At 40.2% G+C, this 288,358-nt stretch overlaps 3 protein-coding genes across 8 annotated transcripts; 1 reads left to right on the forward strand and 2 right to left on the reverse strand.

The window, feature by feature from the left end:
* The first annotated feature begins 14,407 nt into the window (after positions 1 to 14,407).
* UXS1 (UDP-glucuronate decarboxylase 1) lies at positions 14,408 to 70,882 on the forward strand. Of its 4 annotated transcripts, XM_058860645.1 has the most exons (15): positions 14,408 to 14,589; positions 26,040 to 26,067; positions 28,725 to 28,773; positions 30,811 to 30,854; positions 34,382 to 34,442; positions 39,132 to 39,312; positions 49,960 to 50,064; positions 51,385 to 51,444; positions 53,472 to 53,593; positions 60,215 to 60,334; positions 63,794 to 63,837; positions 64,894 to 64,954; positions 66,367 to 66,424; positions 68,696 to 68,799; positions 70,036 to 70,882. In XM_058860645.1, exons 1-15 carry the CDS (start codon positions 14,493 to 14,495, stop codon positions 70,165 to 70,167), a joined length of 1,266 nt encoding a protein of 421 aa, XP_058716628.1. In that variant the 5' UTR covers positions 14,408 to 14,492; the 3' UTR covers positions 70,168 to 70,882. The 4 variants fall into 4 exon arrangements, with proteins under 4 accessions (XP_058716628.1, XP_058716643.1, XP_058716637.1 ...); XM_058860660.1 differs by lacking the exon at positions 34,382 to 34,442 and having other exon boundaries at positions 39,230 to 39,312; XM_058860654.1 differs by lacking the exon at positions 28,725 to 28,773 and having other exon boundaries at positions 14,455 to 14,589.
* Positions 70,883 to 77,418: 6,536 nt separating this feature from the next.
* On the reverse strand, positions 77,419 to 145,921 carry ECRG4 (ECRG4 augurin precursor). Of its 3 annotated transcripts, none has more exons than XM_058829728.1 (5): positions 145,903 to 145,921; positions 83,435 to 83,557; positions 82,709 to 82,756; positions 80,085 to 80,242; positions 77,419 to 78,019 (listed from the first exon to the last, which is right to left on the reverse strand). In XM_058829728.1, the coding sequence occupies exons 2-5, from the start codon at positions 83,523 to 83,525 to the stop codon at positions 77,858 to 77,860; spliced, it is 459 nt and encodes a 152-aa protein (XP_058685711.1). In that variant the 5' UTR covers positions 83,526 to 83,557; positions 145,903 to 145,921; the 3' UTR covers positions 77,419 to 77,857. The 3 variants fall into 3 exon arrangements, with proteins under 3 accessions (XP_058685711.1, XP_058685708.1, XP_058685709.1); XM_058829725.1 differs by lacking the exon at positions 145,903 to 145,921 and adding an exon at positions 103,692 to 103,780; XM_058829726.1 differs by lacking the exon at positions 145,903 to 145,921 and adding an exon at positions 98,108 to 98,247.
* A 2,425-nt stretch (positions 145,922 to 148,346) lies between these two features.
* NCK2 (NCK adaptor protein 2) lies at positions 148,347 to 233,840 on the reverse strand. Its single transcript, XM_058858741.1, has 5 exons — positions 233,519 to 233,840; positions 201,910 to 201,981; positions 180,601 to 180,842; positions 160,242 to 160,963; positions 148,347 to 150,956 (listed from the first exon to the last, which is right to left on the reverse strand). The coding sequence occupies exons 3-5, from the start codon at positions 180,824 to 180,826 to the stop codon at positions 150,762 to 150,764; spliced, it is 1,143 nt and encodes a 380-aa protein (XP_058714724.1). The 5' UTR covers positions 180,827 to 180,842; positions 201,910 to 201,981; positions 233,519 to 233,840; the 3' UTR covers positions 148,347 to 150,761.
* Between the last annotated feature and the right edge of the window lie 54,518 nt (positions 233,841 to 288,358).

Below are 288,358 nucleotides of genomic sequence, written 5' to 3' on the forward strand. Positions count from 1 at the left end.
GTCAAGCCAACATGCCAAGATCAGAGTCTGGACACAAAGACAGTGTCCACAGCTGGGGATGGGCATGACTGGGCATGACATGATTGCAAGGTAGCTCAAGTGGGGGCAGGAGCAAGAAACTCAGCTTAAAAGCAGCTCTGAAGGAAAGGAATGGGGACTCTCAGACAGGCCATCTTCCATCTCTTTTTCACAAGAGGTCTTCTCAATGAGCCATCCTGAACAAAGCTAAACTCTTGACACCAAGCCCAGGCAGGCAAATTCCCAGGAGGGGAGAGGAATGCTGGTACCTTCTGGACTTCCTTCATAAGCACTCATTGTGGGTTCTCCTTCTAAATGGTGATGATCTCTTGAAAGAAATGAGAACAGAGCTCAAGTGGAATTATGTCTTTTTAGAATGACTGTAATACACTTTTAGAGTAAATCTTACTGTTTGCTCTATAGTCAAAAAAAACATGTGTCTGTAAGAAAACTTGTCAACCACACTATCTGAGGATACTGAATCTCAGAAAAATGGAAAAATAAACTGCCATTTGGTTGTATTTAAAAATGGATAGAGATTGTTGTATTTTAGGTGACATGCATCCTATTTCTAAGTGACAGATGGAAAAAGAATATATACTCACACAATTTCACTCAGACAAGTCTTTATTCTTAGTATTGAATTCAGACTCCTTGTCAATGAAAAACATTGAATCAGAATGTGAGATTATAATTAGATAACTATTTAGCTAAGTACAGCTGAACTGGCAAATTAATTTAGATGGAAAAATCAGTGAGAGACTCAGATAAGAGCCTTGTTATGAAGTTCTTTATAAATCCCCCTGAACTGATAACACAGGCTTTCCTCCAAGCTTACAGAGACCACCTTTGTTATTTAAATCATGTAATACTGATTTTGCTAGCTCTTGTGCAACTACTTCAACCTGCAACCCCAGGGTATTAAAGGTGGCTCCTGTTTTCCTCTTTTTCACTATGAATAAGGGGGAAGGTATTTTTGATCTAGTCCCATGATGATAACTGGTGCAAGAAAGGGCCAATCAGAATGAAGGATGTTCAAGAGAGAACTAATTCTTGTGGGAACCAGGTAGACATTTTGAGCTAGAGCTGATAAAGGACTTAATCACGTGAAACTTGAATCCCACAATTGACTAGGGCTTAGACATCTGACCTCAGAATTTAAGCTATACCCCTATGCCTTGAATTATCTGCATAATGTATGAGGAGAATTGGCTAGCTCAGAGTAAAGTCCATCTAAATAATGAACTATAAAGTGACTCGTGTGGTCCTGGTGTCAAGTAAGCTGTGCTCCCAAAAGATTCAGAGCCTGCAAGGAATTCACCTATATTATATGAACCACTTTGCTATAATGCTGTTTGGTTTGCATTTTTCAACTTAGTAGAGGGTCACTGGCTCCTGCAACACAGTTACAGCTGAAGTGGAGTTGCAAAGAATTTGACACAATTGACAACACGCGCTAACATGTGAATTGCAAATACAGCCTTTAGGAAATAGAACAGAGCTATCATTCTGCAAATGCATTTTTTCAGTGGAAAGTACAGAAGAGTAGGGGCTCCTGGAATTCATGTTTGGTGGTGGGTTTAGTGTCTCAATATTCATCTTGGGAAAGGTCTGCACAACAGACAGACAAGATTCTGCTTCACCCTTCATGGACCCTTTGTTATCAATCTTCCAATCCAGAGGTTAGTTTGGGACTTACACTGCATCCAGAGAAGAGCAACAAAGCTGTCAAAGAATCTAGGACACAAGTCCTGCAATAAACAGCTAAGGGAACTGCAGTCTCTGCCTTCTAATGAAAAGCAATAGGACAAGAGGAAACGGCCTCTAGTAGAGCCAAGGGAAGTTTAGATTGGATATTAGGAAAAATTCCTTGACAAAAGTGTCATCAAGCATTGGAATAGTCTGGCCAGAGAAGTGGTAGGACCACTGTCCCTGTGAGTGTTCAAAAAATACGTGAATGTGGCACTTAGGGACATGGTTTAGTGGTAGCCTGGCAGTTTTAGCTTTATGACTGGACTTGATATGTTAAGGGTTTTTCCAACCTAAATTGTTCTATGATATGGTCATTAAACACGTGGTTTAACTCTGTGTCTACAACAAATCACTTAGTTATTCACCTTTATGAAATATGTCTTCCTTACATCTTTACTTTTAACTCATACCTCAAAGAATTCATCTAGTTTCATGAATGAGGGTCTTTACAGACTTTTCAATGACCCAAATTCATAAAAGACATGTTTTGTATGTACAGACCCCATTAAATTCAGAGGGAGTAGAAGGACTGTTAAAAAGTGTATACTGGAAGAAGGGCAACATATTAACATGTATTGAATATTGAAGCCTCTGAGTAGCAGCCCCTTAGCTGTTGTCTTCCCTCTCCTTGAATTAGCTTGCTCCTAGAGGATTGGAGTGAGATAGTGATATATAAATAAAAAAATTATTCTCTTTTGCAAACCAATCAGTGAGTAGGTAGACCATAAATAGACATTTCTTAATTTTATCAGATTGAAGTACAATTATATAAACAACAGGATTGCTTCTGCTGATGGAAGAGATTTTAAATAACATATCTCCAGGCTTTATTTGGAAACTGGATGGTCAGATGATAATTACCCTATTTGCATCTTTAAATTACTGCCAGCAGAGCCTTCACTATTGCAATCTAGCAGAGACCAATGCCTCATTGGGCTCAAGAGGCAATTAACCTACTGAAGTCTAAAAAAAATGGAAGCATGAACAGTTTCTCAGTGTCTTGCATTAATTGTTTGAAAGGCTTTACTTACCTTCTTGAGATTGTCTGATCTGTAAACTGGGATGATCATTTGCATTATGGTAATGAAAATATTATATACATCAAAAGAATGAAAAAATCCCCTAACTGCCTTACTTTTAGTGATTGATTTCCAATAATAAACTTGAGCAGGTTCAAGGCAAAGGATGTCACTGGGAAAATTGAAGATATAAGCTGTAGATTGAGTGCTTGCTCTGGCTTTACTGCAGGCATGCAAAAATGCTACATAGCTTCCTTCATTATTTTCAGAGTTCTGCCTTTCCACACTGTTCAGGTATATAAAAAAAGATACATTTGAGGAAGATATTGCCGGTGTGTTTGGGGGGAAATTAACAAATGAAAAGCTGAAGAGTGAAAAACTAAAAGTCATCTCAAGCACAAGCAATACCCAGGAACAAGATCAGTGCTGAAGGAAGTGCTTTGGAGACAAAGTCAATGAAAGTAAAAATTTGAAGTACAGAAAGGTATTGTAATAAAGCTCCTCCCAGTATCCTCTCCCTCTCCTCTCAGCCTGCATTTTTTCTATTTGATTAATAAATATGAATGACCTCCTGAGTTTCCAGGCCAAGTGAACCAACAGCCAGATGCTGTTGCCATGTCCACGTACAAACCCTAGCTGGAACTCACTCAAGACCACAGAGTATGCTTTTGCAGCCCCATTTTTTCAGTGGTCTACTCACATCTACAGACAGCATGGAATGTACTAGGCCCTATGCTACAAACCCAGTCAACATCCCACACCTTTCCTGTGCCCCTCTTCACGCACTCGTTTGCACATGTGTACTGGTTTGGGCTGGCACAGGATTAGTTTTCTTCATAGCACTTCATATGGTGTTGTGTTTTTGATTGGTGACCAAAAGAGTGCTGGTAATTCAGGGGTATTTTTGCTATTGCTGACATGACTTGACAAGGCTTTTTCTGTTTCCCACCCCATCAGTGAGGGGGATGGGAGTGCACAAGGAATTGGGACAGGACACAGCTGGAACAGCTGACCCCAGCTGACCAAAGGGATATCCCAGACCGTAGGATGTTTTTCTTAGATATAAAAGCTGAGGGGAAAAGAGGCAAGAAGGAATATTTGGAGTTATGGCATTCATCTTTGCAAGTAACTCTTAGCATGATGGAGCCTGGCTTTCCTGGAGATGGCTGAACACCTGCCTGACCATGAGAAGTGTTGAATTAATTCTTTATTTTGCTTTGCTTGTGTACACCTTTTGCTTTGCCTATTAGAGTGTTTTTATGTCAACCTACAAGATCTCCCATTTTTATCTTTTTTGATTCTCCCCCCTTCCCACAGCAGGGGGGTGGATGATGGGTGGGCAGTGAGGGAACAGCTGCACGGGCTTGAACTATCTCCAGTGGTTAATCCACAACACCACACCAGCTCTGCACCCCTCTTAATAAAGAGTCTCCATTTCTGCTTACTTTGTCCAGTATCTTCACTTAGCTTTACATAAGGAAGATTAAAATTTTTGTCAGGTGTTCATGTCTCTGGATTATTGCCATTCCCTACTGTTTGACTGTGGTGTCCCCAGAACCATCACTTTAGCCACTCTTCAGGTGCTCACATATCTGTGAGCATTTGAACCCAAAGGAATCACCAAGACTGGTAGTGGGACATGCTAGATGACACATGAAAGCTGGGGAGCACAAAGATTTTTGTGCTGTTGTAACAGCTGTTGCATTCTTATGATGCTTTGATGCCTGGTCTGAGGTGAAACAGTGAGCAACAACAGGAATTTGGTACTAGGTATTTCAGCTCCCAGTGAGGACAATAGTCCTACAGACAGCATCTTACCTAATTGCAGGGCGCAATATAGGCAGCAGCTACAGCTGAAAAGAGATGCTTCTTTGCCCTTGGTGATAAACTATTTCCCAAAGTGCATGACTACATTTAAGGGCATCAGAGGTTCTTAACAGCTGGGGTTCAATAAATTTTTGGTTCAGGCAAATTTCATTTCAAATTTCATTACAAATTTCAAACTATTTCATTCAGCAACCACACAGAGTGCCTTAGCCCATACACAAATGAGCAAAGCGTTTACTAAAGCTAGACAAATGTGAAGGGTGACACCTCTAACAGTATTCCAGACTTTATAGTCTCACAAGATTAATTTAGGTGCTGCAAACCATAAGTCTTATATACATTGAAATGAATTATAAAGCTAGTCAGGAATATCATGCTGGAATTTCTGGAGAAGAGCACACTAATTTCTAGACAAGGCTTCTTGATGTGGTATGTCAGTATGGTCATTTTCTTTAAAAAAATGAAAATTAAAAACAAGGCCTTCAAATGCATTTTCTTTCATACTGTCTGTTGACAAGTGAATGGCCTGACAGATAGAATACAAAGCTGGTTTCACTTGCACTTGCTCTCCAGTTGGCTGGATTTAGCAAAGGGAGGCTGCAGGAGACGAATGGGTAATTGGAGTCTCTACAGCCAAGTTCACTTTGGGTGAGAGTGGTGGGCTGAGCCAAGGCACACAAGTGCCATTCATGTGAATGTCACCCTTTATTCTACTCTCCTCACACAAACAAACTCTTCTCTTTGTAAAGCGTGGAGTACTAGGTGTGGGGAGAAAAAAAAAAGGATCAGAAATCTACTTTAGATTGTTATCATCTGGAATTGTTCTCAAAACTGTTGAGAGAAACATGGGTAATTAAAGCTTGTACTTCAAGATATTTGGGCACAGTTTCAACAGACTACTTTCTTTTCCTTTCACTCTTTCCGTAGTACTTTCCATCTTCTGTAGTTTTCTCTTCTTCTGAGGGCTTATTCCTTTCTCCCAGGAAGCTGTCACATGGACTTTGCTACAAGGATTAGTAACTCCAGGAAGATGAAAGCTAATTAACCCTGGTCTCCCAAGTATTTCTGTTTTGGTTGTGGTTGGATTGTTTCATATCTAACAAATTGTGAGATCTGATCTTGTGGTTAAGGTGTTCATATGTGTCTTTTTCCTGCATAGAATTTTTACTGCTTAACAAGACACAAGAATAACATATATACTTCCCATCTGCCTACCACAAATAAATGTATGAAGAAATCAACATTGTTAAGAGCTATGCTATTTCAGATGAAACAAGCTGGTGATTAAAAAATTATGGAGGGACCAGAGTAGGGAGGGAGACATAGAAAGACGTAGGAATACAGGAATGTATACATACATTTATACAGGCATGTACCTAGGCTACAAAAGTCACAGCCATCACCAGCACAGACACTAGGGTAAAATCTACATTTAACAGCTCATCTCACCAATATTGCCTGATCCTTTTCAGGGTACTAGTTTAAATTATCTTGGCAAGGGAGTAATTTTCCAGTATAAATCCTGCAGTCACATTTGTTCTATCTGCAAGTGCACCTATCCAGTACTATCCAGTACAACTAGGTGCATATACAGAATGTGTTTGTATATACAGTAAACAAGTTCCTGAGCCATGTATTTGCTGGAATTACCAATGACTTGATTCAACATAATGCTTTTCCTTTCAACATGCACTAGAGTTTGAGATCCTATTCCTACCTAGTTAGCCTATCATGTGTGTATAGAAGCAAGGTTTCCAAACCTTTTTGATCTACAGCCTCCCACAGACCTCAGATGTAAATCTGACCATATAATTTTTTTTAATTTTTTTTTTTTGTTTACAGAACCATTTGTAGAATGCTTCAACAAAGTCCACATATTGAAAGTTTGGGACCTAGGAATATTTCCCAAAAGTAGTTCAGATGTCTGTTCCAGCTTTGCCGTCATTGCATTCCTTCCTCAATTCATGATTTACCTCCCAGTATGGTTTCCATAGCTAAAAGTAGAAGGCTGAATAAACCAGTAAGGTCATATGCTTAGTCCAGGCCTGGCCTAATCAACTTAGTTTAAGTGCCCAGTGTGGAGCTTATGATAAATGTGAACTTGTTTATTTATAAAACCTTCCCATGGAAGCCTTGGCATAACACAGAAAGATAAATTGCTGATAATTATTTTTGATCTAATAATGCAAATGCTGTATACATCAGATCTTTGTGGTCTTTTGCTGGTTATTCTTAGTAAGCACCGCAGTAATAAATCTTCTAGCTGTTTGTTTGATGTGTACATACGAAGTCATTTCTTCTATGAATAAGTTTCATATTCAAAAGTGCACATTGCATGTAGATGATTTGAAAATCCATGGGATATTGCTTTCACCAGCAGTGAATTTATTCTCTGTATAACAAGAAAATTCAAAGGTTCTTTAGCTAGGTTTGGTTGGTTGTTGGGCTGCAAAACAGTTTCCAAATTCATTTAACTGGTATTCACCAGGGGAATTTACTGTTTATATAAGACCATGATTTAACTTTGGAAGGCAGCAATGAAAATTTATTTGGTTAAATCTCATTAGCTACTGGAAAACCTATCTGGAAATTCCTAATCCTTCTCACTTCAAAACAGAAATTTGATACCGTACATTACCTTGACTATAGGCTGTAATTCTAAAGCCTGTAATTGCAAACAAGAGTAAGTTTACACAGGAGGCTGTTCATTACTGTCCTTCCTCACAGGAATATTTCTACTGAGATAGTTTATACAAAGGTTGGTACTTGCCTGGTTTTGTATCTACTCAGCTGTATCCTGGAAAAAGAACAAAAGCCCACACCTAAGTAAAATATGCCAAGCTGTGCTTTTGTTTGCTTTGTAAGCACCAAATCAGAAGATGTTCGAGATTGGCAGACACTTATGGAGGTCATTTAGTCCAATCTTCCTGCCCAAGCAAGGCTACCCGTAGTCAGTTGCCTAGGTTCCTGTTCAGATGACTTTTGAGTATCTCCAGGAATGGATATTTCACAGCTTCCTTGGGTAACCTGTGCCAGTGCACACTCTTGCAGAACAGAAGTGTTTATTGATTTCATAGGGAGCCAAAGTGTTTCACTTTGTGCCCACTGTCTCTGATCTTGTCACTGGGCACCACTGAAAAGAGCCTGGCTCCATCTTCCTTGTACTCTCCCTTCAGTTATTTGTACATATGGATGAGATCCCTCCTGAGCCTTCTCTTCTCCAGGCGGAAAAGCCCCAGCTCTTTCAGCTTTTCCTGATATGAGAGATGGTCCAGTCCGTTAATCACCTTAGGAGCCATTTACTGCCTCTCTCCATTACATCCATGTATCACTTGTACTGGGAAGCCCAGAACTGGACACAACACTCCAGGTGTGGCCTCATCAGTGCTGAGTGGAGGGGAAAGCTCACTTCCCTTCATCTGCTGGCAGGACACCTTCTAATGCAGCCCAAGGTACCATTAGCCTTCTTCCCATTTGGGCACATGGCTAGTTCATGTTCAACTTGGTGTCTACTAAGACCTCCAGCTGTTTGTCCCCCAGCCTGTACTGCTGCCTGGGCCTGTTCCTCCCAAGGTGCAGCATTTCTCCAGCCTGGCTAGGTTTGTCTGGATGCCAACACAGCCCTCTGGCATATCAGCCTCTTCTCCCAGTTTGGCATCATCTACAAATATGCTGAAGGTACATTTTGCCCCATCACTCAGACGATACATGATACATGATGCTCTTCTCACTGCAGCTGTCCTAGATCCTTCCATAAGGCCATGGACTACATAAACTGAATAATGCTTCTGTGCTAGATTTCCAAAAATGTATGTGTGTACATGTCCTCTCTGTCATCCATCTAACTCCTCTGACACTACAGCTAGAGAAATTTGTGAAAGAGTAATAACATCAAACAGCAGTAGGAATGTTTGCACTCCAAATGCAATTCAACTGCACTGTGATACAGACACTTCTCAGTAATGTATTTCTATAAATTCAACTGTATAGGTTCTTTAACACCTTTAATGACCTTGTTTACTTTCTGCTTTATTGACAGCCTGAGAGAAGTTGAACAGCACTAAGACTTTCCTTGCCTCAGAGGAGAAAACACCAGAAGATATATCTCGACAGCAGAATAGATGTACTCTCCAGCATGTTGCAGTCCTGTTCCTTCAGTTACTTAGCATCAGCTCCTTATTCCCAATTAAGATGATAATCCTCACATTGCTATAACATAGAAGCACTACCACTAAAGTGGCTTGTAAGTCATCTGCCTGAGATTTGCATGAGGAAAGGAGAGGCAGACCTTTCACAAAGCACACCACTAACATGGGTAAAGTCCTATCCAGTCCCATTACTGCAAGTAAAGATGCAGAAGGAAAAGGTTTTCCCTCTTCCTGGTGCAACAGTGGCCAGCACTGACTTCCACTATAAACCCCAAGTAGCTTTCCTGAACAAGGAGCAGTCCTCAGCCACTATGTCAGATGCATATTACATGCATATACATCCCTAGCCCACTCCAGGGTAGGTTTCTTTTTGTTCACTTTCTAGGCCAGTGATATATAGGTAAACAGGGGCATACAGATTTGACTGCTGTATACCATCAAAGGAAGGCATGGGCTTCTTCAGTACAAATTCCATCTTGATCTGGATTGAATACAGCCCAAAATGGACGCATTCAAAGTCATTACTTCCAAAGTGCTCTAGGGTAGAGCAATTCCAATTAAAAAGTTCCAAAGGGCTTGGGAAATTATGAAATGTAAAACAGCAGTGAATGAGTAACTTGCTGACCCAGCCTAATAAACTAGTTTCTTTGATGGATGATAAAAGAACCTTGAGGAACAGTGGTTTTAACTGCTCACAAGTTTTCATGATAACTAATTTAGCTGCAATCTCTGCTATTTCATTCTGACCCAATTACCAAAGGATCTTGCACGTGGCCTTCTGCACTTCCAGAATAGATAAAGCACCTTAAAGTCTTTTTCAAACTTTGAAAATGTACATGGCTGCTTTCAATTAACTCAGGGGGAAAATGCATCATGAAGAACAAGTACTTTATGTAAGTAATGCTACCAGTCAGTTTAGGAATGTTGTTTAATTTTTTATTTTTTTAATTGAGTCAGTATATCAGTTTGAAGCCTGGAGCCTGAAGCAACTCTTTTGAGTAGTGTCGTGTCTTGGGTTTCTATACAGTTGATGTAAAAAAAAGAGCCTCAACTTTTACAGCATTAAATACTAGGACTACACCCACATGAACAAAACTTATTAACAAGATAGATAGACTTCACTGTAGTCAGAAATACAATTATTTCCTCAGATGTTATAATTCATTCTTTGCAAGTAACTGCCTAAATATTAAATGATTCACCTAATTTCTGCAAATCCATATTTAAGTAGTCATTTTCATATTATGCTTTGTCACTTACTTGTTTGCTTGCATTCACTGGATGATCTGCCTCTTAATTTGTATATTTTCAATGGCTGGGATTGTCTCAATTCTGCTTAGAACTGTTGTGATCCAGTTGTATTTGAAACTGTTTATTACCATCCAAATAATAAATAATAACTGTCTGAAGCACTTAGCAGTTTTCTTTTCCTTCAGAGATGTTAATATTAAAATAGACTCTCTTCCCAGAACTGCATGTTCTCTTTCCATTAGCCTTTATAAAAACCACAAACCCTCAAAATTCTGACTTTTCCTGAAAAGAAATACTGCTAGTTTTAATTAATTTCTGTCTGAGTTTCCTTCCCCACTATGACTTGTAGTTAAAAGTAGAACTAACCAAAACAAATAATCACATTCCAATATGGTTTTTCTTTTCTTTTAAATCACATTTTACAATATGTGCATGCATGAATGCCATTAGTTTCTCAAGACTATCTTGGGCTTTGTATGTTTGAGTCGGTGTGCCTGTGCAGTACAACAGTGTAACTCCACAGAATCATCTATTTTCAGAAAAGGATAATGATACCACAACAATTCCTCCCAGGTAAGCATCACTGCTTGATGCAGCTGAATGGTGGGAAGCATACAAATAACTGAGCTACTCTGTGTTACTTTCTTGGCTGCTTTAAGCTTTCTAACTTAGAGACCAAAGTTACAAGAGAGGAAAGTAATGTGCTGGTAATGGCTTGATTTTATTCTTGCATTTTCTTCGGAGCTTTGTAACACATTTTTTTATCTTGTACATAGCAATTCTCTCTGCTCAGGTCTCAGTGCCCAGAGTTCACTAATGTCTCCCACATCATATGGTGGAATGTCATCTCTTGCAGAAACATGAGTGGGACAGAAAGCCAAGATTTTACTGGTATTTCCACATGGCAGAAGAGTCTCCTGCATGCCGCATCATGTGAAAATTCTGCAAATTGTAGCAGTTGGTTTGGTGGGATTTTTTTCCCGATTCTGGAACAACAATTGGGTAATTGCACAATTTTAATCTCGTATCAAGGAAAAGTACACTGCAGGGGTGTTGTGAATTCTAAACTCATATTGGTTGTTCAGGTAGATATACCTGCATATTCACATTTTTAATCATTATCAAAAGTTATTTAAAAATTCCATCATTTAAAACTAAAACATAAACCACAAAACATTGCATTATAGACTGCGATTTAGTGAACAAAAAAAAATCAAAATGCTCTCATAAAGCACTTTGAGAACTAAAGTTGAAAACTGCAGTGTGGCAGGCAGGGTGTACTGCCTGCAAACCATCTCAGTGAAGATTGCCATTAGCTGATGTCATGTGATCAGCCTGACCAAAATAATAACCTGAAGGCAGATGGATGCTTGCTCCCTGATTTATAGCACACTAAGGCTCAGCACTCAAAACTGTATCATCCTTGTCTTGGCATATTTAGCAGCCATTATGTACCAGAACCTCTGCTATTGGTGCCAGTCCTTGGCACAAGGTTGTGAATGTGACAAGCTCTATCCTGAAATGTGTCCCTGCTGCTGGCCATCACGGGTCTGGAGAAATTTATAGTACTTACAAGATACATGTATATAGTTATAGGTGAGATGGGACAGATTTACTGTCAGCCCCCTGCAGTTAAGTTAGACATATTCTGTCTCATTTGCAGAGTGACATAGATACAGCTGGCCCTGGTGTCACACATGACAAACAGGTGGTCCTGCAGAGAGCATGGCCAGCGTGCCTCCTGTGGAGCTCAAGTCTCCTCCACCATGAAGTTCCATAATGCATTCTGCTCTTTTGCTCTCCTTTTCCCATCCTCACAGATTGCAGCCTGTCTGGACGTGTTTCTGCAGCAAAACTGGCATGAAGACTGAGCAAGGTGCCAAGCAAGGTCCTTTAAACAGGCAGTGTGACTGAGTCATAGGCTGAGCAGCCCAGATTAGGGCAGGGCAACATTTTAAAGTACCTTGGGCACCCCTAAAGGCTTGTGGATTTGTATTCTGTATATGAATATATCCTGTAACATTCTCAAGCTTTCATGCAGCACAGCTCAGTTGTATCTTTTTGATGGCCAAATCTACTCTGCTGGTATAAAACTCTGCTACTTTTTGAGAGATTACTACATGAGATGAATTTGGAGCTAGATCATGTTTTAAATGATGATCTGTTCTTTCCTTTACTCCATGAAGCTAGAAGAAGTGGAACGAACTTGCAAGTTAGGTATAGCAAACACAAATCAAAGGAAATAAAAATCAAGAGGAAAGGAGTGGCCTTATTATCAGTGCCCAGGGTTAGGAAATCTCAAATCTCAAGGCTTCCTGAAAAAATCCCTTTTCTTGCATGAGTCTCACAGAGGAGGTTATTCTTAACCACACTGCACAGCACCTGACTGCATTTACCTTTCTGACACTCCCAACTTGTTTCACTGAAGTTACTCCTTGTAATAAGGAGTTGTTAACTGTGTGAGCCTCTGTTTGAATAAGGACAGAGTTTCTTGGTATAAACAAGCTGCATTTCTATACTGAATGAAGAATTTAATTCAAGAACACTTGGTCTTGCAGTCTCCTCCCATGGGAGGCAAGTGTGAGAAAGACTATCCCTTACAAACTGTGTGGAGGACACACTACTCAGGGGAAAGGTCAGGTTGTGGAGACAGATTTCTCTTCAGATTAAGTGTATCTACTGGCAGAATAACATGTTTTGACACATGAGGAAGGTACCTACCCTTCCAGGCAAGTATTAATTTGCAGTTTGCAACAGGCCAGGAGAACTTCAGATAGCAGCTGCAGTAAAAATGTAAAATGTTTTAAACAAACTGCAATCTTGTTATCCTGAACAGAGGCTAAGTCATAAACTACTGCTTGGCAGGGGTGTGTGGGGAAAGGGGGAAATCCTCACATTTTTCATTTACAGACTGACAGAAAGGGCAAGATTGGAAGGCACCAGAGCAGGTCATCTGGTCCAACCTCCATGCTCAAACAGGGCCATCTTGCTGCACCTTGAGGGTATGAAAAACGAGGTTCACTCTCCTGGTAAAATTTAAAAGTTTAGTAAAGGACAATAGGAGACAAAGATAATAAAGCAATGTTTAGTGGCCAGGTGCTTGGCGCTCCTCCAAGAGCACACCTGCTATATCAGAGACACCCTTTACATACCTCTTCTATTACATCAGCCTATTGCATATTCAGATAATTATGCATATTTAAACTTTTCCTCAAACTAGTTTACATGCTCCAAGAACTGTTTAGCATGGCTTCTCCTCAAGCCTGCCTTTTTAGAGCATGCGCATTTCTTGGCTATGGTTTTAATCCGTTCTTATTATCACCTCCAGCTTGAGTTTTGGTCCATATTTTCTACAAACAGCAAGTGCTGATCATTGGCATATCAGTAGCAGGGGTCTTCATCATACATTCATTGGATGTTACCCCAACCAAGCAGGCAGTTCAATTACCACAAGCATAACAATATCACCTATTTCACTACTATGTCTAAGCATAAATAAAAACAATATCTTTATAGCAAAGTTACTTTAACATTATACATATACCATCCATTTTAATATTTGTGAAAAGCCAATATTGTAATATGTATTTATAACAAGGGGAGACCTCATCACAGTTTATAACTTCTCACATGGTGGAGGAGCGCTGACCTCTTCTTTAGCAGCCAATGACACGACCTGAGTGAATGGCCTTTAGTTATGTCAGGGCGGGTTTAGACTGTGTTATCACAAAAGGGTTTTTCACCCAGAGGGTGGTCAGGCACTGAGACAGGCTCCCCAGGGAAGTGGTCACAGCACCTAGCCAGACAGAAGCATTTGGACAATGCTCCCAGGCACATGATGTAATTGTTGGGGCTGTCCTTTGCAGGGTCAAGACTTGAACTTGATATCGTTGTGGGTCTTTTCCAATTTAAAGAGTATTCTGTGCTCCTGAAAAATTGCATCCAGGTGGCTCTCTTTGCTGTGCAGACACCTGTGCAGATACGAAAAGCACAGCAGGGACGAGGCAATGGTGCTTTTAAAGGCACTGAAGGTGCCAGCGCGACGTGCGTGCGGTCTGCGTGTGTCCACGTCTGCCTGTTCATTCCGGCATGTCACCATGCAAGGACCGCCACAGTAGGAGGTGACTGGTGACCAAGGCCACCCGACCCTGAAGCACCCTGAAAGGCCAGACGAGGGCCACGGGGAGGCTGCTGGCGGGCTCCACGTCCCGGCCCGCTCGGTGGGAATCGAACACCCTTCAGGCTGCACGCGGCCGGGCGCGAACCGCTCGCTCTGAGGGAAGCACGGGCCCCGCGCATGCGCGGCCACTGCTCCGCGGCCGCGGCCAGGGAGGGGAGGGGAAGGGACGGGCGGGGGAGCGGGCGCGCGCCGCCGCTGCGCCTGCGCGGGCGGTTCCGGGGCGGGCGGAGCGGGGCCGAGCGGAGCCGTGGGTGGCCGCGGCCGTGCCCGGCGCTCTGCGTGCCGCTGCCGCGGGGCATGGTGAGCAAGGGGCCGCTGCTGCGCCTGCTGACCGCCATCAACCGCAGGAGGATGAAGCTGCTCATGGGGCTCGCCTTCGTCGCCTACGTCGCCTGTGAGTTAGCGGGGGTGGGGGCGGATCTAGCCATTCATTGCCCGCTGGCACGGCGCCCCCCGTGCCCTCTCCCCGCCGTGGGGGAGAGGAGGAGAAGGAGGAGGAAGATGTGGCGGCGGCGCCTCCCGTACCCCGTTGCGCTGCCCGGTTGCGGGCGCGCCGCAGCGCGGCTGCTCTGGCCCTGGCGGGGCAGGGGCTCCCCCGGCTCCGGGCGGCGGGGCTCGGGGTTCCCCCTTTCCCTGCCCGGCCGAAACTTTCCCGAGTGCGGTGGGCGGCCGTGCCGGGCGTCCCCCGGCCGTCGTCGCTCCCCTGCCCCATCCCGAGAGCTTGCGGGGAGCGGTGCGGGCGGGACGTGGCTCAGAGTGTTTCCGCAGCTGCTCTTTTTCTCAGACCGCGCTTTGTCCGCCCCGATCGTCACCTGGTAGCGGTGAGCAGCCCTTAGGGAAGTTTTTCCAGGGTAGGCCTCGAGTCTGGTTTTTGTAAAATCCTCCCAAATCCTTGGGGGGCTAAATAAATGTTTGTTTATTAACTCAGCGCGTAGCTAGAGCCTTAAGAGCCTGGAGAGAGGCACAGAGGTACTTGAGAAAATCTTAGAATAGCCAGTGACGGGGATGTTTACGACTTCACTTACTAGGAGTGAGTCAGATAGATTTAAAATGGATTTTAAAACGTTGTCCTGTCAGCTCAAGCTGTTCTCTTGTTTTTTCTGTTGCAATTTTAATTTATTTTAGCCTGTTTCGTTTTCAGACTCAGGTAGTTTCTGTGTGGACAGCATGATGCCTTGTCAGTTTAGGTAGGGAAAAAATTATCCTCTTGATGCTTGAAGGCACGTACGTATAGGTGAGTGTGTGTATCACAGTTCAGATCCTCCCTTTGGATTTGGGAAGGTGGAGAGGTACAACACAAGTAATTTTGTCAGAGGGGTGGTGTGTCCTATCACACAAACACATCAGTTCCCTTCATTACCATATGTTAATGTCTTTACTAGACCTCACTATTTAGGTACTTCTGTTACCGTTTGTGTTTCAGCTCTGACTTTCAGGACAGTTTGTTTATCCAAGTGACTTAAGGCCCCTTGCATCCTGACAGCTTAATGTCAGTTCTTATTTTGAAAGGCTTACATATTTTGCTAAAAGTGATAGATTTCAAAATGAAAGTTAAGATAGGCTGCTGTAGAAACTGGATTTGCGTGACAATTGATGTGGTCACTGGGACCTACCTATTGGTTATATTCTGTGGACAGTAATTGATGTTTGCTTTCTAACTTCGTGAGTAAAAGTTAGCCTTAAGGAGAAGCCTTCTGACTGCTTGTTTTTTGGAATTCAGAAAAAAAGTGGAGGAGGACAGGGACTGCAGGTCAGTGTGGAAAAAAAGTGACTTGAAAAGGGAATAAGTTGGTGTCTGATGGAAACGTGATTTTGTGAATCTAACATGCCGTGCTTTCCCATCTTTTGACTAGAGACCAAAAGTAGTGGAATCCTTTGGTGTCAGCTACATAGTATGGTACGGTAGCAGATGCCACTGGTCTGTCACATTCTAGAGAGAATATTTTTTGTTTGCTTTTCTCAGAAGTAATTATTTATGATCCCATTCACCTACCCTAAAAGGGTACTCCTCACAGTGTTAACTGAATCATCACTACGCTCTACTTGCAGGCAGATAATGCCCGACTGAAATAGCAGAGAATCTGGGAAAACTGAGCTGCTGGTGTAGGTGTATGTGCTGGCACTTCTTACATTCCTTCTTTCTGAAGGACTCTTCAAATGACTAAGTGTTTTTAGGCTGTGCGTCTCCTTTCCATGAATTTCCATTCAGTATTAGGGCATGGGCATTCAGACTTGGAGCACATTTTACAGGGAATTAAATAGTTGGCAAGTATATATATTTTTTTTATTTTTTTTTTTTTTTGTGAACTAGAGGATAGGACTTTTTTTAATAGTGCTGTTTTGTCAGCCTGTGTGTGAAACCCTGAGTAAATGTTTTCGGAGTATAATTTAGAAAAATGTCTTATTTCACAGAAATCTTTTGCCTTTGAATGCAAATTTATTACAAAGGTGCCTGAAGAACTTCTCTGTGCAAGTTTGCAAGCTAGAGAAAGAACTTGGTATACAGAGGAAAGGCTGTGAGCTATTTCACTCTCAAGTCATTGAGTGGCTCTCTCAGTAGTTTCTGGGGTATCAGTCGTGGCTGGGCTGTCTTGGGTATCTCTGCTCCACATCCATACAGTGACTGAAATTTCTTTGTTGTGCACCAGATGAGGGAACTGGTCTGGACTGAGATCACCATGTTTTGAGTTATCTGTTTGACAGTGCGGGTATTCAACAGCTGTTTTGGACCAGCTTGAGGAGGTGGTGCACAGTGGTAAAATGGGATAAAAGCTGGCAGTGCTGCTGGCAGTGTTGCCATCACATGCTTTGCAGGTTTGCAATTAGGAGGATATCTCCTAAGGAGTCCTGTTTACTTTGGTTGAAGTGCGGCCATGATATGACACCATTAGGATTGTGTTAAAGATCCCTGGAACTCCTTTATGGACTTCACTCGGCTCCCTAGCAGCACTTAGAGCCTGAAAGATCCTTACTTGGATTTGAATTAAGGTAGTATTTGATGCCTCGTTTCTGTAAATCTAATTTATATTAATTTAAAAAGTCATTCACTTGAAACATTGTTCTGTGCATGGTTTGTATGTATAAAAATAGAAGTCAAAAGGAGCATTTTTGTGCAGCAAGCAATTAAAAGCTGTTGTTTCCTGGGGAAAGGAAGTGAATAAAATTTAACATTTACCTTTTCTCTAGGCCCTGGGTGAAAGGGGTGATGTTTTTCCCCACTACGCAGGTGGTGAATTTGGAGATACTGCAGCCAGCAAGCTGTCTGAATCAGTCTGTAATATGTCAGACTGCTACTCTTTTTTTTTTTTTCTAATACTCCTCATAATTAGCTTAGTTGACTCGCCTTCAGTGCTGTCTTCTGTGAACATTGCATGGCTATACTGTGCTATAAAAAATGGGAAATGTTGCCCAGAGGTTGAATTTGCATTGCCCTTTTAAAGGGCCAAAGTCTGCTGCTCCAACTTTGCTCTGATTTAACCTCCAGCAAAATAGTGCAGGAGTGCTATTGCTAACCAAAATGAGGTGGAGGGGTGTGTGGAGGGGGACTAAAACAAATTCTTTCAGGCATGAGCTCCATGTACATGATCTTGGAGCTGTTGTGAATCCACAGCTTCAGAACATGAGGTGATTAAGCAGAGGTGAAGTGGGTTTAAATGTTGTCTGTAATGAGAAATGTAGACAGATCATAAAAGAGCAGTCAATTAAATCTATAATGTTAAAAAACTTCAGTGTCACCACAATATGAATAACTTATATGCAGGCTGAGAGTTTTCTTCCGTTTTTAAAAACCCCATCTGTGTGATGGAATGTTAAGATACAGGCGTCTTAAACTCGCTCCCTTGGAAGTTTTAAATGTTTATTCGGCTTTATATGAATATGCAGTCATGCTTCAGCAGTCTCTTTGCAGAATGAGGACCTTATTTAAGTTGTTGGAAATACACTTAGAATCTTGTAGTCAGGATTTTAAGGCCAGAGCTCATCAATCTGCATGGTTTGCTTTAATCTTGATGCTACTGTAAATAATCTGCTGATGTCTTGGTATGACAGGGCAGTTGCATGTTCTTAATGAAATAGTTAAGAGCTTTATTTCTGGTAAAGTAGAGCAGTTCTCTTTGCTCATTTGTCAATCAAATGGTTCTCTGGAAGTATATAGTAGCCTTGTTCCTTTTCCACGGGGAAAATGGAATAGTAAGGTGCTGTCATGAGATCCAAACTTAAGACCTCATTTCCTTTGCAAGATAAATTATAACACAGCTATTAGAACAACTTAAAAATGAAATTTCAAAATAATCTGAGGGAAGTACATCCTGTAGTACAGTGGCTTGAATTTTCACAGCATTGTTCGTTTCCATGGTTGTTATCCTTTGTTTTATAAGATTAGCCATTTGTTTTTGTCAGATTTTCATCAGCTAGGAAGAATGCAATGTTCTCTTCTCAAAATATCGAGGTGTGATTGAGCTTTTCAGTTTTGAATCATAACAGCCCCTTGGATGTTGCTTGTCTTGCATACCTTCAAAACTAAGGTTAAATGCTACTTAATGTTCTGTTTTGATTAGCTTTTACTTCCACTTTTCATAATAGAAAAGCAGTTATCAAGTTGGTCCTGCCCCATTGCTTCAGGGTATCTGTCTCAATGTTATTCAGCGTCAGAAACATTCCTTCCCCAGCCATTTTATAACTAGATGTCAGGATTCATTGGCCATGGAAGAGTTAGAAATGGTTGTGTAGGACTTCAGGCTGGCTTGCTTTTTGTGTCAGCTTGCCATGGATTCTCCACCAAAAAAAATTAAACCCAAAACATTTGCTGGCTGGGTTTACATTCACCGAGTTGCCTATCATTTGTGGGTTTATGCAAATAAGTTCACTGTTGTAACAGCTTCCAGTTCCCTGCTCATCAGGCTTGCAACTAGCTGCACTCGTGTAGCTAATGAAAATTTGTTCATGCTTGAGTTGTTTCTTAGGAATAGATGGACTCTGACTATGCCATTGCTAGCCATGGTGTTTTAAAACAATTTTTGGCATCCTGGAGAAATTATCTTACAGTTTCTCTCTTCTCTCCAGTTAATATTTGTCTTTAATCTATTACCTCCACTTAGTATTTGTATCTTCTGCAGCATATGCAGGAGACAGCACTGTCATCATTCTACTCAAGGACAAACACTCTTAGAGCTTCCACCTTCTTTACCCTCTGTTTTTGCAAAGGCAAATGTTTCTCTGACATTTGTATTACCTGTTTCTTTTTCCTGAGGTTGGTTGACCAAAACAGAATTTGGTTGAAACTGGTAGTTTTCAGCATCTAATTTATGGACTGTAGAGAGGGAGAGGTGGGGGTTATTGCATCAATTTACTTGAAGGGGTTTGTGAAAGGTAGCTGGGGAAAGTGAGTTTGTTTCAGTTACAGTGCTGACCATTGGAACATTCTGTGAGTCCACTAAAAACAATTGGAGCTGTCAACAGATGGGTCAGTGGAAGAGCAGTAGTAAAGAATGATATGGTGAAGGTAAGAGGCAGGAAGGAATAGTAACAGTGAACAGAACTGGAGAAAAGACTTAATAGAAAATTTCAAGAGAAGTTTCCATCTGGGAAACTGAGAAAAAATCAGTTACAAAGTGATGATGCTAATTGAGATGTAAGAAAAAGTGTCCTTGGCTACCTTCCCATGCAGTATGAAGCTCCATTAACTCTTGTAAAGAAAGAAAATCTGCTTAATGTTATATCTTAGAGCTGTGGAAGGGCATTGGTTTGCCAAGGTTTAAGTGTTTGTTCTTAAGAGAGGGTGGAGAAATTTCCTGGTGATTGTGTTGTTTTTGTTTTGCCAGTTAATGACTAGCTGAAAGGTTGACATAGAGGCAGTGGTGCTGTCCAAGATACAGAGACAGCATCTTTTCCTTAGCAAACCCTGTGTTCTTGTGTCTAGAATACTTCTCATGTAGGAAAAACTACAGTTCCTATCTGCTGTCTTTGATTTGGGGCAGGAACTTAACTGTTGGGCAAGGCATTAGTTCAGTAAATGCAATAAGAAGAAGTATTAGCCGTACAGAGATCTGTGTAGACTTACCAGAGGTGTATTTTCTTTTTTTTTCTTTAATCTCTTAGTATTGAGGTTGTTGTATGTTCCCCAAAGGCATAATCTTAAACTTCACTCAGGAAGGTGACATTTCTTAATACAAAGTTATGATTACTAATTTTATGTTGTTATCTCCAGTAATACTGCAACATACTTTCATCAGTAAAATGATTTTCTAAAGCAAATTAACATATTGCTAGAATTACAGATGGAATACAGTTGAGAGGGTTTTTTTAGTCTTATGGGATCTAGACAATAAAAGGCAGTTTGAAATATGTTGGCCAAATCATAGAATGGTTTGCGTTGGATGGGACCCTTAAAGGTCATCTAGTCCAGCCCCCCACTGCCATGGCCAGGGACATCTTTCAGTAGAACAGGTTGCTTAGAGGCCTGTCCAGCCTCCCGTTGTTTCCAGGTGTGGGCCATCCACAACTTTTGTGGGCAACCTGTTCTAGTGGCTTTCCTCTCTCATGGGAAAGAATTGTTTCCTCGTGTCTTACTTAAACCTCCTCTCTTTCAGGCTAGCACCATTGTCTCTTAAGGGTGCTGCCATCTCTTGAGTAGCCCATCAAAGTCATACTTCTCCAATTTACCCACAAGGTGTTGTGTGGGAAACAATTTTTTATTTTTATTAATAATTTATTTAGTTTCCTAAAGAAAATAATAGTTTTCTTTACATTATTAAATATATAAAGAAATTAAATAAAAACTTTAATGCAATTGTGTTAAAAAGCATTTTATGATTTCCCTTTACATGCTCTCCCTTTTTGTCAGATTTGCATCCTGAAACAAAAACCTTATTTCTTTCAAGAGACTGAAGCTGCTGAGTGATTGTGGAGAGTCAGATTTAAGCAAAAAAACCCCAAATCCTCTTTTGAATGCCACTGCATCTCTCTGAAATTGAAAGTTTGACTGAAGCAATTCACTTTCAATGTTCAGAGCATACAAGTGTGCTGTAGAAATTCTGGTTATGACTGTAAATCAATTCATATTATTCTTGCATGCTGTTTCTCTTGATAGTGAAATCTATTTGTAACAAACATCATCTTGTAATATTTTTATTCTGAGGAGCAGAAGTTTAAAGGAGGGCGATACAGGGAAAAATTCCTGTGCTTTCAGCTAAATCTATTTAGACAAAAATATGCAAAAGTTTTTTTAACATAGTGTCCTGAAAATGCAAACAACAAAGCAGTTGGGAAAGAATATGATTTTAAAAGAGATTGCATCTGATTTTGGTACAGTTGGATCTCTATGGACATCACAGTTTTGCTTTTTAAAACATCCGTTTTAAAATGTATGTGATGCTGAAACTAGTGTTGTCGCTAATAATTTCATATTGAGTATGTATTACTGTTGAGGGGCTGTGGTACTCTGTGACTTGATTTTAATGTCATTTAAAGAGACCCAGAGAAGAGAGATAAAGGTGCAGGTTTCTTTTAGGATTGTGTTTTTTCGTACCTTCAGGTTGTGTGCAGTGCTGTTTTTCTGGTTCCCCAGCCTATTGTGGATGACTTAATTATGGCATGCAAGGTTCTCTTAGTCTAGTGATCTATACTTTATAGAACCTGTACAAAAAATATTATTGCAGATGACAAATTCAAAGGATATTCAGATGAAAACATACATCCTATTCCTATGTTCTGAGGATCTGGAAAGATAACATTTGCCTGTTATTGAAGTGCAGCTGGTCAGAGTTAAAAGTCTGACTATGATACTGACTTGTCCATTTAACAGTAGATGCTCAGCAGAACCCCAGCCAAGTGCTTGGGGTTTCTGTTGTATTTTTCAAGTGTGATTCACCAGATTTTGTAGTTTGTGTTGTTGGTTTTGTTTGTTTGTTGGTTGTTTTTTTTTACTTAATGTAGGCAGGGTTGGTTTGTACCCAGAGGATAGCTCCTGGACTATTCCTTTACTGACAGTATCCCAGTTGTTGCAGTCCTCTGCATCCAGCATCATTTCAGAATGGGGCGTCTCTAGAAAAACTAAACAAACTTAAATTTTCAGGAATGTAAATATATTCAGTAGGAAGAAAAAATTCCCCAACACATTCTTTATTCATATACGGCTAATTGCCTTTTAAGGTAAGTTTGAGAAGTCTTGAAAACCTGCAACAGTTTTGCTTGCCAAATAGTTACAGCTTAATCTCCGAGGCTGGGGAAAGAAACAAAAAAGCATTAGGGTTTCCTAAAAACCTAATTAATGTTTAGTCAGATAAATGTAAATACCTCTTTAATAACAATACTGTGATTAGGGCATTAATATTTTAATACTTTAATAAACAAATATTTTTTTTTTAAAAAAAGGATCTTTTAGAGAGTTCTTCACCATTTCACTCAAGGCATGTTGTTCTTCTCTGGAAGCCTTCACTTTGAAGTGTAATGTCCGTGGGAATGATTAATGACTAATGTATTTTATTCTTCATGGTACTTGCAATTAATCCTTGCAAAAATGCTACAATAAAAAATTATTTCCCTCATTATGTTATGAAAAGGATGCAAAGGGGGGAAAAAAACACCTCAGAACAAGTAGGTATAGTCCTAATTTTACTCCTCCTACAGGCCATTAAACCAGGCTATAACAATTCAGGTATTCTGATCACTTCCCTAATGGCAACTTACTATGACCTTAATCAGTCATTAGGTGAGGTTTACATCAGTCTTTGAAAGAAGAAGTAGAACCTCTGTCTCTTTCTCTTGTAGGTGAGTGTCTTAATTGTTAGGTTACAAGTCATGCTTCTGTCTAGTCCGATGAATCATGAATTCTTCCCTTGCTCAGAGTTCCAGTATGTGGCAGGAAGACTATGTTTATGAATGCTCTCTAGTTGGATGAGTTGGAAGTTCTTCATAGAGTATGTTCTGTGTGCCTGTGGGGGGTGAGGGTGTTCAATTTCTACAGTCTGAGAATTGGCACAAGACTATTATCCTGCATTAATACGTTTTGGCTTAAAAGATTTGGCTTTAGGCTTGAATTTTTAAAACTGGCTTTTAGAGTGAGGTTCTGGGTTGTGTTAGTGTTCGCTCAAATTTGATCCATTAGGAGTCTCATGCTTTTGAAAGCTGGGTTTGTGTGTAGTGCCCAATTCATGACCTTGCTAATGTGGAAGATTTTTTTAACCATCCATGTTTGCAGCTTTTGTGGCCTGAACTTGATGGGCCTGTCAAGTGCTTTTGCCATGCCTCTAAGGAATTTCATCTTGAAAATAGGCTTGTAATTTTCATTGTTCTGCTTGTGGATTTGGACTTACCTCTGTGTGTCCATCGTTCTTGCCTGAATGTGAAACTAGCCTTGACTGAACCTTTAGGGCAAGGAAATCCTCTGTGAGCCAGTGCTTCTGGTTCTGCTGCTAGGTAAGCCCGTTATATAAACAGCTGTGTATTTGGAAGAGAAACAGCCAAACCTTATTTCCACTCTTGTACAAAAATCTTAGCTGTGATCCCTTCAACCTCGGTGTAAGCTCCATGTGAGCACCAGTAGCCAAAGAGATCATTTTTAGAATTGGGCATTCAGAATCCTTTGTGAGGGCAGTCAGTATATTGAAATGAGTTATTGCAACATTTCTCTACATGAGACTTCAGGGTTCTTCAGATCTCTTTGTGTGATAATTTCTGTGTGGTTAATTTTTTTTTTTTATTATTTTTATTTTATTTTGTTGCAGCACTACTCAATATGCTTTGTAAAAGTTTAATGCTAGGTCATGTATTCCTGCAGAACTGGGATATCAAAAATAGTGTTTCTGGAAGGATGTGGATGTCTTTTTGAGCTTCTTTTCCCTGCTGTGGACCCTGAGCACACGCAAGTCACATGTTTTCTTTAGGAAGTCAGTTCTTTGTATGCAATGTGGCTTCACTGTCTTTGCAACAGAACTGGGAGGGTGGTATTTGTGTTGCAGCTGGCAACTTTTTTTTTTTTTTTTTTTCTTCAATCAATTCCTACTTCACCAGCTTAAACCCAGATGCTTCCTGCCACTGCATAACTGCTTATATTATTTGTATGGGTTTCTGTAGCCCAGAAAAATAATTCTTTGTCAGTATAGCTCAGTCGTGTTTAACTGGAGAATTCTGTACCTGTAACTGCCAGATGATCATCATCGTTCATTGAAAGAAAACAAAGTGGTTTTCCATTAGTGTTACCATACATAATTCTAAAATCCTAGCCAGAGGGTAAATAACTTGAATTTAACTGTGCTCAACACTATATCCTGTTTTCACCGCATTAAATTTACTTTATCTCGTTAGCACAAAATCCAGGTTAAAATCAGTTGGATTTTATGGATCAGTGTTCCAATACAATAAACCTTCCCTATCTTTTCCCCAGAAGATGACAGGAGGTTTTATAGTATCACCACAGATAACACGGGGCCCTCCTACAACTTATTTCATAGTCTCTCATGGATTCTTAGGAGTTACTTGTGAATTACTTAGCAGCACTCAGTACTTAAAAACAGTTCAATAGCTTTGCCATTCCCTGAAGGCTAGAACAACTGCATTACTGAATCTTCTTTTCGCCCTCCCCACTCCTCCTTCCTGGGAATGTTTAAGTACTCCTACCTGGAAGGTGCCTGTTTTTTAGCAGCTTTGTTTCTGTAACACCTCATTGTGTAACAGTGATGGAAATGTATGTTCAGAGCCTGAAGGTAGACAAAATACTTTGCTAGACCTTCAATACAGCTTGCAAAATCTGTGGACAGTTTGGAAATTTTCTCTTTGTATGGTAATACTGCATATAGGCTACTCCCTAAGACCCAAAGTAATTTGGGTGCTTAGCTTGAGCCTTGTCTCTTAAAGAGCAACTCTAGAATGATTTTCTGGAGATGATTGGGGTATATTTTCTGTGTTGCTTGTTTTGCAGAGTCCCTAACATACCTGTGCCATGTTAACTTTGTTTATCTTGATGTTGCCAAGTTGTCAAGTCTTCTTGGCAGTGTAGCCTGGTTTATGGCTTCTCATTTTTTCACTTTAAACTGTGTTCTGTTTCCTAGTTGAAAGTTAAAAGCAAAGTCAGTGTTCTGATAGTCTTCCTATAATCACCTAAACCCTGACCAGTTTCAGAAGATTTTATTTTTTCTAGTAGAAAGTAATTTGGGCAGCTGGATCTTTTTGTGAACATCTGTTGCATCTTTGGTCTTTGATTTTATATTGTGATTTATCTTTTTGTAAAACTTTTTCCATACAAACAGTAATAAATGAGTTTTGCTTGCTTACTGAGGCATTTCAGATTGTAAGCTCCTCCCTTAAGATATAAGCTACCTAAGCTTAGGTACCTTTTGTGTCTACATCACAATATGTATGTTTAGACACAATTATATGTGCACACAGTATATTGCTACCTTTAATGCAGGGCTCTTGAAGCACCTCTTTGGAAAGGTTCATCTCTAACCTGTAGTGGCCAGTCTTTTGTCATTCTGCAGTTTCTAATTTCTGTGGTTCAGGTCTACAGGGCTCCTTTCTTGCTCTTATCAGTTTTTTCCCTAATAAACAAGTCAAGTGTTCTGGTTTATTTAATCTGTGTGCAGTGACAAATTACAGTTTAGATAATACTTGTGTATATTTTACAGTCTTATGTAATCTCATCAGAATTCCACCCATACTCTGAAACTGTGGTCTAGACACTTATATATGAGGGGCTGTCTATGTAACTTACTTAGATAATTTGTGATTAATATAGTAAATATTATCTTAAATTCATTCTGATGATAATAGGAAAAAATTACCTCAGGTACTATAGTACATACATGTACTATATAACATTGTAATGTTTTCTCTCTTCTTCTTTTCCAGCTGTATGGGGAAACTTTGTCAATATGAGGTAATGTATATAATTTTTGTATTGAATATCCTTATGTTTAATAAAATTAACTTACCTTTCCCATCAATATATATAAAATAGGGAGAAAAACAGCAGTTCACACTGTTGTTTGGGTGGTTGCTAAGCAGCTGATAAATTTTTTTTTTTTAAATGTAAAGTGTTCAGTCTCAAAAATGATTGTATGTTTGCTACAGATCTCACCTGAGATTTTACTCACATTTCATCTGCTTTTCTGTGCAGTAACTCCTCTTCTAATTTTGGCCATTTGGTTGGCATACCTAGTTGTATAGGCTTGGATTCTACTTTTCCTTAGCACAGATATGACTGTATCTCAGTGATAATGTGGGCTTAAATATTGAAGAGCAGCACATTCTCCACTGCTTGCCATTATTATATTTCTGTACCTAGAATCAGAAATGTGCTTTGGAGAGTTTTTCCTCCTCCACAGTTAATTGGTAGAGATTCTGATGGTTTAACTGCTGAAAAGCAGAAAATCCTGCATTGTCCCCTAGAATTTTTCCTTTAGAAATAGAAAGACAAACAATATGTATGCAAAACGTGCAGATTTTCACATTTCTGCTTGTATGTGAGTTTGTCCTGCAGGAAAATTCACTGGGAAGACACAGCTGTAAAAGAAATTGAAGAGAATATGGGGACAGCTTGTTCCCTACAGCAAAGTCATTGTGTATACAGGACAAAATATTTTAACATATTGTTTTGCTAGTAAAGGGTTTTGGTATTCTGTTGCCACTCTTAGCAGTACATAGTAACAGAAGTTTGAGACAAAATTAGAATAATAATTTTCTCTAGGCTCTAATTCACCCAGGACCCCTTACCCTGGGGCCTGTTCCTATCCCAAGTGGTCCACTCTACTCCTCTTGGAGTTTCCCACCCTCAATGCAAAGAGTGCTCAGCTGTCAGGCAAACAGCTGCTGGGCTTCTGTGGCTTGCAGATGGATATATCAGTTAGATTGCCATGTTATCATGACCAGCAACTTAGCAGCTGTTACACGAGCAGCTGAGCATTTCTTAAAGGACAAGAACCTCAGAGAGGGGTTTGAGGAGGAAGGTGAGTGTGGGATCTAGGGTGTTTACTTCCTGATAAGCTGACCTTACAAATTCTGCCACTGCCTGCCTCTGAATGCTTATTTGAGATGTCCTTTATAGAGCTGTTACAGGGGAAAAATTATTTCTGAGGAGCTGATGTTGGTCCTCAGCCAGTAAGATTTTGTTAGGAGGAAATGCTCATTGAAAAATAGACTGCAGAGTTGCCAGTCATTGAGTTGCAGAATTTGTGAGTAAAAAACAGTAGGAACTATTTTGAGGGGACTTTTTTAAATTCTGAGGGGTTTTCCAAATTTTCCTTGCTGACTTATAAGAGAGGAAAGGCTGTCTGTTCCTCAGTTGTTTGCATGGTTTTTTGTAAATTTCTGTTACTTAGGAAAACATTTTCAAAATCTACCAGGATAGCTTAATATTGCTTCCTTATAGTAAATTCATTCTACATTAGCTTTAGGGGTTTTATTTGCCACTAGTGTAATAAATGACAACCTGGTTTGAACAGATGGTTCAGGGAATATGTGTCTTACTGTAAGAATTTACTGTATTCTTTAGAGATACAAATTATTCTAGTCAGTAAGGTCTTTGCCTCAGTAATAGACTGAGTTGACTTTTTAAAAAAGTTTCACAGTGGGTTATGAAGGGAATCATTGCTTTAACTTCTAACAGTGTGGTGTGTATATATATATATATATCTGCCTAACAAAGGATCTTCTGTTTCTCTAGGTGTAATGAGTTCAGGTCCCAAGTAAAGGAGCTCTTGTTTGTCACTTGAAAGAACTGTATTTTATGTTGGATACCCATGAATCCTCTAGTATGCAAAAACTTAACTGCTGTGAGATAAATAATTCCCCTTTCAGAAGGTTTAATTGAAAAAAAATAATACAATAATACAAATGTTAGGAAAATTGCATAACCTTGATGCAAGAGGTAGAATTAAAAAATACATATTCTACACTTGTAAAAGTTTACTCAAAAGTGAACATAACTGAGACACTTTACATAATCAGCTAAATAAGCACACAGATTTGTGCAAGACACCAGTCTTTTAGACAGTATTCTGTTTTCATAAGTTACTTTGATATACTTCATTCTTGGCCTCATTTCAAATGAGTAACATTTATGTGAGAAGTCACTATTGTCCATCAGGTGGTTCCTGAAGACATGTTTTAGTGCAGTTGGGCTTTTTTGCCATGTGTTTGGAAAAGTGAAAAGTCAAAGTGAGATACATTTGCCTAAGGGAAAATCTTTTGTCAGTATATGGTAAGCAGAGACCTCAAAGAAACATTTTGGGCCTTTGCACAGCAAATTTACACTCAAAACCAGTAATCAAACACTTTTCTAAAATGAAATTAATTTTCTATGTAAAATGAATGTCATTTTTATTGATACTGTTCTTTCCTGTGGTGTGGGATCAGTTTCTGCCAAACTGATAGATTTCAATGGAAATGAGACCATCCTCTTTAATTCATTCTAATAATGTTTTTGAAATAATACTAACTCGAGATGCTTTGAGGATGCTGTTTTAATATGATGCAGGTGCAGTGGAGCAGTTATTGCTTAGGTGTGCATTATGTTTTTTCTTTTCTTGCCAACAGGTCTCTTCAAGAAAATGGGGATCAGAAGGTGGAAAGTAGAATAGAGGAGGTTAGTTTGCTAACAGTTGTAATCTGATTGATTTTGAGGACTCCATTTCACTCATTTCATACTGAAGTGTTACATTTAGTTTAATCTCATTACTCTTGGGTCTGCTAAAACCACAACATTGGATTTGTGTCTGTACATAAGTTTTTTAACTGTTCTTTGCTCTAGTGGAGTTTCTAACATTGATCTGTGACTCCACTTTTTTTCATTAAAACCTTTCTTGAGAGTGATAGATCTGCTGATACATGTGCTGCAGAGACTATGGTAGAATCCTCCCAAGAACTGTTCTATTTCTTACTGAAAGGATGTACACAAATTCTTTCCTCCGACTGCCTTACAAAATGTGAACTATATACAAAGTGCATTACAAATTTGAAGGTACCCAAAACTGCTTTGCTTTGTTCATAACTAATGAACAAACATAGCAATATTTGTGGATGGGGAGGATATGCAGTATCAGGGCTTTAAGCACAAGTCCTGGCAATTTCTGGAATAGACTGAACATACTAGTGGTTGTGAACTATTGTATCAATACTTCTGAATTTCCATTTCAGCCTCAATTTGTTGTGAACTACTGAGAATGTGTGCAACAGATCTTTCTCCAAATGTTTCAGCCTTGAAGTCTAGTAACAGTACAACAAAGTGTTAAATAGAGAAGTCCTTGAGGTTGATACCCTGTACCCTTGTGTGGGTGCGTGTTCCTGTACTAGTGTGGTCTGGTCTGCCTAGTGTCTTGTACTCCAGAAGGTTTATATAGCAGTTGTTCCTCTGGACACAGTGAATAGCCCCACTGAAATGGTTTAAAATCAATGGAGAGCTTGTATTCTTAGTTTGTCTTTTGTATGCCTCTCTCTGTTTTTTCGGTTGGTTTGTCTGTTTTTTTAAAAAAAAATCTGGTAAGTGTTGCAACAAGCATTGTGAAAATTCCAGTCATTTAAGAAAGGTGAAATACTTGAAATTCAATGTGTAGATCAGAGTTTCTGTAAGGTGTGAGAAGTTGGGCATTTCTGCATCTTATTTTTAAAGTTGCATAATGTCTTACACCATCAGAATAAATATAACTGTTTCAAGAACTACTTGCTGTTCCACAGAGCTAAATATTTAATGAATATAAATGACAACACCGTATTATTTCCTCTTAACATGAATATGCAGCTTTATTCAGTTTATGAAGCTCCTGAATTGTCTAGCTCTAACCAGAAGTATTTGTATAAAACGAATTAATGGTGTTTGCTGGTGTGCCGCCACTTAGTACCAGTTAGAACCTCTGACAGCTTTCAACTTATGTATTGCCCAAGATGGTATATTTTGTGACAAGGCTTTAGTAAACTTAAAAGCAAGAGTTCAGGGACTCCTGTTGAAATTCAGCAGGACTGTTAGAGATTTGGGTCCTGTGATAAAGAAACTGAAACTGATGCCAGCTTAAGTGATTCTCTCTTCTAAAGTGATTCTTTTTTCTAAAGCTCTGAAAATGAAAACTGTGTTTTCTAACAAATTTCCTTTGAATATTTTCTTAAGTCTAAATATAACCTCAAATCATGATGTAGAATATATTTAGATATTTAAACATGATGTATCTTTAAATTTGCATAGCATGTTCTGAGAATTTACAGTCATTTTCTGGAGCTCCTCTCTCTGCATCCTCTGTATGCTTATCTGTTGTCCATTTAAATAGTTGATGTTTAAATTACTGTCCCATTGTTCTGTTGCTGGATGTAGATTAGCTTTTACAATCTCAGACAAGTCACTTAGGACTTCATTTTGCCAAATAGGAATCATAACATTGGATGTCTCTATGGTACTCATAGCCTTGAGTGGTAAACTAAGGGATTTAATTTCACACTTTCCTAGGTGATTTGATTTTTGGTGGAAAAGGTTCAAGGAATTTTCTACATAAAGGGGGCTTTAAAATGTAAGTTTCTTGGAGTCTCTTCAGTAAAGATCTGCAAAAGAGACTTTTTGCCATGATTTTTGCTCCAAGGCAACTTCCTATGTGCATGTTTTATTCTTCAAAGATTAAATGTTTTTCCTTTATTTCAGGCTGTTGCACCTCTAAGGGAGAAAATCAAAGATCTCGAAAAAAGGTATGTAATCTGCTGAATTTGAGAAGCAGCTCAAAGGTACAGTTTATTTTCTGTAGCAGTCAGTTCTGTAGTTGTAGGCTTGAAATAAATTTTTGTATATACCTTCAGCACCTTTGATTTGTTAGCATTCAATGCCCTGTCCTCACTTATATATGATAAGACAGTAATGGTTAAGGTATTCAGGCTGATTGATCCTACTAAATCGAGCTAGGAGTGCTGGACTCTCGTAAAGTTCAAATCCTGTGAAGGAATTTGCGATTTGGAGTCCAGCTGATGAATTGATTACCATGGTTTATGTCTGCTAAGACATACTGGTTTAGTCTTTGAGAGACTTAAAATAAGTTTTACCACATTTTTCCATACTTGTGATCGGTTACTCTGGTTCAGTGATTTGCTTGTGCATCTTAGACTGTGTATGTACTTTGAATGAGCTTGACTGACCTGCTTCTCTCAGGATTTGTAAGGGAATGTGTTATCCCTCACTCTGCCTGTTAGTCTTTGTGTCACATCAGTTCTCTGATCTGGGTGTCCTCATGGGCAATATTACATCACAAAATTAGGTCTGGTATGGCAGTGGGAGCTATCAGCTCTGACAGGGGCATGGTGCTTTTTCCAGTGGTACTGTTTTGCAGGTGACACTGTTGGTGTCCCAGGCAAAGCAGAGAGTGCTGCATTGCAAAGGGCCGAGTCTGGATTGTCCAGGTGGTACCAGTAAGCCCTCATGGGGTATTGCATACCAGTGGTTGTGTCTTCCTCTGGAGAGTGGACAGAATACCATTGCTGCTGGCCAGAGGAATGCTTGACACCTGCAGTGCTTTGGTGTTCAGAGTTTTGTCTTGTCAGTGAGCAGCTGCACCTCCTCCTCTTACCCCTCCTGGGCTGTAAGAAAAAAAAAAGTAAAAATTTCAGTTCTGTTTTTTACAATTGATTTGAAAGGTTCAGTGACCTGCCACATTCAATTTATTTCAGTGAGAATACTGAGCTGGTTGTTCATCTCTTAATATGCACATGAACTTCATAGGTTGAACTAGGTGTGTATTGGCAATATGAAACAATTTGCAGATTGTGTCACCACCTTGCCAATTACAATATTAAATTAATTTACTTAATCTTTGTTGATAGTCCAGTAAACCTTCAGCTTCAGTTGTGGGTAGTTCAGGTATCTTCTTCTGCCATCCACAGAAGACTTTTGTGGGAAGGTATCCTGATTGGCTCTTTTTTATTTAATAATTGTTATATTTTTTCAAATGAGCAATGAATTGTTGAGTAGAACCATTGAGTTAAAGCTTCTCCCATAAGCCATATAAATACTCTTGCCTTTTCATGTGTATTGATAAGTCTTGTTTCAGACATCTAGGAAAAAGGAGAAAGAATCAAAATATTTTTTTACCTCTGTATGACCCAATCTAGAAATCATACTTTGACAAAAGGGGTGCTCTTATTAGTGTTTTTCAAATAATGTAGCCATTTGCCTCTGGTGATTCAGCTGAATGTGGGTTGTTGCAATTAACATATTTAAAATTTTATATCTGTGTGAAGTAGCATTAAATACTCACTGTCAGATGTCTGAAAGCTGATCCTGCTTGCAAAGCTTATTCCAGTGTCAATGTTTTCTTACTTCATAAGCTGATATAACCTGAAAACAAGCCATCTTCATGCTTTTGAGAAGCAGGAAAGACAAGAATTCCTTGATGCTAGTCTCATGACAAGAGATTGTTTAACTGAAGCTAGAGCTGTGAAGTTTTTATTAAGAATTTGCACAGCAAAAGCAGTGCTGTGTAGTCATCAAAGCAAGCATTAAGTCAAGATAAGCTCTATTTTGTTGCGAAAAGGTCATTATTTGGCTGCCAGACTCTATCCCACTGCCTCTAAACTGTTACTGGTGTAATGGAAGGAGCAAAAATGTTTGTGAGGTCCCTTTGGCAAGCAGTATATCTCCAGGCTGGATTACTGCAACCTTAAAATAGTGGTCTTTGGAATGGAGGAGAGAGACTTGCCTTGCATCTAGTTATTTGGCACTTAAACTTATTTTGAACTCCATAAATCTCTTGTTATGAATGAATTTTCCTCTGTGTCTCAGAAGGGATGTGTTTCACGCTTCTGCATTGTGCTAGTGCACTGTTGTCTTTCATTGCTTCAGCATAAATTAGAGAAATTGTTAGTGACCTGTTAGCGATGGAAGGCAAGTGTGGGTAGATTCTTTCTCAGTCTCCACGTGTGGCTAATGTTGGAAGGTTCCATTGCCATATTTCCTCTATCCAGGAAACTGAAAGCAGCTTTCATGCTGTGATGAAAATTGGATAAAGTACAGGAGCATCTGTGCTCTGGTGCTGAAGAATTCCTGTTGAGCCAGTACTGCAGGTTAGAAGCAGAGGAGGAGGTGCTTCAAGATCACAGTTGTAGGGTCAGTTCAATCAGCAGTTGTTAGTGAGTAGAAGAAAACGTAACTTGGCATTTTTGGCTCCTGCATGCTACATCAGGCTATCTCTAGCCTGTGGAGGCTAGAGTAGAAGATGAGTAAGAGTAGAGGAGAAGAGTAACCATAGTTTAATTTTTGTGCAGTGTCACGGTGATATTTAGTTAAGGAAAACCTGAACTATTAAATTGCCAAGAATATGAGGCTAATTACTGGAATGAATAAATAAATAAAATTCACACCTTCTTACAGAGGACTTTGTTGGTCTATGCAGAATGCATGACAGGGTAGGAGAGAAGTTCCTGTAAGCTTTGAAGCATCAAGAGCTTGAGAGAGCACTTAAGATTCATATGTCACATAATTTTACTTTATGGTGTTTTTGGTGTGATTAAGTTCTTGTAAAGAAGGCACAAAAATTAAATTACTAGCTTGAAGACCATCAAATAAGTGGCAATCTAGTATGTCTAAGAAAATTAAGATTAGTTATCATACTAAATAAGTTCTGTGGTAGTATTTGTTGAAATATCTTAAAATGTGTGTTTTCAACATTCTGACTGTAAATATTTTATATTTGTTTATATGTTTATAGTTGTATATATAGTTTATATTGGTTTTTGTAAAACTAAGGAGAAATAAGACTTTTTGTTGTAAGTTTCACATTGAAACTTCAATGAGAAGTGTTTGAAGTCAATGCGGTAAGTCAACAAAATTTGCTTTGTTTTCAGGAGCTTTTAAGAGGGTAGTTTGCCTTTTAAATCTTTAAAAAGAAGGTGTCCAGTCACTGCTTATGTTTTACTGTTTTATTCTCTTGTGATGTCACTCCTGGCAGTAGTTCTGCTCTTGAAAGATAAAAGTCAAATGATTTATTATTTAAAATCAGGCAGAAATTTTGAAAGCACTCTTTGCAGATGAATTTTGATACTTCATCATGCGCAGGCATTGTATTGTATTGACCCAGATTGTTTTTTAGACTAAAGGACTAAATATAGTCTTAGCAGAACTTTCAGAATGGAAGGTTTTACAGTAGTTTCTCACATATCAAAGATATATGTAAAAGAAACCAGGCTGAAACTTACTTAGATTTTCTTCTTTGTTTTGAAATGTTCTGTAGTTTCACCCAGAAATACCCACCAGTGAAATTTTTATCAGAAAAGGATCGTAAAAGAATCCTGGTAAGTTCGTTTACTCAGAGGTTGTTTTGGGGAAATACCAAAAAATTCTGTGTAATGTAGTCTATTTTGTAGGATTAAAGACATGAGAAGGGATGAAGGGTATTACCTAGGGTATCATATGTGTTGCACAGGTTTTAGGGCGCTGCTTCACTTATTTGTGTTGATGTTCTCAAACTCAGCATATGAACAATACGCTCGGACTCTGGTTTTGAAGTTTGACTCGACAACTAAACTGCTCTTCCCTGTAACTTCTCAGGATCACATTACCAAGGAGTCTTTGTGTGTGCTCCCAGATGACTTAAACTTGCAGAGACTAGGAAACTTTCTAAGCACATCTTGACGGGAACCTTGTGACGCCAAATTGGGCAAAATCTAGTCATAAAGCTAGGAAAGAAGTTGCTCTGCAGGCCGTGTTCATCTCTCTGTATCTTCTCTGTTGTTTCTGTTACTTTGGAGCATCATAAGCTGTTGAGTGTGGAAGAGGATGGCAGGTTAAGTCAGGGCAAGTTCTTGTCCAGGGCATTCTTAAACTTAGTGAATTGTGCTGGAAATGAGCCTGCAAACACTTTTTGATGTTATCTGTGACCTAGATTTTTCCTTGTTTATTTTTCTTGTGAGGGGGAAATTGTCCCTGTGTTTTGAAGGCAGACAAAGTATAGCTACTTGAGATGTGTAAAATAAGAGTATGAACTACTTCTTCTGTAGTAGAAAGTAAAGTCTACAACAAAACCCTGCTAACGTACCTAACTTGGCTGGTGCTTTTGTTTGACTTCAAAATCTTGAAGAAAAAAACTGAAAAGATGCAGATAAAATTATTTTACTGTATTGTTAGGCAATAATCTTCATTGCTATTGCAAAATTCCAGGAAGTGTTACCAAATTAGTTTAATTCCGCAATGGTGTTCTGTCATTTTTACAACAGTCTGAAGGAGGGAGACCTGTAGGCTCCCAGTGCCCCTGTTGAATATAGAAAATAAACTGAGAGAAAATAAAGGTTTAATTTTGAAAATTCCTAAATCATGTTCTTCATGTGTGTTTCCAAGGGTATAAAGTAACCTTAATGTCATGTTTTCTGTGTGAGAATGTACTTCCAACAAAGTGTCAGTGAAAGCTGTTAACAGGCTGTGGAGCTCTTAATGTTCACTTCCAGACTTTGCCACTGAAAAATACTGGATATTTTGTTGAAATCTGTTGCTTCAACAGAAATGGAAAGTAGTTGGAATAGGAGTGTTTTCAGCTGAGATGGAGGTGAATAGCTTTTTGGTTCCCTGTATATTTTGTAGAGGTTAAATGACTACAGAGAAAGCTGGCCAAAAGGAGTGTCAGGTTGTTCTGACTAGTTTTGTGCCAACTTAGATGGGCATTCATAGGCCTCCTCCCCATGTTATGGTGTTGCTGTCATAATCCTAGGGGAAATAATTCATGTTCTTTTGAGTAGCTGTAGTTCCAAAAAAAATATTGCATGACACTTCAAAATTCTCAAGAATTGGCCAGCCAAGTGAATTCTGCTAGATCATGTATTTTTGCTTTACATTTTGTTAATACTGTATCTTTTTCTAGAATGCATTCTTAATTTGATTTAACTTTTTTTTTATTCTGACTGCAGTCTCCAGCTCCAGCCTGGAGATCCCCACAGCACTCTCCTGATGACACAACAGTTCTAGCAGATACTTTTTGCTAAACAGATACTCTTTTGAGTTGATTTTTAGTAGTGGTGGTATCTCAGCTGAGACCAGATATTCTGTCACTTTCATTGAAAAGAGATCTTCACCTTGTTGTGCATGATTTATCTATTTCCTGAGTTCTCTGAAGTGACTAGGCCACAGGCTTTCGTATGCAAGAGAGGGAATTGTTGTTGTGGAAGATTGTGTTGTCATTGGTTCAGTCTGTTGTGTGGGTTTTTTCTGAATTGAAAGTAAATTGATAAAAGCAGAAAACAAAATTAATATAATTTCCTTATGGGGCATAAGATGTTTTGAATCTGATTGTAGACAGCAGAAATATGTAATAGACAAACTTGTAAGTGCCTCTAGTGAAGATAATTATCTGTAATATTTGTGCCTTTTAGTAGGTGCTGAAGTTACCAAGCATACATGCACTACTAAGTAATTAAATATTTTCATTAATGTTGTCTTAATAAAGAATTCCTTTTTAAGACCCAAGTGCTGGTGCTTCAGTTCTGATATGGATATGATTCATGTACAACTTATGATTATGTAGATTAATATGTCACTGTGATTTACAGGAAGTCATATTTAGAAGTGATGCTTTTATGAGTAATTACAGGAAGGTTGTACAAAGAACTTCAATGATAAATCATCTTTTCTTTTTTTTTAATGTTGCCTCAAGTAATGATAAAAAGCATAATTTACATATTTTATTTTTTTTTTACTTTTCCAGGGGAAATTCAACTCCTTTTTCAATAATTTCTTAAGTTCTTTGTCTAATACCCATGGAAGTGATATATTAATACAGCCAATTAGATTCATCTTAAAAACTTCTTGTAGGTTTAAGATAATTGGAAACTCCTTTCCTGACAGAATTGGTTTGTGCTTTTTTTTTTCTTTTTTTGGATGCTTTTTTTCTTCTTTGTGTGTATGTGCTTTTTTCCTTTGTTTTTTAACTCTTTTGTCTATTTTGTCTGTTGGCTTTGTGATGGTTTTTTTTCATAAGAGATATGGGAAGAAGGCACTTCCTTTTACTGCACCAAAGGCATATATTGCAAGCATTGAACTTATCTTCTCTAGAATCCTGGAAATAAAAATAGCAACAGGAGATTTCTTTGGACCTCTGTTGAAGGAGTAGGTTCAGGTCTGCTATAGAAAGGTCTTGTCCTGGTCACCACAGAAAAACCAAAACCCTTGGAACATTCAACAAGGCTGCAGCTTGCTTGTGAGCCAGGATAAACTCATGGCATTAGGTTTGCCATGCATGAGTTTGCTTTTGTCCCTCTGATAAATGGTGACACATGGGAAAGGGCTGCTCTCCCTCAGTTACTGCTATTCTTTCCTCGTTTTCAGCATTCTGCCAGAAAACTGCTCTTCTCTCTGTTGCAGTATAACATGAGCCTTGAGATTCTTTCTTTTATTCCAGAGGGGATTTCACCTAAATCCTGTTTCTCCTTCAGGTTCAGAAGCCCTGACAAACTCAGAAGAATACTGAATAGACCAACTAAATGATTCTTTAATTAACTGCTACTTACAGTTGTTTTGACACACTGGTTCCCCTGAATTTTTAATAAGAAAAAGGATGAGAATACAAGAAGTGGACATTCAAGTTTTTACAAAATAAAACAGATGTAGTTTTTGTATGGTTCTTTCCCTTTTCAATCTTTGGAGGTTTTCCTTTGCTTTTTTTCTAGTTAAAAAAACATAGTTTTTCTAGTTAAAAAAAAAAATCTGCTAATCCTGTTTTTTAAAACATTGGAGGGCAGGGGTAATGGACAGAGTAAATGTTTAGCCTATGACTAACCCAAAGTAAAAGAGCTTCGGGCATCTCATCCTTTGCCACACAGCACTTTGTCATTGCAGTACACCATCTGTTCATTAGATTCCTGCTTGATTCCACCTTGTCCTTTCATTGTTTATTTAGTTGTCACTACAGCTGAGGAATGGACATCAACAGCTGAATCACTTTCAAAATATGAATTTGACTGTACAGATATATAGCTGATACACAGGTCTTTTACAAGTCTGCTTTTTGAGTGTTGTGATCTATTGTGTATTGGTTCTTGAAACCAGTTCATGAAATGCAGAGAAAATAATTGCTTCTGTAGATGGGTCTGGATGTGTCACAGAACTTGCAGTTCTGCTTATTGTGCTGACTGCTTCAGTACTGAATTAGTCATTTTTGTTTTCTTGTTTACTGTTAAAGTCTGTGGTGCAAAAAGGGGAAAATTTCTTGTTTCTTCAATGAAACAGGATTACAGGGTTTTAAATATTTTTTTTCTGCTTGCTTCTTTGCAGCAGAACATCAGAGTTTCAAGACAGGCAAATGCTGCATGTCAGAGCTAATGGTATCGAGTTTTTTCAGTTGTAAGGGACCTGCAAAGTTCATCTAATCCAACTGACTGACCTCCTCAGGCCAGGACAGTGTAAGCTATGGATGCATTAAAATACAGAAAGAATGATTTTGGTTTTAGCAGATATTTCAAATGAAAGGTCTTCAGAGAATTCCCTTTCTCCTTTGTGGGTGCAAACTTACAGTATTTACTTAGAACACCCAGCATGTCTTCCATGTAAACCAGACAGAAGCTGCATTTGACATGTCTGATAAATTTGCCATGAAAATAACCTGGCATTCTGTTATACCTTTTTTTTTCTTCCTGAGAAATGGGATTTGCAGAACTTTCTCCTATTACCTTTCTGCATCTTTTTAGACACTGCTGTCACAAAAAAAAGCACAATCCAATTTGAAGGAAAAAAAGGAAAAGAATGTAATCTGAAAAAGAGATTTTGTTGATATGAATAGGTAGCTGACCTTCTAGTCTGACCATGATGAAACATGTCAAATATGTTTCTCGAAATTTTAAGCTGTAAATCTTGGGAAAAAAAAACATACGTTGAAATGGAGTTGTTTCCCCTGGTGTAAGCAAAGATCTGAAACCTACTGTTCTGTCTTTATGTTTGTAGACTTTGTCTAGTGTCTCTGTAAAAAGAAAAAAAAATTTATACCAACTGTCCTAACGCAGATAACTGGAGGAGCAGGGTTTGTGGGTTCTCATCTTACTGACAAACTAATGATGGATGGCCATGAGGTTACAGTTGTGGACAACTTCTTTACGGGCAGGAAAAGAAATGTGGAGCACTGGATTGGTCATGAGAACTTCGAACTGATAAATCATGATGTCGTTGAGCCCCTGTACATTGAAGGTAGGTAGTCTCTGCTTTGGTATTTGCACTTCTTTGTGCCTTTCTGTTCTGGGTGTGTGTGTCTGTAAAGAAATTAAATATAAATGCTGAGTTCTGTATTGATCTATCTAATATCTGTATGCTTTGTTTATTATTAGACTATTTTCTGTGACCAGTTTGGAGTAAAAGGTTCAGAGCACTTTTGTCTTTGAAATCTTCTTCTTTTCAGAGTGGACAGGAGGAAAGAGACCTTAAAAGCATCCTGATATGTCAGATATTGTGAGAAGGCAAGATGGCAGTGGGTCAGTCTGTCTGTCCCATCCACTGTCCCACTTTCCTATGTGCCTGCGCAGGCACGCAGAGTCTGTGGTACAGATATTTCATGAACTGAAGTTTAATTGAGAGCTGCAGTTAGACTAGACATACATCCTGCAAATGTGTATGGTCAGTTGAGAGGAAATTAACTTTCCTTAGTTGCTTTCAGTGTCTTCTGTAGAAAACATTGCTCCTGCTTTAGGTACAGGCATTCTACAGCATGAAGAGTAGGAAAACAGCAGCACTGGATTTCCCTAGTTTTCAAGAAAAAACCAAAAAAATACACCAATCTTAAAGAAAGAAGCAAACAAACAAAAGTATGTTCGGCTTTAAAGTAGTAGCTCAACATCTGAACTATCATAAACCTCAAACTACTAAATAGTCAGATTTTAAGGCACCATTAACATGGTTGTATTTGAGAGAGACATGCATTTATCAACTTTTATGGGACTATCTAGCCATATAATGAGTCAGTGAAAGCATTGCTCAATTTGCACTGCAGTTCTGGTGGGTGTGCTCCATCCTTTTAAAACTGTAGGAATGTACTTGGTCATTTTAAGGAAAAAAACTACTGAGCAGCTCATTTTGTTTTTTTAAATTCCTGCTGAATTCTAGTGGATGGAATTTCACAGGAAATACATCTAGTAATTGCATCTCTTGTGTTATTGCTTGTGATGAATTCCTGGCAACACTACTGAAACAGTCCTGCAAAAACACGTGCTCCTGCTCTGTTCTGACAATGCACTGGATCAGTTACTGCCTGTTATTTTACTTCCAACTTCTGCTTCCACTGATGGGATAATGAAACAAGGATCTTATTAACTGACTCCAGGTGCTGATAGCTCGTACCTCAGCCAAATCAACTTGTCAGCTTTTCTAATCTTTTCCATGCATTACCTTCTTTCTGACTGATTACACTTGAGACTTTCTCAAAGAGTTATCATCGTTGCTAATATTGTTGCCCAGCTAACTAGGCATTAATGAATGGGAATTCTGAGATCCTTTGCTACCTTTCCTATGGGCTATGTAATTAAGACACCAATTCCCTGTTTAATACTGACAGCTAATTATTACATGTTATTCAGTGGGTTCGTTTATTGAACGTCTTTTCATCTTCCAACAGTATAAATTGAGGCTGGCATGGTGAAGTTTTAAAATAAAATTAACTTTCATACACTTAAGAACATGTTAAAATTTTGTTTCATTGCAGAGTTTATAGTCCATTGAGACAGTGGGGGAGTTAGTTTTTGTAACAGATCAGATACTTATTTTCTTAGTCCTGGTTTTCTCCTTTTTATTTGTAAATAGAAGTTGGAATGACTAAATAATGTCATGATAAAAAGTAGGTTTGTGTCTAAAGAATTTGTCTGTATTTGCTGTCCTGTTTAAATGAGGTTATATAAGGTTGTTTGACAGTTCAGTTCCAGAGAGGATAATCAGTGCTTTATTTCTGAAAGAGACCTCATTTTTGGTCTAGAGAGAACAGTGCTTTTGCTCTGGATATAGAAAAGTGAATTTAGTCTCAAGATGTGTAGCTTTCAGCTTCACAGTGATGCCTACGCACAGTCTGCCTTGTCTGCGTCATTACCTTTGATCCATGACACGAAGTGGGACTCAGCATTCTTGGATCTTGATCTAGGTTGGCCAGAAACAATAATAAATCACTGAAAATAATTTTTTTTTATTATTTTTTTTTTTTTAGCCCTGTGACAGCTGTAGTTATCTTTAGTGCTGAATGTCTTTCTCCTCTGCTAGGATTTTATTTGCTTTAGCATTTGGAAATGCACACGTTTTCACTTTGTTTTAAAAGGGTTTTGAATTCTTTAGTGGAATGAAAGTAGCTCAGGAATCTTGAAAGGTGGAAAATAGTAAAAAAAAAAAAGGCTTAAATAGCTCTATATTAACCCTTTTTTTCCTGTTATAGTTAAATTCTGTGTTTTTAAAGATATTTTCATTTCAGCCTGACCCTCACATATAGCTTTTGCACACTATTAAATGGGCATTTTTCTGGTACTGGAAGACAGGTTGTTTTTTTCTGAAGGCTGGTCTGGAAAGAAAATAATCACTTAACACTCTTTTTTTGTATTATCAGAGAGAAAAAAGATAGAAATTCACCTTTACTTATTTTCTGTCTCATTCTTTACATTCATTAAGTTTACAAATGCCCCAAGATGCTAACTTGAGAGCAATGTGGCTCATGTTCTTGCAAACCATATTGTAAAGACATACAGATGTGAACTGGAAAACAAATAAGAATTAATGCTTCATCTGGTGTTAATGTGATGGTACCGCACTTCAGGGTAATAGGTGAAATTGCATTAGAAAATGCCAATGGAAATTCTGTATTAAATAAATGTACATTATTTATAGTAGTATAAGTAAAATACTTGGTTTACATAGTGACATAAGCATTATTGCTGTCTTGTTTATACTCACCTTTGCTTTAGACTTGACCCTGTGTTTGTAGTAAAATATTTATATCACTTCAAGCCACCAAAGTCTGTATTTCTACTCTGAAATATTGTTATACTTCCATATATGTGTAAAAAAAACCCAACAAAACAAACCCACAAGAAACCAACCAAACCAAAAAGAGCCCTAACCTAAAAACATAGATACATGGAAACAATAAAAAAACAAAAAACAAAACTGCAAAAACACACAGCCCATATACCCTGCAAAACCCCCAAAAACACACAAAAAAACCCAAGTCTCTTTCAAGGTGATGTCATAAGATGGCATATGATCATTCCACAAACTGGAGCCATAAACAGGAAAAAATGCCTCTCAGTTTTCGGTCTTGAGGTCCAATTTTCAACTACCCTTAGGTATACGCAGCATTTGAATAAATCTGGAAGAAAGCATGAGGCAGTTATACATAGCCCATATCCTTCTCCCACTGGCGTTTCTTCTTCCTGCTTCCTCAGCAAGTTTTGGAAGCCTTAAAATAATCTTCTGTGAAGTGATATGTGCACATTTCCTTTAAACCCTGCTATCTCCTGTATCTGAAAGATGTCCTCAGCTGAACTGTTTCACTGTTCCTTCAGCCTTGCATTTCTTTTTGGTTGCTTGGTGCTGTTGTTTTGGTTTTTTACCACACCTTTCACAAATTTGAAATGAAAACAGGCCTGAAAATGCCACCAGTTTACAGTCAAGGGTGGAAACAGTTGAGTCAGTTGAACTGGTTTCACTTCCCTAATCAAAGATGCACAGTATGTATTGAAAAATACAGTATGATACTTCTAAAATTGCAGTCTGTGGCAGCTGAAACTGCTGCCCAAACACTTTTTGGGCAGAGCAGTGAAGAGTAGTTCCCCTCTTATGCTCAAAAACTTCTATTTAAAACAAGTGCATGTGCACTACCTAAGTAATATAATATGAAATGAGAGAGAAGTGTAAGTGGTAAGTAATGATAAATGGTTTCATGGCTTATGTTCTGAGATTGATCTTCAGCTATCTGAAGCTGTTTGGTTTTGGTCTTTGTTTGTTGTTCTGTTTTAATTCTTAATTCCAGCAGTCCAGTTTCTGGAGAAACATTTATTGAATGTTGTCTCTAATTTCAGTGCCTGTTGTGAACACAAAGGTAGTTTTGTCTCCTTTGACTCTCACTGGAAAAGCTTTTAAAATGATATAATAAAAAAACATTTTGCAAGTTGAGAGACGGTGTAAGCATGTGATACACATAGTGACAAGGATATTGGCTTTCAGAGTTTGCAGGAGGTGTTTTAGTTGCTTGTTACATGCACATAGGTATGTAAAGTAACAGTATTTATAGATTTTAATAAATCATTTGCTTGGCTGGGATTAAAAATCCTTTTATTTTTAAGGACTTTGCTAGCTTGTAGGTCTAAGTTGATTTTTAAGGCTAAGACCGACAGTCTCACAAAATTGGTCAAAAGCATAGTCTATAGCCTTCTTGTGAATAACAGCCTTTCAGATGTCAGCATGGTAGCATTTTAATAAGCAATGTTCTACAGTATCCCTGAATTGTTCAGTCTTCAAGTCCTCTCACAGGTAATTCAAAGCACATACAAACACAGAGAGTGTCTTTAATAAGTGGCTTTGCTTTTTTTTTTTTGCATACATACTTCTGTCCCAGGTTTTTCCCTTCCTGGTCTTCATTCATATGTGCTTAATATGTTCAGCTGGTTTAAAATTGTATGGTCATAATTGTATGGCAAGGCAGAGAGTAGCAGATGCTACTTTACTTTGTTTGTCCAGAGCCAAGTGCAGTGGTGCCTTGATTTTGGTCTCTGGTATGAGACTCTCCAAAACGGCTCCAGTATGAGCAATGTGGCAAATCTTTGAGTTATTCCAGTTTGCCTGATATTACAGACAACGTGCTTAGCATCAGGTAAATGAACTTCTGTTCGTAGTCCTTTTTAGTTCAGGGCAATAGAAATGTCTCACTTCATTGTTTCAGCTTCTCTGGCCTGACCTCCAGTAAGGAATTAGGCACAGCTGCTTTTTTTACAAGAAAAGTCCATGCATTCAAGCTGTAGAAACTTATTTGTATGCTTCTGATCAAAGCTTTTCTGCTCAGTGCTTCCTGACTAGCAAATACGGTGATGGATGCAGGTGCTTAGTGGACTTGGTGACCCGTTCAGTCCTTTCTGGGACCGTGACATATGTTGAAGGCAGAAATTGAAGGATGAAGGTCATTTCCTGTCATAGGAAAGGTGGTAGATTTCTTCCTTACCATTCACTTAAGAAGCATGGAGAACATATGCAGTATTAGGGCTAGAAAATAAAGATGGTATGAAGGAAGGTAGTTTTATGGTAGTATTTTGGAGTTTTATGGAGTATTTTGCCCTAGTCATCCTAGGATAAGTGGCTTTATTGATCATTCTTGTTTAGCATTAATAAAAACACAAGGATTGAATGCTTGTGTCCAAATTTAGTTATTGCAGATTCCATGTATGCTAAATTTTAGGGATATTTTTTTCTTCAGCTTTACACATAGAGAAGGGCATAATTGGCAAACATTAATTGCTGTTTCTCTTGCAATATGTTACTTAAACTTTTTCTGGAGCACAGACTTCTATATTTGCCACAGTATACCTTGCATACCTGGCTTGAATGTTTATGCCAACTTCTGTGTCTGTGCTATTTTGAAATGAATTTTATTGTTTTGGCCTTTTTTTCAATAAAATTGTAACATAACAGATTTGTTTAATGTTTCTTTATCAGTAGTTTACGATCCTGGTAAATCTATGTGCTTAGTAAACTACTTGCTGTAGTTTAACAAAGTTAATAAAGTAGATTAACAAAGTTGTAGTCTCTCATGTGAGTTACACACAAAACTTGCATAATTTTATTGTTATCATTTGTTCTTCTGTTGTGGTTCTTAAAGTAGCACTTTGCACAACTGTTAACAGTTATTTTCAAATAATTGCACTATGACTTTATTGCAAAGCTAGCTCAAGGCTTCATATTAAATTTTATAAAACTTCTTTTCTTTACCTTGTGTAGCAAGAAAGAGTTGTGGAGGTCAATTACTGGATGTATTTCTTTCTGTCCTTCAGTACATACTGTCCCGGGCACCCTAACAGTTAATCCTTTGCAAAGGTGTAGCTTGGATAGCTTTCCACAGGTCTGTCTGGAACAGAGTTAAGTTGTCTGCTATCTTAAATAACAGGTAACTTTGTGCTACAACATACAGAGTTGTCAGCCAAGCTGGGTCAATGGCTTTGGCTAGCTGGCCTGCTGAAATTCTGAGGGGAAAACCCAAAGAAAAGTAGGTATTTTTCAGACCTGACAGTTATTAGAGGGAAGGTGGAATGAGAAACAATTATTCTGATTTCAGCATTGTAAGCTTGATGAATCAAATATGAAAAGTTTGTGGTAGAAACTTTTCACCCTACTGAAATGTCCAGCATCCTCTAAATGTTTTGGGAAAATGGTGACGTTTTTCATTGGTCTTAGCCTTGATATGTGAAAGATTCCTTCCCAGGCAAAAGGCGGAGGTCCTGTAGCTGCCTGGTTGCCTGTCCTGATCCAGATGATGGCCATCTGACACTTGGCCCATCTTCCCCATTTTCCATCTCTTTTGCCATTCCCAAATTCCCCATTTTCCATCTTTGACAGTTCTGCTCTTGCTGAACCTCTTCCATACAGGGGTCGATTTTTGCCTTTCTGCATGGGGGAAAAGTATAGAGGCAAACGAGACAGGCAAGACTGTACGTCTGGCAAGGAAAACCTTGTTTTCCCACCAGCTCCTTCTCTTTGTTCCATTTAAAACAATTGCTAGCTGGGAAACAAAAGGAAGAATGAAGGACTTAGAGAATGGGAGTGCTTTCTTCCTTGCTTTCTTGCTTTCTTTTGCAGTGTTTTTTACTGTTAGTTTCACGTTTAAAAATAAGTAAATAAACTTGAATATTATAAGGAGGTTTTGGAGTTTTGTATTTTAAATGCATTTGTTTCTAGCTAACAGTTATATGGCCACTTGGATAATCACAGGCTAGCAGTATCCTTGTGGAGCAAAAGGAATGGTAGTTTTTGACCTTCTGTATCTGAATTGCCACATGCCATTAAAGGAACCATTCCTATACGAGCTGCTGTGTGTGAAAAATTAGCAGTATTTAAATAAAAAACAAAGAAACCACCAAACAAAATTAAGTGGATGGAGAGGGAGGCAGGAAAGAGTTCATTTCTGCTTTGACAGATTAGGATTGGGCAGTAAATTACTAACAGACCAAAATGCTTTTGAAGTGACATTTTCTCTTTCCAAAAATTCCACACAGCTTGTCAAAAAACTGATTTAGACAGGATTGTGAAGGAGTAGGTAGAAAGAAACAGCATAAAACTCAGGTCATAGTTCAGCTTTGAGTTGGCTGTAGGTGACTTCAGCAATTGCTTTCTTAATTTTTCTATACCACCGTGCTTGAATTACCTGCTGCTTGCAAGCATCAGTCAGCATCTTTACAGAGCATTCCTTTTGCCATCTTCCAGTCTTTGTTTTATGACAGCATGCTGTGGGAATGGGATACTTAAAGCAAACCTTGAGGTAGTCATGTATTTTATTCGTGTTCAGAAGTCATCTGTAGAAGGTGTATTGACATTCAACAAACCAGTTAAAATTTACCCCATGATACAATTTTGCATTATTTCCCCAGCTCAAAAATTGATTCCAGCTTTATTCATTGCTTAAGCTTACAGTGTCACAGTGACCAAAGTAAGGAGTAGTTATTCCATGTCAGATTTCATCATGCAGAAGAACTAGCTTCATGTTGCAGACAGACTCCTAGAAGTTTCAGCTGCATTAGCAGGTAGGACATGGAATTGAGCCTAAGCTGGGAACTTTCTTCTGCCAGCTCTTGCTGCGTCAGGTTGTCTTTGAGATGCTATTTTTGTTGCTATTGCAGGTGCCTTGTGTGACAAACACTTTCTTGATGCTGCACTACAGTTGATAGTGGTTGGATGTACAATTCCTGATCATTCAAGAACAAATAGCTGAGAACCTGCTACATAAAATTTTACTTCTCTGCACTTTTTTATGTGAGAATAAAAATTCAACAACATTACACATCTGCCAAAACTGTCTCTCTTTAGCTTTCTGGGCTGTTTTGACATCTTCTAGGCAGCAATTCATCCCTGCACTAGAGATAAACAGCTGTAGACCAAAGAGAGTGCGGCAACATGTAATTAGTTATATTTTGTGGCATCTGTATGAGCATACTGTCAAATACCATTACTCTGTCAAGACAGGACTTGCAGTAACAGTCATTAAGTTTGCCTTAGGAGCTCATCTTATGTTTATGTTGATAGTTAATTGTTCTCTGGGGTGAGGTATGGCTTGAAATAATTTATTCTTATTTTGGTCACTTGACATTATGAGTTTAATCAGTGAATTAAGTTATTTTGCAGTATTTCTTGTGTTGCAGTGATAATGCAGGGCTGCAGTATGGGTTAGACTGAAATGCTTCCTCCAGATGATCCAGTGTGTGCTTATCCAAGTTCTGTTACATGGAAGTCAGGATCTGAGCCTGCTCAGTAGACAATAGACACAACAGTTAATCTAGAAAAACTTTACTTCTATACAAGCACACTTCATTAGGGATTCAGAAAGAAAGTAGGTTGAATATTTTACCATGCCAATATTGCTGGTATTTTTAATGTGTTGTTACCAGAGCACGTGCTTATCTTAAAACGAATGTAATGTTTTAATGTGAAGGAGATGCTTGTGCTTTGAAGACTTACCTACTTTTCATTTTTTCATTGCTCAATACACTGTTGAAAAGTAAGGGATGACTTTCACAAGGATAATTCAAGCCACTTATGTATGCTTTTGCCCTACTAGTCTGCTTTTTTTTTTCTATATATATATGTATATTGGAGGTCAGAAAGCAAAGGTTTTCTTTGACAAATGAAATTTGAGTATGGGAAGGAAGTCTTCAAAAGGAGGCACATTCCTCAAACCTTTCAGTGTTCTCAGCTAGTTAAAAGCAGGTGATAACTTCATAGTTGGTACTTTATTTTTTCATATAGTGATAGGACAAGGGGAAATGGCTTTAAACTGTAAGAAGGTAGGTTTAGATTAGAGCTAGGAAACAGAATCTCTACTGTGAGGGTGGTGAGGCACCAGAACAGATTGCCCAGAGAAGCTGTGGAAGTCCTGTTGCTGAAAGTGTTCCAGTCTGGATGGGGCTTTGTTCAGCCTGGTCTGGTGGGATATAGGTGATCTTTAAGGTCTCTTCCAACTCAAACCATTTATAAATTTATTTTTTTTTCCTACTACATGTAATTCATATACAGCTTGTGCTGTTTAAGCAAGTACAGTTGCATTTAAATGGAGAAAAAGAAAATTTGTTTGTTTTGTTCTTGGATTTATTTTTTTTTTAACTTGAAAGTCAAGGGTGCTTCTAAGCTGTTTTAAGTAAGAAAAGTAATTTAACTGGAGGAGAAAGTTCATTATGTCACAGACACTCTGAAAGTTAAAGCCCCCAACAAAAGGCTTAAGAGAAATCATTATGTGGTCAAAGTACAGATGATTTTTTAATGCTGTGATTTGCTATTGCTTTTAATAATAAAACACCTAAGGAAATAGAAAGAAAACATTTGTTTTACCTCTAGTGTTCTATTCTAGGGCAAGACAGCCTCATGCCATGCAGTGTTTTTCCTGCAGAATAGCAGCTAGCCTTGACTTTTCCAGCTTCTTTCTGGTTTCAATGGCAAGCCTTTTTAAAAAAAACCCAACAAAACCAAACAAAAAAACCCCCTAACTTTTAAAATACAGAGAAGTTATTTTCTCTTTCTTTTATCAGGCCATGCTAATTATTACCTCACCTCTTGATTGCTTTTCTTGAATGACCTTGGTACAGGGGATTTCTTCTTCCTTAAACATCTCATTTGGACTTATGTTTAATTTTTGCTTTTGCAGGTATTTTTCCATGGGTGGTTTTTTTCATAGTTCTGGCTTGCTGTGAGTCAAGTTACATAGAAGACAGAAAGACATTTGCATATTTACAACAGTCATGTTGTGAATGTCTTGCAGGTTGAGCTTTTCAATATCAGATACCGCCTATGGAAATGAATCCAGTTTTCATTGCTTTGTTTTTGTTATAATTTAACAAGTTTGTTTCCAACAGTCTTTGTTTCTAATACGTCCAACCTTCAATCATCTCAGACAACGCATTTTGAGTAGGTCTTTGGTTAATTGTGTTTTATAACAGGGAGTGGATGAGTGTGCTGAAATCTCTGTATTGAGTTTTGATTTTTGTGTTTGTTTTTTTTAATTAAAGCAAAAATAACGTTATCCAAAGCATTGCATATGTATAACAAAAGTAACCGGGAAAAAAAAGACAGAAGTTGCATTATATTTTGCCGTAAATATTTAATATATAAATGATACAAAGCAAAATAATATTTCATTGACAGATGGTCTAGAAATAAAAATACAGTATTTAATTTTCCCAAGAAGTTTCTCCTCATACTGAAAAAATGTGTACCATTTTTGCTTCACAGTCTATTTTAGAAAAATACTCTGAAGATTGTAGCCACTTAAAAACTTCAGTATAACAGAACGCTGTGAATACTTTTGCAGCTTCTAAACATTTCTGAAGTACTCAGATAAATTTTTTATAAGTGGAAAAGTGTGAACACCAACACAGACATCTATATCCATGTCAATAGTGTTGATATATTACATTATGCTCTAGGTTTTGTTTTACTAAAAATTTCTTCTAAGAGTTACAGCAGGTTTGTGTACATATCATCTGTAGGTAGCAGCACAGTAAGTGCTGGCTTCCAGTGCTAGGAGTGCACAAAGGAGTACTTGTTTCTTGATTTCAATGCTTTCTCATTTAATATCTTATGTGGGAAAATAATAATGTTATCTCCTCCATTTTTCTCTAGTGGACCAGATCTATCATCTAGCATCTCCTGCTTCTCCTCCAAATTACATGTATAATCCTATAAAAACATTGAAGACCAACACTATTGGAACATTAAACATGCTGGGTAAGTGGAATCTTTTTTTCTTACTTAACTTGGTTAGACATCATATAATCCTGACGTAGTTGCTGGGGAGTGGGAGGGATGAAGCAAATGAGTTGTACATTTTAAAAAGTTGTTTATTTAAGCAAAAGAAAGTTGGGTGTATTTTTACCCTCTTTGAAGATTTTTATCCTTTAAATATACCTGCAAATGAACACTGACAACATGGCTTTCATAGCACAAGAACTTTGTGCCTGTAAATTGGCTATGGAGTGTGCAGTAATTAAGTAAGAAGTAACAGGAAAAATTAAGAGCATGGGGTTTTTATAGCACTGTTGTGTTCATAACTGCAGTTTACACTTTGGTGACTGTGGAACATTCCCACAATAACTATAAGTGAGTGTTCCTTTCCAGCTCAGCAGACTTTGGAGTAGGTGGAACTGCACTGGTTTAAACTCCAGACATCAGGAATACTGCAGCTTCTTGCCTCTTTTGCATGCCTTGGCTAGCAAATTCTGAAAGAGTGTTTAATGTCTAGCTTCATGCCGGATAATTACGAGGCAACGTTTTCAGCTATGTCTCCTAGTTCTGATGCTGAGAATGGGTCTGTGAAAAGAAGACCTCAAGCCTTCACTACTTTTTCCTCCCATCTCTGTGCCATTTGGTATGATGGAGACTGATCTGAATGTCAGTGATCCTAAGAACTGTTATGAGTCAGAAGAACTCCTGGGCATTAGCGTAGCTGAGTTTCTTATTTGAGTGATACTCTTGAGAGTACTGTTCAGAGAATCAAGTGATTCAGAAGCTATTGAGCTACCAGAATGGCACAGGTGAGAGATTTGCTTCATTTGCCATGGAATGCAGGATAATCTCAAGTGATGGGTAGGGTCATCCAAGCAATTTAAAAGAGCGTAATAAAGGAGAAATTATTGATTTTTGTCGTATAACATGTTATTCTGTATAAGTTTCTTTACATAACTTTTCTTTAATCTGTGTAAAGAAGGATTTGGTAATCATAATATGCTATGTTGTTTCAAGATCCTGATTTCCTTATTGGAATGCTTCCTTGGCTTTTAGATTGCAATAGATTAAGTTCTTGGATCTGGATTCAGTGCAAATGTTAGTCCCAGAAGCAAACACATCACATCCAGGTGCTGCTCTGCTGTTTCTTAAGTTTTCTAGTTTGGAAGTGGGAGCTATGGATGTCATTTTCAGCTAAATTTGCCTAGTGAGAGAAATCAAATTCTCTTTAAAAACGTGTAGAACAGGATCACACTAAAACAAGTAGCATGAGTGAAAGATTCTTGCACTAATTATGTTCTTTCCCCATTGCCCAAAATCTAGGTTTAGCTAAACGTGTTGGAGCACGGCTGCTGCTGGCCTCTACATCAGAGGTTTATGGAGGTAAGAATAATAAAACAGTATTTAGAGCTCTTCAGATATGAATCTTCTGTCAGATACCAGAATGATAGATTTTCATCACCCGTCTTAGCTTACTTTTTTAGGAGATGCTCTTCTTACAGTTAAAAATATGAGAATGGCATTTACAGTGCTTGCTTTATGTATCTAGTCAAGAGTGGTGGCAGGGGACTGGTGGTGTGTTGTCTGTATCCTTTCTGTGTCCTAGTTTACATCTCTTTTTCCAAAGGGCTTGCGGGGAAATTGAGAGTTGTACTCTAAAGCCCAGATGCCATAATGAAAATCTGAGAAGAAAGATAATTTCAATAGTAAATATGCATATCTTTTTCCCATCACATAGGAATTGTATTGTTAAGATTTAGCAATTGCCCTGATGTGTAATACACAAAGGATGTAACCTTCAAGCTTAGAAAATACTGGTTGTACATGCAGGTTCTTCTGGTGTCTCTTAAAATGTAATATTTGGCAGCATCTTACTGTTAGAAGTGAGGGAGTGAAAGAATGATGGATAGAACGGTGACAGGATGCAGCAAGGATCTGTAGTACTTCCTTAGGTATGTAACAGACCCTGTGCCTGCTAGAGAAACTTCCTTCTATTCTGAAATATTACATGATTGATCATAGCAGTCTTGCAAGATTAGTGGAGATCCACAGGTGCAGTACCCTGCTCAATGAAAGTAGATTTGACTCTTGGCTGTAAAGAACAAACAGGTAAACAAAAAATGGCCACCTGTGTTGCAAGATACAAAGCTTTGTGACCAAAAAGTGAGGAAGGATGAAGAACCTCCAGGTGTACACTTTTGGTGGAGCAACTTCAGTCCAGGAGATTCAAAGTAAATAATCTAGCAGGAGATCACTAAGATGATTGGCCAAAGTGGCCAGAAGATGATTGGGCAAAGTGGCTTGAGGATGTGCAGCATTCCTACTGCGTCCCAAGCCTTAGATTATCCATGGTCAGGCTCTGCAGAGAAGAATTATAGCCCCAAGGACTCTTCTGTAACTGAAGAAACTCCCTTCTGGAGTATCTCCTTTCCCACAGCATCTTTTCAGGCCCTTTCGAGATTGCTATGGGCTTTTATAATAATATAAAACTTATATGCGTTTACTATTGCTCTGTGGCTTTCATGGGGCTCAAATTCATTCATAATCATGTCTGGGCAGCATAAAATCAGGAAGGTTTGATCAGAACTGACTGTCAAGGCTGTTTCAAAAATTAGCTTTCAACACTAGGAAGTTCTGTAGTAATGTATGCGAACTTTAAACCCAGTAGAAATTATACTGTCCTATAGACAACAAAGGGGGAAATTTAAGCAAATGTTTATATTTTTTCTAGCATACAAAGCACACACCATCAAGGTTCCTAGGTGATTATCGTTCGGTTGTTCAGTTTTTTATGATCAATAACTTCTACACTGGATTAAATCAAAGGATTGTCTAATCTGATTGTGCCTAGTGATAGTAAAAATGCTTAGGGCAAAATAGAAATGTTAAATACTTTGTGGTATATCACTCTTATCTCTTTAAGAAATGCCGTATATCCTTATTTTCTCCATTTTTCTTTCCTTGTTTTGTATTTTATGAAATTTGAATATGCTTTACTTTCCTGCATAACCTGTGCCTCCTACCTAACTGCTGCCTACATAACCTGTAATGCTTCCTTGAAAGCACATTAGGTAAAAGTTGTATTTATGCCCCTGAGGTAGTCTGCCTTTGCAGAGAACAGTTGAATTTAACCCTCTGTTCACACACTCTTTTGGGGAAAGCAATTGCTGGCTATTCTTTGCTTGTATTCAGTTATTTTACTAGTCTTTCATCTTCTGCCACTGCCGTTCTCATGGTTTCAGTGATAGTACTTTAAAGACATTGTGTTAAAATGTAAGATTTTCTAAAATGCAGAATTCAGAGAGAAGCTGTGCTGACTTGTATAACGCAAATGTTCTACTGAAAGTTTCATCATATATAATCATCTTTTGATATTTCATAATGTAAAGTGGGTTTTATTTTCCCCATAGATCCTGAAGTTCACCCTCAAAATGAGGATTACTGGGGGCATGTGAATCCAATAGGTCCAAGAGCCTGCTATGATGAAGGAAAGCGAGTTGCAGAGACTATGTGCTATGCATACATGAAGCAGGTATTAAACTTGCATCAGATTCAGTGGTTTTTCTGTAATTATTGAAGGCCAATGTATGGCAAGACTGGAATATGTGTATTTAGGGATAGGAAGGCAAAAGAGAACATCTTGAGTAGGAACACTTATCCTGTTGTTGCAAAATCTGTTTTCTTTAATGGGAAGGTTTTATTGCTCCCATCTGTTGGGTGTTTTCAGATGAGCAGTCTTCTTGTAGAAAATGTGCTTTAGTCTTCTTAAAAGGTATGTCTTTCAGTATAGTGAATAGTTTTTAGACAGATTAAACTGAGGTGACCTTAGTGTACTGAGAAGTCAGTAGTATTGAATGGTGCCATTACAGATAAATGTGGAATGTTGAAGGAGAATAATCAAAATCAGAATATACAGGTAAGAATGGGGAATATCTTTAATGAGTACTTATATAGAAGCAATGTATTTTAAGCACCTTTGAAATGCCTTAAAATTACGCAGGTATAAATACAGACCTTAATAGTACCTAGCTATGTAATACATGTTTTCAGACAAACACAGTAACGTGAGGATAAAAATGCAGTTTAAAATATGTTTAAGAAATTATACATGCCAGAGTCCTTGTGTTTACTAACCAGCAAGTAGAAGCTCATCATTAATTAACGTAGCATTGACTCTTTACCTGTATGTAAATCTTCCTTAATTGTGGTTCAGCTAGGCTCTAGGAGACTATTCAATTAGCAAATGTGGTACACTAAAGAGAATGGTATCAGTATTTTTATTTGCAGCCTTAATATACAAAAGTATAAATCAAACACAGTATATGGTATAGAATTTTAAACCTTTAAATTATAAAATTCTACGTGCTTTTGAAAAGTGATTCTTTTGAGAAAAGTGATTCTGAAAACAGAATCAAGCTGAAGTGGTAAGACTTCAAGAGGTGGTATTTTAGTATAGCGTAGTAATTTTGTCTTATCTTTTCTACCAGACATAGAAGGCAGAGGTTGTCTCCTTTGTTCTCTTTTAGATCATTTAAGGTCCAACATGGTGATACTGCTCTTGTTCAGGATGATGTCTCTGGTATTTCACTCTTGTAAAATATTCCTTGTCAGTCTGGAGACCCATTTGCAGTTGAAAACTGCAGTTTTTATGAGAAATTCTTGTGCTGTAGGGTATTGCATTTTTTGCAAGTTTGTGGTACACACTGCAGTATTCTTTCAGAAAGGCATGAGTAGGTAATTTTTAAAATCATGGGCTGTATCTTAAAACCACAGCATGAGTCATGATAGCATCTCATAAATTTTATGCAGGATTTATAATGAATAGGAAAGATTTGTAAGGTGGAACACATACATTAAGTAAAAACTCAAGATGCAGATGAACTGTCTGTCCTAGAGGCATCTCTGTGACGTATTTCTTGTATTTTGTTATGGGTTAATGAAGTCTGCCCAAGCTTGGCCTATGTTCATATATATTCTGAAACACTGTTGAGCTGCTGTGGGGGAAAAGAGGGGTGAGTAGTGTTTAGGTGGTATGCTGTTATTAGTGGAGGAAACCTTACCTTTTGAAAAGGTCTGCTTTCCTCTAAGCAAATAAGCATTGTGTTTTTAAGAGGATTTTCAGTAGGAATTACCTAGCCCCAAACAGTAGGATTTGCAGTATTTCAGGCTAAAATATCTCTAGAATCTCTCTGCTTCAATAAAAAGAAGAAACAGGCAAAGTTATTTTGCATTTTTTGGTAATTTTGTACAAAGATTTCCATCATTATGCACATTGCTAGGTACCTAAATACCTAATAGTGTTTCCAAAAAATGTGAAGTAAAACTAAACTTCTGCATTATACTTCCAGACAGCCTGCTTGAATGGATTTTGAATCTAGTCAAAATTGGCTATTTACAGTTCCTCAGTAGCCTGTCCTGACCAAGGCATTCTTAGTGCATTCTTTTCTGCTGGCAGTGTTATTCTGTTCGCTCATTTTGGCCCCATGAATTAAGCATTTCTTGACTTTATCAAAGAGCAGTGGGAGGGGAGTTTCAGCACACAGTATCTCAGTGTAAATTTTGTGCTTTGTTCAGGACTTGCCATTCAGTTATCTGTTCAATCTTTAAAAAATTGCATTTTGCATTCTGGAGCTGCCTGGAAGTCTAGGTATTAATGTTTACTCCAATGCTCTGGATTAATTTAAATACTGACTAGAATCTGATACTACCCTTATGGCAGGGATTTGCATCATCTGCATAGCTGTGTTGTAAATAAAGATACTCAGCATTTTAAATGCTGTGCATATTAAGGGTGTTTTGTGAATAAGATTTCTTTCTTTTCTTATACCACTGACCTGTAAGGAAATTCTCCAGAGCTGAAGCAACACTTCAGGTCACTAGGGAATGTTACAGGAAAATTTTTCTTCCCCTTCCACTTTCTTCATCCATTTTTTCATACCAGCTGTGTGACTCTGAAAGCTTTGGTGGTAAGAAATGGGTTTGGTTGTGATACAGCTATCGCATTAAGTGGTAGTTTTGGAATTGCCTTGGAATGGCTGAGGTGTTGAACTATAAGCACAGTAACATTTCAGCTGTAAAACTGTAGGTTGTGTTCAGGGACCTGCATTATGCCCAAAGTATAGAGTCAGATGATTGAGGCTGTCCTTCCTAGCTTGTTCAGGAGCTTTACTGTTGCTGAAATTTGGATCTCAGCATCACTGTTCTTGCAAAATAATACTAAAAAGCTATTAGTAACAGACTATTAATGGCATTTTTTTTATACAGCTGACAGCATGTATAAATAAAATTCTTTGGACCCAGCTTCATTGTGGAGTATTGTAGCTTAAACACATCATAGATGGATCCACTGTACACAGTGGTAGTAATTCTGCTGTGATTGCAATTCAGAGGTTTGGGAACAATTTTGAGAGTTAATGATCTATGAAACACATGGGAAAGAATATGAATCAGTAAGAAAGTGACTATTAGAGCAAGGAATGCAGACAAGGAATACAACAATCCAAGTAATTTTGGCTGAGACATTGGTAGAGATTTGTATCAGGTCACAGTGATACCCCTGCTACTGTCTAGACTTCCCCAGCAGATTTTTTTAAATTCCAGTTAAAATGGAATTTCCAGTTAAAATGTCTGCTGGAGAGCAGACATTTATAGCTTTTCCTTTCCTGATTTTTTATGGAGGGAGGTCTAACTCATGCTTGTTCTTCAGACAGATCCACATTTGACAAAGAAGAAAGCATTGGTAATTAATAGGAGAAGCTTGCCTGATACCCTTGTGAATTACAGCCACAACATACCATGTTCAAATTGTTTTGGTTAAAAAAACTTGGCATTTGAATTGTATTGATCTATTTTCTAAGACAGTCAACACAAGGAGATACTTGTTCGTAAAAAGCTTATAAAATTAAAATATGTCTTTTTAAATTAAGGAGTTATAGCATCCTTGATACCCTTGATAGTTTCTGGACCTGGGATCTCTGAAACTAAATAATGGCAAAGACTCATGCTGAAAACCAAGGACAGCTTTGTTTTGCTGGGGAGATTGGATAATATTGCTACATTTTGACTGACAGCTATAGAATAGTCTTGAGTACTTATTCAGAGAAGGTATCTCCATAAGCCATAACAATCTTTTCTGCTTCTTTACTGTTTCTTTTCATCTGTACAGGTACTGTCTCTTTGAAGAAATTCATACTGATAAATAATAGAGTGAACTGAAGTGTTTTGCTAGTCCACAATCCTGCATTTTATGATTTTGCTCTCAGGCTCTTTTTTTGATTGCTCAAGGAATTTTCTTTCTGATCAATCTGCTGTGGGAAGGCATTGGCTTGTGAGGACAAGAAGGCAGCTGATCGCATTTTATCTCATCATTAGGGATAAATTTCAAGCTCTCTTACATTTACCAGTATAAATATGAGCCAAAGGGTTTTTTTTTTCTTTCTCTAGTATGTAATAAAATACTGTACATGACTTACTGCTGCAAACCTGGGGAAGTAATTGACTTTGATAGTGGGACTATGGTAGAGGTAGTCAGTCATTACTGCGTGTTACTGATAATATTCGGAGTAACAGGACATAGCTAAGACACAGACAATTAATAGAAAAGGAGTAGAGTTACTCAACATATAAAAATGATCACTTGAAATGAGATGTTCATGAAATAGCAAAACGAGAGTTATGACAATTTTTTAAGTTACTGGCTCCAAAATCTTTTTGTTTGTGGAGGAGTTTCTTTTGAGAAGACAGATGATAGTTTTTGACAGTTTTAAAGAGGCAAATGAAAAATTAGCTGCATAGAAAATAGATTTTTCAAAGCAGTAGGCTGTAGAGAAAAGCTGTGCTATGGGATACTATAAATAAAAGGTTACTCATTTTAAAAAAAACATTACAGTGGGATGAGGTGAATAAACAGAAGGGAGAAGAAATAATGGATTCATTGTGATTATGAGTAACTGCCTATAGAGAATGTGTTGTTTTTCTTTTCTAGATTCCCTTGCTAGTTTCCAACCAATACTGGAAAACAATGCTGCTGTAGCTTGTGCAGTGCAAGAGAGGCTTCTTGATCAGCATTGTTGAATGAGTTATTTTTATCTTGAATACTAGCTTCCAAGTGCCTTTTTTTCTGCACTTGCTATTAATGGCAGTATCTGGAAAGCCCACGTGAAGTACAACCCTTCCTGAAGAAGTCAGTGGCCTTCTTAAGATAAAGTGCTGGGCAAAACAAAGCAGCAGCTCTATTAGAGTACATTTTTCCAAATGTAGTGAAGGCTTTGGAAATGGTTCTGTAATGTGCTGCTGGAAGTATAAATTTGAAATGTTATGCTGCTGTACTGTTTTAGCTAACAAGAAATAAAGAGTATGTTTCCAGCTGATGCATGGAAGTTTTCCATTAGTTCCATTTTGCATGGAAAGGGATTTCTGCTCTTTCCAGAGTCTCTTTCAACAGGAAAGACCCAGTGGATGTTGCGAAGTTATTTTTTTGGCTCTGTTGTGGATACAGGCTTGTTAGACAAAGACTGTGTATCTTTTCCTGGAGCACAGTAGTTACCTCCCTTGTTACTGTTAGTTTACCATTTTGTTGCAGTTGCAAACAAGATTTGATCATGACAAATGAAATCTTACTTGCAGCTAAATGGAATTGAATGTTGTTTGACTTTCTCCATACTGGGAGGTGTTGGGTTTTACCTGTACTACTTGGTGTTTCTGATTTCTCAACACCAAGTAATAGCTGATGTATTGAGTGTCCCTTTTGCCTGTCTCTCACCTGGGAAAAGCTAGTTCTACTACTTTCACAAAGCATCTATGAGGGTTTGTTTGTTTATGAATCACTTTGAGACCTAAGAGAGAAGGTCACATTTTTCTGCAAGTGTCTCTTGTACATGAAGCTACATTTATTTTCAAGAAAAATGTATTTCCACTCTCCTGAGTGAAGTGTGTGTGAGCTGCAGTTTTCAGCAACAAATGTATCAACAATACACCCTCTTCCAAGACAAGAACAAGCATTGGTCTAAGCCTTAGTAAAATACGTGGAAAATACAAGCTGTTCTGTGTATCCTCTGAAGGAATGGTTATGGAAGGAATGTTTGCAACTCCAGAACATTGTGCTTGTGACTTCAGTTGAATCAGAACACACAAAGTTTGCTTCAGACAATTTTTTTCCTGTAACTGATACAAGGATGTCTTTTTCTGGGAGGTGGGAGGACCAGGTAATATGAGGAGGATACATAGGCCTGCACTGAGGTTGACACCTTCTTCCCTGCCTTGTGACTGTCATTCTCAGATGATCACATCTATCTGCTTAAAGTAAACCCTATTGCTCTGAGCTCAGCAGTATCCTGTTTAAGCTCACAAGGGCCAAACATCCTTCTTGAAAGCTTTGTCATAAATTGCAGCTTGTTCAAATGAGTGTGTCAGTCAGAATAACTCGAGAGATATTTTTTCAGCCTACAATCTCTTAACTGTTAAAATGCTTTGTCCAGAAAGGTTTCAATTTCAAATATTAGTTGCCTTTTGCTTTGAAGATTTGCAAAATATTCCATAGAAAGGACTTCTGGAAATGATAAAAATGTTTCTTGCAAAAAACTATGCCATTGAAGAGTTTGATTGTAATGCATGCATTTACACAGCCTAATAAGAAGGGCACTAGAAGACACTGTGGCTGTGGTTACAAAACCACTTTATGGCCTTTGTAAAAAATACTTCCCTGACATGTTCAGCTTTTCTAAAGTATAGACTTTTGTAATCTGTGGAAATGCTGCCTTGGTACTATATCTGGTGATCGTGAGACTTCACTTATGTGCAAAAAAAAAGTAACTAAGTCCCTGGTGTGAAGTAATTCGTTATTGGAAAGGTATTACTGAAAAATCTTCCAAGTTCTTCCTGGAAGAAAATAGATGTGATAAAATCATGAGCTGTTCTAGCACTGATTTAGATTTGCATTACAAATACTGAGAACTAGTATAAATTACCTTGCTGTATGCACTACATTCTTCAGAAGGGCTGAGGAGAGATTTGAAGTGTTTCATTATTAGAAAATAATGCATGTTAAAGTGAAAGAGGGATTCTTAGAAAGATTTTTGACAGGGGAGAGTTTATACTTTTAGGGAGAAAGATACTTTTATTAAGGAAGTAACAATTCTTTTTTCTTTGGCTACAGGAAGGAGTTGAAGTGAGGGTTGCCAGAATATTCAATACCTTTGGTCCTCGAATGCATATGAATGATGGAAGAGTTGTCAGTAATTTTATCCTACAAGCTCTCCAGGGAGAACCACTGACAGTAAGTGACAACCTCCTGGTGATATGAAGTACCGTTCATCTTTATATCGTGTCCTGATGTGTTGAGAATGAGGACAGATTTTAGAAAATATTGATGTTCTCCTCCTCCAAAAGGTAGTGTTCTAGTATACCAAACTCAAGTATAGGGAATGACAGCTCTGAAGGTGTTGTGTTAATGGGGTTGATCTTTCTTTCCCAGAAAGAAACAAGGCTTCCAGTTGCAATCTGCAGAAGCACTTCAGCATTCTTTCTAAAAAAAGTTTTGAATACAGCTGTAATACTTGCAGAGCAAAATCTGAAACTGTGGATAGAGCATTGAAGAGTTTGGGCCAGGGAATAAGTCATGCAAAGCAAGATAAAGCTTGGTGTCCTGTGAAAAATCTCCTCTAACTTCAATCTTTTTCAAATAGTGTGCCAAAGCATGGCTACCCCCTGAAAAACCGTGGTAGTAGATATGTACCCTACTGGCGGAATGAAATCTAGAGCTCTTTTCAAAAAAAGAAAATGGAAGGAGTTCAAATTACATATGTTCTGCAAAGCAGTGCACATCACCTTGCTTAAGTACACTGATAATTCTTGAAAGATTGGTCTTCTCTGGAGGTCAGCATTTGCTTGCTTACTTGCTATCAGCAGTGCTTGGTTGCTTAGGTAGTTTGTTACTATTTTTTAATGTCATCAGCGATAAATCTTGTCTACTCGGGTGTTGCTAGCCTTTGCTAAATTTCCATGGCTTGTGATTATTTCAGAATAACAAGCCTGCAGTGATGCTGTGTTCTCCACCTCTCCTAAAGATTTATTTTTTCCTCCAGAGATTTACTGCTTTAGTAGAAACCACTGTTAGTGCTTAGTGTATGGTAGCTATTGTGTGATGCAGACTGTAACATACTGGCCAGTGTTTACTGGAGCATATGACATTTAGTCTGCCATATAAATCAGCATTAAGAGTGCAGATCTCAGGGCCTAGTCTTGGGTAGCTGACTAAACCAGTGAACCCAGTTTACCTAACCCTTGTTAGGAATCCTTTCAGCACTACATAGACAGCACAACCATGTGGGTCAGTGCTTTTTTCCTGTCAAAACATTAAAAAAAAAATAAATTCCATTCCTGCAGAAAGAGTTTGATTTTCTTACCCAGGTGTTTCCCCAAACTCACTTATAGGATTTAAGCAAATGGAAGCAGACAAGAAGGTGGAGCTTCTTGTTTTGGTACTTTGCATCCTTGTAGGACCTGCTTGTATCAAAATATGAGTGTGGCCATGTGCTGATTTGTGAGTGTTGATGTTTCCAAGATGGCATCCCTGGGCATAAAGTCTGAGCTTATAAATGCTGTTTAGAAAATTTACCTGCTTATAGAGGATCAGAAGGCATTTCCATTTTTTGGGTTTAATCCCCAGTGCATATAGCAAGCTATTGCCGTATTTGGCCTGTCAATTTTTTTTTTTTTAATTCATGCATAGTTTCTTAAGTTTTATTGGCAGTAGTACTGTAATCTTTTATAAGAACAGAGTGAAAACACTAGCTTGGAACTTTTGTGAAGCCTTACGAAATATGGAGCACTTACCTTGTTTTAAAACATACAGTCCATGGAATATTTCAGAGTATCAATAAAAGAAGTCTGGAGTCCATGTTCTTCTGTGGGAGGGGACACTGGAAGCTATTATTTTATTTCTATAATTGTCATGCTGTCTAAATTTTAGCAAGAATGTAATTGTAATAGGGGTTAAAATAGAATGTTTTATGCTCAGTGATGCCCAACATCACTGTTCTTTAGAAAATAACTCTCTGATACTGAAAATTATTGGGTCTGAGAAGAACTAAGGGGAGAGTTCTTTAGCTGACCTGGTCAAATAAAATTAATTATCAGCAATAAGCAGTGGCTGATACCTAAAAAAAAAAACCCAAAAAACCTTTCTTACATTATCATAGAATTTGGCTGATAGGAATACCAAGTGTGTTGATCTCTTTAGAAACTCTGTGTATTTGGTCTCTCAGTTCAGAGTACTTGTTCAAATGGAGTAGATAATCTCTTCAGAGAGCAGTGTCACTGAGTTGTAGAAATTGTGGCCTGTGCAAACATGATGATTGTTGTTTTGTTATTATAAAGGAAAGATTTGTTAAGAGAAACTGAAAGATAGAAACTTCATTGTATTTTCCAGCCATTGTCTGTATGTGGGAAAGATAACCTCATGGGTGACTTTGCAAAAATCACGTACAAATACTTAGTTCTGTAAGACTTATTCCACATACTAAAAGTAAAGCTAAGTGCAGGAAGCTCTATATAAATACAGAAGTCTGCTTCCTGTTTCTGTGGGAGTCTCAGGCTCTCATTGTGCTCCTGGTGCATTCCTCTCTGAATCAGTTTTTGGGTAAGCTCTTAGACCCCTGATCTTACCTGATGTGTACTGAAATGTGAATTCTTTTGGGCTCTGAATCAGCCTTGGAGAGCACAAGGCTTACCAAGTAACAGATGGCCTATGTACCATTGTACTGCTCTTTCTGTCCTTGAGGAAAACAAGCATGCTTTCTTTTCTGTCCTTCCAAAAGCCTTTCTGTTGCAGCAGATTGATGGTAAAATATGTGTTCCCAGTTAAACTGAAATGTATTCACCACTTAAATGTGCCTACTGATAGCTTTCAGACTATAAGTATTCATGTCCTAGAGACTTTAGTGCTGCACTTACTTAAACTGTGAAAAAAATAATGGTATCAAGTACCATTCTGTGCACTTCAAGTATACATTAATGTCTGTTTGATCTTCAGCAATTTGCTCCAAAGTACCAGCATGTAACCTGAGGAGACTTCTTTTTTTCCCCTCTAAGGTTTTGATACAAATCTGTACAGGTGACGTTGTGAGTTGTATCATCTAGAAATTCCTCTGCTTCCTATTTCCCTAGATAGTAATATTTAGAGCCACGTGATTTTTTTTTTTTTTTTGGTTTTTTTTTGTTTTTTTTTTTTGTTCTGATTGCTTTAAACATGGTGCTGTTTCTCAATAATTTTTTTAGAGACCACTAACATTTAGTGATGTCTTTGAAGCTGGCTGTTGTTAATGAGCAAATCAAAACTGCTCATCATAACCACATCTTAGTAGCCCAAAGTTTGCTTTAAATGTTTGGCACTCTTTTCTGGCTGAGTTCAGGCTGCACCTTCTTTCAGTGTTCGAGGAGAGGACAAAGCATCACTCTGTCCTACACCCCCGAGAAGGTTTCCTTCATGCAGAGTTCTGGTTAACAAAATGCCTAGGGATGTGTTTACTGGAGACAGATCCAAGAGGAAGACATCTTCAATGAACTGATCATTGCCAAAGGCTCTGCAAGCACATTTTTTTCCATTCCTGTAACACTGAGCTTGTGTCTCAAGTGTTTCTCCTTGAAACATTTTTCTAGAATGTTTAGGAAAAAATAATTGGGCTAGAGAGGACTGCTGTATTTATTAACTTTCCTATTTTTCATACGGTTTTAGGTCTATGGACCTGGAACTCAGACAAGAGCTTTCCAGTATGTCAGGTAAGCCGTATTTGTTCTGGCTGATAATTTATTTCATGGTTCAGTTAGCCTGGTCAGCTTTGTATGCACGTGCATTTGCTTTACTTTTATTAATCATTTCTTAAATACAAGCACTCAAAAAAACATGTACCCACTGAAATCTGATTTCAGCATTTCTAACCTACCTGATCTGCTTACTGAAGCTCTTAGGAGGTGGCTTTACTTTCAGAAGGGAGACACGGAAGGTTTTAAAAATATCAAGGAGAAAAACCTTGGTTTAAAATTTTACTTGAGATACTAACATGCTCTTCCCTTCCAGAGACAGCAAGTAACAGACAAGTTTTTAGTGCTGAACAGTTTGTCACTCCTTGCATTTTAATGCAATGCTGCCACCTCGTGTCCTTGGGGCTGCTGTGGTTAGTGTGCAGACTGTGCACAAATAAAAGCTAGAAAATCCCATGCTGGGTTATTTTAAGCATGTTTATTAAATGTTCTTTCCCTCGGCTGAAAGTAGTATCAGTGGTAATAGATGTTAAAGAAACCCCACAAGGTCAAAGTACTCATTCCTTTCATGACTATAAGTCATAATGAAAAGGATCTGGATTTCTTTGTCTAGGGACAAGGTGCTACATCTGTGGCTAATAATCCAATATAACTTTGGGTTATATTGCTGGGGGAAAGTAGCACCAAAATACTGGTTTTTAAAAAACTTGGTCTAAGAATTTTTGAAAACGAGAAGACAATTCAAACAACAGGCTGCAAAGCAGGTTGGTAGTGTTATGTGCCTCTGTGTTACAACTTCCTCTATTCTGTTTAAAATGCATTGGAAATCATATGAGATATGATTTATATACATATCCAAATATGTTTGCATACTGGAGAGAAGAGGAAATATTAATAATTTTTTAATACAAACACTCACAAAAACAGGCACCCATACAAATCTCATTTCATTTCATCATTGCAGCTCTCTGATCTGCTTTACTGGAGCTCTTAGGAGTCAGCTCTCTTTTTGATAAAGAATATTATTTATAGAGAAGTGGAAATTGCCCCAATCTGTTCTTCCCTCTTTTATAGTGATCTTGTGAACGGGTTGGTGGCATTGATGAACAGCAATGTCAGCAGTCCTGTCAACTTGGTGAGTATGAGTGCTCCACTCTCCTGAGTTACAGTGCACTGGTCAACACCACTTCTGTTTTCCTCCTTGTCATTGATACTGATTTCTAGAAAAAGTAAATGGAACAAAAGAGGTATTTCTATTATGAAGAACATATTCTCCATGTACTCTCTTTGTAAATAAGAGGACTAATCCCCTAGATATTGAGATCTTACAGTTCCAAGAACAGGATAAATTTGCTGGAGTTTTTAATTTGTTTTAGCAAGAAGATGTATGTAATTAGAAATGAAGGTTAAAAGAAATGTGGGGGGGTCACATGCAAAGTGCACCAAGAAAATGAAGACTGATTTCAGTGGGAAAAAAGCACTGAAGGAGTACTTAACTCTAGATAATTAGAAGTCATTTTATACTATCCTGGTTAGAGGAAAATGTGATATTGCTTAAAGTGCTTGGAACTTAACTTGTCTATTAAGATTTTTGTTCTGCCCTGTTTGTTGTTACCTTATTCTTAGTAGTGTAGTTAATAATAGAAAAAGGACGCATATCCCAAGTAATTTCTTGTGTATGCCAGCTTTTGCCAAATCAGATACTCAACTCTGCAGTGCAGTTGTTCGCTAGATTTTCCTTTTCTCCTGTGGCCATGAATTAATTTCTGTGTTTCTATCCAAATGCGGATATGTTTAAACTCTATCACATGCTTTGTCTTCAGAAAACTCAGTATTTAAATCTGTATGTATCTTAAGTGCTCAGCTGTAGGTCAAATGAGATGTGGTAAAGAAGAGTTTTGAAATAAGGAAAGCTAGGGATGAAGAGAATTGAGTCTGATGAAGGTGAGCTAATGCTAGCAGAAAATGTTCACATTTGATTGTGAAATGTTGATCAGGAAATTATGTGCAAGTTGGTTAAAAAAAAATAAAAGGAATATTGTATAGAAAAGCAAGTAGCCCTTATGTATTGATAGGTAAGTTGTAGTAGATTCAGAAGCAATTTTTTGCAGCTAAATGATAATGAGTCTGGGTTCCTAACTTTGGATGAACCAAGAACTCAGCATATTTCTTCATGATACCTGTCCTCAGCTGGGCACAGTCCTCGAATCCAGATTTGCAGATGATGTGGCTGTGTGGGCTGCTCAGTGACGTAGGCCTTTACTGTGATTGCCAGCTCTTTACAGACTGACTTTTTTGGGGGGGATGACAGGGAGCACCACCTCTCTACATACACTGAATTACCAACGTGAATATAATGGAGGACAAATTTCCTAATGAGTAAGGAGCTTGTCAAAGTCTATTTTTTTTATTTTTTTCAACAAGGTAGAATAAAGCTTAAGGTTTAGCTTTTTCAGAGTTTAACATGCCTCTGTTGGAACCATCTCATGTCTCGCATGTTGTAAGGTGTTTAATTGTTATTGAAGTGAGCATTTCTTTTGTTTGTAGGGAAATCCAGAAGAGCACACTATCCTAGAGTTTGCTCAGTTAATTAAAAAACTTGTTGGTGAGTATGATTAGGAATTCTTTATAAAGTTTATGAAGTACTTACTGTAGTTAGATAATTATTACTTGATTAGTGTGTGTAATATGTGGATAATTTAATTAGTCTTTGGATTTCTTAATAATTTTATCAAAGGCATTTAATCATATTATTAAATATTAATAAGACAATCCAGATCCTCTCAATTATCTGTAAACTATTGCATGACGAGTAGAATGAATATATTTTCTGTGTATCTGTGCAATCTGTACCCATTAATTTTTATAATGTTCAGACATTTTTTTAGGTTTATTTTGGCACAAGGACAATACATAAATGAAATGTAAAATACGTGAATTAGAATGTCCTGCATAACATCTTAGCTGCAATAGGAATGCTTTAGGAAGGTGGTTCTTCACAGTTGTGCAGGCTGTGGTCCTCCAACTACCATTAAAAACCTCATGCTGTGGCAACAGTCTTTCTCTGTTCTTTTCACTGTTTCTAACAGTGATTCTTGAAAGGGTTGACAGCACCTAGGAAGAAAAAACTGTGGCTTCCTCCTCATTTTTACTCTGACACCTGTAGCAAATCAGAGCCCTCAAGAATGGAAGGAAATGGTTGTGCTTGATCTTCTAGTGTGGCTCCCTTATGAGATGAAACGTCCTGCTGCCATTAGCCAAGGGCTTTTAGTCTGTACATTCCAGAAGATCTGAAAAAGACGAGTTCAGACATATAACACAGAAGCTGATGCATGTGTTGTTTCTAATAAAAGACTATTCCCCCTGGAGAACTTTTGTGAATCCACAAATCAGGGAAGGAAATGGAAAAAATCACACCACCAAACCCATCAGACCCATAGATTGTCACCTCTGTCTGTCTGTTCACAAACAATTTGATGTGTTCCATTCCATTTAGGGGCGCAGTTTAGTTCTAAAGTGGCATGTAAACTATTTGCTAGATTTGGTTAGAGGAACTGGCCTTTTTCTATGTGTTGTTCTGAGGAAAAGCTAGTGCTTGGTTATTTAAATCAGACTGGAGATGATGGACAAAAAGCAACTGATGCCCTTTTGATGCCAGAGTGCTAACAATCATGGAATGGTTGAGGTTGGAAAGGACCTCTAGAGGTCACTTGGTTCAGCCCCTTAGCTCAGGCTGGGCAGCTTATAACCAGCAATGGCCCAGGACCATGTCCAGATGGCTTTTCAGTATCTCCAAGGGTAGAGGCTCCACATCCTTCTTGGGCTATCTGTGTTTGTTTGTGCCTACTGTCTCTGATCCTGTCACTGGGCACCACTAGAAAGAGCCTGGCTTCCTCTTCTTAATCCCCCCATCTGGTATTTATACACAGGGATTAAATTCCCCATAGCCTTTTCTTCTCCAGATTGAAGGGCTCCAGGTCTTTCAGCCTCTCCAGTCCCTTCATCATCACCATGGTCCCTTTGCTGGATTCATTCTGTGTGTCCCTGTCTCTCTTGTGCTGTGGAGCCTAGAGCTGGACCTAGTTCTCCATATGGATCTCATCAGTGCTGATTAGTTGCAAAGCTGATCTTCCTTGTCCTGCTGGCAGCACTTCTGCAGCCCAGATATCATTTGCCTGCTTTGTGGCAAGCACATGTGACAGGTTCATACACAACTTGGTTCCCACCAGGACCCTCAGTCCTTTCCTGCCAAGCTGTATTCCAGCTGGTTGGCCCCAGCCTGTACTTCTCCAAATTCAGGACTTTGAACTTGTTGAATTTTATGAGGTTCCTGTGAGCCCTTTATCCAGCCTCCTTTCTCGAGGTCTGGATGGCAGCACAGTGCTCTGGTGTATCAGCAATTCAGTTTTGATCCAGCATTGACCCTTGGGGTACAGCACGAGTTACCAGTTTCTAATTGATCACCACCCTCTGGGCCTGGCCATGCAGTTTTCAGTCCTCCTCACTGCTCATCCAGCACTCAGTGAGGGAGACAGTGTCAAAAGCATCACTGAAGTCAAAGCAGGCGATATCCACTGCTCTGCCCTCAGCTACTGAAAGAGTCAAGGTTAGTAGACTGGTGTGTGAGCGTAACTTAATTTTTGTGAATCCATGCTGAAATCTTTGTGAAATGCTTTGTGAACCCATGTTGCTGTGGGACAGGTGGATCATCACCCAGCTGTTGCATACAGTGCACCTGTGTCTGTGCAAAGCATTTCAGTGGTTGAATTATGAAGCATGGAGCTGCAGAAAGACCTGCTGCTCCACTTGGTAGAACAGATGTAAATGCAAAGCATAGTGAATTGCAGATGATAAATCACAATGTCTTTTTTAATAGGCAGTGGGAGTGAAATCCAGTTTCTCTCAGAAGCACAGGATGACCCTCAGAAACGAAAACCTGACATCAGAAAAGCCAAGCTACTGCTTGGCTGGGAACCTGTGGTAGGTACAGATGAATTACTATTGCTGTGCGGTAAAACACCAGGAGGCAGAGGGGGCTAAGGGAGGGCCACATGGTAACTGGAATATATTCCTAATGCCATCTCCAGAAAAGTTTTAACATTTTAACTTTTTCACTTCCATATTATGAGATGTTTACCTTTCTGTAAGCCTGATGAATCATTTGAAGTATATGGTACAGTTACTTACCTTACCAAGCTTGTAGCTAATGGATCTGCTGGTGTTGCTGCAGTCCTCATTCCTGTCACTAGCAATAGGAATTGGTTTGCTAGGAGAGGTAAGGTCTGCCTAATTCCCAGAAAAAGTGTGACTTTCTTAGCCAGCTCCCCATTATAACTAGAACAACTAGAACAACAGTTTGTAGCATTTTTTAAATTTGCAGACAAAAATCATTCCAGAAAACATGTGAACCTAATGTAAGCCTAATAATAGAAAAAGATCCAGACCCTTCTGAAGGGATTCACAGAGGTACTTGATATTGATAGACTGTGTCTGACAGCACAAGGGTAATAGCAAATTGTTGCAAATACAGAAGGTTTAACTTCAGTATTTCTGGCCTTCTGTGTTTGGCATAGCCCATAACAAAACTTATTCTGAAGTAGCATTATAGAATTGGTACAGCAAGGCAAGCAGTTTCTGTGCTGCTGTCTTATCTTCCTGTATGGGTGATGGTGTCAAGCAAGCATGTCAGAGCATATGGCTCCTGTGAAAACAACTCCTCTGTTGTTCCTGTCTCCATATTTTATGCCTGTATTTAAACACTGCAATTTGTAGGATTACAATTATTTGTATCGGATTTAAGAATATCAAATGAGATACTGGATGCCAACTTTATACCATGCTGCAAAAGAGGATCTTTAATCCTTACAAACAGAAGGGGCTTAAATGCTTGGTGTTTGTCTCTTTCAATGCATTAGGAATTGAAAGTAGAATTATGCATGTCTGTTTGGATAATAAACAAGCCCATCATAACCATGTGTGAGATTTAAATTTGTTGGGGTTTTCAACTTATGTCAGAAAATATGTGTGCTGGTTAAAAAGCTCAGCTGCATCAGCACTGAGGAGATGTAACCAGCATGTGGTGCTGTTAATACTTAGATTGGCTAAGAGTGAGACTCCCTGTTTCCCTTGTGATAGCTGTGTTATAAAAGATACTATTGTGAAATAAGCTGATGTGAACCTAGAGTGATACAATTCTCTCCTCACTTTTGGGAACAGGTCCCATTGGAAGAAGGTTTGAATAAAGCAATTCATTACTTCCGTAAAGAACTTGAGTATCAGGCAAACAATCAGTATATTCCCAAACCAAAACCTGCAAGGATGAAAAAAGGAAGAACAAGACATAACTGAAGACTATTAGTTGGACAGGAAATTCCCTTCTTGACATTTGACAGATGTAATTTTTTTTAATTTTATTTTTTTTTAATTTTTTTTTTTGAGAGAGACTTTAAAACAGGTATCATGAAGAACGAACTGGAATTTCATTCTGAAGCTTGCTTTAAAGAAGTGGATGTGCCTAAAAATAACATAAATATTCCCTTTCCCTGCAAATCTTGCCTTGCACTTTTTAAATCTGTCTTTTTATGTAAAATAGAGTAGAAGCATCTTTTAGTATCTTCAAGTTTTATATCTTGATGTGAGATCATTTTGTTGTGACTGTCCTTGACAGTTTTATTTACTGGTTTCTTTGTGAAGCTGATGATAAACACAAACGGGATGGAAAATGCCAATTTATTTATAAAATGGGTACTATAAAATATGAGATGTTCTACTATGCATAAGAAAAAAACGAGTGGTATTGTCAGGTGAAAGATACTGACATCTGCATATAGAAGAGTTTAAAAGAATTCTGTATGAGAGCTTTATGTATTCTTTAAAGGAGAGATTTTTTTCAAAGGTTTAGTTTTAGTTGTACACTTGAATTTGAGATATTTTCATTGATTACCATGGATAAGGATATTTTGAATCACTACTGTGTTGTGCATACTCTGGGAATAAAGTTAATGTATTATTGGTTACAGTGGTTGAATATGCTATTTTAATAAAATACTGAAACTTCTGTTTACTAGTTTCAAGGTTTCACTGTGGGCTTTTCTCTGGATTTGCACATCTGTGGATTTATTGTGTATTAATTATAAAGTAACAGTCTGTAAATAATCCACTCAAAGTTAGTAACTTTGGTCTTGCATTGCTTGTCTTTTAACAGATGTATAGTAAGGGATGTAGGATGTCTGTTGAAATAGGATAGACAAAACCATCCTGATTTATTCCAATTCAGGTAGTTGATACTGATGCAGGAGTATAATATTTCTTTAAACCACGGAGCCTAACTTCGGCCTTCCTGAGGAAATACCGAGGAAGTGTTTCCTATTTTAAGCAGTTGCTACGTTTCCAGTAAATGCTTTCAACTTCGGTAACTGTGCCTGTCATCTTGGAAAAATAAAACCAGAAAAAAAGACCAAAACCAAACAAAAAACTTCAATTCCCCTTATTTTTAATAATTCTCCTAGTTTTAAAAAGGTACTTAAAAGATATTTTGGCTTAGTGCCACTCAAAATTGAAAATCCTAAACCTCCTCAAGCAAAGTGACTTGACTTTATCTCATTAAAGCTTGATATTTTTATTAGCTTTTGAGTATCTTCAGGTTGGTGGTAAATTGGGAGTTACCAGTAGCAGTGATGTTATGCCCAGCCCTGGGAAGACTCTGAGGGCAGTGTGGCATTTAGGCTCCTTTGTCTGAGCTGTCTGCCAGAGCCCCACAGCGCTTGCATGGCTTGGAGTCCCATCCAATCCATCTGGTCAAGTTCCCAGTGACTCCAGTAGTGGTGGGGTTGCTGCATTCATTGCTGTGCCCTGCCTGGAGTGGGGCTGCAGGGATCCTTTTAGGACTAATGGGTTTTTCCTTGCTCACAAGTGCACGTGTTCTCCCATTGGAAATCTGCCATACAGCTGAGATGGGGAGCCAGGGTGCACTTTCCTGTCTGGATTGAGAGGTGGAATTTAGATATTATACATTACCTCCATCTTTTCACAGCTGAGCAGCTTGAGATCTGCTTTTTTTTGTATGAAGCCTTTTTCTAGGTCCTTGATCTGGGCATTTATTCCGTACTAAATTGCCTGAAAAGTACACCATGGTGTGCTGCTCCAAATGTGCCTGTAACCTGTCATTACTGAAACACTCACAAAGCACAGCCTCTCCCTGGACTCAAAGCCACAGCTGGACATGTGTGAAAGTAGTGCCTACTTCTTCAATAGTTCTTTGGAGAGAACTGTTAATCAGCTCTCAGCATGGTGGTTTTAACCCTTAAAACACTTAAGATGGAGATTATATTTGGAGGATGATGCTCTTTCTCCTTAGGTTTCCCTCCTCAGGCAAGTTGTGCCACTTAATGCCAAAGTCTAGGAAGAGATGGGGCATGGGTGCAACCCTGGTCCAGCATTCAGCACAGCCATGGAGAGTAAGTTTGAGCTGTGGCTACCAGCTGTTACTCCCAGGGCTGTTTTTTATTTAACCCAGTGACTTTAGTAGAAAGTACGTGAATTTGTAGAGGCACAAGCATGCTACTACAGACTAGCACAAAATGTGTATGTTCAAAAAAAATAATCCCCCAGGAAGTCCAAACCTTTAGATGCAAGAGAGAAGGATGTAAAAGCTCTTTAGGTTACTTCACAGCCTGACTTCCTTCATAAAAGGAGCAAATTGAAGAGAGGGCAAGTGGCTGGTACCAGTACAACCCATCTGTGAGTGTGTGATGCCTCCCATTGGGCCCGAACTACAAGACTGTGGATTTGCTACTTTCCTCATACTGTTTCTAGTTTTGTTTCAGAGGTTCCTGATTCAACTCCCATATTCTTTTTCAGTAGTGTCTTCCAGCAGCAGGAGCTGAGGCAGCTGTTGCCCTTAGGTTTTGAAGCCAGTGACTGACCATGGGGCTGATTTGAAAAGCATGAATCATGTTGAGTCTGCTGATGCTTGAGACTGAAAATCTGGGGTACTTTGAAGTTACCTGGTCTGAACTGAGTCTTCAAGAAGGTGGATAGAGGTTCACATGTTGGTGCTCTGCTCCTGTCTGGGGTTAGACTTCTCAGCAGGAGGAGGCATCAAGTGTGCTGGGAACCACAGGAAAGAAGGAGTTGCTGCTTCTCCAGAAGAGCCACTTTTGATGGAGGGTAGTGGAATACAGTGCTGAAAGCTTGGTAATAGAGGATTTGGGAGTGAATGCTGAGACATGCTCTCGGGATGTTCTTTTTCCCCTACAAAAGTTAAGAATTGGAATTTTCTGCTGTCATCTGGTCAGGCAGACAAGGTAAAACTAGCATGGCCAAACTTGAGGTGCCTGTTTACTCACAGTGATCTGTACAAATGGAGAGCTCAGCTGGTGCTGGGTGCGAGTCCTCACTCTCAGTAGGAAATACACAGTGCAGCAGAGGGAACTGGCCAGCTTGATGCTGCTGAGTGACACCAGCTTTCCAGAAAGAAACCTCTGCCTCTGCAAGGCACCTGCTTCTGTGCATCCTTTGATCCTCACAAGGAGGACCACTCCTGCAGCTGGAGGTTACTACAGCATGAGAGCCACACTGGGATTTTAATGTTTCATTTCAAGCATGATGTGCTTTTCCTTTGTTTCTCTATTTAAATTGCTGCTAAGGAGCATTGTCAACCACGTTGCTAGTCTATAGACAAGCTGCAGAGGGGCTTGCAGGCCTCATTTATTTTAAGTAGTTCCATGAATATGTAGTCTAGAGAAGCCTCATGCCTAACTTTCTGCTATACGGGGAAATAATGATCTGGTAGTTTCTGTGTCTAAGGTGTTTGCAGCTTCTCTTAACCTGTATAGATTCTGGTAGGTTTACTAGCCAGTGAGTTCACTGCCATCTGGGCATTAATGTGTCTTAATCTATTTTTTTCCAATAAATTTTTAGAAACATAATATATTGGGAAAAAAGCTTCACTTTTTTTCAGGGTTTGAATGGAATTTCAAAGTTGAAAGAGGCATGATTGCCTTAGAGAACAGGCTACAAAGGGCAAAACAAGGCTTCGATTAGTTTGATGGATTAAACCAGTCCCCAGCCCTGCTGGTACTGAGTTTAGTGCTATTTGAGGCCAGAAGTCTCTGAGGGTTGTTAGGGGCTGGTCAGGGGCTGGTCCACAGAAAGAAGATGCTTTACTAACGGCAAGGGGAGCTGTATGCTCAACACTGCTAGCCCTAACTACCATACATCCCTTCCCTGAAGTTTCTGGGAATGTTGCTGCCACAAATCCATAGCTCCTCTGTTGTGGGGATTTCAGATGGCAGAAGGGAATGCTGTTTTTGCAGCTCTTGACTCCTTAGAGCTAACATGAAGAGCAGCAATAGTTCTGAAGCAAAGCAGAGCTCCTGTTGTGGCAGGAGGCTCCTGAGTGCAATTCTGTATCAGCAGGGAGGCTTTGCTAAAATAACAATTCATATTTCTCACAAAAAAACACAACAGATTTTGGTTCTCTGTTCCTTGTCTCAGTCCTTCTCTCACTTGCTTATTTCATAATACCAGATCTGACAAGTCTTTTTCCATCTTGGTTTGTTGCCATTTGCAGCCTGAAACAAGCACCAGCTTGTTTATTCTTGCAGTGTTTTCCATAGATGCTGACATGCTCTTCAGCAAGGAACAGGATTCTCTGAATGCTCTGGTCCATATCATACCATAGCTGAAAGAGCTGGAAGGTCCAAAGCACAAAGCCACAGGGAACAGTGGCTTTAAGTGCTGTCAAAGCCATGCACAGCAATCTGGGCTCTGTCCACCCCACTGCAGAGAAAGCTGTTTTAAGCAAGGAGGCTACATCTTCCACCTGGGAAACAGTCCTGGGGTGGAAGTGCTCAATCTCCCATCCTCTACATGTTTGTGTCACAAGTAGGAACTTGAAGGGAATGATGACCTGTCCTCCAAAAAACAAAAACAAACAAAAAAAAAAAGACACAGCGGTAATACTTCCATTTTTTGGCAGAAGGATTTGCTGGCAGGTGTTACCAGCAAAGGAGGCAGCTCTGCCCTGCAAGTCTGATGGGTCTGCCTGGCTGACACCGACAAACTCAGGGATGTTGCAGTATCAGGCTTTGAAACATGAAGCACTGGAGCATGGCCAAGCTGTTCCTGCTCTGAAGGGAGCCACAATGAACAATTGGTGCTCTTCTGTCTTGCTGGAGAGGTTACATTATGTCAGTGCTGGGATGGCTGAGGGTGGTGGTGATGTGCCCTGTGCTGTCTGCACAGCAGACTGGAAAGGCTGAGAGGAGATTGACAGTTCTATGTTTTGGGACAGAAATAGTCAAAGGAAAATAAACTTTGAAGCATTCCATGCATATCTGATATTTTTTTGCCCCAGTAAATCTTCCTCCTTTTGCCCAAGTCTGATGGCTCTTCCTTGCTTGCTTCCCATCATTGCAACTGCTGCACAGCAAGGCACGTGCACCCCTCTGGAAGAAGGAGGTTGTCCTCACCTCAGAGCTTTGCCTTGCGGTGAGTGACCCCAGCCTGCAGAAAAGTGCCCTCACAGCCACTCCCTTCTCCTGCCCCAATGGGAGAGAATTAGACAATCAGGATGAGTACTCTTGAGGGCTGAGGTAAGAGCAGTTTCATGAGTGAAGTAAAGAAAGCCCACGTGATGCAAAGGCCACTCACCATCTCTCCCAAGCAAGCCTGGTGCTCACCCAGTCTCTGAGAAATGGCTTCCCTGGAAGGCAAAGCCCTCACACTTTTCTTACTAGCTTTTAATGTTGAGCAAGTCCTTACCTCATTTGGAATTGTCCCGTTTGGGTCAGCTCTCTCACCCATGTACCCTCCCAGCCTCTCACCCGCTCCTAGCCTGCCTGCTGGGGGACAGTGTGGAAAACAGGCTGTGCGGGCACTGTTCACCCAAAGCAAAAACATTTGTGTTCTGCCTATGCTGGTTTAGTCACAAATCTAAAACGTGTTATCTTATGTGTTGTTATGTAAAGTTAACTCTGTCCCACTCCTTAACCCTGCAACACAATATTATGAAAAGATTTTTTTTCCTCTTAGAGAATTCAGAAGACAGAGACCGTAGATTTGGGTGTGAGCCTGCGAGGCACAGAAAGCTGCTAGACTGAGTCAGCCTGCAGGAATGGACAGAGTTTACAAAGGCCTAGGGAGGGATGGTCTTTATTTACAGCACTTGTTTTATTCTTCCTTATTCAGCTGGTCTGAATTCCCAGTTGTAAATTCTGGGAAATGATGAAAATTACCAGCATGGTTCAAATGTTGCCAAATTCAGTACACTTTTTGGATAATACACAAAATGGAAGTATTCTTTTAGGAAGAGGTGTTTTCCAACTGTGCAAAAGAGTCCGTCCTTTACTCAGAATGTGATTATTCTGTATTTGGAATAAAGGTTCTTCTACCAAGGAAACACACCAGTTTAAACCAGTTAAACTGGCAAGGATTCTGTGAGATTAAGGCTAAGAATGGGTGAGGGTTTGGAGCATGTTAGGCTAGTGTGGATCTGTGTGTGCAGAGAAGTGATCAGCAAGTTCATTCAGTTTGGCTCCCTCAACAAAGGGAAGTATTCCTGCAGGGAGCTGTGTAGTGCTGGGCTACATCTCCTAGACACCAGTCCATCCCACTGCAAGGGCTTTAAACAAAAGATTAGGAAATAGAATTAAGAAAGAAGTGAAGTGTAAGAAATGGTATTGCTATGATCCATGCTTTGGAAATTTCTGGTATGCTTTAGATGAGAGACTGCTAAAGCATCCATGATATCTTCTCTAACTGCTACAGTTGGTAGAACATACTCAATCTCTCTTTTTCCTGATTCTTCAGTTCCAGAAGTCCTGGAGCAGCCAGCCTTCCTCACCTGCCCCTTCCCAGTCCTCTACATTTGTCAAGTGCCAGCAGTGCTTTCCTCTGCCCAGCTCCTCCTGAAGCCCCTGACAGCTGAAATCTCCCTCCCAGGCTGATGTTGCTGTGATACAAAAATTGGTTGTGTTTTGGGATTCTTAACATACATAATGCCACCAACAACTCCCCTTTAATCCACTGTTTCACTAACAGATGCCCAGTTTCTGATATATTTTGATGCTCAGCCTAACGTGCATGTTTCAGTCTGAACTGGCGTAGAGGGAATTTTGCAGTAGGAAATTATGATGTCAGGGAATTGTGTTGGATGCTATCTGACACTAACTTAATTTTAAATAGCTAGCTTTGTTGTTTTATTCCCTGTTTTGAGCTAGGCTGAAAGCTTGACGCTAAGTGGAACGGACACAAAGAGGAGTATTCAGCAAAGATAACCTTTGGGTTATCGTGCCTGGGAGGGGTTAGGGCCGCTCAGGTTGGATGCTCTGTGCCTCAGCAATTACTGCTGAAGTCAAGTTCCTGCCTTCAGCCTTCATTCCCTGGAGGATCTTTGCACAGGCTTTGTAGGTAGGCAAGCTCATCTGCACTGAATTTAGCTTTTGTGAATATCTGTGTCCTTGACCCAAGAGGAGCTGCAGAAGTGCCGTGTCAGGCTTGGAGGGCTGCACGCTGTAGGTATGGAAACAGCAGAGTAGGCAACAAGGCAGAACTTCAACTGACAGGAAACCTTTTTTTTTTTTCTTTTCTCCCAAGAATAATTTGATTTATTTGTTAATAGAAATGTGAATGGGCAGTCACATATTAAATGTACTGGCTTATATTATGTATTCTATATGCCAAAGTAGATGATAAAATGTAGTTTTGCAATTGATTGTAGGACAGCAAATGAAAAAGCCAATTTAAAAGGGATCTGTAGTAATACAGTTGGAATTAAACTTTCTGTTATGAAGTCTACTAAATAATGGCAACCTGGTTATCTAAAAAGCTTTATTTCTATAACACTTTATATATATAGTGTACTACTAAGTAATGATAGTTAAAAAAAAGTCTTGCTTTCACCCAAGTCAGGCAGTTCCTTTACTCTTGCTGTTTGACATGAATAGAGGGAAAAGCGGGGTCATTCGGGCTGAGGGAGGGCTCAGCCTTGCCCAGTGCAGCCCTACAGGCAGCAGCTAGAGCAGGATAAATGGCATTAGTAATCGTCGTAGTTGACGCCTGCTCCGTGCCTGAAGCTGTGTGGGTTTCGTGGGCCAATCGGAGAATCTTCGTCGTAGTGGTGCTGGTAGTACCCACCGTAGTATTCATTACGAGCACGCCCCAAGTTTGTCCAGTAGGAGATGTCATCTTCAAATTTCTGCCAGAAAAAAAAAAAAAAAAGAAAGCATTTGCTTTCCAGCCTGAAACTACAGTGATGAGATTAAACAGAAGTGGTGCAAGCCTCTTTCAGAAATTCGGATCCTTTGTACATTTGTCATAAATGAAATCTTTAGATCCAAGGGGTTTTGTGACTTGTACCCACTTTCTCTATGGGATTATCAGGATCCTGTGTGCAGGAATTGTCCTGCCCAGCCCCACACCCCCTGCCCACTGCAAAGTGCTTAAACTGAGAGTATCTTCATCTGAAATGTGTGTGCACTAAGCACCTTTAATATTTCAATTACCTCGTCAATGGTGGACTGTAAAATCATGTCAGTATTTTACAGTTAAAAATCTAAAGGTCTAGTTGTCCCTTGCCATGTGCCCTTATTTGCAATGTCCCTGACTGAGGTGCAACAGGCTTTTTTTGATTTCTGTCTCTGATCTCTCACTCACACCTTGCAGGGGTGAAAACAAAGGTACAATGCAGCCTTCCAGCTACGGAAATGCAATTAGCTCTTCAGTTCTGCTTACAATAGCAGAGGAAATATAGTGTGCAATGATATAAAATACTTGCCAAGCCAAAGCCTTTCCATCTGAATGACTCTTTGGAAATATTTTTGGCTGAGATTTAGGAGAAAAAAAAGAAAAGAAAAAGTTTTGCAAATACTCAGTTGATAGCTATGGACCAAGTCCTTTAGTCCTTTGCTGGAACAAACAGTTATTTCATTGTTAAGACTGTCTTAATACTCAAGAAAACCTACTAAGTAGATTCATTGTATCCTACAACAGGCCTCATTTCAGTTTTTGAAATGCATACAGGAACTCAGAGGAGAATTCACTTTATCTGCATGGTTTGTCCTTGTTCCTTTTGGTATTTTCACCCAGTCTTCAGTTTCTGATGTATAAAACCATTTTTCCTATTTTTCCTATTCCTATTAGTGAAGGGGGACATAGCCATGCTGTTGAGAAGTTACTTTTATCCACACAATATCCAGGAGAATTTAGAAAAAAGTACCCTTTATTATTTCAGCTCAAGCAAAGGATTATTTTTCTAATTGTTGCAGTTTTGAAAATGAGGGCATTCATCTTCCAAGCAATCCACATAGCATGAAGCTTTCTTGCCTGTGCCAATGCAATCTCATTAAACATATTCATACAGCTGACAGAGGCCAAGAATTCAGCATCTATAACTATTTTTACCTCTTATTAAAAGCAAAAATGATTCTACATGTGGGACTGCAACCAAACACACTTTTTTGCCCTATTCCAGCATCTATTTAGGGGAGCTTTGTGCAGCTTGATTCCACTCCAGTGTTTTTACAAATAAAATATTTTTAAAAACGTGTCCTCATTTGAAGGGAGGCTGACTGAATATTATCCAATGGTTTTCCTTTCACATATAGAGTGGAGGCACAGCTGCCAGTGTTCATGATGGTCAGGAGCTTCCCACACTGTGGAGGCACAAGTGTGCATTGGGTGCATAATGTCAGTGCCAATCACAGCCAGCTTGGTGGGAATTTCTCAGCATATTTAAAAGCTGATTAGATTGAGGCTGACAAATTTCTTTCCTGAAATACGATTGATTGCTTTGAGTCAGGACACCTATTCCACAAAGCAAACTTTGTTCATGTGTCCAGTTACAACTTATTAAGCATAAGTTTGATAGCAGGCAAGAACTCCATAGAAAACCTTAATGTAATTTTTTTTCTATTAATAAGATAATGCAAAGACCTCTTAACATGATAATATAACAGAGGTTATATTTCTGTGTGACATTTGCCTCTTTAAAGAAATCTGGGCAGGGACACTACTGGACCATGTCAAACCTGGCCTTCAACACTTAGAGGAATGGGGCATCAAGCACTTCTCTGGGCAACTTGTTCCAGGGCCTCACCACGCTCACAGTAAAGAATTTCTTCTTAATATTTTATCTATTTCTTCCTAATATTCCTAATAATCTAAATATCTTCTTTTTTTTTTCATTTAAACCCCATCCCCCTTGTTCTATCCCTCTCTATTCTCCCTCTGTTTCATAAGCCCTCTCCATTTCTTGCACTCACCTGCTCATCAAAGCCCAGGTACAGGAACTGCTGGTACCACTGCTGCACGTCGGGCTGGCTTCTGTCCCACAGCTGGCGCCTCTGGCGTCTCAGGCTGCTCAGGAATTCCTTGGCTGCTGTTTCTTTCACTGACACCTCAGGCTTCGCAGCAGCAGAGGCTGAAATTAATTCCCCCCACAAAAGGCATGCCAGGAAATTTTTAGTCAGCCTGAAGAGTACTACTTGCAGCAAGTAAGAAAATGATTCTCACATCGTGCCATTACCTTTGTGCTTGCCAGTGCAACGCCTGTAGCAGAGTAACAGTAATAAACCCAGGAATCACCAATGTAATAGGATTTCTCTGCTACCCTCATTCTCCTGGATTCTTGAAAATCATTTCTGAGCTCAAGTAGAGCAGCTAACTGAGGAATTCGAATAAAAACACCCAGACTCAAGGAGCATATGCACTATGTGTTTGTGCTTTCAGGAGAGAACAGGAGACTGGCCCTAAGTGCTATGGTTGCAGAAATTGGGTTGAAGAAGAGAGGTGAAGTTAAAAAGACTGAGGAAGCTGGCAAAACACTGCTAACATATTAGAGTGAAGCAAGAAACACTTAAAAGGATAGATTTTTGAACTGATGTGTAAAAAGTAGCATTTAGATGAGCACTACTAAATGCCTTGTATGCCTGAAAATAAAAGCCCATCAGGTTTTCATAGCAACCTATGTGAGGGATGCATGGAAATGCCCTCAACCTGCCAGAGCCAGATGAGCCATCTGGCTTGCTCCATGCCTAAGAGCAGCTTGCTGTGGCTGCTAGAGGAACTGATGCACCTCCCAAAGACATGGATGAGAGGACTTACACAGGGTAAGAAGAAATGGCCTCAAGTTGTGCCATGTAAGATTGGATGTTAGGAAAAATTCCTTCACTTAAAGAGTGGTCAAGCTTTGGAACAAGCTGCTTAGGGAAGTGGTGGGAATTGCCATCCCTGGACGTTCAAAAAACAGTTGTGGCACCTGGAGACATGGTTTAGTGGTGACAGTGGCTCTGCTGGGTAAATAGTTGGATTTAAACTTAGAGATCTTTTCTAACCTAACAGTTCTATGATTCTGTGACTAGCCACACATGGAAATGATAAAACACGTTATTGATCTGGCTGTGAAACAAAAAGTCTGTAGGAGTAGGAGAAGTCCTGCCTTCAGATGGTTCATTTCAATGAGGGAGAAATCAGGAGCAGGGGTGTGCATGGGGTTTTTGGAGGATGTGAGGGAAGAGACTGGGGTAGACAGGGAAGTCAAGTGGAGATGTGAAAACCACTGAAGTAGGAGCTGGGCAGACTCACAGAGGAAGGCAAAGGACTGCAGAGAGAAGGAGATTCTGAAGATAGAAGTGATAGATGAGTTGTAGTAAGTGGGAAACAGTAGGCTGTCCTGCAGTGATGAGCTGGAAACTGATAACACACTGTGAGCTTGAACTGTGTGTTCTTACTGAGAAGAGGGATAGCTGAGCAAATGTCCCATGAATGAGCCCTCACACACGGGACACTGCCAGCAAGGGAAGCAGAACTGTGTGCTTGGCCTGCTCACTTTAGTAGCCAGCCAGGAAAGGGGAGCAAGGTTGGAATTAAAGAGACTGCATATTCCGTCCATCAGTTCTTCAGTTCTTCCTGATCTAAGCCATGTTGTTTGCATGCCCCAAGAGCCCTCCCCAGGCAGTCCCTCTCCCCAGGGGACCTGAACAAACAAGTGGCCACTGCTGTGGTGCAGGAAGGTCGCTCCTACCGTCACACAAGCGCTGCAGAATGGTGATGTAAGGAACCCACACACAAGGAAAACAGAGGTGGTGGGATATATATTTTAGTTCTGGTAAGAGGTGTGGAGTGATGCCAGGAAAAAAAAAAACAGTATGAAATTAGAAAGCCTGGCAGAAAGTGGGAGTCCCCTCTGTGGGGGTATAAATTCTTTGCTTCAGCCATAGAGCTGGCTGAGGAGAGCTGGCCAAAACTTCTGGGATGTTTCGTCTGCTGTGGTGCAGCTTGTTCCCAGTTGGCATCGTTTCCACCACCTTCCCTCAACCAGTGAGCCATTCCATGCTTCTGACTGCTGGGCCCTTGGCCATCATCTCTCCCGTAAGAGAGCAGTCTTCCAAAAAAGAAGCACTAGTGGGGCCAAGAAGACAAAAAGAACAAGTCAAGGCATCATAGGCAAGCTGGGTTTGCACATATTCCTCCCTGTGCCTGAGCCAGCAGTATTTCCATGCATTATAATTCCTTGGAAAAGTTTGTGACTTCCCCAAATGAACCAGATAAATGCCACGTCTGCCATGCAAGCCTTGGAAAAGGTTGGTGCTGTGCTCTGTGCAGAGCAAAAGGCAGGTGTGCTGCCTGAGCCTGGGAACCCCGAATTTCAGAGGGAGCTGTGGCAAGCAGAGCCTCCAGCCCAACATCCCAAACAGGCATGCAGGCAGAGGCTCTGCCTGGGCAGGAGGTTTTGGTGTGGCCCATGGCAAGCGTGGCCCTGTGTTTGCAGCCCCCTGCTCCATCTGTGCTCCTGGAGCTGGGGGTACAGGGGCAGCTCAGCGGCAGCTTCAGCTGGCAGCAACCAGCTCCAAGGGAAAACAAAGCACTTTGCTGTTTCTTTACTTACCTTCTCGTTTCTGAAGCATCAGTTTAAGCTTATTTCCCCTTGAAACATCTAGACAAATAAAAATAAAACAGATACATTTACTGAGAAGGAAATAACACCACCACCACGAACAACAAAAAAAGATTTTTTCTCAAAAACTGCCAGAAGTATTTTTGTCATTGCTCCAGTTCAACAGGCAAAGCAGACAATTTTCTCCCAAGAGAAACTTGCTGTCTTTGCTCCCTTTTCCACACTTGAGCACAATATACACTGCAGGGAAGATTCTGACACTCCAGCATCCTCTCCCCAGCTCTCTTGGCAAGGGAAACCCTACTCTTCACTGAGTAAATTATTATATTTTTCACCAGAAAACTGCAGCTGGTGCCAGTACCAGCACCCAGAACAGCATGACAATGCTGAAAGCCCCTGGCCACTGGGTGAAGGCTGTGCTGACAATCAGACCGCTCCAAAATCGTGCCTGTCATCCTGCCCCAAGGCACATCGGAGCAGTCATCCCGCTGATCCCCTGACCGGCAGCGCAACGGGAGACCTGCAAGCGCTCGGCTGTTCCCAGATGCTTCAGTCCCTGGCAAACAAGCGCCTTTTAAGAAAGATGCCCGACTTGCTCAAGCTTTGGAGCGTCCGAAGGCTGTCACGCACGGGGGATGCCAGGGGAAGGTTCATTCCCGCTGGCCGGGCCGTGCCGGGCTGTGCTCGCCCCCTGTCCCGCACCCCGCGCTCACTCACCGGGGGCCGCGCAGAGCAGCGGGAGGAGGAGGAGGAGGAGGAGGAGGAAGGAGACTCCGGGCAGGGCCCCGCGGGCACACGGCGGCGGCATCGCGGCAGGGGCGGCGAGGAGAGGAGTCCCACCTGTGCGGGAGGAGACGGAGAGGATGGAGGTGGAGGGAGGGAGGGACGGAGGAGCGGAGGGAAGGGCCGGTCCCGGCGGGAGGGGAGGGGCGGGGAGGGGAGGGCAGCGCTCCCGGAGCCCGCAGCCCCGGGATCCCGCGGGACCCGCACCCACGGACAGCGCCAGGGACCCCCGTGTGCTCGGCCACTTCCCAGAAACACTTCTTGTCTGGAGTTACACATAATCGGTCCAGTGAGACTGGCAAAGACCTTGCAGGTTCATGCAGGCTTTTCTGACAGGGGAGTCAAAAAACCAATTTTAAATGGCTGTAGCGTGTCGTTTCACATTGCTGTCGATAAAAACTCAGTTTGTCAGATACTTCTTAACAGTACATGGAAATGGAGAGGTTGTCCTGATGGAAAAACTAAACTGAATCAACAAAAGGTGACTTAGTTCAGGGTTTTCTCTGTCTCCCTTCCATCAACCAAACCCACAGATAATCACAATTATTTAAAAATAATTTGGATTTTTTTTTTTTTCCTACATATGGACAGTTTTGGTTTATTCTAAGAATTCAGGGACCTAAAGCCAGACTCACAATCGAAGAACCCTTGCTCAGCAGTTTCATAACTCTAATGGTGCCTAAACTTACTCTTGCCTTTTCCTAATTCGGACTTAAACCTTCCCTTGGTGAATTAATCTTCTACTAGTTCCTTCCCCTGCAGATGCCAGAAACAGCCCAGATGAATTCCTAATGAATTCCTTACCCATCCTCAGACACAAACCTCTCTCTTCCCTCGCAGCAGAGACCCACAGCACTCAGGAGACCACAATGAGCATCTCACCTCCTGCTGAACCTGTGCCAGCGCAGAGCAAGGGAGAGCCGGGCTCCCTCTGTAAACTACTTGTGAGGAATCTGGCAAGTGCTGGAGCCTTGGCTCTGTGCTAGAAGGGTCGGTTCCAGATCAGTTGCAGATGAATACACACACACACACACACAGAGTGCATACTCTGTATATTGCAATTGTATATAAATATGTACATTGAATATGTACGTGTGTGTATCCATAGCCACGAGCGCAGGGTGGGGGAGCCGTGCAGAGGTGTGGGAGCTCCCTGTGATGAGATGTGGAACATACAGGCACAGCAGATGGTGGGAGTGGGACCAGACCCCATGGCTGGCTTCACCACTCGCTGTAGAATGCAGAAGAAGCACCGGAGTGGGCTGGCCCCTCTGCAGTGTCCCAGCCCCAGCCTGAATGCTGCTTCAGGAAATCGCTCCTGTGTGCCCCACCCATCTTTCCTCTCCTGAAAAAATCACTTAAATCTGCACTCAAAGCTTCTCCCTTGCTGCCCTTCATCCCCCCAGCAGCCCTGAGCTAAAGCTCAGGCATCTCTGCTCATCCTTTTTGTGAGGACTTGTTACAAGGACATGAAGTGATAGGACAAGGGGTAAGGGCTTCAAACTGAAAGAGGTTTAGTTTAGATATTAGGAAGAAATTCTTTACTGTGAGGGTGGTCAGACCCTGGAACTGCTTGCCCAGAGATGTTCGGGATGTCCCATCCCTGGAAGCGTTCAAGGCCAGGTTGGATGGGGTTGTCTGAGCAACCTGGTCTTCAGGAAGGTGTCCCTGCTTATGGGTGGGGAGGGGTTGGAATGAGATCATCTTTAATGTCACTTCCAACCCAAACCATTCTATGATTCTGTTATCCCAGCCCAAGTGGCAGTGTCGAAGTCGAACAAGAGCTCCACCCAAAGCGCCTCTTGCTCTCTGCAGGAGCCACATGTTCCCACAGAGAGCGGGAGGGAGCAGCACCTCCCTGATCCCTGTGACAGAAGCACTTCCATAGGAGGCTGGGGTCCCAGCTTAACTCACATGCAAATGTGAACAGGAATTTGTTCGTCTTTTCTGCCTCTGTTTTTGAGTGGTTTCTCCCTGTAGCTCCATGCTTCAAGTGTCAGCAGACTACACCGTGTGTTGGAGAAACACCCCTTCTCCTGAATCAATGCACTCTTTCAGCAGGTTAACGCAGTTACTTGCAGAATATAGCTAGAAGGGACAGAAGTGAAGAGCACATAGGCAAGACTACATGGAAAAGCTGTGATGGAGTTAATTTATAAAACCAGGGCAATAACTCATGAATATTCATGGTTTACTGCTATACTGGTAATGGCAAAGGGTGTTTTGTTCAGCTGGTTGGCTTGTAACAAGCCTTGTGTGGGAGCTGGGGCTCTGCAGAACTTCAGGTGCTTTGTGCCTCTTGGCCAAGGAAATGGCACAGAACCTCTTCTGGATACCAGATACATCATGATGACTGAAGAAACTGCTGGGACAAAATGCAATCTTGTAAAACCTAGAGAAGGGATTGACTCAAGTAAAAGGTTATTGTAGAAATTCATTGCCCTGGTGATGGAAGAAGTGATTGACAGAAGACTACAATGCTCAGGTTTAAACTGAGTGCATTGTCTTTGAGAAGAAGTAAATTTTTCAGTTCAGGGGACAGAAGTTTTTAACATAAAGTAAAAAAAAAAATATAGCAGCACTTCTTTTCAAAGGCAGGGTGAAAGGTGACTGATGTTTTTCCACTAGCACTCTCTATTTCTTTCCAGTTTGTTTTAAGGACTTAAAGCAGTGTTGCCCTAGTATAGTAGTAAGACACATTTTTCTGTTGAGCTTGCAACTACTGCATTGTTATTCCAAGGATTTGTCCCAGAGGGAATATCCAAGTTTATTGACATGCCTGCAGTACCCCTTTCTGTTACTTACCATGAAAAAGCACAGTTGCTGTGTGTACAGCTGGAATACTACAGTTTTTCCTGGGATCTCTTCATCAGCAGTGACACTGCTCTCTTTAAAACCTCCCTTTCTTCAGCATCACCAGGATCACCAGCCCTTGTTCTTGTAAGTGACTTTAACCTGCCAGACACCTGCAGGGAACTTAACACAGCAGAGAAGAGGCAGTCCAGGAGGTTCTTAGAGTGTGTGGAGGACAACTTTTTGTCACAGCTGGTGAGTGAGCCCACCAGGGGTTATGTTAGACCTGTTGTTTGCAAGTGGAGATGGGCTGGTGGGAGATGTGGCTGGAGGCAGCTTGGGGCACAGTGATCATGAAATTATAGAGTTCTCAGTATTTGGTGAAATCAGGAGGAGCATCAATAAAATATCCACACTAGACTTCTGGAGAGCAGACTTTGGCCTACTTAGGAGACTTATTCAGAGAGTTCTTTGGGAAACAGCCCTTAAGGGAGTTCAGGAAAGGTGGGTGGTGCTTCAAAACAGAAATCTTGAGGGCACAGGAACAGACTGTCCTCATGTGCCAAAAGATGAGTAGACAAGGCAAACGTCCAGCCTCAGTGGGCAACGAGGTTTTGAAAGAACTAAGGAATAAAAAGAGGACATATATCTTAGGAAAGGAAGGTCAGGTGTCTCAGGAAATGTTTAATGGGATTGCTAGAGAATGTAGGAAAAAATAAGGGAGGCTAAATCTCAGTTAGAACTTAATTTCACAACTTTTGTGAAGGATAATAAAAAATGTTTTTATAAATATATTAATGGCAAAAGGAAGGGTAAGAACAGCCTTTGTTCTCTACTGGATGTGGGAGGGGAACTTAATAACTGCAGATGTGGAGAAGGTGGAGGTGCTTAATGCCTTCTTTACCTCAGTGTTTAGTGGGAAGATGGCTTGTCCTCAGGACAACTGTCCTCCTGGGTTGGTAGATGGTGTCAGGGAGCAGAATGGTCCCTCTCTTATCCAGGAGGAGGCAGTCAGAGAACTGCTGAGCTGCTTGGATGTTCATAAATCTCTGGGCCCAGAAGGGCCAGGGTGATGAGGGAACTGGCAGATGAGCTTGAGAAGTTGCTCTCCATCATTTACCAACAGTCCTGGCTCACCGCTGAGGTTCCAGATGACTGGAAGCTGGCCAGTGTAACATCCATTCACAGAGAGTGGGAAGGAAGACCCTGATAGAGTAGTCAGCCTGACCTCAGTACCTGGTAAGGTAATGGAACAGTTTATTCTGAGTGTCATCACTTACAGGATGGCCAGGGTATCAGACCCAGCCAGGATGGGTTTAGGAGGGGTAGGTCATGGCTGAACAACTTGATCTCCTTTTATGACCAGGTGACCTGCCTGGTGGATGCAGGAAAGGCTGTGGATGTGTCTATTTGGACTTCAGCAAGGCATTTGACACTGTCTCCCACAGCACACTCCTGGAAAAGTTGCAGGCCATGGCTCAGACAGGAGCACTCTGTGCTGGATTAAGATCTGGCTGCATGGCCGGGTCCAGGGAGTGGTGCTGAGTGGTGCTGCATCCAGCTGGGGGCCAGTCACCAGTGGTGTCCCTCAGGGGTCTGTGCTGGGGCCAGTTCTGTTCAATATCTTTATTGATGGTGTGGGTGAGGGTATTGAGTCCTTCATTAGTAAATTTGGAGATGACACTAAGCTGGGAGCGTGTGTTGATCTGTTGGAAGGGAGGAGGGCTCTGCAGAGAGACCTGTAACAGTTGGATGGATGGGCAGAATCCAACAAGATGAAGTTTAACAAGTCCAAGTGCTGAGTCCTGCATTTTGGCCACAATAACCCCCTGCAGTGTCATAGTCTGGGGATGGTGTGGCTGGACAGTGCCCAGGCAGAAAGGGACCTGGGGGTGCTGGTGACAGCTGGCTGGACATGAGCCAGCTCTGTGCCCTGGTGGCCAAGAAGGCCAATGGCCCCTGGCCTGGATCAGGAATAGTGTGGCCAGCAGGAGCAGGGGGGTCATTCTCCCCCTGTACTTGGCACTGGTGAGGCCACACCTGGAGTGCTGTGTCCAGTTCTGGCCCCTCAATTTGGGAAGGATGTTGAAAGCATGGCCAGAGGAGGCAACAAAGCTGGTGAGGGGCTTGGAACACAAACCCTGTGAGGAACAGCTGAGGGAGCTGGGGTTGTTTAGCCTGGAGAAAAGGAGACTCAGGGGTGACCTTATCACTCTCTACAACTCCCTGAAAGGTGGCTGTAGTCAGGTGGGGTTGGTCTCTTTCTCCAGGCAGCAACTGGCAGAAGGAGAAGACACAGTCTAAAGCTGCATCAAGGGAAATACAGGTTGGATATTAGGAAAAAGTATTTTATAGAAAGATAAAGTACTGGAATGGTCTACCTGGGAAGGTGGTGAAGTCACAATCCCTGGATGTGTTTAAAAAAAGACTGGATATGGCACTCAGTGACTTGGTTTAGTTGAAGTGTTAGGGCTGGGTTGGACTCAATGATCTTGAAGGTCTCTTCCAACCCTGTGATTCTGTGTGATTCTGTGTATGGAGGCATTTAAGGCTTGTTTTAGGGCCTGATTTGCCTCCATTGCAATGCTGGAAGCGCTCTGGTGGCATGGTTGGGCAGCACTCCCGTGGGCATTAGGTAAGCAAGTCTGCACTAATGATGTCATCTGGTTAAATCTCTTTCATCACCACTGGTGACAGCAGTAGACCCTTGATGTCAAAATTTTTTTGGAAGATATTAATTAATGCTGTCAGCAGGACTGTTCCCCAGACAGCCCTGGAATGAGAAGCAGTGAGCAGGGCCCCTTTCACGTATGGTGTAAACTCCATCAAGCCCTCAGCACAACAAAGACCATGAATTGGAGGGATGCCTGCAGCAGGATAGCAGGATGGAGCTGGTGGGTTCATTACTTTACCAGCATGGGGTTAGACTGAGGACTACAGTCATGGAAGACTGAAACAAAAATTTGGGAGCAGTCCAGTGGAAACCACTCTGAACCTGACTTCAAGAATATACAGGCAGGAGCAAGACAAGGAGCTCACTGAAGAAATTCTGACAGCTGAGTCTGCTACTGGCCAGCTTTGTCTTTGGAGCCTGCAGGACTCAGTACATGTTTTACAGAGTAAACAAAGAAGGTCCGAGATTTCTAAAGAGCTCTTCAACTTGCAGCAGGTTTGGTGACTACTCAGGCAACTCCATTTCAATTCTGTGATCCCTGAGTTTATGTAAATTAGTTTTAAGCCCAGTAGTTTAAACTTAAGCTGCCTGAAATGGTGTGGGCATGTGTGGCTCTTTAACTGATATGAGCTAAATTGAGGGGGGGACAGCGAGGAAGGGGGAATCTCTGGCTCAAAGCATCCTGAATTTTTAAGTTTTACTATTACTGTTATCATTATTACTATTATCAATATTCTACACTTTGCCTAAAATTTTGTACAAAGAGATCTGTGAATAGCAGAGACTCCTCTGCTTTTGTCTCTCATCACAGTAGCGGTTGAGAGAACTATGGTTTGTTCATTAAAATGTAAGAGATAGTATCAGTAATGGCTATTCAAGGATATTCAGTAATTCCAAGCATAAGAAAAAATACACTAAAAAGATTGATCTTGATTTCTTTCCCTCTTTCTTTATTAGGATTCATGATTATAAGTGTTTCAACACAGTAATATTCTTGAATACAGTGTAGATTAAATGCTTATATAATCACAGGACTCCCAAAGCTGGATTTCCAAGAACCGCCCCCCCCACCAAATATAATGAGACTTAGGATAAAATAATGAGGCTCAACGTCAGCATAACTTGGTAGGCAAATAGATAAGTTGGAAACTGGCCAAGGAGTGCAGGAGAAGGCACTTCATCTTTTGCAAATAAGCGCCATGTAGTTTTTAACAATCCACTAAAATGATCTATTTGATCAAGAACCTGGCTACACTGAAGAGTGTTCCTAACACCCAGTAAATTATTACTTTCTGCTAATAAGGTTTTTCTAAATCTCCCAGACATATTGTACAGGTCGCTTGCCTTAGGGTAGAGGCACTTGGCACTCCTACTCATTTTCTGCAGCCCGTTCCAAGAAAACTGCAGGAACTCATGTTTTCCTTCCAAACAGAAGGAATAATATTTAAATCATCAGCCACTTCTTTCCAAAATATTTTGACTTTCATACTATTTCTTCCACCGCCCCAGAGATGTCCTGACAGTGACAGGACTAGCCCCAAGTCCCAGGGCAAACACCTTTTCTTTAGGAGAAGCTTAATTGTTGTCAGCTGTGAGTCTCATTGTCCATGGCACATGGTTTGGGACACATTTCAGCCATTTTATCCCAATTGGTTGCACTATTTCTTTGGTCCATTTTAGTAATAAATATTAGAGCTCATATTTTCCATAGAAAATAGCTTAAAATAAAGTTGTTGGGATTTTTTTCTCCTGCTTGGCTACTGCTGATATTTTTCTCAGCTTCTTTCTGAGCCTGCCAGATAAGAAATGGTGTCTGTCGGTCTGTCCATCCTCCTCCCTTTCACTGACTGACAGTATTTTGCTGCCCTCACTGCAGAATTCACCTTGCTGCTCTAGTGATAAGCACAGTGAGAAACAGATTAGTTCAGCAACGTTATCAGATCATGGCTGCTTCTTTTCCACAGAGGGATAAAAACATTCTCTCTCTAATAAATCCTTCTCCTTTTTCTCTTCCACTGCCTCCAACATACTTTTAGGATAAACCTGGAAGCATATAGCAAGTCTGTGTGTCAGATTTAACAGGAAGGGAGATGGAGAGGGACTGTAGTACATTAATACCTGTCTTTCTGACATGGTCTGATTTCATTCAAATCATTCTTTGCTTTACTGCTGTGACTTGGGATACTTATTTTTTATGCTTCAGAATATTTTTTTTTTTAACTCATATTCCTGAGCTATGTTTTTTACTTGTGTTCATTGCCTTATTTTATTATTCACATCCGGAATGCACACACACTCTCATAAAGAACCCCTTGAACAATCAAAAAAATCCCAGATCCACTCAACAAACAAGCTGCACCTACTCAAAGATTAGGAAATGCAAAATCTCAAAAATACTAAATCTTAGTGATGTCACCAGTTAAAATGGGCATGTTCCAGAGTGGGTTTCAGCCTGTGCAGGGAAGTTTACTAGAAGAACAGGTTTGCCTTCTGAGGAGCAAAGAGCCTGAGACAGTGACAGGTCAATCTGTAATAGGTCAACCCAAGGTTTCTCTCCCTGTGCCTCAGCCACCACAGTGCCAGGAGCCCCAGCAATGCTGGACAGCCTGGGCAGCAGGGCAAGCCCTGTGTGTCTCCACTGCAACCTCACCAGCACAGCCAGGAGCCTCAGAGACCTGCAGGGACAGTGCCTACTGAGCAGGTGCTGTAAAAATATGGAGGTTTTATTTGAAATGGGAGAAAGTGGGTGCATTTCATTGGGGAAGGAAAAGGGGGACAGGGGACATCTCAGAGAGCTGCTGTCACCCTTGGCTGAGTGTGAAGCCAACATTTCAAAGCAGAAGAGCTGGAACATTGCCTGGGAGTGTACCAGGAATTTTCAGCATAAACAAAACAGCCTGCTTCCCCCTGCCTGCCTTCTCAGGCAGGTAGGAATCACATGGAATACAGTTTTCAGCAGCACTGCAAGCCTGCCCAAAGCAGGCCCACAGGATACAAAACGTCTGCCCAAACAGTCGAAATACAAAATACGGCAGAGTCACCTGCAACAGAGGGCAAGTGACTGTTCTCCCCTCAGGTCAAACACGAGCCCTTGGGAGCCTTAGTAACATGTAGTGCATCCCAGCTTGGAGCATGATTCTCAGGTTATTAGAGCAGAAACCTCACTTGTCTTCCTGACTTTATCACATATGACCTTACACCTCTCTTGATCTGCTCTGTGGCCGCTCTTGCTGGCTCTGCTTTATATCTGTGCTTCCCAGTTTCACCAATGCCCTGCCTGTGAGCAAGCCCATGCCTCTGCTCATCTGATGCTGGATTACCTCTCTGATTTACAGTTCAGTTTGTTTCCAGGAGAATGAACTCTCTGTACTCTCTCTGTGCTGCTGATGAACAAGAGATCGTGACATCTTTAATCTTCCCCTGTGAAGCCCCACTGCACCCAGCTGTCCCTGGGTACCAGCAACTTCAAAGGGTGGGTGGCTGTGGGCTATGGAAATTTGAGGGGAGGTTTTTTGCCCATGAGGATAATTTAGGCCCCCGCCCTACAAGTATTCATGCACACATGCATTTTTAATCACAAGAGCCCTATGGAATCCCATTTATCTCAGAAAGATTAAATCCCACTCTATGCCTGGATATCAAAAAACCCTGTTGTAACAGAAACGTGGCTCCACTGGAAAGGTGGGCATTTCATCCCCATCTCTTTGCTCTCCTGGGCCTGTGTTTGGTGAGTGACAGAAAGGAAGGCTGCTGGTCTCTGATCCTGAATCACAGCATGGGTCCTGATTCAGCCCACATTAGCTCTCCTTGTGTTAGTAGGACTGCACAACTCCTGAACCCATGCTGGCTCTCCATCAACCAAGCAGAGGAACGTGCCTGTACTTGTTAATGTAGATAGGTCTCTGGAGTTCCTGCTCGCTCCTCAAGGCACTGGCATAATTGTTGATTTGTCCTGGAACTCCTGCCATGGAGGATGGCACAGAGGAACTAAGATGCTGCCATCTATCTCTGGCATGTTGTTTCTCTTCCACCAAAAATGTCCTTGTAAGCAAGACAGCCATGGTTTGGGTCAGATCACTCAGTTTCTGGGTCAGACAAGATGTGGACTTTAATCAGAAAGTTAATCAGTTTCATAGAGAGGAATTCTGAAGATATAATTCTTCAAGTTGTAATGAGCAATTAGATCATTTACTTTTACCAAAACCAACACAAAATTCTTTCACCTCCTTCTCTCTCAAGATCTGCCATTATAAGTCTTTGTGTCTGACTCCTTTTTTATTTTAAAGAGGACGATAGTGATTTTTGCTTTAAAGTATGTTGTCCTTATTTAACGTGTTTTCACATGCTGCATGGCAGATCTGAAGTACTGTTCCTGACCAAAAGACAGTGACTGCCTTTTTATTAGGTAATTTTACCGCCTAATGGCTACAATGAAAAGATGCTTTCACCTGGTAATTATTGTTAAAATAATTGTTAAAATAAAAAATAATTGTTAAAATAGGCTGCAAGTATTTGGAATGAGCTGAATGGTATTTGGAATGGGGAGGACCTGATCTGGGTAATGCCGTGGTGTCCTGATGACACCAATCTCTTTCTCTCCAAAGAGAGTGAGTGCAGGTTGGGGTTTAGTCATACAGCAATGAGTAAACACACAGACAAACCTTTGAAGATTGCTTGTACCTGACAGAATTGGCACAAGCATAGTGACTCTATGATAGATTGGGAGAGGCCACACAGTGGTATTAGACTGTTTATTTTTACCCAAGTTATAACTGGAATAGAAACATCTTCATAAAGACAGTCACTTAAACTTGTAATTTTTATGTTGATTAATGCAGACACAGGGACAGCAATATCACTTTGATACTGGTAATCAAACAGAATCATTTAGGTTGGAAAAGACACCCAAGATCAGCAAGTCCAGCCATTGACCCATCACCACCAGCTCAACTAAACCATGGCATGCAGTGTCAGGTCCAGTTGTTTCTTGAACACTTCCAGGGATGATGACTCCACCATCTCCATAGGGAGTCCATTCCAAAGTTGTTACCCTTTCTGTGAAGAAGTTCTTCATGAATTTTGGTTGTTGATTGTTAACTAGAGATGGCAAGATCACCATATCATAGAAACACTTAGTAGGGAAAGACCTTTAAGACCAAGAAGTCCAACAAAAAACCTTCCACTGTCGGGTCCACCACTAAACCATTTTTCTAAGTGCCAAATCCATGCATCTTTTAAAAACCTCCAGGGATGGTGACTCCAGTGCTTCCTGGGACAGCAGGGAGGAGATTGGAGCAGATAGGAAACTTTCTGCTGTTTAGTCTTTCTCAATTAAGAGAAAATGACAGATCAGTCATACTTTGAAGAACATGTGAGCATATTTTTCACAGACTGAGCCTGGCTGGCTGCTCACAAAGTTTAGGCCCCTGGATAAGAAAAGTCTTAGTTCTGCTAGTATAAATACAACAGTTGTCCTTGGGTTTTGTAAAGCCAACCCTTTACCCTTGATAATTTCATATGAAATTTTTGTCATGGGGTTTGAGTTGGCCATGTCATGACAAATTATTTTACAGTTGGGGAAAAAAAAAAGTACCAAATACAACCAAATCATTGAATCATTACAAAGCCACTAAATATGTCCATGGAAAAGCTTTTCCATAGTACTAATCTTACATGACTTACTAATTAAATTTTGTACTTAAAACGATCCATACTGAGATGTTTGAAGAGAAAAGAGAAAAATGCATAAAAGAGACAAGAAATAGCAGAAAGAAGAGAGAAATACACAGTGGAGAGAGGACTTTTTATCTGATAAGAAGGAACATATGCTGTAAGGTATGTATTTTAGTAAAGAAGCCAAAACCCTCAAATCTCCACTGCTGTCACCATTCCTATAGAATTCCCATCAAACCTACAGTCTCAATATATGAAACAATCAATCAGTCTCCCTAACCATGGAGAGATCCCACTGCCCAAGGTGTAGATTGATTTCACTGCGAGCGCAGAGGAAAATTCAGGCAAGGCTAAAAAAAGAAACAGATTAAAACAAAGGCTGACAGAATACCTTCATTTTGGTTTCATTATGAACAAATTCCAACTCTTTATTATTTCTTCTGAGCTGTCTCTCTCCTATTCATCTCCATTCCCCATTTAAACATCATATATTTTCATTCAGAAATAAGCTCTCATTACAAAGGACTGATCTCTTATATGTATATACACACTACAAACTAGGAATATTAATCAAAGATCTAAGCATATTTTCTGCATAGCAAATATGTTGGAAAATGTATCTCCCTATTCTCTTCCCCAACTATATAGGCAGCTTCAGGAACAAATGATCCCAAATTATCTGGAGTTTATGACAAGAGCACCTACACTTATGAAACATATGTATTTTGCTTACTGATATTTGAATTCCGTGCAGGGAGAATGCATGTGCGAGGAGTGGAGCAGCCTCCCTTCTGAAGTTCTTTTAACCTAATTGGATGTGTAATGGGCTCTGAGTATAAATTCCAAGGGGAAACATCAGATGGATGTTAACAATACCAGAACAACTTCTAAAGAACTTTCTTGGACTATGTGGATCTTTCTTAATCAAGGAGAGGTTTTTTTTCTGCTTGTCAAATGACAGTCTCTGTCACAGGTACTCTTCTTGATCCTGAAACATGACTTCATACAGGGATGTCAGAAGACCTGAATTATGCAGGTGGTCAGCCCAGAGGGATGCCATCTAGCCTTAAAACCAATGCAGCTCTCTTGGATGTGAAAGGAAGGAGAAGACATGTGGTAGTGTAGAATTTGTGCATTTACAAGTCACCTACAAAACGTATTTCTCCAAATATATACAAAAATGTCAGCAAAAGCCAACTTTCCTCCAACCTAACCAGTATTGTTTTCCCATCAATTTCTCCGTAGTGGCTTCAGGCAATACCTGAAAAAGGTTGGTGGCTGATGACAGCACTACAAGGAACAGAGAGGCTGCAAGTAAGAGTCAGAGGAGGCAAAGGGCAGTGGTGTAACATTAGAAAGACCAACGGGCAAGAGTGATTTTACAAGGCCTTGACAAATTCCATTTACTCCCCAAAGTTAAAGACTTGTGCTTGTGCCTCCTGCCTAGAATAATAACTCATTCTCCTGCTGAGGATGAAATCTGTGTGGTGAGAGGTAAGAACATTGTCTGTAAGCACAGCCTTCACAAAACAAAGGAACACAGATGTGATTTTCCCACAGCTACACTGAGACCCAGTCATAGGAGTTAATGGCTGCCACAGGGAAGGACTGACATAAGCGCTTCTCCTTTCTATAACTGAAAATCCAGGTTTGATGCATGCTCTGTTAATTGTTCAATTCTGAAGGTTTCAGCATCTTTTCTCAGTAACCACAAATGGCAATCAATATTTTCAGAGGCCACTGACACAGCCTTAAAGGCATCCCATCTGTCTGTCATCAGAAAGCTTCTCATCTGTATATATCTACATTAGTATTCACTGGGAATGAAGGATATTAAAAAATACATTGAGTATGAGGCCTTTACAAAATGCTGTGGTGGATTTACTACAGCGTGTGAGTGTGTTGCAACACCCAAATGAACATTCATGTGAGAAGGCCCAGAAAACACCAGACCCCACATGATTTCTTACAGGCAACTCTTCTGTACATCATTGTCTTCCTATAGTAAATCAAGGCAAACACAGCATGCAAACATTTCTGTATTTCAGCCTATGCTAAATAAATGCTTTTTCCTATTGTTTTTTAATGACAGATGTTTCCCTTTGAATTTTCATGCTCTAGCGCAGATCATTCTACAGTCACCCTAAAACTCTAAGTATGTACATTAATGTATGTGAATAAACTGCAATGGTAAAATATGCAGAACCTCTGCATGCCAATTTTTTTTTAAACGTTATCTGTCCATCACTGTTCTCTGCACTTGTTAAGGAATGGTGTTCTTCCACCCTACCAAAACTTCCCTAAACAGATTCTTAAATGTCTTCCCTAAGACAGATTCTTAAAAAAACTCCAAAGTAAGACTTATTCATGAGAACAGTCTTTATTAGGCACTTATTTGTGGCCAAGAATATAGCTTGGCTGAAACCAAGGAGGTCTTAGCAAGAGTTAAGTTCAAAGAGTTTAGGAGCAGTCCATGCCTGATTTAACCACATGCCTCCAAAGAACATGCACAGAGCAGGCTGCCTTGCCCTAGGTCCTCTTGCCCAGCCTGCAGCACAGCATTTTCTTGCAGGACTGTGGTGAACTGTCACTTCTGACCATTTTCATCAGTCCAGCTGTAGGGATGCTGTGGCTGGTCTGGGACGCATGTGCCCTTGGAGCATTGTGGCTACAACTGCACCACTGAGTTGTTAATGTCTTCTGCAAGGCTGACTCAAGTCTTCAGGCTATCTGGACTATGTGCTGGTAAAATCCAGCCTGAGGAGGTGGGGCAACCTAGCCTTTACAAACATATTAACTGATGATCAGATTTGAAGATTAAAAGTACACTGTGGCTCCTGCCTTCAGCTTGCTTTCAGGAATCACAGTGAAGCTAAGCCACTCAATTGTCAAGCTTCCTTTTGTTACAAACACTCTCCCTTTATTTCCCAAACATGGCATTCTTAATTGTACCTATAAATTACTTCTTCAGTCCTCTTGTGTAGCAGCATGAAAAGCAAGTTTTAACACGGAATGTGACAAATCTACAGAAGTACACGAACCATAAGACATCTGTGTTACAAACTGCACATTTCATCAAAGAAGTAGCTTTTTTGGTTGTTTTCTCATTGGTCAGCTGCAACAAAGAAAGTAATAGCAAACAAACAATAGATTTCCCAGAGCTCTGCCAATATTCCCTCTATGTCCACTCACTTCTAATACTTTCAGACATTTCCTCCGCTGCACAGCGCACATTCACACCCCAGTGTGTACATACACAGGCGTGCACAGACCAACAAAGAGCATCCTTCCAGCAAAATGCCCTGCATGAGGCTACAGGTCACTGAAGCCCAAAACATTTCTTTATGACACTCCACAGTTGTTGTCAGGGAAGGAGTAAGATGCCACAATACTTTTTTCTAAACAACACTGACATGTTTTTGACATTCCTCCCCTTCCTCCAGCAGAAAAATATTTTATCAGTTTACCTTTAATGTAATATGCTTCCTGTCTCCTTCCCAGGATGGGAATGCCTGGCCAGAAGAAATGACCTTTCCTGCCACAGAACAAGTTTCTCTTTATTTCAGCATGCCCTGCCTCCTGCAAGCAGAGCAAGAAGAGCACGGGAGCCACGGGACTGGTGGGGATGCCGGGCGTGAAAGGCACGTTTATTCTGCCTCTCCCCAATCCCAGCCCCTTGGCTGTAGGCGTCCACCCAGCACTCCTTGGATCAAGAGTGGAGAATCACATTTCTCCTTGATCAGGCCGGCTGCCTGGAGGAAGATGATTGCAAGCAGATGTACCCATGTTCTCATGTGAAAGGAATTTCAGCTTTTGTGTCAGCTGTACTGTACGATGAGCGCCCAGCTCCAGGGAGCATTTTAGTGCTCTTTAATTCCTTGCAGGTGCTGGGAACCAGTATGTGTTGGTACAGCAGAGCTGAGACACAGGAGGGACAGCACACCTGGGGTCAGCAGGAGGGCCAGAAGCCAGAGGCATGACCAGCAGGCTCCCCTTACTGCAGGGAACAAGGCTGCGGTTCATAAAGACATTTTCCTGCTGAACACCCATTATGCCCAAAATTTCATGAGGCTGTGGCACCAAAACTGTGTTTTACCACAAGCGTAGTGGTTCAACCTCCTGTTACGGATGATCCCGGAGGAATAAACAAGATGAACATCAATAATATCAAATTAATTTATCTGAATATGTAGCTAATGAGGAACAGACAATGAGTGTGGCCTCTGTATATTAAAAAGTTCTTCTTATTCAGTGGGATATCCCAGTAATGTTGCAAATGGCCTAAGGAAATTGCAATCAATTTAAAGAAACACTTGATGCAGTTACAGCTGTATTTTTGAGTTTTATATAAAACATTATATATTTTTAGTGCCAGAATGGCTAAGATACATATCCAGACATTCAATGGAAATGGATGTACCCTTTGGATCATACTTCAGGGTGTCTGGCCACATCAGGGTGAATATTCCTGCTCATGGGACATACCTGGACATACAGTGGCAAAGCATCTGTAAGCAGTGTGTAAGGGCCCAGACACTGCACATGGGGCTCACCTCCAGGCAGCCAGCCACATGTCCAGCTTCATGTAGGAGTTCTGGGAAGAAAGGCTTTACTTACTGCCACCACTTGGAAATAACATGATCATGCAGACCTCAAAAGTACCACCACTGTGGCTTGCTGCTTAATCAGCAAAACCCTGTGGACTGTGTCAGTCCACCTGACACAGATTTTTACACCTAAAAGAACAGCACCTGGAAGCCAGCAAAAGCCTTTTCTTTTCTTCACTGGCTCCACCGAAAACATCAGTGCTTACTTGAGAAGTTGTCTTCTTAGGAAATAAAATTTAGCTTCAGGTCTGATCTGTGAAGCTCCAATGTGGTGAATACTGTTTTAACAGCAAAGGTGGGTTAAGCAAACTCTGCCCTGCTTTTCCCCACATTGCTGTGTCTGCTCACATGGTGGTCATGTAGTGGTCCAGATCAGGGAAGCAGCATTGGCTGCAAATACCCCAAGGGAAAAGAGAGAAACAACCTGCCCATCATTTTGCTTGATCTTCTCATTCACCTTCTCATTGATTCAATGAGACACAGCACAGGGGACAGGAAAATACCATGCAATGTTGAGAGCCAAGTCAGATGAGACTGAGACACACTGTGACATCTCACCATCAAGAAGAGCCTCTCTTGTCTCTTCAGCCCTTCCAGGAGCTACTCTCACCACTGATGCCATCTTGACTCCAACATCATGTCTTCACCCACACAATTTAACTCACTAACTCAGCAGAATAATCTGGCAGAGGAATAATCCAGCAAAAACTAACCCAGCAGTAATGGAGGATTCACTCCTGTACAGTAGCAGCAGCAAGATGCTTTGGGATAAGGACTGTACCAACACTTAGGGAGGCTTGCTTGCTGTAAGCATTCTTTAAGAAGCTCTCATAACATTTCAGCCTGTTTTCCTGGAAAATGAAGAAGTCTCTGCAGAGATGAAGGAGTCTCTGTTCAAAAGCCACACAAAGGACAAGCCCCTCCAGTATTTTGTCCTGCAAGGGCTTTAAAAATCCCTGTCCCTCCATCCAGCCCAAATGTCTTGTCTTCTGTGAGTCATTTCCCTGAAGTAGGTGAAGGTGCCAATCAGAGTAATCTGGCAGAAAAATCCAGTCCTTGGGACAATTTTGGGCTGGGAGATGGAGAGACAAATCTGCCACTAGTACTATTTTTACAGTAACAGGAACAAAAAGGGACTCCAATGGCTTGACTGTTTTTTATCACCTTGCTGACTCCAACTTCTGCAGCAAAAAGAGAGCACATGTCCTTGCTTGTCCCCAGGCACTCATTTCCATGCAGGTTTCTGTCTGCACACACCTTGCTGGCTATTGAGAGACTGAAACATGTGCCAAGGAATTGCCTTCATGGATGCTTGGCAGTATGCAAGGGACAGATGCTTGCACTGCCCCATGGAGGGGGTTTCATGTGCCTCCCTCTACTGCACACACGCAGCTTGTAGCACCCTGACCCTCACTGTCCCGGTGCCACAGAGCAGGGAATGCTGAGGCCACCCAGCCCTTTGCCACAGGCCCTCACAGAGGTGTAGCTGATGCTACACTTGTGGCTGAAGGCCACTCATGGGGGAGCTTTGCTGCTCCCTCTTCCCAGCTGCCACGATCCATTACTGTCCTCCTGCCAGAAGAGCCCGATGATGCCTGAGTGTGCTACCGCCAAGGGTGAAGTGAGATGGCAGCTACACCAGAAAGGCACCTCAGTGAAGCTCATGAACAAGAAAAATCCTGCCAAATGGCCTAATCCAGGCTCCTTCTGCAGGCTGCGCTTCCCAGCATGAACATTCAGCACATAAATGATAAAACAAATCACCGGAGAGAGGTCTAATTCCCTGTCTGGTAAAACACTGGTAGGTAGCAACTCTGGGACAAACCATATAGAAACAGCGAAGCAAAAAAGGATTTCTGATGTTGTTCACAGCCACCTTCCTTATAGCCTGTGACTCTAAGTCTGCATTTTTTGTAATCAAAACTTTCCTGCATAAACCCAGTGTCCAGAAGAACAGCTCTGAAGCAATACCCCAGTTCAGAAGGACCAATCTTTATATGCTAGAACTACTTGCTTGGACAATGTAAAAGGTAAGGATTAGGAAAACAGTCATGAGACAAATCAAGTAAGACTGGGTGAGAATTTTGCCTCGGTACATAGCCTTGTGTTATTAAACCAGTAACTGGAGCAGAAAGCTCCTTCTAGACAGATGCAAAAAGCAAAAAAAACAAAGGGGTGTTGATGAATCATTAGTCTGAATTACTGGAAAGTGGGCAGCAAACTGACAGGTAGCTTCCAGCAAATTTCTGTGTAAAGAACTTTCCCAACCAAAGCTTTGAGACTTTCAAGACTTTCACTCCTAATGAAAGGCTTAGACACTACCCCAAGGAAGCTTCAGTATTTAGAAATCTGATAACGCACATGTGATGTGGAAATGTCAGCAGAAGGTGGCTATTTTAGCACTGTGGGAGATGGGCAGAAGGGAATTCTGTTCATGAAGATATTTTATTTCAGATTTCTTGACCCATATTATTTAAATAGTACATCAGCCTAAATCAGAAAGAATGACAGTTTCCTTTTATACATTTGTGATTTTGCTTGCTTTGTGTTGTCTGTAATTGCTGTAAACAGATCCTGCAGTTACTGAGCTATATAGTAACTAAGTCATCTATCTTGGGGAAATTCTTCCTGTTCTCCTGCCGACTCTGCCTCATCTTGGCCGCCCCCCTACCTCCTCACATTCCAGTCATGGCTCTGTTTATACTCCTGGGTTTTTCACTCTACCAGTAGCTCAGACTGGAACATATTTGCACCTCACTCTCTTTTGCTGATGGACCTTGCTATGAATGGCCCCTTCTGTGAGGACACACGTGAGCTCTCAGAGCTCAGCAGCATTTTGTTGAAGGCATTGACACAGAGGTACCCTGCTTCCAGCTTTATTCCATAAATAACTACAGTGTCAGTTTTTGGATGCACATTAATAAGTGCAAGAGTGGCAAGAAACCACAGTATCTCTTCCACCGTCACCCTGTCCCAGTTAAATGATTGAATTCCACCAAAATCCTCCTCCCCTTCAGACTTCAACGCTTGTCTAAAGCAGATGGCCCCATAAATAATATATCCTAGGAAACCTGATCAGTCACCTCTGGGATATGCTTGAGCTCCTGTCTCTCATCATATCATCACTAGATTAGCTCTGGGAATTCTTTTAATTTAATCCTTTTAACAGGTCATGTGTGCAAGAAGCGGCGACTGGGAAATTAGATGCATTTGATTGGGCTGCATTGTTGGTAGCCTGAAGTCAGCAGGTCCCAACTCACTGCTTTTGGGGATTTTTTGGGCACTGTGCTCAGCTGATGAACCCTCACCACCCAAGCCTGAGGCAATGAGGCCCAGGACCGATGTGGCTGAACATGGGGAGGGCAGGAAAAAGGGGCCAGAGTATCTGAGCATCACCATCACATGTGGCCAGAGCATTCTCAGCAGAAAGACTTTGAGCAGGGAGGTACTTGCTACCTTCACTGGGAATGGAAAATGTAATATTTATTTTAGGATGTAAGACAGAAATCTGTAAATTCCATTGTCTTTGTCTTTAGTCCCCTATAGTTATTCAAATTACTGGATTGTAGCAGGGGCTCAGAGACATTCCACAGGATTTATTCCCACATTCATGCAAACCTCACTTCAGGTAAGTGGGAAGAAATTCCGGGTACCAGTGGTGAGGTGGGTCCTTTTAACAGTTACCACCATGGTGACACCAATCTCAGGGTTTCCTGCCCTCCCTGCCCTGCTACAGCCCCAACTCCACACACGTTGGCAAAATGTCCCAGCTCAGTTTGTGTCACCTTCATTGCAGTCCCTTCAAGGATGGGTGTGCAAGGTGAAGCAGGGGCAGATATGGGGTCTGTGTACATGGGGAACAGAGGCAAGAACAGGACTGCTTTCCATGCCTCCATGCCTGTGGAGCCACAGCCTGGTCCCTGTGGTCACACACGCTGCAGCAGGCAAGCTCAAAGTTCCATTTCCAAGGACTTTGGAAACCACTCTGCTTTTTAAAAAAAATGGTACCAGAAAAGAAAAGCTGAGCTTGAGTCCTTATCTGGAAATGCCTGCAGGATGCAAATATTTGAAAGTAGCATTGCTAAACCAGAATGGCTTTTAAATCATAACAAATCATATCTTGCATTTCTGCAATGCCTTTCATCCTATGTTCTCTTCACAAACATAAACACATGAAGTTCAACAACACATCTGGCAAAGCATTGTGCTGTGTGGGAGCTTTCACATCCCAGTTTGGTAGATGAACAGACATGTGGGGTCAGTGGTGGCTGCCTGCCCCACATCAGACAGGATATCTGCAGCAGTGGTGGGAACATGGCCAAGATCTCAGCTCAAGTTGGGAGAAATCTTTCCCTGGTAACCCTGGGGATTTATTTGTCAAGAGACTTGGTCCCAGATCCAGAAAATAAAATCTTAAAGACTGCAGGGGACAAAACAAACTCACCTCTTCCAGCTATCTTTTTTGAGCTTTTCTGCATCCACCCAATGCATTAGCAATGTGGAGATGTCATCCCATTTAGGTTTTTGTCTCCTGCATGCCTGGTTGGTATTCTGCTGGAAACCAATTATCAAGAGACACATTTACTGTGTGGCGAATCAGAATTTGTTATTATCACCACCCCATTAATTTCCACACACATCTGCTAGAGTACTTGTTTCTGCCTGTGTCTCACATTTATCTTCATCTAATCCAGTTTTTACTGCCCTTGTCTTAGTGCCAGCAACTATCATGAGGCGCTGTAAACACTTGTTAGTTAACCATTTATGATCGCCAGCTCTTCAAACTCCATGTTACTCTAGTTGTTGGAGTTTAGTGAGTTTAAGATCTGCCATATCATTGCTATTTTGCTACATTATGAAATAAGTTGCAGCCCCCCAGGGGCAGGAGGGGAGAGGAAGTTTGGGATTTTCAAAGAGCTCCAGGAACCAAGGAGCTCAGTTTCTCCAGGATATCAGTGGGGCTGAGCTGAGCTCAGTCTGTGCCAGCTTCTGGAAAGCTAAGGCTAAATCCTTTGATAAGCAAATAAGTCAAGAGGTTTTGCACATCCTAAGCTTCTTCAGGTCCAACACCAGCCTAAACATGCCCTGGCAGGTCCCACCCCACTGGCTGCTGCCACCCCTCTGATGCAGCAGGAAGGTGGAGTGGTGCCAGCTGGTAGGAAACCTCAGCCTCAGCAGCCTTTCATCTCCTGTTGTTCAGCCACTGTCCAAATAGGACGTGTCCCCAGCGAAGAGGGAATGTTTCTGAAAAGATAACATATCCTGCTCTCAGAAATGCTGGCTTCATATCTGCACCTACTTCTTACAAGATACCTCTGGTTAAAATGACTTCTGCTAAATCAAAAGTAATTTTTCCCAAACTACTTGACAGCCTCTTCTTCTGTCAAATGCAATTATTTCACACTAATTAAAGGGCTGCACCCAGGCTCAGCAGGAAGCTGGAGGAGTCCAGCTCTGAACTGAAAACTTTTCATTTCTGCTCAGCATTCAGGTAACCAAATCTCAGGAAAAACAAGCTGACTCCCTCCATGGCACTGCATCCCAGTGACCCTCTCCTCCTTGGAGACAGAAGCAAAGCCTGGGCTCCATCAGCAGAGGAAGCTGTGGTGGTGCCAGACAGGAGTGGGCAGCAGGAGTCAGCACGCCCATGGTGGCCTCCCCTCAGCATGGTGGACACCAGCAGATGTTACCGAAAGGTTTCTTCTGGCCCAATTCTGTATCTGTCAATGGGCTAAATAAAATGCATAAGAGGCCTTGATATCATCTATCAGCAGCAAACAATTGCCTTGGTGCTCTGTGAGCCATCCTGTTTGGATTTACTGTGCCCTGTTGGAATTAAATGTCCTCTTTCTGCCTTTCTCTGAAATACATATACAATAGGCAAACATTGTCAGGATAAAAATATCCCCCCAGAACCTCCCAAGCAACTGCATGAAGCCTGGATGCAGGGAGTTTCATTGTACTAATGGCCTTATCAACACGTGCTGGCACTGCCTGGACCTGTAGCGCTCCCCACCCTCTCTGTGGAGCAAGGAGGCACCAAATTACTACATTTTCGTCCATACAGCCACCTGCAGAAGCACAAATAACAAGTATGTGCCTGTACCAGATCTAATCTGTCCCAATATCCCCTCTGCACCTGATCCCCTGTGCCTTGGTCCCTCCTGTCTGCTCACCATCTGTGGCTTGGTATGGATTATGTGCAGGTGATCCAAAGAGAGGCACATGCTATCACAAACTGACAGAAGTGCCCACCTTCTTTCCTCTTCAGGCTCTGCAACATCCCATTAACTTTAGCACTAGGAGATTAGTTCTTGTGTTAAGGTTGAATTCACCTGACTTAAATTTCTACTGACTGGATCTTGTTATCCCCTTGTCTGTAACTTTATACCGCCCCACCGTTCCCTTATCAGATAGATTTTTCTGTCTGCAAGAACATAAGCTGGATAAGATTTTCTCCTAGGTGAGAATGACAGTCTTCTGCTTCAAGTCATACCTGGGAAGGCTTGGTCTCCAGGCTGAGGGTCACCTGGACTGTTCCTGCGGCTCTCCCCAGTGTTTTCTCATTCTTCCTGCAGTAAGGACTCCATACCTGGGCATCTGTCTCCAGAGTGGTCATATGCGTGCTGCACAGACAAACAGCAACGTGACTGCTTCTGTTTGATGCTCCTCTTCTTGTGCAACATTGCCCTGGGAAGTTTTGTTGAGGAGGCTATTCATAATCACTCTCATGGCCTGAGTGGGACAGATTCTCCTGTCTTACTTATTTACTTACTTAAGGTACTCCTTATATATTCCAAGCTGCAATGTACCTCTATTTTAGAAATATTTAAATATGTTTTGGATGGTGACTATTAACCAGACATTATTCTTTCTCAGTAACCTGTCATTATCACTGTAGTTTCATCCCCTAACTTTCCCAGAAGGAATTTTATTTTATAGCACAAGATGATTGTAGCACTTAATGGTTTATGTACTGGATGAAATTTTGCTGGTTACAATTCTTTAATGTTTTTCTTTTTACACAGGTCTTCTTGACTATAGTTAAATACGGATCTTTTCCTCTTGAAATCTGTTTCTGGTGGTGGCTTGGACTATAATGATGGCTTCCAGAATCCTGCTCCAGACTCTGGTAGCATAGAAGACAAGCATACTGTTGATCTCCATGCCAAAAATAAATCCCAGGAGCTTATTTAGAAGCAATTTAGCTTCTAGAGTTAAAGTTTAATTACTAAAGTATCTGAACATTTACCAGGTTAATTAGACTGGATCAGCAAAATCTCATTCAGATGTAGTGGTTTCCTCATTTCCATTTAGATATGGATCTCTTTCAGCTTCTGCTGTGAACCTTCATATCCAAGTCAGCAAAAATGCCTGCAGTTTTTTTTCCTCTTCTCACTTGCTTCTTTTTTTTCCCCTTTCCAATTTTTTTCATTACACAATGATACTCTGCTTCACTCCAAATGCATTGTTCTATCTGAAACTCACTGAGGCTGATGAAAGTCCTTCCACTGCTCTCAGAAGGCCCTACCTGAGACTCATAATTTATGCATTACCTCGGCTGTAAGCATCTGAGATATGTAAAGAATATAATCGCTTTTTATCATGTCTTCTTTTTGTTCCTTCTTTTTTTCAAATACTCCATACAAGCTGTTAATGGAGCAAATGACATAGAAACATAATCTGTATTCCTGCAGGTTTTGTGGCTGTTCTTGCTGCTTATTCCTTATCACCTGAAGTGATAAAGCTGTGTTGGTGATACCATAATTGAGTTAGTGGAAGTGATTTATCAAGTTGCCAACAGAGAATGAAAACTTTGGGGGGGTGGGGGAAAAAAGTATCAGGAGAATATGGACTTTTCAGCAACAAGAATCTTCCTTTTTATGCAAATGGTTATGTTAATGAAAATCACGGTGGGGGGGGGGGGGGGGGAACCCATAGTCACAACAATTTTGCTTACAGAGTGGATGATAGCTTATCTCAGGAAAAGGCTTTCAAAGCTTGCCCTGAAATGTCATGTGGGCTTCATTATCTCTCTGATAAAGCCTAGTGTGTAGGATCTGTTCTTCACTCCTTGCTGTTAACTGATTAGGAATAAGTCTATAATTCTTCATTATGCAGAGAAAATGTGGAAGAATCCCATACTTGAATGCAGGAACAACAAACATACTTCTAGTGTTTCTTTCATGGAAAAAAATAATTTTTCTCAAGAACAAAATCAAAATCCTAATGGCTTCAAAAGAAAAGCCTCACTGATCTCAATAGAGTTTGAGGCAGGCTTTTGGTTAGTTCATTTTCCTGTTGATATTTCTATAAATTATTATCTAATATTTGCATTGTAGGACCTCTCAAAAGCCCCAAATTTGGGGTTCCATTGAGCTGAGCTCCAGATAAGCATCAAGACGTCAAATTCTGTAAGTGAATGTGCAAAGTCAAGTCTTCCACAAGGGCTGCTGTGGGGACCGTGACCTCCAGCACATCCTGGGGGTGACACCAACAGGCAGAGGGAGCAGCTGCCCAGATGTCCTGTGCCTGTGGCCACACGTCTGATGAAACTGCACCTCAGCAGTTAATCAGCAAGCCAAGGAGTTTAAAATTAAGCTGGTGTTCAAATGTTGCTGAACGGCTTAGTAGAAAGTGCTGACACCTGGTTGAGAGCTCCTACAGTTTCTGGGCACTGCTGTCTGTGGAAGCTGCTTACCTTTGGAGATCACCACCTTCCTCACCAACCCAAAATAAATTCATCACCACAAGAGGTTCAATTTTATTTGGCTGGGGAGTCATTGCTTTGGAGAAATTCTCCCTTTTATTTAATTAATTGTTTTGTTTTCCTCTCTACAGGTACAGGAACTGTGAAACAGCCCTATCAGTAATTCCTAATTTTGATAAATTAATTGTCTCCCTGTAGAGTGATTGATTACAGGAGATGCTGAGAAATGCATTTGCACATTTCAGAGTGCCTCAAATTAATTAATTATTCCACTTAAGTTGCAAGTTAGTGAGCAGGATGAAGCAAATGCCTTTGGAATAACTGTTTGCAGCTCCCTTGCTTTTAAATAGGCAGCTAACAATTTACCACTCCCCTCTTTTCACTTGCTTTATTTAAACTACAGAGTTTATTAAACTTGAAGCTTAACAAAGTTTTTAAAGTTTATTAAAGTTTCTCAAGGAAAAGGACCTCAATGCATCCCTTCCAGTTTGATGTCAGGGCCATCATGAGATGCCCAGAGCCTGGAGAAGGATCACAGGTCATCAGGAGAGCACCTGAAGGGCAGAACAAAGGAATTCTTGCCACCCCAGCCAGTAAATCATTTTCATCAGGGGGCCCAGCTTAAATACCTCTGCTCAAACACACAGCATGGGAGATAAACGAGAGGAGTTAGGGTTGTGTGTGTGTTCCTGCAGAGCTGAGGCCTTACCAGCACCACAGAGACCTGGCTCCCATGGCTGTGGTGTCGGAATGGAAGGACACAGGCTCTTCAGGAGGGACAGGCAGGGGACATGAAGGAGGTGGTGTTGCGCTCTATGTCAGTGACCAGCTGGAGGGCATGGAGCTCCACCTGGGGATGGATGAAGAGCTGACCGAGAAATTATGAGTCAGGAATAAAGGGAGGGCAGGAACAGGTGACAGTACCGTGGGGGTGTGCTGCAGGCCACCCAGCCTGGAAGACCCAGAGGATGTCACTCTATGGACAGATAGGAGCAGCCTCATGTCCACAAGCCCTGGTCCTCATGGGGGCCTCTGATATGTGTTGGAGAGAAAACAGGGTGCGAGCAATTCAGAAGGTTCCCGAATGTTCTGATGGTAATTTCCTCCTCCAAGTGACAGAGCACCCAATGAGGACAGGTGTTATACTGGACATGGTTCTCACCAGCAAGGAGAGGCTGGTGGGAAAGGTGAAGCCCAAGGGCAGCCTGGGCTGCAGTGACCCTGAAATGGTGGAGCTCAAGATCCCCAAGGCAGTGAGGAGGGTATGTAACACTCCTGCTATCCTGGACTTCAGGAGCAAAGATTTTGGCACTTTGGGGATCTGCTTGATAAACCACCATGCAATAAGACACTGTAGGCAAGAGGAGCCCAAGAAGGCTGGTTGGTATTCAAGAATCACCTCCTTCAAGCTCAGGAGCAGTGCATTCCAACAAGGAGGAAGTCAGGCAGAAACACCAGAGAGAACGTGTGGGGATGAACAAGGAGCTCCTGGACAAAATTAAACACAGGAAGCCTACAGCAGGTGGAAACAAGAACAGGCAGCCTGTGAAGAATGCAGAGAAAGTGTTCAAGCAGATCACGTAAGGAAAGTTAGGACCCTGACAGAATTAAACCTGGCCAGGGACATCAAGGGTAACAAGCAAAGCTTCTATAGACACAACAGTGACAAAAGGAAAACTTGGGGAAATGTAGGCCCTCTCAGGAAGGATGTGGGCTACTTGGTTACTTGGGGCATGGAGAAGAAGACTGAGGTACTCCACATTTTTGTCTCAGTCTTCACTGGAAAGTGTTCCAGCCAAACCAGTCAAGTTGCAGAAGGCAAAGGCAGGGACTGGGAGAATGAAGAACTGCTCATTGTTGCTCACCTGAAGGTGTACAAGCCCATGGGACCTGAGGAGATACATCCTTCTATCCTGACAGAACTGTCCAGGGAAGTGGCTAAGCCACTATCCACATCTGAGAAGTTATAGCAGTCTGGAGAAGTCCTCACTGGCTGGAAAAGGGAACATATAACTTCCAGTTTTAAAAATAGAAATAAGAGAGACCTGGGGAAATACAGACCAGTCAGTCTGTCCATCAAGGTCATGGAACAGAGCCTTCTGGAAGCTGTACTAAGGCACATGTAAATAAGGAAGTAGTTGGTAACAGCCAACATGGCTTCACTATTGGCAAACCATACATAACAAATATTGTGGCCTGCTATGATGGGATTACAGCACTGGTGTATAAGGGAAAAACAACTGCCATCACCTACCTGGAGCTGTGAAAAACATTTGACACTGGATACACACAAGGATATGGCATCCTTGTCTCTAAACTAGAGAGACATGGATTTGATGGATAGATGACTGGGTGGATAAGAAATTGGGTGGATGGCCATACTCCAAGGGTTGTGGTCAATGGCTCTATGTCCAAGTGGAGAACAGTGACCAGCAGTGTTCCTCTGGAGTTGACTGGTGCTGTTCAAAACCTTTGTCATTGACATGGACTGTGGGATTGAGTCCACCCTCAGCAAGTTTTCTGGTGACACCGAACTCTGTGGTGTGGTCAACATGTTGGAGGGAAGGAATGGCATCCAGAGGGACCGGGACAGGCTTGAGATGTAGAACCACGGCAACCTCAGGAAGTTCAACAAGGCCAAGTGCCCAGGTCCTGCACCTGGACTGGGGTAAGCCACACACAAATACAGGCTGAGCAGAGAATGGATTAAAAACAACCCTGAGGAGAAGGATTTGGAGGTACTGAAAACTGGACATGAGCTGACAATGTGCACTTGCAGCCCAGAAAGCCCAATGCATCCTGGACTGCATCAAAACCACTGTGGCCAGCAGGGCAAAGGAGGGAATTCTGCCCCACTGCTCCACTCTGGAAAGACCCCATCTAGACTGCTGCATCCACCTCTGGGGACCCAACATAGGAAGGGTGTGGACCTGCTGACAGGAGTCCACAGGAGGGCCACAAAGTTGCTCACAGGGCTGGAACACCCCTCCTGTGAGGACAGGCTGAGGTTGGGGCTGTTCAGCCTTGAGAAGAGAACCCTCCAGGGAGACTTTATAAATGCCTTCCAGTACCTAGAGGGAAAGGTGGAGAAGGACTTCTTACCAGGGCATATAGTGATAGGACAAGGGATAACGGCTTCAAACTGAAAGAGGGCAGGTTTAGGTTAGATCTTATGAAGAAATTATTTATTGTGAGGGTGGTGAGGCACTGGAAAAGGTTGCCCAGAGAAACTGTGGATGCCCTATTCCTGGAAGTGTTTAGGACCAGGTTGGATGCTGAGCAACCTGGTCTAGAGGAAGGAGTCCCTGCCCAAGGTGGGGTGGTTGGAACGAGATAATTTTTAATGTCCCTGAACCATTCTATGATGTTATTATTTTTCATATGAAAGAGGATGCCATTAGCTGTTCTATTAAATAAAAAAAAGATGAGGATAAAGCTCCCATTTTGAAAACACATTCACTGGCATCTCTTTATCTCTGCAGCACAACAGATGTTTTCTAAGCCATCTATTTCCCATTATACTCTGTGTATTTAGTTCCTGCTTTTTCTATCAGGATATCTCTAAGGCAGGCTTGTAAAATTGCTGTGGCAACATTTTGACTCATATTTTCTTCTCTTGTTTTGTGGGCAGAAGTGGCTTCCTTCCTTGTAAATCACTCCAGAAGCCATGAAGGGCTCATTACCATGGGACCAGAATAGATCTTCCCATCTCCCCTAGACCTTCCATGGGGCTACCTTGAGAAGACTGCACCACAGTCCCCTGTGCTTTCCCTTTCAGATAAGCCACCCAGACGCTCAGGGGCACTGAGGGTGCAGTACAAGAGGTACCTGTGGTCTGTCATGGTTGATGCTGCATTCACACCCATTTGGCCATGTGAATCCATGATGAAGCCCTGAAGAGCAGCTTTGGCAACTCTCCCTCCATCCCTTCATGTGCCCTGATTGTTTGCTTTCCAGTTCCCATGCCAGGGCAATACCTCCTGGCCAGAACAGTAATGCAGCTGTGCAGGTTTCTTAAATGTCTGTGGGGTAAGGATGCCTCTACCTGTCTGGTGTCTGAGAGACTGCATGATCCTGCCTGATGAAAGATGATGAAAGAGACACAACAAACAAAGAAGCAGGAACATGGAGGGGGTGATAACTGTGATGAGGTCTCCAAAACCCCAGCAAAGCAGGCAATGAAGGAATAGTCACACAGCCAATTCAGCCAAATTCTGCAGCAAACTCATAGAGAAAATAAGGAAGGGACTGTATCTGCAGGATTGTGCCAAAAGTCTTTCCAGTTGCTTCTTGAATTTCTGTTTCATGATTAAAATCTTGAGAGGCCTCAGGCAAATTTAAGACTCTGATATGCAAAGAGATTCCACTGCTGCATGAAGAATGAGAAAGTCTTTCTCTAAAAAATCAAGTTCAGAAAAAGAGTTTAGGATGAAAAAGTCAAAAGGCCTCAAATCCTTGACATCTGTGGATTTCAGGCAGTAGACTGCTCCCTTCAGCTCCTTCCTCTGGGTAACAACTTTCAGAACCTGTTACAAGAGTCCTGCTCCCAACACAGGCCTGAATGCAAGTAAAACATAGCATAGTAAGAGCAATAATCCAAATTCTCCTACAAGCTCAGCCTGAACTACTAATATCAGTGATACAACTCGCAGAAGCCTATAAAGTGACTAAATCCAGTCTTTGGCAGTCACAGGCAACCATATAAAGGAAGGACCTGCATACTTTCCTTGCTTTGTCACAAAACACTTCATTAATCCAAGAGAAAATCAAGATCTTTGATGCAGAAATAAAGTATGCAACAGCCATCCCAAAGGACCACAGAAAGGTAGCAATAAGGGTCCTAATGGCCTAGGACAATGCCAGAGTAAAAATCATGTCAGCAGAAAAAGCCCAGATATCTTTGGAGGTAACCCATTGGTTCTTGATTCAGTTCTTGTTTCTAATCTGTTGATCATCTCAGTTCTGAGTTTGAGGACCAGAGAGATAACTCACCACTCACGAGGTTGCTTGGTCCTACATGGAGAAACTTTGTCTCTTGCCCACCTTTTCCCTTCCTGCTATAGTCAGTCTCCGAGCTCCAGAAGGAGGAGAGACACCAAGAATCACATCTTGTCCAAACATTCCCTACTCCCCTATTCAGATAAAGTGAGAATTATGGGAAGACAGGATGTGCCCTGGATCCTAAAAGGACCATCAGTAGCATGGAATTATCTAGTCTTTATCCCACCCTGGCAGAAGTCCCAATCAATGGAGCATTTTGCCAGGGAATCCGTGGCTGAGGATCTAGCTGCATTTTTCTGATAAACCCTAATTCAGAAGTTTAAATATTTAGCCAGTGTTAAACATCTCATATTGAAACAGGAAAACTCTGGGTAGCCATACATGTTAGCAAGGGACATGGTAGGTAGATAAGTGGGTAGGCAGGTAGGAGGCTCACTGTCTGCAAAATTATTTTTTTCAAGCACACAGATTAAAATCAGGGTCTGGGAAAACAAAAAGTGAAAATGAGGACACCTTTAAAAGTTCCCCAGATATGCTGCTATTTCCCTGCATGATGTCACGTTCTTGTATTTTTGAGTTGCTACCACAGCACAGATCCACAATTTGATGTTGCAAACAGAAAATAATGGTTTGAGGAGTGAGAGATGTGAAGCAGGAGCAGATGACCTCTTTAAAGTTAATAAGAATAAGAATAAGAATAAGAATAAGAATAAGAATAAGAATAAGAATAAGAATAAGAATAAGAATAAGAATAAGAATAAGAATAAGAATAAGAATAAGAATAAGAATAAGAATAAGAATAAGAATAAGAATAAGAATAAGAATAAGAATAAGAATAAGAATAAGAATAATCCTCTTTTCCTGCAAAAACCTTTGGTGACAAAAAGCTAGAAGAAAAGTAGAAAAATTAAGTGATATACAAGTCCCAGAACTGTCATTAAAAAACTGTGGTTTGTTTTAAAGCCTTAAAGCAAGATATAAGTGGGTCTTTTAGCTAGTAGCTCTTCCTGCACAAAAAAAAAAAAAAAAAAAAGAAAAAAGAAAACAAAAAGGATTCTTCTTTCTACTCTGGAATTCTGACCAGAACATGGTCTTGAGTACCACATCAGTTCAGTTCCCACAGAAGACAAGGTCAGAGTTTGACCCTTCACTTTATTTTTAAACATACTTTTTTGCATTTGAACATGTAAGTAGTAATAGTTCACGGGAAAAATCCAGAAAGATCCAGATACTTGATGAAATATCAAGGGATGAGTTGATTTTGCTTCCAGTTGATGCACTTATTGTCCCTATTGCCATGGTAGGACACCACGGTATACTGGACAACCATCTACTCCAGCAGATACATTATTTTCATTAGGGTGAAATAAATGTCTCAGAAAATGCAGAACTGAAATTAAAAATAAATAAATAAATAAAATACCAGATCATAAATTAGGGCAAATATATGATCTGCCTTGAGTCAAGCGAATACAGAAGATAAATCAGGGAGAATTGAAGGATGTTACATGCAGTTCTGAAGGTGGGCAAAAGAAGAATTTTCATTGAAGTCCTTTGAAAGAAAAGAAGACTTTGGAAAGAAAAATTTCTTAAACATCAAAAGATAAAGGACACCAATCAGGCTTAGTGAGTCAGCCTTTGAAATGCAGTACCAACTTCTAAGTCAGCAAAACATGTGCAGATTTAAGTAAAACAGCACAATGTTCTCCCATACTTACGAAGTTATTTTCACAAATGAGACTGTATGTCTCTATTAACAAAATTATTTTTTCTGCAGCCTGCATATCCAAAAATAAACCAGTAAAGCAGAAAATCCTCATGTTGAGAGAAACTGAGAGGACTGCCAGAGCTGCCTATTTAAATCTCTCCCAAAGCTGGATACAGCCACTTGCTTTCACATGCTAGTGCATATCTAATGACTGCTGTTAACAACCCAGCTGCAGGGTGTAATTCAGGCACTTCCATAGCCCAGACCGAGTGCATCAGGTTGGACATGGAAGCACCTCCCCACCGTTGCTGTCAGTCTACTTTTGGGAGGATATTTTAGCACTGAGGCAGTGAAGCTCAGTGAGAGGAGCCAGGGGAGAGAAGTTGTAGTGCTGGTTTTCTTGCATAGCTCGTGAGTTTAAAGCTCCCAAACAGGACCCACACTTAAACCCACACCCCTCCAGGCACACACATCATCTGTGTCTTGCCTTCCATGAGATAAAAGATTTCATTTCCAGCTTGCAAGAGATGATGGCAAACAACCTGTAGACAACAACAGGGCCACTGAAGTGATTTCGAAGTTTATTTGAAGGTGCTGGAATACAGCAGAAGAAAGAAAACCACAGTGAACTCTGTAAGAGGAGCTGGGCACATATATTGTAACAAAAGTATGTTATCACATAAACACAGTTCCTGAGGGACTTCCCCAGCGCAGCAGGGATGTTTTTCAGCAGCCCTGTCCTGCATATGAGGTGAGAGTGGCACTTCCTAGAGCCACACCATGGGATGGGACAGGCATGGCCACCTTCCCCTTCTGGCAAGACTTCTCAAGGAAAAAATTCCACAAGTCCAAGGGAGCAATACAGGGAAGCTCATTCTCTGTTAAAAAATAAAAAAAAATAATAAAAATGGTTCTTTTCCCACTAAGGAAACCTGAATAAAGGAGAGATAGAAGGAAGATATTTATCTATTTAAAATAAATTATTCAGACATGAAATTTTGAGACTGGCACCATATGGCTGGAAAACATCTCAAGGAAATAAAATTTAATCCTCCTGAGACTGAATTTCTGTCCGATAGGAACTTGAGCAAGAGTGTGCTTGCTGGGGGCCTTTTAACACTCCTTGTTAAAGCAGATGCCTGGCTGCTCACCTGTGGTACCCACACATGGCTTTTCCTTTCATCAGTGGCTTATGTTACTTCAGAGGTGTTGGTTTGTAGCTCTTCCAGGACTATAAAAAAGCATCACGTGTTGGTTCTCTCCCTATACACTGCTCTTTCAAGCAAAGACTAGACAGCATGCAAACCACATGCTAAATAATATTTAAATACTTGTCATCTTAAGCACCCCTGTGGTCTGGAGGCAGGTGTGTGCCAGGGTGGCATCCCTGAAGTGCTCTGGGAGGAAGGAGGGAAGGAAAGGCTGCAGGCATTGGCACTGCTGGGACATGGAGAAAGGGCCAGGGGGTGCAGCCCCCACACCTGCAGTGCCCAGACTTACAGCCTCTGCCAGCCCTGAGCCCGAGTTTCCTGTCTGGAGACCTATTACATCACTTCAGACTCCAGTCCAAGACTGACACAAACATACTGGGCAGACTGGGAGGGGGTGGGAGCAGAATGAGGCCAGGCTAGCAATGTGCTTGAGACTGAAATTCCCAGTATGACTACATACTTACTGAATGAGAATACAGTAAAACACAGGCAGGCCAGGCAGGCCTCATCCCTGGATTCAGGATCAGACATGGGAGAGCCCTGACCTTTTTTCTCACTTGTCCATGACCCAGACTGTGCAGAGGGTCCATTTTGCTCCATCCTTTGACTTGCATCTTGCATGTGAATGGCTGCAGCAGGATGCATCAAAGGAACTGAGGAACAAAAATTTAGTCTTGTGTGGGGTTTTGGCTGAGACAAACCCACTGATGTTTTAGCAGCTCTAAAATGAGGTGAGGATTGAAGAAGGCAGGCACCTAGGAGACAAGGTATGAGACCTGTTGTGGAGAGCTGCCACTCACTCCTTGCAAAGAATGGGCTAACAGCAGATGATAGACAGGTCACGTATATTTTTTAACTATGTGTCATTTATTGGTTGAATCATGAAATGTCAGAGTCTTGCTCAGGCAAAGACACTGTAGAACAACAGAGGAAAAACATCTTTGGGAGAAGGCTGTAGGACTTGTCTGGGACGAGTAATGGAGAAGAGGCTATGGCTCTTGTGTGTCAATAATGTATGAAGGACAGGGGGGGTGGGAGCACCCCAGCAGCTGTAACACAGCTGGTGCAGGTCTGGCAGGTGATGGAGAGATACTGTGCAGCAGCTGCTTCAGCCCCTGGAGGGGATGTACACATCCATGCCATGCTCTTTGGCCTTCTGGCTGTGACACTTAGGGAAGCTCATGGAGCTGAGAGCAAGTTAATGATTTGTCAGAAGTGAAGCTCACTGCCCAAAGGAGGTGATTATGCCCCAGTTCTTTAAAAAGCAAAGATGGATGAGAGGTCTTAGCCCAGGTCAAACCACCCTAATAAGGTCTGTCAGGGATCATAATTAATCAGAAATTGGCACACACAAACACACACACAAACAGAGGAGGAGGAGGAAGGGGAGCGCATTCCTGTAGACTCAGATCTAGCCCTGTTTTCTGTTCTCCCTCCTGGTATGCATGACTTGCAGCCATGCCACATCTCCTGCCACTGCCCTGAGCCCCAGAGAAGCTGAGCTCCCCCATGCTGGCCACACTCACCAGGTTTTGTTTCACAGATTTTTGCACAAGGTTTACATCCCCTGGCTGCTTTCCCTGCCCCCATCCTGCTGCTGCTGCTTTTTGAGGCAGTTTCTGAAAGGAGGGTCCATCCCTGAGGATGAACAGCACATTCCCAGGAGCCCCAGGGAACTGTGACTGCAGGGCTGGCAAGCTGTCGTGTCCTGGGAGTGCAGGCACAACCCATGGAATACAGGGACACACAGGGAGCTGTGGGGCCTGGATACTCTTCCTTTGTTTAATATTTCTCTGTATCATATACAAAGCTGTATATACAACACAACAGCTGTCACAAGGGTGGACATGTCCTGTCATGCAATGCTTAACTCTCTCCTGCTGCCCCAAAGCTTGATCTTGCTGTTATTTCCAGCAGTAGGACAACAGGGCCTTTTGTCTGGATTTGCTTTGAGCAGCTGGGCCTCCGAAATATGAATGCTTACATTTTCCCCCTTTCCTTCTTCTTCTCCCATTCTCAACTGGCTCAGCTGGAGCTCTCACATAGTAGATTAAGCCTCTGGAAGTCGAGTATTTGTGAGTTTCTTGTGTGACCACCTCATTCCTCCCTCTGTACCAAAGCACCTTTGCTTTGTCGTCACTGAGCTGCCAGAATGGACTGTCTGCCACAATGACTGCAGGTTATGAAGTAATATCTGCCTTGCATCACTGTTTTCTTCTACAAGGAGTGATCAGGTAGCTGTCACCATCTCTCTTTGTCCCTGAGGCAGGTGACAGGTATCCGTGTGCCCAGCACCAACAGGCCCTGCCAGTGTCTGTATCTGCCACTGAGAGTCCCTTGGGTGATGCTTCCTATTTTCCTCTGCTTCTGTCAGCAAAAACTAATGTTGCTTTTGTTGTTCCTTCCCTTCATTCAGCTCTGCCTTCCTGCCAAGGTGTTTGCCACACAGAACTCCCCCTGCTCCCCCAAATGTTAGCACAGATCCAGCTGCCAGCAACCCCCATCACTGCAGAACCTGTAACAAACCTTTTGCACTTCTCTGGGTTATTAGAATGTATTAGTCAAGTACCTGAATGTACTGGGCTGTGCAGAAAGATAATTTTCTGTTTGTTTTTTCTCTTCTGCAACAAGCCTTCCCTCACAGAAGTCAGATGCCAAACTCCTACCCATGCACTTAATTTTTGGTATGGATGCCTAGAAGCAGAGAAGCTAGATTGGAAACCCTTTTTCACTGCTGCATCTGGTAAACATTATCAGCCAGGGGTCTGCAAGCTTTGATTCAGGTCAGCTGGCATCAAAGGAGACTTGGGAGTGTTTGCTTTCAATTCCAAGGTTGAACAAAATAATCTGTTCTAAAGCTCAGGCTTCTGCCTGCCCTTCATCAGGGGTCACTTTGTGCAGGGAGAACAGGGGAGGGGAGAAATGGAGCACTGAGCAAAAGTCTCTGCTTTGTTCTGCTGTGTTAGGGCTGGCGTCAGCAGACCTCTGAAAGAGGGAGGTAACCATGCTACCACTTGTTCAAATATTTTGAATAATAAAGGTGTTAGTTTAATAAATGTCCTGGAGGAGCAAGAGTTGTCCAGCAATAATAGTTCAGCATTTTCCCTTTTGAGCCTGGAGAAGCTGCAAAGTGATCTGAGATGCAGGGTAAAGGCAGGATAAGGATCAAGATTTAATTTTTGTAAGAGGGCTCTTTTGGCTTTGCTTATTTGGCTTTGCTTTCAGACATGACAATCACTACTGCAAGTTCTTCCCTGACTGATCCCTCCTTAAACACAGAGTGGTAATGTGCAAAGCTGGAAAAATATTCACATTCAAGCTCAGGCTTCACCTTTGCCTAGTCATTTACCTTCCTGATTAGGCAAATTCTGCATCTGCCAACACTAACAATTTTCACCATTTTTGTATATTCTTTCCTTCTTGTCATTTCCCTACAATTAAATTTTTTGTTGTGCAAAAAGAATTATTCACTGTAATTTCTGAGGATCAGCTGTATTCTCTCCCAGGCAGAGCTGAATAGGCAGTAACCCTACATTTCTGGCTATGTTGGAGAGTAAGAAGAGTTTGGAAGGGACAGCAGACACAGGTTTGCTTCCTTAGTGTCCTTCTGTCTCACATATGGAGAGCAGGGCCAGCAAGTCCCCTGTCCTCTCAGAGGTGCAAGTAACTAACCAGGAAAATGGTCAGAAGCCAATGTCATTCTTGCAGCTGTCAAGAGTAAATTGTTATTATTATTATTACTACTACTAGTACTACCAATATAATTATTGCAATTGCCTTGTGTTTGCTTTTTTGTTTTTTCTAGCCAAGTGACTACTAAAAAAAAAGGAAGCAGTTTCAACAGGAAAGTGTGAGAGATGAGCCTAAGGAGCCTGAGGGAAAGAGGAGGAAGCGAATCCCTATCTACCACATCCTGGACTAATCCTGGCACTTTCTAAGGAAAGGGGGTCCTCTTCTTCCTCCTGATGTACATTTTGAGAAAGACTTAGTAAGCACATTTAATGCAAAGCATCCCCCTCAGGCACTGTGAAAGACCCTGAGCTGGGGAACTGAGTGTGCAGCAAGGCACTGTCCTGACACCTAACAAAACCCCCACTCAGAGTAACCATAGGAAGCAATAATCACTTACTCCTGGAAAAATAAAATCCACCTCCATGCAGCTGGTCATTTTAGAGACACACAGATTTCCTTGGGCTTTCTAAATGTCACCCCAGACACTGTGACCAGAGAGGACCATAATTTAAAAATACATTATCAGCTTGTTGCGTGAGTGGAGGTCATGCATGTCCTTCATGCCTCCTGCTGGAAATGCACTTCCTGGTTTCTATAATAAGAATGAACTTATTGCTTGTTGTGGATATATAATCTAAGAAATTCAGTCTCTTTTCAAATCTAAAAAAATGTTCCTCAGCTTAATTTGGTCCCATGAGCAGGTTGTGATCTTCTGTAAGCTTTTGTGAGCACAATTAAACAAAATACATCACAACAAATACTGGCAAATTGTTATTTCTGCTTCTTCCTTGGTTTTGCATAACCACTGACTCAGGCTTGAAAACATTGTGGCAAGACAAGCTAAAGAACTCAGCCCAGCCTGCCCATTCACACTACCTCAACACCCAGTAAAAAAATAAAACAACAAAAAAGCTTTTTTAAGCTGTTTTTATTTTTTTCCCGTAGTTGCTGCTCTGATCTGGTGCCACAGCCTCATGCCCAGGGGACAGGGGACCTCTGTCCTGTAGCACTGCTGCAGAATTCACTGCTTCATCAGTGAATCACAGCCTACTTGTTAATTCAGTTAAATAACATGAGAAAGTGTTCTGGCTGAGGTGAAAGGGTCAACAATAAATAATAAATCTTGCTTCAAAGTGTTATTTCTACTAAAATGCAACACATTTCAGGATACAATGATTTGATGAAAAAGTCTTTCATCACTGACCTAGCAAACACATGAAATGGCCAGATATGAGCCAGGGCTGGAGATTTATGGGTTTACCAATGGCTTTACCCTTGTACCCGCTCCACCATTCATTCCTCCCCTAGGCACCCTCCCCATTGGTGTCTCCTACAGCTGGAGAGCCCTCTGGCACTTGCAGTCTCACCAAACCCTCCCTCAGCCGCTGTTCCCCTGCAGAGCAGCAGCCCCACAGGAGGTGCTGGCAGCACAGCTCCAGTGCACTGTGCCAGGACAGCTCCTCCACCCTGGGCTCACCCAGCCCCTCTCCTTTTCTGCCTGCAGATCCATGTATCCCTCTGGTCTTTGGTGCCAAGGAGCTGGAAAGACAAACATGCAGCAAAACAAAGCTTTTCTTTTAAATTCTGTCACAGGGATTGGGTTTTTAGTGATTTATCTACCTTTGGGTAGAGAGTTGTGACTCAGTGTCAGTGTCATCACAATGCTATAAACCTTTGTGCAGGTGGTGGCTCTATCAGCTTGGGGTTTTTCACATCCACACAGCCCTCTCTATTAAATGTGTGAGAATTGGGTCCCATCAGTCTAACTGAACCCATGCCAGAGGGATGTCCTCATTTAATTGATACAGATGGAGTTACAGCACTACCAAAATCGCGTAAGTAAGCCCTTGTGTATCACATGAACATGCAGCAGGGCTCTTTCTGCTGAATGAGGATGCTCAGTGTAGCCTATTATTTTCCACCAGACAATAACTCATGAGTTATGCTTGGGCAGTTACCATTCATCAGCACTCGACCTGGTATTTGCCTACAGAAATATTTACTACAATTTTTTTTTTCCTCTCAGTGGCTCTTTCCATTTTCCTTCCAACTTTCAGTCATCCTCCCTTTCTGCCCTCAAACCCTCAAGCTCTCTGGAAAAGCAACCACACATGCTGCACAGTTACCTTGATTTCCACTGCACCAGTCTAAATTCAATCCTACAGCTCGTAATTGTGGCAAAGTCACAGCTTTATCTGCAGCTTAAGGAGCAGATTTTATTATTTTTCTAAAGATCTGAGAAGCTACAGGACATAACATTCATGCAGAGCCATCTGAAACAGTAATTACCAGAGAGCACACCTCAGGGTGAGGACCTGTTAACAGTCATGTTCCATTTTCCAGACACACACGGCTCATTCCTTTTCCTGATGGAAAATATTGGGGGGGAGGGGGGGGGGGGCGGGGGCAAATGCCCCATCCTTCCCAGCATTAAAGCACAATAGGGAAGATGCAGAGGTCCTTGAGAATATTGGAACATAGAGCAGAAGTTACAGAAATAATCTCTCCTAATATGGGAAGATTTTCTTTTATTAATAAGTGACTTTCCAACATGGGAAGATTTGAAGGGGGTGGAATGAGAGAGAAATGCCTGCAAGATTTAGATCACAGGGATCCATGGCTTGCTCCAGCTGATGGGTGGGAGACACTACATGAAAATAAACATGTGGTTTTTCTCTGGGTGCTATTGGCAGGAACAGCAAGAGCCGGATGCAAAAGAACAGGGAGCTGGTTTGATCCTTCTGTTCTTCCAACTGGATGCCGGGGGGAGTGTTCAGCATGGGGGCAAACAGCGCCTGGCCTGTGCCAGAACAGATAGGAAGATAGCTGGTGTCTGAAGCTCTTGTTCCCACCACTTGATCACACAGTCCACACAGGTTAGTGAACAAATGTGCTCATCTCCTAAGGATGGTCTTCAGTCCTCCCCATAATTAGTCACAGACACAACAGTGCTACCTGTCAGAGGTGTTTGGGTTTGGTTTGTTTGGGTTTTTTTTTCCATTAGAGTGGAAGAACCCTAAATAGGGCTCACAAACACACTAGCAATACACATCTGTTACTAATCTTTAATTGTGCTGTGCCTGGCTGTGGCATTAAGAGTCAAAAGGAGCACAGCGCTTAAACAGTAAAGGTGAGTCACTGTAGCTGGAAGGAAGGCTAGAGACCGTCAGCATTTCCAGACTGGAGTTACATGGTTATCCCTTGAAAAGCTCAGTTTAGGACCGGGATAAAACTCAGGTTACAGTAACATTGTTTAAGAATGGGACAAAGCCTAAAGCCCCACTTGGCACTTGACTTTGGACTTCCAAAGCAATGTATAAGCTGAAAAAAATTACCTCTGGTCAAGCTCTCTCCCTGGGCTCTGTGTAAACTGAGTTGAGGGTCTGGGGCAGGGTTAGGCTTGGGACAGAAACAGGGAGAAAGTTGGGACAGCAGCTCTGCTGGTATGGGGCTGCCAAGGGGATTCCAAAGTAAGGAGGAGGAAAGAAAAATGTCTCTTCCCTGCAACTTTTTCATTTAAATTACAGCCCAGGGCTCATTCCACATTCAGTATTAGGATTAATGTTCGGGTTTCCTGAAAGATTGCTGCTCTGACATCTTTGCTGGGACCACAGCAGGGTATCCCTAATTATAGTTAATTCAGGGTCAGGCTTTTGTTTTAGGAGGGAAAGATGTCCTGAAGCTTCAGTAGATGTTGCACTTCCCACAGGCTGCCAGGAGAAGCAGGAGTCTCCTAGAAGGCCATTCCTTTGACAACTGCTTGATTTGGGCTTTGGTTCCTCAGCAAAGGGTTGTCCCCTGCACAGCCTTAGGGCTGAGTTCAGTGTTGGGAAAGGGAAAAAGCCTACAGCAGAAGTTAGCATGGCACTGGCAAGGGACTTCTGGAGGGAAGTGCAGGTCACAGAAATATTTCTCTTCTGATTGCTTTTTCATCACCAGTGCTCTGTGTGCTTGACGGAGGATTAGCTGTCCTCAGGCTTTAGGGCTGAGGATGGAAAAGGGACAAAGCCTAGTGCTCCAGATGGCAAAGGTCTGCAAAAGGCTTGGAAAAGGCTGGAATGAACAGGAAAAAATTTAACCCCCCGCTACACTTTCCATCTCAGCCACAGCTGAGTGTTCTTACCTGTGAAGCAGCCCACACCTGGGCTTTGGGTTACATTTTGAGCACTTAGAGGTCCTACAGCTCCAGCTGGCGTGGGGTTGTTAATGCACTGCCAAAGGCAAAGGAGAGGCTGCAAAGAGCTTTCTCCCCTGACAAGTTTGTTATCTTGGTCATGGCTTAGTCTCTTTGGCAAATGCTCAGCTCACAGAGAACATTTAGGGCTAGGGTTAGTTCAGGGGAATGTCAAAGCCTAGAACTGCATGTGATGTGGAGCTGCCAAGGAGCTCCCTCAGAGGGAGTGACTGGATTCATTAGGGTTTTGTCTCTGAAAATTTCATCATTGGTGTGGCCTCTGATAATCCAGCCAAGGCCAATGTTTAGGGTTAGGAGAGGGAAAACCCTTGAACTCCAGTTATGTTGTGGTTGACAAGGGAGAATGTAAAAATATTTCTCCCATGACAGCTTTTTGATTTCTGCTACAGCTTGTGGTCCTTGGAAAAGGGTTTTGTCTGTGCCTAGGGTTAGGGCTTATGTTGGGAAAGGAACAAAGTTTAGAGCTTTCATTTGCCTAGGAAGCCAGGGCTTGCCAAAGGAAAAAACAAGCTGCACAAAGACACCTCTGGGAACCTCTTCATTTGGGCCCATGGGTTAGGGTCCTTGGTTAAGCCTCACTCAAATCTATTTGTCAAATGATGCTTGTAGATTTTTTTCTAAGTAAGTGGGAATTTGGTCATGCCCATTAGTTTTATTTTCCTGCTTAGGGTTAAAATCAAATCTTATCTTAGATATTACCTAGAAGTCATTTGAAACAAAACTCCCAAAGCTCACCAACTTGGCTGTACAAAATGATTGTTCACAGTGCTCAAAAGGAGGAAAATATTATTGACATGAGGTAAATACCATAAATAACTCCATGAGACTGACTCTACTCAGTGCAAGCCAAGGAATATGATCCACAGACAAATTCATAATTTTCTCGAAGTGGATAGAAGTCTACCAGAAGTTGCTCAAAAGCAGATTCTGTTCATAACTTCATACTTGAAAGTCTGTTGACATTTCCACTTTAGTAGCACCAAGTAATTCCCTACTGGGATATGTCCAATTCAACACTGTATTGCCAAAACAGTCGAGCTCTTAGGGGGGCAGTCACACGTGCAAGAGCTCAGGCAAATGGGTCATACTACACATGCTTAGGCAGGTCAAGAAAATTTCTAGCCTTCAATTCTTCTCTTTTTCTCAACAGAACCCGTGGGACAGTTCACCATGCCCAAAACATGAACAATACCTACAAAACGTACTCCTCACCCAGGGAGTAGAAGGAAGTAATGGTATACTCTTGCAGCCTGGGTCTGCTAAGAAGGTGATGAGGAGGGCCAAGCTCACTCTGAGGCACTGCAAATTGAGTCCAGTGAGAAGTCTAAAAAAAACCACTTGAAGCCAAACAAATTCTTCTTGGCAGAAACTAAGGGAAAATGGGGGAATAATAGGGTGAAATTGTGAGGAAAGGTATCAGTGGGGAAGAGAAGGTTGAGGGCTCCTGTTAATGGGGAAGGGTAGTTATCAGTGCGGGTGTGAAACACAGGAGATCTGTCAGAGCTCCTTCTCACATCTGCAGTAGAAAAGGAGCCAAGGAACAAGACTTGGCTTATGGTCAATGGGTCAGGAGTGTGAGTGGCCTAGTGGGATGAGAAAGGATATTCATGTACTGGTTCTCATGTCTGGCACTTATCTGAGGCGGGATGAAGGCAGAAATAGACTTGACATCTCATAGGTTTGCTGATATCAAAACCACCAACTAATAACTGTGCCTAAGGAATACTAAAAAATGTGATCCGTAGGAAACACTGCAGAAAAATGTTCACCCTCCTTGTCAGTGTTTCACAGATGGCAATCTCCAGGACATCACCACCTGTGCTGGCCACTGACCATTGGCACAATGTGGATCACTGGTGGTGCACGAGCTGCAGGTGGCCTTGCATGATGAGCCAACCTGTGCTACCTGTACTCAGACAAGCATGTTCAGGGAGCAGTGAGGCCCAGGCACAGCCTGCTGTGCCACCCAGCAAAACTGCTCTCATGGACAAAGCCAGAGTGCTGCAGGTAAATCCCAGCAGCTGCACCCATCTTAGAAGGTCAGAGAGTGAAATGTAGGGACTCGTACCTTCACTTGGTATTTCCTGGTTTGTCACCCTGACCTTGGCGGTTTGGGAAGATGTTTGTACTCAGCACTAACAAAGACTGGGGCTGGCAGGGGCAGGTGGCCACAGAAGTTATCTTGCAGTTGTTTTTTCATTGGAAATACAGTTCAGCACACAGTGAGGCGTGCCAGGAGGTCCCATCCCGTGACTGCACCTGTGTGCAGTTAAACGGCTTGTTGGATCAGGGCCACAAGGAAAAGCTTTGCTGAGATGGAAGAAGAGACGGGCAAAAAATACAGGATTAATACAATGCACTTGGCTCTATTTCAAGAGCCTGTTTTGGTGACACAAGGATCCCAGCTCTTCCCGAAAGCTCACAGGGCACAACTTTTTCAGGTCGTGCTACAACCTCAGCCACCTTATGGGCCTTCAAGTGCCAGACCAGACACCAGTTTTTAGAAGCACAGATGCAAAACTAACATGAACTGAAAGCAAGATGTTTATGCCCTCGCACAAAAACATGACATTCAAGTCCTATTCTAAAGTAGCCCTGCAAAAATCAAGCAAAATTAATAGCTCATATCAAAGTTGGCCTCACTTCAGGAAAATTTCTGTTGCCTTGGTAAACACAGCTGAGTCTCCATTTTTCTCTTTCCTATTGGCAACGTACTTCACTTGCTAAATAAAGATATCTAAACAATCTTTCTTTGTACAATAATTTTTATGCTTTCCCCATCGGTCTGTTTTAGTCACTTGCCCCTACTCTGTGCAGTACAGTGCAAAGCAGCATTCAGAGTATGCATTAAAAAAAAAAAATGTTTGGGGTTTTGGTCAAGCTGCTAACAGGAAAAAACCAAAATTTTCTAGATATAAATGTAAAGTGAGAGAAAGCCCCTGTTCCTTCATCTCTATAACACAACATCCTGCTACTGTTTTCCTTACAAAAATCTAATTTTTTATGCACAGAACTAATGGTAGAAATTTACTCCAGTATACAATCTAGTATTCAGAATCTATCAAAAGTACTTTCATGCATAAAATATTTCATTTTTCTCTTTTATATCCTAAGATCTTTATTGCTCAATACCGATTAGTTATTTCTGCAACATAAATACTCACCTTATGATTAAATTGCTTTCATTTTTGCCTTCCCTTGGAACTCCCTATAACTCATTTCTATTCATCCTCGCCCCCCAGAGGGGCATTATCCTGGGCAGAAATATCTGCTCAAGGAGAATGGGAAACTGATAGCTTTCTCTATCCAGTCATTTCAGCCTTTATGATAACGAGCAGAAATCCCTGTTCATCAGTCTAACACGGATTTTAACAGGCCTTTGGGTTGAGGACAATCCCAGAAGCAGTTTCTGAAAAATACCCTGTCTGGGTGGTTATCTGGAGCTACTTGCTGGCTTCTCCAGCAGCCCAACAGCAGATGGTACATAACGGAGTAGAAAACTTCTCTCTGCACCTCCAGGTGCAAAGAGCAGCATTGCTGCACCCAGCCTTAACCTTTTCCATCCCAAAAATCCTAAAAAACCCAAAAGCATCATTACCTTTGAATGCAGACGGGCTAGGCCATGCTCCTCATGCACTCCAGCTTTAGTGTAACAATTTCCCATATCTCAATCCAACCCCAGCTTTATTCTAATTCTAATTCTAATGATTTCTAACGATTATCCTGAGATGAGGAAGAACCCTGTGAAACAAATTGTTATGCTGCTGGTGGAGCCTGCTCCCTATTAAAATAAAACGGGGGATGATAATGAGAGGGCACATACATTACTAGGTCGAGAGGGAAGAAAACTGTGTGCTTACCAGTGATGTCATCTGAGTAGCAGCATGGGCTCTGTAACTGATACATGACATTTTAAGCATGCATGAGCCCTTCAGCCCTTCTCTTGTGCTTCAGGGAAAAAGCAACTCCCCTGGGACTAGGAAGAAGGATTTACTTGCTTTCCTATGCCTTGGCTTACAAGTGCATGGCATTAATTTGGTTTTAAATTACTCTGAATACAGTGCACAGTTGCTGCTTCATCTATTCAAATAAATAATTTGGTTTAAAAAAAAAGCTGTTGTCGTTTCTATCCAAGAGCGAGTGCTTCTCAGTTCACCAGCTGGACAGGCAAACCTTTGTTCCATAACCCCTACAAGCTTTTCCAGTGGTCAGCACAGAGGGACAGACTGTGCCTGGCAGAGAGAGGATGGGTGTGGAGAACATGCTGCCAGTGTGCCAGACCAGTGGCTAACCATGGTCTGGATGAGGGGCAGAGGAACTGTGTCAGTCTGTTGGAGCTGCCAGATTTCCTTAAAGGAGATGTTTTTCCCTATGCCTGCTCCACAGTCTAGAACAAGCTGTGGCCCCTTGTGTACGTGACCTGTTGTCAGATGCTACAGGGCTGGTAATTCAGCTCTGTGCCTTGGTCATGGTGAGAGAGGTGAAAGAGAAGAGCTGTGTACAAAGGAACCCTGATTTTCAAATAGCATTTTGTATTGTAGCACTGCTCAACTAGAAGAGATTGAAGCATCTCCCATTAGGCTTCTGGAAAAGGAACCTCCCCCATGTTTTAACAGAAACAGGTGTAGGCAAGGGCCCTTCGCCCTGGTGATGTTGCTGTCCTTATGCGAGCACAGCCCACCCCAGCTTCTGCCTGGGACCAGTGTGAGATGGGGATCCAGGCCTGCAAAAGGGATAGGTGCAGACCCCTTAGAAACTGTTTGTTCCACAGTTTGGGGCTGGGACAAGTACCTTGTTGGGGCCCTCCACAGAAACAGCCATGGTCTGTCTCCAGCACTGTCTACAGCAGACTTGCTGCATATGCTAGACACATGCCACTGTCCCCGTGTTTCAACAGAGAAGATGGTAAGCATCAGGAGACAGGAAGATAAAAGCTCTGCCTGATTTTTGCATCACGTTCAGCTTCAAAAGAGCATCAGAAAGACCTTTTTTTCTCCATGAGAAGGTAGAAAGAGCCTAGAAATAAGCACCAACGATTGGCTCCATCTGCCCTCATATTGCTGGAAATTATTCTGAATTACAAATGTAGTAAGTGCACCTTGTGCTTGTACAGAAGCTGCACCACCCACAGAGTGATTCAAAAGCAAAAGGTCTGGTTTAGCCTCCAAGCTGAACTCATTGCTTAAATAACTATTAGGATCCAAGTTTTGCCCAACCTGCTTTTTTTTCCTTTTTAATCTCATTAAAAATAAAATGTAAGAAAAAGCCACCAAGCTCAAGATTAGACAGAAAGATATTTTCTCAGCAGATATGTTACTGAAACCCAGCAGATGCATAAAGTATGAAACCTGCTATCAAGAGGAGTAAAGAGGCAGGGTTTTATAATCAGTAAGTAGTGACATGGATGGAAGAGCAGCAATACAACCAGTCAGTTTACTGCAGTCAGCTGCATAACTTCTACATCATGAAAGTTCATGCTTGTGCGGAAAACACAATTGCTCACTTTTTCTGCTGGCATGGAAGTTTCTTCCGATCAAATCAGAGGTGCTCAAACACACCTAAACTAGCAGTTTAATTCTGTTACTGTAGAGGATCTGTCTTATGAACAGACAGCATTACATCTGGAACTGCCAATCCAACCCCTTTAATTTACCCAGAACCAAAACCATAACATTTCATAAAGGACAAAACAAAAAGGGGGTGTAAGAATGCCACATGGCAATGCCTCCCATTAAAAAAAAGTACCTGCAAAATTATAAGAATGCCTCAATCACAATGCTGATTTTACACAAAAGTTGAATGACTAGAAATTAAATAGAACAACCTTTTCTCTGATCTTCTTCTGTCTCCTCTAGTTTCATTAGACATGCAAACTACATATATTTGCTTTTTCAGATGAACACATGCAAGACAATGAAGTGATCTTGTCTGTAGCAGGTTCTGGGTGCCTACTTAACATGTTTTACTAAAATTTCTGTGTCAGCATTTCAGCTGAGCCAGAAAACAAAGCATGGTATGAAGCCCAGGTTCACTGACTTTGCCAGATGCTCTGTGACACAGAACCTTGATGTTCACTGTTCACCTCTCCTCTCAGCCAGAGCAGGGATGACACCAAGCACCAAGAACTGTCTGCTCAGGTGGAAAGCCCTGGAAGAGGTGGGTGGCTGCTGGCAGAGGCGGTTCCTCCAGTTCTTGCTGTGCCTCCAGTACAGAAGCCGGGCATGCTGAGTGAGATGTGCTTTCGTGGCACAGAGAGAAGGGGCTGTTTAACTACACAATTGGTGAAAAGTTCCATGACTTAACAGTAGGATGAGACAGAGAGACTGAAACTGATTTCACAGCCTGGAGCCATGGAAGAGAGGGATGGAGATCCTGGTATTCCAAAATCATCTCAGACTGCAGAGTAAAGAAAGAAAATACAGCTATCAGAAGGAAACTGATACAAGCCCATCAGCAATTTCTGCCATAGTTATAATTGTTTTGAGTGCTCACCAAGTAATAAAAAATAACTGTTTTTAGAAACCTTTCCCAGGTAGCTGGTTACTACAACAAACAACCCTGCATTTGTAAGGTCAGCCCCCAGCTGTGCATGGAGCAGCCCCACTCACAGCTACAAGAAAGCCTCACACTTGGAGCAAATACCCTCTCAGAGGGCATGATGCCTTGCCTCCCCTTCCTAAAGCTGCTCCAAAGCTCCCCAGAGTCATCACATACCAGCCTGTTAAGAGACACCAAAGTGATTATACTTGTTCATAAAATGTGTTTACAGAAGTACTTAATTCCTGTTATTAGCACTTGACATGATGGACTGGTTTTCTTGACATGACTGCAGCTCCACTCAGCACTCAGACAATCCCCCAAGAGTAATCCTGAGCCATCCCTGCAGCTTAGCCACACATGGGCAAGCTGGGTCTCACCTCCAGACAGGCTGATACCAGAGACCGAAACACATACAATGCTCTGAGCTGTATGTGTAGCATCCTTGGCACTTGCCAGCTCCCAAAACTGTTAGTGTTTTATCTGCTCACCCATCACTTGCATCAGCTTTCTTACTGTTGACCAGTGGGATGATCCAGTTCTAAAAGGCTCCACTGCTGTGCTGTACATCTTAAATTATACATACAGTGCTCTGCCATAGGAGAAAAGCAATCAAAGTGATTTATTTCTGAGTGAACAGAAAGCGTCCCCTTTGTCTCAAAACAGTAATTACTGTGGGCCACATTCCAGTGCTAGCCTTAGCCATGGTAGGAGTTACTAGAACAGAGATTATTTGTGGAGTAAGGTATTTCTCAGTAGGTATCAGGATGTTGGTTTTCAGCCCTAAAGCCTCTACATTAAATACCACACCTTTAATTATTTCAATTTACTTTTAATCAAAGGATGTGAAACTGGAGTGCCTCCCTTTCTCTTTGCTGATAGCTGCTCCCACTGATATGCAGAAATTCAATTAATTACTGCAAATTTTAGAACAGAAATAGCTATGCAGGTATCTGTGAAGATGCTAAAAATGTCAGGAGAAAAGTGAGATAAATGTCAATGTTATTAAAAATAAATGTCTACTTAATGCAACATTTACCTAAATGTTTGCCAGAAAACAGTAAATAAGGAATTTAAATCCTGATGTAGCATAATAACATACTGAGGTTAAACTCCACCTCTGCACTGAAAGGCAGACCAAGATGAAAATCTCATTCCAAACCCTGATATCATCTGTGCTAGCCCTCTGCACAAAAGTGGATTTTATCCAACATACAGTGACTTTGTAAACAACCCACTTCCTTTTTACCAATACTGAGTTTAGTTTTCTAATGTTTCCTTCCACATCCACAATGGTGCCTTATCAAACCCCACACACTGGCAGAGTGTTGGGATTTATACTCCCTTTTCCATCCACCAGGGCCTCCCGGTTGTTGCTCTGCTGGACCAAGGCCTCAGGCCCCTTCAAAACCTGCTATCCTGAGTTTAAATACAAACCTTGTACCAGGCAAAAAATATATGAGTGTTTCTTATGTTCTCACAGTTTATCAAATCACGTGGGTGGCTCTTACAGTGAGCTGACTTAGTTATTCCCTCAACTGTGTCCAGTCTGCATGCACATCTACAAATAGCAGCAGCAATCATTTCATGTTTTCTAGCAAGCTACTGACACAAGTGTTAAACAGTAAAAAGCCAGCAAACGAGCCCTGAGGAACACCAACAGCTCAGAGATGATTCACTCCATCCGTCTCCACCTGGAAATCCATCAGCATCAAAACCACTTCCTGCTGGACACTGTTCATTTTCTCCTCTGGATCAAGATGTGAAGAAGGCGCACCTGGGTGACTACTATCAGGCAAGCTTGTAATCTTGGTGAAGCAAAATACATCAGGCTGATTTGACAAGATCCATTTTCCTTAGGCTCAGGTAGAGAGCTGCTAACGAAGTGCTGTTCCCTTTATTTGTTAATAAAGGACTTCAATTTCAGTAGTTTCATTATTTTGCTTTGGATCAATGTCAAGCTGATAGACCTATACTTAGTACCAGCACTCAATTTTCATACCCTGGTAGCAGTACACTTTTTCCCACTCACTGACTAAAAATCAACATACAGAGATCAACAGAGCTCCTATCCCCAGGTCTTTAAAATTTCATGGATACGAATTTGTTGGATTTAAGAATTCTAAAATGTTCACTGTCAGCAGTTATCCACGGTAACCTTCTCTAGCTTCTATCTCAATGGAAAAGACTTCAATTTCATCATCTGTGAAAAAGCTGCATCTTCTATTAGGCCATGCAAAACTGTGTATTAAGACTGTCTTGAGCACTAATCTTAATACAAAGAATCAAAACTGAGTCAGTTTCTTGGCTGGACATTCAAAGATTCCACCTGCAAAGCTCCTGAAAGCTGGTTTCAACTCTGCACAAACTTATCTTCTCAGCACAGTGAGAATAAGTTCTTTTCTAGAACATCTTTAAGTATTTCTGGCTAAGCTATAACAATTTCTTTGATGCGTGTGGGATGGATTAGAAGGGAATATAGAGGGCTTCATGCCAAAGAGTTAAACCTTTTATAAACCAGAATAAAATACAAGCTTTGTTTTACTTAATTTGGGTTATGAGCAGGATATTGGATCACTTCCTAATTTGACTGGCATGATTTATTTCCCTCAAAAAGCTGTGCTGGAAACAATCACTGTGCCACCAGGGTAACACTCCATATACATGCAAGAACAGTGACAGAAAACAGCAAATGTCCTCACATGCACTGGCAGCTCCTAAACCTGCAGGGGTTGTACTGTCTGACAGGGAGAAAGCAGGGACCTTGACACTGTTCAAACTAATAAGCACATGCTTGACTAAGATTTGAACGGTGGTTGTAATTGCCATCTGCATTATTTGCCTCTGCTGTGCAAAGGTAGTGTCAGGCCCACATTTTTTGAGTATTCAAGGAGGAAATTCAAGATGTCAAGATGTGCTTTCACAGACTGGGGGTTCAGGGTATGCAACTCACATTGTCCATTTTTCACACACTACCTCCCCTCCTTTGGATCACTTCTGACAACGTAATGCCACAGCTTGAGTTCTGAGCAAGCTCTAAAAACTTATCTTCCTCATGGAGGGCAGAAGGAGATATCTGCACACCATAAAAGATTGCATTTGCATAGCTTAGATATTATCAGCTAACATGAAAACATAATATTCTTCCTTGTATCCCAGTAATATCTAACCCATCCTAATTTCCTGTTCTGCACATCAGAACATCTGTGGCAGCAAATACACCCCTCAACAAGTTAGAGATGCTGCACAGAGAGCTCCTGCACTCCAACTATGGGAGTTCCCATGAAATGGCTCCCATTAGATACCTGTCAGCAATCCTTCCCTTTCCATTGCTTCAGCCTACTCCTGCTGCCTGATGCAACACAAGAAAAGCAATGCTCTATAGCCAGACAGACTCGAGTGAACAGCACGGTTCTTAAGAAATTTGCATTGTCAGAGATACAGCTCCTCATGCTTCTCGGAGAAAAAAACACTCCCTCCCTAACTACATTTAAAAAATCCATTGTAGATTTTACTGGCACTGCTGCCAATGACAGAAACCACATTGTCAGTATGAAAGATGAAACTGCAACGTAACTAAGAATGAATGCCCACTTTTGTGCAAAAATGCAATCCTAGAAAGCTACAAAAACATTCAGAAACAAGAGCTCTTTTATTTGGCCCTGATACTGCCCTCGTGTACAATCCAGTTCACCAAAATAAGACAACCCCCTATCATTAAAGATGATCTCATTGAAAAGCAGCTCCCAGCAAGTTTTCTTGCATGGGAGGCTTTAACTGCCAGCCCTGATGCAGCCTGACTGGGAGCGGTGTTTGCTCAGCACATTCTGGTGGTTTCAGAGACAAAGCCAGAATTCCCAAGGCTCCAGATAATCAAGCAGATGAAGTCATGCACTCTGAATGCTCCAGAAAGAGAAATGGATGGGGGGGTGTGGGGTGTGGAGGGTGGGTGCTGGAGGCAGGAATGGGGGACCACATTTAACAATACCACACAGAAAAGTAGACAGAAAAAATGTTCTCCATTTTATGATTCCTTACACTAATGACATGCTGGCATTACCAATAAGATAGTATTTGAAAGAATGAACCATTTAACTCCAGGAGGAGTCAGACTTACAGGCAGCACATCTAAATGCAGGCACTACAGTGCAGCACCTATGTGCTCTCCCCAAGAACAGATCTTTGGTGGCTGCAAGCAGAGCCTAAAGCCAGTGAAGTCCTTTCAGGAACCTCAATTAAGCACCACCTTGTTATCATCCTCATCTCTTTTGAGGAAGGTACTGCTAATACCAGGCAACAGCATGTAGAAGTAAAAGGTGAAGCACATGCCTCCAACAAACCCTTTCATTCAGAGCCTGCTCAGGGAGTAGGCTAGAGCAGAGAGGAACACAGAGCAGTTCTCAGTAGTGATACTTCAAAGGCAGCCCCAGGTTGGGAAACAGGCGAGAATTAGATACTGATAAACACCAACACTTCAGAAAGCAACCAGTGTTTTAAGGGCCTTTGGGTTTTGGAGTTCACTACAACTGCTTCAGGGAAGTAAGATTTCCAGCCCTTTCTAGAAAACCCTGTACTAGCTGCTTAAAAACTGAAATCATTGTATTGACCTATCCCTGAACTCCTGTGACTTTTTATATTCATCTCTGCCTGCAAGCCCTCCAGGGATGGATCTGGCCTCACACTGCAGCATATTTCTGGGCCTTACACTGCAATTACTGTAATAGACATCTTTCTCTTCAGATTTGGGGAGAGGGTGGTGAAAATCCTTTCCATTCTCATGTGTTTTCAATAATCTCTTTCCAATTCAAAAATATATCATTTCCCTGCAGATAGCACAGCTGGATGGGTATAGCTCATTAATTTCTAAGAAGCTTCTTTTCTTCCAAACTTTCTATTTTTATTTTAACTCTAGCTTTATGCTTTCTTCTACCTGGGTAGGGATGATGGGCATGGTCTCTGCTGCTGGATGGAAGTGTATCATATTCCAGTTATCTGCTGCATATTAGATACAGCCACTTCTGGATAAAATGGAAATCTCCCAAGGGAGCATTTTTGAAGGAAAGCCCATGCCAGATGCCATGCTGGAATTTCTCTCCTTATGAGACAGGCAGAAGCAGTCAGGCTCAATTCTCCTATTGCCACTGAAATGGCAGCATGAAACTTTAACAAAGAGTTTACACTTCAGCATTCCAGCCATGGATAAAACACAGCTAGAATCTCTGTTGTCAAACATCCTGCCGTCTCTTGCCACGCTGATTTCACTCCATGCTGAGTCTAGTGGCAAAATCACAGCACTAATGAAGTTAATGGGAGTTTCACCAGTGGATTCAAGAGGGCTGAAATTTCACACTGACTCTTCAGTCATAAAATTCCCTCTGCTCACCTCTGAGCTTAACAACTGTGCCCGTTACACCCAGCATGGAGGATCTGGGGTTGATCCAATATCCTTTTAAGTTAATGGAAAGGCTCCCACTAACTTTAATGAGGACGGAGATAGATGAGTTAGCGGATGAGAGCATTTTATTTGAGAAAGGCAGGATGATGATTCACAGCCACTTAACATTGTCTTTTTAACCCCTCATGTACTATTTCTGTGCTTTTCTAATCCCCTGTGTTGATGTCACTTGTTGCCAATAATGATTTTGCAACAGTGAGGGACATTATAAGCATTCAGGTTTTTACTCTTCCCTCCTCCTACCATTTAATGTGAGCAATAACAATTGAGAAAGTCTGACTATCAACAGAAGCATTCAGGAGAGAAAAACACGGATGTAAAAATGTATGAGAAAAAAATTGCCAGCATAACCGTGCTTGAGAATATGCCACAGCCTCACTTATGCCTGCAGCTCACAGTGACCTCTCTGTATTAAGGTAATGTCTTTTGTTGGGAGCACACATCAGTAACCAAAAAGCTGTGACAGCAGAGTTGTGCTTAAGAGAAAAGCATTACTTTTTTATCAGTGCCAATCAATAGAGCTGATTTAATGCTCTTCCCTTTCTGTGTGAGTATCAGTGGAGGCTCATTCCTCATCCTGATCTTTCTTGCTCACCCTGCACCCCATGCTTGCTGCATGAAAAACTCACACTTGTGTACCTCAGCTTTCTCTTCTTCCCCCTCATCAGTTTTCCTTCAAATACAGGGCACCTTTCTAAAAAGGGCTTACTCTTAATACTTACTCTTAATACTGCCCTTTTGTTTTAAATCCCAGTCCTAGAACAGTGAAGTAGTTTCTTTTATTCTGGATGAAGCAAGATTAGAGAAAACAGGTTGCACTGATAATCCAGGCAAACTAGGTCTGATTCAACTCTCAGAGACTCTAGGAGGACTGTGGATGTCAGTGATAGCAGCATGACACCAAAGCCCATATGAACATCATACAAACCTTCACTGTGCTTCCTTCTCAACCAGTGGCATGAAACTGGGCTTTTACTAGTATTTCACACCTTTATTTTCACTGCTCTCTTTAAATCTTACCCTCAGTATTATGGCATGCTTGAAAACTGAGCAGAAAGCCTCAAGGCCACATGCAGGGTGGAAATGACAGTCACAGTTACTTGAAGCATCAGCCAGTGGGTTTTAAAGCTGTGGCACTGAAGGGAAACACATTTCAGTCCCAGAGATCCCACCCCCAAGGCCGCACGTCTCCCTTTTTTTCATTTTTTGGATCTCAAGAATATTCTCAGACCAATGTATTCAAAATGGAAATGAATAATAACCAGCTTAACAACAGTAATTAATCCCCTGTAAGCACACTTCTGCATGAATCTATTAATTCTCATTTCCAAGTTTTCAGAATTAAAGTGTTTGATATAGTACAAGCTACTTATTCCCTTTAATTAAGCAACCTCCCACTGCTAAAGCGGGTGAAATATTTCATCAGTCAAGAGCATGCACAGCCCTCATGAAGAAAGTTTCTGGGCTTGCCTGACATAATATAATATGGAGGATCAGCTGAAGTTTCTTGGCTCACCTTAAATCCCACTTGTGGCAGAAACAGCAGAATTAATTCCCTCCCTTCTTTACAACATGTACCTTGAGAGAGAATTGCACAGTTCAGATTTATATTGAACGCCCTCTTTTCCCTTCTTCACAGACTGAAGTGTGGCTCTGATGAACAGCAAAAAGAAATGACGAATAACATTGCTGAGCATCTGAATGACAGCAAATCACTGACCTATAGGAGACTGTTTTGCAGCACCAAAGCAATCCCACATGAACAAATGTCCATTCATGTAATGAATCCATGTGATTTGCCACTGGCAACTTTGGCAATAAATTTGAGTAGCAGAGGGATACACTGTCTAAGCAGTGTTGAAAAAGGAAGAGACTAGCTGTGTTTATACTTCTCAGTGCTGCAAAGCCTGTGGAAGAACAGGAGCTCTAACAAGCCAATGGCAGAAAATGCACAGTGCCATTTAATTTTTCTAATTCCTTATTTAATTCTCCCTATTTTTGGGAGCATGTATACAGTAAAAAGAAGAAATCTTATGACATTTATTCATTATCATTCTCATAAACAGAAAATGGAAATGTACCACTCTGTCAAGAAGGTGGACTCTCACACATTCAAGACAAGCTGAAATCTGTAGAGGCTTTTTAAATGGTGTTTCATAAGTAGGGCCCAAGGTTGTGCTTTAGGCTTCGTATGTGATTGAGAACTCTCACATACTGAACACACGGATACAAGAGGAGGGACAACAGTGAAAGCACAGGGGTCGTAGGGGGTCATTTGACATGGGTGCCTCACATCCAAAGAAGGACTGTGACCCTGCTTGCACAGAGGAGCTTAGGACTAGAAGAAAGCAAAAAGGAGAGCTTGGCATGAAGCAAGCACACTGGTCCAAAAGAGCACAGGCATTTGAGAAAGTCACGTTTTTGAGCCCAGAACTGAAAAATGATAATTCCTTTGAGACTTGAAAGTTTTTAGGTCACTTTGAACAAGCTTCCTTTAAGTGTGTGCGATGCAAGTCATTCCTGAAAATCCCAGAGGCCTAACACCATCCCCCCTTGATGGAATCAGATTACAAGGAAAACTTGGGTCATTCAAGAAACATCAACTAATAACGAAGTCATCTCTAACAGTCCCAGTGGACTGCAGTGTAGGAGGCTGTGAATCACTGAAGGCATGGGAAAATGGCAGCAAGAGAAGGAAAAAAAAGACCAGTCTGCAGGAGATAAACAGGTGTAACCTCACTAAATTCTTCTGCAAGCAGTTGTCAGGATCTGAACTCTGCCTGGAAACTCACTGCTCTTTTAGGCATCCAACCTCCAGTACTAAACATCTTATAACGATTACTGCAGTATAAAGTTTGTGAAGCTAGCCAGTTCCAACCAGTAAAGAAAGGAACATCATTAAACAGCAAGCTTAATGCTTCTTCTTACAGAGAAGCTGATAGAGAACCCAAGAGGAAGAAACTGCTAAACTTCAGCTACAGTTGTGCTGTATTGCTATACTATCACAAAGATAAACATCAAAATCTATGAGATGAAGGAATCGAAAGCAATCATTCCTAACCTACTTTTTAAGATCTTTCATACACTACAATGTATGCACTTTTTCCACTACAATTGTGCAACAAGTGACTATCTGAAATGCAAGTCCCAAAACTGGGAATATATGTGACATTCTCCTCTGTAATTCCAAAAGACTGGAGGAAAATATATTTCTACACAAGTACAGGCTGGGCATGACCTGGTAATATGCACGTTTCAGCTCAGAGAGCTGATGGTTCTGGGCTGCATCAAAAGCAGTGTAGGCAGTAGAGCAAGGGAGGGGATTCTGCGTCCCTCTACTCTGCTCCTATGACTCCCTACCTGGAGTGCTGCATCCAGCTCTGGGGACTCCAGCACACAGTGCACCTACTGGAGTACAGAGGAGGGCTGCAAACACAATCAGAGGGCTGGAACACTTCTCCTAGGAAAACAGGCTGAGAGAATCTGGGTTGTTCAGCCTGGAGAAGAGAAGGCTCTGGGGAGACCTTATAGCTCCTTCCAGTACCTAAAGGGAACTGACAAAAGAGCTGTGGAGGGACTTCTCACAAGGGCATGTAGTGACAGGACAGGGGGGAAAGGACTTTAAACTGAAAGATGGTAGATTTAGATATTAGGAAGAAATTATTTACTTGTGAGGGTGGTGGGGCACTGCAACAGTTTTCCCAGAGAAGTTGTGGATGCCCCATCCCTGCAAGTGTCTAAGACCAGGCAGGATGGCGTTTTGAGCAAACTGGTCTAAAGCAAGGCCTCCCTGGCCATTGCAAGGGGGCTGGAACTAGGTGATCTTTAAGGTCCCTTCCAACCAAAACCACTCTGTAATTCTAGGATAAATCCAGAATTTATTTTTAATACTGGCTTATATTTTAGGTGAAGAAAACTTGCAAAATCTCTATGGGATGGGAATGTAAGGTCTAAGTGCATAGGCACAGTAATATCAGAGAGTTCCTTGAAGAGCTGGAGCATTATTTGAAAGGTGAAATAAACTGAGAAAGCAAATAATATTCTTTTCTTCTCCAAGTTGAGGTTTTTAAATCCCAACGTATAATATTCTTTAAATTCTTACTATTAAGGTTTTATCCATTAAAAATATCTAGCACTTAAAACACATTCCCCTAGGTAGGATCAAATAACATTAGACAAGACAGCTCTGAAGCTGGAGGGCTGAATTTTAATAACCAGAAAATCTGTGAAAAGCCACAGTAATTCTACAGTAGAAAACTTAAGAAGTCAGATTCAGATAAAGAGCAGTGCAATAGTTCATACTGAAGTAAGCATGAAATCCCCTTTCATATGACATTCTCTTTGCAGATTTGGCAATTTTTTGTACTTTTTGCAAGATTGGTAAATATGCCTTGTCTAAGATAGCTTAGAGAACACAGATATATAATTTAGTCAGTTGCTCTGGAATACAAGTTAACATTTCTGATCCCCTATGTCTTCTAAAATAAGGCCTCTTAAAATCATAAGTGCAAGTGCCTTAATACCTTCTGATATCAAACAGAAGTCGGTAAGAAATTAATTGCGTTAGAGTTTGATCCAAAGCCAAATCTAGCCATTTTGATCTTTCCATTAAATTTCAGCCTGCCTTGGCGTAAGCCCTTAGAGAACATGTAAATGTTGACGCTCTTTGTGGTTATTGCATAATGTTGCGAGGCTCTCTGCAAATAATTTCCTTTTTCTGCATCTCAGTACATGGCCACTGTCCGTTAAAAACAAAAGCATTCTCAAACTAACAGTCAGGGTGACAGATAATGCACATGTGTGCTTCTCAGCATAGGCAGTATCACTGAAGAGCAGTGATCTTTGTGCTCACATAATGACACACAAATATTGCTGAAACACATTACCAAAACATTACCATTGTACATTCAAAACATTTGGTGAGTGTAAATTGCCATAATTTACCAGAAAACAGTACCAAGACTGGCCAGTTTCCTGAGTTCTAGGGCAAGAAATTCAGAGGGAGAAAGCACTGTCAAACTCCTCTATCTGCTGGAAAGGATAAGGATTACAGGAACGGTGAATGTCCTTCAGAGAAAGAAATGCCTTCATTAACTTTCCCTATTTTTTTTTCAATACCTGTCTATCATCTTAGAGGAGCACAAAAATCTATAGCTCTCTAGATCACAATTTACCATGACTTAATTTCAAGACTGTTCTTCCTAATGTCTGCTGACACAGATAAAACCTGGAAAAACCTCTCTGCTTTCTTTTTCAGGCCAGTAAAAGATGGCTTTCATGACTGGGAAGCACAGCAGCTGAAAGCCCAGGGGAGGATTAGTTCAGAGCACCCTGTTAAGAGTTCCTAACATACTTGCACCCATCCTGACTGGGAGGAGATGGGTCCCATAAAAAAGCCTCATAAAGATGAGGAATCAGCAAAGAGACCAGGTCATCCAGTATCACTAACAAGGGTGTATTTTAGTTCAGATTCACTGCTTTTGCAACAATAATGTTCCCCTTGCTTGAAAAACAGAAGCATCACAGTCAGTCAGTGTTTTTAAGGCCTTGCATCCCCCTAATGTATGTGTACTGGTAAGTCTACTGTTAAAACTGTTTAAATATGAGGGCCAGCACAGACATGAAGACCTCTTCATTGAAAAAGAGATGATTCAGAATTGACACACACTGTATTTTACCTCTCCTCATCAAGTTTTGTGCATCACCAGCTCCCAATCCAACTCATATCCATGCTGATGTGAAACGACATAGTATTGACAGATAGTCTCATACTGGTCTTCCACAGGCGATGGAGCAATCCTGTATTTTCTGTGTACAGATGGCAAGCAACAAATTCTTCTTACGGCAGTGGGCAATGAGGTTCTCTGACATGGGTATGACTAAATAAGTGCAGATATTTTTCATATTCAGTGGAAAGGCCAGTGTGAGAAGCAAGTTCAAGATTTTTTTTTCCCCCCGAGTATCAGACTTAAAACAACTTGCTCAGGTATCAGGGCTGCAAAACATATCATAGTAGCCAAAGGGTATGTGTCCCCAGGCCATTGGAATGGTGGGTAAGGAGGAAGAGCAGAGGAGTTTCAATGCAATTATGTACCCCACTAAAATTGTTTAAATATTGGTTCTCCCTTCCTAAGGAACTGAGCTCACCAAGGATTAAGGCAACCATGTTCAGTCTAGGACAATGTGGCTAACACTCATGCTCAAGGGTAATCAAATTTTTCCCTGGTGACCACTCTGTTATGGAAAGGCTTACACTGATTCTTAATGGAGAACTGAGCTTGTTCTAAAACAAATCAAATCTGAAGCAGTCTTTTAAATGGAGGGAAAGGAAACATATGCACACACACACATCTATCTGGGACAAAGGGGATTTCTTAGATGTCTTCATTTCCTGCTGCAGAGGCAGACTGCTTATTCAAGCCCACTGCTATTTATATCCCGCCTCTGTATCTTGAGAGAAAAAGCATGAACTTCTTTAGAATGAAACTGAAGTTCCTCTGGCCTGGGCCTGCTGAGCACAGTCCCCCAGCAAATGCCTCGTGCAATTATTTTGAACTCTACTCCTGCTCACTGGTGCAAACACATGGATGACTCCATTCGTGTGGGTGAGCACACTCCCAATGGTGCTGTCACCAGTCCTTTCATGCTGCTTCATTTCCATGGCTCCTCAGTGTATGCTCTTTGTCTGCTCTACATCATCACTGTACAGTGCATAACAATTACTTTGGCTCCTCTCTTCTGTTTGAGCTGTTCCTTCCTTATGTATGTGGACTGGCAGCTATTTTTTTCTTTTTAATTAAAGGGCTTTGTTTATGATATCAGGTTTTGAATGAAGATGTTATAACACACACCATACTTACAACAATCCTAATAAACAGCACAAACTGGCTAAAACACAGGGCTATAGTTATATGCTGGTGTAACAACTCCACTACATCAGCCTGAATACGGATTGATGCAATTCAACCAACACATTTAAAAATCTGCTACTGCTGAATGGCACCTCTCTTGGAGGAATCCTTGCTATTCTTTCTGTTCAGTTCTGGAAAATACTAGCCAGTAGGTAAAGAAGAAACTTCAGCAAGCAAGAAAGGAGGGATGGGCCAACACTCCCAAATACCAACATAAGAATTTCACTGCCCCTATTTTGATGAGCACGCTGTGTAGCATTTGCAGTAAATATGCAGAAATACTGGCCATGTATGTTCCCACTCCCCATTTCAGAATTGCAGATGCTTAGCCTGTTTGAGCACCTTTCACAGTGAGAACACATGCACTGAAGTTCTGAAATCAAGCTGCTGATTCAAGTGGGCATTGTACTACCCAGTAACCATCTCTGTGAGTAAGAACAGGTTTGCTCAGGCCATATAGTTGTTTGTTTGATGATCTGTTCCTTGATGTTCCCACAGCACAAATACAGCTCTATGCAGGGAAGTGGACCTGCTTCTCTGCAATCTGTGGGTGTAAGGGAGGAGACTGGAGCAAAGCAATCATTCTTCATTGGGCAGGCTCTAAATATTAAAGGTTATAAATTAAGGGAGAGTAGAAATACTTGAAGACAAGGAGATGAAAAACTGAAGAAGCTCTAGGGCACAAGAGAAAACAGTTGAGAAAAGCAAAAAAGCAGAGTAGGAGCCCAAGTACAAACCAGGTAGGAAGGCAGTGAGGATGAATAAAGCACAGGACAAACAGGATTCCTGGAAGCTCAACCAGCGTCAATGAAAATTATGCCAGACCACATGCAACTGCACTAGGAAAAACACAAGAAAGATTATTCATCCGAGTCATCATAAAAGTAAAATCATTGCAGTTAACAGTAAAAGAATAAAAATTCAAGCTAGGTGACTGTGTGGTGCCCTACCCTCAAAGATTGAGAACTGTTATATGCACAGCTTGATTTCAGATATATTCCTGAAGGTGGCTGGGTTTGTTCTTCATGAAATTCTAAGACTATTGCAGAATTAACATCCTGCTAATGCTGAGGAAAGCAATCTCCTCCTTCCATAAGTAACCAAAGTAGTTCCTGGCATTGCATTACATAATGAGCTCCTCCATTATTACAGCTTTAGAATTATTTGCAAGTTTTTACAGAGCATTTGATTTAAACCAGAAGGGTAACCTCTTTTTTTTGTTTCTTTTCTAAAGAATGGCCAGAGTTCATTCTGTTAGAACAAAGTGCTTCCCAGAACTACCATGAAGTAGGAAAGCACCTTTGGCTCTTATTTCCCCAACACCAGATAACGCAATTCATCATGAAGAGTATTATTTACCAAGAAGCCAACACTGGATGGAAAGACCACTGTTCCAAATGATCCCCAAAGTTCCAGAACAGCAGCCAAAGACTAGAAGACCTTCCAGAACTAATAAGACTGTAAAGATATGTATTTCTAAGGAAAAGAAATTGGAGAGAAAAAAAAAAAAAAAAAAGACAAAACTGATGTTAATTTAGGGAGACAAACCTCCAATACCACTGTTGAACAACATGGGATGTTGCCATGGAAGAGTACATGACTGATAATCTAATGCTTATCACGTGGCAAAGGACTGAGTTGAGAATGATAACTTTCAAAACATGCTCAGACTTCTAATTTTTACAGAAAAAGTAATAATAAAGAGCATCAGAAGGCTGACAATATAGCTATGGTTATATACCAGAAATGCCAGCTAAAATGAAGATATAATTTCTCTTAAACCATTCTGAACTTTATAGCAGAATGATCACTGAGACAAGCCAGAGAAGTGGCACATCTGATCTCTGTTAGCACAAGAAACAACCCTGAGACTTATTAACACCCAACACCAATAATGTCAGCATTCACTGCTGAATTAGTAAGGGCAAAGGACAAACATAACTAGGTTTAATGACTTCTCTGTGGCACCCACCCATTCCTGGTGGGTTCTTCAAGACCTTGTTCTTCTCTTCACACTGCACTCTGTGCTTAGCCCATGCTAGTCACACAAGAGCCCTGACACTATGGAAATCTCTTCTAATATAATCACAGTCACCCTGTCTTTGGTGGAGACAGGCTGTAGCAGCACAAAGTCAGGCCAATGCCAGTGCAATACCAAGGAATATGAAGTAGCACCCCACTTTTTACTGGGACATAAACCTGCAAGGATTTTCATTAGGAAAGCTGTCATAAACATGAGTAGACTTAATTTTCCTGGGGCCTCAACATTCACATTCTCTCCTGAGGTGCTAATTCCTGTGAATTTACTTATGTATAAACACACTGTACACCAAAAAAGGGTTAAGTTTAACTTCTACAAATTAGCTATGCATATTCAAATGAAAATAAACATCCTAATTCTCCAAAGAGAAACGATCAAGGCACTTGGTTAATGATAGCAGAGCGTGTTCTCTCTAACTGTCTCCTGGTATCCTTATCCACAATTCTTTATTGGCTGTATTATCATCATCATAATCTCTGGACTTAGTATTCCAAACATACCAGCTGCCCACAACTAAAGGGCTCCTTTGCATTACCAATTATAATTGCACTGAATGCACTACTGGTTCTGTGACATAAAAAGGAATTTAAAAAAAAAAAAATCATGAAGCTTATTTCAACTTGAGAGAGTTGAACCCAGGTGAAAAACTAAGTCAGTAACCCACAGAACCCACTAATTAATTACCATATAGATGTATGTATCCAATCTAATGGAGATCAAAATTAAAAAGAAAAAAAAAAGTAGCCCATTATTCACCACAGTTTCAATTAGAGGTGGGAGAATAATTCCACTTAACACATTCCCTGTGGCCTGGCCCACACTCAAGAGATGTTTTTTGGGAAGAAGTTTAGAAGCAAAAATCTCGCTTGAACACTGGAGCAGGACACCTCATTTGAAGTCTTCCCTAAAAAATCAAAACAAAAAGCCCCAACAAAGAAGTCCCCAAAATCCCAGTTCTCCCTTTGTTAAGATGACTATTTTCTATAGTAAGACATTGAGAATCAAGAACTTTATCTATCCATTCCTTCAATAAAATGGACTAAACCAGCATTAATTTGTTAACCTTTGTATTACTTCATGCACTCATGCCATATGATGTCAAGCTAAATTCCAAACTAAATCCATTTAAGTAAATAGAAAAAAACATTTCTTACCTTTTAGTCTCTCTTCACTGTGGACTCCCACTGCTGAAGATAATCTGTCAAGTTAGAGAGTCTTCTTTTTTCTTCCTTTTTGTTTAACCTCCCACTTTTAAACCATTTAATATTATCACATGGGAAAGCAAATGCAAGGAAAAACTTGTCTAATGTGTCAATGGCTACATGTCACTTCTATTAGTCAGCTTCTGTATCAGCCTGGGTGGATAGTTCAAGTAACTACAGGGGAGACAGCCTATTTTCTAACAAGAAAAGACACACTAAGAATATGCCAGAAAAAAAAAAAAAATTACATTTTAAAATACAAAAAGTGTGCAGGGTTCCAGCAGCATGCAAAAGACCAGAAAATCCTAGAGTTTTAAGTATATATATAAAGATATTTTTCACATTAAGTCAGTTTAGGTCAAAAAACATTATGTGTTGATTTCTCAAAAAAATTATAACTATATCCAACAACATGAAAGCCCACCTAAAAAAGAGAAAAAGACAGCAAGCTATTGCTTTTGCAAGACACTGGCACAAGAACGTATATTAGTCATTGTTATCACATACCAAAGCTGGTGCACGTTTGGGATACAATTACAGTATACTTTCTAGAAGAGCACTGCACAACTGATTTACTTAGTCAAAATAGTGAATGAATGGCAGCATTTCCTTGCATCCTTCCATTCATGTGGTACAGGCAATCTGTAATGCTCTTCAGGACTGTGCATGCTGTACTCTTGCTGGCTTGCACTTTTCCACTTCACAAAAAAGACACTGAATTTTGGATGTACTGAAAAGAAAGGAATAGGAAGGTTCACAGTTCCTAAAGCATTTTAAGAGATCAGTGTTACTTTAGCAATACAATTTTCACAACTCATTATATTTTAACAAGTTTCCATTTAAAAATGAGTCATCCCATCCCACTGGAGTAAGAAAACAGAACCTGTCAGATGCAGATTGTAGAGACCGTCCAAGTTTCATTTACCTCTAAAACACTGAATTAAACTATCTTAAGACCAAGAAGAAATGGAAGTAAAAGTTATTTAGTAGGTTTTGCCAAGTAAATTGTCAGACCTAGTTCAAAGGACCTGTAATCCATTTTCCTAGTTTTTTATTTATAATTAAGGCAAAAATCTGACTCATTTTTATAGGTGAAACTGTATGGTGGCATTCTGAAAGTACTTCAACTTTGTGTTACAATAGAAATTATTGTTCTAAGCGTGGAAGATCTCTATTTCCCCATAGTGAAACCATTAAACCAGACACCAAACTTGCCAGTACAAAGAAGCTACAATAAAGGTTTGGAGGAACAGCTGTAAACTTTTAGGATTTAATATACATTTATGAGACATAAAGATCTGAATAGAGAACACTAAGCAGAACCATTCAAGTGTGGGACTTCAGAGTTTGTTCATGCAGTCAGTGACATTAAGTACCCAACTGCATGTCTTTATTGCCTCCTCTCTACTCAAAAGCAAAGAGTAAGCAAATCCTTTACTTTTATAGCACAGTATATCCATGTGTGTTTACCTGGCATGTTCTCAGTGCACTCTTAGATTAATCCTTTACTAATTTGTCCCCACCTAATATGTGATATTAAAACAGGGTGATATAACAAACAGTCAAGATAACGTCAAGTGGGAGCTTGCCACCAAGCTCCCAGAGCTAAAATTACAAACATGGATCTAAAATTTCTGCCACTGTGTGGAAAGTACAGCAACTGTTATGGATTCACAAGTCATTCACATTCCTCCACAGACACCAGCAAGACAAGAAAACATTAACAGCTGTATAGGAGTAGTACTTAAAAGTACAACTTATGCACCTGTATGAAACAGGTAGGATGGCAAAACCCAGACTAAACACCATAAAGAAAAATCACAACTTCTACTCCATCAGAAATTATTTGAGCCTTTAATGAATACTGTAAGCAATGAAATTCAGGTCACCACGACTCCGCTCATATTTAAATAAAAAATCCCACGCCCACTGCAAGCTTTGACAAAGAGGCTGTAAGTAGTCAAAAAATAAAGATGAGATTTTGTCAAATAATTGAAAGATGTTTATAAAAATAGGAAAATAAATCCATGTCTATTGCCCCTTTATGAAGCATTTAGTACTGAAGATTATTAATGCTTAAGCCAAGTCCAACAAATGAGACCAAAAGGGCAGGAAAAGGTGGCAAAATTAGTATGAACATACCTCAGTAATGATGGGAACAACTGAAGAGCTATTAATGAGCCTGTTGAATGGAAAGCATGCTGATAAAATACAGCATGGGAAAAACCAAAGTGAGACTTACTTGAGAAAAAAGGAAAGAAATTATTTGAGCTAGTAATTTACAGGTCATAAACTAACTAACTGCTTCCAAAACAAAGTACTTTACAATTCACACCTCAAGACACAGAAGCTGTTTACAGAGGATGAGGTAACAGAAACAAGCAAAGAAAATTTGATAAATCCATTAAAATATAAAGCATATCGTAAAACCTTCATTCAGATGTCTATCTGATTTAGTTCTAAGATACTAGGACTAGAAAGGACTTAGGAACTAAGAGAGCTTGTAAAAATGGACTCCAGGAAAAAGTGAAAAAAGATTGCAAGAGGCATATGAAGGCTTCTGAAACAGGAAACATAGGGAATATTTCAGGAAAAAAAGGAACACAGGGCATGAAACAGTAATTAGAGTAATCAGTTTACTAAAAAGGTAAACCATTCCCATAAATAATTTTTGCAAATACTATCAGGAGACAATAAGACTGAAAAGCAATTCACTCAAACCTGAAAATGCTCATACAACATATAGCTGACTTTCTTAATGTTATTGCCATAGCCAGTACATGCTTAGATTCACCTAAAGAAAAAACTGGGTATTAGAAGGCAAATCCCTACATTCTCTGCAGAATTTACTCCCACTGTGGAGTCCTTCTGTAGGTAAGTTGTAAACAACTGGTACTTCTCACCAACTTCCTAAAGAAAACTTCTATCTTCTTAGAAGACAGTCATGGGTAGGTGCTCTTCAGGATAACGCATGATCATTTTGGATTGCTCTGAATCACTGCATTCTTTCATTAAGCTTTACCAAGCACAAGTGTCACTGCCCAATTTTTAGTTAATGCACATACAGAAAAATACATTATTTAGTTCCAATGCAAGCTGTCAATTCAGAAAACCTTACAGAAATAAGATTTCAAGAGTGGTGGAAAAATAGTACATGCATAGAATTTCAGAAATTGTACTAGCCTCTTGGATCTGAGCAAGACTGCAGTTCATTTGCAAACGTGCCAGTGCAGTCTCCTGGCAGTGGCATTATTTACCCCAAAGCAAGTCAGACAGTGCTGGTATCTGCTTAACCTGCTCTAGAGTTATACACAGAGGTAGTTGCACTACTACTGGCTGAAACACAGAATAGGTAAGAAATGTGTTTTAATAGCAAAGAGGTACCAGGAAATAGGTCCATCTTGCAGTTTTCATTAAAGCTATGAATGGACCATCATAACTTAATTATCACAGAAACAAGAAACACAGAGTTCATTAGACACTGCCTCATATCAAAACTGTCCTCTGCCGTCGCAGATGATTTCTTTTTAGGCCACACAAATTCCAAGACAAACAAATTCATTATTCACTCTATTTCACCTTGCTAAAGTAACACCAGGACTACCACCCAAGGATAAATCCAGTACTCCATCATGACGTAATACCTTTTTTATTACAATATCCAAAAAACTGAGTATGCAAGATTTTGAGATCTCATGATCCCTTCTTCAATCTCAGGAATGTGCCATCTAAAGACTGTATATTTAAACCATAAAGGAGTTTAAATGTAAAGAAAAGAGAAAAATGCATTTTCTTCATAAACATTCTGTGTGTCTCTTCCTACCAACCACGCCATCCTCTGTAAAACCCGAAGATTTCTTTCCGTAAAGCAAATATATATATAGTGTTGGTAGCCCATCCCACCCTGTCCCAAGATCAGTTTTTATTAATCTTCTGTATTAGTGTCAACAATCAGCTACAGATACATATTACTTTGAGAATTAAATACATAATTGTTTAATTCAAACAAGCAGAAGGGCAAGAGGAAAAAGCATTATGTGGATGGCACATTTGGTTGTAGATTACCAAAACATTCAGCCTTTACAATTCAATTATTCTTTCTCTAGTAATCAACTTTCAAATAAAATTTCTCTTTGTTGCAATTACAGACCAAAATACACTAGTTTTCTTTTACTACAATCTTACCATAGTAGTTTAAGAAGTACTATTACAAAATGCTTTTAATTAGTGTACTCTTTACAAAGAGTCAGAGAGGCAATGTAATAGCAGAGTACAGTGTAAAGAGTGCTTCTAGGAACTAGGAGGTTTTGTATTATCCTACTCGGTAAGCAATATAGCTACAGAACTCACAGCCACAACTGTTATGTCTACTCTCTCTCACTTAAGCAGCTGCAGCTTCAGTGCATTCAAACTGTGCCCGATGTCTCTGAACGGAGAGTTCTGCCTGCATGAGCAGTCTGAACAGATTAACACTGGTTTGAATTGAAAACGCCCCTCCTTGATCTGAGCTAACTATGTAAACGTACACAGGAGAGGGGCGTTTTGAACTCTGCCGGGAAGGTGAGTGCTAGCCATGGCCACCCAAAGGAAACTCTCAACCTGAAGAGAGGTGGTCAGAGGTTAACAGAACTGGAACACAAAAAAGAGGCAAACAAAAAAAAGAGGACCAACAGCAACTGACAGAGCAAACACTTTAGAAAGAGCCTATTCCTTAAGCCTGCTTCAGATATTGCTCTGCTCTATAAAAGTGAATTTAGGACCTAAGGCTTGTAAGTTATAAGAGGCCCAGGTGGCCAAGTCCATCTTCAACGTCACTGAAGTGCTTTCACAAGATATAGCTTTTCCCCGTGTTCACTGGTGAAGATGGGAGCCTTTTTGTAGTGTTCCACCAACTCATCCATAGTATTAAATCGTCGCTGCCCAATACAATAGACATTGTCCACGAGCTGCACCTTGAAATGTTTGTTCTTCCCCGATGCCTTTAGAGATACTGAGAAGTCACTGGGCTGTAGAGAAGAATTCAAAAAGAAAAAAAAAATTACATAAAAGTGAACAAAACGATGGCATAATTTTGCAGTTTCAGGAACAAACTGTGTCATAGAGTTGACAGTAATTTACATTAGTCTTTGTTCCACAGCTCGGTGCTTTAGCTTCTTAAGAAACCAAATAGCCTATTATTCAATAAATAATTGCCACTGTTATTAACGTGCACAGTTAAGTCAGTTAAGTGAACGCTCCCCAGATGCACAGTCTGAAGTTGACAATTACATGACTAAATTGCAAATATTATCTTAGTTACTCAATCTAGAAGCACAAGGATGTCAAGGAGAAGGGAAGAATTTTTATCATGCATGTCTTCCTCACTAGAGTGCCCTGGAGAAAACAATTACTGCAATATTGCTTGGGTGAGATGAAGAAAATTCCCCATTTTGCTTTTTTTAAAACCGTGACCACTAGAGGGCCATTCTTGCTTTGCATTGCAAAAGACAAAAATACATGCACCTTTTATCTTCATTACTACATGCATGGGGAATAATTTCTCCCATTGAGTACACTTCCTTTGTAAAAAAAGATAAAGCTATAGAAGAAAAACACAAATCTCACCATCACGCCACTACCCACAAAAGACAGAATTTATGCACTAATTAAGTTACTCAGGACATAACAATTTCTAATGATAAATCTCTTCATCCTGGCAATCAGTTGCTTTAACAAGGACAGTGCTGTCATCCAAACAGCCAGAATGAGACCATTCCACTTTCTTCATCACATGCACCATAGGAGGGTAGAAAGAACACAGTGTCCCTTGCTTCCAGCTGAGCTCTGTCTCCAGCCACCTACTGCTCCTGGCTGGCCACAGAGATGGTGTAAAAGCCTGGGCAATAAGGATTTAATGATGCCTCAAACATCAATAACCATTCAAGTAGGCAAATTAGAAAAGGCTGTGGCTGGAAAGGGGGGATGTGCAGAGGTAGCGCAGCACCTTTCTTAGGCCAATTTTCCTGTTCTGGTCCATGGAGACCACACAACACAAAACAGTACAGATATGGGAATGGGGTCAAGGAGCCGACAAGTCCAGTAGAGGGGGATCAAGACCACCAAAAGACCCTCAAAGCTCCCCCCATTTCCATAAAGGTCCAGAAGAGTACACACGCTGATTAATTTACATGAAGAGTAAGAAACCTACTCCCAGGGAGGGGAAACTTACCTATAACCAGGTAGCTCCACAAAGCCTTGGTGATGCGCCCCCCTGGCCCTGGATACCCTGTTGGCTGGATTGATTCCGGATCCAGGACTGGATCTCCTGCCCTCTTCAGTCTGATCTACCTTTCACCTTCTCTTTCTTCCCTCTGTTCTTTTATTGTTCCCCTTACTATTAGAGAGTAGGGGCAAAACATGGATTTTTATGCCAAATGTGTAGTTTGCTAATAAAACTTCATGAGCTTCTTTTGGACTCTTGTGGTTTTTGGCATTCTTTGATGAATCTTGGGTGCTCCCTTCCATGCAGGAGTGGGATATGACAGATGGGAGCATAGGTTTGCCCTGTGAGAGGTGTATGGAAGTGCCATCAGCAGCAGGAAATTGAATAATAAAAAGCACACACTGAAGTTTGTAACAAGCACTTAATGGAGTTAAGTAATGCTTATGCTACTCTGGAGCTACTGCTGCAGTGTCTCAGCCCACTGAAGGCATGGCTTCAAGCACAAACTGCTGAAGGCACATGCCAGGCTTTTGACACAACCTTACTGTGTCCCTTGGTCCTCTCCCCACCACACTGCTGCTTTGGCTGGGCCACCACTGCAAACCTGTGCTTGCCCAGGCTAAACAAAACCCACCTGGGTCACAGCACTGCCTTAGGAACAATCCTGAGCACAGCCACGGCACAGCAGAGGACTAAGTGAACTAACTCACATGTTACTCCTGACACCAGACTTCAGCTCACAAAACCACACCCCGAGTCCTCTACACTGTATTTTGCAAGGGGCCAAACACACACTGAGTACATACCCAAATAAGCTGGAGGACAGCATTTTCTCAGACATGCTGTCTTTATTCTTGCAATAGAATGAGTCTCTGCCCACACAACCCTCATGTCCTGCCTATCCCAAATATCTCATCTCTTGCATCTCCTCCTCACCTGTTTTAGAACTAATGCTTTCTCTGCCTTCCCTCTGACTCCATGTACCCTGCCACAGCAAACAAAGCTCCTGCCACGCCTGTTGATCTGGCTCTGTCCAATTCCTCAGACTCGAGGCTCAGCTTTGGGCAGCAGCTCTTCCCCTTTGTACTGCTAAAGGCAGCAGCAATCTCCCCACACCCTTGGCCTAACCCTCTTCTACCTCAAGCCACTACATTCCAGATCAACAAGCATCACTTATTTAAAAATATATTTTATGTAACACCCATAGGATAATTACTTGTTCCATGTATAATCCAGGGTCACTGGGCCTTGACCGGGTCAGTGCAGGTTCCATCAGGAAGGCTTCCTCTGGCATTGAGCAGCCACTGGCTCAAAATACACAGAACACTCTCTATGACTGCCAAGAGGGGACTGGGAAGGGTGGGAGAAAGTGATGGAAAGAAATGTGCATAAGAACATATCTTTGGGATTTCCAGTTCCCCGCCCAAGATATATTTTGTGCTCTGCCATCCCTCCCTAACTTCAAGTATGAAAACTGCTATTTTAAGGTAGCTATCTCTGGTATTAAGCCCCTGCCTCAGCAGCATCACAAAGAAGGCTGCACAGAACTCGCACTGATACTGGCCTATTTTCAGCATCAACCCCACTGGGTTAAAGCTAACCTGGCTGTACAAACAGTTTGCTGTGGTTAAAGCCCTGAACGCAGTGTGGACAAACCCTCCAGCAGCCATACCCACACAGGCCTGGGACCTGGTTCTAGTGGAATCTCCAAAGTTCCAAGCAGCAGCCATTAAACAGCAACAAAGCACAGGCCTGCACAAAGCTCTCCAGAAGCTCTGGGACCCTTTGGACTCAAGGAAGAGAAATTTAGGGCATGGGCTCTGATGGCTGTGCCCTGAACACAGGCAGGTCTGTAGGGTCTCACCAAGGACAGACTGAGGCAGCGAGTACAGATTAGCCAGCTAGGATTCAAAAAACAATATCAAATCTTGCTGACTAAGTTCTGCTCCTTCCATGGGTGATGTATACACCAAACAAAAACCAGTAACCAAAAGGCCCTCAATTAAAACAGGAGAACTTACAAATGGGAAGTTCATAATTTGAACTAAACATTAGTTTCTGTTTGTCTTAGGAACAGGAAACAATGTTGTTTTGGCAAAAGTTTAAAAATAAGTGAAATAATCACTTTGCTCTCAAAGAAGTTATATTTTCTGACAAAGCAGTTGTTTTTAAGCATGTCAAAATTATGAGTTTTCAAAGCTCCTTGTATCTGTTAAGAATCACTATTTCTAGGCCATAAAGGATGTGCTAATGACATGCAGAGAGATGCTGGACCTCTGACATACTGTCCTATGACCCAGGCACTGGCCAGATTTCTATCTTTGTGAGGTGACCCACACAATACATCAAATACTCTTCCTGCCAGTTTAATTATAACCTTAATGAATGAACATTTCTCATGAACTATTGTCTGTTCTCCACAGCCCTGGAGCCTGCTAGTTAGATTGATACATAAGTAGAAGACATTATCGTATTTTCTGCAGAATATGTTACAAAGTTTATTCTTTTCATTATCTGATTTAATTAAAAAAATATAAAAAGCGGAAAGGCTGATCTAACTCTTTCAAGAGTCATCATCCGGTGCAAAGACATGCAAGAGCTCAAACAGCTGTTGCAAAAATCCTGAAACCCCTTATTGGCCTCAGAGTAGTAACTTCTATAGGACTCAAGAATGAACAGCAAAAGCAATTTGACTTATTTTTGTTATTATTTTGGTTCCTTCCTGCCCTAACAAATGCAAATTCATTAAAAATACCATTTAAAAAAAATCTAAATAAACTATTGCTCTTAACTACCATTCCAAAGTATGCTGGTTCAATGCAATTTGAATTGGTTCCCTGCTGTCCTCCTTGGATTTGCTCCAAGTCTGTTTATTTTATTTACTGTTAAAGATATTTTGTTCTAACTGCTGGCCAATTTTTCTCTCTTCTCCCTCTTAAATTAATTGCTACATTTGGATGTTTACACACTAACTTCTCCAGGAATAAAAGACTCACATACCAAATAAAGGCATATCAGAAGTAAACTTTAATCCCTTAAGTCTATAGAAGAGTTGATAATTCTGCAACAGAGTTACAAAGCATAGCTTTGTGGCGGGGAAACTGAATATTTCTGCACCATCATAATTAGAAAGACCAAAGCCTGAAAAGCCTAACCTGAAGTTAAATCAATTCCTAAACCAGAAAATTGAAGATTAGCTCTAATTAGATCTAATCTATACCTACAGTCCAGGTGTAGTAGTACTTTGACTTATTTTCAATTCTTTTATCTTAACACCTGCTTATATCTAGAGATGATCATAAGCTAGCTGGTACCTACAGCATGTGGAAAACAAACAGTAGGAAGCTGTTTCTTTATTTCTTTGGTGAGGAACTGAATGATCTTTTAAAAAAACACAATTGAAAACTACCACAAAAACAAGTGATAAAGCAATATAAGGAAAAACAAGTGGAACAGGAAAAACAGAGTTCCCACTTCACACTCAATTTGAGAATGAAATTATAATTTTATCATTTATAAATGGCAAGGTTGTGAAAAAGCTCCCTCTGAAAATCTTTTACTGATCCTATAACTTATCAAATTTTCCCTTTCAATCCAATTCCATTTGCCAATGCCCTTTCCCCAAGAAACGTATTCTCATGCACTCATCCTTCAAACTATTCCAGACCCTTTCAACTCCCATCAGTGAGCCTGTCCTGGGGCTCCCCAACTCCTCCCACTTCCATACCCCAAGTTTTCCCTCACTTCTCTTAACCACCCAGACAAAAAACTCAAAGTCATAGCTCAAAGATCTAAGATCAGGCTGGAAAGAACCATCTGGGAGAATTATTCCTTTTTCTACCCCTTCTGTTTCATTTGGATATAACCAAATACCATTCGCCTCCCTATGTAATGTCCATGTTCCAAAATCAATATTACACAGGTCAGAAATATGAATTGGTTTCATCGATCTTCAGCTATAGCTCTAATAAGGTTTCTGTTCTTCCATTTAAAATAAGCCACTAGGATATTTCCTTACGCCTGTTTTCAAAGAAAAACTTTCTCCTCATGTCTGTTGTACTTATCGATCACTGCATGTCACAGAACATGACCAATGTTCACTTTTTAAACAGTTGCCACATTTCATTGCTTCTATCCAACAGTTGCAGGATTAAAACCCCAGGAAAACATGGGACACCTTGAATGCTACAGAATTAGCACCTCAAAAAACATACAAACCTCTCTGCCTTCTCCCTCTATTGTCATTATTGCTAGACAAAAAACAGAGAAGCTAAATATGATCTCAAAAAACTGACAAATCCAGTCGCACCTACAATCCTATCATTTTAATATACCTAAAATAATCAGTATCATCTTAAAACTATATCCTGCAACTCTGTTTAGGATGGGTTACTGTAATTTGAATGCTGTGACGCTAGCAGCAGAAGATAGCCATTGCTTGCTAATGAATAACTGCTCCTGAAATCATCCAAAAATTTGCAAAGCTCACTCATAGTCTGAGAAAAATAACACCTTCTCTGCTTCACGAGAAGACCTCATAGGACTACAAAGCACTGATGTTTGCCTGATCACCAGTTTCACACCCACCTGCAGAGGACTGCAAGGGGCCCACAAGTTCTGACAGAAGCTCCCTTTGAAGTTTAAGGGTGTCTGCGGCAAAGGCTCTGCTCAGAAGCTGGAGGTGACACACTACTGCTTCCTGTTAGCTACAGTACTAGTGAGCACACTTGTCTTCTGGTGCCAATCTGAACAAAACAACCTTCTCTCACCCAAATTTGCTTTTGTGCTCAGTGAAATCTGAGATCTTCAAAGCATGACAATCACCCACCCAACCAAGACCACCAGTATCAGCCAAGACTTGTTTGTCTTGGGTTAGGAACTACACGAAGAGAGCAAAAATCTGACCACTGAAGAGCCTGCAATCCAAAAAGTGGCTCTACAGAGACTGCATAGGTTAAATCTGCACTTTTTTGTTCATTGTTTTGTTACTTAAATGAGACAAACGTCAGGTTTCATTAACCTAGCAGCCTGCAACAGAAAGAACAACTAGTTAGCAGTATTTCTAACTAGGCACATACCCAGTTCTTTCAGATCTCCAAAACTAAGGTGACATTACCTAGGTATAACACAGTTGGCAAAAAATTTATCAGTAAGTAACTGTGCCTGTTACATAAACTATGGGCTTAAATGGTTCAAACAAGTTTATGGTTCTAATAATAGTAATTCGTAATTAATGGAGATAATCAGGCTCCTAGCTACCTTACAGAGTTCACCTCAGGTTATTCTGCTCTCTGGTAGCATCCTGTAGATCTAAGTGTTACTGAGAAGAATATTTTTGGCTCAAGGAATTGAGCTGTGAGACAAACATCTGGTAAGTTAAACCTAGAGAAATATTGTAAAATCTTGCAGCTACTAACACTTGAAATGCAAAAACATGACAGTCTCATCAAGTGAATACAGAGTAATACAAACCTTCATCTATCCAAGGAGAGCTTTTCATAGCTCAGTGACAAGAGCAAAATTGAAATCTATGGAAAACTTTTATGCAGACCAATTTTTGTAACTACGGTGATGGAAAGCTACAGAAAACTCTAAAACAGGTCAAAAATTAGGCACAAGATTAGCAGCATGATTCATAGTTTTATCTATGGGCCTTTCTAGAAAGGAATAACCCCTGCATCTGCAGCTTTAATAGGTGAGTTAGCAACTCAGTGTCATGGGAAGTGCTGGTCTGGTGGCCAGATGAGCAAATAAGAGAGCTGACAACTTGGCTCTGCTCAGCCTGTTCTCTCTAATCAAAACCATCTGCTCAGATTGTGAAGACACTCCTGGTGACTTTCAGCCACAGCATGAACAACCTCTGTAGTCACATGTGTGAAATACAGCAACTCTCAAATTTATGAGTTATTGCTAAACTCTTTCTTTATTCCATACATAATAAGTTTGAAACAGATTTTTACGATCCTTTTCTCAATGCTATGAAATATGCCCATTCACTTATTATATCACTTGTGGCACTCCAGGGAAAAAACTAGCAATGCCCCAGCGTATTATAATTCACATACATAAACACACTACATGATGGAATGATACATAAAGATTAGGGCAGATGAAAGTTTGAGATGCAGTAAATTATTTCTTTAAACCTAATAAAAACTAAAACTCTCATGCAGTACTAATACAAGAGAGGCATTTATGTGCATGACTACAGTTTCTCATTGCTAAATACGGGGTTTGCAAGACCAGATAAAGAGTACAAAAAGAAGGAAAAAAGGTAAGTTCCTCAATTCAGTGCTTTTTCTTTTTCCTGCAGGTGTGCAAAAAACTTGCTGTGATATGAACTGAATAAATTTTCCGTTATCCCACTAAGTATTAGATGCCAGAAATAGCTGGAAGACCACATTTTGAATGAGTCTTTTTGTACTCTGAAGAAATGATTTCTTCAGTAACAATGCAGGCAAAAAGTTTGAAACTGCTTTGAATACAGGGATTTAGTGTTATGATGTCACATTAAATTAAAAGGTTACTGTGTTCTTTCAAGGTAGTTAGTTTACTCCAGAGATAGAGGCAGATTCTTAAGAGCAAAAAAAACCCAAGCCATAGCACAATGTTCACTGTGACATATCATGCACTAAGAAATGGGTAAGCATTTTTGTATTTTAAGTAATGTATTAATTTTCAAACTCTCCTTCTGGCACTTTCCCATAAGATGAAACAAAGTTGAAAGCGACAGTCTCAGGATAAATCACAATGCAGCCTCTAGATCTGAAAGTGAGCTTCTACCTGTTGGACAGACATGCAAAGAATCCACCACATCCAGTATGCCCCTTTCAGACACGATGTTGATAGAAAAAGAATGTTGGGGAAAAAAGGGAATTACTGTAATTTTCTGACTACCATAATCCTCCAGTGGCCTTCTACATTTTAGAAGACTGTGTGTCCCATATCATTCTTTTCTTCTGCTGACTAAACAAACTTGATTCCTCTCAGCCTCTGTAAATCAGTTATGATTTCTAAATCCCTATTTTTTCTTCCTATCTTCATCTAGTTTATTTTTATTTAATCTTTATTTTTTTTTCCTGTTCTCCTGTGATTTATTTGCATTTGCCTTTGTTTAGTGATTACAATTAAGGTGAAATAGGAATTCAGTGACACAGAGCTTCAAAGAAAGGGTAGTTTGATAGCTATCATGTTTTTTGCAGAGCAAATTCATCAAGGAGAGGTACCTGAAATTTAATCAGACAATACTATCTTCAGATAAAAATATCTGGGACTGTTATGAAATTATACTCTGTCAATTTTGTCAGTGTTATGTATGATACAAGATTAAAATTTGTCAGCTTTTCAAAATCACAGTCAAAGGATAATTAAATTTTAGTGCTTTAACTGCAAATTCTCTGGCCTCAGCAGACATGAAAGTCCTTTCAGCTGAATTTTAAATCTTAACTTTCAGAATTATATGAACCATAATCAGCATTACTCAGATCCCTCTGATGTCATCAAGGCTCATTTTACAAGGCATATGAGCTTCTGACTTGACCCTCTCTGGTGTATCTAACAATCTTAACAACTAGATACAATAAAAACTTTATTTTATTACAATCTAAATGGTCTAAGTAGAAAAAAAATACATTAAAATGGGATTGTAGCTAATAAAGAAACTATGTAATTATTCAATTAAAAGCAGACCAGAACTGACCAATGCAATGATTCTATTTGAAAATAGCTTTAAGATCAAATCAGTGACCAAATTTTCAATCAACTAGAATTATTTTCTCTTTTAGTGCTTTAAATTTGAGGATTGCATGAGAAACACATGAAAAGCCAATTGGAAACCTGAAATATTTACTTGAATGTCCACTAATTCAAAAAACCCCTGGATAATACAGACCACAGCTGTTAAATTTCAGTGTAAATGTCACTGCATTTCACTGACAGACCAATTCTCATGAGCAGGGAGGGTACTGGCTGGTAATACTGAAGCCCTGCTCGCTTCTTTAAGGGTGAAAAGACAGGGAATCTGTCAAGTGCCGTGCTTGCTAACCCATGCACGGGGGGGTTACAAACCAGCAGGCCGAGCACCACTTACCGAAGATTCGCTATCTCTAACAAGGAAATCTCCTTCCACTCCCCTTTCGTTCAGGGCACATTCTGCTTGGTGCCGGGTAACGTTCCCGTAATACCACTCTCTTCCAGCAAATCGTCCGGTAGAAGATGGTCCCGTGTAGCTTATCTGAGGCGGATAGGAAGTGTTCATGGAAGGACCATCACTAATGATTACTACATAGTTTTTAGGAACAAGACCGATTTGACCTCTGGAATTTTTACATTTCCACCATTCTGGGTCATTTTCTGGCTTTTCAATGACTTCCATCGTTTCCCCTTTTTCAAAATTGAGCTCTTCTTCTGTGACCGAGCTGAATGGGTACAGTGTCTGAACGATGTGGAGTACTTTGGTGCCCTGGCCGTTACTCATGGAAGCGCCTTTCCTTAGGCTGAGGAAGCTGGGTGAATCTGCAGTTGCCTCCTCAACCTCCTCTACCACATAGTTCGAAGGGAACCAGCCAATCTGTCCATTGTAGCTACCTCTCCACCAGCCATCGCTGCACTTCTCCATGACAATCACTCGGGACCCTTTAACGAGGGACAGTTCGTCCTCCCTCTCGGCAACGTAGGCAAATTTCACGTAGGCGGGAATGTTAAGATCGTAAATCCGGTCGGCGCTGCTGCCATTGGAAGGGTATTCTGCGTCTGTGCTGGGAGTGGGGGAGGCGTCTCTTGCGCTCGTCTTTCTCTTCGTTTTTCCCAAGCCTGTGAAAGACAGAAATGTAAAGTGGTCACTTGGAATGCTTGTCCCCAGACTGCAGAAGCTGGATGTGGTGACATGCTGTACCCTCACTTCAACAACACTGCTAAATGGAGATCTCTTCTGTAACACTACATAGTCAGTAAATAGCAACACCTTTAAGAGATTCTTGTTAACATCCAGCTGATGCACCATTAGGTAAAGAGCAATTTGTGTTATAATGACTTCTATTCTCTTCTCAGAAGTAGCAGAGTTTAAACACACTTAAACACAGTAATTTCTTCACTAGGAGAACAGCTAATCACTGAAACCGATTCTGAGCTTGCTGTTATATATCTTTAAATTCCAGCCAAATGACCATGCCTTTTAATTTTACAGATGACTTCAATTAGGCTCAAACAAAAAGTGAAAGAAAACCTACAAAAATTAACGAGCACAGAAATAAAAGCTAAAGTTTCTCTGTGAAGACTGTATTGCTCCCTTTGCTCTGGCAGTACCCAGGCAGGCACAGCTGCAATCCCTTCCAATTGCAATCCTCCTTCCGAAACCCACACCTCTTTCTACTACATTTTATCATGTACTGTAACAGCAAAAACCTGATGATGAGGAAGACCATTTGCATGTTTCCCTATAATCTGTAAATTCTGATGTCCTGTCATGGTTTTAATTATAGTGCAAATACAATGTACAGAAGAAACAATAACATTGAACACATCACCTTCTTTTTTTTTTTTTTAATTAGAGAAACCATACTAATCTCTGTTTAAATACAGAAAAACTACACAACATATTTGGTATACTTTTCAAGCTTTTGCAGCAAGCCTCACTTAAGCTTATATATAAACAAAATAATAAATTAAGTGAACAAGCAGCCTCTCTTGTGAAATTCACTTATAAAATTTCTGAAAAACAAACAACCAGGCAACACCCAAAATATCATGCAAGGGACAGAAAGCAAAACCATCACAGAAATAGGAACATTTGTACTTTTCTCCATACTCCTAGAGCCTGGGTGGCAGGTGAGAGATTCAGTTGAGACACAAGAGCACACATACTGATTATGGAATATTTAATGTAAGGAAAATAAATAAAAGTACTTTGTTTTTGTTTCTTTGAATAATCTGAAATAAGAAGATGCATGCTATTTTGTTTTTAACAATCCAGGCCTATTCAATCCAGCCACTCCACTGCCAAAAAGTGTGGTTTAATATAATTAGATATATATGTACTTGCATATACAATGGGCATCTTCAGATGCCTTCAGTATCTTCAAAGCCGTTTGACCACCACAAGACTTCATGCTCATGTCACAGTTGTCTGTACAACACAGACTAACAGTGCACACATAACCACGCAGGGATCGCTGTCTAGAAGGGTTAAATACATTAACTAATACATGATCTTATGGTCTCAGAAGATGGGAGAAAATTCTGATGATCCTAAGTTGTCTCCTGACCTTCCCCAGTAGGGCCTGATTTCCTGCTGGAGCCTGCTACATCCTAATGTAACTCTAACTACATCACTTCAGCCAAGAGCAAGTGGCTGCACTTTCAAGCAAAATGAGGGAGGCAGCTTATTGTGCTAGGGGAGACAATCACAGGAAAAGAGTGTACAAGCGAGTACTAATCAGAAGCTGGTCAGGCTCTGATCTCTGCCAAGACTGGAAATTTTCATCAGTTTAGAGATAATTTTTAACCAAAAAGACAAGGATGTTTCAGAACTAATGAGCATTAAATTACAGTGATATAAACAAACACAACTTAAGGGTCGTTCTGTTAAGAAAAGGGGGAAATTACTTGTTATAAATTCATTGAAAACAAGCAACTGCATTTCAATAGATTCACTCCACATAAAGCCTTCCACTGAGACTGAAGCTTCCAGATTAAAAACTTAGGCTTTTATCGGCTCACTAATGAAGATACACAGTTCACTTCTTGGAATCACAGCAAAAGAAATAATGAAAAAAGTGGTAGATGGTAAAGTAGTTGGCCTAAGTAGTTGAAATGCAGAGTACAGAGATAACTGTGAGAAATGGAGATGCAGTGTGACAAGAAAATGCCATAAACTTAAGTATCTAGAGAAAAAACTGTTGACAAACAGGCAAAACCCCAAAATTTATCAAAAATCCCCTCTGAAATCTCATAAAAGTATCTCAACATTTAGGAAAAAGTTATCATTCAAGCACTTTCTTTCATTTGGAGCTTCAAAAATTCCCTCTTTTTTCACAGACCTTCCAACTGTGCATCTGACATTTCAAATGTTGCTTCCTATCATGCCCATTAAACACAACGAATTTGGGAAACATACAAACATTATAAATTTGGGAAAATAAAAAAAAAATATAGTAAAGTTTCTAATTTCTATCAGTAAAGATTACTGGAGTTCTTCAGTTTAAGCTTAACATTTCATGTGAACAAACTTTTTAAGGCTGACAGCAGTTTGACCAAAGGAACAAACTATGCAGAGACCCATCTGCAGTCAAGCACAGCGAAGGGCATGCACATTATCTAAGAATCATTTTTTATGTGAGGTTGCAACATGCATAACTGTGTCCATGACTGAAAAGGAAACAAGTTGTTCCATGAGCAGAATGAAGGAAATCTGTTCCTGTTTTTCTCTATACCTCCTGCTGAGCTATTCCTCCTCTTCCTCCCACATCTCCTGCAGGATTCACAATAAGTCCCCAGGTCCTTCTCCTGTCTTTAGCCCCTCAATGCCATCTCCAAAATGCCTTCAAAGCATACTCCATCTCCCCTGGTGCTGCCCTCTTCCCTGCCTTTGTTGGGCCAGCCAGTGAAGCACAGTGCCTGGTAACCCACTGCCTTTCAGTCCTGCCTGGACTGAGCAAAGAACTGGGGTTATTCTGGCTTCTCATCCAGTGAGGGACACCAGCAATGACTCTCTCAGGCACAGGCTTGGAGAAAACTAGTTAGTTTATCTCTGCCAGTCTGTCAAGTTTGCCTAAAATTGGCTGAGTTATCAAGGATGGACAGATGGACGGACTATGACAGCTGACTGTGACAGCATGACTAGTGAAAGCTTCATTTCCTTAGGAAAGTCTAAAAATACAGTTTAGTGGGATGGCTCATCACAACTAAGCAAGAATAAAGTTAGAATAATTATAAACTTTGTATATGCATCTGTAACAAAAAACAGAACTCCATTAAAAAAAGTATAATCTACTTAGTCATCTCTAAAACAGTAAACACTACCGTTCTAACTAGCAGAAATGTTCACTTACTACTGTTTGTAAGGGGATCCCTATTCTTATGTCCAAATGGAATGAAACCCATATAAAGGATTTAATGGAAAATAAAACATTCAAGCACTTTGGGAGTCACATGTAGAAAAGTTGAATATCCTTGCAACTGCAGTCATAGTTTTGGCATGTTTCATTGTCTTTGTTCTAATGAAAACCTATCTACTAATCTATCTATCTACTACAACTGTGCTTTTCCTATTCTGACTCACTGGTTACAGTTCATCTGTAACCTGTGGAAGCCATAATCCTTTGTAACACAAATAGCTGTCATAAGCAGTAATCTAAAGCAAGAGGTTAGCTTTCAAGTGAGAAGAAAAGCATGGAAGGAAAAGAAGCATTGCAAAGCAGCAGAAAGCCTGTTACTGCAATTCATAGGAAGTAACACTATTCACAATTGACAAGTAACCCACAGTAAATTACTTCATTTGCACTCTTACAAATACATTGTCAAGTGATGCGAGTTCATATAATTCTTAGGATACATTAATGAGACAAAAAAAAAACAACAACTGGCTAGCAACATTTCCAGAGAAGTGACGCACTGCAAATCCTCCTTCTCTCTGCAGTGAAAGAAATCCTCTGGTCCCAGTTAGTCCTAGGAAACTCAGAAACATGCCTGTCGCATCATTACGTGCTGTCTTCCTTTCCTAGCTCAGCTGCGGCTCTAAAGAATAGCTTGTTTTCTGAGCAGCAGGCTGAAGACCAGTTTCCTGTGAATTTGCTTCCTGTCACTTAAATTTCCATTGTGCAAGCACCCCTTCATTACCAGCTTGTCCCTGAGACAGCCCTTCCATTGTACCTATAAGGTCCTCAAGTTTGCATCTCCAATTCCCTCTCCCCACAGCATTTCCAGCCTTCCCACCTCATCCTCCATAGACTTCCAAAGGAAATGTCTTGAGTTCCCCTAAGCCTCAAAGCTCGAAGTGGTGGAATTTCCCTCTGGTCGATCTCCTCTGGCCTGATGCTGGGACAGTGTCTCCTGCCATGCTGGCCACACTCCTGGGCCAAAGCTTGGCTGCCTGTCAGCACAGATGCCCCAACTGCCCAGCCTTCTCCTACTAAAATCAAAAGGATTTCTCTCTCTCTGCTGCTTTCACTGATGGCACTGAAACAAGGCTGCAGAGCTACAACCTCTATGAAAATTGGTTCACAGGATAAACAAGTTTAACTATATTTAAAACATGATCTTAAAACATAACTTATCAAACACATACATAACACTTGCATATAAAGGGATTTTTTTTTTGCCGCTAGTATAAGTTTGTATTCCATTTGCTAATTATGGTTTAACATTCCATACTACCTTTACTAGAAAAAGCCTATTTACAAAACAGACAACTCATTTTACGAAGTTTTATTTGACAAGTCTTTCCATGTTCCTGCAAGCTGGTATCCTTATCTGAAACTGATGAGTGACCACATTTTGTACTTTAACTGCATTTGATCATCCCCAGAGATGAAAGAATATCTCCACAGGCTTATCCAGACTCACAGTTATTAAGTTCTGCTTAAGAATAACATGAACCAAACATTAAAGGTATTTGGAGTCAAATTCTCTAGCATCCCCTTCCCAACCCTGCTACTTAAATTTGTAAAATCTCGTAGCTTAACTTTAGACTAAATACAGTTGCGTTTCTTTTTTGAAGGAATTTTAAGTAGATTTGATACCTGACTTTTTCTCAAGTTTATTTGATATTCCTGTCTTTTGTATTTCTCCCTCTTCCATAAAAAAAATAATTATTCAGTACCAAATGAGTTTCTGAGAAATTGTTGGCAAGTCATCAGTGTCATCTGAATTGTCCCAACCCACCTTTTCTCTGATTTTAATACATAATTTTAATATACAAATGATGAGCAAAGATATTTTTTGCAGCTTACTTGCACATCAAAATCACAGGACAAAAAAACCCAAAAACCCTTTCAGAAAAATGTTGCAATACAAGAAAACGATTGCTTTGAGAAATCCTAAGAGCAATACTAAATGTCCAAAACATCTGAATTCATCAATTCAGAACTCAGTGAAAAAAACCAAATACTACTGAATACAATAGACACAACTCCTTCAGAATCCTCCAATAGCTTCTTATTCAAATATCAAGAACAATTAAGGAAGGACACTCTCCTCCAAAAGTGACCTATAAACTATAAAATACACTGCAAAACCAACAACTGTGTCTCAATACAACCGACTTTAGAAAACTACTTCCTCTTTAAGAGACTAGAGTTCTATTAAATGGTGTTCTTCAAATATCCTGTTTCAATGCTGGAGAAGCCAGTTTTAAGTCTAAATAGGCAGCTGGAAATATAAAAATGGATGCTGCTGAGTAAAGCTGTTAGTTCTCCCCATGGCAATTAGAAAGCCAACTATTTGCACATTTTCATCTACTGCCATATTTACATATCTTAATAGATTTCTTATCACAACAAGTCGGAACTAATTTTCCTATAATGTATTCAAACCTTTATGCCTAAAATTAGTTTTTGAACAGTTATTATATATTACTACAAAGCTGTAAATTGGCAAAAAAGTAACTTAAGCAAGATATGAGTCATCAAAGAGCTATGTTGAATTAATAGTTCATCAAATACCAACAGGTACTCTCTTTCATAGTGTATTTACAAGTACAACAAGCTTTTTTCTCAATTAAAAAAAACTAGAATACCAAAACACAGAAACTGATCCTAGAGCTGAAAAGGACATGCACTCACAACTCACACACACACACAGTTAAAATCATGGGTTTTAAACTTCACATGAATATTTTGTATATATACATGTGTACATATATGTCTGTGTATATATATATATACACATGAAAATGTATATATGGGAAAAATAATTAAGAAAAGATGTTTTATGGGAAATATTAACTACCCAGAAACTCAATTTTTTAAAATATTACTGACCATTATCCTCTGAATAAAAAAACCGAAACAAAAAAAAACCCACCAAACCAAACAAGCAAAAACCCCACAAAACCAAAAAAAACCCAAAAAAACCCAAAAACCAAACAAACAAGCAAAAGATACCATCACAACAAAAAATACCCCAAAACAACAAAGCAATCACTTGTTAAATTTTTTGTATTAATTTTAATGCATTTTAATTTAGGCACCCTCCCTCTAGAATAAAATGCTTTTAACAGTACCACTCGCTTTATGGTTATAAAAAACCCAAAGAAAGCCATAATGTCATAGAAACTGCACAAAGAACATGAGTACAGTACAATTTTAATGGAAATATTTTCATTTTAACAATTTTTTTTTATAGCAATGGGTTTTGTTCTTTAAAAATAACCCCATTACAATTCAAAATGAAAAAAAGCACTCCAGAGTGCTGAGAAATTTAACCTTGTTATAGTATTTTAAAACAACGACTTCCATTAAAGAGTTGAAGGATTCAAGATAAACAAGTTTGAGGCTGATAAATCTGAGGAAGACAAACAAATGTAGAAGAACTCCCAATATAAATACCCAGAGGAAAAAAATATATAAATTGCTGCTAGTTTCAGAGTTACACAGAAGTTAAGAAATAAATTTCAGCTGAAATTGAGGTAAGTTTTAGTTCCCTTAAACATTAAATCAAATTTTACAACTCTCCTTGTTTTAAAAATATTCAAAGACAAGGCAACCAGAAATTTTCATTCAATTTAGTAATCTAGTGTTTTCTATTAGATGGAACAGGATGAAGCAAATTTCTTAAAATTAATTTTCATTTAGAAGTAATATTTTGACATTTTAGTCAATTTTAAGATACTTAAAATATTTTTCTTGTGTATTCTAACAAAAAAGTTATTAATCTCTGAATATTATGACAATGAATTATATTGCATATTAATGTATACATTTAATAAGAGTGCAAAGTGTTTAGTGTTTGTTTTTAAATAAACTAAAAATTTTATTAAGAAAGAAGTAATTAACTGCTCAGGAAAATTCTTCAGAAAAAAATCCACCATAATGCAATGTAAATTAAGTAATTCATTCACTCAGTACAGAGCTGAACACAACTTCTTGTCAACTGGAATATTCAGATCAGACATTCATATAGTTTTTTTTATTTATTATTACTTTTATAATTTCAAATTAACTTGTCTTTGCTTCTTTATTACAAAGGAATTCAGCAATCAAAGTTTCTTCTGTTACACAGAAAGAAAAAAATCAAACATTTCTGCACATTTTCGGACTGCAACCTCCCACTCCTTCTCCCCTTCCACCTACACGTACAGTTTCCAAGAAAATGTTCAAAGGCTAAGATCCATATGGGATAGTCAGTGTTTTAGAAGCAACATATCCATCAACAGCACTCTTTAAAGGACACTGCTATAAATTCCAGAAATCTTCAGCTGCACTTGTGATACAGAAATGAAGCTTTACAGCTCAATTAATGACTTTTCATATCTCCTCTAAGAAGCTCAATATCAAAAAAAAAGCCACACTAGAACAAATCAGAAAATGGAGACTCTTCTCTAAATGTCAAAGTGAAACTGTGACATTTCAACAACCAGGCTGCTTTATCACTGCTTTTCAAATACAGGAAAAATCAGTGTCCAAGTTTTCCATGCATCAAACACTATTTGGTCTGGAAGCTTCTGTAAAGAAATCAACTTAACAACTATATTAAAACCAACTACTGCATTTATTCTTGTAATTTACACTGTGCTACACATGCCTATTTGTGATTAGGAAAAGTAAACTCAAATTCCAGTATCAGCTACTGAGTTTTCTTTACCCAGATCATTTTAGAGCAAAAGGTTAAAATTACAAAGATTCAATTATAGGGACATATGTGGACAGAGACAAATGCACCATCTGGAGGCCTCCATAAACTGCCTCATGTATGTTCTCACCCCAGTGGCAAAATGACATAGAAGACTCACTAGGCAAATTTAAATGGTCTTGGGATTTTAAATCCTCAATACAACAGGAAAACACCTGTGTTGTTCTCAGAAGAGAGATAAAATGAATGGGGTTTCTCAAGACCTACAATTCCAAATTCTCTCTACATATTTAAATTGAAGCTTGCTTGCTTTAAATATGTGGTCTCTGGTTTCAAACACAAATATTTTCACCTAATTTGTAATCTTATAAATTATACTATCTTGCTTTGGAAAGATGTCCTGATAAGAGAATATAACCCAATAAGAGAATATACCTTAAATCTAAGGCAGCCCTATACTCTAAGAACATATCTATAGTGTGGGGGGAAGGCACAGTAGCCATGTAGGACTTCTCATTGCTTTCTGTTCCCTTGATGTAGAGAGGAAAGCTACACTGGTTTGCCTCTCCTTCACAAACACTAACAGAGGACATTGGCAAAAAAATCACTAATATGTGTGAGATGCTCCAAATTGTCTACCTCAATGCATACTCCTGTCCCTCAAGAAGTACGTCATAGTTTGTGTACCCTCTTCCCTTCCAGCACTTGGTGGAAAGATGATTTATATTTAGATATCTCACATTTGTATGAAGTAAAAGGAGTGCAGAGGACAGCTCAGGATACAAATTTGACTTCCTAACACTAACCCACGCAATTAAAAAGAAATTGAAAAAGAGAAAAAAAAATACAGCAAGTCCAAAATAGACTACCCTCAATGCAAGATGACAACCCTCCAATTTAAAGACCCTTCCAAATAACTGAGATGAAATTATTCTATTTTAAACACACGTAAGTATAGAGTTCTAACTTTGTCATTTCACTTCTTGTATGCTCAAATTTACTCTCAGTTCTGTATCTGAAAAGCAAAGATGTAACAGATGTTACAGACAGAGATTGAAATTTGGATCACCAAGCCTAAACCTGAAGAGAGAAACTACAAAGCGGCAATTATACAGCCCCTCAACTCAAAGAAATGCTTTAGAAGACAATGATCCAAATACTGACTAAAGGGCAGTACCTCAGCATCAGAAAGCTCAAGACAGTCCCTCCTGAAGTACAACAGACCTACCCTTTGAGCTTACTGTGTTTTACTCCAGTTGACCCATACCAATTCCAAGCATGATGTAACACCTTAGTAATTCTACCATAAGGCCAGAATGCCCATGTTATACCATACTGTTTTCCAACATTAAATAAATATTACAAGAAAATACAAGATGTTGACTACATTTTCTCTTTAGAAACCTCAAAAATCCTTAGAAGCCTGTCATTGATACTGTAGTTTTTTGCAGTTTGCAAACTCCTTTTAGGAAGCGGCAAGCAAACTAAATATCATCTTTTCTGTACTAACTTCCTCTCTGAATTTCAATGCACATAGCTTCATTAATCAAGGGCTCTCAGGTTATTTGCAATTACATACACAACGACAGGTCTCTCTGAAGACCCTGAAGGGGAAGTAACAGGATGAAATGGCTCACTTAACAGAACAGCCCATCTCCTCTGAGGTTTAGTCCTCACAGCCAAAACATAAAACCCAGGAACTCACACACAAACCAGAACAATTTCTTCTGCAGATTTACACTCAATAACTATAGTGTAATAGTAAAGTAATACAATTATCTCCTGCTCTGAAGAACAATTTCCTGAATGAACAATTAAAAAAATATCTTACAGGTTGGTTAGTAAACTGGTAGAGCCCTATACAAAATAATGACGTTTCCACCACATCAAAATACATTCTTCCTTTCTTTTTTCTTTCACTTTCCATTTTCTTTAATTTTTAAAACCCCAAAAACTGGAAACAGGAGTGATGGCAATGACTGCATACAATTTAGATTTAATCCTAAGTCTTAAATCAATTTCTAATGTAAAATACAGCTACAAATAGTCATCTAATAGAAAGAGCACCCTTAAATGTCCACCTGTCCAAGCTGACCAGCCATTAAGAGAGGTGTCCATCCAAATGAACTTGCTGAGCCCACAAAACAAACTTGTCAGTAAACAATCACATTCACCACTGAAGCAACTCTCAAAAAAGGCCATCTGTGCTGGAACCTTTCCCCTTAAAACAACAGAGGTGGGAATTCTCTCCAACACTGCAGCTTTGTCCTTTACATCTACATACACTCCATGCATTATGGACAGGCTCCACAAAACAAAACACTTTTGAGACTCAGAAAATGGAAGGAAACCTTTCCTTACACATTCTAAGACAAAGCCCAGTTTCTTTTGATGTGAACGCTAATTTACAAATTCTGTTTGCATGGAGTGAGAATGTGTCACAGAATAGCCACCTATTGTTCAGGTCTTCAGAAAACCTGAGAAACAGAAAGCAACAGAACCCAAGTGGAAACACATAGAGAAAAAGAAACAAATTGTTACTCAAAAATTTTTAATATCTAAAAATATTAAATCTCAAGACAGCCCAAGGCCACAAAAAAAAAAAATAAAAGGGGAGAGATCCATCCAGTAATAAGTGAAATAATTACTTAAGGCTGCACATTGAAGGAAATAGCCACATCTGAAGGAAAATAATTCTAAGGTGGGAGAAAGAACAGCCACTGCCACCTGTGTATTGAAAAACTTCTAGTCCTTTGAGTCACTGTAATTGGAAAATGGTGTCCCTCAGAGTACATACAGAGGCTACTGATTTTTCCCTTAGTTTGGTCTTTAGAATGGTGACCCAGCTCCACACACCAAACAAGGTACACAATCCCTTTAACACCTCAGCTACTGTCACCTGTTTCTTCTCTCTGCTACCACCTTCATGTACTAGGACATGAAGCCAGAGGGGAGGACAGTATGCACAGCACACAAACACACGTACCCATATAAACATGTGCTTATGGAGAAAGCCCAGCCCAGGCAGATAGGTGCAATGCAGCGACCCATACTGCAGCCCCAGTTCTGCTGCCTCAGCCAACTTCAGTTCTCCCAGGAACCTCCAGTACAAGACAGAATGTGGAAAAAAAAGTACTCGATTTTCACTGGTTCAGAAGAAGAGATATAATTAAAAGAATGCTTAAAATATTTTATTCTATGCAAAAAAATGAAACATCAAAAGAGTTGAGGGTTCAGATACAAACTTTTAATGCTAAGAAAGTAAAAGTTTGCCTCCATAGCTGGAACAGGGCATAGGAAGGGCTACTGGCAATGGATTGACTCTCTTTAATACTGAGATGTGAAACTACCTTGGGAGCTAATTTTTGGGTTTGCTTTAAGGCCAGACATTACAGGCTAAAACCTAACTGTCTCAGAGAAGGGCAAAGCCAAGGGTCCTCCAAGGTGACAACTGAGGGAAATAATACCAAAGACATCAGTACACACAGCCACACTGTGTTATGGTGCTCCTTTTATCTTCCACATATAATTATGAATAAAATAAAGGCTCGTTCTTTGATCTGCAAATATCAATGTATCTCCAAGCACACAGAGACATTCTGCATGGGAAAGGGGAAAAAATTACACCTATTAGAAAAATCTTCTAATACAGCAAATAAATTCATTTACTCAGTATAGACTAAAACCAGAAGGATTTCTTTATGCCTTCTGCCTTGCAACGTTTTACTGCACCCATCACAGAGGGAAAATCTGCTGAAAGTTAGCACACATCATGTCTTCCGTTATATATTTCTTTTAAATTCTTAAAGCAGCATATCCTTTAAATTGTGTACCCCAATAAAGCTAAAACTTCAACAGAACACAATATATACAATTGTAAACTGAAAAAAAGCAAACTTCTGAACCATTACAAGCCAGCACTGCAACAAGCTTCAAGGTTCTGCATTCATTGCTGCTTTTGGCTTTTCATTTTGGAGCAGATAAAGGGCCTGGTGCATACATCCAGCAGAGAAACTCTTATCAAGCAATAAAAGAAGCATTATTCTGTACCATTTTTTAGAAAATCTGATTTGAATTCCACCAAGCAGAGACTTGGACTCCTTTAATATTACTTTCACTGTACACAGTTGATAAGCATATTAAAATTATTTAAATGTTTGCAGGTGTACAACAGTTCCAAAACCACAAATTCATGAGTTTGCTTTGTATTCTAGATAAATATTTTAATGTATTATAGCAACACTAAATAGTCAAAATTAATATATTTTTTGGAATTATGTATCTAATTGATAGTGAAAAGGCAGACCCCTGTCATCAGTATGTCCTTCCGTCATTTTCCATATGCAAAACTACTACTAACTGCGTATGTCTCCATCATCTTCAAAGATCATTAATGAAATGAAAATGGCTACTTTAACTAAGTCTAGGTTTTAATGATGATTGTGAGGCAGATATATTTTCAGAAAGCAGCAAAGCATTTCAGTTACATATTCTACAAATCATCTGCCACCACTCCAGTGGCATCAGCACTGCCAGCACCTAACTCCACATGCTCTAGATAGGAATGGAAGAAATCTCTTCCCTGTGTTTGAAATCATTGTGAACATCTTCCATTTCTCCTTTCTCAGCAATCTGTGTAACCACAATCATCTATTATTACTGTGAACATGGAGGAAATGCAGTTGTTCCAGCTTATTTTTCCCCCGAAACTAAAGACACCGCACCTAAAAGGAGTTCCCATCACTTCTCTCGCTACCACAAAACCATGCTCTCCTCAGTCTCATCACTGGCCAAGTCACCACCGTTGCCACAATGTCTCACAAACAAACATGCTTACTTTAAGCAATGCAACTACAAAGCAGGATGAAGCACAGCAGAGAAAAAGTGCTTCTGCTGAACAAATTCAACCATGAAATGAGCTATTCTTGGAAATTGAGCAAGAATTTGTGCTGTATATAAACACTTCCACTACTTCCTCTCCTTAAATTTGAACTTAAAATTCCTGTGTGCCAGCTCCTTTAAAGAGATGGCTGACCCTTATCCAATCCCCCAAGAGGCACGACAGACATGCCACTATACTGTCATGCCCACATTTTCTGTCAAGCTTGAAAGCTTCAAAGCAACAATAAGTGACACAGAAAAAATACTTTTATTTTTACTGACTTTCTATACGGGGGTTAATTTTATCACTAATTTCAGCTAGAGATGTTTGGCTAAACAAAAACTTCATATAATTCCTTCTTAGGATTTTTTATATGTGATAAATTATTTGAAAAGTAGCTATATACTTTAAGAAGTTAGTTATTTTTTAAAATAAACTTTATTGAATGCTGGCTTTTGAATGGAAAGACTAGCATTTCTTACAGGTCTGTGACAAGGAAGGTCAAAAACACTGGAAGCTTGAAGTTCTAAAGAGATTAAAATAGCTTCTGTTCGCCTTGCTGCTTTTATTAACAATAAGCTGTATAAGGCATAAGAGGCTGTGCTATACAGCAATATACAGTGATACCATTTTTATTTTTATTTCCATCATTCTTTCACTCTGTAACAAATTTTATACCCTTATGATGTCCAGAGAAGACTACAATTGGAAATAACTAATTATAAATTATAAACAGAAATATTTCCAAACTGGTACTTGGTTCTACTATGAATTTAATGTGTTTTCTGTGATCTTGCAAATGTGGCTCAGGTCACCGATAAACAAGAAAATTCATCAAAGAAAGAGCTCAGTTTAGTGCTCTGACTGTGCCAAAAATTCTGTGCATACTTCTTATGATTACACTTTTAAAAATCAGTGTGGAAGAATGGGAAAATATTCAGCTAAAACCCATGTTAGAGTCATGTAAGTAACTTTCACCAGTAAAAGACTTTAGTAATCAAATTTCAATACTTGAAACAAGATTTAGAAGTAACCTGATAAATGTCAAAATACCACCTTATACCATTAAATCTGCCACACATATCACATCACAACTACCAAAATTGGATCACTAAGATACTTTTAAAAAGAAAATTTCCTCAAAAGCAAGCCAAACAAGCAAAAAAAGAAAATAAAGGCCAATAACACACACACACATACTAGAACTTAGGTTGATAATTTAATTGGAGAATGAGATTTCATAGCCATGTTATACAGAACTATGATGGTAATTGTTTAAATCTGAATTGAAATATTTATATGTAAAAAGGAAGTACACCAAACCTCTTAACCAACAGTAAAGAGGAACCGTTTTCTATTGCTAAATAAACCATTGCATTAAAGAATGACCAATTCCTCATTTCTGCTTCTTACTAGGCAGTGACTCTGCAAAGAAAAAATGGCTAACTTCCCTGTCAACTTCCAAATGAGCACTGAAAAAGTGGTACTAAGTAACTCTCAAATAGGAAAATATGAAGTTATAAATTTGAAAAAAACCCAGCATTTTCATAAAAATAACTGGGGAGAGGAGAGAGATATACAACTGTTGATTCCTGGAAGCATCAGTCTATATGGCATTCAGGGACTGCTGCAGATCTACTGACTGACCCAAGTAGACACATATCACATGGGTTGACAAACAGAGGAAATACTCCTGGAAGCCCATAACTCTTCTGAAATAACCTGCTAGGAACACTGATGCAAGCAAGAACTGGTTTTACTACATTACATCTCACTTGGCAATTCTTATTTTCCAAATCTGGCATATTGAGTGAATTAACACTAAAAAGTTACTGAAAAGTTTTGCAGACCTCCAGCAGCTTAATAAAGTAGCCGTTTAAAAAGTCTCTCATGCAACTCAGACCTGTCTGTGAAATGTTATCATGGCTACGGTTACTCGTCATCACCACCAAAACTCATCTGTTTCTCTTGCTCCTACAGATTTTCAAACACCTCTCCTGTATTCTTGGTGTCCAATCTCCTTTTCAACACACATTTTATTAATTGCAGGGTAGGGCACCTGTTCAAAAACCCACATCAAGAGCACAGTAGAAATGTCTTCAAGATTTCTTATGTAACTGTTCACTGAAGGGAAGAAGACCAAAAACCTGTAAGAAAAGCCTACATGCAGTGCTGGTTGCGAAGCAAAGGCAGTAACATTCAGAAAAATCATGGATTCCCATGAAAATGGCACCCTGCTGCTGGATCACATGCTTCAGTCACTCATGGCATGCTGCTGCCTGGGGAGTTATGCTGCTGCCAGGAAAATGACTTGCAAAGGGATGGAAAAAATGTAGAAGTTTTATTTTGAGTACACAAACAACTGACTTCTCAAGTATTTTGGCTTCCTTCTGATAAGGTTTCTGTTCGGCATGACAGAGATGAGCCAGCAGGCATAGATCATCTTTGCTGCAGAAGGGGAAACCCGTGGAGTTGCACTCAGAGGCAGCTCCGGGGGTGGTGCTGGCAAACACCCACTCCAACCAAATGGAAATGGGAATTCCTTTCCACCCCCCAGCACATGGGAAGAATCATATTACAGAAAATTACAGTTTAAAAGATGCATGCTGGAGGTCTCTTGCTTAGTAAGACTTATTCAAAATGTATGGAGAATACCCTCTCCACAAAAGAAATACTGTAAAAGGAAACTATTTTAAACTTCATTCTAATGAATGAAGATGAAATTTTAATCACAGGCATGGAAGCTGGCTTTTGCCTTAAAAATAGTAATAATTATCAGATTTCATTCAATATGAGCAAACAAAAGATAGCAATTTGGAAATGGCCAAATTACCATTAACTTTTTACCTGCAGTATCACTCAGTTAAGATAAAAAAAGGGAATGAGAAGATGAATCATATAAAATACTCAATAGGTGGCCTGTACACTATATTTCCATAATTAAAACTAGGCCATTGTAGCTGAGTATTCATTAGACTGCACTCAAGAAAGAGATTTAAGATACAAGTAGTATATATTAAACAGAAAAGTTACAAAACCAGACATCTTCCAATTGAAGAATTACGAGACTCAGAGTTTCTCCAAATAATTTAAGGAACACTAAAAGTTATGGAAAATTCCCTGATGTTAGGACTAAAAGAAGATACAGTAGGATAGAGCAAGCCCTTAAAAAGGCAAAGACAAAGTGAATGGTGTAGAAAAGGCTATTGTTTTGTAAAAAGACGTAGGATGATTCTAAAGTATCTCTTCAGAAATTATTGGGGGTCATTTGTGAGCTTTTTTTCAGTCTACAAGGAGCTGATTTAATGAACATATGCTAAACAAGTGTTAATCAGCATTTTAATAAGCACCCAACACATTTAGGGGAGCTGCCTCTGACCATACTTTATTTGATTTTTTTTTTCCAAAAAAATGCTGAAATAAAATGGAAATTCAAGAAGCCTTTAAGACATTGCTAAAAATGAGCTGATATTTTAACACATCAAGCTGCCTATTCTAGGTACCCATATGTCCATTAACCTTCTACCAACCCCAAGCAAAAAACAGTAAAGCTGACAGGACTCTATTAATAAAATATTCAAGGGTTGAGATATAATTAATGACAGTCAACAGTTCTGGGAAAATTAGTTTTTAGCATCAAACAGGCATGACTTAATTTTCTGATGAGATTATAAGTTTTCCTGATAAAAACCCACTTCCAAAAGATAGCAAACTTTCATGGTGTACTTTGGTTTTTGTGTACAAGACACCAACATAACTGGTGGCATAGTTTCATTAGAACACAGACTGCCAAAGATGAAAAACTATTAGTTGATGTACCTTCAACAGCAAATGAGGGGAACTATTAATTAAATAGTTATAGCTCCTATGGGGTCTGCCAAAATCTGAACTATGGCTGGCACTTTTCATCTTTATTGAATATAAAAATATAAATCCAGCACCGGTAATTACTGCCAATAAGCACAAAAGTGTCAGATAGCTACAGGTAATCACATAGACAAACCATGACATCATTTGCATGATAATAATTCTTTCAGATGAATTATTTTTTAACACAAGAAAATTCGATCTATTAAGAAAGAGGCAGGGAAAAGTGCATTTCCATGGGAACAACCATTTGCTTGAGCGACACAAGTATGAAAGGGGGGTGTGGGTACGTCACTGGAAACAGCTACGAGTCTGCTGTTTCCCTCCTGAGATTTCACAAGATTCATGATTTATTATTGACAGACTATTAAGTCACACTTTGTTGGGCTTTTTTTAAGTTCAGTACCTGATATTTTGGCAGTAGCTTCAAGATCAAAGCTGGAAACAGATTTGGTTTAAGGACTAAATACTCATGACCACCATTCCCAGCTGTGCTGGGTTAAGATGCATTTTAATGAGAATTTTCTTGTGATCCTTGGAGAGGGAGGCGTGATGATATATTAGACATATTTGTATAAAAAGAACTTAAGAACTTGCTTCACTGGTGAAGCAAAACTTTCAAAAGCTGTTTCACTAGATGAACCATCAGTCTTGCAATTTGCAAGCCTTTGTTTAAAAAGAAGGAGTGGATTTTTGATGGCCTCTCAAAACAATGGATCCTCTAAGGAAGGACACATGCTCTGCTTGCTCTGAATGGGAAATTACTGTACAGTAAGACAGGAAAGGCTTAAAGACTATAGTTCAGGACTCTGATTCAGGAAAGGTTAAAAAAAGTTGTATAGATACGTGGTGCACAGCACATACATGTTTCATAATGGTAAGGAGTTCACAGCAACTGAACTATTAAAAAAGAATACTCTTAAGCACTGGCTCTTTTGGGTGAATGTTAAGAATATTCTGAATCCATTTGTGAGGTAGGTATGCCTTAGGCTGCTTCTCACTGTCACAGGATGTATGAGCTTAGAAGAGCATGAGAGGTACTTTACACTCTGGATGCTCACCAGGTAAGTGTGGTCACAGCACGCAAAAAGCCAGACTCCATCATTAGGCACTATCTGCCTCAGCTGAACAAACACCCAGAGGAAACCATTAGAAATGGAACAGGGAATGAGTAACTTGTCATAACAGTGCTTCAGAACTTAGAAACCCATGCAGGTGTGAACAAAGGGCTGAGGCTTGGAAGATGTGACACCTAAGGATGGCTCAGCCATGAAACCACCAAGCTTTTTTCTCACGCCTTTTCATCATTCACCACCAGAGTGAAGGGAAGCACCCTGAACCATGCAGCTTTGTTAAGACAAAAAACCCCACAAAAACAAACAAACAAACAAACCACCACCAAAAACACAACATCCAAAAAAATAAACACACACACATAGACTAGGACACATTCCTTCACTTAAATAGATTTCAGCTGGACATAAATGAAAATGTGTTTACATCAAGCAAGTACTGCCCACATTTTACATGAACACTTGAAATATTATTATAAAAGGACTGCAATCCTTTCCTAAGGTAACTTTCAGTCAAAATACATACATTATATTTATGTTTTAAACAACATAAATCTATATAAAAGGAGCTTAATGGCACAACTGGGACCTTGATTTTAACCACACAAATATCTGAAAAGGCATAATCGCGTTTCCTGGCACTGTAATCAGTATATTCCAAGACTATCCGTAGAAAAGACTCAGGTACTAAGCATTACCATGTTAAATTTTATGATAACTTTGTTTGCCTGCCACCCATCCTCTAGTCCCCAATTTCCACATACTTTATGTCAGCTCAGCAGTGGAACACATGGTAATGAAGGAGTGACTAAGAAACAAACCTGCTAGAAACAACATTGGCCACTGGCACAGGCTAATTCCACATAAGATATAGCCATGTTATTTTTAAGTGAACCTTTTAACTTTCTAAAAAATCCAATCCTTAATCCTAATTTCTCTTTTGAAGAGTCATTTTGTACAGCAGTCTGCAACAGAACAAATTTTCTCTATGAAAGACTTCATAAAACAGGCAAAAAAACAAAACAGAAGCTAAAGAAAACCCCTCAAAACACTTTTAATGTGCCTGTTTCTGTTTTATTCATAACATCCTAAAATATCACTGGTAGGTTTTCCTGGCATAAAACAACAATTTATCACAATGTTTTAAGCTTTTCTAGCTGTATGCAAAGCCATTCTTAATCAGTCTTTAATAATCAAAGAGAAAAAAACCCCAACATTTCACTTGAATTTCAAATAACTTTAAAATACACAAAAAATTTTTCAAAGCTAGATTATTTTATATGTATGAGAGACTGTTGTGAAGACTTTATGTGCAAATATAAAATAGAATACATATTTAAGGACTTGAAAGTTGACAGAGTATCTCAGACCACAGAAACTTAACCCCTGGCTCTGTACATAGCCACAGTGTAAAATCCCATTCATGAAGTGATTTAGCTTTGGCTGTGATACCTATGCTGAATAATCCAGTTTACATCCTTCATCTTTAAAGTGAGAGGACTTGGCATGAAAGGAGAGGATTCAGCAGTTGATATGTGTATGAAATTCACAGCTCTTCAGCCACTGAAAATACACGACCTTTGACAAACTGGAACAAAAGTATCATCTTTTTCTTCTGGATGTGATGCAAGAAAACACATTACAGATTTTTACACATGATTCTCCACCCACACCCACTGTCTCTCCCTCCCTCAATCATCTATCCATCATGTCACCTCAAACTAAGCATAAAGACAATCCAAACACATTAAAAATCAAGAATGTTAAAGATATTTATATCCATATTACATTCCCAACTCATCAAGTCTACTAAATTTATTCCAAAATACAAAAGGACTTACCCAATGTGTCTTTTAGATTTTTAACCAGAGAACCTTTCTTCAAGCTGTTTTTTCGCTCCACATAATTTGATGGCACATATCCCGTTTTGTTGGCCGCGTTTCTTACCCTCCACCATGTTTTAGAATCATCTAATAGCCAAAGACGCTCATTTTTCTTGATGTCAAGTTCTTGGTCCTGCTGTGCAGTGTAATCCCACTTTGCAATAACAATAACTTCTTCTGTCATCTTTCATGGAGTCCTTCTGCAACAAAATATTAAAACATTATCCTCAGTAAATTATATAATTCTTATAATTCATAAAATTCTAACTCATTTTATCCTTTGAATTCTTCTAAAATAAGCAAGAAAAAGGTTAGGGCAAAATGAGGATGCCATATAGGGAAAGCCCTCTTTAAAAAATAAGGGAAGTCATAATGACTTTGCTTAGTTTTTCAGCCACAAAAATAAGGCAACATCTTGACAGTAAATTCTAGTCATAATGTGTTACATTCACTATCTCAGAATGTATATAAAATATTATATGGATATATATTAACAGAAGCTTATTTATAAAATCTGTTTAATTTTTGGATATAGCATTATAAAAGTATTCCACATGTGGCATTCCAAGTTCTGATCTGAGAAAAAATATAAAATAGCAGCATTATTGCAAATGTATCTTCCTTCTGCACTAGTTCTGTATCCTCATACTAATATCACATATGTAAGTTTTCTGCATTTAAACAAAGTTGTCCATCTTTATTTAGTAGAAAGTTAAGAAATAATTCAAGAAGTAATGCAACCCAGCAGGAAAATTTGCCATCAGTAAGAGGGTACTGTCTTTAGCAAGCCTTTGTTCACCGTTTTGTGCAGGCAGCACAAAACTGCCTTTAAGAGTTTTCACTCCCGCTTTGTTCCCAGGAAGATCCCAGCTCAGCACAGTCCTGCACCAGGCATTAGTCAGCAGGGTAGAAAAGAGCACCCACTGGATTTCATTTTTTCCCTACCTGAAATACATCCAGAGCTCCATTAAGACTGAATGAGATGTCTTTAGCTCACTTACGTGTAAGAACAATGATCTTTTTCAAAGCTATTTGTCAGCTGCACAAAGACAGCTGCATGCCTCCACGTTTTCCTACGCATCCCAGCAATTACCAGGAACAATGTGAGGCAGCACAATAGTGTGCAAGGAAAAGTCCAATGCTAGTACCAATGACATTCAAATATGTTATAACGCCAACTGAGACATGTTGATTTTACCTTCTAAATTCTGAGCAGTCACCTAAAATATTCTAGTTATTGCCATGGGGGTTGGGGGAGAGGGAAGTGGAGGAGGACAGAGGAGTAGGAGGTGAGAACATATTTGAAAATCAATGTAGCAGATTTTGGGTTTTTTTTATATAAAAGGTGTAGATTTCATTTAAACTACATATTAGTAGACAAAGTGTAAAAATACTTCAAACTATTAATGCCCAAAAAATTCTGTAATATTTGACTTTGTTGCCTAGGTCTTGGAAGTAGTCCACAACCCTATATTCTCCGACACCTAGTAGTTTATGTGACAGAAAGGTAATCAAAAACCAGACTTCATTCAGAAATTCTGTTCAGCATGTCAGTTTTATCACCTATATTCCAAAAGGGTTCCTTCTGCAGTCTGTAAATACACACAAAAACACAACACACTTCCCCCTTTAGCTACAGTACAAACTGTGAAAACTGCATGCCAGACAACTCAGCTTATCTATTCCAGGAAAAAGAAGTGCTTTCATTATTTAATCTATAATCATAAAACATAATAGTGGACCCTACTATAAATTAATAGTCTCCTCTTATAATGAATTTTATTTCTAGGAGAACATAATATAGGCCTGAGCTATGGTTGCTAAACTATTTGACAGCAAAGCTCTGGCAAGCACCAGCAAAATCACCCCTCATGGCCAAGGCAGGACATGATTTTTGAAAATCTGAAGCTGAGCTGAACAGGTTTAAGTTCTCATTTTCCAATCAAAAACCAGAAAGAACATAACAATTAAAACATTATTCAAATGTGCATTTGCATGGCTGAGGTCCCCAAGATGAATTTAAAAGGAGCTATGATGCTTCAAACAACTGAGAAGCACAGCTTTAACAGGCTGTGACTTATGCAGTGGAACTGACAGTTTTACAAGAAATAAATCAGTAACCATTCAACCATTTTTTCCCCCCTAAAATAATAATCCCATCTGACAATGACAGAGAAGAGTCTGAACTTTGGACCTCAGTCTCCAATAAACTGCCCTGCTTTCTGACCGACATAAAATGGACAGAGAGCCTACAGGTCGATAAACTGATGTAGCCACAGGGGACTACAATCAAACAAGTTCTGGAAGCTGGTGCTGTCAATATACTCTATCTCTCCAATTTAGGTTGGTTTATTTTATCTCAGCAATTGTAAAATGGTCAATTCTTACTATTCCTGGGGACATGGAGAATGTGAAGAAATAGGACATCATCAATGCAGCTGGTTGATTTTGCCACTACATAGGCTCCCCTTCTGAAAAAGGTTGTTTTCACAATAAAGGCAAGTTAAAATGACCAGTATTAAAGCATATTAATAATTTTAAAAAAACCCACATTAGTAATAGTATTTGAGTAATGACTGGTGGAAAACTATTAAACTTTTTCTATACCTCAGAAGAAAAAAAGGATTTGAACTGACCTCTATTGTAAGAGTAATCAAGTCTTTCCCCACAGTGTTGGGAAAGGACAGAAGCACAGGAAGAAACTATTTACCAGGGCTGACAACATCAGCTGTAGTCCTCTCAAACTCACCAGACCAGCGTGCTCAAACCTACTTGATTTCGTCAATTCCCATTAGTGCAGGCATGCAAAACTGTCACTATGCCTGAGAAATTATGTCATTTCATAAGCAGACCCCTTGCATGATGCAATTTTGGCAGAAATATTCAGATACAGAGAAGCCAAGCTTCCTGAGCACCATACTCACACATAACCCCTTTGAGTAAAGTAGTCCAGGTTTTACTAAATGTTTAGTGACACAAGCTTTCCTTCCCAAGTGGAGACAGGATTTAGAGTCAAAATGCATAATGTAATTGCAGCTAAACATTTGTCCATTTAAAGCTGTATACGTGTGTGTACAATTCAGTTGTGTTGGGATATTTTTTTCAGTTTTAGGTTTATTCTTTTGGGGGGAGCAAATTTTGTTTTGTGTTTTGGGGTTGTTTGACTGTTTTTTTTTAATGTGGGGAAACACATTGAAGTTCTTAAAATTATTTTCTTATGATTACATCATTAGACTATCTCCATCAAGGACAATATGGCTCTTCCTGTGGCTTCAGCAGAGTTAAGATTTCCTAGTATGTAAATAAAGACATTTGTTTCCCAGAAGGAGGGTTGTAGAAGTAATAGTTTTGAAATGCTTCTCCAACACAGCCATGTGTCAAATAAAAGATTATAAGCAGACAACATAACGAGATTTGGGGGAAAATGAAAAGAAAACACAATAACACAGCCTCCCAAAGCATCTGAGAGTACTTGAAAAACTTGACACGGACTGAAAGCATGGAATTTCTTTAGTATACTGTTTACATACCGCAAAATAAAAGATACCACAGTTCCTAAAGATTTCAATGGCAACGTAAGTTTCCTTCACATCAAGAAAATGAAAATCCATTACAACTAAAAGTGCACAACTTTCTGGAGAGTTCCTTCTCAAAAAGCTCAAAAAGTTCTAGCACTGAAATACTGAGTTGTCTTCTCCTACCTGACAGAATAACATTACACACATTAAAAAGCACCAGTGAAAAGCTTTGAAATACTTCTGCAAGGAGCTGTAACCATCTTTCCTCCACACAGTCCATTCAATGAAACAGTCTATCCTCCACACAATATTATTTCACATGACCCTGGCTTTCACCTAACCATATCAAGTTGTCATTTGTTTTGCTTCCATGGCAATCCAACCCCCAAACTTAAAAACCAAAAACAACCAGAAATGAAGACACCACATTAAATGAGAGTAAATCGAACTCCACAACGCAGACCTTCAAACGGTAATTCTTATAATACCAATACACAACTCCTTTTAATCCAGCAATTCCTTCACTGCTATCAGTCTTAAAAAAACTAATTTATTTTATCAACATTGTATTTTTGCTGAAATGTTAAAACTAATATAGTTTAGACTGAGCTCATGTATTTTCAACTGGTTTATTACTTCCCTTCAGCTTAGGTTCTGTTAGGAAAGGAAATCCTATCTTCAGTGGAAGCTGCCCTACTGCAGAAGCACATATGAAAATTTTTCCACACAAAATCCATGAAAGAGAGGGCAAAAACTGAAAAATTGCCCAGCCAAGAAGGCAATGAACAAAAACTCAGCCAAAGTCAAGACAGTTACAGCTATACTGAAAGTCTGCTCAGACAAGTGAGGAACATTAACTAACCATATGGCAGAAAAAATGTAGACATTGGTGGAATATCTAGTACTGTAGCTTCTGTATGACTTTATGAGATCAAAGTCCAGAAAGAGAAAGGTTATGTTCAAAACTATCAACAATCCAACAACTTCGCAATGACAGGAAAAAACACTAAACAAAGAAACACTTATTCCATTTTTAAGACATGCTTAAAACTAAACTATGCAAGTAATAGTTGAGATGATAGAAACTTAAACGTAGAGAAACTTCAGAGAATTTGCTCCAACAAGCTTGTAAATCTACTACTGATTCTCCATGTGAAAGATTTATTCAGCTGGTGTCATTTTAAATAGCCAAGTACAAAGAATTGTTACGCAGATCCCATTCTCTTTTTATCAGGCTGGGATTTCAATCCTCACCCTCTCTCCCTCCCCATACAGGACTAATATATTTCTCCCACAATGACAAATAGGAAAGGACTCTTATCAGCATGCCACCTGAACTGGAATCTTCTCCTATAGACCGACACAAGTTAAGACTATGACTAGTTTAATGCCCTGGTCCAGTGGGTAGAAAAGCAGCATCTTTTCTTGCCCTCAAGAGGAAGGCTCACAGTTATGTCAGGGTTAGTTAGGACAGTGCAAAGATACAGTGAGAAAGGAAGCAGTTGCTTTCCTTGTTCACAATTTGTTTTGCAAAAATGAACATGACTGAAAAATGACTGACAGTAAAGCTTGGAATTTAATCCCTCACCAAGGGAACAAGCAAAAATTCTAATAATAGGCAGTGCCAATTGATATAATAGGCTGTTCTGGAATTGGATGTCTTCCTAAGATACACTGAAAGAAAGGGACAGAATTGATACAGAGGCTTTTACATGACACTGATGTACATAAAACACCTAATTGCTATACAATATTAAGTAAAATATAATTACTATATGATATTTAGTTAATTACATGGGAAGAACAGAAAACTAACTAATGATGTATCATGGTTTTCTCTAAGATTTGAAGGTTGAATAACCTCTCCTCCTGTCCCTAAACTCTGAAAAATCAAAATGTGTTTTGAACCATGCAGCATTTGTTGCTAACAGGCTGGCTATCTGGTGCCCACCCAGTTAATCTTTCATAAACTATAGGAAATAGGTAATATTTGGTCCTCTACGGTAACATAGTTGCAGAAAATAAATTTTAAAAAAAATCTGTGTTCATACAGACTTGTTTCATAATACCTGGATGTGCTTACTGTATTCTGCAATTAATAACTTCTATTAGATCACTTCATCTGAAGTACATTCTAAATCTGAAGCTTTCTTGTTTATGATGATGCAATCTCTGGTTAGCCTGCCTACAGTTTCAGGAAATTTGAAGTTTTGTTTTTACCTACAGTTTTTTCCTTTATCACATGTGTGGGTGTGTGGTTAGTTTTCTTACACCAGCCTAGATGAATAGTTTTGACATATAGAAAGATTTCAAAAAAACACATCTTTACATTTGAAATTGTTTCATTCAGTTCTTGAGGACAAGTAAAACACTAACACAAACACAGAACTCAGAAGGCATTAAAAAGAACCAGTAATGTGAATTCAAATAAACATCTGTGAAAAAAGAATACATCTTTTGGATATACTTTCAGCTATTTCCAGTGGAACATGTTTGAAGAAACAGGAAAATGTCCTTCATTCAAAGGCCAAAGTTAACCCAAACCAAGGAAGACATATTTCTAATGACTGTGACAAGGAAATCTCAAAATGCAGAGGTTTAAAAAGAGTAAAGAAACTGACCCAAATTATAACCAGTTGTTTTAATTACAATCTTTGTTATAACCAGTAAAATCCTTTCCATGCTTTGTTACTTGGCTATTTGCTGGTGCTTGGACAAATAGAGATGGATCACATAAACGCCACTTTGTCTTACTGCTTCTGCAGTTTAACACTTCCATACTTCATATAATGTGTGTCAATCCACCCCAAGAGACACATTTTATCAGAAAAAGGCCACTGCATCAAAAATTACTGTAAGACTACTCTCTCTCTCTTTTTTAAAGCAAGTTAACTAAATAGCCGTAGTGAACAAGGATTCATCACCCATCTACGTGGTTCTAGGGTGTCAAACTGATATCTGAGCAAAAAAGACCCCCACACCCAGGCAACCTAAAATAACTGACTATTTTAGCACAACCTTGACAATTAATTTGGGGTATTTCACTATTAGGTCTCATTAGGATGCATTGATTGCAGAACTAAAAGTGATAGCTAAGTAAGTGCAAGTCATTATTATCTAATTTACTTTGATGTGCAAACTGAAGGCACAGTCACAATCAATAGATGCTGCTGTCTATATTTTAGGGGGTTGGTTTTCCAAAGCTGAAAGCAAAGATGAGCGGAAGGCTGTAAAAAATAAATGTGAACAAGATGTAAATAAATGAATTCACTGTAAAGGATGAATGTTTTATTACAATCTGCAACCTACTCTCAAAATTCAGCATTTACAAAAGCAGAACTGATTAAAACAATGACCTGTTAAAAAAGTGAGGTAAAAAGCTCTAGGGGTTTTCTCTGTCCCCTCTCTCTGGTCCTTTTAATGGAAAGGGAAACTGGTAGCAATAAGCTCAAGTCCAGAAATGCAAACTGAAAGTACTGAAAGAAGTAAATTTCAGCTCATCAAGAACAAAGAAAAGGTACTAAAACTGCATTGGAATAATTTAATTATTAGCAAAAGAATAAGTACAGAATTAGACAGAATATTAAGTTGATTGCACACGATGCAGGAAAAAAGTTTAGTAAGTATTTCTACATATGGGACTATTTTACAGAGGCAACCATTTTCTTCTTTGTCATTAACTAGCATACAAAAGTAATTAGAAAAATTGAAATACTTTTAATGCTCAAATGCATCTTAAGATATCACAAATATCCACAAAGCTATTACAGTTTTAGCTATTCACTCTTTTTTTTCCCCCCACTTCTTTTCAGAGCCTGGTTTAGATCTACCCATCTGCTCAAGCTGGACAGATTTAACCATCAGCTGAGGGACAGCCCCAGCCACAATGTAGCAATGACTCAATGGCAGGCTCAGTAGGTGCTGTGAGCTTTCCTGGCAGCACCAGGACATGTGCTCTGAAGTGCAAGAAGTGCTTGGTTTCCTTTCAAGTCAGGGGGAAAAGAATTTAAAAAAAAAAAAACAACAACCAGCCAACCAGAAGGGCATAATTGTAGATGAAAGGGTGAGGGCGATCCAGGACAGTGCAACACTTCATGGCACCAGAGGTGCTACAGCCCGTACACCCAGGCAGGACAGCCCTGACACAGTCCCCTTCTACAGGATGAGGTTTTTAGATGATACTTCTCGTTAACATAACCAGGTGGTATATCTCCAAAAAAAGTGAAGGATCATTCATAATTAACCAGTAATTTAGAGGTGTACTAACTAACTTGACCTCGCTACCTAGACACCTCAGACCCTGTCCCCTTGGTGAGGCCTGACACCACTTACGGGCACAGTGGCGTGAGGGCTGGGGTTTGCTGCTGCAGACAAATGCCTTTGACAGCTGCTAGGCAAGGATGGCCTCTCCCAGACCCACAACATATCTGATATCCCAATCTCTAATACAGCTGCAGCTATGTGCTAGCGCCTTGTATCTCACATTGCAGAACAACTGCAAACAGGAAACCTCAAGACTAGTTTAGTGGTAACGAATTTCTGTATAGCTCCAATATTGCACAGAGCTTAAGCCTGTTTTTTTGTCTTGTAAGTGGCTTAGAAGTCTTTTAAAAAGGCAGACAAAAAAATAGGAAAATATATGTCAGAAACACCCAGAAAGACATCCTTCCTGCTAAGGAGTCAGTACAACATTTTACCATTCAACAAAAACAAAATCTTTGTGTGTTTACCTAAGAATGTCAAAAAGTATGTTTGTAAAAAAATTTCTCATCCAAAGTTTTCATTATGTCTATCACATTAATGAGCCTGCTCAGGTGAAATCAGCAAGCAGGGACTGCTTCAAATGACCTCTTAAAATGCAAACTCAACATTTAAGGAAAAGGAATAGTTTTAAACAAAAAGGCTGTATCTCCTCAGCAAGACCCATTTATGTTTTGCTTGCACTCCAGGTTCTTAGTGATGTCAGTATCTGATGTCTGTAGGTTTTTCCAGCTCTCCAAGTTCCACTCCAGCAGGAAGGTGTAGCACAAGTGTCTGTAGTACAAGACTGACAGGGACGTCCTCAAAAGAAGAGGCTGCCAAGCACAATGAATGCAGTGAGGGCAATTTTCCACCTCACTTTTTTTTTCCCCTTTCTTGAAAGCCAAAGTCACCTCACACTCACAACTGCCCATTATTCAGACTAATACAGCTTCATAATTTGAGGCATACAATGTCAAAACTTGCAAGAAGAAACACAACAAAAGACTTTGGAAAATATCAGATAGGAATAAAATTGCTAATGGTTAATGAAAAAGTGGCTTCATCAAATGTGATCCCTACCTGAACAACTGAGTGGCCTACTCTGATGGAGTGATTACAACTGTGGATAAGGGAAAGGCTACAGATGTCATCTGTCTGGACTTCAGTAAGGCCTTTGACACAGTTCCCCACAACATCCTTCTCTCTACATTGGAGAGATATGGATTTGATGTATAGATTACTCAGTGGATGATGAACTGGCTGGATGGTCACATCCAGAGGGTATTTGGACATTGATCAATGGCTCAGTGTCTGAATGGAGATCAGTGGCAAGTGGAGTCCATACCGGCACCAGCACTGTTCAGTGTCTTCATCAGTGACACAGATGGGAGAATTGAGCCCATTCTTAGCAAGTCTATGTATACACCAATACACTACATACACCAAACTATGGTTGACAAAACTGAAGGATAGAATGCCATCCAGAGGGACATGGACAAGCTCAAGAACTGGGCTGATGGGCACTGGAGGAGGTTCAAAAGGTGCAAGTACAAGGTGATCTGCCTGGATCAGGGCAACTCCGTATCAGTACAGGCTGGGGGACGTAGGGATTGAGAGCAAATCTATAGAGAAGGACTGAGGAGCACTGGTAGATGAAAGCCTAGACATAGCCCAGCAATGTCCAATTGCAGCCCAGAAAGCAAACTGCATCTTGGGATGCATTAAAAGCAGCATGGCCAGCAGGTCAAAGGTGATTCTGCCCCTTTGCTCTGGTGAGTGCACACCCAGAGTGTTGCATCTAGATCTGGGATCCTCAGCAAAGAAAGACATGTTGGAGCAGGTCCAAAGGAGGGCCACCAAGATGATCAGTGGGCTGGAACACCTCTTCTATGAAGACAGGCTCAGAGAGGTGGGGTTGTTCAGCCTGGAGAAGAGACGACCTTATAGAATCTTCCAGTACATAAAGGGGGTCTATAAGAAAGATGGAGACAGACTTTGTAGCAGGGCCTGTTGGGATAGGACAAGGGATAATGGTTTTAAGCTAAAAGACTGTAGATTTAAACTAGATATAAGGAAGAAATATTTTTTAAAAATGAGAGTGGTAGAACATGTTGCCCAGAGATGTGGAAGATGCTCCATCCCTGGAAATATTCAAGGTCAGATTAGATAGGAAACTGAGCAACCTGATCTACTTGACGATGTCCTTCCCCCCTACAGAAGGGGTTGAACTAGATGATCCTTTACAAGTCCCTTCCAACCCAAAATACTCTATGATCCTACAGAAAGCAGTGGATATGTAAGTCTGCTAACTCTCTGGTGGTACAAAGAGAAAGCCATCCAGGCTGTTATAAGGCAGGCTGCTGCAACATCACAAGAACACAAATCTGAGTTCTGGCCTATTAATCATGCAATACCACTCTAACTTTACGTGCTATTCACTCTTGTTTCATGTTGTGACTTTCACACAAGCTAATCCTTCCAATTCAATATTTTTTAAGATTTTCATTAGTAATACTGCTATACCACAAAATTTCCTCATCTGGTGCAGTTCAAGATACAAATGCTTAATCAATGTGGCAGACTTTAAAACACATAATATAAGTACGATCTTTTCTATTTACGTGATAAGCACTCTGCTGCTTCAGGAAGCTGAGCTTTTTAAAATTCTTTTGATATTTTACTTGAAAAGGATATTTCTATAGCCTTTTGTGGAACAGTATCCCCGTTATAAAGTAGGCAGTGTTCATTTTCAGCTTCTGACAGATGACTTACATTTAAAGTTCTATTTCAAAGGACAAAAAGCTGGTATTCTACAGGAACAAGCTGGTATTATAGCAGCTCATGTTACAGTTACACAGTACTAGCTACAAGCCTTACAACTTACCTATGCTTAGAAGATAGATAGCGATAGTAACAGAAATTACAGAGAAAACACTTCGTCACATCTTTAACTAAGCTTAGTATAGTCACCAACAGACAAGGTGAAGGGCTTGTAAGAAAAACCTAGCTCAAATCTTTCCATAAATATGGGATGACAATCTTAAGGGATTAAGAAAACCAAACAAATATGTTCCAGTTTGTTTGGGGTGTGTGTCATTTTTAATAAATGTGTATCTGTATGTCATTCAGAAAACAGGACAAAGATTAATAGACAATACTGGCATCCTTCTAGGGACCAAGCAGAAAAAACCAAAAAACAACACTGAGAGGATTTTTGTAAAGAGATGATTTTTACTGTTTCATCTCAGAGAGTACATTTGGAAGAAGGTGTTTCCCCATATCTTGAAGACTATGTATCTTTTCATGCCCTTTTATCATATACTTACCAGAAAACACAAGGAATGTGAATTGTCATCTCTGCTGATTTTTATTTGTTGAAAGATGAGAAAAAAAAATAATAATGCCTGAGTATAAAGCAACTCCAACAACAGACAGTTGGTTAATATCCCTCTTCCTAGCAAGCCCTTCCTCCAGATTTTACCCTCACTGTGCCTGTGCCATCTGCCCTCAACCTCTCTTTCCTGCACCTGCTGTGAAATCCCCAGCAGCAGGCAGGGCTCAGGCAAGCACAGGCAGCAGCTGCAAGTTTTTTTTCAGCCTCCATCAGCAACCTAATGCAGATGCAGCAACCGGGAATGACCCAACCTGTGGTGACTTTTTCCACTATTAGTGCAAAAAGTCTTGATTTATTCTGAAGACAATCAAGAGCAATGGTACATTGTAGACAGCAGTGAGAAAACCCAGACTGTGCAGAGAGTACATATTCGGACATTTTGACTGCAAACAACACGAGACAAACAGGAAGGTGGCAGCTTTTTTGGCCCTTTTTTTCTTGGCTGCAGAGCAAACACATCAGAATCTCAAACTGCCTCACACTTAAGATACAGCAAGAGGAACAGAAAAGAGCATTGACTTACCTTTTCCTCAATTCTTTTAAAAGCAGTGCCAGAAAAATGATGCAGCTAATAAACTCTGCAGCCCTAAAGAAAACTTTTGGAAAACAGACCTCATCTCACCTCTAAAACAGCAGCAATGATTAATGACCACATCTCTGCATTGGTTTATGGGTGTTTCGGTGTTTCTACAAAGTCAGAAACACAGATATGCTTAATGTTTGTTGCTGTTGCTCTGGATGGCTCTCTCCACTCCTCCCAGCAGACAGCATTTAAGTTTACCTCACCATTCAGAAACATATGAAACCAAAAACAAACAAGATAAAAGAGAAGGGAAAGCCCAGGAAGAATAAAGCATACTTTAGGTGTCTACATTAAGACAAAATTACAAATCATTCCACACCTTACAACCTCTCCATAGTTCTTTACAAATCAGAGTAGGAGGGAGCCAAGCACACAAGGTCAGAAAAAAAAACAAGACGCTCTCCTGAGAGGACATTTAGGTAAACTTAGCTGTATGACAAACTGGTGATATTGGTGACAGACTCTGTGAAAGAACAAATTAAGTGTACCCCTGTCCATGGACTTTCATCCTCACTATCAATAAGCCTTCCTTCTCAAAATGAAACCAGCCAGCCACTCAGGACATGGTGAACACCATGAGATTTTATAAATGAGACATCCTTGAATTTCTTTCAAGATTCCAAATAATAAAGCATTTGAAAGATTTGCTTCCACTGCTGTTTCTTTTCCCATAGCTCAAACGTTCAATGGTCTACAGGAGTTATACTTCACTAGAAGTATTAGTACATTTATGTATTGTATAAACAAAGAACAGTCCACAGACATAAGAAGTTTAACCTTGATCTCACACAGAAGGACAAAGCTCAGAATCACTGTGGATTGCTATGTTTTACTGCTAATCCCTTGAAACAGCGCTACCTACTTTTCAAGGGATTTCACTTTAAACTGTCTATAAAATGCTGAAAATAAAACTGAACCGCTGACCTTCTGTTCCCCAATGGAAAAATCATATATTCACTTTTTAACTAGAAAGAGGAAGAGATGTTTGTTCTGTTCAAAAACCCATTTATTGCCAAAGTTTTTAAGGGGAAAAAAAAATCCCAAGAATATATTGTCCATTCCTAGACAACATTCACTCTATAGTCTCAAACAATTTATCATCTGCTTTTCCAAAAATCCCCAACAGTCTACCTCATAATGCTAGGGAAATGAGAAAAAAAATTTTATTATAATAATTTTAAACTTTCTAGTTCACAGAGTACTTAGTAATTTAAAGGTCAGTAATTTAAAGGTCCTGTTCAGACTCTGCTCCCATAAACTTTGCAGTTTACTGTCAATTTGAATGCTGAATAAATTCTTAAATTTCTAGATTTTCTTATAACGTCACCTGGACCAAAATTTTTATCTAATATGAAAGGGTGCATGTAGCAGTGGGGGGGGGAGGGCCAGGGACGATACTTCTCAATTTAAATCTCAAGGCAAAGTTCCAAAGCTGAAATGGGGTTAATGAACACCTATTTCTCATATCTAGGAGAGTTTCTCAGGCCAAAAGTTACTTTCTAGAAGCAGGGTCTTTGAATAGTACAGGTAAAAATAATCACTGGACATAAGATACCATTCTTGATTCTGCACTTAAGCATGTAACCAAAGTGGTAGCCTGAAAGATGCAGTGTTAGATTTCATTAAGAGACAGCTAACAGTATTAAATTTATATTCCTGTATAAATCTGTACATCTTCCTGAAAAAGACTGGAACATGAGATAGTTACTCAGAAAGCTATGCTTTTAATTTCCTGATAGGATACGTACCCAGTGAAAGCACAATTTAAATAAAGAAACAGTCTTGGATCTTTTATGAGATGTGAGTAAATGCTGCAGCTTCACAAGTCTCTTGTCAGTCACACTGACTGCTGTGCTAACCAACAAAGTATAAGCCTGGGCAAGAAATGGCAATCCCAGCCTCCCCTTAAAATCATTTATTCTTCCATCTAACAGCACTTCAGAGTCAATATCGGAATCCTCTCTTACTGCTCCCAAAACACAAATGCAGAGGAAACTCTATCCCTCAAACTTTCCCAAACAAAACAAGTTTAAAAATTACAAGTTAAATAGACAAGTAAAGAATGCTTTAAATTTAAAACCAAAACCACATTTTTGATCTGGATTGTTGGTAGTGTTCATTTATTTCAATCAAATTATTTCTTACATATCTTCATCCAGTTTAAATGAGGACCTCTTCCAAAAAATTGCACTTGTAAGTGCTCTGCTACACAATTACAGCAGCCAGCTATTGCTAATTCCTCAGTTGATGGAAAGGGACACAAAGCCAAGAGAGAAACACCTTTCACAGAAGAGGGAAGAGGATGAAAGAGGATTTTCTAAAACCCTTCTTCTAAAATCCCAGGACTGCTCCAGAGAACACATGCTTCTGTAAGTACGTTAGGAAGATGCTCCTTATTCTGAGCTCTTATGTTGCAGTTCAGGTGCCAGCTGCTCTAAGACAGCTTACACAGACAATCTCAAAAGTTGTTCCACTGCTATTATCCCAACACAATTTTCCACTGCACCAGATCTGCTGCTCAAAAAGATAAGCTTCTCAAAGTAAATTTTCACTGTAGGAATATCTGACTTTTTCCATAGAAACAGTTACCCAAAACCAAAAAATAAGCCATTAAAAAAGTCTACATTTCCAAGAGCAAAACATACATTCAAAAGAGACCAGCATTGCCTCATGATGCCGGTTTCTCATCCTCCTTTATCCCTACTCTTACCTTCAGTGCTTGAACAAACTGGAGTACTTCCAAACAACTTTAACTCTCCTATTATTTTTATCTTCTGTCAAATTTCTTCAAAGCTTGCTTTTCCTGAATAAAACCTCCCTACAATAATTTGGTTCAAAATTAAACATTTGGTTTTGGCTGCTACATCACATTCCCTTTCATCCAGAAATGTTATATACTCTTGCACTGATGAGACATTCTACCCTCACATTCAGACACATTTTCTTCCTTATTCCTGCCAGATAACAATAAAATGCATCAATAAAAATGAAAGGGAAATAATGGCAGTCAAATAATTTCCAAACATGGAGAGAGATTGTGAAGATTAACATCTGTACAAGAACAAAGATTAAATAAAGGAAAGAACAGGTTCAAAACCACAGGTCTGAAATGTGGAACTTTAACCACAGAGTTCTTGTTCCTTCTAGATTAATATGAATTTAAAAAATTATACTGCTACTGATTTGCAATAAAAATGACTGTGCCATTGCTGTCACACACCAGTTCAACTGGAAGCCATACAAAATACTAAGATACTACAAGACGCTGTAAAGTACTAAACATTACTTGTAGTCAATATCCAAGAGCAACGCACCACAACCCTGTTAAAAGTAATATTACAACAGAAGTAGACAATTTCTTCATGATCTAACTCAGACCTTAGCCAAACAAGACAACAGTGTTACCAAATCTGGACCAAGCCTCAATGAAAGGCTTTCTGAAGAAAACTGATACACAAATACTGGGAGCTGTAGAGCAGTGTATTAAAGGAGCAGCAAGTTACAAACCCATGACTAAACAGAAATAAGAGCCAGTACGTAAAAATTAACAAAGCACCTCAAGGTAACAGAGAATAAAATAGACAATAGGGACAAGAAGGAAGATACATTCATCCCCTCCTTTCCCTGGACCCCAAACAGAACTCATTGAGAGACATCCCTTTTCCTTTCCTCTACCACAGAATCCCTGTTTCAAGTGACTAATACCAAGCATTTTTATTTTATTTATTCTTCATCATCTTGCAAATTAAATTCTGAGGAAGAGGTCTCAATTGTTATTTGATGCCTTGCTCCTGCTCCTCTGGTGTGTAATAAATACATTTAGGTTCAAAAAACTCCACCCTGAAACCAAGCTATAGTTTGTAAAGCTATGTAGCACTGTGTCATTTCATCAAACTGCCCTCAGTTTTGTTTCCCTTATTTTCAAGAATTTTGCAGGATTAGTTAGGGTACTGACTCAGGATGTGTAAATGCCAGAATACCCAGCTACCACCTACAGGCCAGAATCTTTAGGTGACCAGTGACCTACTTTGTGCTGTCATTTTTCTCCCCTTCTCCTAACCCACAGGCAGGAAGCAGGTCACAACAATCAGCAGGCTTCTGATCTCTCTGCCACCACTTTTTTTTTTCCTGAAGATTACAAAGCAGCAGCTGCTCTTTACACAATGGACATAAACCCAGTGCAGAAATGGGACACCCCAATGTCGGCCACATAACAATGTGTGAGCAGTCACGTGGAAGAAGACTTACAGCTCAAGACCTCCTAAAGTTTCAGTAATTTACAGCAGTCAGAAAGTATGTTACAGCAACCATGCATCTAAAGAGTGCCTGAAGTGCAAGTCAGCAACTGAGAATGCTAACTTCCGTCATCCCTTTGACAATAAATTCAAATTCTACAGAGCACAATTGTCAAAGCCTTGCTTATGAGCTAGTTTCAAAATCAATTTTATAAATATACATACACACACAAGTTTTGTAGTTCTAGTCCAAGCATTCAAGTGAACTCAGGGATGTCAACACCATTTCATTTCAAGATAAATGTTTCACATTACCATGTATCCAGATCTTTACCATCATAAATCAACCCTCTCTCCAGCAATAAAGGAACAGACCTTCCCAGATCCCATGCAAATCCAGGGCTGGCAGAAAATACCATTCAGTAATCTTGCGGGAGAACTAAGCAAGGAAAACTAATACTCCGACTGTTTAATCTTGAAAAACAAATTCAGAGATCAAATATAAAGCGAAGTCTAACCCTCACTCAACAGCATTTTTGGGGCTGGTATGTGATAACCTGAGAACTAATGGTATGAGACAACTGAGCTTATCAAGGAATGTGCTAAGAGCTGTGGATTTTGGTGGAAGATGGAGAATTCAAAATCAGTCTCTTGGGAAAATTTGGATCTCCCAGCTACCTGCTGCTTCAGGGAAATAATCTCTCTGACATCATCTGCTGCAGCTGCTTCCATGAAGCAGATTTCTAGCTCACATATAAGAACATGTCTGTTAGGATGACAGTATTGAATGTTAAAAAAAAAAAAATAAGGCCACTGGTATATTTTAAGTATTAGTAGGAAGAGGTGGAACAAGCAGTCACAAAGAAAAGGTGTGCTATAAAATTTCAAGGACCTAAACCAGCGTCCAAAAAAAACAGTCTGAGTGGCAACAACAGTACCTGGAAGGAGTACACACAGAATTGGTGAATCAAAGATCAGGAGAAGGATGACTTAAAGGAAAGGTGGGGGAATAAAAGAGAGAATGGAGCAGGTAGAAAATAGGCTACACCAAGGCTATATTGCAGGGAACAACTAAGAACAGCTGACACAAACAACAGCCTACAAAATAAGGAGGGATGAGAGCTGCAGGCCATCCCTGCAACACCCTTCAGACCCTGAAACAAAAGGACATGAAGAGACAGGCTCTCAAACTTAAAACCAGGGAAAGAAAAATAAAACTGTAAAAGGTTTGCACCTGTATGCATGGTATTCTATGCTTTGTGTTGCTACTGGCTTAAAAATTAAACAACAGGACAAGCTCATTTTCTCAGTCCTCTCTGCTTAGTACAATTGGAGCTTTGTTACTACAATGCAAACAGTAATTGTAATCCAAGATTAATTAACCAAGTTATTAGAAACAGAATTCCACAAGAAATATACCACACTAACTTTTAAATATTCTTTGCTTCTGTGAAATTCACCTATTTCAACATCTAGATAACACACCAAGCCATTTGGCTCAGAAAACTGACATGCTGGATGACAAGACACAGTCTACACTGGCTATCATATCATGAAAAAAATGTGGTCATTGTTATATTTTTACTGAAATTAATTTTCCTGCATTGATGAAAGCTATAAAGTGTTCTCTGATAAGGAAACCATATAGACTGCAGTTAAAGCACACTGCACAGGAAATTAGTGGGCCATAACAGGTACCACTGATACCTACTAACATGAGTTGCACCTGAAACTATCCAAACTGGAAAAAATTGGAAAACTTATTCTTAACTTTCATATTATTAGTAAATTGAAACATGCCTATACTTCAAGCAAAGAACTACAATTACTACAAAGAGAAACAAAAAATGCAGTAAAGAAAAATCTAAAAAAGAAATACTAAAAAAATGTAATTTAGGGAAGACTTTTATTCAGGGTGTTACCTGTGGTGATGGAAGTGTAAGAGTGGGCTGAAAGTGCTCTTCCCCACTGTCGTCAATTATAGGTTAGAAAGTATTATGCCACTAGCATAACATAACAGGCAGTGTTCTATAAATTCATTTCTTATACCAAATGTCTGTAAATATACATACCTAAGTAACACTCAAGTTGCATTCAAAGTCTTACAATCACTTTAGGCACCTGAGATAATTGGCGTAATTACAGAAATATTTTTTTAAGGGAAAGGAATCCAGACATCCACTCAGCACATACCTTTCATTCTCTTCATAACTGTCAGAATCAAAGTTTCCCACAACTAACTCATATGAAACACTGAGAATAGACATAATTTTCCTTGGGTTAAAAAATATCCAAAATCAACAACTACAAACATGCTGAATCACAGAAAAATACCAAGAAATATTCTGATTCAGCATCACCAACAGTTGCACCAAGCTGAAATGTCTATGGTTCTTTTTGCTCTTGAATAGAGAAGGAGGATCAGTCTGTCAGATGCTCTGTGCAAGTCCCCAGTCTCAAATTGTGATGAGCACATCACTATCATGGTTGCTCTGAGAATCTTTACAGACAAGGATTTCTGTTCTATGCTGTGGTACTGTAGCCTTTGACAAATCTGCTTTGTATGAAGACTTTGATAAATTTGCTCATATGGGTTTGCTTCTGATCTCATCAAAATCTCCCTCCCATGTACAGAGGTAACCCTAAAGAACCAATCATTCCATACAGGTGCATCAAATCTCAAAAAAATCACAGAATATTTCCCAGAAGATTTTAATCTAAAATACAAAATGCTCAATGTGCATATCAATATTGCAACAACTTTTCAAAATACTTTATTGTGAAAATATGAAATCTTGTTTTTGATTCAATTATTGCAAGTGAATGAGGGACAAGTTCAAAAGTACAGAATACCACTACATAAAATATAATGTTAGAGGAAATGGAGAGGAAAGCAAACAACTGAAAAAAACCAGCATGCCCAGCTACATAAAAGAAGACCTGTCAGACCTTGATAACCACAAAAAAATTCTGTAAGGATACATGATTGCCTGCAGTTCCTGAAGTGTAAGGACTTTGAGTGTAATTTCTGAAAATTTACTTTGTTGCCAATTTCATTTCCTTTTCAAAGGGCAAAAGGTTTACTATGTTCTGGTTCAACAAAGCATTACAAATGTAGGCTTTACTGAACCTACACCTACGCATTCATTTCCTTTTGGGAACAGCATTAGAATGCTGCAGGTTTTGCAGATTCACGTACTTACCAAGCGAAATACAGTCCATCAGAAACAAGCACAGAAAGTATGGAGAAAGGCGTAAAATATTAATACGGTTAGATTCAATTTTGTTACTGGAATTGAGTGTGGTCTACTTGTACACAGCAAATATCCTGGGTACTCATTCTTCAATAAAAAAAGGAAAAAAACCCAAACCAGATACAAAAGGAGAGAGAATCCTTACACTCCCCACCAACTGACATGTCCAGGTAGTTCTTTCTCACCTCCTTTCAGTTAGCTGTTATCTATTTACTGCCTCTTAGTGAAATATATAAAACCTTCACCTGATGTAAAGAACACCACTTTGGACATGTTTGGTTACCCTCCACATTTAATGGTTTAAAGAGTAAAAAACATTACTCAATATGCCATATATCACAGACACCTATTTCTTTTAAGTGAGTAGTGGACTATTTTTAAAATTACTTTCACTGAACATTTAACTTAAAACTATTATAATAAAGGACAAGAAAGAGATTCCGAAGATAAAACTCTAATGTGTCTTATATTACAAATTTGAAATAAATACATAATTCAGCCTATAGTCAATATAATACCAACTTAATTTTGAGAAGAAATTATTTCAGAAAAATAATTTTAGAATGATTAAGTCAACAGCTTGATTAATCATTTGCTTAGGATTGTGCATTTATTTTGTTTTCACATTAACAGCTCTTTCAAGAATATTTTGATTTTGCTACCTATGTATCATAGAAAAAGTATTAAAGAAAACTTACTGCAATTTCTACTACATAAAACTAGTACAAAAGCTTTCTCACTATTAGTCTTTAAACACTTAAGTGTTCAAGGTTACACTGATCTACTAAAAGGGCCAGGGTTATTAATTTTTTTCAGTACATTTAAAGACATGTCAGATAGCTTGAAAATATAGTGCAGGAGCCCACTATCTTAGTATTAGTTCAGAATTTCCTTTTCAGTTTAAAGGAAAATCAATAATTTGCAAAAACACATGGAGACATTACAGTTAAGACTGGATTGCATTTTTAATTGTAACTGGTTCAACTTCACTTTATTGAATAAATAAATCTAATTTCAACATCCTATAACACTTAACTGGACAAGTATTTAACAGAACTCACAGCAAATATCAAGGCACACAACAATTTGAAGGTTCCAAAAAATCAATAACTGGACTTCATAACTTCCCACTGAAGAAGGTAACGTTACTTTTATTTTATAAACAGAATTTGAGTAAAAAGTAACAAATCCACCTGGTAAAGTACTGAATAAAGCCAAGATTCCATGCTGCAGCTACTATAATGCTGAATGTTTATTCAGTGTTCTGCCATTTTGCTTTTATTTTTTGGTACAGTTGTAATGAGGTGTCATTTATTAAAGGCTTCTGTTAATAAATTCCTACTAAGCCACAGAGATCAGCTACAGCTACTAGAAACTGACAACAGGGTACACATATTAAAAGAAAGAAGTTAGCCAAACTACCACAAAGACTTCTACAGCAACATCAACCTCATTAGATTATTTCAGGTCTTCAGAGTCAGCCTAAGAAGATATTCTTTATACACTGAATGCAATTCTCTTCTGCTTGCAGAGAAAACACAAAAACCTTCTTTCCACCCAATACTTTCAATACTCAACACTTTCAAAGCTGTTACTTAGTTTTTAGAATTCAACCAAAGAATAATATGAAGCCTGCCCCACCATTGTTTATGGATGACTGCTTCTCCATACTTCCCACACCATCGTGTTGTACTTTCAGGCAGCACCTTCAGGGGAAAACATCCCAAGTCGATGCAGTGGGTAGCATGAGACAGGACCCATAAAACAGTGGAAGCAATATCTAGTTCTTAATCAATAGTCTGAGCCTATCATTTTATCTTGGTTTTTTTTTTCCTGAAAGTCAGAGCTAGAACTGATTTGCCCCAGAACACTGACAGAAAAAGACATGCTATTTTATCATTCATCCAGCAGTTAAAAAAAAAGAAATTAAAAAAAAAATCACAATGATACTGCTATTACATAAAAGCCAAAACCAAGCAATATATGCAGTTCACTTGTTATCTTAAGTTACAAAAATAACCACTGAACTTGAACCACTCACCTTTGACACACTGTTAAAAGGATCCAGACAGTGAAAGGCAGAACTCTCCAACAAAGTTATATACACCACCACCTGAAACAACAAACATATATTTTAGTTCAAGCACTAAACTTAGAACACTTCCAAATAGGTAATTTAGCTTTCAGGCTGCCAAAACCTCCTATGAAATGATGAAGAGGAGACAGAATGGCTTGAACTTGATCCACCTGTTTAGCATAAACAGACTCCCATCTTCATATTTAACTTCTCTCAATGAATACAAAGTGATTTTAACCCCAAACAATCCAAACCATATACAAGTTAAGCCTTCATAATACAGAGAAAAATCAGTCAAGAAATGGAATTAAAAATTCAGCCTAGTTTTAGAAAGATTATATTTTATAAAGCACCATTATTTACTGTTTCCTTCACTCTTGTATTAGTCAGTTTAACTTGACTGTACTTTCTAAGAAAAAGAAAATGCCTCTATGTATGGAAAAGAGGTACAGCAACAAAAGCACAGCCAGGAGTTTTGCGGGGCCGCAAAGTATTTCCATTCAGAAGACACTCTCACACATACAGATGTGTAATTCAGATAAATTACCACCACATGTGACTTAGAGCCTTCTAGCACAAGAGCTGGTGACCCAGTGAGAGAGCTCTGACAGCAGTGGTGAAGCTTGTTAAGGGATCAGAGAACCACACTCAGGGAAATTCTGTCTGGGTATAAAGAAGGTACAAGGGTGGCTAAGCACAGCCACATACCCTCTGTGAAGTGATGGGCCTACTTCCTGGGAGAGTCTCAAATTCTACTAACACATGGCCCCAAGTGCAGCCTCAGCCCTGATAACAATGTGGATGGCTTGTCCAGAGGTCCCTCCTGGCCTCCATTGTTCTGTTAAGTATTTCTAGCCACAAAAGTAACTGTTCAGAACACAGGGCAGAGTATTTAAACACTTGTTTCTGGTTTTTAATGACCTTCTAACTGCACAGGATGTCTGACAAATTCAGGCAGTGTAAACCCATACAAGATCCAACTCAAAAAGAAGAAAAAAATTCTCAGCAACTTCTTGTGCTGCAGCAAGGACGATGTGTTAAAACTCCTACACAACCCCAGGCCACTCACGAACAAATGTTTCTGTTCAAAATCTTTTCTGAGCAGATTCCAAACAGTTGTGACTCTACAAAAGCATCCTAGGAAGAAATTAACTTCAAAGGAGCAAGTCACCCAGTGACCCCACGATAGAAGTGAGGGGAGAATAGAAAGTATTGACAAAGGTAAATACCTTACACAAATGTTTCAAAGTGAGATTTACTCTCCCATTCATTAATAGGTGGAGTAACTAAAGTCACAGTTTGACAAACATTTAAACCTGAACATATTGTTAGGGGGTAAAGAACCGAGACTCCCTGACCCTCAGCTCCTGGAAGCTCAACCTTTGCTCCCCAGCAGCTGCAAGGGGAGATAAACTGTTGCCAACCCTCCTGAAAAACACACAAGATTAAAAAACCAAATGAATAATGGAGGATAGAAAATTATGATGAAATGTTATTCCACCAGAAGAACCTCCTGATCCAGTTCACCACCTGAATGAAGATTTGCCTGTGACAGCAGAAAGCAGACAGGACTGGAGGATGACCAATCCCTTCTCCTCTGCCAGGTGGTGACTGGATTAGCTGCTGCCCGACCTGGGTATCCAGCGTCCTGCACTCAGACCACAGTCAACACCACTTTGCTATATCAATTTTTCTAACCAATTACAGACTTTAACTGTGTTCCCACTGAAAACTGTTCTATTGAAATTGTAGGACAGATATCAAGTAAATGGGAGAGATACTTTAACAAATGAAGCAACATTAAAACCCTGAGGCAAGAGCAGATCTATTTTCCTGCTGACTGACTGTTTTGTAGTATGTGTTTTTTCTCCTGTCAATAATACAAGGACATTTTTAATATTAAGAGGCAAAAATGGAAAAATAAAAATCTCCTCATATTTTTGGTACAAAATCTTCTGAGCAGTACTATCTCCCCTTGTCCTACCTCACAAATCATCTACTGTTCATTACCATCTATTACTGAAGTGCTGTACCAAGTCTCTGATTTTGTTACGGTATTTTTGTTCTGTTCCTTAAAGAAAAACACAATACCCTCTCTCAATTATTGCTTCCACCTTCATAAAAGCACACTTGCAAATAGAACATGTGTTTGAAAGTGAACTGAAAACAGCACTGTTCATCATCAATATCTGAAAAATTAGCCCTATATTTATAAGTCAAACAGAGAAGCACAGTTGGGAAAAGAGTCCAAATTTCATCTTAACACATAAGAAAAGAATGAGTCATGTGTTTATCTCAACATAACAATGCTAACTTCCTTCTGTAGAGCAAGAATGGTTTTATTTTGGCAGCTCAATTAAAACACATTGAAAGTAGTTTGGAATGTTAATGATGATAGTGCAAATAGTCAGAGGAAGAATATGCACAAAAAACCATCATTGCTAACAACACTTAGACTGAAATAAAACTCTGTTAATCTAACAGACACACAAACACAAGCTGCAGACTGGTCCCTATAGTCCTTGGGTTCAATCCTGTTACACTGTGACCCCATTTTCTATTTTTCTCATGATAAAAATCTTCACTTGGCTTTGGAAGAGCCAGAGGAAGTTTTCTACGAGTCACACTAACAGTCACTTCCCCAGAGGAGTAGCCAATTTCCATCACACACCCACACAGTCCAAAGCTTTGCCCAAAACACTGTGATTTGCCAAGTGACACAAACTTAGGATGGAAACCCAGACCTCAAATACTTCACTTATATTTAAAACGTTCCTTAAAATGTTCCTTGAAAATGTGTTCCTTGAAACAATCTTCAGTTACAGAAGTTTAGGACCTTTCTTCTAAAGGGTCAAACAATTACAACAGTGGTTAGGGTTTGGGCCTACCTGCCCCCAGCCAAAGCTTGCATGACACATGGAGTTTTCTAGTTCTCCTGCTATGTCCTACCAGCCAGGACTAGAAAGAAACATCTGATAGCACCAACATTCTGGGGAATGAATTGTTAAATTTTGAGAGTACAGAATTATTTCCAACCACCTTCAAAAGCCTTGCAACACACAGGACTTAGTGTTCAGGCAAAAGTCAAACTGGCGCAACATTGGAAAACTTGGGAAATTCAAGTCAACAACGTTTTTCGGAAGTCAGCAAAGCAAATGGAGGCACAGAGGTGGGCAGTCTTCTCCCATGGTATCCCGGTGCCCATCGCTTCTTTAGCATGATGTCCATCTGCCACACCTCACTCAATGCATCTACTACTGGAGTAATGTCAGCCCTGCTGTGCGTAAAATGCCACAGCTCCTTACCACTCATGAGTCTCTTCATACCCTACACTTCCCTTGAGTTCCAGAGCAGAGGAACAGAAGACTGTGACAAGGAGAAGGAATGCAGAGTATAGGAATTGGATGAACATGGGATTACAAACACAAAAAGCAAAAAGACAAATTTATCCAATCTTCAATAGTAACTTTAGACACTCATTTGCCTTCTAAATCAAGGTCTTCCAAACACAAGGACTATAAAAGTTCCACAGTAAAAAGCCCCTGTCAATGGTCAGAAATAAAAGTTTGAACTTGATGCTTGCAAACCAACACCAGAAGGTAAATATCAGTAACATCTAATATAATAAAACCTTATTACAAAGGTTACTACCTCACAGAATAAATTAGTGGTCTTGTAATGATTACATTACAAGTAACATCCACAGTTATTAACCACCTCTTCTTTCACTAATAGCTCTAATGTGCCCCGTTTTCTTTATCTCCACGGCAAAAATCCAGATTCAGCCTCACAGCAATGATTTCGATGACAATTCTCTCAGGCTCTCTTCCCAATACCCAACCACCTCCTATTTGAATTCTGACATGAAATAGCTAAAATAATCTCTTTGATACTTAATATGCTAATATACAGAAATGATCTGACCATAAACCGGTACTGCACAGAGTGGAAATTTTAACTCCACTTGACGTATTACTGGTGACCTTCTGGAGAACAAATGAAAAGCATCACATTAATACAAATTCTCCTGTGGAGAAGATCAAGCTGGCAATCTGCCAGTTCATTATACCATCTAGTTTCACTCCAGCATTAAATATTGCCTTCCTTTGTAATTGACTGAAATACACTGGAGCAATTGCAGGTAACCACTTTGGGCTATTAAAGTATTCCATTAAGACTTCTCCATTAGGCAGATATTTCAAAAGAAGTTACATTAAAATAGGCTATGTTCAAAATATTTTAACTATGCAGACAATTGGGCAAGCACAATCCAGTTCCATGGAGCAGCAGACAGATCAGCCTAAGCACTCAAAAGCCCAATGCCTGAATTTGCTTAAAGGGAAAAGAAACCCGACAAATTTTTTAATACTCTAGCATATGCTGCGTATTTTACATCTCCTAGTCATATATATTGTCTAAAACTCACTTAATATTACCTTCTTCTACTAAGAAAATAGTTATGTTAAAATAGTAATACACTTTAACAGTCAGTATGAAACACGGAGAGAAAATAAAAAGTGGATTTACATCATATTTAAGGTTTCAAAAAGGCAGCAAATTACAACACAAGCATTACAAGGTGTATAACATTTTAAAAACAAACAAAAGAGTTAAAATCTATTCATATTATATAGTCAATACAACTAAGCTTTTCTTCTCTTAAGACTGTGGCTCCCTAACAGCAAGGAAGCAAGTGAAATGAGGCACAAGAATAGGCTCACTGCCTTGGATGCAGAAAAGACTGTGATATACTTAAATCACTGGGAAAGATTTGAGCTTGTATGCCAGCTATAAAAACGGGACTAGCCCTTGAAGCAAAGAGAAATTTCTGTGTTTAAATGGGCTTTTTTAAGCAGTCCAGGTTTGGAGCCATCGCCAGAGGCTGTACAGGTCGCCCTAAGAATTCATGTCTCTACTGAAAGCACACAGGCAGGAGGAGGTTGTGCTTCTCTGTGCTCCTGTCTGGATGCAAGAGCTGTCGTGCACCTCTGGCCATGCTGTCTGTATCAAAGAGGAAGCAGTTAGACATGTATCATTGGTCCTTCAAAAACTTTTTTTTTAAATAAGCATATACTTGGGGGGGAATAGGAAGAGAAAGGCAGCTAGAGAAAACATGCATAGCCCACACTTTAATCACACACAAATAAAGGATCTATGCTGACTTGTATTCTCATTTAACCGCTGCAGTCAAATGCATATTCTCTGTACTGGAATACATACCATATGTTTTCAAAAAAAATAATATTTTTTACATATATTTGTACAACCACCTGATGATCTACTCGTGACACACAAGTAGTTGATTGTTCAAAAAATATCACTATTTAAAATAAATACTGCCTTTCAAAATCTAACTACCATTGCAAGCTTCCTATTTATTATATGTATATCCTCCAATCACCTGCATGACTAGCATCTTTTTAAACTGGAAAGAAATAACGACGGTTACACCTGTTAGTGCATGTATCTGCTGAGATTTCTACCACATGTATTGTACAAATTTACATTATTTTAAGAGAAATCACATACTTTTTATATTCTCTAGCTCTCCCCCAGAAGTCTGAGCTATTAAAAAAACCAAATACTGATAACAAATTACTATCTAAACTCATTGTAATATGCAATTTTTACAATTCCTGGATTAAGTAGGATTTTCTATCTTGAAAACTACTTGCTGATATTGATCTAATTTATATTTGATTATGCTGAGCTGCAAACTTCTTTGGCAGCCCCTGCACGAGAAAATGGAAAAAAAAAACCAAAAACCATAAAGCACAATGGAAAAATCATGAATGGGTGGCCAGAAAGCTTCCCCAACAGGAAGGCTATGAACTCTTTGAGAAGACAAATATTGCAGTCTCAGAACCAAATAATCCCCATGACCAAAATCCCACACATTTGTTGTTCAGACCAAAAATAAAGCACCAAAAAAGTGCAGGTTGTGACCAGTCACTCTGCAAGCTGAAGGAAGCTCATAACAAAGATGCTGTGCCACCATCATAGCTCCAGGTTTTTTCAGCATTCCTATTCAAGAGCTATCAGTGAAAAGTGAATTATGTAAATCCCCTATTTTTCCTTTTCTATCTGCAATAAGAAAACGGAGCTCACAACCTTTCTTATTTTCTTTCTTTAAGGGTTTACAAGCTGGCTTTGTAAGTGTATGGATACATATCCCTAAAGCCCACATAGGAGAAGCAACAAAGGTCATAATTTATGCTTAGGACTGCTCTAACCACTTCAAGAACCCTTAAAAATGTATGTGGAAAGACCTGCATTGCCAATAATAATGGCCAACAGATAAGCAGAAACTGAACTACACGTACCAAGGCTGTTCTTAAACTTTGTCTCACAGTGTCTCTAGGGAAAGGAAAGAAATTAGACTTCAGCCCTAGATAACACTTCACCAAGTGAGCTTCTCAGGCCATGGTTTGAGCACAAGAATTATTTTGGTTTCCTTAACAGGAGGCTTTTTTATTCAAATTACGAATGCCATTATTAGAAACATCTTAGAATCTATAATTAGTAAGATTTTCATAAACTAGTGCTTTGTACTTTGTACATACATTTTAAAAATTGGTTCTACTTGAGCTTCAGCCTTTTTCTAATCAATAATTCAATGCTTTGTAAAACCTGTATGACAACAGACTTTTCCATTAAATATACAATCAACTCAGAATCTTTGAGGATGACCTCAGTGGTTAGCAATTTACTAAGCAAGCAGTTCCTTCACAAATCTGTTTTTCCTATTGCATCTTTATGTAAAACATTTTAAAGGCAAAGATGTATACAACCCACTGAATTACACCAGTTCTTCCAAACCTCTCTACTAGAGTCAGAGCTTGTGGATTTCAGGACTGTGAAAGACGACTACAAACAGCATGTTAATATACTCTTTACCATAATCTAGAAATCTGCACATGTAGATTACTGAAAATTAACACCTCCACTGGAAAAAGGTTCACAGATGTCTTCTGGAGAACTGAAAACCACATATTCCAAAAAATTAGCTACCACAGAAGAGTGTAAGATTAACTTGGTATCAGAGAAACACTAGGTAGAGACAACTGGTTACCACTCATGGCTAAAATGACTAACATTTAAAATAAGCAAATAAATCTCACAGTTACAGTTTTGATTTGCCTTGGGGGGAGATGTAACAAAAAACAGACTGTACCAGGGGCTACAGAGAGTCAAGTAAGGCAGACTTAGCCTTCTGGCAATTCAAAGTTAAAGGCTGACTGAAATCCTTATTAGAGTTTCTATTCTGGTAAATTATTCACTCTTTCTTAGTCTGAAGAAAATTTTTCCTATGTGTACATTCAACACAGCACTGTCTGAATTTAAAATAATATTGCCACTACTGTCTTGGTGCTAAAATATATGGCAATGGTGATTTTCAGAGGCATAGTTCAAGGTCAGTGCTTGTGTTTGAAGCCACCATGAAGATACAGAAAATTAGAGGAAATGCACAGAGCATATTGTGACTGATGTCTTCAAGGAAAACACCATCAGAAACTTCTTGATAACTCAAACTGCAAGGTGGCAAGTGGATAATTTATGCTGAACAAGGCCTGGTTTGGGCACTCCCCAGCAAAAGTCGTCACCAACAGCTGCAGCTGTTGTTCCCCACACCTGAGCCTGTTTGCTCAGGGTGTCTGGGTTTTACCCTTCCTCCAGATGCTCAGACACCAGGAATAAGGATGCTCTAGGCATTACTGTCCAAATGAAGTATCTGATACTGAAGATTTTGCAAGCTCTTCCCTATTCTGTTAAGGCAAAGTGCATCTGAAGTACTGTCAGCATGAATGAGCCACTTGACTTGGACAGGACAGCAGAAAGAAGTCCAGGCATCCTGGCCCTTAGGTGAAGAAATCTATAATCACTTCAGCTGACAGAGCAAGTTGAAGAAACCTCTCTAAAACACCATCAAGAAGAGCAGAGATCTACTGTTTACTGAAACTCAGTATTTCATTTGCAATGCCAAAAAGCACAGGGCTGAAGAACTCATATAAACACACACTAAATTAGAATGCAATAGTAAAATTGAGGTGGGAGACCACTCAAAATCCCTTACTGACACCAGAATAGGCATAAATAATATTTGGTGTTAGTACTCAGTAATGCTCTGATGAAAATTATCTTCTTTGGGAAGAGTAAGATATTTTTGTCACAGTCTATTTGTATATCAAAGGCAAAAAACTGATATTTCAGATTTAAAGTTTTTCTGAGTCTCCCCTGATGATGTAACTGATGAAAAACAACCAGTTGCAATAACGTGCATAAAGCTCAAGTACAAAACCACCAAATGAAAGGATCATATCTAAGAGCCAAAGGGAACTGGAAGACCAACACATGGAACTTTGAAGCTGTTTTGCCACTTACAGGACTTGGTAGGTGATACAATGACCATCCTCTTTGAACATGTTAGAACAGCAGTCCCAAAAACCTACGCCTTCACTATGTGGGACAAAGATCCTTAGATTCATGTTTCCTTTCGGAAAGAATGCCTGAGTTGCTAGCATCTCCACTTCCCAAGAACACAGCTCCCCAAAAAAACTGTTTTTTCTTCCAAGTTAACCATCAGAAAAGCAGCTGAAGCAGTTTTTGCCTGAACCACACAGAAACTTTGCTTTAGATTGGCAAGAAAAGAAATATTAATGCAGCTTTGGTTCCACCTCAGCACACAGCAGCTCCAGCTCCAGGCTGTGCTGTTACTGTTACTGGTGTTTGGAAGAAAACTAGGTATTCCAGAATCTCATCATACCCAAATAGAATCTGGCAACAGCCTACCTTGTGAGGTTTTCAGCACTGATTTTTGCCCTTTCATGTCTTGTACACATTTGATGGTGTCTTATTCTACTCATTTTAATCACAGCAATTCAGTGGCAGACTACAAATGAAAATGCAATAGAAACATTGCAGGCCCTGTAACACTAGTCAAAACAAAGATTTCCTATGGCAGCTGTCAAATTAATGACATCTCCAAAGCTATCTAAATACAGTATCTGGGCAGAAATCCAATAATGTCAATTCTGTCTGAATACCCCAAAAGAGAGTCCTACTGGGGTTAGAAGTGGAAATAATGTTAAGCACAGATTAGCTACATAAGCAACTCCACTCTTGAAACCAGAACAAGGGAACAAAAACCTAAAGGCATGACATTTATCTAGACGCAAGGGAGAGTGGAATAGGAACTGTTAAGACATCTGGCAAAAGGTCAAAGCCAATTACCTTGTCCAAAATTGCCCCCCAAGATAATAGCTTCCAGGTCCACTTCTTTGAACAAAGACATATTGACTCAAGTAACTACAAAGATTTCTCCTTACCTCTTCATCGTCAATCACCATTTTGGTTTGTCCAAAACTTATTTTTCTCAACAAAACATTAACAGCAGTAGAATAACATGCCAAATTCCCAGAGGCACAAAAAAATTTACCTGAAGTCTACATAAAAGAAAATAATCTCTCTCATTTTGACAAATGGTATTCATTGACAAATGGTATTTTAATTTAAGAGTATGATTTCTTGCTGCTTTCCTTAAGCCATTTTAACTGCTGATTTCCCTTTTTCTTTGGAAGCGTGTGTGTTATTGCTTAATTATGTGGCAAGTTCAGTTTACTAAGCCTGCAACAGGATTCTGTTTAATCGTTGTTTTAAAATAGATAAGGATCAAGAAGAAAGGGAAAGAGTATTTTAATTCAACAAAAAAAAAACAGATTTATTTTCTTTCTGTGGAGGCATATTAAAATAAAAGTTTATCTGTTTTTTAAATGTAGCTATTCAAGAGACTGCTATGAATCTAAAGAAAAAAACTGCATGTGCCAAATAACTGGAGCAGTATATGATGGTTAGTAAATACATTCTACCTAGAAAGCCTTATCTCTATTAAGAGTAGATGAATAAACCTTTAAATATAAGTAAATTATGATCAAAAATAGCAGACTGGTTTAGACAAAGTTTCTAATACTGATCTGTCCAGAACTTTTTCAGTGGTGAGGATACAACTCACTTATATATATTGCAAGTGATTCTGGTATCAAGACAGCATAAAATTCAGGAGATAGTAAAGCATTCATTATTAATGTGACTATATTTAGGACTGCATATTCTGAGCCTGTGCTTCTTACACCAAAACTCACACAATTAGACGTGGGTATTTTTTTGTTTCTGATTGTTTTTTTCCTGAATACAGTCATTAGCGATGCCCAGAAAGCTCAGAAAACAAGATTTTTCCTTGGTCAAAATCTGGTACATTCTAGAGTATAGAGATAATTCAAAAACAAATTCAAAGAAACACCTAATACACAAATGCAGGGTTGCACTCCAGAACTCAAGATACCCTTAACTCAAAAGCAGCGCCAATGACAACCAGGTATTGTTTCCTTAGGGCACTTAGTCTCAAAATCCTTCCTCAGAGGTATGTCACAGACATCTCCTGGCAAGGCAGCAATTTTGGCTATTACTGGTTTGAACCAATTTCAAACCAGTAACCAATGTTTTCTGCTGTTAAAGCGTAACAGAGAACATCAGACACAATAATTTTAACTAAACTTCAAAACTAACAATAACTTTATTGTATTTACATAGCATATATCATTAATATACTGAAAATATACAGTTAATACATATGAAAATATACAGTCAATTGAAAATATCTCCCAACTGAATCATACAGTCAATGAGCCTGTCAGAAGCATTTTGACAAAGCCTAGAGTGAAATTCTTCAGCTACAATTTTCCTCAACTTTCCTTTTTTTTTTTTTTTTTAGGTTCAAGGATATACTCAATCAATCTATTTTGTTTCCAGTTTTGTATGAGATTTAATTTTTGCATTTGCTCTCTACAACAGACTGAGCATAGTACCATGAATCCTCCTTCATGTCACACAGGCACTGCAAATCCAATCAAATCCAATTACTACTCCATTAGGTCTCATTTAAATCCCATACGGTATGACAATAAACTGAATGAAATGAGAATCAGCACATTTTTCAACCATCTTTATAGTATGACATAGATGGCAATCACAGCTCAATAAAATTTCATTTACAAGAAAGAAAATTTAGAGTTCCCTTTCTCTGACAGGCATTTCAGAAAGACTTGGGAAATGCCTCTTCTTCCCACCATTCCTTGAAGAAGCCAGTTGCTATTTCATAGTTCTCAAACAACTGTTCCTTCTGCTTGTGGCACAGAAGTTTGTCCTGGTCCCAGTGCTCAAAAAGTATGTAAGCCATAACAACAACCACCAGGTGAATTCAATATTTACTTCAGTGGTGTCCCAGCTCTCATTTTCTTGTTTGTTAGGGGTTATTTTATTTTGCCTGTCTGTTGTTTTTTAAAGATTTCCTGAGTAAGGAACCTTTTGACATGGGGTTACTTCATGTTGGAAAACAGGGAGGGGAGATCAAAACAAAACCTCACCAATCTGAAGGGTACTGAAAAGATGAATTTTTTAAAAATAAGCTCTTATCCTATCTGGATTTTAGAAACTATCATTGCTAAATATTACAAAGTAAATTTAGACAACTTTCAGAAGTTCTGAACACTTCACCACTTCAGTGCAGTTTATTTATGGATATAGAATAATAATCATGTGTCCCTCTCTTCATACAGTATTTCCCAAGCTCATCCAACTACCCAAACCAAAACACTTATAGATGTCCAGGTCTGTCCTTTCTTTTGGGAACAAAAAACCAAAAGTAAACAAATAAAAAACCCCTCACTTGTAGCAGGCAGTCACAACAGTAAAAGCTCTCTCTGAAGGGTACACAAGAGCCTTGCTGAATAGCTCTTTCTCAACAGCTAACCTGACTAAATCATCTTCCTCATGCAAGCTAGAAATCAAAATGTCATTATGCCATGACATCAACATGATCTGTTGCTAAAAAACAAAAGCCAAGAAAACACATGCTGTCAACTTTCAAGTACACATGCCAAACTTTGTTTCTAGTACAGAAAGGCTCAAAGTTTCAAGAACAGACTTTCAAATATTTCAGTCATTTCCTTAAACAATTCTAGTTACAGTTTTATTAAATTTTGTCCTTTACATGCCTACTGACAACCCAAGAAACAGATAAATTCCAGACTGTGAGAGAGAGGATGCTGACTGGGGAAGGGAAGGTAATCAAGTAATTTCAAGGTTTGTACTCCAATTCCACAACTAGAATGGGAAGATCTGGGCCTCAGCTTTCTCAGTGAAGGGGAGATTAAAAGACAGTAACATGAGGTTGGGGTTTGTGGGGCTTTTATTCCTTTCTGTGACAAAAGCTAACAAAAGACAAAGGCATTTTTCCATGCATATTACTTAATCACATGGGCTTTTCTGGAGTATTTTCATGGCGTTTTCTGAACACACTTTAAAATGGCTTTGCTGACATGCAGGAACAGAAGCTTTGCTAAGAGAATTATAAAGACACTAGCTTCATGATCCATACATCTTTGCCTTAAAATGAAGCTAAGAGTATCATCTCTGAGTTTTTTAAAGCTAATGAAGATCTGGTAACACTAAGTAAGTACTTGTATACTTAAATAATTTTGAAAATGCTGGTTAACTTTAAAGGAGGCAAAACAATTTCCTCTCCTTTCTGCACAATTTTAATTGTATTGCTTTTCTTTGTAATTTACCATTCTTTTCAGTAGACTATGATGGCAAATATGGATCCTGTAAGAAGAACAGATTCTTTAGGGAAGTTAAACATCTCAAACTGCAAAAGAGCACAAGCATCCCACATGCTTCAGAGCACAAAGTCTATGACATGAATTTTAAGAGCAACAGTCTCAAAAACTCAGTGTTAATTGCTAAAGCATACACACAATTTTTCTCAAAAAAAATTGTTATGGCAACCTTTCATTTAAATCAGCAACATCACAAATGCCATATAAAGTAACAGTTCGCATTAAGTATTAAGTATTTTCAGAACTTGAACCTACCTACAGACTGTGAACATATCAAATGCTCAAATTATAGCTATTGAATTTTTAGAAGCACTAGGTACTTTAAGAAAGCAATGCAACAAGCTTCATGTTCTTAGTGCATTTGACATATGGTGGCAAACGAAAAAAAAATTTAAAAAAATAAAACAAACCAACCCAGGAACAGGCATGCTGTGTGAACAGGGCTCAAAATTTTGGTGATGCTTCAGGCAGGAATCAGAAATAAACCTACTATGACAAAACAATATCAAAGATAAAAAGCATGATGCATTATCTAGTACTGATTCTGACGCCATAAATGGGGTACACCATTCATTCGCCAAAAAAAAATATTTTTACCTTGAATTTTACCAGCCTATAGTATCTTTACATGTGCAAACTTCCTTCAATTAGAATTCTTACGTTTCCTGCTGATGACAGGCATTAATGCACTCAAGAAGAGTCAATCAATATTCACCAAAAAATACCTGAAACAAAGCAGCTCAGGGCAATTTATTTTTATTAAAGATATATTACTATCTTTCTTTGTCAGATAAAAAGGAAACAGAAGGCAGAAAAAAGTGCAGCCCTACAGACAACATACCAACCACAAGTTCTAGCACGGGCTTCTATACCTACGTAACAAAATTTTGAAGTAGAGAGAGCCACACTTACAAACTGCAAGGCTAAATGTTACACACTTTGCTTAGCTTGTGTTTCAGAAGCCAGTTTTAGCTTTGCTCCTAAAAAAAGCCAGCTGGCTTCACCACAGAAACATGACTCCCCTTTTCTGCAAAATACAACCTGATGGGAGTTTCAAAATGAGCACTTTGAGTCTGAGAACCAAACTCCAAGCTATCACAGGGCAAAAACACCTCCTGTTGGAATAAAGCTTGAAAGAAGAATCACCTCAAAGGAGGGTGGTACTGTTTCTTTGTCCAGCCTTTCAGTGTCCCCACAGGCAAAAAACACTTCTCTTTCCTATCAGTGCTCTCCCTGGAGCAGAGAGGCAGGAAGACCGCTACTTGAAGACAACTTACACTGGTAAGCAGAAGAGTAGATAATCCCAACTTAAGCACCAGCTTTGGAAAGTTATTGGCACATGTTAATCAGTCAAATTTATAATGTCAAATTAAAGACTAAGCCATTAGACTAATACACACACATCCATAAACTATGAATGACATCTTGTGTACCTATACAAAAGCTCTATCAGAAAATGGTATGAGATCATGGTGTCCTCAAGAATCACAATCACACAATTTCTGTGATTCTCAGCAGGGCAGGATTTCCACCCTGCCAGCTCGAATGATAAGACTCAGGCTAATTACCACCAAATGTTACGAACAATCCTTCACTAAAAAAAACCAACCCAAAACAAAACAAGCCAACCACACACATCTGTGATTTCGAAGAAAACTTGCAGAACCAGAAGCATGTGTAAATTGATGGCCTAAGGGCAGCAAGAGTTCTGCTTCAGGTCTACAGAGATTCTCCAAACACGTAAATGAGATTACAAATCTACAAGGGCTACATTTTGATTGCCAATGCATGCTGTTGTATCTTCCTTAGTGCCATTACCTGAAGTATCTACCGAGCAATAAAGCTTGGATGGGCATGCAATCCAAATTTTATTTCAGAATTGCTCTTTGCTGGTGTTTTCAAAACAAGAACATGGATAGCAAATGTAGTGTTTTCGTAAGTGGCTGGTAAAGATAACTCATATGAGAAAGTCAAGCAGTGAAAAAGCAGACAAAGAAACAAAACCAGCCAAAATGTTAGAGGAGCAGTGAAAGAGATGCAGAAAGGTTTTAAGCAATTAGCAATTCCCTTCACAGACAGGAAAGGAAAAATACACAGAAGACCTATGCAGAGCTTGGTTTTTAACTTCAACTGATAACAAACAACCACCAAGAATATTACAGTATTCAGAACTATTAGACAGAAAATAAGGGTTGGCTGGTAATGGCCTCAGAACACTGTTTCTGATACACTGAAATTTCAGAGATAATACATTTAAAAACATTTATACACAATACAGGAAACACATATCACCTGCAATGACTATTACACCAAAAGAACTCAGGTTTTAGCTAGGGTTTCATATTTGACAGCTTAAACTCTTAATTCTGAAAGATAAAACAAAATGCTAACAAATTCAAGTCAGTCTTTCAGAATGGGAAGGGAGATATTTGTTGCTAATACTGATCCAAGTCAGAGACACATTTTTTCCAAGAGTTTCTTACCTAGGTTTTTTACCTAGGTTTCTCTAAAGATATGAATACACACAGAATTTCTAGAACAGTTGGAGGAAAAGTTTTGAAACCAATGTCTGAAGAGGACTAAATAACAAATTTGCAGTGTACTAATACGCCTCTTAAACGATTCCAAAACCAGTTTCTATATGGATGGCAATTTGAGAAATGAATTACCATTCTGACACAAAACCTTAGGTTTCAAAATGGTTTGTGCGTATAGCAGGTAAAGTTAAAAGCTCTAAAATGTATTTTATTTTATTGCTACCAAAACACACAGAAATTGCGTTTCAGAAATTCCAAATTCATGATTTCAAACAAAAGTTTTTCATTGAATACATACTTGGTGCTACATATGGTTTCACAGAATTTCAAAAGCAAAGACTAATGACTTATTTCTATTGTGGGGATCTCTGTACTCCTGAAGTCTTTAAGTGGAATACAGATATGAAGATTTTGTATTAAAAAAAAGTTTGCTTAAATTATTAAAAAAAAAAATCCATCATGACAGAAAGAGGAAGATAATTTGAAAGCATATCACACCAAGCAGAATAAAAAACAAAAACAAAAAACATTCAAAAAGAAAGAAGGGATATAATTTTCTCTTCCTTGAAAACTCCATGATTTTCCACTAGTTTCCCACTGCCCCCCAAGAAGACATGGTCTCAGCATTAGGAACCCCCCACTCTGTGTCTGTTCAGGCTCCTGACAGTGGTTACTACCAGGGAGAGCTGTCCCCAGGGCCAGAGGAGGATTGCACACACACAGGTAAGGGCAGCTCCTGGCCCTCCTGCTGCCACTGGCAAGAACCACAGCTTCCTGCTTCTCAGTTCATCAGGACATCCAACCTCAGAAAATTGATATATTAAATAACACAGACCTAACAAATCAGTGTTTTCTAGGAAGAAAGAAAACATTTTTCCATCATGTGTGTGAAAACATCAGAAATGTTGGTAATTATAAGCACCTGTAAAACTGCTGCTTTACATCACTGCAAGACCATTCCTTTGCTGTCATCTTTTTGAAACAACATACTCTTTCATTCAAGGTCAGAAACAGCAATTAACTGTCACACAGAAAGTTAAACTGAACCATGAAGATGACCTAACATGGAGGAAACTCAGAATCTTATGAAAAGCCTTAGGGTTTCACACAAATCAAAGAGCATGAGGCTGTGCATTATAAGTGGTCATGAACAATTACTGTATCAAGGTACATTTTTAAAAGAAAAATTTGGGGAAAAGGATTTAGTAGCGTAACATGATTTCCCCTGTGATCGCTCTCCTGCTGTTAGAAGAAGAAAGAACTAATTTTACCAAATTCTACCAGCTAAGAAACTATTGTGGCAAAATATTAATCACTCAAATTAGCTATCTCGAAAGTATATTTCTTCCCCCTTCTACATAAAAAAAAAAAATAAACAAAAACCTTCCAAAGTCATTGTCTTTGATTCTGAAGAAAATCCACAGAATTCTGTAAGCTGACCACACAACTGATCTTAAGGAACTACCTTAATAGCTTGCCCTCTGCAAGGAGGAGATGCTTTTTATAACCAAAACCTGGCACAACTTCCCCAAACATCTTTTCTGCATTTAAAAAGTTTACACAAGGTCTCCAGAATGAAAAATAACCCTGGCACAAATACCTTCAGTAATACTTCCTCAGCTTTTACTAACCAACAAAAGCTTAAGAAATCTACTCAAAGTATAATCAATACAGAACGTTTTAAGGAAGCAGAGCATATACAGAAATAACAGTTCAACCATACTTAAGAATTAAGTTCAGGCATTAAAGTCTGAAAGAGAGGTTTAGGCACAAAAAGGGTTGGAAATGAAGACTTGAAAATGGCAACAGTTGCCAGTAGCAAAAAGATGTTCAGTATTTCTTACCATCTCCCAGAATAGCAAAGCAGCACATAAACCAACAGCCCTGCTGAAATTAGTGCATATTTTGAAACATAAATTACATCTACACCTTGCTGCATTAGGATGGTGGCTCAGAAATATGCACAATCCCTCCAGCAGAATTTACTTCAAAGCTTTCCCGTTTTTCTGCCTACAGAGCTCGGCAATAGATAAAATTGAGAATGTGGTTTTCATTCATTTCTTCCAGGCACTCTAAAACTCACACATGCACCTCAGAGTGGCTTGAAATCTGGTATGCCATATGGCAGTACACTTGTCATTTCCAGAAATATGTTGAATATGGATTCCAGAGATATAAAGCCCCAATAAAAAAAATAAAAAAAAAAAAAACAAAAAAAACCAAAAAAACAAAACAAAACTCCTGAAGCCAACAAATTTTGCTCAAACGCCACCAGCTTTATACTACACACAACTGGAGAGCCTGAACTTTGATCAGGCTTCAAAGAATCTCTTCATTTGCCCCAGAAAATAAATCTGATGCCTTAGATTGTGGAGGCTTATTTCCCTACTGTTTTGCAACTCCGTAAAGTTATTTACACTTGCCTTAAGTGAGACTGAAGTAGAAATGATACATCAACATCAATAGTAGATTTATATAAACACATTGCACTTGGAGCACAAAGTAAATGATTTACAAGCTGCAGAACAGTGGAGAATCAGGATAAAGGGTTTTATGGCTATTCCAGTGTGAACCAACTAAAGAAGAAATAATTACTTCTCATTCCTGCATAAAATGTTTAATGGTGCACATGATGAAGTAACATTCAAAAAAAACAAAAACCTGTCAAACAAAACCCAAAAGAATTAGCAAACAGATTTTAAAAAAATATAAAAATCTGACAAAAGAAATAAGGCTCTCCTGCTGGCTGAAATAATCACATAGTCTCCAAGCTCATCAAATTAGAGTGAGATTTCCAAAAAAATTGGCAAAGCTGAACTAAACACCTTGCTGTTGCCAAAATGAGCGAATCCTGTGCTGTAGGTAGAAATCAACTAATTCATCCTTCTACTATCATTTCTAATGTGTCTAATTTCTACTATTTGCAACGTGTGATTAAATGATCTTTCTTTTCTGAGAAAGAAAACTCAGACTAGCAAGCTGAAATCAAATAACATTACATGACCACAACGGTTTTCCTCCTTGCTTTTTTCTTTCAAGGATGGAATTGCAGATACAGAGAAACAGAGAAGCATTCACCTTTTCCCAGGCACACACAGTTCCTTTCTTTAAACCTCATATTGCATCTTGAAAATACATTATCCTAACACACATCTTTTTAACCCAAAGATGAAATTTAACAGGGAATAGTAACTCCGTTGACAAGACGTGCTTTAGGGGTGATACTATGTTTTTAACCACACACAGAAATCAAGTAAATCATCTTTCTCCAGAGCAATGGATCCTATAATCTGTAACAAATTTCCTATCTGCATATTTCATAGAAATACCTGTTTTGGAGAAAGTGCATGTGTGCTATTTATTTATTTATTATATTTAAGTATGCAGTGGTGACTTGGAAAAAAATGGCAAGGAAATACAGATGATTTTATCATCAGAGTCCAATCCAGATCTACTGCAACTTATCTACGAATAAAGAATAAAATCAAGAGCATTTTGACCATATCTGGTAAAGAGTATTTGCAAGCACCTAAAACAACCAATGGCAGCATCAGCTGGGACACGTAACATAGCACAGACACTCACTAAACTAATCCATCAGGTTCATCCCAGACCAGGATCCATCCAGGTGCTCCAGCTGATGAGGGTTTCAGCCACGAAGAGACAAGACAAGCACAAAGCTGCCACTCACATCTAACGGCGAGTGTATCTGCTCATTGCTGCTAGAGGCAGAGGGCTTTGAGAAAGCCAGGGCTTTTCCCCCAGGCATAACTAGCACAGAGCTGCCAGCCACTGGTGTTGCCACCTAGGGAAGCTGTTCCTAGAAAAGCAAGAAAAACGCGTGGGCTGAGCTGAAAAGACAATGCATAAACTAAAGCAAGCCAAAGAGTCCTCTGTAATACAAGAGGTGAAGAAAATCCCCATGTCTGCTAAGATTTAAGCTGAAGACTGGATGTCTGTCCCCAATATACTCCACAACCAATAATTGGGTTTTTCAGGTACATTGAGCTTGTGGTTGGGATGAAAAGTGGCTTCCACATGCTACAGCAAAATTTTACTGTGCCCAGCAGACAAAGTATGCTAAATTTCCTGAACATTTTAATATTCACTGCAACACATAGTAAAACCAAACAAAACCCTAGAAAATCTGCACTTCACAGAATTTTCCATGTATTTTGCAGATGGCATTGAAACCATCTGCTGATGCTGCCAGAAAATTCAAGAACCACCAAAACCTGTATTTGACAGGTCCAGACCTACTGTAAAGAAAGGAAAATCTGAATGACTTCAGCATGATTCATAGAAGTGATCCAGGATAATACAGATTACATTTCTTCTTTAATCATTCTTTCAATAAAAGCAGAGTGAAATTCAACGTTTATGGTACTTTTAATTGTAGTTGTAGAAAATAAAAAGCTGTTTGAAACCACATGCACACCACCATCCTCCCACAGCTATTACTACACCGACAGAAAAACTAGAGAAATCGTTCTCATACTGGAACACCTAAAATGCCAAAGAGCCAGAACCAGTTCTCAACTGTGTATCCATTTACTTTAGTCATCATTTTCTTCTTCCCGTATGTGCTTTCCTTTACAAAGTCAAAAATCTAAACCTCAGAGAAGTTAACTAAACACATTCATAAGTGGCTTGAGTATCATAATTCAGTTGATTAAATATTTGGAAGAGTTCACCTGGTGGCTTTGAAATGCAGAAGAGGACCAATTCAGAGTTCTGCAAGTGGTAATACACTTCTTGAGGCTCCATCAGTAAAGTGGTAACAATCCTTTAAGTAAAGCAAAGCCAAAAGATTCAAGATGGGAAACGAAGCTATAAACAGTAAGAATGCAGAAGTTTACTTCCCGTATGCAAGGTCAGCAAACTATTACAACATCAAGATACATGCCAGTCTTTTACTTCCTTTACTTACAGATTTAGCCTTTAAGGTGTCTAGTGCACTTTTTTCAAGTGGTAACTTTCTTGTTACCTATTTTAATTCTATACTTAAAGATCTTCCTGCATTCCAAGACAATAATTATTTTACTTTGATGTTTTTTCCTTGGATGCTTTCCAGATGAAGTTCTAAATTGAAGTTCAGCAGAATAACGATCAGAGCACTACATTTCAATAACACAAGCATTGAAAGTGCGGCCTTCAGTGTATTAAAGTCATTGCTGGAAGCTACATATGAAAATATATTACCCACCTCAGAAAACCCTACATTGTTATAATTTGGTCATTTCACACACCAGTGATCAATCTCAGCTGAGCACATTCTGTAAGTCCATACATAATGATAAAAAATTAGACATACAGGAGAAAAATTTAAGTCTTTCCTTTGTGAATAAGTATATCCACCTAGTGATTTTATGTAAAAATCACATTTCTACTGCTTCTTAGTATGAAGCTAAACAAGGTGAAGATATACAAATTGTTAGTTACAAGGGTCAATGACTCAGCAACCTGCATTACGTCCACTTTGCAGCAAAAGCTGATAAGCACAAAACAACTGCTTTAAAAAACAATCTTGGAAGTATGCCCACATGAAACTTTTTTAAATGTACATATACATTTAAGGCTACTAACTGTGAATCATATATCTATTGTTCAACTCTTCCTGAACTCAATATTTCTATTTTCCAACTCTTTCCTTTACCTGCCCTTAAAATTTATAAGTTTCAGATCAGTGTTGCATATAAAATCCTCAGAATCAGCAACTGTCAGTAAGTACACTACAGCACATCTACAAGCCGAAAACCCCAGGCTACATTTCATTTCAGTACAGAACAACAGAGACTTTTCAGAACAGCAATGTTCTGAAGAAATATTACAAAAAAGAGAAAATCCAGCTACTGGAAAAGAGAAAAAACTGAAATAATATTGCTTCCACCATTCCCCCAACACACTATGACACTGGGATCCAGTGCTGAATCTCACTGCATAGTTCTCTCTATGCAGCTCTCCCACACTATAAGGAGTGGACAAGCAGGAGGAAGAGGATATATGTGTGAAGGAAAGTACAGTGTTAATTTTATACAATTCATCTTAGCCCAAAGCCGGTTCATACTGGTAATCCTACCCCAGTTTGGACCACATTAAGTTCAGATTTAATTAATCATTCCCAAATACCAAGTTGCAAGCATATACATACGAAGGTAGAAAATGAGAACATGATATTCAACAGAATAACCTGTAAAGCACCTTACATTTTCTCCTCCCCTGAGCAGATAAAAGCAAACAGACAACCTCATTTCTGTGACTGTATGCAACCACATATTTAGTTAGAATAGAGAGCCAACAAAACACTAACAAAAACATCTTCATCCAATCCTATTCACAGCTTTTAAATTAATGGAAAGACTCTTCCGGCATGAAGAATACATGAGTAATAGCCTCCACGGGAACTTTAATAGCAGATCGTTAGACAAAGGGCTTCATAACACAGCGGCTGGATGCCATTCAGCTACCTGACAGCCCCTGCGCTGCTTGGAAAGAGTGCATTAACCAGAGGATGTGGATTTCTGAGGCACTGACTGGTGCTACCCCGTACTGCAAAGGGAACAGAAGGGAGATGGGTTAAGGAGGCAGATTTGGACGCTTTGAAAGAGGTATTAGAGCAAAGGGCTGCGTGATGCAAGATAACATATGATGTTCGGTCACACACAGCAGCTGCAGGAAAACAGATTTCTCCGCAAAACAGCTACACACGGTCATTTTAGCCTTCCATAAATTTACAGTACTTCAAATCAATACCACTGAAAATTCTAGAAAAACAATGCAAAACATTTATTTATTTATTACACTTCTCAATGTAAAAATATTTCTTCTTATTTAAGGAAAGATATGTATTAGTTGACCTATGTGGGAGCCCACCGCAGTACCTTAACATAATTCTAGAATATATTCATAGAAGGAAGTTAAAAACAATTATATAGAAATCTTGTAAGCAAGGGTTCAAGTGTATTCTCATTTCAGAAACCTCAACAACTCTACTTCCACACATCACACAACTGCAATGTTCCAGCCAAATCTTTCTCATTCCCAAATGTAATTACACTAGACAGATTACTTTTTTTTCTAGTTGTAGATAGTATTTTATTTCCTTTGCTTAAATATTTCTGCCATATGAATGGATTACAGACAACCCAAAAACATGTCTACTCACAATTAAGTCTATTTCCAGTCATAATTATCTACAAAATACTGTACAATGGAAAAGGAGGAGGGAAAAGATTAACAAAGCAAAGACACAGGTGATCACCATCAGTTTAAGCAGCAAAATAATCAAGGTATACACCAACTAAATCCAAGTTTTTCTTGAAGTATTTACAGATTCATAAAATGAAATGTTACTTCCCTAAGAAAATCTAAAGGTACACAACTGCCAAAACTACAAATTATATTGATACCAGGTGCAAGTATTAATATTGAGGTTTGGAGTTTTGATTGTAGTTGGGTTTTGTCGGTGTCCTCTTCATATCTACTAAGTGCCACAATTTTAGAACAAAAGTATCAACAATTTTAAAATCCACTGAAATCCAGCTGCTTAACATCAGGCATGACATTCTGCAAACTAGAAACATCCCTCACATTTAGAAAAGCCTGTGGCAGGAAAATGGCACAGGAAAAAGAGCCAAGGGCTGCTAACAGTCAGGTGGGCAACAGGCAGGCAGAGCTGACCAGGGAGTGGCACTGGAAAAATGATATCCTCTCTAGCACAACTCCACCTTGACTCACCTGCATCCATGACTCACTGACATCAGATTCAGGATTGCTACTTTTGAAGAACAAAGCATTTGAAATTTTACTACCTGCTTGGCAAGCACAGTATAATCTACTAAATACCAAGCTGCTTCAAATGCTATGTACACTCAGTAATGGTATGTATGCCATTGCTGCAGGAGAGTAAGTCAATGGCCATTAATTCAGATTGCAGTTATGTATAGTATCATTTTTTAACCACAAGTATATCACTTACATTAACTCAAAGGAATCCAAATGACCAGCTACTTAACCAATAAAATTATCTATCTGGAAAGAAGGAAAAAAATAATCAAAGAAAAGAACAGACAAATCACAAGGGTAAACTGAAAAGATTTTTATAACAGAGCACTGAAATCAGGTCTAGCTGCACCATTAAACAATCTAAGACAGTTAAAACAAGGGGGACAAAGCATTTTAAAAGTTACAAATTTCCATGATCAGCATTAATATACTTATTTTCAAACCTTGGTTCCTCCAAAACAGGAATTACAACCTTCAATGCATTTAAGAGCCTTTCTTGTATCACATTTTAGTTTTCCCGCTTTCCCTTTTTATTTTTTCCTGTTTTAATTCATTTTGGCTGTCTGGTTTAAATTCTAGGTTTCCATGTTTTTAAATAAAACACCAAACTAACTAATTCCTTATCTCCCCCCTTTTCCATCAACTTAAGCAGGCATTATATCAAGCACTGCCTGATCCCTGATCCACACCTGTTCTATAAAAGCTCAGTAATACTGTTCAATAAACAATCCTAAACTACTGGGAGCCACACTGACTTTATGGGACTGCTGGAAAAGTAATGTCATATACATTGTATAGGTATAAAGTCTGTCTCTAAAAATAAGCTGGCTGTGTGACACTACAGCAGAAGTTCCAAAATTCAATATACATGCTGTGACAACGAAAGAATGCATAACTAAAAAAGAATTGACCTGCAGTGTAACAGTGGTTCTTGTCTTGGAAAAGATGTACATACGGCTCAGCTTCATGTTTTGTAAATTAGAGACGTTCACTGCAATAGGACCACTAAGCACATGCTTGTATATTCACAGGGCCATAGCAATGCAGGGAGAAGTTGGATTCAAAGAATGAAACTTTGGCAAAGCTTTGACATTGCGTCTTCCAGAGAGGTGAAAGAAATACCTGAATAAATATCCAGAATCTCCTGTCAGCAAAACCAGAAAAGATCCTAAAGGAATACAATCAAGAGTATTATAAGACAAGACTAACGGAGGAAGACACACACTGTCACAGTAACCACATTACCCACACTTTAACAGTTCTCTGCCATAGAAAGTCTGTAACATTTCAGTTCATTATGATTCCCCATGCATCCCTTAAGAGCCTCAAAGCTCATAAAAATGATGTGTCATATTTTGATACTTGTGCTAAACACAACCTTTGTGATTACCAGTGTTTAAACTCGATACAATCCACACAGTCCTTACTGAGATATCTGATTAAATTTCTAATATTCATGAACTAGAATTTTAATATTGAATGCTCAAAATGATTTAGGTCTTTTGATGTAACAGAACATAAGTCATTTAGTGTCAAGCGGAAGGCAGATCCTTTATTATAGCATTAATTATTTGGGATATTAGCATTAATTTCTTTCTCTATTTGAATTAAATGCAATTCAAAACAGTGTGAATTTATGAATAGTCCACAATACAATTATTTCTATATTATCCCTGCAGCACTAGCAGAAAGACTGCTTACAGAACTGAAAATGTAAAGGAAGAAGATTGATCACCAATTTTTCTTTTCATCTTTTTTTCTGAAAGACGGAAAAGTAAAGCTCAGGATGTTTATACTCGAAATGGCTTCACTCTTTTTTTTGATGTAAAAATACCCATCTTTATACCTATAAATGTCACCCGCATTTTTTGCATACAATGATTAAAGGAAAGCACAATTAAACAAGATATACCACAACCAACTTCTTTTATGACTGGAACAAAAACATTCTTAATTAAAACCACAAAGTTGAAAAAATAGCAATGACTTTTACAAAATTTCAGTAGTCACTAGGAAAAATGCTATGTTCTTAACTTACGTTTCCGAAGTTGCTACACACACAGAATTCCAAGTTCTGGTAGGAAGGATCAGTTAAACATATAAACATAGTACCTTCTTCCCAGGGCCTATATGGTACCAGTTATCATTTCACTTATATTACAGGTATAACAAGACAGTACTGCTAACAAAAGTAATTCATAACTATAAGTAAATATACCACCATGCATGAAAAACTGCTGTTCGCAGGTCATTTGAGTTGGTTACCAGAGCACTAGATACTGACAGACCATAATCCAGTTTAACATTCCAATACAAAACACACAAAAAACAGCATTTATAGGGTTTTATCTAACTTACAGGACTTCTTCAGTCCACTTAAACCAGAAAGACCTGGGCAACTCAGATTGCAGCCTAACAAATAAACAACAGCCAAGCTTATAAATAAACCAAATAAGCCATCTGTGCCACTGACTGCCTGTTTGCAGCCCATCTACACAGGTGTCAGCTCCTGGCCCTGCACTCTACAGCTGAACGATCATGGAGTATTTCTGCCATCACCGACTGACAGCACTAACACAAAATGAAAAAAATCAGTGAACAGAGTGCTCATTTCCAACCTAACAAATACTCAAAATCTATCCTTCTGGTTTTGCTGAAGTTTTTACTAAAAATACTGAATGCATTTAAAACACATGCATCTTTAAAGTGACTGGATGAAGTCCAACTACCTTTTTGCTCTTCCACTATTTAGCAAACAAATTTTCAATCTAAAATTACCAACTAAATTTTTAACCAATATTAAATCTATTTAAAATGAAAACTGAAAGGATACTTGTAAAAACAAACTAAAAAACTCTGAACTCAAACTGAAGAAAAAAAGTTTTGCTAAGCCAGGTGGCAGTGTGCATTTGCAGCAGCCCAAGTCTCCTGTGGTGGAATCCAGAATGCTTGACATGCCATCATTCAAGACCTGTCAAATTTGATAACACTCTGTGTGTGTCTGGAAGGACACCATCCATTCAGGGAAATGAACGCGTCATTTGTTGTCATGACAGCTATCAAAATTCAGCCCGAGAGCATATCACAGAGCCACGTATCTCTCCTTCTGCATTAAAAGGTTGAAAAATACTTTCCTTGTCATCATCCAAAACATCATTAGGATGTCAACTAAGAAGTCAGCTCCCCTGAAACAGCAGTGGCCCAGGATGGCACTGCGAGCCAAGTCCAAAGCACAATGGATGTGGGAGAAAGTAAGTGTGATGCTATTGTAAAACAGGAAGGAGAAACCTCGCAGCCATGAGCCATAGTATGCTGAGGGTGTTCTTAATGCATTAAAACCAAGAGGTCAGTATGATCAATGCTTGGGACTCTTCTTTGGTATCAGTGCCAGGTTTTGCTAAATAGGAGGCTTCATTTATTGCTTTTCCTTGAAATGTTTATTAGTCCAGAATCTGTAAAAAATTTAGAGTAATACACCAGTTTAACTCTCCATATGCAGAGTAAGTTTTAACAGGGGACAGTATTCCTCTTCTCTCCCAAACCTATGAAGGGACTGAAGGAGTGACATGTTTTATTTTACTGTATAGTTAACTAATACTTAATTGATATACAAAAAGCATTATTTTAGCCAACTTAAATTTGATAAGGATGAGTTAAAAAATCCTACTATGTTTCATTTATAGTTTATATGTTCAATGGACAACATCAGTCCTTTCTAAACCTTCCCATCCTTGCAAGGATCTAGTCTTATTTTGAAGGAAAGGTTATCAGACAGTGTTCAATGACTTTTTGAAAATAATATAAATAAGACAAATATAGTTAAATCCAAAATGAAATCGTCAAATTTTTTTTCAAGAGCTTGCTTTTACTTTCTTTTCTTTTTTATTAGTATTTTATTTTCTTAAAAATACTTTTTAAATGATGCACTGCTAGAAGAACCAATAATCCCACCCCAGCACAAGCAAAAAGTACCTGCCTTTTGCTCTTCCTCTTCCTGTTCTCCTGCAGGCTCTGATGGCTCCTCTGTATTTGCACAGAGCTGATCGAGCATAACCCACAGGGAAAGAAAGGCAAGAGAGAGCACTCAGCTAAAAGCAGCTTCTCACAGTGTAAGGGGATGTGACCCAGACTCAGAGGACTGCATCAGGAAGAGCATCCACAACCTCTAGCTTCTCCATGAACTTCAGTACCTGCTTTCACTCTCGTGACACTTCTCTTTATTAAGGCATTCATAAATACGCTGATCACTTCTGGAATGTAGAAGCTTCAAACAGCTTAGAAGGCTAAACCTGTGTTTCTAACAAACAGGCAATAAACTGAAGGCGTGCTCATTTATTTTCAGTTATTGATGCCTCACCTATTAAAACAGCGCAACTGCTGAAACACAACAGGCTACCTAACCATATTTATTTTTCTGATTTTACCTTATTTGAAACAAAGTTTTTATTTCATTTAATTAATTTAAATGAAGATTATAAAAAGGAGGTTGCCTAAGACAGGTATACCTGATTCTTTAAACATACTATAACTACGTTTTTTTGTCTAGTAAAATTTCTGCTATATTCTATCTGCGGTACATCTCAGTACCCGTTTTCACGTCTGTTTCTATGGTTGTGTGTACTCTGCATACAGTAATTGATATGAGTTTAGGAAAACTAGGTAAGGTAAAAACACACCCATATAGCATTTTATTTTGCACCTGTATTTTGTCATGATTGGAAGAGAGAAGCAGGACTTTTGAGAACTCAGGGATCTGCCAAGAGTCCCATGTTTACTACACTGTCTGCTCCACCAAATAATCAACAGTAGTTACATGTCACCATATTAGTACTGGCTAATGAGATCAGGACCAAAACCAGCATAGTAAACCTCCAGTCTCTATGCCACAAAGTTTGTTTCTGCAGCTGTGAAAAAATACAAGCTATACCAGCCTGAGCTTCCACTCTAACAAATGTTTTTCATACCATGAGTACTTCTAAAACTTTACTGACACCAGGGTTTTGTCTACAGTTGCAGTAATTTAAAATGCAATGGGTTGCTATTCTCTTATCAAGATTTATTCCTCTGCATCTGAATTCTTAAAATTTGCAATACTCAAAGAAAGCTTAAAAATGTACACTGTCAGGCCAGCTCACTGCAAAGTTATTATTTATGAGTTTAAAATATGAACTCACTCCATTAATAGTAAAAAACAAATTGATTTGTTGTGTCACATATATTTAATTGAATATAAAAATACGTATTTCATATTTCAATGCACTTTCAACTTACTCATGTCATTCACATTTATGAAGCAATTAAGAATTCTTATGATGGGGGAAAAAGATTACTTCAACAAAAAAAAAAAAAAAAAAAAAGAAACCCAACAAAAATTTAGCATTTGGAAGAATTACCCACTACTGAACAGAGCAACAGTTTAATTGGGCAGAACACCATTGACTACATTACCATGAGAAAACTAATGGGCCTAATTAATTTGCAGGAAAAATTTAAATTGGAACTACCTAAAACAGAAACAACTTTTGGATTCCTGGGCCAACATGCATAAATCTGAAAAGTAAAACAAACAGAAAAGTCATTTCTCAAAAAGTGTACCAGTATCTCATGTAGTAAAGACTGGACAATGGTGCACAGGTGAAATGATTAGTGCAGGCCACACTTCTTCACGTCAGGACAACAAAACAATGCTATTTCCCACATTACAAAGCACCATCCCAGCTCTCTAAACATCATTCTCTCCAGGAACTAGTAAGAATTCCTCACTTTCACTCCCTGGAAACTATTGTTGTACAACATTTCTGTATACTTAGTAAATACAAGGACAAACAAAGCACACTACCTTTAAATTTATTATTTCATAAGAAGCAGAAAACAGCTCTCCTGCAGAGTGCCTCAACTCTCCGCCTCTCCAGATGACCTACTTTGGGGGAGCAGGGTGTCCAGCGACAAGCACCCAGCACCTCACCCCGGGCTGATAGAAACACAGCAGCATCTGGTTTCAGTTTTCAGCTATCTAAAAACTCCCTCAAACTCCTCTAATAAATCCACATCAGCAATCCTCCTTCCTCAAAACACAGTGGGAGTGGGGTTTGGGAATAGCCACAGCTTAGAAACCATCAGTCCATCAAATACAAACAGAAAATATTTTTCTAGAACATACACTTTACATTCAAAGATGCTTTGGTTTTGATTTCAAACCTGCAGCAAGTAAATTGATACAGCACCTGTCTCCATGAGTTTGGAAGCAGCTTTTATGCTCAAGGAGCATGAAAAATGCAGATACTCTGAGTAGTTTTGCTGCTGCTCAAGACCACGACCAACAAACAGAGCCATTTGGGTATCACTTTTCGAGTTGCTACTGTTATAGTTTCTATGGGGGAAAGCCATGAGCACTGCAAAGGATTAACATACCAACAGCAACACAAGGCAGAAAAAAAACAAAGGCTGGAAAAACAGCAGACATCCCTGACCTCGTGCATCTTCTTTAGCTAACAGAAGATGTGAGGTGACACGGAAGAGAAAACCTTAAGCTTTCAGACAGCTACCCAGGAAAACAGGGAAAAAAAGAGAGGAAGGGGAGATAAGTTCCCTTTCTGTACGGCAACAAGGCAAAGGCTGAAGTTCTGAATATTTACCATATGTTCAGTACCCAGGATATAATAAAAAGGATCATGCAGACTATCAAGGGCTAACTCTGCTGTTAGTTTTCAGAAAATACAGTAAAAGATTTTGTGTATTATTTTTTTTTCATAAAAGCAATTGGAAATGTAATCTGGTAGAAGCAGGAGGCAAATATTGCAATGACAGAATAACAGCAATAAGAGCTAACATTATAATGAATCTGTATCTGTTTCATGGCCTATATAAAAATATTTGCTAATTACAGCCTTGCTCTTCATGGTACAGGTGCCTTCTATTGTTACATTTGCTCACTGTTCCCAAAAGTGACATCTTCTGTCAAAGTCACAAGAAGAAAGTCAGTTACAAAGACAAAGCGATCTGCTTAACTTCTTAAACACACTTGGGTGAGACAGAAGCTTTCGATTTCCAGAGTTGTGGGATCAATATTTCAGAGAAGCAACAACATTACATCAGAAATTATAATCCTAAAAATGAAAACACAGTACCATTAACATCATCAATGTGATACTGCTTCAGATTCCTAAAAAGCAACGGAAAAAACAGTATTTTCAAACAGAAATTCATCATAATCTCCTATCCAGTGAGTCCTTTCAAATTCCTCCATATTAAGTTACCAGTCCAAACTCCCAATGATACAAACCACGCGTGGTTAAGCCATGAAAATTTGTTTTTACAAAGGCCACTACCGCATTTCATGAAAAAGAAGTCTAATTCTCCCACGTTGAGCTGCTAGAACAGCAGCAGTATGTTGTTCAGAAACAAAAAGGCTTCATGGGAAGAAACACTGTTCAAGCTGAAGAATGCTTTAAATTCGTGCCGACTTTCAGTCACCATTCAACTTTTAAAATAACAAAAGGTTTCTCTTTGTTTTACAAAAACATGACAGTTCCAAGTGAAATACTACATAGAATTCACGGAATAACCCTGATCCACGCAGAGGGCCACATTCACAGTTAAAAAACAGTGGAAGGTATTAACATGGGAACTAGAGCCGAGAGCCCTCATGATCAGCCAGCTGCAGGTCAGACCTGAATTACAAACCTGAATCGCGATCTGACAACCTGATCTGAGATAGGCCAAAGTGCCAACCCCGCCAGCAAGGGGTAGCTGTTAGCCTGGGCACATTTTTAATTAAAAACAGGGCGAGAAGACTTAAAAACTTCAGTAATTTTCTTCCGAAAACACGCAGGGATGCGCTTCACTGAACATTCAGAACATGAGATGTAATTTTACCTTTACGTCCTTTACCTACACTGGCATCGACTGAGGCCACAGCGCACCGCGCTCCTCGAGAAAACTCCCGGCCTCAGCCCGACCGAAGTCGAAAGTCGGTGACGGAAAGAAAAACGAACCGGCCGGGCCAGGGGCCATGTCCCCGCCGCAGGCCGGTGTGCCCGCCCGCCCGCCGGTCCCCGTGCGGGGCGGCGGCGCTCCCGCTCCCGCCCGGGAAACTTTCGGGTTGCGCCGCGCTCCGGCCGGGAGGCGCTGCCCGCCTTCCCCCGGCGCTGCCCCGCGGCCGCCGGATACACCGCCTCCATTCACCGGAGCCCCGCGAGGGGTGTGGGGGGTGGCGTCCCGGCCCGGCGCTGCCCCCCGGCCGGGCGACACAAAGCAGCGGCTGTCACACGCGCACACACACACACACACAAGCAGCAACTCGGGAGGATGAGGAGGAGCCGCCCCCGAGCTCCCCCCGCAACTGGACGTGGCATACAAACACCTCCTCCCGCTCCGGGCCCCCCGTGCCGCCCCCGGCAGGTACCGGCCCTCTCCTGCGCGGGGCGGCCGCGGAGCCTCGGCCGCCCAGGTGACACCCGCCTTTCCCCCGCTCCCGACGCCCCTTCCCTGCGTCGTCCCCCGCGGCTGCCACAAGTTTGCGGCGGGCCCCAGCCCCCGCCCCGGCCCCATCCCTGTCCCGCCCGCAGCCGCGCTTACCTCCGGCCGGCCGGCGGGGAGCGGAGCGGAGCGGGCGGCGGCGGGGAGGCTCCCAGCCCAGGCGGGCTCCGCTTCTTTGTCTCCTCGGCGGCGGCGGCTGCGCCCGTTCGCTCCCCCTCCGCTTCCCTCTGCCCTTCTCCGGGCGGATGCGGGCCGCGTCCTCCGAGAGGGGCCGGCTGGCTTCCCCCCCCCTTCCCCTTCCTTCTCCTCCTGCGCTCTTCGCCGGACGCGTCCAAGGCCCCGGCCCTCGGCGGCGGCAACGGCGGCGGCAGCTCCGCTCCCTGCCTTCCCTCTGCCTGCTGCGCCCGGCGGCGGCGGCGGCCCCTCCTCCGCGAACCGCCCCCCCCCGGCACAGGCACAGCCCCCGCCCCCGCCCTGCCCTTCCTGCCGCTGCCGCTGCCGGGATCGCGCGGGAGGAGCTCCCCGGGCTCCCCCTTGCCCGCCGGGAGGGCCGCTGCTCCCCCGCCCCAGCGCAGGAAGGACGGGCAGGGACAGCCTGGGTGGCTCTCTCCCCTCTGCTGCAGGACCTCTCCGGGACCGCGGGGCGGGGCAAAGGGGGGCCCTCCCTGCAGGAGCGCCTTGACACCTCCTCCCCCTTCCAGCCCCGTGAGACCCGGCGCTCTCGGAGAAGCTGCCCCGCTGGGAGCGGAAGCGCCCGGGAGAAGTAGTGGCGGACACTGAAAGAGCCGGGGATGGAGGGAACGCGCACTCTTCGGGGCTGGGCCGGGGGAAGCGCCGTGCTTCGCTCCGGGGATGCCACGGGCCGGGGGCTTCACGAGCGCGGGGCCGCTGCCGCCGGGGAATTTCCAGCCACGGTATCGGGGCGCTTCCGCCGCCGCCCATAAGCCGCGGGGCGGCCGCAACTCCAGCTCTTCCCGGCCCTTCTCTTCCCTGCCGGCCCAGGGCGAAGTTTCAGCCTCAGCGCCCCGTGTATCAGCCGGGTCGGGCGGGGATTGGTAGGTAGTGTGCCCTCGGCAGAGGGTGGTGGGCGCGGCAGCCACCCCAAGCCACAGAATCAGAGTGTCCTGTGTTGGAAGGGACCCACAAGGTTCATCGAGTCCAGCTCTTTGCCAAGCTCAGGACACTCCACGAATTCCACCATGTCTGAGAGCGTTTTCCAAATCCTTCTTGAGCTCTGTCAGACTTGGTGCTGTGACCTGGGGCGCCAGTGCCAAAGCACCCTCTGGGTGAAGAACCTTTTTCTAACGCCCAACCTAAACCTCCCCTGACACGGTTCAGGCTGGTCCCTGGGGTAAGACAATTCCGAAGCAGAACCCCGTGGCTGGGTGTATATCCAGTCAGTGCCAGCCACTGTGCCTCTCTACTCACGGGAAAGGCCTACACGAGTGGTTAAAGGCAGAGGACAGAAGCCCCCCCCCATGGTGGCCCTGGTCTCGAAGTGGGAATAGGCAACCTGCCAGTCCCAGTGCTTTCCCCACTCCCCCCAGAAGTGTCCCTGGACTATGGGAAAAGATCATCCCTTGGAGCTGGCAGGAGGAAAGGGGGATGCCACTCTATAATATTGTAAGCCCTTCACAACATGGCAGCTTCGAGGGAGAGGAGGCTGGAGCGTTAGCTATACTGGTTCTCCTCAGGAGACATTTCCTGGCTTGGGAGACAAGGCTAGGTAGTACCACTCTTTCTGAATCTAAATTAAAGTCAGTAGCCCTGCTGTCTTGTTTTCTGTGACCAAGCTTAATCTAGCAGTGAGATTTTGAGACAAAGATTTTAGAAGCTTGCAATATGATGATTTTAAAATGTGTGCTCGGTAATTTTTCCATGTTCCTGCTTAAAATGGTTTAGAAATCCTCAAATAACTCCCTCTTCCCCTTGTTAACCTTTACAAATTCTCACAGCATTTAATTGATGGTTTGGGAAGCCCCAAGTGCCTTTCACATGTCTGTGAGATAAACCTGAAAGGAAAATATGGCCACTTCTTTCTTCCAAAAAAGACTTTGCATGCACCTCAGGGAGGAACAGAAATCCCCTTTCCTGGCTTTTCGTGCGCGAATTTGACTTCAGTTCAGAGAGGTGTTAATCATCCTTTTGAAACAATAATCTGACCGTGCTTTTTTAGAGCTCGAAAATATTTGGGGTCCCTGCTGTCCCCGCCTCACAGCATGGTCAGGCCTCACTCCAGAGGCTTAGGCTGAATTTAAATGGGGTCGGTCATCCAAGGACTTTCAGATAAAAGTCTCTGTTGTTTTTGGAATGAAATGCACTGTGGAAGTGATAAAAGAGAGGTGAGTTATCCCTTCTCTCCTTTGCATTTATAGTACACAGTTAAGTTTCAGTCTCAGTCTTGTCCCTTACCACGCCCTTGCTAATGCCATCCTACAATAAATCCTCCACTTTGTTCTTTTCCCTGTAGTGCTGTTGAGTTGAGGATGTCCAAGGCAAGGTGGCATCAACCCTTCAAAGTTTCCAGGCTAAGTTAGATCTCCAGAAGGAACCATAAGCTGCTGAATGAGCAGTAGCTCTCAAAGCTTTCCAGGTATCTGAAAAAATATGATAAAGCACACCTAACTTTAGCAGATTAATGCTAATAGGATTTACAGAATAAGAATGTTTTAGGGCGGGATTTGGATGAATACATTGTCTTCAGGCAAAGGACTAATTTAAGGACTCTGAAGCATACTGTTGTTAAATATACTTAATTACATTAAGAAGTGATCCATTAAAGCTGGGTTGTTTTTTTTTCAAAGTGTGGCTTATGACAAACAGAAGACACTGTAGAAAGTGTTTGCAAGGGTTTGTATGTTGAAGGATGTTTTAACTGCCTATTTGCTGAATGGATCCTTAGGTTTCCCTGCAAAAACAACCAAGATGTTGCCCTGAGTAGTATTTCAAAACATTGAGCCTACTGAAATATTAATGTATGCCTTTTAAAATGTCATAATTAGCTGTTATCTCTGAAATAACTGTTATTAAGAAAAGCTGGCTGCTTGTGATTTGAGTGAGAATTACATTCTAAATATGAGAAGATGATAAATTTGGGGGAATATGCACAGAAGTGAAAGCAGTACATGATGTGGCAGGCACACTGTTTTGTATAAAGAAAGTAAATATGTAAAGCATGCACTTTTGCATATGCATAAGAGTGGGGCTGTCCTCTAGAAAATATATACACCGGAGAGAAGAGCATAAATGTTTTTCCCAGCCTAAGGCCATAACTATATACTAAAAAAATAGAAAAAATGGGTAAGAAATAGAAATGTGTGTCTATGTCTTTGGCAAAGAAACAGCATGCCTCATACTGCTGCTTCAAACAGGGCTACATGCAAACCCCAGACCCAGAGGTTGTCTGATAGGTCTATTTTGCAATTACATAATGGCAGTCAATTCATCTTGATGTTCATGGCTTGAACAAGAGGCTTAAAAAACAATAACATGTCTTTTGGCTTATAGTTCTTTGTTATTTTTTTTGCCTTTATTTTTTCATGACTACCCATTTTCTGTCCCCTGTGTGCTGCTGCTTGTGCTTTACCACCAGCTTGGCAGAGCGATGGCTTCCACAGGATGAGCATGCGAATGTATGGATCCCACCCATGCAGATCCAAACCACATTAATGTATTTACACACATTGTGGAGGAAGACAACAACCACGTCCTAGATGTAGCTCCTTCTTCACAAATACTTGATCTTTTCTCTAGATGCATCAGGTTTTCTCACCAGCTGCTCTATCTAGTGTATGAGCTAATACCCACTCCCATAGGGAGACATTTTAGCAGAGATGTGAGACAGAGGGACTGGTAAGTTGAAAATCTGGAAAACAACATTGTCCAGTTCAGAGGTGGACAGCAATGATGTTTGCTTGCTCTGTTAGCCCACTGGGGAGAAAATACACCTAATCTAAGTTAACATAGGTCAGACTCCATGATCTGAGAAGTCTTTTCAAAACCTGATTTATTCTATGATTCTGTGATTAACCTCTTTCAAAAGCCACTACTCCTGATTTTCAAAACTGCCTTTTAAAGGTATCAATAGTCTAATAGACTCAATTTATACTTGTGGGGTTGTTAATACACTATAAGTTTGATAGTCACTATCAAATGGAAAGGTAAAAAAACCCTGGGTGCTCTGGGGAAAAAAGGTGATTTTTAATTTTCTGTAACCTAGAAAAAAATGCCCATTTTAATAACATAAACAACAGAATAACAGAAGATAACAGAAAACTTCTGTCAGTGTCTTTTCTCTCAAGAAAAAAAAATCTTGAAGGGTTTACATCACTACATATTTAGTTTCTGTTTAAAACATATGTTCAATTCTCATGTAGATGAAGGGGAATTACATGACCACTACCTGAGGAGAATAGATCCCAAATACTCACTTTGTTACTGCTGAGTCACTTAAGTATATTTGCACTATGATTCTAATTCAGCCTGATGGTAAGGCAGCTGCTTTTCTCACTTGCTGCATGGCTGCTGCATCTTCAATGACATTTATGAAAAACATTGAGGGGAAGAACGTGTCCTTAGAGCTCAGAATACATCCAAATTCTTCTATTCAATGGACCAAAGCTCCCCAAAGGTGCTGTAAAACTGCAAGCTAAATCTAACAGCAGATCACATTTTACTATGACAAATTCTGTCGTTATCTTTTGTAGACAGTTGCTGAGATTCAAAGTATTTATGTAAGGAAAACAAACCGGTGTTTTGGGCTTTGGAAATGTCAGGGCCCTTGATTCTCCTGTTTATTTAAAAGTGGAAGTGTGCTGAGGGACATCTTTTGAACTCTATTCAAAGGTTAAAACTGATCTTTCATACAGTTTTGAAATTCAAAATACTGCTGTTAAATGTTTTGACTCTTCTGTGTAATCTCCGTTTTGCACTTAAATACCAAATTCTGTCCAGAGTTGGCTGTTCTGCACAGTGCTGACACAGGCATTGCATCTTCCAGCCATGAGGTGCAGCCATTTCAAGGGAGGAGCACAACCCCCCAACATGTGCCAAAGCTGTGCAACAGTTCAGAGCCGATGGGGCAGATATAGCATTCCACTGCTGTGGTAGGTTATATCAGTAAAATGGGATTGCCCACACTGGACTTTGCTCAGGACTGCAAGCTGATACTCCCCTCTCATGGTAAAAAAATTTGTAGGGAGAGACAACAGAAAAGAAAGAGCAGATGTTATCTTATTTGGAGATGCAGTAGGCTGCATAACCAATTTATGAGTTGCATAAGCCCAGGGATCAGTGCTTTCTTTGCTTGGGAGGAACATTTGCCAAGTGTATGTAGTTGTTTACTGATGCAGGGAAGCTCATCCCATGGGCCCTCAAATTCCTTGGGCCAGGTTCCATGGTAGCTTCCTTGAGGACCCACAGCCACAACCTTGCAACATTTGTATGCCTGGACAGGACTTTTTCTCTGGCCCATCCCAGCTTATTACAAGAGCCATGGTCTGAAAAAGTGGCAAAGTGATGTGCTGCAGATCCATACATACATTACTGGACCATGTCACCCCAAGAGCCTGGGAAAATGGAGCAGGGGTATGGTGGCACTGAGTTGGGCCAAGAGGCTGAAAAAGCAGCTGCAGGTTGTGAGTGAAGGCAGTGCCATAAGCCTATGACATCACACTGACTCAAGTTTAAGTTCCTGTTTAGCTCTCTACTATGTGTCTACAGCTTTAATTACCAACTTCATATCAAAGAGCTGACTTCATCCTTTAGAGGTCTGATAATGCTGTAGTTAACTGCAGAGAAGGAAACAAATGCTCCCCATTAGCCTTCCCAATTATTTCCTAATAACTGGTGACTAATCATAGGCTCTGCCTTTGTAAACTTTGTAAACTGTTTTGCCAATGATTTTAATTGTTATACAAAATGTATTGTATCTCTCAGAGCACTGATCCCAAGAAGCATATGATTATGCGAAAAGTGCAGCCTTCCAAACAATGTTTTCATCCTTCATGACTGCCAGGGAAAGTCTGGAAGCCTCCTCTCTGTGAGCTTAAAAACCTGTAGATAAAAGAAAAATCAATGTGCTTTTAAATCAAGATTTTGCATTAGTTCCATGATTGGTGTGGTGATTGAATTTTTGAATGTTTGAGGTTGATGATTCTGAATTAGGTCAGACAGTGTAAGTCATTTTCTGCTATTATATGCTGGCATGAATTTTACCTTCATGCAACATTTCCTGTTTGAATGGGTAATGCACACTCTTACCGATCAGTGCACAAGATTTTAGTCTACAGTCTAGACATATGTACAGTCCATGCAGATCAAACATCATCTGCAATGGTCATAGTCTTATCTGTGTTTTTCTGATTCAGAAAATACAGAAGTGTAGTCAGTATTTTACTTTTCAATCCAGAATTAAAAGACAAGACCATAAGTAGTGTGATCACTAGATAATTTTCCCTGTATGTACAATAACAGGAGGCAAAAAACAATGGGCACACAACAACAAACCATGACTCCAACTGCCTCTAATGAAAAATTTAAATTCGAGATATTTTTACAGTTTTTTAAGTTCCTTCTTAATGTTACTGAGCTTATGATCTCTACACTTAACAAATTAAATCATCCTCATTTTCTAATGGGAAATAGGTTAAAAATACCTGAATAGGTGTGACTTTAAAATCAGAATTTGGGTATACAAGACCACTGTTTCCAGTAGAACTGGTACATAATTGTAAAATTTGGTGTATTTTGCTGTCACTCAGCAAATAACCTCAGTCATTACTGTGGAATTAATTGAATAGTACATCAGTACAATCAATTGCTGCTCAATCTAATTAAAATTAGAATTAGCTGGGAGAAAAATAGTGTGAAGAACTAATATGGTTGAGAGTGAAATTTTCCTGACTTCATCAGTCATAATTGAAATTGCTGAATGATTATACATCGCAGAAAAACTGAATACCAGACAGCATTATAAAAATCAGTGGTCAATTACAAATACTACATAAAACAATCTGGAAACACTGAATTCTTGAATCATAGATGGAGAAAATTTTTAACTCTACAAAATCATAACTATGGGTTGTTAACTGAAATAAAGTAAAATTTTAAATATTGATTGTATCACAATGAATTATTTTAAGGAACAAGCTTTTTAGTAATGACAAAGGAGCTATGAGAAAATAACCAGATTTCAAAATACAGTTAGGAGTGTCTTGGTTTTAGGAGGGGCTTTTTTAAGCAATCCCTTTTTAAGCTGCTATTGCAAGGAAGCAGCATGGCAATAACAAGTGGCTGAGCATATGTAAACTCGGATCTGCATCACTACCATTCTTTTACCTGATCTCTGTTACATACAAGAATTGTCTAGAGACAGGAAAAATAATCCAGAAGTCAGTGTTCCTAGTCTTTGTTTTCCAAGTGTCACTGTCACCCAAGTGCTGTATAGCTTTGGCTTAGTCAGGAAAGCTTTGATAGTTTAGTATTCCTGGTTTTTATACAATTATAGTAATAGTTCACTGGGAGGAATAATTTGTAGATGTAAAGCACAGAGGGCAACCTATACAAATGGTATATTTTAGCATTATGGTTTACAGCAGCAAAGTCAGTCTTAATTTAGCTGACAAATCCAGTACCCAACTGAAATATATCAGGTGGTATTTTTTCTTCAACAAATTTAGGAGGCTTGGTTGTGTTTGTGGTTTTGACATTCATTAGCCAAACACCTTTGTCACACTAACCTAAGTCACTACATGTTTATCTGTAGACTGTGAGCATGCATGGACATGTGCATCAGAGCACTCTGGCTAAACACTTGAGTCTGTGCCATCTGCCAAAAACAGGACCAATTTCTACTCAGCAAGAAATAGTCTATACCAAAGGTCTTCATGGTTCCTCAAATACCAATTTAAAATATTACAGTTCTTTCAATGCCAAACCTCTCCTGAGTGGAGATGGCTTGCCATAGCTGTGAGTGTATGCCAGGCAGGAGGCACAGCGCTGTTCAGCTGCCATACAAAAAAAGTAGCAGTCCAATCAATGGCTTATTTGACTCAATAATAGCAATCATGTCTGTTCTAGGTTTGAAATCACCTACACTTTGACTTTCTGTAGAGCTCAACACTGCAGTAACCTGCTCTCATGGGATTTAAAATTTGATGGGTGAGCTCCCTAGCTGCCAGGGCAAATTGTGTAGGCAAAATTAATCACCACTCATTTACTTTGTGTTGATTCTGGTAGGTCATGATAGTCCTTTTACAGATCACTCAGGAAAAGACCGTTTCCTCTGCCCTCACCCCAAAGAACAGTTTAATTTACCTTAGGAGTTTCCCAGCAGACCACAGGGAACCCTGCAGAGGGTCAGAGCTTGAGGTTGGTTGCCTTTGCAGCCCCCCTGAAGGGCCCCCGGCAGCAGAGCTGTAGCTGGCATGCCTCGCCTTGCCAGCTGCTTCAGAGCTCCCGTGAAAGCATCGGGAGGGAGAAAAGCTCCTCACCGTGGGAGGGTGGGTGGGAAAAATGATAACGGGGAGTGGTTGCATTCTCATCATTCCTGTCCCAGACCTCCTAGTCATTGGGCCCTCTCCACCGAAATACCCCTGAGAGGGGAATTCCTGGGAAGTAGCCGATCCAGAGGGAATGAAATGTGCCTTTATGCTGACATGCTGTTATTCATGTTGATCTGAAGATGTTACAAATGCTGTTTTGTGCTGGTCCCCACACTGCTGTTTGCCTCTTCAACACATCGCCTCACAATGTCATGTATTTTAATTGTATCTTCCCCTAACAGGTGCCTGACATTGCACTGCCCTGTGTTTTGGTGTCAGTAACTTTGAAATTGTTTACGGAAAAGCTCGTGGCTCCCACTGATTTCATCTGCTCTTGCAATTTCACTATGAGTCATCCAATATGGTGTGTACTTTGTTTTACTTACAGACCAAACTGCCTGAATTGCATCTTTAGGTAAGTTGTCTCATCTCCCTTCCGGCAAAAAAGCACAAGCAAAGAAAACATTTCTTACTCTCAGAGCTGTGGAGGCACACTTGAAAATGTTTTTGCTTCTAAACTCTTTTTTGCTAGGAGGTAAATAAAAGCAAGCCCACCATTGTATTTTTAATAGTGCTTATCTTGGGTCACAAGTTATGTGTACCAGAAGCTGGTAGTTCTGGGTGTTTTGTATCTCTGAAATTTTCACACATCTCCTTGTGGATGCCCAAAATTGCATTACCCACCCTTGGGAAAGTAGCAATGTTTTAACCCCTCACAGGTGTGTTGATAAACACTCATAAAGGACTTTGAGAACCACAAAGGTAAAGCATTGAAAGAATAGGCTGCTTGCTAGGGAATTGCCTTAAGAAGATGAGGATTCAAGGGGCTTGCTAGAGTCTGGAGCTTGATGTTCAAGAAAGTTTGCAGTGCTTGACTCCCTGAGCTGCTAAGATGGGGAAGGAGTAGTCTGGTGAGAGAGTCTACAATACAATACAATAAAAGAGGAATGGACTCAGTGTCTCAGGCACATGGTGGGATTCTTATGGTGTCCTGCAGAGGTCCAAGAGTTGGACTCAGTGATCCTGATGGGTCCCTTCCAACTCAGCTTAATCTATGATTTTATGGTTCTAATAATAGTAATCCTGTGGGGGTTTAAGTGCTTCTAAATAGCCTAGATCTACCTTATACTGCCTTCATAGTGTATTTTTTAACAAGGTTTGCGCTACACTGCTTTTCCTGTCAATCTGTCAATGGGGATGGCATGATCACTACAGCAGTGCAGCATCTATCCATTTATATTTCAGCCTTAGATGGCACCTGGTCTTTTAAGGGCAGCAGCAGTCCACAGTGGAGCCTGGAAGAACTGCAGAGGGACTCTGCTGAGAGGAACTGCCTAGTCCCCTTCTAGCACAGAGCTTCACTTGCTGCCTCTAGAAGTCAATCTCACACTCTTCTTCCAAAACTGAGCCTATTGAGAGCACCAATTGCTGTGAAAATCCTTAAGCTACACTTGCAAGGAGAGTGTTTTTACTATGATTTGTTGAACTCAGGAGGTTACTGAGTGCACACAGCCCTCTCTGAGCAGGGAAGCTGTTAGCAAGAAACATCAGTATTTTTAAGAATAACACATTCAGGTGCAATGGCCAGGCTAAGGGAACGTAATATTATTTTTCCCGCAATTTGGCTAAAAGTGTCATAATTATGTCCATTACTTTATCAGAGTTGTTACCTTTGCAGTTGTAAACAAGAAAGGCTCGCCAGTTTTCCACTCAATGGAAAAGTCCTGTATGCTTTGATAGCAATACACCAGAGACAGCCTATAATGGAAATGTCGTGGAGCACCAGCTCAAAAGCAGAGGAAAATGGCTGAAGAATTAACTCTCAAAAGACATTTTTCTTTCCTCCTTTTCCTTTTCCTATTTTCCTTTTTTCTTTTTAATGTATTCTTTCTCTCTTTTTCTTTCCCTTTAATAATATGCATATAAAAAAAGGGTTTCAATCTCAAATAGGCTTCTATGTCTTTTTTGCTATAATGAAAAATTAAGACATATAGCAAATCTGCTTTTCAGTTGTCTTTTCTCAGGTACTTCCTGTTTATATCTTCAATCAATGTAGCATTCTACATAAGCAGAATAAAGCAGCTTGAGGAACATACCTACCAATTATTTTCTCTCAGTTAGATTAGTGCTGTACTTGTTTTATGTATCTCTAGGTCAAATTGTGGTCTACTTATGGGCCCTCATCTGGCAGTTCCTTGCCTTCTAAAGGGCAGAGTGGGCAGAAGGGTCTTGGTAATCTTGCTCTGCTGCCTACATACATCAGCTGAACTAGTGCCAAGGATGAAGCAACCTGTCACATTTGGAACTGTGTTTTGGTCGCAGTTCTTTGCCTGCAGCAGTGCAGAAGTGTGTGGGTTTGCCCAGTGTCACCTAAGAACTCCTTAGATCAGATTAATTATTTGCTGACCAACAACAATTGATTATCTGAGACAAAGGTTAATATTACCCTAGACATTTGTGGTGTCTCTAAGGCTAATTCCTAGATTAAATCATAAATTTTTATGCTCTGAGAGAAAACATTTATTAAAGCTAGGAGAGCATGTATCTAATACAAACATATCCCCAGGAGCCATCATTTGAGCTGTATGTGGCTGTCTGTACAGGAGCCTATTCTTATATTACTTAATCTTTTTCTAATTAATTTTTACTGGTCTTCTTTCTCAGATCTTTGCTAATAATTTCACCAGCAGAAATGGTCACTATGAGCAATCAGGGCCCAAACCCAGAGCTCGGCAGTGTGTTCCTTGTAAAGACATATGGAGCCTGTAGCTGCAGGCACCAAAGTGTTCAGCTAAGGACAAAGAAGAGAGGCAACTTGTGCCTCTCCTCCTTTCCCAGTCCTGCATCCTGCTTATACCAGCTCTGACCCTGACTGGACCCTCCCTTTGACTCACTAGTGTGGCATAAAGCTATGTTAGATTTTTATGCTGTTGTTTGTTTTCTTCCAGGTTGTTGAACTGAGGTGACTCAAGGGCAGAGCCAACACGTGAGTGCTGGTATTGCCATGAGATACAGAGAGAAACTCTGTGGTGACAGGAGTGTGAGAGATGGGTGGGACCTCAATTTTTGGAGTCACAAAGTGGTTATTTTACTCCCTGGGATTTTGTGATACAAAATCTTTGGGGCAAAGGGATTAGAATATGAACATTCTCCAGCACCTTCTGCAGGAAGCAACCTGATACCATGAAACATGGTGCATGAGCATCTCTTAGAAATCCCACCCCTGTTCCTCTGGCCAGGATGAAGGGATCCTGGACTTGCTTTGCTGACTAGAAGATAGAGATCTCTGGATTTTACTGACATCCTCTTTTCCATGTAAGTACCTGGCATATTAGTGGCACTACACACCCTTTCTGCTGCCCATGAATTTGCCTTTACCTTCAAAAACAAAGGTGGAGCATATTCATAGCCAAAGCTGCTCCATAACCACTGCTGCCTCCTGTGGTGGATCTGTCCAATGGTTGTGTGCCAAGCCTACTGTGACAGGCCCTTAAGGCAAATAAGTGATATATTTTTGGGTTGCAATCACACCCAGACATGACAAGAGTATCAGGGATGGCCCCAAACACGTGCAGGTGCAGAGTTGGCTGCATTTAGGACTTACGAAATTAAACAGGAAGGTATGGATTTGAAATGTTCAGTACAGGAATCTTAATAATACATAAGCCCTTTTTTAGTCACTTAAACCTTTAATTGGGTCGAGCCCTAAGCAGCTCATTAAGTTGCAGTCGTACAGTCAGGAACTGAAGCAATATCATGTAGAGCCTCTGCCCCCACATTGTCTCTCCTGAGCAGCTACAGGAGTGCAGTAAGCCATCTTTAGCCACCTAAAAACTACTCCTGCAAGCTATTTCAGGGCTACTCAAAAAGTTTATATCCATGATTTGTAAGTGATTGAAGAATCACTTCTAATTCTCCCTAATTTTCTTTAACATTCATTTACTGTTAGAGCATATGTCTAATTTCTTCAGATTAAATTGACAGAAGAAAAAAATCTACTGTAAGTGCTTTAGTTTACAGATTTTTATGTATTAGGAACGAATCCTTTATGTACATTAGGTAGAAGTGGATTTGATGAAGAAATAAAAGTCTCCAAGTCTTAGGAAATGCCATTCTGTTATTAAAAATTACAAATAACAAGCAGCTGCAGAGAGGAAGACAGGATCTATATTGGGAAATTGATGGAAGATTGCAGTCAGGGAAGAGACAGGCTGGGTGCAGGATTAGTAAATTAATTCCTCTAACTCCTCTCCCACAAATAAATTGGTGGAACTTGGTTGAGCCTCAGTCTGTTTGGGAGAGACAGCCAGCAGTAATCCTATCCCCTCCACCCAGTTTCTTTTGCTCCCAGTTACACCCCTGGCCCCAGAGAGCAGAAGCCCTGGCTCACCCTGCCCTCTGGCTGCTGCCAGCCCAGGCAGAGCCAGACACAGAAGCATCACCTCCACTTTCAGCTCCCAGACTGAACTGCATCTTCTAAATTTACGTGCTTGTTGTTATTCCTACATGCTCTTCCCAACCTTCATTTTTCAAGGAAGTGGGTATATTCTGATCCAAATGATTTGGCGTATTTAATAGCACTTCCATTCATTTTCTACTTGCTAAATGAACAGTGTAATCAGTTTGTCCAATACAGGAAAGTGTTCAAGGGGGATGTTCACACTAGAACGACATAAAAGAAATCATATGTATAAAAGAAGCAATTTACATGGGCATATTTTTAGGTTATTTTGTCTCCTGTTACAAATGATGAAATGATGCTCTTTAGACTAATTCAGTATGATCACTGATTTTTTCATTTTCATGAAGTCTGAGGCAATAAAATATATCTTCTATAAAATAAAACCATGAACTGCAGACACATCTCATGCATCCCAGGTAGGAAAAGAGAAAAGGCATTTCTACATTGAATACATATACTGGACTCCTGCATCTCTTATTCATACACAAGAAAATTTTGCCTCAGGTTTAAGTGCTCACTAATTCATACCTTAGGCTTATGAACGAGATCTAAAATGTTTAACCTATCAAGTAGAATAAACATGGTCATGTTGAAAGCCAAGGTCAGAACATTCCCTGGACTAGAGCTAGTGTTGTACCACTGCAATGCTATAGAGGTGAGAATACAAGTATGGGTCATGTTCCCTGGATAACTTTAAATTACAGCCTTGCTCAAAGCAATAGTCTTTTCTTCATGATTTCCTGTAAAATATAATCTATATCCATAGCCGCATGGGAGCAATAACTATACAATCACTAGTGCAGCACAAATTAATTTCTGAACAACTGTCTCATAAGAAAGTCCTCTTGAAGAGGGGGAAAATAGATCAATAGGCAAAGTCCACAGTATTCGCACAAGGCCAGAATGCTTGGGCTGCACATGCAGCTGGAGAGTTGTAATCCAAATCCTTTCTGCATGTGGCTGGAGCGTGCTCAGGGCTGCTTTGCCAATCTCTTAAGTGTAGTCTTTCCCAGAGAAGCAGCGAGCAATAGGCTGCCGGACTCATCAGGGCCAAGAGTGCGAGCAGGTTTCCTCAGGCGCCGAGCCCAGCTGTCCGCGGGCGAGCAGGCGTCCTGGCACCAGGGCTGCAGGAGACTGGCTGCTGGAGCACACAGCCTGGAGGTGGAGGCCAAGCCACTGGGGAGCTGCTCCTCTGAAGAAACATTTTATCAAAGCTGATTCTGGTGGAATGTAGGTGTTCCTTTGTTCAGCAGAACAGCAGCGCAGCCAGGCAGTGCAGCTGAGGTGTCCTCAAGGAACAGCACTGCACCCCAGCCAAGCTGAAGGGGCAGTGAGTGGGCTTCAGCATCTCCTCTGTACCATGGGTGAGGCCAGGGTGACTGCCAGGACAGCCCTGGTTGACCTTGACCGCAGTCTGTCCTCTGGCTCGGTCTGGCTGGTGCGATTAATTCAAGTCACACTGTGGTCAGCCCTGCCTTGCCTGCAGCTAAATTGCACTGTGCTTGTGAGGGATGTGGCGCTAAGTCTCTGTGAAATCTGCCTTTCCCCAGCACACCGAGCTTTCTGTGCAGAGGTCCCTGGCCTTGCTCGCATCTGCAAATTCCCCTCTATAACAGAGAGGAGCATTTGGGGGAAAACCCTTCAGTGTGTGTGTAGGAATGGGCAATCAGGGCTCCTGCACATCCACCCGCCGCAGCGCCGCTCCCACACACAGCATGATACTCACAGTACAGATGGAGTTTGAAAACACACAGGTAAAACAACCAAAATAAACCGTCCTCTCTAGCACTGATATATTTCTTCAGTTTAGTCTAAACCACTCAGCCAAACCACAACATTTTGAGAAAGGGAACAAATGTAAGTACTCCTGTCCTTATAGCCAGTAAAACAAAATAAGTGCAGCAGACAGCCAGTTATAATGGACAAACAGTCCTTTGGGGAAGACTTCCCAAGCCAACCATTAAATTCAACACATTTTTTCCCTCTCACTCAGGGATCCTAAAGAAAGGGTTGAGCTCGGGGGATGACAGAGGAACTGAGGAAATGAGATAAAAAAGCTACTGAAATTGAATTTCCTCACAGAGTAATTCTTCCATAAGCTGCATAACCTTTCCATACCTAAATAAATACTCTGTGGTGCACAAGTTTTCACATTTCCAGTGTGACTCTGGTGGTAACCTTTGTCTATATTGTAACTTCCCAAGAATCTCAGAAAATAGATGGTAGATTTACATATTATGTACCATCTTGAGCTAAACAACACTTGGGAACCATGAAATCCTTCCAAATGTTTGCAGATACCAGAGCCTTAAAAAAACCCAAACAAAATCCCCAAACTGAAAACTCCATCCTCCCCATTCCTCCTCCAGTTCTGGCTGCAAATATTTCAAATATATTAAAAAAAAAAAAATCTCTGGACTTTTTGGTGATTTAACTATAAATATCTCTCCCTCTTTCCTTACTGTCTAATGGGTTCTTCCTGAACAGGCCACATATAAACAGTAAAGAAAATAATGAGGTAATGAGAAAAGTGTTTACAGCACCTAGGCTTTAAAGCTTCAACCTAAATATCAGCTATAGTGGCATTATGTAGTACTTTCAACATATACAGTTCTATTCATTGCTGGAATATCCCATGAGGCAGGTATACTTTATATACAGCTACATTTAGGACAAAGAAATTACAGCGTGCAGCTGTTAGGAGACTTGCCTTTGATCAAAAAGGAATTCATTATCAGAGACGAAATTCAACACAAAGCTCCTGATTCCACTGCTCCCACCCACCATCTCAACAAGAAAATACAAATACTTTTATATTCATAAAATAAGAATCAAAATTATTTTGCTTCAAGTGCTTTTGATGTCTCAAAAGTATTGAAAAAAAATAAACCCAGCCCTCAATTTCTTACTTTACCCATATTTAAATGAATGAAAATATCCATCCTTTAATTGTTAAGCTTACATATTTGTTATGCAGCAGCATAGAGATTAATAGTGTCAGCTCTTGACAGGTTGAGATGGGTAAATTCTTACCTTCTTACTCTGTCAGAGCTGGCCTTAGGAGACTTGCTTTTCAACTTCACTTTCCTCTGTTAAATGAACAACTCAAATCAGATGGATTGCCTTGAAAGAAATTAATTTATTTTTTCTCTGTGAGACTCATATATTTACTTTCCATTCTTGAAAGAAAAAAACCCTCTAAATAAAAGCAAAAATCAAAATAACAGAACACAAGCTGTGATTTATTTAGTCCAGCATCAGAGAATCAGTTCTCCTGTCAGAAGTGAAGATGGAGAATTTAGAAACAAATTTGTCCCTTTCATTCAAAGACAAAACCATGAATCAGTACTTGTTTACATAGAATCTATCTTGCTACACTTTGTGTAGAGGAAGTGCTTTCACCCACACATTGCTACACCTGACCTGTTCTTGTTCAGGTTTCATGTAGAAATGTCCTTGACAACAGCAATAAGCAGAATTAAACATAGTTCTGTCATATTTAAATTATTTCATTAAGAGTGTCAATTAAAAAAAAATACTTTAGAGTTAGTCTGCTGAAAAGAAAGAGGATAAAATACCTCACCTGTATAGATTTGTTTGGATTTTTTTCATTCTTTAGAGCAGCCTTCAGCCCTGCATCTGTGGAGTTAACTACCTTTAACAGAATTTTGCTATCCTCTCACTTTTTTTGTTAAAAAATAAAGTCTTCCATCATAAATTAAGTCCACATAAACTGAATCACAGGCCTCAGCTTATGATTATTGCTACCACCAGTAATGAAAAAAATTCTCTGCTGTACTGAAACAAATCCCACAGCCTTTTGAGTTGACAGCATGAATAATCTGTGAAGTCCCCTATTTTAAATTTTTACTAACGTTGCCTCCAAATTTTGAGAGCCTTGAGAATTTGACAGGGAAGTTTCAATTTATTGCAGCCTAAACATGTTTGCAAGACAGGAATAAGAAGAGTCCTTGTATAAACAGCAGGGATGGCTCCAGGCTGTCTACCTGATGCATTCACAAACCTTGCAGTGCCTCTTGGTGCGTACAGGGGCCAAATTCCCTTCCACACTGTTTTCCCTCTTCTCCTTCCCTCACTCATCACCTCTGCTGGATGACTAAAGACAATAGTCTTGATAAAGTGTTGTCACTGAAAATGCAGGAAATACAGTGGCACTATCGGTACAAGTACATTTTTGGTCCACTGACCTAAAAATTCCAGCTAAGTCAAATGGATTCATTTACAGTATGAAGAGATTTATATTGCTAATGCTGGCTGTGAGCATACTTCTGTAGTCCTGCTGAATGGCTTCTGAGTCACCCCTGAGCAGCTGCCCCAAGAAAATGCCATCACCTTTATAGCTTGAAGTGAATTTTACAGTTAGAACAGATATATTTAACAGCATCTGCAGGTATAAAAACACTCACAGAGAGAGAGAGAGAGATGCTTTTGGATATCATTTTAATGGAAGTGATTTTCTTTGTTGCATATGTTAAAGAATGTACCAGAAAAGGTGCCATCTCCCTAAATTCCTCCTACATCTTAGAATAAGGGACAAAACCAGGCAGAAAATAGTTTTAGGAAAATCTGTGAGTAATGATAATACTTAAATAATTCAGTTCTCTGGAATAATTTCTCAAGTCTTTTTCATATCTTAGTGAAAACAGTAACAACCACTTTTGTCTGTAGATGAGCACTGTGACGTTTAGATCAAGATGTGACTGATGATTTCCAACTTCCCCTACTTTGGAGTGCGCACTTTTGGCATGGACTGAGATTATAGGAATTGTAATAAATATACATTTTTAAAACATCTTATATGATTTGTAGACTATTTAGCATCTATAACAAAACAAGGTCTTTGAAAAAAAAAAATTAAAGCCACAGATGGAAATACAGCTCTTCTGCAAGATTTCCATCTCTACAGGATCTAGGGTAAACACAAAAAGTTTTTATCAGCTACTCTGAGATGCAGATGTAAAGGAAAGGAGCAGAACAATGTTTTAAAACAGACATTTCTTCAGACAGATACAGTTCTTTGGATCACAATATTCTGGCAACAATGCCTGGGGACAGGGGTCAGCAAACCTCCAGAGCTCTATTGGATGGCATCTGTAAAACAGATAGGGTGTAATGTACCCACATTTGGGGCAGGGAGCTGAGCAACAGACGCCTGTATGGTAAAAGCTCCTTTTGCAGGTTGAGTGACAAATGGCCATATGCAAGACCTGTAGCACTATCAGGGCAGAGGAGGGTACAGCATCATTTCTTCTGCCACAGCTCCATCCCTGAACATAAATGTCAAAAAAAAAAGATTGTGTCCTCAAAAGTAGTCTAACAGATGAACTGGATTTTTAAAAACTGTATTTACAAGAGAATCTTATTAGAATTTCATTCCCCAAAGTAAAAGAATAACAATATTACAAAAATAAAGACAGAAAGATGAATTGGAATAAAACACTTGGGTGGAAACACTGAGCTGTTGCCATGACTAACAGGAACTAATGTATTTACTTATACATCCTTTGTAATCTCATTTTCTCCCATGTGACACCTAATGACTCATTGTTTGTTTACTGATGAAGAAAACATACTTTCTGAAATCTGTACCAGGAGGGATTTTCTCTGGACAGTCTGCATTTGTCCCACACTCAGCAGTGGGCTGAGCCTTCTCTGCAGTGCCCATTCAATAGGTCCCTCCAGACCCATGGGCAGCAACCCTCAGTATTTCAGGGGAAGAAGGAGGAGAGGCACACACACTGGAGCTGTCCGTAGGGACTGCTGCGGGCAAATAAGGTAGCTTGGGCTTTCTTTACTTTTCCCACAGGTTTTCCCTGTAGTGGTGGTTCAGGAACATTCCTGGCAGAGAAATGTAATGTTGGTAATGCTGCTGGAAAAGTGGGAAAGATGATAGTTTGTAGGCAGTTCTGGTATGCTTTGTCTTCTGTATTTCTGGTCTTGATATGTACCAGTTCAGGCAACACTACCAGGAAATGCACATGGGGAGTTGTTTACATTTTCTTTCCTTTCCCCTCACTTGCATCCACATCCTGATGAGCAGAAACTGAAATGAAAATACATTTCTGGAGTGCTTTTTCAAGTCAACAGACAAAATAAAAAGATCTCCATTGAAGAAAAGAAGAGAAAATCATAATTTTTGACAGATCAGTCAGCTGCAAGAATAACTGTGGTAATCCGCCAGCCTCTTGGGAATGAAGACTGCTCATTTGTAGGTGTGTCACGTAAAAGGCTGCTGCTTTATTGTTGTTGACTTTCTTTTCCCCCTTCCATTGTTTGTCCTTCAAAGTGACTTGCTGGACCTCTCAGAGTGGTTGTTAGCTGGTGGTGTACACCAAACACCACATGGAAGAAGGTGGCCCTGAATAGCAGGGTTTTCCCCAAACCACAGCCCTCTCTACCATTTGAAGTGACAATCAGCCACCATCATATGATGTGGTGGGCTTGTGTCATTCTAGGGTTCTAGTTATTAAAAAGTAACAAAGCTGCTAACAGATAAACATATGAGATCATCAACTCTCCCATTAATTAAAAGGGAGTGTTTCAATAAGAGTAATAATTAACTTAAGTGAATATGGGATACAAGCCTTGTAGTAGGACTGAGTACAGCAGGGAAGCCTTTGGTGCCAGGAGGTAACGTTAGTCACCTGGGAAATCTTGGGAGCACCCTTGAACAGCAAGACTGAGCTGCTGGAATACAAGCAATGTCCTTTGGTCTAAGCCAGTGCCTGTTTCCAAATCCAGTCCCAAATTCTGCTTGCTCATGATTTAGCCATAGGCTTGCCTTACCAGACCACTTCATGGGACAGTAGCTCAGATTCTGTAATTACAACATGAAACATAAAAAGAATGTCCTGGATTCAGAAAAGAAAATGGTTTGGTAGGGTAACTTCAGGAGGGTAAGGCTTGTCACTCTTCTTGCTGGAGCTGTGCCCTCATCAAGGAGAAAGTGAAGCTACTGAGAGAGGACAAAGTCCAGCCATGTAGGGATATGGATACCATGAAGCAGATCTTGCTGCCTTCTCCTAGGAGGTTTGAGATATAAAGGCAAGGCTCCAGACTGCCCATCCACAGGAAGCCCCACATCACTAGGCTTCAGGCATTGCATGGAGACCTGTGGGCTGAACTGAAGTAATGCTGTGGAGAGACGACAAACTCCCCTCAAACTCCTGAACCTGTGAGTGAGCCTTCCCCACTGTGGCTGAGTGGCAGCACTGGGCATCCCCTCTCTCAGTCACTCCATTTGTTCACCTTTTTGAGTGTTTTTGTCACTATTAACACCTGCTATCCTACAGCAATGGAATAGATGACTGGAAATATTTTTTCTTAACCTGGATTCTGGCAGTAGCCTTATTGCTACTTCTGTGTTATGTAACTCAGTCACAAAAGTATGGAGCTCTGCCCAGCACTGTTCTGAAATAAGGACACCCATAATGCCTGAAAACCTGATAATTGAAAGATTTTATGCATATTCATCTTTGAATGTTTGCTTAGATGTAAATTTCAATGGACATATAATTTATCTATCTCTAACCTAAAATACTCCAGGGTAATTGTTCAACTTGTAAAATATTTAGATGCACACACCCACGCATGGCCCAATTTTTCAAACTAGGTTTGTATAGCTGTATGCCTAATTTGTTTGTGCAACTTCTGTGATTGAATGTTCAGCTGGCAAATGGACAGGCAAATGCTTAGATCTATACATACCAGGCTTCCTCTTTCCTCATTTTTAGCTGTAAACAAGATGCGTCAAACACCAAGCAGACAGCAGTCTATGCTGCTTTTTAAGAGGAAAGTGGGCCCAGGAACAAATTCCGTGATCCCACCACTAAATACATTGAGCATAAAATGAGTAGTTCTATAAATACACATACTAAAGATGTAAGTGGGAACTATTCATAGTGGATGGCCACATTCTTAACCCTACCCTGTGTCACTTGTCAGATAACTACTGGAACTCCCAAGTTTAATTTACAAGTACTGCATTATAGTCCAAAACCATTTGAAGATAAACTTGTGCGTACTGTCAAGGGAAACTTGTGAAGTTTATTTACTTCCTAATGCAAAAAAAAAAAAAAAAAAAAATTATTAGCACATTCCTTAAGCACTGTATGAAATTAAACTTCATAAGGGTTTTTCCCAGTATTGTACATAACTCTTATGGACTAGCTCAGGGAAGTTCTAAACTTGCATTATAGGGGCAGATAAAAATAATGTCATAGACATGGTGCATATACAGCCTATATAAAATAATATGGTATTTATGCATCAGTCAGCATTGTGATTCATGTTAAACTATAGCATGAACACTACATCACTGTAATACAGCTATTAACTAGGAGAGATCCTGTGCCTTACAATGCACTCTTGTTCCCGTTAGTGCTTAAGAAGCACAGTTTCCCAAATTGCTCTCTGTAATTTCATAGACGTCATCCTTATGGAATTTCTGCTCTAATGTTCACCTTAATCTCTGCAAACTGAATCTCTTCCAGTTGCATGAGATATATATACATATATGTTGTAGGAATCCCCTCCCTTCCCTTGGCATTTTACTTGCTCTCTCCAGCAGTTGGAGTTGTACAGATGTGATGCTGTATTTCATCAGGGCACAAGACTATCAGCAGGAAGTATTCTCAATACGCCCTCTGAAAAATCACCCCCACTTTTTCCAGCTCATCACCCAATCTAACTGTGTTGTTGTGGGCACCTTCCTTGCAACTCTCACCCAGAAGAATCTGGGATTCATTTCACCCCAAGAAAGCAGCAAATGGAGGAAGCCATGGGCAAGGGCTGCTGTGCCATGGTGTTAAGTTATGATGCATTTACATGCTGAAGGGGATTTGTTTTTAAATAAGGCTACCCACCTGATGAGGCCCTGACAGGCCACAGAGGGTGAAGGTGAGTGATTGACTCATTTCCTGGGTCTGGGCCATCACTGTGACTCAGGGTGTCACACTTCACTCCAGGTGTCCCATCTTCACCAGGGACCTTATGTAGAACCCCATGGGTGTGGGTGCCTCTCCCCATGGCACCCCAAGTGTCAGGACAAGCTAGACCTGGGGCAGAGATCCAGCTCTGTAGAAGATCCAGCTCTGCAGGGAGGGGAGCCCAGGCCTATGCTCACTTTGCAGTATGGTTGCCAAACATCATGGATGAAAATTAGGCATGTTGCAGTCCTTTTTTGATTTTGCCATCCTAGCATTTTCATGAGAAATCACTTCCAAATCCCAGAGAGAAGAAAAAGAGCTGCTTTGCTTTTGCATGCACCACCAGGAACCTGGCTTTGTTTTTCTAAATGCTAAGAAAAATCACTCTCTCAGGAACAGCAAGAACTTGAGAGAGGGAATCTCTTTTATTTTAGAGGCCTGCTTTGAGCCAAGAGGGATTGCACTTCCATGCATCTCTCTCTTCATTAGCTGGGGAGGGGGAGCTTGCTCCATCATAAAGCCCTCTAAAGGACAGGTCTGAAGTGATACCAGAATAATGAAAGTAACTACGTATCACACGACCCAGCTCCTGGGCTGATGTTTTCTGCTGCTTCTTTTGCTCAAGGGCCTGAGGTCCCCATACCTTAGATCAGCTGACATAATCTTTAGGTATGATGTTTAGATGCCAATAGCTAAATAGAACAATTTTTCACTAGGGGAATATAGTAGGAGATCTAACATCTGGGTAAGTTATGGCAATGGGCATTCGGAGCCTTAAGCTGGATCTATCTCCTGCTCCCAGCTCCTGATTTGGCTGTGAACTAGAGGTGCCTGGTTCATTTTGAGATGCCCAAGGCCTGCTCTCTCCTGTCTGGTCTCCAGTCCTATGCTCCAGAGAGACATGGGTTTCCTGTAGTTCCTGTCATGCAACTGTTAGTCCCCAGTGCATGTCTGCTGTCCCCTGGGGCCATCAGGCCATGCCTATGTGTAAGCAACTGAACAAAGCCCTAAATTGCTACCAATTATACTGGGACATTCGATGCCTCCATCCTTTGTAGGTACCTCCCTGCTTATGGATGTCTTAAATCAGCAAACTGAGTCTTTCCTTATATTGTTTCCCCATATTAATGTATTTTTCCATTTTTCTGAGACATGAGAAATTATATGCAATTCAATATTAATCCCTTCAATATTATAGATTAATTTAGTCAGGGCAGCTAATTTACCAAATGTTGTCTCACATGCTTTTTCATCAACAGCTAAAGTTTTGTTGATGATTCCTAATTGCCAGCAGTCCATCTTCATTTTAGTTTACATAAAACAATGTTTAAATATAGTTCTGCATCATACCCATTTCACAACAATTTATTTTAGTTCTCTCTTTAAAAGGGGGTCTCCTCTTAAGCACAGAACTCATCTTATCTGATGCCCCTTTGGCTGCCCTTCACTTCTTCTGTTTTCTGCTAATTTTATCTCTTCCCAGGGACTTGAGTAGAGCCTGACAAGCAGGATTTCCAAAGGCACACTGCCTACTTCTTCCTCTATTCTGTTTTCTGTTTCAGGGATGGGGATAGTGGGGAATGTAGACAGACATGCTGCAATTATGGTTTCTTTTTGAGTTCCCCAGCTTTCTCAGAAACTCACAATGGTTGTCTTGTTTGTTGATGTATTCCATTGCATCATAGTGACTAGTCTTCACGCCTTCCAAATGTTCTTCTGTGCCTCTTACCTCCTGTACTAAACACCTAATCCAAAACTTTTGGCTATTAGTGAATCTCCTCTACAATGCCTTTCTGGGTTTGCTTGAACTTGAATCATTGTGAATACCAGCATCCAACTTTCCTATTCTTCTCGCATACCTAATACATCCCCTTGCTGAACAGAAATAAGTCCAGGCTAGTATCTTCCTTGAAAGAATTCCAGCTGCACTAAATCTTCAAAAAAAACAGAAAATTGCAGATCAGTTTTCCTGTCTACAACTGTGTGATACTGATAAAAAAATTTGAAAAATATAAACATGGGAGTTCAAGAAAACATGGAAAGAAGTTAGGGTTTTTTTGATTCAGTTCTTTCAGTGTGTGGGGGCAAGCAACCTTTTATACTTTTCACTGCATCTGTGAGAGAGAAGAGAGAAAAAGGGAGGGAGGGAGGGAGGGAGGGAGGGAGGGAGGGAGGGAGGGAGGGAGGGAGGGAGGGAGGGAGGGAGGGAGGGAGGGAGGGAGGGAGGGAGGGAGGGAGGGAGGGAGGGAGGGAGGGAGGGAGGGAGGAAGGGAGGAAGGGAGGAAGGGAGGAAGGAAGGAAGGAAGGAAGGAAGGAAGGAAGGAAGGAAGGAAGGAAGGAAGGAAGGAAGGAAGGAAGGAAGGAAGGAAGGAAGGAAGGAAGGAAGGAAGGAAGGAAGGAAGGAAGGAAATATTGAGGCACTCTATCTGTTTCTTATCTGAAACATGCTGCAGCTGTGTCTGCAGCTTAGAAATACCTTGATATTTGCAGTAGCTGTAATTGTCTTATCCCAGACATGAGGGTGTGGTCCCTGTATTCCCAAGATGTGGGGCTGTCACTCCTGGGATTTCTCAGATTCTCTTGTTGGGCTCTCATTCCTTGTATCCATTCTTCATTTTCCATAAATAACAAAATATAATAACCTAACTCCCCATATGCTGCTCCCCTTTTCCCTCATCTGATTGCACCAAACTACATCAGTGCTCTCTATCCCACCTCTGTCTCCTGTGGCGCAGCCTGGATCCTCACAGTCAGCTTACAAGAACAGCCATAGGGGCTCTCTCCTCTGCAGGCACCGTTTGGCACCACTGGGGACTGCAAGGAGAGGCTGGGGTGCTGAAGTTGGGAAGGTGCCCTCCAGATGGGTCACCTCCTCCAGCAGCCATCAGGAAAGCACCAGCACAGCCAAGAGCTGTGCCTCAAGTGGCTTAATACAAGTGCCTCCCATGCTGGAAAAGAAGAACATTAGGAAAACATTTATCAAAACTATAAAGCGTTTCATTCTGGAAGTGCTGGACAGAAGTGTTATGAAGACAAAAAGATAGGAAACCAAGATCTTCCCACAGTAAATCAATATTGTTGATATAATGGAGGTATTTGCAAAAGACAAGGGCACAGATAACCTGCATCAGCCGTCGCAGTAACAAGCAGTCTCTACTGTTCACATTTAAAAATTGACCTTTTTGTCTTTCATTACTACCATGGAGATCAATAATCTCATGCACTAGAAGAGACACCAGAATGGAATGTCCAGGGGACAAAATAATAAGGTTATGGTACTCCACTGTCTGCTGAAACACCTCTTTGAGAGTGTCCCAAAACACCCTGCTTAAATTTCTTGTCCAATGCAGTGGAAGATAAGGCTAGAACTCATCTTCATTCATTCTACATAATTAATCAGCAATGATAAGAGCTTGATGAAGCAACATTTGCAGTAATGTAGACTTTAAAAATAGATTCTATAATTTCCTCCATGTTTTCAGTTTCAGTCTACATTCACGCAGGATGTTATGCAAATCCATAATCATATCCTTTCTCCTACACACATGCACAGGAAGGCTGGCTGATACATACAGAAACAAAGCACATGTACCCATACAGAAACATGCTACTGTTGAGATGTAGGCATTAATTTTAAATATGCTAACAAATATTTATATTATTTTCATCATTCATTTCAAGTGTATGTTTCTATGTGTGCTTACATACCACACTGCTATAACACCTCATATAAGCAGAGTGGTATCTTTACATAAGCTGCAGACATGGGATGAGCATTGCTGGATGATTGCTGGATGAGCATTTCATGGATGTCTGAGAGACACAGAGTATATATTCAAGTGCATCTTCATTACATACAATTATTCAGAAGACTTTTCTCCCCAAGGAGACCTCACAAAACTATGGCTGCAAAGCCAGTTTTAGACTCTATTTATCATCCAATAAGTTTAGACAAAAAGGAGGGGGGGGGGGAAAGAGAGGAAAAGAAGGAACAAAATACAAAAATAAAACAAGATAGGTATTGAAGGGGAGAAAAGAAGATTTAAAATACACATTCAATCATTTTCTCTGTAATAAAGAAGTCTTCAATAAGTTTCACCGAAACAGTCTCTATAATTATAGATACACAGCCCCTCATCTGAAATGGCTGTCTCATATGCATATACACATGTACACACAGAAGCATACACATGCATATAAGCATATATCTGTATTTTCATACGTGCTTGTATCAGCGCACATACATATGTGTATATATATGGGGTATATAAATGCTAACTCAACCCCAAAACTTTTTGTAAGGAGAGGAGACCAGTGAAACTCTCCTGACTGTCTGACAGAACTGGGGACAGCTTATGTAATTTCTGCCTCTAGTTTGCTCAAAATACAAAGGACAAATTTCTGCTTTACATTCTGCTTTTGCAAGCAGTGCCTTACAGGCAGATTTACAGCACCACCAACATCAACAATGACAGAGTGGGGATAAACTCACAGAAATCGCTGACACAACTCTGTAGATAGAAAATGCCCTGCGGTGGCCCAAAAAAATAATCCACCAAACCACCCCAGACAATTTCTTGCAATTTCTTTCCTCATCATGTACTAATATACACCACTGTCATGTCTTGAAAGAAATTCAGGGCTTTCTACAGCAAAAAGAAGAATAAATTGCTTTATCTCTGCCAGAAGTGGAGCATGCCTTCTGTCATATCCCCAAAGCTGCTCCGGGGAGAGGATTTCCTCACATGGATTCAGGCAGTTATTTTACATTGAATGAGAAGCAGGAACATTTCTGCTTCTGTGACTGAGCCTCCCTGGGGGTCCTCTGCTGCCAACAACCAGGATGTGTAGCTCCTGGGAGATGGGTCTTGAGGGCTGAAGTGACAGACAGTGTCTCACTGAGGTGCTGCCTCTCCCAGGTTCCGGGGACTTCTCCCCGTGGGTTGAAAGGTGGCAAGCCACCCTTCATCCACATCCCAACTGCAGGACAGCAGAAAATGGGGCACCAGTGGCTTTAGTTCAGACCTTGAGCCCAGCCTGGCTATCTTCTCCATCCAATGGGATTCAGTGATTGGGCTCCTGGGCATCCCAGAGCAGTGAATGTAATCACATTCCACAGAACTCCTGACTGTGGACTGCTACAGTGCTACTGAGCTTTCTTTTTCTATTAAAAAAACCCCAAATGACAAAATCCAACCAAAAGAAAAAAAACCAAAAACAAAACAAAAAATAACCCCAAACAAACAAAAAAGAAACAAAACAAAAAACCAAACCAAAACACCAAAACAAAACAAAACCAAACACCCTTCCCCCCAAAAAAACCCCAAACAAACAAACAAAAAAATAACCCCCCCCCAAAACCCTCCAGAGGTTTTCTGAAAAGCAGTCCTCAGCAGAGGTACAGCAAAACTTCTCATGTGGACAGCTGTGCCCCTAGGGGTGGGAAGAATCCCTCCAGCAGCACCCCAGGTGCGGAGTGGGCAGGAGATAAATTCTCCCTTGTGCTGCATCCACCTGGCAGCTGCTGCTCCCTTCCAGGTATTGTTGAAGGAGTCCCACTGCTGGATCATGGCCACACTGTGCTGGGCAGGAGGTAAAAACACATCAAAAGATGCTACCCTGGCTGAAAGGTGATTTATTGCAATTGTTACAAGTTAAAGGGCTGCTTTCAGCAAGGCATTCTGCATTTTGCTCAATTTATTGGCATCACTTCTATAAATGAAATGGGAAAATGAGCAGTGGTTCCTTCCACAGAGTGGAAATTGCATTTCTCAGCTCCACGCAGACTCCTTATAAACTCAATGTTTGTAATGAGTGGCTGTGCATGTCCCTTGGTATCTGTGATGGCATCATTAAGTGAAAGACAACTGAACTTTCATCATCAATCTAGTTTTAATTTAGGACATAGAAAATCGCTTCTCCAAATTATTTGGTTGCATTCATGGACATCTGAGCTTCAAATTTTTTGGAGCACATCCACTGTGAATACTATTTTCTGCAACTTTTATTAGTCTAGAGAATGAATTGGTGCAGAACATGAGGAAAATAAATCTGGACATGTAAACCTTACAGCCTGAATCCACCCATCTGTAAAGGAAATAAATGCTTGAGTTATTCAGTTCTACTTAAATTGCAACTCAAAATGATTGCAAGGGTGGCAAATACGATTTATCAATCTTTAACATCTCTAAATAGGCATGATCTTCATCTGAGTTTTTGCATCAATTTGTAGCTTAGAAAAATTTGGAACATTTTAAATTTTGCTAAGTTCTCATGCAGTCACTGAATCTCAACAGGGATTTTTGCCAGTACAGTATCTGACTGTCTGCTGCCTTACTTTTAAGTGTAATAATTAATGTAGTTGTGCATTGAGAACGTTTGAAGCATAGTTCAGGCAGGAAAAGAGGGTTACTCTATTTTCATGCAGTAGAAGCAAAACAGATTTGGCAAGCTCTACAAAGTGATGACAGGGTTGAAAATATTACAAGTATTTGTTCATCAAGAAGTCCTGCTCAGCACTTGGCTTTTTCTGAGCACATTCTGCACACACCTGCACTAGCTAATCCCATGAAGAAACCAAGCTTTTGGTACTCAGTGAAGAGACAGGAAAACTTTTAGGGAGTTTTACTTGAAAATGGGTGAAATATATTTGCTCCTGTTTCAAGCCAGGAGGCTTTGCTGAGCAGGGGTTGTGAGCAGCACTGCTAGCAGCAGCCATTAGAAATGTCAGGGCAAGCAATTTCTAATGCTGAAGGAGATGGAAACAACTTCCCAAGGAATAGCACAGTGACAGGGATGTGTCTGTGACAACCATGCCAGGCTTTTCTGACCTAGAGGTGTCCTGGGACATCTGGAAGACCTGGAACTCTGGGGAAAAAAATGGCAGTGTACAGTGAAAGCTTAAAACCCGGTGGGGAATGGCAGGGAATAGCTCAGTGAGATGCCCCTGTGTGACACAGCTGTAGGTAAACATGTGTTCTCCTTGCACCCTATGTGTGGTCATTTTTGACCATTCATCAATAAGAAGAGTGATTTCCACTCAGTGAATTGTCTCCCAATTCCATCTCAGTGCACCCCCCAACCACATGTGCTGCTGCTTGTTCAAGGTATGGCACCCAGGGAGGAGCAAGAGCTACCAGGGCTTGAGATGAACACCACAAGTCACCAAATGTGTGATAGTAAAAATCAACAGAAAAGGAAAAGACTGAGGCTTCAGAAAAAATTAGATCATTTAAAAGCTGCATGAAACTCTTGGGATAGAAAAAAAGGAATAAGAAAGAGATTTTACAGTCCTCAGCAGGGGAGCAGAGAGAGGTTTGTGCTGTTCCTTCACACAGTGCTGCTCCACAGACACATTGCAGATGCGAGATCACCTTCACTTAAGGTCAGCTTTCCAGTGCTTGAAGTTGCTAATCCTGCTGAATAGTCAGGCCCCAAATGAACCATCTCCCGAAGGGAGCTGTCAAGCAATACTTGCCCATTTAATTGACTAAGACCTGCTCCTAGTTTTTTTTTGCTGGCAATTGATGGATCTAGTAGTTGTCTTTCCCCTACGAGATAGATCAATTGACAAGAAAACTATTTAATGACAAAGCTTCTAAATGCTTGTCTAAGTTCTCTCTGCATTTTAATAGTGGAGACAAGTTGTTCAATCAAGCATGGCACCGAGGGCTGCAGCATTGAGTTGAAATGTATCAGCCACTCTGAAGAAAATGCTGCGGGTCACGTTGTGGACAGAACATCTAGAGACACATTTAATGTGACAGGCTTTAGTATCCAATATCTATGAGTGTGGGTTGGGAGCAAGCTTGCAGAGCTGCTCTAAAATGCCAGCTGAGCTCACAAGCACATAGACATATTTGTTGGTTTAACCCCCAAGGCACTGTTGTGATTCAAAAAGTGGCATGAAGGTGCAGATGGGCAGTCTGTGCCTTGCAATAGCCCTGTATTTGTCCTCCACTCATTTTTTGCCTCCAGGCACTCAGCATTATTTCACATCTACACAAGGATTTCACTGGTTCTGTTAGGCAATCCTTTCTCACAAGGTTTTCATGTTTTCCCTACCTTTGCTAGTTGGAAGCACAGTAGCTTGTAGTCTTAGCTGAATATATTTTTTATTTCTAAATCACTGTTATTATACATTTGAGAATTTGACAGGGAGAAGATATTACATTAGTCTGGAAAGTCTTCAACCATAGTTGCTAAATTAGTAAACCCATTCATAATGAAACTTGACTGATTCTATACTTTCTATACCTTTTGGGAATGTACCTAACTTGCCAGCATTTGAAGAGACAGTGTAAACTTTTCAGTTTTTTGCTTAAACTGTGTAGTACTTTGGTTCAAAGAGAGCCCATCTGGCCCCTTGCAATAATAGCTCACTGAGAGAAGAGGTTGCACCAGTCTACCTTTGGGTGTTCAGAAACAATGGTGAGAAGGCGAGAATCTCTTTTGTCTGGATTCTGCTTGGTCCTGCTTCTCTCATTCGAGCCATGTTCTCATTTCAAAACTGAAGTTTTCAATCTAAGGATTGAAAACTGCCACTCTCATACAGTTCAGACTGTGAGAACCCTCTCTTATGCACCACGTTATGGATCCCAGTGTTGCGTTATGTGAACTGAGTTAGTTCAGCAGCAGCAGAATTGAACTGCAGTACCCTGCCCTTGTTCCACAGAAATGACAGAGTAAAAACAATCCAGGAGTAAAAGCAGCCTAGTAGCAAAATCATATCTTGCCCATGGGATTTTCATAGCTTCTCCTTGCATGTTCTGTATAAATCAGGATGTGTTTTTTAGTCCTCCATGTTATTGGATAGTCTGAACTAAAAACCTCAAAATATAGCTCACTCCAAAACTGTAAGCTGTTTGAAAGCAGAATCTTAGCACAGGTCTGAAGTGCGGCACTCTTCTCTGTTTATCCATCTTTCCCTCTATCCTCTCTCTCACTGGGGATTGTTAATAGAACCTGTTTCACCTTTTAACAGAAGGTCTCTTTTCCTGGAAGATAGGATAAGTCTAGTCATCATATGATACTGCACTCTTCATACCTATCTAATTGAAAATGAGCATAATTTCCCTGCAAGTTTGTATGACCAAGGAAACCAAACAGTCACTTTCAGATCCCCCATCTGTGTTGATCCTGCAGTCCAGGACAATAAACTGTCCAGAAAGGGCTGCTCTGTCACCACTGATGGGAGGCTCACGCTCCAAGCTGAGCTTGCTGCTGTGCTGCAGCCGTTGTCAAGATTAGAAGCACTGTGAATATCACTTAATCAGCTTTCCTGCACCAAAGTTTTTTCAGCCACACATTCCCCGCAGTTCACCAGCTGTCTCATTATTTACTGTGTCTTACAGTAAAAATTGAAGACTGTCAAAAGAATTGCCAGACAACTTCCCATTTTTGTATGTATAAAAAACACCTGCGGTTATATTCCCGTAAAGGCTTGAAAATTCATCTGAAAATTTGTTTTGGTTTTGGGGAGACTTTAAGGAAAAAATGTAAACCCATTGCTGTTTTTGAGGTAAACAAGGGTGAAATAGTAGATAAACTGAACAAACCACTTACCTAGCCTTTACTAAGTGATTTGGTCAACCTTCTTTGGAGGGAAAAAGAGAAAGGAGATGTTTTGAACACATCTAAGAATAAGTAGCCCAGCTGTGTGCAGGCAGATGTGCCTCTTGCACCTGTCTCTGAGAATATGCAAAGCACATGCATTCATCCACACCTGTTTATGTAGACACATCCTGACTTTTGAAGCTTCAAATTTGGTATCAAAATAATCCCTTCTGTGCAAAGCAGGTGTTTGCAAAGTTGCATACAGTTCACTTGTGAAAGAGTCACTCTGAAATTTTGGCAGTGCACCAGCCCTGCAGAACAGGCTGCAGAGCTGTGATCACGGTTGACTCTGAGTGCATACAGAAACTTCCTGTGTGTGGCTCACCAGCCTTGTTACCCATCCTACAGCCATCATTGAGCAAGTCATCTTCTCATATTTCAGGAGAAGTCAAAATGATAGTAATGCTGACAATAATGCATTAATTAACTGCAGGATATTGGGGCTGCCTGTGAACTTCTGAAGTGTGAGATTTCATTAGAATGACTGCTTGTGTGCAAAGCTGTGGATGCTCAGGTGAGTCACTGAGGAAGTGCAAACAACCTCGTTCAACTCATGGTCATGTGCCCTTCCTGCCCCTGTTGACTGTCATTTTGTTCAAGGACTTCTTCTGATGGCTTGAGGCTTCAGTGATTTCAGGTTTCTATCAAGAGTGCTATGCATAAAGTTGGACCAAGTAGTCACATTTACTAACCCAAGAGGTCTTCATAATGACACACCCACACTATGATGAGACAAACAAACATCTACATTCCTAAGAAATTACATTCTTAGGCTGAGTTTGTTCAGCCACACTTGTCCCAGATCTTTCACTGACAATACAGAATGCATTCCCTGTGAAGTCCCTTTTCCATTTACAAGTGCTTAAATAGGTTGGCAGAGGTGGATACAGACATGCACACCAATGACTAGCTAGCAAAGGGTGACATCCAAAAGTATTTGGAGCCAAGAATTGTGGTCTCTTTACTTATCCTCATTTCCACTGGTTTTCAATATTGGATCAATAGATGTCCTTGCTTTGACATCCTTCATCATCTGTACTGCAAATATCAATGACAAACCTGTACACGACACTGCTCAGAGCGTTTTGCTAATATGGCATTTAGAAGTAAGCTTCTTTTCTTCCTTAACATCATTGTAAGTTGTTATTTAATGTAAACATACTTTTTCTAATCTTGTATATTATCTAGCCCTATTTAGAATATCTTCTCCCCATGTCCCCTAAGAATGCCTTGCTTTTCTAGTTGAACTGATCCTCCACATCCCTTTGCATTTAGAACAGATGAGTAACATGAATCCCAAAGGCTTTGTCTGCAGTCACTTGCAAGTAGCTGAAATGCTGAAATGAATGTTGCAACATGACTGCACCACCTGCACGGTTTGGGATCCAGAGCTGTATTGGTTGTGTGCATGGTACTCACAAGGTTTTCTCCACAGCATCATCTACTCTGCATACATACATATGCATTTCTGCAAGACATCTCTATCCAATGCATGCCATGCCATGCTGGAGCTCTCCCGGCTATGAGCTGATATGTCTCAGTGGTGCAACACAGCTTTGATCCCAGAATCACTGTAATTACATTACACTATTGCTCCCTCTGAACTGCTTAGCTAAGCTGAGAAGCCATCTACAAGATTGTTTGGGTTGGGTGACATCTTGCTCCCACATCACTGCCGTGCATTGGGTGGTAGTGCAGGTTTGCTCCCAGACAGCCCTAGACCTGTCAGCCTCACTCAGCTGGTCCCACTTCCAAGCTTCCCAGCTGTGGTTGCTTGCCTCTTTCATTTGCACCACAGCACGGGCACTGCTTGGCTTGTCAACCAGAACTGGATGCCTCTGCTCTGCTACCAGCTGCTCATCTGTGCCTGGGTTGCAGCTCACAAAGCGCAGAGACTGCAGGGATGAACAGAGCTGGAAATATCCCTCCTGTGCTGGATGGTGCATTTCCCCCATCACCCAGTGTACTGGCTGCTTTTTGCTGTCACCTGGCCCAGTGATAGACATTTACATTGGAATTTAGAAACCATGCAGGCTCTGTGGTGGGGAGCTGCATACTGCGTAACAGGAGACTATCCCATTCTTACTCACATCTGCAATGATAATATTTGTTTACTAGTTTAGGCAGAGAAACTTAGCCAAATAAATTGTCATTCTCTCATCCCTGCTTTGAAAAGCTCACTGTCATGATTATTATCATCAGGACAATGCCTGAAAATAAACCTGTAGAACACAGGCAGACTACGTGAGGGTGTGCCCAGATAAAAAGGGGGTTGCTTGGCTTCAAAATCCCAGACTGGCAAACAGTAGAAGGAATTTGAGGAACTGCAGATGTTCAGCTGAAACATTTTCTGCCTTAAAAAGAGAGGAAGAGAAAGATGTACAGAGTGGAAAGGACTACCTTGTGGCTGAGGGTCTCAGGAGCGCTGGCCTCATTTCCTGGCTCTGCTCAGGATTCTCACATAACCTTGACCAAAGTCAATTCATCTCTCTGTGCCACTACTCCTTCATCATTACATGGATTTCCCCTCTCCAGCACTACTCTCTCTCTGTTTCTCTCTCTTTCTCTCTCCTCTATCTGCCTCACCTGCTGAGAGTGTAAATTCTGAAAGGTACAGACAGCCTCTGATTTCTGAATTTTGATTTCTCTGTCTCTGATTTGATTGTCTCTGATTTGATTTGTTTTTATTTGTACTGTATCCAGAAACCTCAAGCAGAGCCTATGGATGATACCATAACAAAAACAAAACACACAGCTGAGTTTTTGAAAGCTTCTATGTTAAATTAATTAATAAACAATACTGAAGTGCTTTGCTTCTGATAAGCCAATCATAAATTTTAAGAAAACCTGTCTCTCTGTAACAGTGTAATGGGTTGGCTGTAGAGAAAACATTAACTAGCAGTTTCCTATGGTGTTTCTATATGGATTTTTACATAATGTTTTTAAAGTTTTAGGCTCTGTCTGCTGTATTTAAATATGTGAATAAAGTCCTATGCACAGGGACTGAAAACTTGACTTTGCTAATAGTCAGCAGAGCTGTCTGCAGGTAAAATTCTTGTGTTAGCAATAATCCCAGACATGTGGCTTTTATCTCCATGAGCTGGATACCAATTGCCTCACAGGTGACAACCCTCTTCCAGGCAAGGTCCAAGTTTCTAGGAAGCCACAAGTTATAAGTCAGAAGTTTCATGTATTTTCTGCATTATCGATGTAATTTTCTACATGATTGATGTAGATGAGAATAGATAGATGTATGGGACTAGCTGGCATTCACCTTAGAAAAGAATAAAGTTTACTCAGAACCTAACATGAATTGGTAAACAAGGGAGAAAAAAATGAGAAAAAGTAGTCTCTTCATTTTTATCCAGAGTGTTTGTTTTCTATTATCAATAAGCTTCTTAGCAACGAAACTTGATCAAAGAAGATATAAATCAGAGAGTATGGGTACATACAGTTGCGGTTGATGTTTTAAGTGATATTGTTCTGACATATCAGGAATATTTTCCAGCCAGTAGCAGCTTTACTTAAGGTGAATTTTATAATTATTTCTGCACTCAGGAGAGCTGTCTTATTGCCCAGAAATATATGAAGGGCTGTCACTGTAGCCTGTACTTCTCAAGCCAGACCCCTCTGATGTCTGTCCTGGCTCTGGGCTTCCCCTAGGTGCCAGGACCCCTGCTGAGTGATTGGATCCCACAGGATGGATGGAGCAGACCTGACCCTCCAACCTCACATTTCAAGCTGTTTCCAGCTGACAGGCAGCAGGTACTTTCAGGCTTAACTCCATAAGAATTAGAGTCTCCTGAGATTTTTGTCTCTGAGGGATTTGCCCGGAATCTTTTTTCTCTTATGGTTTATTTAGCCCTGTTTAGGTCTCTTCCTATTTTTCTCAGGTCCACAAGCAGATAAAGAGCTGAGTATAATGCCTTGCATTTATGTTCATGCTCCATTTTTAGCTGGGGAAATAATTTCTTAGTAGAAAAACAACCAAATCTTCAGCACAGCCTGATGGGAGCGCTTGAAACACCAGGCAGAAATCCCAGCACCAGGACTTGATGGAGACTCCAGAGTTTCTGACATTCAGCTTTTCTCCAACTGATAAGAGACTAGGCTTGGATCTATGGCTAACAGTGGTTTATTACTTCTGTCAGGTGGGAAAGGGAACTAGGGTCTGCCGAGGCTTTCCAATTCTGGAGAGATAATAATACTATCCACACACCTCCCGAGCCAGCGGCAAAGGCATCTTCACCAAAGCCATTTTACAGAAATTGTTAAGGAAAAACCTTGCATGAACAACTTAATGAATCACATGAGAGAAACCAGTCCCTTTTATGTGCTTTATTTATTTATCTATAGATCCAAGGTAAGCATTTGGCCAAACCAAGATCTCACATGGCCCAAGTTCAGCGTCTCAAAACAAGAACGGGTAAGAATCTGCCAACTGCCGATGCTGGAGCCTCCTTGCCAGGTTCGTTATTAAATACAGACACAGGATAGATGAAAGCATGTTACAGTGCTGAGGCAATTGGCTACCACGGCATTGAGACACGAGAAGTGCAAAGCCAGCCTAAGGAGTCAGTGAGGTTCATTTGCAAGGGAAATGCAAACACAGAACTGATTGCGTTCCCTTAAATGGGAAAGTGTGTTAAATCTGATAAGCGCCCTCTGAGTGTCTCCTAAGCGTAGGCTTGTCTCAGCATTTAGTTTCTATTCTACAGCAGGTGAGCGAATGAATGCTGTTCTGAAACTCTGCACAGGTGAGAGACAGCAATTATTTCCCTCTACTTCTTCCAATATCTGCATAAATTAACATGTAGATAGCCTTTGTATCTCCAAAGCACTTCACATGTATTAACTAATTAATGGTCACTGTACCCATCTATATTAAAGAATTATCCTCATTTTGCTAATATTGAAATTCAGGTGGGAAGATTAAGTGCCTAGGAGTGAAGCCATCTAAGCAGTTTAGTTGGTGAAGTCAAAGGGACTAAAAATTAATCATATGTTAAAGATCTTTGGTGGACTGGGACCTGGGTCTTGCACAATGCTGAGTACCCTGTAGGATCAGGCACACCTAAAGCCACAGAGGTACCAGCTATGAGAATCTGGCATGAAATTGCTCTTCAGGAGTTCAGATCTCAGGCCAGTGCCTGAACTCATCACATGCTTTCCAAACAAAACTGAAATTTATCTGTATTCTGATATATATGGTCAGATAAGGCAGAAATCAGAAGACATACTTCAAACAAAAAAGATGTTTTCTGAATATAAGTTGTGTATGTTTTCTTTGTCACCACATTTCCAATATATGAGCCTGGCACCTTCCAAAATCCCACTTCTCTCCATCATTACTTGCAGTGCCTATGGCAGAAAACATGAACTACTACCTGCCTGTTACATACAGCTCTTGACAAAAATTATCACATCTCTGCACTCATAGAAACAGTCTGTTCTTCCGGAGTTTTGAAGTCAGTTTTCCTGGCTTCACAGCTGCACCATTGCCAGACAGCAGATCTGACAGTCCTCTCAAGAAGAAATTAATTGTAAAAAGGATTTAGAGGAGCCATACTGACAGTGGGATTTGATTACCTTCATTTGCATATTAGTTCTTAGAAGCATAAGAATTTTTTGGGGGGCAAAATTTTTGGGGAGAGCCTTACCTGAACCTTTAGCAAGTTTTATTAGGTGCAAGTTCAGGACTAGGCCCAGATCAGACACCCAACAAAATATATCTGAAATGTTTCCCAGGTCTGCTTGAATATGTCTCCCTTATAGATTCGCTGTGATTTACTGGTATTGCACAGGATAGCAAGGTACGTTCATAAGCAGCAGTCAAATGCTCATATTATTCGTTATTTTAGTAAGGAAGGGCCTTATTTGGGCAGTTATTCATCAGGACCTGAATGTGTTGAGTGGGGCATTGGGGTATTTTTCTTTCCTAAAGAAATGACTCCTTTGTTGATGTGGAAAATAAACGGTGAGCTCCTGAACAGGCTGGTCTATTGTAGAGTTCCCAAATTAGGCTAAACAGCTGGTGACTCATTGTTGCGATATTAATCAGAGCAAGATAAAAGTGTGTGCAAAAGAAGGGACATGGCTTATTTGATGGTGTTATTGACTGATCTTGGATTAATTTATGAAAGAGACAGGTGTTGATGGGGGTGAGACTGCAGCCACAGAAAGAGTAAGGGCTCAGATCAGACAGCCCCTCCTGGTGTTGATAAGCTAAAAGGAAGAAAATGTCTGCAAAGACAGGGAGGGATAAAAGAGAACAGCAGGGCAGGGCAGCTTGTGCAAGCCTGACGCTCACAGAAGGCAGCCTTTGTGAGAGTGGCAATAAATCGGCATGTGTGTGAGGAGTGCAAGGGTCAGAGATAAGGAAACCTGGGACCGGGCAAGCCTTGTGTAAGGAGAAGACCTTTTTCTCCCCTGTGCCTACTCTATGCCAGCTATGCTGCTGCGACTGCTGGCAAAAGAAGAATGTTTTGGTAGTAAACAACCAAATCCCATAGAATTAGATATGGTGGATTTGGCTTCACCTGCCTCTTATTTTCATGTGCCACAAAAATGCAACGCCCAACGGTTCTGCGTAAAACAGAGCAAAGACAGGGCAAGCGGTGGAGTGTGGAAAGAGGAAGCCACTGCTGACCGTAAGAGAAGGAAGGAAGGAAGGAAGGAAGGAAGACACAGAGGGAAGGTCTGGCCCCTGTGGAGAGAGACATTTCAGTGCTGCACTGCTCAGGCTGAGCCAGGCCACTGACTACCATGATGCATGCCCTAGAAAACACCAAGGTGGAGTGAGTAACTTTTCACAGCACCTGATGACGTATAGAAGAAAATTATCAGGAAAGCATAAATACCTCTCTTTCAAAAAAGGCTGCTTAACTTAAATATTTTGGGGGACCAGGATTTCTCTGCACAATATAGATGCACTCAATAGGCATGGCATGAAGGCAATCTTCGTTATTTAGCACATGTTTCCACAGTACAACTATTGATGTGCTCTCCCCCTCCAAACTATGTAGCGCTAATTTTTCACATGAGTAAACTAGCTTGAATATTGGCATAGAATGTAGAGAAATACACTGAGCATATAGATTTCTCTCTGTCCTTGTAGTACTGCATGCATCTCTGGCCTGGATCTCTGGCTTTTCGCACTGGTAGCCCATCTCTAATATTGATTTGGAACATAGATACATAATACAAATATTATGGATTTATTTCCATCTTTGTTGAATCTCTGTTGGCTTGAAAAGTAGATAATCTGAAAGGATGAATTTTTCCCATAACATTACTTTCTGTGCCTACAGAGTCGGGAAATACTGTAACAAATATCTTCTAGCACAGCAAGTAACTTCCCTTTCACTGACTGCAACTCCTCCTCCTCAGCATCTGATGTCTGTCTCAGTGAAATGGCTGTATGCTGTCATAGCAGGGCCCTTTCACAGTGAGACATCCCATCTGTCTTCCTTTCCCACTGCATTGCAAATGTCCCTTTGCTTTCATACCAGTTGCTGAGCCCGCCTTTTGTCTACTGCTGCACGTTTTTAAGTGGGGGTGTTATAAAAAGGTCAGACTGCTGGGGTTTGGGTTTGTTTCTTGTTTTCTGATGATTTGGAGGTGGCATTCAGTTTTTACAAAGTGGTAGGACATAGTTTGTGACAGATGGTGTCTGTAAAGCTTGTGAGAGTGAGGTATCACTCAGAACACCAGTGTGCACTCGCTCACCATACCACAGAGCCCTGGAAGGTGGCACAGGTTCAGGTCTACAGCGCAGGACAGCCAGCACTGCTTCTCAGTGAAAATGCCTCCAGCAATGTGAAATATGATGGTCATGGGGATGCCTTGGAGTGCCACACCAAACTTCAGCTATACGCTCACAGCCTGAGCTAGTTGGATCAAAGTTGGTTCAGTGAACACTTCTATGGATCTGCTCACCTAGCATATCCAATTTTTGAGAGCTAGGAGCTCAAAATACACAGATCTTAAGCTCATAATTTTGCGAGATGTAAGACTTGTGTGGGATGCAGTAAGTTGTGAAGCACACAGGTAGCTCTATGTGGGGCCCCTCTGGCCACCTTAGCAGACCACCCAGTATAGCTGCCAGAGGGGAACAGGCCTCTTTCTTTCCACCCTGAGAGGAAGAGCTAAAAAAAATGAGGGAACATGTGTCCATGGCATGTCAGTTCATGGCAAGGTGACCAGATCACATACAGTTGTCTTCGGCATGGGCATTAGATGAGTCTTACATTTGGTGATTAATGGGCAGGCTCCTGCCATCACAAAACAAATAAAAACATATACAAAGACTGGTTGCTTTGTATGCCATGTTATTTCTCCCATATGATCATGTGCAGCACCAGGCATCACAATGACTGAAAGAAACTATTAATAAGCCATGACACTCATCCTGTGTTAAGAATTTGTTCTGTGTTCTCTTGTTTTTAGCCTACAGAACATTTTCCACGCACCCATTTCATTATCAACCATGCTGTTTGTAATCCACCTCCTTTCTTTAATAGGATTTAGTTGTCAAATAGGATTCCCTATAATTTATAATCAGCATTAGCTCCCTTAACATCTTGCTGCTCTTTGTTAACTTCATCAGAATTGATTAATGGTTGTAGTCGGTTTGGACTATTCCTGAGGATCACTGTGTTGTGGGGTGTCCCTGTAGGTGACTGGTTACACACAGGTACCATTGCAGCCAGTGACAGTCTAGGCCCCTCTAGAATTCTACTGCTAAATGTGCAAGTGTTTAATACGGTCGGAATCATTTGTATGGATAAGAAATGTGGGGCTGAGAGATATAACACAGGGCTGTGCTCCTTTGGAGCAGCAGCTGGAGGTGCCAGGGGTCTCTCAGGCAAAAAACAGGGCTTCTCAGATGGCAAAAAACCCTGTGTTTTTTCACTGGTGTAAATTCCAGGGCATCAATTCCTTAGTAGCCAGTGGTCATGCCCTGGGTGTGGTCTCAGGCACATGGGCAGCAGAAAATACCACCTTTGGCAGCAACACCCTTCTAGGTAGCAACATGTCTTTTTCATCCAGGCCTTTATCTTCTGTTTGTTTGGGGGTGTTTTTTTACCTAATTTCCTACTGCATTTAGGGGATGCTATTCAAAGCCTTTATTTCTCAGTGAGATCAAAAGCATAATCACATCACTTCTTTCTTTTGAAAAAACTCCACTTATGCAAATAGTTCTCAGTGAGGGATATCTATGAGTGTTTCTTATTTTTGTATATAAGGCTCACTTTTTATCCAGGTTACCTCACCTCACCAGTCTAGTCATAACTTTAGCCTAATGTCATCAAACCTTCAGTTCCTGCCTATAGCTGCTCTTATGCTGAAACTTAATAGGGGCTTTTATGAAATTTTTGAGCACAATGGAGATAAAAATAGGCAAAGCACAGGATGTTCATCAGGGCTTCTTTGTAGAAGAGCCTGAAGCTGCTACCTCTCTTTGGATCCCCATTGTTTCCTAAGCTCACCCCTTGAGGGGGAGATGTATCCTTAGCCAATTGAGGAGAGTCGAAGTATGCTGCTAGAGGAAGTTTCTTACTGTGATTTCTCTGCGGGAAAAATATGTTTCGTTCACTGTGATCCTTAGCTTTCCAGGAGTGGAGTAAGGATAGGATTATAAAATCCACCTGTTTTCAACTCTCTTTTGCTAGAGGGATGACATACAGGAAACCTATCTGCTATCTACACACGAATGCCAAAAATATCTAGGTCATAATAAGCTCCTGATTATATCTTTATCCATTCCTTGGGAGTTAAAATTTATCTTACTTTACCTCACCTCCAAAGTTTTTATCTGGGGTAGTTTAAGAAAAATTATTTAAGGGAATTTAGGCAAAATTCCCTTAAATAAAACTGGAATTACACTCATTTTGCTTAATTATCACTCTTTTTTTTTTTTTTAACATTGGGAAATCAGAGCAAAATGCAATGAGACTGGTTTAATAGATTGAAAATTATGAGCATTTTATACCGTGTAATAGGACTTTGAGCAACTTCAACTAGCAGGCTTAACAACTCAAACTCTCCTGGCTTTGAACATTGAAAATGCAGTTAAATTATTAAGCTTGGTCTCCACTGGCAAGGACATTCAGTGTCTGAAACCTTACCAAAACCTCAAGGCAGTTGACAGAAGATAGTATAATGAACAGAACAAAGAGAAATTGCGATTTAAAAAAAAAAAAAAAAAAGAGATTCTTTAGCTCATCCCTCAAACTGGAAAATGTTCAAGGCAGGAACTATGAAACCTGAGCCAAAATTAAAACTTAAAAAAATTTCTCTTGTAGAAGAAAATTATATCAATTATCACTTCAGGCTGAAGGAAAACATATCAAATCTATTTCAAGCATTTTAATCCCTCATGAAATGAAGTGCAAAGTACAGACGGCATTCAAAATGCAGGGAAGCAAGTAAAGAATGTAGTGCTTGTTTTATACAAAGGCTTAGTGGTTAAATATAAATTGAGCCAGAGGCAGGAGAGAAAGATGGAGGGAGTAGAGGTCAGAGCATTCATTCAGGACTTGTAATACCAGGGAACCCATTCCTACCCCAATAACCTTTTAGATATGAAGAGGAGTGGCTTGACAGAAGATCCTTATATTACACAGCCTGCATAAGCACTCTGGGGAGGTAAGTGTGGATTCAGATCCACTTTGGTTAGGACAGGAATAAGAACTGGATTTCACGTATTTTGGGGATTGCTTTAATCTCTGCACTTTGGGCAAAACGCAGGAACATGAGTGGCAATACTTCTCTGTCCTGGTTTCACGCATGCAAACCACACATTTTTTTCAGTATAATCTGTCCTGCTTGTTCAAAAGCCTAGATATTAACATAACTTTAACTTTATGTATGGAGTTTCCAAAACAGAAAATATTTATGGGTGTTGTACATAGAACTAATGAAACATTCAGACCATGGTAATGAGAAAACCTTGATGATATCTGTACCAGCTTCTGAGAGTCAGCTAAAAGGAAAAAAAGCAGCTGTAGGTGAGGAAAGATTATGTCAGTTGAATCTGGGCCTAGTTTTAACATACTGGATTTCTACAAAATCAAGGAAGAATATATTTCATTCACATTGGAGAAAAATATGGTTTACCCAGTTTCTTGCATGAGTGTTAAATAGAGAATCTACACCACAAAACATCATGTCTCTGAGCCCAACAAGAGATTTTCCCCTCCTGGCACCCAGCATTCCTGTCATGGGGTCTTAGTGGTGTCTGTGAGTTTCCCCTGTTCCTCCTGGTTCTTTGCACTCATGATTAGGAACAACTTGGAGAAGCAGCTTAAAACACTGCTACCTTGCTGCCAAGAAGCAGCACCTGAATCTCAGTCATATTTCCTTTTCTACACTCACAGCCAGTCAAGGTCAAGATGTCCTAAGTGTTTACAGGCGATCACTGATGAATGGAGAGCTGCTCAGACATGCTGAATTGCAGATAGCTGCTTTAACTGACTTAATTAGAACATACTCAGTATAAATTCTGTATGAAGACGAATTCTGCTCCTGCTAGCAGCTAAGTGGTCTTTATCTAGAGGCTAAATAGATTGGGAAGAAAATTGAGATATGGACAAGCTTCAAATAAATCATAAAAGGAAGGTGAATACATGAAGAACTGAGTGCAAGATTGAAATACACATGGTGATTTGACCATATAAATATATACTGTGCATTCCTATTGAAGTGTCAATTTTCCAGGTCAAGCGGAAAGAGTTATGAGAGAGTTTGACCCAGTTATTGCTGAGACCCTCTGAGGCAATTCAATATTGGATTACTGCTAGTAAAGGGCATGCAGAACAAAATACAATCTTTGCTAATTGCAGTGAGGCTGCAAGAGCAATTTTTTTTTACCATAATAAAGAAAGCCAAGTGTTATTCAGGACTTCTGGATTCTACTCAAGATCTGTCACTAACAGCAGATGCCAGTAATAAATACAGGCACATTTCCAGAAATGCAATAAATACGAAGTTTTCCCATCAGACCTATTTTAAAATAAGATATATACTGCAAACAAAAGGAAATAGAGTATTTTAGTATTCTTCAAAGATACACCTGGAATTTATTAATCCATTTTAAATGTCTTATTGTTCTGTCTTTTCCTCCTGATCTGTCTAATAACACAATCCTTAATGGTGAACCTGCCACACCCCACCATCTAAATGAGCAGAGTGATGAGAAGAATATGGGGGATCTTTGTTCTCTATCATGCTGCCTTTCACTTATTTCTGGAATTCTGAAAGATGGCTCCTTTGTTAGACCAGCAAAGTACAGTTTCATTGCATCGCTAAATTTTTATGGAGACCAATTCTGCCTTTTATGTTTTATCACTTCCAGGGAAACTGTCTTGTTTCAGCTCTTTCTTCCTTTCAGAAAGGGACCATGCCCTGTAGCAAACTATTATATGGAAAGATCCTGTTTTGAATGCTTCTTTTGAATAATTTTATGACAAATTATTCCTGTCTACTCTACCAAGGACAGAAAGGCTTGAAGAGACACTTGATAGCATTTATCTCACCTAACCTGAGGCATCTGCCAGGTAGATGTCTCCACTTGAGCTAGACCAGGGTTCCCTTCCTAGACTAATGGATAGAAACATACATTTCTAGCTCATGAGTCATCTGATCTGGTTTGGATGATTACCTCAGGACAAGATGAATCACAAGGGAGAAGGGCTCATTTCTCTTTGCTGATAAGAAAAAATTGCTCAGATGGAGACATCACTTTTGTAGATGCCTATGTTTAGGTGAGAGGAATTGCAGCCCCCGAAAGATCAAGAATTAGTGTCTGGCATTAATTCCATAAAATCTCAAGGACTACCCACTTTTCTGAGACCATTTAGACAGCCTGACCATTGTTGCTGGAGTTCTGTCAAAGATTTTCTGTTAGGGCAAGGCTTTATTTTCTCTGTCTTTATTCCTAACAGGACAAAAGTTAGCCTATTAGAAAAACTTTCAGGAAAAAAGGGGCTATTTCCTTAGTGCTGAAGTCAATCTATTGTTTTGTGATTTTAAAGGAAATCTTGGAGCATAAATGCTATAATGAAAACCTACAAGAAGATTGCACCAATAAAAATCACAAACAAAAATAATTTCTGTAGCCTTATTCCCAAAAGTCTAGGTATGCATTTCAAATCATTAGTGCAGAAGAAAGCAGTATAATTATTTCCTTGCTCAGCCTTAAAGATTGTCATTCCGATGTAATTTTATTCCTGGATTCTGAAAATTGCTGCTACTTACTTTAAAAATCAAGTTAACTAGAAGACCTTGTAGCTTTTGTGAAAAATGCAGGATTAAAATATTGATGGGAGGTCCTGTCTCAGGTACAAAGTGCCTGGGAATTTTGAATGTGACACTGTAATTCCTCTTGCCTCACCTTTTGGAATCATTGAATCTTAGAATCATTTAGGTTGGAAAATACCTTTATTATCATCGAGTCCAACTGTTAACATGGCACTGCCAAGTTCAGCCCTAAGCCATGTCCCTAAGTGCCACATCTACATATCTTTTAAAAAATCTCCAGAGATGATGATGCAGCTACTTTCCCGAGCAGTCTGTTCCAGTGTCTGACTGCCCTTTTGCTAAGAAATTTTTCCTAATATCTAAATCTCCTCAGGTGTAACTCCAGGTAATTTTCTGGTGTTCTATCACTTGTTACCTGGGGTTGGAATTGACTACAGTTCCCACCTGTTTACAGCCTCCTTTCAGGTGGTTGCAGAAAATGAAAAGGTCACCCTTGAACCTCTTTTTCTCCAGGTGAAACACCCTCATCTCCTTCAGCTGCTCCTCATAGGGTTTGTGCTCCAGAACATTCATCAACTCCATTGTCCTCTTGACTCACTCGCTGGACTCCAGCACCTCAATGTCTTGTAGTGAGGGGCCCAAAACTGAATGCAGGATTTGAGGGAGGCCTCACCAGTGCTGAGTACAGGGGCACAGTCCCTGCCCTGGTCCTGCTGCCACACTATATCTGATACAGGCCAGGATACCATTGACCTTCTTGTTCAGCAGCTGTGGACCAGCACCCCCAGGGCTTTCTCTGCCAGGCAGGTTTCCAGCCACTCTTCCCTGAGCCTGTAGCACTGCCTGGAATTGTTGTGATATAAGCTCAGGACTTGGCACTTGGCCTTGTTAACCCTCATAAAACTGGCCCTGGCCCATTGATCCAGCTTGTCCAGATCCCTCTGCAGAGCCTTCCTACCCTCCAGTAGATCAACAGTCCCACACAGCTTGGTGTTATTTGTGAACCTACTGAGGGAGCACTCGTTCCCCTCATCCAGATCATCAATAGTTACTGAGCAGAACTGGCCCTGAAATACCACTGGCACCTGACAGGCAGCTGAATTTTACTCCATCTACCACCCACTCTCTGGGCTCAGCCACCCAGCCAGTTTTTTATCCAAAGAACAGAGCACGTGTCCAAGACATGAACAGACAGTTTCTCCAGGAGAATTCTGTGGGAGACAGTGTCAAAGACTTTACCAAACTTCAGGAAGACAACACCCACAGCCTTCCCCTCATCCACTAAATGGGTCACCTTGTCATAGGAGGAGATCAGGTTGGTCCAGCAGGACCTGCCTTTGACAAACCCATGTTTGTGCTGGCTGGGCCTGATCCCCTGGCTGTCCTGTACGTGCTGCATGACAGCCCTCAAGAAGATTTGCTCCATGATCTTTCCCAGCACTGAGGGCAGACTGACAGGTCTCTAGTTACTCACATCCTCCTTCCAGCCCTTCTTGTGGATGGACAACAGATTTGCTGACTTCTAAACACCTGGGATCTCCCTGGTTAGCCAGGACTGCTGATAGATGAGGGAAAGTGTCTCAGTGAGCATTTCCACCAGCTCCCTAAGTGTGGATCCCATCTGGCCCCATAGGCTTGTGTGTGTGTAAGTGGAGTATCAGGTCTCTGACTTTTTACCTTGTATTAGGGGAGTTCTGCTCTCTGTCCCTGTCTTCCAGCTCAGGGGGCTGGGTGCCTGAAGAACAATTGGTTTTGCTATTAAAGAGTGAAGCAAAGAAGGCATTGGGCATCTCAGCCTTATCCTTTGTCACTATGTTTCTCTCTCCAGCAGAGTATAGAGATTCTCCTTATCCCTCCTTGTGCTGCTGATGTATTTATAGACATATTTTTATTGTCCTTTATGGCAGTAGCCAGATTAAATTATAGTTGGGCTTTGGCCCTTCTGACTTTTCTCCCTGCATAACTTCATGACATCTTTGCAATCCTCCTGAGTTGCCTGCTGGTTCTTCCAAAGGCCATAAACACTCCTCTCCTTTTTTCCAGAGTTCCAGCCAAACCTTTCTGTTCAATCAAGCCAGTCTTCTCCCCTGCCAGCTGGTCTTTTGGCATATGGGGGTGGGCTCTCTAGTGCCTTCAGATTTCTTTCTTGAAGAATGTCCAGCCTTCCTGGACTCCTTAGCCCCTGAAAACTGCCTCCCAAGGAACTCTTTCAACCATCTCCTAAAGGGGCCAAAGTCTGCTACTCCAGAACTCCAAGGCAGCAGTTCTGATGGCCCCGCTCCTTACTTCTCCAATAAGGTAAAATTAATTTACTTGTTGTTACCTTTAAACTGACTGAGGGTGCCTTCCTTTGCTTCGCCCAAGATGGTCTCCAGCCATCACATCACATCCACAGTCACACCACCCCCGAGTCCTTCTCTGTTCATGAACAGCAGGTCCAACAGGGCACCTTCCCCAGCTGAGACCGTCACATGCTATGTCAGGAGGTTATGAACTTCCAGACACTCCAGGAACCTCCTGGACAGTTTCCTCTCTGCTGTGTTGTATTTCCAGCAGATGTCTGGTAAGTTGAGGTCCCCTGCCAGAGCAAGAGCCATCAATCATGAGACGGCTCCCAGCTGCTTATACAATATTTCATCTGCCTCTTCATCCTGGTTGGGTGGTTTATAACAGACTCCCACCAGGATATCTTCCCTGTTGGCCTTTCTCCTGATTCTTAACCACAAACACTCAACTCTGTCATCACCATCGTTAAGCTCCAGACAATCAAACCACTCCCTAACACACAGGGCTACTCCACCACATCTTCTTCCTTGCCAATCCATTCTGAACAGTTTATAGCACTTCAGATGTGTGAGTCATTCACCATGTCTCCATGAAGGCAACCGTGTCATGGTTTTCCTGCTGTTCAATGGCTTCAAGCTCCTTCTGTTTGTTGCCCTGTGTGAATTGGTGCAAATGCACTTCATTTGGGCTATTGATCCTGTTACTTTTGTGGGGAAGAAGCCCTAATTCTTACATGACCGTTCTCAGGCATTTCTGTGGTTTCTAACACATCTATGACCCTTGTTTCTTAACTGCCACATGGATCTCCACCCCTACCTCCACTGAGATGGCAGACCAAAGGACATCTCTAGCGCAGTCCCTCAACATCAGTGTGCCACCCTAGACTTATCTCTAGAGGTCCTGGGTTTATCCAAGAGCTAAGCCTCTGGGAGATAGTCACTTGCCCAGCTGGGATCAAGTACCTGTGGTTTTACTCAAGTATTAACTGCATATTAGTCACCCGTTAACAGAAAGGTTAAACCAGAACTGCACAACCAGCCAGCACTCAGAGAGATAAAGAGGGTGTAAGCCAAACAACACAACTTGCAAAGCTCGTCTGCTCTTTGAACACATGCATGGAGAGAAATATTGCTCTTCAGTTCCCATGCATCATGGGGAAAGGACTCTCAGAGCACGCACCAAACCTGGTGGCCCTGGAAAGTGCATGCCTCGGGGAAAGAGTCCTAATTCAGTTTACTATAATGTAACACAGTTTATTGAAGTAGTCACCATTCAGATCACAACATTTAGATTTGTGGCTCTCAGTAATGTCTTCAACAGGTGCAAAACTGAACTGGGAGCAGGAAACAAAGAGATCTAAGATCACAGATGCTAAGAGCATTCTGTGAGGAAGGCAGTCCTAGGGAAAATGATATTGCTCAATATGCAGCTTTAGTGTATATCCAAGGGTATCTAAAACTTACCTCTGATTCTGAAAACATAGAGATTAAAATAGCAGAGAGTTAAATTAATACTATTGATATGAATAATCTTCATAATAAAAAAGACACAAATACCTCTGCTCTAAATTTATTCATCTGCCTTTGAAAAGATGCATGTGCCCTTATTAAATCAAATGTATTCTGTTTTCTCATCAATTTTGCTTCTCATTTTTGCCCATTTGTTCTTTTTAAGAAAAATTCTGGCATTTCAAATCATGTAGTTCACGGCATTGTTTCAAATGCTTATAAATTGCCTGTGATACATCCACTGATGATGGATGACATGAAGACATTAGATAAGAAAACTATTCTCATTCTTTGTATAAAGAAGTCACTATGCAAAGTATCTTTAACAGGCATTGTCTGGTTTTAAACAGAACTTTAGATGAGGCTTCATTAAAAATACTGTAGTAATTAAAGACCCTACTATGTCAAGAACTTGGCAGAATTGTAAAGCTAATATTGAAAGGATGGTAAAATTGAAGTTTCGGTCCCATACATAGCCCTAACTGTTATTCTCAACACCAGTGTGCCTGTCCCTCAAAAATTCCTCATGATGAGCCCTCCTTGGCTAACCAATTGAACTTCCAAATGACAAGTGCCCAGCACAAAATACCATAGCCTGCAATTTAAATAAAGGGTTCCAGGCTGCTTTGTATCAGACAGATATGGCACACTAGCTGAGCACGTGGAGAAATGAGCTCCATTTCTCCATGATGTTGACAGCACAGCAGTTTTCATGCCTTGGCTATTGCACAGATTTCATGAGCCTCTCTTCCAACATACTTGCATTCAACCCATTTCTGTTGAACCTTCTTAAGTATCGTGTTCCCCCTCTCCCCCCATCCACTTCCTGTAATATCTTATATATATACTCTGAGCCTGTGAACTCTGATAATATGCCTCAGTCAGTCATACAAGTTAAATGAAGTATGAATAGAAGGTAAGTGGAAGGTAATAGGATGGAATTAATGTCGTCTTGGAGGATCTTGATTTCCAGACATCAAACCTGTGTTTCAGTCTCTAATACCCTGAAAATAAAAGGTCATGGATGGACACAAATGTTATCTTATTGTTTAAGACAAATACATCAGGAACACATATTACTATTAAATCCTTTATCCATTCATTTATTAGACAAAACAATTCAACTATTTTTCTACTCTGAAAAGGCCATACAATACATCCCATCTGATACTGATTTATTGGTATTCATCCTTCCCAATATGTGTGGAGTCCTTTTGGCAGGGGCTGGCATTCTCTCATCTGTTGTATCCTGATGCACATCTGCTCAGAAGTGTCACATGTAGGTCAGGCACAGCCAGAGCCACAGACAAATAGTACAAAGGCAGATGGTTACCAACTGCACTATGGGCAAGATGTTGGCTAAACACGGTAATCACTTGCTCTGCTCTCAAATATATTCCCCATTTCAGTAAAGATTTTTCCATCATCTTTTGAAAAATGGTGGCAAATTCCTGAAAAAGATTTCTCTATGGCATGCTGCAACTTATCATTGCCAACAACCTTTGTTATTTACCTGAGCTTTAGCAGCATTGTATAGTTTTGTTATAAATTGTTCACATATCACTCTTCAGAGAGGTCATAAAGGGTGCCATTTTTTGATAAAGAAGGACAGGAAGGAATCCTTCTATCCTGATCTCTAGTGTAAATGTTAAACCCATCATTCACACCTAATCCAAAATTAATAACATATTCTAGCACTACCACTGCTGGAGTTCATCTCTCTGTTCCTTCCCATGTTTTATTATCTTGACAGTTTTTTCTTCATAACAACATAATAGTTTACCTCAAAATGTTGGATCATGCTTCTCTTTTAAATGAAGAACCAGAGTTCTGGCTAAATACACTAATTCTAAATCAGCCAATAACCTGAATATGAAGGTTGTTTTATATCAATTAGGATGCTGCTTGAGGTTTTGGTATTTTGGGATTGATTTCCAGCGCCTACGTGGTATGTTTAACAATACTAATGATGAACTGATAATTATAGCTTGGGCTATTGTGTGATGTCTAAAATGTGATGGGTGTTTACTCTGTAAATCTTGAGAACAATTCTGTATCAACTAGTGATTATTTAGCTTCATGAAAGACTACTGCAATTAAATCATCAATTATATGTGAAGATTAATGCTAGTTTCATGGTCATTGTCCTTTTCACCAGTCATCTGTATTGAGTGAACAAACTGGCAGAAAATAATTTTCCACAGCCCTTCTAAGAAGAGCTTCAGTTGTGTTGATACGCAATGAAATGTGCTATTGAAATAATATTTCAGATTAATATTTACAGGCATTTCTGTTCTGTACACATACATTGATTGGGTTCATCTGCAATGTGCAGACATGCACATTTCTTGTTGGCTAGTGATAATAGTAATTACAATAGCAATGCTAATACTGCTCTTCTGTGTGAGGCGTGTTGATATCTCTGGGTGAATAGTGCTATAGAAGAAGTCAGTAACGTATTGTTACATCATATAGGTTATTTTGTTCTGTAGTAACTTTCTATAACAACGTTGTCAAAACTGTTGCTGTATGATGCTATTACAACAATAACTATATCTTCAATAATTTTTTAAAATTTCAGCTTAGATACAGTAATACTGTGAATTTTTTTTACACTTTCATTTGTTTAAATGGACAAAACCTGATGCGTACAGAGAAGTCAGCATTATATGAGAAGATACCATTAGATGGTACCATTATTTATGTCTTCATTTATTTTCCCGTTCTGAGCATGAGTGTGAATGATTGGACTCAAGCCTTATAGTTTCAGATTTCAAAGCCATGTGATGAGAAGAGGCACAGCTCAGCCAAAATTCCTATTTGCTTCACTGCCATTTTGTCTATATAACATCTGCAGGATCTGTGCCCCAAACCAATTCCAGTTCCTTTGATGTAATAAGTACTATCTGTCATTTTTGCACCACTGCTAAGTGCCAGGAGATGTGCTATTTAGTTGTCATCATCAGGACTACATCTGACTGTGTTGCTCAAGAAAAGCTACCCTCCTACTTAACATTGGTACACAGCTACCCCTACAAAAAAAATCCATTGCAAAAATCTCTTATTCAGTGAAGTACCCCAAATTGGTAAACACTACTTGAAGAAATTCCCATCTGCTTTGTGAGTGCCACTGTTAACTGCCAGGATTTGTAAATATGGCAAATGGTATTTTTAATATGTTTCAGTCACGTTGCAAAATCAGTTATTTTGTGAAATGGCTGTTTTATTATATGACTGTGACACCTACGATATTGGACTCTCTCAAGAGGAGACAAACTGACAGGACACATACTGAGAAAACTGAAAGGTCTGTGTACAATTCCAGATTTGCTGAAGAACCAAAATGATTGAAAAACTGTTCATTTTCCCTTTCTTTTAGTAGCTTATTCAGAATGATGACATTCCCAGTATCTAAAGTCAAATGGCTTCTGCTTAATGATCTCAGACATAGAGGGGGAAAGCATTGACATAATTGAAGTCTGCAGGATTTTGGCCTTTGATTTCAATGGGTGAGAAATCAGTTGGTGGTTTCTAAGGGGCATAGAGGATCACAAGCTACAGAGGACTGCAAATTATGCTTGGGACAACTGAACGTTGCATGTGCAGTTATGGGACAGAACGCGGAGAGCTCCAGTGACGTGCAGGAAACCTTGCAATGTGTAAAAGCAAGAAGAAGGCAATACAAAACTTAGGAAAAGTGCACAGAAATTATCCAGTTTCCACATGCCTAATGGGAAATATTAATTCTTTTTTCCCTATGCTTTTGTAGAAATGGCTGTATGTTCTGCATGCAGCAGATGCACAGTTTCATGCCAGGTGCATGGGTATGCCTCTAAGATTCTGACAAACCAGCTGTCCAGACTGGGCCCCATGTTGGAAGGTGCTGCCAGATTCATTTAGCTGTTAAGTACTAAGATGTCATCCTGACACAGCACCAAGTTGTGGTTGGAGGCACTCCTGTCTCCACCCATTTGCATGCAGATTTCACTTGGGACTCAAAAGGATATTCCAGGAAGAACAGACCCCGTTTACAATTTTCTCCAAGGACATTAGGAGAGGAGCTGGCTTTCTATGTCTGGTCTGTAGTCTGAGGATGTGTAACTGGGGACAGCAGACTGCATCAAGCCTGCTGTGGAAAAGTTGGAGTACCAGTTCACTAAATTGTCAGTGCCTCTTCTAGTATATGCAAGCAAGTAGATTAACAGCTGTGCTTCTGAAGCGCTTTGAAATCTACAGATTAAATTTAGTGCCTAGAGTTATGTGCAGTGCTAAATACTTTTATTGTCTTCTGAAATTAGAAACACTTTTGAAACAATTTCAAACACTTCTCCCGCATAGTCAAATAAAGGAAATTAATCTTGGCCACAATTAACTTTCTATCCTCATTTCTCAACCTGCTCCATCTGCTACTTCATCTGACCTGTTCCTACACTTCACTGATCAAATGCAGTGGCAAGATTATCCATCATTTTACAGCATAAAGAAGTGTAAACCTTTTCTGAATCAATCTGCCATGTGAGCCATAATTTGGAGTTCAAAAGATTGCATCCAAGACCATTTTCAGCTTTAATCACAACCATGCTGAATGATGGGCTACTTGCCATTAGCAAATGTGTCTGCCCTTTGCTGTTCAACATTCTCAATGAGTCCTAGAAATTCTGTAATTTTAATAAACATTTGGAATCGATCAAAAAGAATCTAAAATCCCAATCAACATCAACAAAAAAACACCCCACAACAAAACCAAATATTATTTCTTAAATGATCTTGTTTAATAGCTTAATGTCTAGATTCCTATTTGAGGTGAGTACAAGAGAAAACATGGTAGCAAAATATCTCAGTGATGTGACCTGAAAGCACATGCTGGAAGTAAAGATGGAAAACTAAATATGACTATATATGGAGTATTGCCTGTATCCTTCAATTTTGGCTCATATCATCTGTTGTTATATAAAGACTAGTTCAAAACAGCCTACAAAAAAAGCAATCATACACCATTTCATGAATAAGACTGAAGTAATCAAGCAGCACTGACACACTAATGCCAAAACCTGACATCATTGGTTTTCAATACTGTTGTCAGATAATATTAATAGCAACTGAATACTGTGTCTGGTTTTCAGGAAGGAAAAACAATCTTTCTACACTAGTCCTTACATCCACAATATGTAATATTAAATTCAGAATGGCCAAGTTGTAAAATGTCTTACTAAGAGCAAGGAGCAGGGAGAACCTTGAAGAACACAGGGAAAGCTAGAGGAGAACAAACAAAATCAGAGTTCCACCAGCTCATGAAGGTGAAGAGCAATGAGGATCGAAGCATTCAACAGCCTCACTCATCACTAAACGAGGTTAATTAAGACTAGATATTTATCATTATTTTAATAAGGGATTAGAAATGCAGGCTGCACTTTCAAAGAACAGTGTAAGCAATATTTAGATAAGCAGAATCATTCAAATTGGTAACACCCAATGAAACACACACTGGCAAACTTGCAGATCTTGCTGAAGCAATTTGTGTCTATCAACTGTCTTCAAGAGGATATGGGATGCCTTAGAGAAGGGTAAAGAGGCAATATGGCACACATTATTAGAAGGTGGAGAGCAGTCTGAGGAGCTAGAACTCAAGGAATGTAATGTTCTCCAGTGTGTAGAACAAGTTATTGAGCAAACTTGTTAAGCAAACACCACTGAAGCACCCAAAGGATAATACAGTGATTGAAACCCAGCAATCCTGGAGTTATTGAGAAGAATCATGTCAAACCAATCTCCAAAGTAATCTTTGTGTCAGATCTGCCAGCCCTGTCTGGCTGTCCTGAGGGCACCACTGTACAGCTCAGACAGCAAATTGACCTGGCCACTCATCGCCCACTTGACGATGAGACAAAGAGCTCTCCAACCTCCACCCACTGTAACAGCAGCTTAGACATCTAGCTCATGGGGGGACATGTACACTGAAGAAAAAGGATGCTTAGAGTTGATATTGGTTTTGTCAAGCATGAATGTGTTTCAAATAATGTTCAGTGGGGATTTACCATAGATTTTGTCCTGTTAAGCAGCTTGTAGAATAGAACTGAAAAACAATTTTTTTCTGCCATTCATAGATGACAGCTAACTGGGAAGGGATGCAAGTACTTTGGAGGACAGGGATAACATTTTAAATTATTTTGACAAGCTTCAGAAGTGATCCAAGGTCTTCAGGGTGTTCGGTAAAAAAAAAATTCAAAAAGCTTCCTTTAGTCATAAGATGTGAATACAGAAATGCACAATGGAGAACTATCAGTAAGTCAGCATTAGAGTGGAAAATAATTCAG

Source organism: Poecile atricapillus, chromosome 1, assembly GCF_030490865.1.
Source record: "Poecile atricapillus isolate bPoeAtr1 chromosome 1, bPoeAtr1.hap1, whole genome shotgun sequence".
In the NCBI taxonomy this organism is placed as follows: domain Eukaryota; kingdom Metazoa; phylum Chordata; class Aves; order Passeriformes; family Paridae; genus Poecile; species Poecile atricapillus.

What these genes read in the sequence shown, in the direction of transcription:
- ECRG4 (XM_058829725.1), bottom strand. Translation starts at nt 103,725, where the DNA reads ATGCAGAAAAGCTCAAAAAAGATAGCTGGAAGAG. An exon ending in AAAAAAGATAGCTGGAAGAG is followed by an intron (nt 83,558 to 103,691) that starts GTGAGTTTGTTT and finishes CCTCCCGCACAG; the next exon opens with GTGGGACTCCTCTCCTCGCC. An exon ending in ACCTGGGCTTTGATGAGCAG is followed by an intron (nt 78,020 to 80,084) that starts GTGAGTGCAAGA and finishes TTTTTCTGGCAG; the next exon opens with AAATTTGAAGATGACATCTC.
- UXS1 (XM_058860645.1), top strand. Translation starts at nt 14,493, where the DNA reads ATGGTGAGCAAGGGGCCGCTGCTGCGCCTGCTGACCGCCATCAACCGC. An exon ending in GGAAACTTTGTCAATATGAG is followed by an intron (nt 26,068 to 28,724) that starts GTAATGTATATA and finishes TCTTGCCAACAG; the next exon opens with GTCTCTTCAAGAAAATGGGG. An exon ending in GTTAATTAAAAAACTTGTTG is followed by an intron (nt 66,425 to 68,695) that starts GTGAGTATGATT and finishes CTTTTTTAATAG; the next exon opens with GCAGTGGGAGTGAAATCCAG.
- NCK2 (XM_058858741.1), bottom strand. Translation starts at nt 180,826, where the DNA reads ATGACAGAAGAAGTTATTGTTATTGCAAAGTGGGATTACACTGCACAG. An exon ending in AAATCTAAAAGACACATTGG is followed by an intron (nt 160,964 to 180,600) that starts GTAAGTCCTTTT and finishes TGTCTTTCACAG; the next exon opens with GCTTGGGAAAAACGAAGAGA. An exon ending in TTAGAGATAGCGAATCTTCG is followed by an intron (nt 150,957 to 160,241) that starts GTAAGTGGTGCT and finishes TCTTCTCTACAG; the next exon opens with CCCAGTGACTTCTCAGTATC.